Source organism: Gopherus flavomarginatus, chromosome 6 (genome assembly GCF_025201925.1).
Source record: "Gopherus flavomarginatus isolate rGopFla2 chromosome 6, rGopFla2.mat.asm, whole genome shotgun sequence".
NCBI classification, from domain to species: domain Eukaryota; kingdom Metazoa; phylum Chordata; order Testudines; family Testudinidae; genus Gopherus; species Gopherus flavomarginatus.
The window spans coordinates 98,522,920-98,771,935 of NC_066622.1; the positions used below are offsets into that span (position 1 = coordinate 98,522,920).

At 44.0% G+C, this 249,016-nt stretch overlaps 1 protein-coding gene across 4 annotated transcripts; it reads right to left on the reverse strand.

Annotated features, from left to right (window-relative positions):
• Nucleotides 1–41,464: 41,464 nt before the first annotated feature.
• Nucleotides 41,465–228,971, reverse strand: PALD1 (phosphatase domain containing paladin 1). Of its 4 annotated transcripts, none has more exons than XM_050959371.1 (20): nucleotides 228,826–228,971; nucleotides 157,947–158,141; nucleotides 157,130–157,232; nucleotides 156,082–156,261; nucleotides 154,045–154,209; nucleotides 153,089–153,249; nucleotides 152,234–152,309; nucleotides 143,557–143,708; nucleotides 141,854–141,950; nucleotides 140,314–140,418; nucleotides 131,293–131,388; nucleotides 130,413–130,547; nucleotides 129,784–129,900; nucleotides 129,469–129,648; nucleotides 124,648–124,845; nucleotides 122,660–122,800; nucleotides 119,143–119,214; nucleotides 114,029–114,169; nucleotides 64,564–64,719; nucleotides 41,465–43,545 (listed from the first exon to the last, which is right to left on the reverse strand). In XM_050959371.1, exons 1-20 carry the CDS (start codon nucleotides 228,837–228,839, stop codon nucleotides 43,396–43,398), a joined length of 2,634 nt encoding a protein of 877 aa, XP_050815328.1. In that variant the 5' UTR covers nucleotides 228,840–228,971; the 3' UTR covers nucleotides 41,465–43,395. The 4 variants fall into 4 exon arrangements, with proteins under 4 accessions (XP_050815328.1, XP_050815330.1, XP_050815331.1 ...); XM_050959373.1 differs by lacking the exon at nucleotides 228,826–228,971 and adding an exon at nucleotides 213,637–213,989; XM_050959374.1 differs by lacking the exon at nucleotides 228,826–228,971 and adding an exon at nucleotides 213,615–213,989.
• Between the last annotated feature and the right edge of the window lie 20,045 nt (nucleotides 228,972–249,016).

Genomic DNA, 249,016 nt, shown 5'->3' on the forward strand with positions numbered 1-249,016 from the left:
CTTGGGGAAAAAGAAGTAGAGAACTCCTGTAATTCTGCAGTGCTGAGTGGGCAAGGAAAAGCAGAACTAAGTATTAGAGAATAGATTCAATTTCTCTCCCCTCTCATTTTCATTTCATTTGCCGTAGCTGTTTATTTGGTCCTTTCAATATTTACATTATTTTCATTTGTTCAAGTAAAAACAGTATGCAACTCTTTTAGTCTGGAGGCACTCTGCTTCTGTTGGCAAAAAAAAAAAAAAGTATAGATGCTTGGTTCCCGCTCATTTTGAGCACTGCTCTTGTTCCCAGGATTACATTTGTTTTTTTGTAACACCTTTCTAGTCAAAACCATGAATAAATATATAGCTATAAAATCATATATGCACAGGCATACACAGACTTTTATATGCCGCATGTGATTGTGTGGTTCGCTATACGGGTTTACTTGGCCTGTGTTTGGAACGTCTGAATTACTAAGGGTATGTCTACACTACAGGATAAATTCGAATTAGCTTAAACCGATTTTATAAAACAGATATAAAGTCGATTGTGCGCATCCACACTAGGCACATTAATTCGGTGGTGTGCGTCCGTGGTCCGAGGCTAGCGTCGATTTCTGGAGCGGTGCACTGTGGATAGCTACTGTAAAAGAATGAGGCCAATAACGTCGATTTGCGTCCACACTAACCCTAAATCGATATAGTAATATCGATTTTAGTGTAACTCCTCTTGTTTTGTAGGAGTACAGAAATCGATTTAAAGAGCCCTTTAAATCGATATAAAGAGCAGTGTAGTGTGGACGGGTGCAGCGTTAAATCGATTTAACGCTGTTAAAATCAGTTTAACAGCGTAGTGTGGACCAGGCCTAAGTGGTGAAGTGGAGCTAATCCGAAACGAGTGCCAGTATAACCTTTATACCACACTATAATACATTCTGTACCTGCCACATGTTACGGAAGAGCTATTTTAGTAACATTGGAGGGAATTCTAAAAAAATTAGTTGGGGTTATTTTTTGCCTCCAAGTGCCTTAGTTACCATGAGTCCAACTGTGCAGGCCTCATAGGAAGAGAAATCTCTACACGTTAGCTAAAATAGCTTGTCTACCCATAATATCATGATTTTAAAACCCAATATCTTGGGACCCACCAGGGCTAGAAATGAGAGTTTAATTTCCCACTGGAAAGCTGCAAATTTTCTCTTTCCAAGGATATAAAGATGCCACTTACATACCAGATGTGGTAAAAGATATTGGACTTTCAGCCTGTCAACTGCTTCAAGGCTTAATATTGACCATCCTGAACCTCAGGGCAGAGGAGATTTTGGCAGAAAATTTTAAATTTGGGAATGGAAAAAGAAGATATGTCTCCGGCAGGTTGTTTTATGTTCTCTTGAACGTGACTGTCTGAAGTTGTTCAGTGGATTGCCACCACATGTGACATTATATATGCGCACGCACGCACACACACACACAATATGAGAGGAAGTTTTGTTGATTAACATGATTTTAGTTTGTTCCTAAACTCTGCATTGTTGCACTAGTTGTTAGGATGACATTTGACATCAGTATACACTACTGAGCATTGTGTAGTGTCCATGGTCCTACTGCCTTTACAGAGATAGTGAAAGCCTCCCCTCTAGGGACTGAAGAGAAGCTGCTGACAGTCTCTCCATGAATGAGCATGACCTCATCCCTCAGACGTGCAGAGCTGTGATTAGATTAAAATGGAAAATATTTACTGCTGCACCATGAGTGGTGAGAGGGAAGCATCCCTGATGCAAGAAAAAACATCAGAACAACCCCCCAACCCCCGACACACAGCAAGTACAAAAAGCATGTTAACTATGAGCAGAGAAACCCATATGTGTCATGGAAAAGTCCTTACAGGGACAGAGCAAGCCAGGAAAACAGCTCCCCAGAGAATTCCAGAGCCACATCCTGGCTGAAGCAATTTTAATCTCTATAATGCACATTACATTTTTGTCAAGTTGTCTTAAAATACTGTAAAATCCAGATCCCACTCTTCCCCCCCTCATTTGTAGTCTTCATACTTACCCCTCCCAAGCCCATTAAAAAGGCTTGCTCTCTGCCAGAATATGGGGTTGAGTCTATTATCAAAAGCATCTGGGGGCTGCAGCAAAAGTGTAGGAGTCACTGAAACGGTTTGAAGGTTTAGGTAAATGACAGATGCACCGCTAGACTTCTGCAGAAGTGGTACCAAAATAAGGAGAGCGAGCAAGTAAAATAAATGCATTTCTGGGGAAGAGCGTACATACAGAGTAGGCTGACCACCTTTTCTGGAGCCCCATCGGGCAAATAACTATAATGTTGTGAAGCTCTGTCATCCTGACTTGTCTCTTCACTATGCAATATAATGACATTTAGGCTTCAGCACTGCCGTATAAAAACGGTCCTGCAAATTGCCATTACACAACTTAGGGCAGAGATGAAAAATAGATGAGGGGCAGGCTTATCCGGGGCTCCCTGCAAAGACATCATGGTCACAACACATGCCATGGCCGGCATTCAAGCTCTGTGATGAAGGATTTTAAGAGTCATATTAAAAAGTTGCTCCCAACAGAGTCTTCAAGATGCTGCATTTTGAAAGAACAACCCTTGTTAAGATGAAAGAAATGAGCATTTTCAAGAGGTATATGGGTTTTAGAGGTGGAATGTGGGGATACACTGAGCAAATTTCAAGAGGGGTCGTACTGACCCCTGGTAAAAAAAAATGGTAGCAAAGGTTTAAAGGCCTTTTTCTTCAAAAATACACAGGCCTGACTTGCATACTCACAAATTCCAGTGTGTTTCTAACATATATAGAGGCACATATCAATCTGTGTGCACAAATCAGGAGCTGCATGCCAACACTGGCAATTTTGCAGACATGTGAATCAGGACACTTGTAAAAATATGTGTGTGCTTCTGAAAATCTGGCCAAGTTCCTATTGTGAGGCTCCAAAACTATTGTGGACATTAATGAGAGTTTCAAACATCTTGCACATATTTTCAAAAGCATCTTAAACACCTCTGCGTTGCTGCACCTTTTATTCAAGACACTGTTAGAAATCGACAGATTATTAATACAGTATATACTATGTGAATTATTAATGAACACTCTGTACGTAACTAGTGACCCCTGATGTGAAATTCCACTTTTATGTCCTATTGCTTTTCAGTGGGACTAAGGTTCCTAAGTCACTTTGATACATTTTACAAAAATGCCTAAGTGAAAATCTCCATTTCCCCTGGGCAGTCAAGGCCAGCTAGATGTAGAAACTACAGTTATGTCATATAAGAACAGAGCCCTAACCTCTTCCCTTCCAAGAACACTAGTAAAACACAAAAACATTTTATGGCTTGCTTTTGTAAGGGAGACTGCCCTCTAGGTTTCCATGAAGTCATAGAGATGCTCTTAGCCATAATTACATTAAGCCATTTTGCTTTGGTAAAAGATTCTACGGTGCTGAGTAGAAACAATAAACCAAAAACTGTGAAGTCAAGTTATTACAAGGAGATCTTGAGGAAATATATGCAAATGACAGGAAAATCCCTCCTGAGAACAGTAAATCTTCCACTAAATGGGGTTATGAGGATGTCTGTCATTTATTAACCACATGTGTTTCTATAACTGGATCCATGATTATGAGACTTGGCTGCTGAATTGCAATTACTGAAAGGTTTTCATCCCCTTCTTCCCCTGAGGTGATCTCCAAATGCTTGCTGGAGTCCTGAGTTTCCCATTTTATCTTGATGCAGCACCTGGTTCACCTGCACTAACCTTGCTCTTTCAGACCTGAGGCCACACACCAAACTGCCAGCATCTCCACACTAACCTGCAGGACCAAAGACTCAAATGGGCTGTGAAAATATACTGAAGATATTTTCTTCTTTTTTCTTTCTTTTGGAGTTTTGGCCTCCCAACAGCATCAGTCTAAAACCATAGTGTCTCATCTGAGCGGTATTTCTCCAATCCAGTATCCATCTATCCAGACATCTATATGGCACGGGGAGCAAATGGCTTGCCATGGAATGGAATGCATGTCACCCTACAGAAGTGAATTTCCTTCTTGTGCTGGTCGATAGAAATCAGTGCTGCTCTTTCCTAGGGAAGAGTCCTCTCTTTCTTAAAACTCTGATCTGCAGGTGCTCTAGATTGGTCCTTAGGATTGCTGTTCTAGCACTCATTTACCCCTGTTATTTCCCTTTCTGACCTTCACCCAACCTCTGTTTCTATGATTTTAACACCTATCTTCTGTCTGGGAGGCTCAGCACAGCACCTGCTCCTTTTTTAGCTGACTTTGTGCAGTGGTGTTGAAGTGGAAGGAGCCCTTCGCAGATCTTACACTAACTTTATTAGAAGCTCAAAATTCAATTTCTTTCTCAATGGATTTTGTCCTTTGTTAAATTGTCAGTGATGTCAATACCCCCTGGTAATAGAAGTTATTAACTGTATGTTTCTGCAAAGGAAGCATGATACATTGGGTTTGTGGGAGCCCTATAAACACAATGGCCCATACAGTTCCCTATGCAGATACAGGAAAAATCAGTGAGCTTCCCTCACAGAGTTCATTCTGGATTGTCTCCAGAACGGTGCTTATCCTGACACCCTTGTGGAATGATCAGAGGGTTCAGCCTCTGCACTCCAAAGAGCTGCATAGATCTTGGGGGAGCAGGAAGGGCCAGGACAAGCAGAGGCCCTGTGCCTTTACACACCTTCCCTAGACCTCTGGCTCAATGACAGCTCAGCTCTCACTCCCCATCTGACCCCAGAACACACCTGATTCATGGTGCTGCTCAACAGCACGGAGCATGTGTGCAAATGAATTAATACTGGCTCGATCTTTATTAACGTTCTACCTCAATTACTGCACTGTTGAGATGAGAATGGTGATGCATTAATAATGGATGGGTCCCCATCTCTGCCCCCTCCTGACCTTGGTCTGCCCTCTTGCTAGCCCGAGATTTGGGGCCTCGTGAAAGGTCAGATGGGGGTTCTGATGGAAATTATGTCAGCTTTAGCATCTCTATCTGTGGCCTACCCCAAAATTTTAGTCTAGAGAGACAGGGGGATGATTTTGGCCACTTGTCATTTGATTTTCCCTACTTTTTAATTTCTGGGCAAAAAAGTGCTAATCTATTACAAAGAGGAAGTCAAAGTTTGAGCCTAAACTTCATTTCATTGCCTTTTTTTATTTAAGACAAACTTGTTGAATACAGCTCTTAGATCCTTGAGTGCTTGGGCTTTGTGGTCTAGTATCTTTCCATTAGACATCGCCTGAGTCCTGCAGAAAGGAACCAGAGGCCAAAGCAGCACTTAAACAACCTGCCTTTCACCAACATTGTTATCTATTTTTAGCTACTTTTAGAATAATCAACAAAAGTCTTTCCTTGCAAAGCTCCAGCTACATTTGTGCCTCAGAGTTCCTGAAAGATATTTTCTTTGGTGGTGATGTGTGATCAAACCTGGGAGGTTTTAGGCCAGGAAGTAGGACAAAAGTTGCATGTAGGCCCATGCCCTCAAACTACTGCATAATTCATGCCTTCCACGGGTGGGGATGGGGAGAGACAATGATAAATAGGAAAGTTGATAATTGAAACTGTAGAGCTGAAAAACAGGTAAAATGTGCCAGAGACTTAAATCATGTTGTGGAAACAAATGCAACCCCAGCTAATCTCAGAAACTTGATTGAAAGGTCAGAGCTGATGAAACAGGGTCATAAGGATTTACACTGACAAGCTTGGATGCTTTCCAACCTCCTCTGTAACTGGCTAATGAGGGAGCTAGTAAAGAAGGATAGAGTTAAAATAGGTGTCCTTCTAGGAACCATTTATCTGAAGCAGGAATAACTAATAGTTTCAGAAGAAAGCAAAGTTTCACAGATAAATGTTTACCATGACACATGTCAACGAAAAGTTCTTCTCGACTTTAGAAAAAGCAACCAACCAGTAGGAGATCACACATTGTTGAAAGAAGAACAAAGGAAGTCGGGGTGGGGGGGAGGAGAGAGGAAGAAAGTGAGAGAGTGTAAATTAAACAACAACAAAAAGGTTCTTTCTTTACAATTATAAATCAAACCTAGAGAATGATTGAAGCTGACATTGAACTCCAGGTCAGCAGAGACCACAGAGGAGTTCAGTCAGTCTGTACAACCTCAGATTAAATAAGAAAGTCACACAGAGGTTTTATTACAAGCTTCAGTCCACACTGAAGTGCATAAACCAAAAATACAAATAACATCACTACAAAGGCTGTAACCTCCAAGAAAATAGGAAGTGGCAGGGAAACATTACAGATTTTCCTGGTTTTCAGACTAGGATTAACCTGATAATTCAATACTTAAAAATTCTACAGTCTAAAAAAGGTAAGTGACAGTGCAGACCAACTCTTGTGTGCGAGGAGCAGGATTTCTCCTGGCTCACCCTCCTAACTTCTTTTGTTGTGAAGGGTCTCACCAAAGCCACTAAGGCCAAGAAATTAACTTCTGAAGATCTGACTTAAAATTTGCCACAAGTGACCCGTAAAATAAATCAGGCTGTCTCTGTATAGTTCCCAGGAGATGTCTGCCCAGATCACAAATCCTTAACCCAACTCTCCACAGCTGTCACACTGCTCAGCAAGGTTGCTTAGGACATAGACCCATCTTCTTAAAAGGTATTTAACAATTGCTGCTCAGGGTTGCAGTGCCTAACTGATTTAGGAGCCTCCTCAGTCTCATTTTTAGAGAGATTTAGGCAGATTTTTTCCCTAAGTGCCTAAATCTTCAGAAAATGAGACCGAGGCTCCTAAATCAGTTAGGCATTACAAGCCTGAGAACAACTAAATACCTTTAAAAATCTGTGCCTGAAATACTATGGTGATGGGTACACTCTGTAAATACCACACACACAGTATTAGATAAATATCAACAATAGCAAGTGCTACAGGTCAAAATTCGGGTACATGGGTAGAAATGAAAAGTGTCCAAGGAGGGCACAGAGCAGGGGGTATAGCGTGTCAGGAATGAGATGCTTTGGCAGACCTTATCCAAGAGAAGCTTGCATAGCACCTGCCTACACTATGTCTAGCTTCAGACAGTGCTTTTAGTCTCACCAAATTAAACAGCAACACACTTTGGTGATAAAAATAGATGGATGGAAGTTGCAACTGTGGATTGACAAGAATGAAATATTGTGTTCTGCACTGGACTGTGGAAGATGCTTTGACAATTAAGTCCTATTTTGGTTGGCTGAAAAGAATAAAACAAGGTTGATGAAAGTTGCACCCGTAGATGCTGAAACTAGGGGTTATGGGGGTGCTGCAGCACCCCCTAGCTTGAATAGGTTTCAGTGATATACAGGGTTTCCAGTTTGGCTCAATAACTGTCAGCATCTCCACTATACAAATTGTTCCAGCACCTCTGGTTGTACCTGTGTTTCCAGTGTACAGTCCTGGTTTTACAATGTTTAAAAATTTATCTATGGAAACTTGGTCCAGGTATAGTATTTCCTTATTTCATAAAATCATTGGGGTTGGAAGCGACCTCTGGTGAGTCGTATCACTCATTCTAAGTATCAGCAGGACTGATTTCTATTCAAAACTGACTCTTCCACCACTCATCAAGTGCCTTCCAAAACTGCATTAAATTACACGACAAACATTGGTCATGTGTGGTTTTTTTTCTTCTTTCATCCTCTCCCCAGTGGGGAATTGTGTGTGCAATGGAATATTTTGTATTGGTGGGGTTTTGTTCTTGTGGATTTTTTTAAGTGTACATGTGGCCCATTCATTTTAGAGAAGGCCAGGTTTGAGGCGTGGACCTTGCACTTAAAGGCAAAGATGATAAAGTCTGTGATGGTCTTTAGTCCTGGAGGAGTTTATTTTGTTGTCACAGATTGGTTCCTCAGAAAGCTCTGTTCCCTGCATCAATGAGCTGCGTCCTTCCTGTAGAAAGCTCCATTGTGCCAGAGGAAGGGAGCGCTCAACCACGGTCCTCATCCTGGAACATCAGGAGAGCTTTTCATAGATTCATAGACTCTAGGACTGGAAGGGACCTCGAGAGGTCATCGAGTCCAGTCCCCTGCCCTCATGGCAGGACCAAATACTGTCTAGACCATCCCTGATAGACATTTATCTAACCTACTCTTAAATATCTCCAGAGATGGAGATTCCACAACCTCCCTAGGCAATTTATGCCAGTGTTTAACTACCCTGACAGTTAGGAACTTTTTCCTAATGTCCAACCTAAATCTCCCTTGCTGCAGTTTAAGCCCATTGCTTCTTGTTCTATCATTAGAGGCTAAGGTGAACAAGTTTTCTCCCTCCTCCTGATGACACCTTTTTAGATACCTGAAAACTGCTATCATGTCCCCTCTCAGTCTTCTCTTTTCCAAACTAAATAAATCCAATTGTTTCAGCCTTCCTTCACAGGTCATGTTCTCAAGACCTTTAATCATTCTTGTTGCTCTTCTCTGGACCCTTTCCAATTTCTCCACATCTTTCTTGAAATGCGGTGCCCAGAACTGGACACACTACTCCAGTTGAGGCCTAACCAGCCCAGAGTAGAGCGGAAGAATGACTTCTCGTGTCTTGTTTACAACACACCTGTTAATGCATCCCAGAATCACGTTTGCTTTTTTTGCAACAGTATCACACTGTTGACTCATATTTAGCTTGTGGTCCACTATGACCCCGAGATCTCTTTCTGCCATACTCCTTCCTAGACAGTCTCTTCCCATTCTGTATGTGTGAAACTGATTGTTCCTTCCTAAGTGGAGCACTTTGCATTTGTCTTTATTGAACTTCATCCAGTTTACCTCAGACCATTTCTCCAATTTGTCCAGATCATTTTGAATTTTGACCCTGTCCTCCAAAGCAGTTGCAATCCCTCCCAGTTTGGTATCGTCTGCAAACTTAATAAGCGTACTTTCTATGCCAACATCTAAGTCATTGATGAAGATATTGAACAGAGCCGGTCCCAAAAGGAGACCCCTGCGGAACCCTGCTTGTTATACCTTTCCAGCAGAATTGGGAGCCATTAATAACTACTCTCTGAATACAGTCATCCAGCCAGTTATGCACCCACCTTATAGTAGCCCCATCTAAATTGTATTTGCCTAGTTTATCAATAAGGATATCATGCGAGACCGTATCAAATGCCTTACTAAAGTCTAGGTATACCACATCCACCGCTTCTCCCTTATCCACAAGGCTCATTATCCAATCAAAGAAAGCTATCAGATTGGTTTGACACAATTTGTTCTTTACAAATCCATGCTGGCTATTCCCTATCACCTTACCACCTTCCAAGTGTTTGCAGATGATTTCTTTAATTACTTGCTCCGTTATCTTCCCTGGCACAGAAGTTAAACTAACTGGTCTGTTGTTTCCTGGGTTGTTTTTATTTCCCTTTTTATAGATGGGCACTATATTTGCCCTTTTCCAGTCTTCTGGAATCTTTAGATCTTTATTATTCATAAATCACCCTTGGGATATATTTCAAGTCTATCCTTCAATATCTTCAGTCATCTTCCTTTCGCAACCTGGTTCACTCAGTTATTGCTTTCATACAGGTAGCTATGAAGTTTTTTCTAGGGCGTAATATACACTTTCCCTCCTGCAGCTCAAGCCCATTACTTCTAGTTCTGTCCATGTTTACCAATGAGAGTAATTAATCCCTGTCCACTTTTTAACATCTCTTTACAAAATGTGTAGATAGCTACCAGGTCTCCGCTCCACCTTCTATTCTCTGTGTGCAACTTGTCCAATTCACTTAACTTTTCCCCATAGGTCTGACTTTCCAGAACTCTTCTCTCTCCTCTGAACTCTGTCCAATTTTTCTGTCTTTTTTCAGGGTAGAGCTAATCAGAGCCAAGTAGAGCAGAATAATTGCCTTGTATGTTTTACATGCAATACTTCTCAAACCAATTGTCAGGGATCAGGCCCTGCAGCAGAGTCAGTCTCCTGGCAACCCAACAAGCATAGCTGGCCTGCAGCAGACTACCTGATTGACTTCACCACCTAATTGGTCAGGGAGGGCAGCTGGCTGGCAGCTGGCTCTGGCTGCTCAATGCGAATCATGCCTGCAGCTGCACTTGCCCTTGGTGCAGTAGTCCCTGCTCCTGCTTTGTTGCAGCTCTTCTCCAGTTTCTGTTCCAGATTCTGCTCCAGCCTCAGTTCCCTTTCAGCTCCTGTCTCTCCAGTATTCACCCTTGGCTCCACCTCTGGCTTACGACTCTGGCTGACGCTCTGGCTCTGGCATTCGATTTTCACCTCGCCGGTACTGATCCTCGGCTCTGCCTCTGACCTATAATCTGCTTACCCTGTCTTCAGCTCTGGCATTTGGTTTCTGTCCCTCTGGCACTGACCCTCAGCGCATTCCTGGACTCAGGTCTGACCAGTAGGCTGAACTCCCACTTTACCCACTAGAACAGACCACCCATGGCTAGGGTGACAAGATGTCCCATTTTTAAAGGGACAGTCCAATTTTGGGGGACTTTTTCTTATATAGGAGCCTATTATCCCCCACCCTCTGTTCTGTTTTTTCACAGTTGCTATCTGGCAACCCTACCCATGGCCCAGTCTCTAACACAAATGCAACATGTGTCCTTTTTTTGCAGCAGCAGCCTCCCATTGCTTCTTGTCCAATGTATTATCCATTTTGATTTCAGCTCCTTTTCTAGGGCACTCTCTAGTCTGTAGCTGTGCATTTTATCACTCCTGCTCATGAAAACCTCTTCCATGACGATCAACTTATTTATATTGACCCAGTTCTCCATTTTATAAACACCAGCTGAGTTTTTAATCCTACTCTATCCTTTAAAGAATTTGAGATCCCTCCTAGATTCATGCCAGCCACCAATTTGATTAACATACTCTCCAATCCATCTTTCCAAGACATTAATGAATAGGCAGATTGAATGACATTGGGACCAGGATGAGTTTGGGCATTTCACAAGGGAATGCAATCCTCAGCTGTGCTAAACAAAAGCTCTGGGACCAGAAGCAAGGGTAGATCTGAGCTATCTTACTCCTCCCCTTGATCCTGGGGATGGCAGAGGACCAAGCCCCATCCTCCAGCACAAATTAAAGCAGCTGCTGGACCACAGAGCTGCTCTAACTTGGCCTAATGGCCATTCTACCAGCTGGGGATTAGTGGAGTATGTCACACTCCCAGCTCACTCCCTCTGATCCCCAGGAAAATAAGTTACTGCACATCAGAGAATGTGGTGCCAATTCTAGGCAGTGCTTAACATCAGTTTACTTTTCTATACATAAAAACCAACAAAAGCAAACCCTGCCACTGGATTTTAACATCTCACAACCTAATTTTTTGGATGCAATTTAGTTTAGGATTTTAGCTAATTATTTCCATTTAATAGTTACTCTACCAAGTCTACATCATTTCTCTAGTTTCCCTAGGAAAATGTCACATGGAATGACAGCAAATGCCTTCCTAAGTAGACATAATCAAGAGCTATGGCATTCAATGCACTCTTTTCCTCTAAAATAAAAAAAAGTTAACTTGGCATATGTTTTTGACAAAATCATGTGGCTTTCTATTTATTGCCATGTTTTCCTCTCAGTACACAGTGACTGGGTTATTAATTTTCTACCAAGCTCCTGCTAAAGTTACCATGTAGTGGCGTGTAAATTCCACATCACTTTTTCTCTCTCTTAAGCCTAAGAAATTTGCTTTTTCTACTGTTCTTGGTCCTCATTTGTCCCCCAGCAGGTCTCAGAAATAATGGTTATGATTCCAGTATGATCCCTGCCAATTCAGTTAGCATTTTAGAGTGAATTTCATTTAACTGTGTCCTTCAGTGTCTTCTGTTTGGTTCCTGAACCGTGAAAATTATTTTTTCATTTGCAAAAGGGTTTGGGAAATTCAGAAAGGGAACACCCCAAAGCTAGGCTAATTCTTCATGGACAGGAAATTCTCTCGTCCACAACGTATGTTTGCACATTAAATGTGAGAAACAGGTATAATTTGTCATTGATCTGTCTTACTAGCTGATATGCAGGTGTAATAAGGTAGCTAAACATCTAAATGACAAATTATGTCTGCACTCATACAGTAGAGCAAACTTACAGCCACAGCTACTTGTACCTTGAGAACTGTAGGCACAACAAGGGAGGCCTGGTTAAAGCCAAAGTGAAATCAGGCTCTACCCACTTTTACATTTACTTTTGGCAATAGCATGTGGCAGATGTCAGGTGCTAGATATACTGTGCTGGGCACTTGCCTGTGTGTCAGCCCACTGGAGAGCTCACAGCCTTGCTGGCCTAAGAACATCAGGCAGACACAGGTATGTAAAGTCCTTTTTGCTGGCTGAAAAGAACCCAGCCTCCGACCAGCATTTGAGGTTTCTAGGAGCCAGAAAAAATTAAAACAGAAGGTGATTAAAAGAGAGACCAGTCCAGACATATAGGTTTTCTGTAAACGAAACACATACAGATTTTGTTTTATTGTATCCTTTCCTTTACTATACCTTATCAAGGAAAGCTTCAATATATGAGAAAATGACTATGTTACCTGTCGAGAAAAGCTTAGTATGGCTCCTACTGGCTTGGCTAAACAACTGAAGCACCTGCTTAAGTAATAGGCATCCTGGTTATAGGCTTAAAGGATCCCGATGGTTCAAGCTGCAGAGCAGCCTTAGGTAACATACACACAGTTTGTCCCACCTAGAGGTGGACATGCGCTTCAGAGCACCCAATTGATTCTTTGCACTTAGCTCCATTTATTGCCAGCAAAGTGTGGAAATGGTGACCTGCTCGTGGAAAAATGTGTTAGTTTGCTGCAGGTATTTCTTTTTGAACAAAGGCATTTCAGTCTAGGGCTTTGCTCATAGATATTTAAGCTTTATTATCATCAATCACCTCATCACATGGTTTTTTTTTTTGTTCCCTGCATGTTGTGGGAGGGTTGGGCCAGGTGCAGACTGGCTGGCCAGGGCTATCACAAGATGTGTCAGGGAGAACCACAGAGGGTCAGGGCCTCTGCACTGATGCCTTGGTTCTCCAAGGATGTTCTAATAACCAGGAGATTTCCCATCCAGACCTTATATATCCAGATCTGAGATAGACAAGCCTCTTCCCATCTCTGCTAGCATGATGTGGAAATTCTGTAGCACTGAGTTCAGATTTTTCCAACCATCTTCAGCTTTCCTCTGAGTTTTTTCTGTTGGCGTGTATTAACTGGGCCTATGTACCACACAAGATAGCATGCAGTCATAGCAGTTACTTATGAGGCAGGAAGTTGAATGCCCAAGTGCCCTTTACTGCCTAAGAAGTATGGGTATCTGGCATTACAATATTTATCAGAACACATGGTTTCTTTTATAAGTGTTTCTGGTAGATTTTTGTAATACTAAGCTAGTGGGTCTGATGCACTTCCAATTATACCAAATATTCACGGTCCAAAATTCCTCCTTTCGTAACGTCCATTTTATACATACATATGCGTCACACTCACATACATAAACTCAAGCAGTGTATAGTATACCTGTGCTCTGATCCAGGGCTTTCTCAGGAGTTCATTCCAGTACCCTGAAATGGAAACCAGCAATTTGGCACAGAAATGAATTACACTTGAGGGTCTGACAGGGCTGGAAGGACAAGATGGGGGAAAAAGAAAAGTTTATGATGCTCAGAGGGATGGTATTGTGCATAAATGGATTTTTTTTTTAAGCTCTCCAAGACCTGGCTCCACAAAAGCTTCTTAATTACTGTTTTTTAGCTATTAAATGAAACACAGATGCTTTCTTTTTGCAGAGGGCCAACAGTTTAATGGGGGTTTCATGTACAGTGGTGCTTCATAGCAATAAAAACATGGGAATTACTATTATTTTAAAAGAACAATTATGTCAGAGTGAGTTGTGGCAGCTTTGCAGCACCACATGCATTCCCGACACGGTTTTAATTATTCCATTTGTACGGCTCAATAGCTGTGGCCCTTGTGATGACTTCTGTCAGCTCGAGTGCAAGCTTTTGGCCTCCTCTTCATCCCATCTCCAGCCTAGCATTCAGATACATAGGAAATATGTAAATCCTGATCTCCAAAATGTACCTCTTTCTCGCTTTTGCCAGAAGTAAGATTAAAATATGGCCAAGGTAGAAATCAGATATTCTCAAGGGAGGAGCATTGCTTCTGGTCCTTCCCACTGCAACAAGCTTAATTTAAAGCACTGAGACCCTTAGTTAACAAAAGATCTAAGCCCATGCTTAAGTCCCACTTAAGTGTTTACTAACTAGGGATGGGCAGCCAAATCCAAGACAAGGGTGTGGTAAGTTGGTGCTTTTTGTCTATATGATCCTCTTGGAATTATTGAAGGAAGATAGCTGCAAAGCATCGCAACCAAGAGCAAAGTATGCAGTCTACGGTCTCTTTTGGCAGCTATTATGGAGCTGATACTGGAAGGTCCTAAGCATCTTCCACTCCCACAGAAGGCAGTGGCAATGGAGGATACTCAACCTCTTGTAGTAGCCAGTCAAAGCCAACTGGAATTGAGCCCTATATGTCAGCTACAGCTGTACAAAACTTCCATAGCAACACACAGTTAGGCCTATTGGTTTACTTACAATTCTGGTAACAAAACCTGGGGCATAAGCTCCCAAAGAGATGCATGGAATTTTAGCTGCATGACCCCCATTCACTTTAATGACCCCTAATGTCCCATTACATCTGTAAGGCAAGATAGCAGGTGTTGTGAATTAAATCAATGGACTAGCTCCTGTCAACTGTCATTTTATACCTCATATAGACAAAGCTGCAAACATTGTGTGCCTGCTCACTTCAGTGATTTAACTCAAACAGACCCTAAATGGGAAACTGGGTACAATATGCCAGTGGAATATTGGCTTCACTCTATATTTTCCTCTCTGTTTATGAAAAATGTTAAGCCATGTTAACTCTAACTCCTAAGGAGTTCTATTCCCCCTGATGAGAAGAGAGAAATGGCAGAGTTAATAGGGCTCCATTCCTCGCAGCTCTGCTTTGAAACCCAACTGTGAAATGTGGGCTACGTTTTCAGAGAGAGGTGAGTGTAAAAAACAAACTGAGCATCTGACTGGAAACAACTGCATTTGCACACACTTTTACAATGCAGAGCCTAAAAACAATTGCTAATAGTAATAAAAGCCTGTAGGAAGCATCCGGAGTGTGGTCCCCAATTTAAACTTGCAAAGATATTTTTAATAGAATTTAGGCATTTGACTTTGTGTCTAAATGTAACAGGACAAAATCATATCTAGCTATTTTTACTTTATTGGCTACAATGGAGTTACATCAGGGATGAATTTGGCCCAGGATTCATTTTTCCATATGCACAGAAGAAACCGTGTACTTTCAGTCTGGATGACTTGTTTTAGATGAAGAGAAATGACTAAACTAATATCTGAATGAAAGTGTGTGTCTGATCTAAAACACTGCCTGAACTCTGGCTTGCAAAGTGTCTACTGCCCCTGCTGGCAGACACACTCCTTTGAAACTTTGAAAGTTTTAATACGGAGAAAATAGAGCCATGATCAATTCCATAGTTTTATATGCCACAGTCCAGCTGATGTATTTGGAATTGCAATACACCTGTATTTCTTATTCAGTTTAAATTATAACTTTAAGGTGAGGCAAGCTTCAAATGGCTGCCAAACCTGTGAGCCTCTATTAGTGGGTAGGCAAAGGAAAGGTTGCATGCCCCCTGTATAGCATGGAGCGCTACTCAGTGCGAGGTCCTTGATGAATAACTGCAGGGGGCGGATGAAGATGGGACCTGGGGGAGCCAGAGGAGAAAGCAGAATTTCTGCCAATGGGCAGATACTCCCTCACAGGAGGGTGGAGTAAGGGCCCATAAAAGCTACTTCATCCTCTGTGTAGTGGCTCTTCAGCCTTAGGTAGGAGAATGCTGCCTTATCTTCCCTTTCCTTCTAACACCAAACACGTCTTCCCAGCAACTGACTCAGCTACGGCTGAGGACTGGGCACTTGATTTGGCCTTCACGGTACTTCGTACATTTGCCACCCTTTCTTCTACTGTTGATGTCAGAAAATAAACAGAATTGCAGATATTCTTGAGTAAAATTAAGTTAGCATGTGCATTTGGTGCTTTAAAAATTACCTGATAAGCAGGGCTTGCAGGACACAAGGTAGAGCTAGTGAAATCAGGGTGACCCAATGATTTTTGCAATGAGTGGCAAGCTACTCATGCAATTATTAAGTGCTCAGACTGCCAGTGCCTAAAGCCAGCCCTGAGTTTGAGGTTTTTTGGCAGAACTGAGCTGTCCAAAACCCAGAACTGGATCAACAGAGGATGTTGCAGTTTAGGACTATATTAACAGAGATGCCGTATGTAGAGTAGCCTACATTGTTCCAGGCTCTCCTCTTTGCTACTGTGTTTGTTCCTCTTTTTCGTGAGTAGTAATTCTGTCCATGACATTTTAAAAGAAAATATCAATAAAGCAAAATGCAAGGTTATTATATTGAATCAACACTTAAGTAAAAAAATATTAAGGCTGTTTCATTCAAATGTCACATGTGGATGTTCAAAATTAGTATATTGTGTGCAGCAATACAAAAATGGTAGTTGTCACATTCACTCAATCCATAGCCAAAGAAGCATCATTTGTTATTTTCATGACAGCAGAGCTGGTCTTGCAGACTGTTCAAAAACCCCTATGATGACAGTGCAGGGTATTTTGGAATTTACAAACCAGCTTTACTAATTTGCTGTTGTATGAATGCCTCCCAAAATGAGGCTGCAAACAGGAGAAAAGATACTGCTCTATGAGTGGAAGTTTCCTAACTTTTGTCAGACCAAACATTTACAAATATGTTTAGGTCCTAATTCTTCACTGTCTTGCACTCTGTACAGTATATACCCCATAGCAAATGAGCACAAAAGTGAATGGCGAACAGGTACTGTTCTGATTTGGTAGTGTTTTACGCTCACTTTGCATAAGTGTAAATGACGACACAAGGTGCATAGTAGTACTGGAGAATCAATGCCTCCCTTATTAAATATCAGAACTTTCAGTGCTAACCAGTACATTGATTAAATGAATTAGGGAAATACAAATGTACTGAATACACATCAGGCATCTTCCTGTACATTACAGCTCCTCCGTATCTTATTGAACTATCTTTTTTATATCATTCCTAACAGTAACAGCCCTAGAAGACAGCACTTAAAATTTACACCACAGTGGCAGTTCATTTACATGGACTGCTGATGAACCATCATTCTAGGAAGTACCACTTTCAGTGGCAGGGAGAATCAGTTCTTCTGAGAACAGAGGTATGTAGACCACACAGCTAAAACAACCAGCCACTTCTTGGCGGCGAACCCAATCCAGCCAGAACCTGTTCAGTTAAAGTAGGAAAACAACTGCGTCTAAACCCCCACAAACTCTAGTCTTAGTATTGCTAACTAGAACTCAGTCACCTCTGTTGATTTGCATAAATGGTTACTGCAGCAGAAGCTTGTTGCTCTCTCTCTTTCCTTTTGGTGTACCAATGTGTTTAATACACAGAATATCCAATGGACTAAATATCTCCTCTGCTGTGGATGGCATGGGACCCTGGCAGCTCCTGAACTCGTTGCAGAGAGGCAAGATTCTGCAAGGCTATAGAGAATGTGCAGAAACCTGCACATTGTGGAGCAAAGCTCTGCATAAGCTACTCCTGGGGAAATTCTGCACCAAAAAAATTAAAAATTCTGCACACAATATTTTAAAATTCTGCAAAATTTATTTGTCAAATTAACACTATATAATTACACCAGTTTCAATTATTTTGGTTATTTATTTCAAAATACCTTTTGGCAAGTATGTCTGTAACAATACAGACACACACAACAATTCCCCCAGGAGCAGAGAGTTAAAGAAACCCCTACGACAGCCCAGTTCCTGTTTGTCTGCCCTCACTCCTCCAGAGCCCAGCTGAGGGATCAGATACTCACACCTCCTTTCCCCCCACCCTGAAATCAGCTGTGGGACCCCCCTGGCCCAGACACTTACACCCCCTCTCCCCAGAGCCCAGTTGCAGGGCCCTCCCACAGCCCAGACACTCACACCCCATTACCCCCCAGAATCCAGCCACACCCTCCCCCATCCCAAACACTCACACCTCTATTCCTATCACCCCAAGAGCCAAGGGATCCAGAGGGAGAAACGACCTGATGCTGGGTCCCAGGTTTGCCTGGAATTTTTGGCACACTGCCTCCTTCCTTCAATGTTTTCTACTTGCGAACAAAGCTCTGCTGGGTTCAGCAGCCCTTAGTGATGGCTAGCAGCACTGCAGCCCGTTTCTGGGGTGGGGGAGAGGGGACATTAATTTCTGCAAAATTGTACATTGTTCAGTGGCTCAGAATTTTCCCGGAGTAATAAGCTCCCTGCGCCCTAGTGCACCTGCTGCTTTTGTGGGTGCAGGAAAGAGGAGAGATGGGCAAGGGCTTAAAGATCAAGCATTGTACAGATCCTCTGGTCATTTCCTCTGCAAAGATAATTGTGAGGGGCTGCTGTCCCTCTAAGCCTACGTCCACACTACAGCTTTAAATCGATATTAGTAAAATCTATTTTATAAAACAGGTTTTATAAAATCGATTTTACGCGTCCACACTAGGGCACATTACTTCGGTGGTGTGCGTCCATGGTCCCAGGGTACCATCGATTTCCGGAGCGGTGCATTCTGGGTAGCTCAGTAAAAGAATAGGACCAATAACTTCGATATCCGTCCACACTAACCCTAAATCGATTTAGTAATATCGATTTTAGGGTTACTCCTTTCGTTTAGCTGGAGTACAGAAATCGATTTTAAGACCCCTTAAAATCGATTTTAAGTGCCTTGTAGTGTGGACGGTTACAGCGTTAAATCGATTTAACGCTGTTTAAATCGATTTAACGCTGTAGTGTGGACCTGGCCTTAGGCTTCCACTCTGAGCTGGCAAGAAGGATTTATCTTTTCTGGCTTCTCAGGCTTTGTGCTGGGAACAGCACTTGATCCCACATCTCAGCGGCTCTCATCCTTTCCAGACTACTGTACCCCTTTCAGGAGTCTGATTTGTCTTCCATATCCCCAAGTTTTACCTCACTTAAAAACAACTTGCTTTCAAAATCAAACATAAAAATACTGAAATGTCACAGCACACTATTACTTAAAGAGTGCTTATTTTCTTATTTTTACAATATAATTATAAAATAAATCAATTGAAATAATAACATTGCACTTGCGTTTCAGTGTATAGTATATAGAGCAGTATAAACAAGTCATTGTCTGCATGAAATTTTAGTTTGTACTGAGTTCGCTAGTGCTTTTTATGTAGCCTGTTGTAAAACTAGGCAAATATCTAGATAAGTTGATGTACCCCCGGAAGACTTCTGCATACCCCCTGGAGTACTTGTACCCCTGATTGAGAACCACTGTCATATCTGACTCTGGCCATCCTTCATGAAGGAGGATGGCATTATGGTTAAGGCACTAGACCGGGACTCAGGAGACCTGGGTTCAAACTCTTGGCTTTGCCACAGATTTCCTGTGTGACCTAAAGAAATCACAGTCCCTCTGTGCCTCAGTCTCCCTGTCTGTGAAATGGGGATACTAATACTTTCTTTGTCTCTCTTGCCTAATTAGATAGAAGACTATTTGGGGCTAGAACTAGTGTTAATGCAACATTCAGCTTGAAAAATCAAGCATGCAGAAGCTGGGAAATGGAAAAGTTGGAGTAACTCTCACCTCATTAACTCAGCAACTTGGCACACGAGGAGTGTTCTATATACTTCTTAAATGTATGTGGGGGCTTGATTTTCAGAAGTTCTGAGCAGCCATGATTCCAGCTGAAGTTAATGGGAACTCACCACCTTTGAGAAAAATCAAGCCTTTAGTGATTCTGACATACAGTAAAAACAAATGGAACAAGGGTTCTGTGAATGAATTAGTGTAACTTTTCAGTGTACTCACTTTTGAACCCTAATGTTGCTTTAACATTAATTCTCATTTTATACATGTATTTGTTGGTATCTGTTACATTGATGCTCCAGACTCAGGAATTTCAAACCCTCATGGTAACCAGGTGATATTTGGGAATGACATGCCTTTTAAGTTAGGGAGAGATAAACAAGACATAATGAGCCAGTTTCTTTGGAAAAGTGAAACACTCAGGACCACTATTCATGGGTAGGTCCCCGCTAATGTGATACTTTGTAAATGCATTGTTGTATTGATATTTACTCTGGCAAAAGCATTGGAGCAATATTTATTAAGGAGGCCATGGTGCCCTTCTCATCTCTAAATCTCCATCAATGCTGTTGCCACAATGCTGAAAATAATGAATAATGAATGAATGAATGTTTCCCATTGGCTCATAAGTGGTGTTTTTAAGAGTTTCCATGATGTTTCTTAGCCTCAGCATACAAACATCGAGAAAAAGATTTCCAGTACCAAGCATTTCTACCTGAGACATTCCTGCACATACACGGTAACTAAGACAGAGAAAAAGGAAAGGATGTGGGGGTGAAGATCATAATCCAAGCATGTTATTCAATAATCAGCCCCACACAAGTCAGTCTTTGCTGCACCAGAGCAGGTAAGACTCATATATGCCCCCCTTTTACCACTTCAATTAGAAGAACTCACATCATCTTTTTTGTTGCATGTGACCAGAGGTCTACACATGACCATGAAGCAAGCCTGCTGAAGTTGGTTGGATATCTCCCTGATGTCAAAGGAATATGTCTCCCTGACACTTCTTCTAGGATTAGGGATCCAGCATCCCACATCTGGCCTCTGGGAGTGGAATTTTGTTTGCTGCAAAGCATAGTCTCAGCATCTGGAAGTGCACAAAATGATACTGGTGAGTAAAGATAAAATAAAATTTCAGTTCTTTGGTGATTGAAGTCATTAGCTTTGTGCCTTTCAGCTTCACCAGAGGTGTGCAATACAGTAATCGCTACCAGCATGCCTGGATGTTTAAGATGAAACACCTGGCATTTTAGTGATCTAGTCAAATGACAAAGTGAAATAGTCACTTGACTCTACAGTACTGCACACAGCTCCATATGATAATTAACCATAACTTTTCCTACTCCCTGTTTTCATTTTAAAATTGCACAAATAATTTTTTCATCACTGTTCTGTTTTCTCCTTCACCTAGCTGGTTTCTGCTTTAATTAGGCCCCCTAAATTTACCTTCCTTAATAAACATGCACACTGCAACACCCCTGAGGAATGACAGAGCCAGCTTCAAACAAGTTTTCCCGAAATTCACAAAAAACTGTTCCATTTTATTTGCAGAAATGTTGATTGTGATGAAGTGTGTCATTTGTGAATGATAAGTATCAGAGGGGTAGCCGTGTTAGTCTGGATCTGTAAAAGCAGCAAAGAATCCTGTGGCACCTTATAGACTAACAGACGTTTTGGAGCATGAGCTTTCGTGGGTGAATACCCACTTGAGCTTTCGAGGGTGAATACCCACTTCCTCGGATGCTTTCGTGTATTCACCCACGAAAGCTCATGCTCCAAAAAATCTGTTAGTCTATAAGGTGCCACAGGATTCTTTGCTCCATTTGTGAATGATGACATTCTTCAACTGCCCTAGAAAAATTCCTTTTTGGAGAGGGATAATTGTGATAGTAATTCCATCAGCAGATACTGGAATCAGGAGATCTAAGGTCTAATCCCAACTCTGCCACTGACCTGCTGCAAGACTTTGGACAAATCATTTCATCTCTCTGTTCTCCCTCTCACCTTTCATCTGTGTGGTCTATATAAATTGTAAGCTCTTAGGAACAGAGATTGTCTCTTGCTATGTGTATGTACAGTGTCTAGTACAATGAGGCCCCAATGTTGGCTAGGGCTTCATAGCACATAATAATAATATGGAACGTTCAGTCAACTGGTCAAGTGACTATTTCACATAAGCATTTGACCACATCACTAAAATGCCAGGTATTTCATCTAAAACATCCAGGCATGCTGGGAGCGACTACTCTATTGCACATCTCTAGCGAAGCTGAAAGGCACAAAACTGGTGACTTCAATCACCAAAGAACAGAAAATATATTTTATCTTTACTCACCAGTATAATTCTCTTTCAGCAGGCAGAAATCCACCCAGCTGCATGGACCGATATAAGTGCCATCAAATAGAATCTTGAAATGTTAGATCTTATTCAGGAGCATTTGTCAAGACTACGAACGCTGCTAAGAAGGAGAATGTATAGTCCCAAATCATTTTACTTTGTGCATGCATTTATTCTCCATTTCAATTGTTTAAACTCACTCTCAGCAAGAAGAGGCTATTATAAGCAGTTGGACAATTGGGCTGACTGCCTCTGTGTTGAAGGAGACGGTATGTCATAGCGGGTGAGTCAGAAGCAATAAGCCTGACAAACAACCTTAGAGTGATGCCATCAAGAATGACACACTCCCTGGCTAATTCAGCAACATGGTCGGGGGAGGTCTTTACATTAGAGAGGGCTACACACTTGAGTTTTGTTGTCACTGTCACTGCATGGGCCAAACATGACAAAGTGCAGCCAAAGTTTTCCACTTGATGATTAGGATAACTAATGAGTAGAGAGTTGTTGAAACAAAGAGAAGGAAAGGAGTCCAGTTAAACTAGTATATCACACAGTGGGCTGTGAGAGTCCTACGTGAAGCTTTAATTCTCCATTAAATAGATTTCACATCATTTTTGTGTGTCTCAGTAGAACAAAGCTGCTTTTTACACCATCCCCCATATCAAACAGTCAGCTGGCTACACACACATTTCCTACAAAAGATTCTGAGTAGTGGCACCAAGAACTTCAAGAGTTTCTGACCATAGGAATGTAGTCACAGAATAAGAACTCAATGCATTGTTCTTAGACATGCACTGTTCAAATGCACATTTTTTTTTCTCTTTGAAGCTCAGTAACCACTGTTCTGATGCCCCCGAGTATTTCTGCATTAGCACTCAGTTCTCAAAAGCTTTCCCCCACCATTGACACCATCATTAAAGCCATGTTCATTTCACACTACACTAGAAATACTAGAGAGGAGATCAACAGTTAGCGAAAAAGAAAAAATGAACAAAATCTGGCAGGGACAGGGATTTTATTCTGCAGCTACATTATGAAGAGTTACAAATAATGAATGAGTATGATGATCCCTGCATGGATCAGGCCCTTCTCACAAGGAATTAGGGGATTGGTGAGTGTCTCTTCAGCACCATTAAGTCCTTGTCTCAAGACCAGCAGAGAACCCTGTAACACAGTGATACTCAATACGCAGCCTGCAGGCCAAATGTGACCCAACAAAGCTTTGTGTGTGGCCTGCCTGCTCACCTTAATAAAGGTTTATAATTAAATTTACCGCATGGGGCTGACAGCCAGAGTCCACCATCCAGGGATGACAGCTGGAGCCCCACTACCCGGGGCTGAATCAGGGGTGCTGGAACTAAGGGTGCTGGGTGCAGCAGCACTCCAAGGCTTGTAGGCTTTACAGTTTTGTTCGTGGCTTTCAGCACCCCCACTATAAAAAATTGTTCCAGTGCCGCTGGGCTGAACTCAAAAAATGGTGCCAAAATATAAGTTCACCCAGGGCACCATTTTCCATAAGGCTGGCCCTGGGCACCACCCATTTTTTCATTAGTGATAGAAATGGAGCAAAAATTAATGCGAGTGGGAGTAAATGTTGCAAAGTAAAGAGTGAAAACTGAGCTTTTAATCCAAACTGGACAGCAGATTTCCTTTTTATAATGCCACCTCCTGTAAACACAAAGCTTCTGTGTTTAATATGCCATGGCACTGTATCTGTCTGTAAGGTCATCAAGGTGAGGCGCCACTTTGAATCAGAGCACAGTAACTTCAGCGTGGCCTATCCCCCTGGCAGTCTTGCAACACGTGACAAAATTAAAAACCTGATGTCTTGCTATCACCCTTCAAACGTCATTCTCACAACATCAGTGACTGTAAGGAAAATGCAACAGCTGCTTCTCTTCAGATAATGTGGGTACTAGCTAAACAGAAAGAACCTTTCCTGGTTGCCGAGCTTGTGAAGGAGTGCATGCTGGAAATGCTGGATGAGCTTTTTGCTGGAAATAAAAACAAAGATGATATTATGAACGGTGTGAAGCAAGTTCCCCCTGTCTGATTCCATGGCAGTGAGCAGACTGGAGGTAATTCACAAGGATTGTTTTTCAGCACTGCTTTCCGATTTAAAAAATACCAAATATGTGTGTTGTTGCTACAGGTGAAACTTTGATGAAAACAATGCAAGAATTCCTAAACCATGTGATCTAAATTTTAAAATGCAATGTGAAAATTTTAAGATGCCAAAATATTTGCTTTTATTTGTTTGTGATCTGTTTATTGTCTCTGCTGATGGACCTTGTCCTTCTGAAGCAAAGAACATTATTGATTCAATTGATGAAGGTGCCCCTCAATTAGAAATTGTAAGGCTCCAGAGCTCAGATGTCTTGAAGGAAAAATTCAGAGAAGTGGGACTTTATGATTTCTGGACTCAATATGCTGACCAGTTACAGAATAGCCAGTATCTAGCCTTCTATCTTTTAATGATGTTTGGATCAATGTACCTCTGTGGATCTGGGTTTTCTACCACGAACATTATAAAAAACCAACACCACAATCGCCTAACGGATGAGCATTGTCATCAGTGCATGTGTTCTGATCTGACCTCCTACAAACCACTCTTCACAAAGCTTGCCAGAGATCATCCATCACCTCTCCCATTAGAGATTGCCACAAACATGAGTAACAATGTTGATGTATGAACTTTTTTAAAAGATAGAAACACTAATACTTACGTTGCAATCAAGGTCTTTCTTTATTGGCAGCTAAAAATTTTAAAATTTTTTGTCAGCCTTCAGCGCAAATGGCCCACCTTTAAATTCTCAAAATCGGCCCAGGGGCAGTCTAATTCAGTATCACTACTGTAGCCACTATCACTGGTTCTGCCCAAAAGTTAATACAGCCTATGGCTGATTCATTTCTGGGGAGCTATCTCCAGCAAGGGACTCTCAGGCAGCCTGGCTCCATTAGAGCTGCATTCAGAGCTGGGGGCCCAAAGGAAGTGCAGAGGCCACCAGACAGCCTCAGTGCGGAGGGCTGCGTATCTCTGGCAGATTCTTCAAGATCTGTAGGCTTTGGAAGCCACTCTGCAGCCCATTCAATAGAAGGGAACCTCCTGGCAAACTTATCACCCAATGGAAGGAATCAGGAATAACTGTGTACAGGGCACCATGCAGAGATTGCCTTCTAGATTTTCCTGTGCGAAGGGGATTGCTTGCCTTTTCATAGAATCATAGGACTGGAAGGGACATCGAGAGGTCATCTAGTCCAGTCCCCTACACTCAAGGCAGGATTAAGTATTATCTAGACCAGGAGTGGGCAAACTTTTTGGCCTGAGGGCTGCATCGAGTTTTGTAAATTGTATGGAGGGCCGGTTAGGGGAGGGGGGAGGAGGTTGAGGGTCAGTTGGGGGAGGGGGTTGAGGGCTGGCCCCCACCTCCTATCTGCCTCCCCCGGGACTCCTGCCTCATCCAACCTCCCCATTCCCTGACAGCCTCCCTTGGACCCCCACCTCATCCAACCCCCCCCATTCCCTGACAGCCCCCCCAGGACCCCTGCCTCATCCAATCCCCCTTGTTCCCTGACAGCCCCCTTGGAACCCCAGCCCCATCCACACACCCCTGCTCCCTGTCCCCTGACAGCCCTCCAGGACCCCCGCCACCTCTATCCAACCCCTCCTCTTTTTCCTGTATAAGTGACTCAGGAGGCCACAGTTAGCTCACATGTACCCATGAAAGCAGATAACTGGTTTCTCCTTCAGCAGTTTGGTTGAGAACCACATTTCTTGGCTTGCTGTGAGCTCTGTCTGGCACAATTTGTAGGGCAGGACCGTGAAGTTGCTCAGTCTTGCACTCTTAAGGGCATAGGAAGTCATTGCAAACTCATGCTGATAAAACCTTTATCCACTCCCATCATGCCTCCTATATTACACATAACAGATATAATATCCAATATTAGATATTTGTCATAAGGCATCCCCCACCCCCCAACCTGTTCTCATGGGGTCAGTAGCTTTAGGCATCTACATTTCTGCTGCTGGGCATGCACACAGCTGCCTAAGTCCTGACACCACCAAGCTGCTTGGCTCCTAACTCACATGTACAGAATTCACAAACCAGGCATTTCCCCACCTATCTCACCTGTGGAGCCTGATTCAGTGGGAGTTCTCATAAGCCACCTAAGAGATCAGACCCCATATTAAATGCAGCTCTGGTAGTGGTGGTCTCCTTATAACCCATTGTTTATAACCAAAGCTTTTTTAATCTGCAGGACAGATTTTATCAGTGGCAACTGTGACGTTTCACTCTATATGATTTTATGAAAATGTGCTAATGTAACTGGAATGTGCTTCATGCAAAAGGTCTCTTGTAAGGTATCATTACAAAGCTTATAAAATACTTAGTGTGATCATCCTATTTGTATAAATGTATCATTCTTGTATCTGAAATTAGAAATATGAAATATAACTCTGAGGCCTATTGTAATTATTGCAAAGTGTGGGCCATTAATGGTGGTTTGGAATCTTGATGGCTCCCATTAACCAGGACAATTGACTGCAGATGGCTCTGTTTTACTTGTAAGTCTTCCTGTGTGTTGGCAAGTGGGTAATGAAGTCATATCAGCTGAACTGGAATCCATTTTTAACCTGGTGTCTTTCCATTGAGAAGGAGGGGGTCAGAACCCAGAAAGGGACAAAGGATTCCCGCCTTATGCAATGATATATAAATGGGTGGATCAGAACAAAATGAGGAGCCATCATGAAGAATCCCCTAGCTACCACCTGAGCTGGAACAAAGGCTGTACCAGGGGAAAGGACTGTGCCCAGACTAGGAAGGCATCCAGTCTGTGAAAGAAATGTATTGAAACATCTTTCAGGGTGAGATATTATCAGTGATCAATTGTATTACTGGATTAGGCTTAGGTTTGCGTGTTTTATTTTATTTTGCCTGGTAACTCACTTTGTTCTGTCTGTTACCACTTAGAACCACTTAAATCCTACTTTCTGTATTTAATAAAATCACTTTTTACTTATTAATTAACTCAGAGTATGTGTTAATACCTGTGGGGGGCAAACAGCTGTGCATATCTCTCTATCAGTATTATAGAGGCCAAACAATTTATAGGATTTATTTGGATTTTAGACCCCATTGGGAGTTACGCACGTGAATGTTAAAGACAAGCACACTTCTGTTAGCTGCTTTCAGTTAAGTCTGCAGTTGTGAGGCAAGTAATTCAGACCCTGGATCTGTGCTGGAGCAGACGGGAGTGTCTGGCTCAGCAAGACAGGGTGCTGGGGTCCTGAGCTGGCAGGGAAAGCAGGGGCAGTAGTAGTCTTGGCACATCAGATGGCAGCTCCCAAGGGGGTTTCTGTTATCTAACCTGTCACAGCAACCCATCAGTACCTCCCAATGTTTCACTTTCCAGTTCTCTCTCTTGCTCTCTACACAAAAAAATTAGGTTGGTTTACCTACGTCGGTCAAGGGTGTGAAAAATCCCCACCCCTGAGCAGCATAATTCAGTGATCTAAGTCCCCATGTAGACGATGATAAGTCGATGGAAGAATACTTCCATCTACCTAGCTACTGCCTCTCGGGGAAGTGGATTATCTACACTGACAAGAGAATCCCTCTTGTCAGCATAGACAGCATCTACACTGAAGTGCTACAGCATGGCAGCTGTAGCATTTTAAGTAGAGACAAGCCCTAACACAGTTCCCTTCTGAGCTGTACTAGGATGAGATCAGCTGGGGAGGCAAGGAGCAGGACTCTTCCTGCCCTTTAGATGTCTTAAACTCACATTAAAACAATGAACGAAGAGCTGCCACCTCCTAGAGAAAGCCAGGTGTGAAAACACCAAAACTCCTTTTCACTGAGTGCCAAAAAACCCTGAGGAAAGGAGCACTCTTCCCTCCAACTTATTAAACAATAACAGAATAAGAAACTTCTCTAGTTAGCAGTCCAAAAAGGGGCTGCAGATCTGAAGGGGAAAAGTCTTGCTTGTGAGGTTGGTAAAACTGTTTTTTTTGCCAGAGTACCACTTACAAAGTATTGAGCAATAAGGAGGTAGCTCAATGCACACTTCTCCTCCATACTATTGGCAGTTGTGTGCAGAAAGTCCCACTGTCCTACAAGTATGAAAGGTCACCTCAGTCTGACTGCAAAGTTCTGTTCAGCATAAGCCATCACCTAGGGGGTTTGCAGAACATTACTATGATTACACTGCTCTACAGCCAAAATGCTTCTGAAATAAATGTAGTCCAACTTTACTAATTCTGGGTCACTGAGAATGAAAATGATGCTTAAAATTGTTGATTGGCTCTAGTTTTCAAGATATGCTATTGGGTCAGTATATATGACCCTTGACTTGGGATTGGCGGAGGATAAGTGAGTTATAAAGGGAAAGGATCTCAATTTAAACCAGAAATGACTAAAATACATCTTTGACTGGATCTATGAATAAATCTATGACTGGGTTTGGACAGTACTTGCTTTTTAGGCAAAACAATGAATGATGCAATCTGAAGCTGGTATTGCATCATACATGATATGAATTGCATCATGTTATTCCTAGAAGTCATGGATGATGCAATCATAACGAAGCTGACATCACTCTGCTGAACAAATTGCCCTATATCAGCTCTAGAAATCATACAGTGTCATGCTCTCTTATTTGTCAGTGTTTGATTTTGCAAAGGGACACATTTCTGTTTAGCCAAAGTGAGCAGAAATGCCTCGTACTTGTGTGAACAGTGCAGATAACTTCTGCTATGTTTGTGGTAAAGTGATTTTTGCATCACAAAAGCACAATATAACCACTATGGTTAAGAAAGCCTATCACCTTTATTTTGGCTGCAAAATTGGAGATCAGGACAAGAGGTAGGCCCCACACATATGCTGCAACACTTGTGCAACAAATCTTCGCCAGTGGTTGAACAGGAAAAGGAAATCTATGCCTTTTGCAGTGCCAATGATTCGGAGAGAGCCAACAGATCATACCAGCAATTGTTACTTCTGCATGATGCCTCCAGTTGGGAAAGGTGTGTCAAAGAAGAAAAAGTGGACTGTTCATTATCCAAACATTTCATCAGTTATACGCCCAGTACCCCACGGAGAAGGACTGCCGGTTCCTGATGCACCAGAATCATTCTCACTTGAGTCAGACGAGGAAGAGGAAGAAGATGAAACTTCTGGTCCTGAACCATCAATGTCACAGGACCCACATTTTCTCCCATCCTCCTCCTCTGAACCACACCTCATAACACAAGGTGAACTGAATGACCTTGTCAGGGACTTGGAACTACCCAAGAGTAAGGCAGAGCTGTTGGGCTCCAGACTACAGCAATGGAATCTCCTGACAGGCTATCAGGGCAAATGGAGCCCATCAATGCTTGCAGACTATTGCTGGACAGTGACAAGAGATGCTCCATTTAATGAATACAAGAGACAAGCCAAGAAGCGCTGAGTAGACACTGAATAGGACTAAACTATGTACATAATAGTTTTTTGCCTTTTGTTTCATAATAAATTTTATTTATATAACCCTTTTGCTGATTTTTAAAGTGTTACATAAACAGGACAGGTGAAATATTATCATGTAAAGCAACCATAAACACATGAAAAGACCTAGGTTTACAATTTATGATTAAAACTCTACTATCTACACAATACACATAGACATAAAATGTAAAAACTTAAATATCTTAGAAACAGTAGCCAATCAGTTGTTTTAATTGTTATATTTGAATTCAGCACATCAAAATACATAATAAATATCACATTTTATCTCTGAAGCAGATGACTTCACAAAAATTGTAGACCAATGTTATTTATTATTGGTATTACCACCGCCCTAATCATGGATTTGGACCTCATTGTACAGTGCCTAGCACAAACATAGAACAAAAAGACAGTCCTTGACACAAAGAGCTTCCAATCCAAGTATAAAAGACAGAAGCTAACGGATGATACAGACCAACCGCCAGGGCAGTATAATATGCTGCATCAGGACATTAATAGAGGAAACTTTTGTAAGGGAATAGTCTTGTCTTGAGGCAAGATGAATTATGTTCATAAAGATAAGGGGGTTAGCTCCCTTTCACTACATCCACACGGAGAAAAAAAATAACAACACTCTGTGGCAGCAAGTCTCAGAACCTGGGTCAACAGACTCGAGCTTGCGAGGCTCATGAGCAGGCCTAAAAATAGCAGCATTAATGTTTGAGCTGGAGCCTGGGTTCTGAAACTTAGCAGGAGGGATGGGCCTTGGAGCCTAGGCTCCAACTTGAATGTGTACACTGCTGTTTTTAGCCAAACAGCCCAAGCCCGAGTCTGTTGTCGCAGGCTCTGAGACTTGCTGGCAGTGGTGTTCTTTGGCCGTGTAGACATACCCTTAGTCTCAATTTACAGTCATGTTTTTTTCAGGGACCATGTCAGGGTGGAGCGGGGGGTGGGGTGGCTTCAGACACATATTATGGGAGCAAGAGAGAATATTTCCAGGGAGTGTAGGGGTATATTGTAACTTACCAGTCTTGGGCTATGGTTCCTACTGCAGCTTGGGGATCCTTCTAGGGCTCCTCGGGGCAGGGAGGGTTTCCTTAACTAGGTTTGCTGGGTAGAGGTGCAGAATCATAGCCTTGTCTTCCTCTGGGTCTCCCAGGACTCCATTCAAGGTTCTTGCTGCCTCCATGCTCTGTCCCTCATCGGCTTCCCATCTTACAAGGAAGCTGGCAGGTTTAAGGAGGGGGTTGTAAGTCACTACGTACTTGCAGTCCTGGAGAGCACCCAGTCCTGCTTATTGTAACATTGGCATATGCTAGGTCCCCTCCCAGAGTGACCAGTAGAGTCCTTTACCATCCAGGACAGAGCCTGAGGTGCTTCATGCACTCCCAGCACTAGGACAGAATCCAGGAAATGCTGGTCTCTTCTAGCCTCCATGAAATGTCCTGGTACATGTGTATGTTCCTGCTGCTCTGGACTCAGGCTTGGAAGGTAGTGTACTCTTACCACTCATTGATCAGCACCCAGGTGTGCTCTGGAGACCAGGTGCCTGCTCTTGCAGCATGATCCATGCTCGCCTGTGCTGATCAATGAAGTTCACAGGAGAACAGAAGTGCTCAGCGCAGGTCACTACTACCACCGACAACCGGGGGAGTGGGGTGGGATATGGGGCCCCCACACCTTTGGTAAAGGTCAGGCAGCAAAAGGAGAAGTGCATTGTGGGAATGGCCCTGGAGAACTTTTGATACCTGTGTCCTGGCACATGCCCCTTGCCCCTGTCCGCACTGCACTGTAGAACCTTCCATGCCACAGTGCAGGTATATACATACCTACACCTCATGTGTGCTAGCTCTCACACTGTGCACTCTCCTTCAGGAATATGCTATGTGGGCAATAAGGAGGTTATGGCACAACACCACACACGTAACTGTGTACAGTGATAAGTGTAGACATAGCTTTTCTTGATTTATCCATAGTAGAACAGATTAAGCAGGAGACTCTGAGGGAGGCCCATATTAGAATATCACATTGCCCAGTGTGAGAGCACTCTTGTGAGAGTTGGGAGACCCCTGTTCAAATCCTCTGTCCTCTCTGGTAGAGATGAGGAAATTGAACCTGGGTGTCCCACATCTCAGGTCACTGCTCTAACCACTGGGCTAAGTTATAAGGTGGGCACCACCACCACCTCCTCCACTCTATCCTGCACCAGATTGGGCTCCACAACATAAGTGGCCAAATGCCTATCTTCCCCCAGTTTGAGAGTCACTCTGGGGCTTATGTGGTAGATGGGTGTTCAGGTGCTTAGAGTGGAACCACAATGCACATGCCCCAGAGTCTAGAATTCAGGTACCTGGGAGACTTTTATTGCAGAAAATTAAACTCACTCTGCACCTATAGGGGTAGGCAGCAGCTAGGTGGGAATTTCCTGGATCACATTGGTGCCATCCATGGGCACTTAGGCACCTAACTCTGGAATTTAGGCACCTAAGTTGCATCACTGGATATACTTTCAGTCCTCACAGGACTGGGCCCTATGTTTCCATACGATGGCTAATTTTTCATGCATCTTTCGAGATGGAGCTAGACTAGAACATCCCCAGATATAAACATTATATGTCCAGATCATGATATTACAGACTTCCAGGAAAAGAGCAGAAGTTAGTGTGGTTCCAAATCATCACATTTAGTATCAGATATACACGTATGCAGCACATACTGAGTTTCGATTTCCAGGTGTTTCTTACTCAGTGAGCAAAACCAAGACTAAAATATGCTAGTGCCGCTGCCTTACATCCTGTTAATGCAACAAATTATTTTCTTTCCCAGTGTGTGTGGCCAAGCATACAAGTCCCCAGCAGTGCAGCGGTTCTGCAGACAGATATAATTGTCACTCAGGGCAAAAAACAAAACAAAAACCTAAACAGTTATCACCTCTCTTGGAACTAAATATTTTCTTTAGGCATCCACATGTCTCAGCAGGAGTAGGAGATGGTGCTGACCCATACAAAGGGTAGGGGGATGCAAACACTTGAAGGAGGTAATGAAAGGGTTTGGCTGCACCCTGAGGTGCTTCCTCTGCTTGAGGTGAGCAGCTGCATTCAAATCTCCTTCTTCTAGTCCCTGGCCTCTGTGCAAATCTGTTGCCTCCTTTTTAAACCAGCATTTAGAGTCTCTCATGTTCAAAGTTCAGCTTTAAAAAGCTCCAAGAGAGGTTGCCCCTCAGGTCATTATTTCCACATCCCTTTTATGTTAAAAGGGGGAGAGGGTCAGAAAAGTGACTCAGTCTAAATGACATCTCAGTGTCCAATATTTATTCTCCTTCCTTTGCCTTCCAGATCAAACATGCGCCATTTACAAGTCAAAACAGGATTTTTTTTTGCCAGCTCATGCTGCAAACTTCTAGTTTCCAGCCAAACAGTACTAGGAGGGCAGGACCTGCACATTGAACAATGAAATCTCTGAATAATCACCTAAATCAGAATATTTTTTTAAAAATTGTGTGAGCAGATATTTTTAAAAGAACTATAGGGTTGGTATAGGTTGGGGTTCTTTTTTTAGTCTAACAAAAAATTTGAGGTCCCTGGGGTTTAAATTAAATAGTTATCAGTTAAAAGGTCAACTAGACAACCATCTGCCTGAAAATAGTACAATTTTGAGTTTCTATCTTACAAGCATTTCTGAGAGGAGAAGGCCCCTAGAGTCCCTTAAATGGACTCGGTGTCTGCAGGACTTATTCTGTTTCTAATGTCCAAGGCTGGGATCTTTGTAACTCAGCCTGGCATCTGAAAAGCAAGTGAGGTCCTTCAAACATCACAGAATGTCAGGGTTGGAAGGGACCTCAGGAGGTCATCTAGTCCAACCCCCTGCTCAAAACAGGACCAATTCCCAACTAAATCATCCCAGACAGGGCTTTGTCAAGCCTCTAAGGAAGGAGATTCCACCACCTCCCTAGGTAACCCATTCCAGTGCTTCACCACCCTCCTAGTGAAAAGTTTTTCCTAATATCCAACCTAAACCTCCCCCACTGCAACTTGAGACCATTGCTCCTTGTTCTGTCATCTGCTACCACTGAGAAAAGTCTACATCCATCCTCTTTGGGACCCCCTTTCAGGTAGTTGAAAGCAGCTATCAAATCCCCCCTCATTCTTCTCTTCTGCATACTAAACAATCCCAGTTCCCTCAGCCTCTCCTCATAAGTCATGTGTTCCAGCCCCCTAATCATTTTTGCTGCCCTCCGCTGGACTCTTTCCAATTTTTCCACATCCCTCTTGTAGTGTGGGGCCCAAAGCTGGACACAGTACTCCAAATAAGGCCTCAGCAATGTTGAATAGAGGGGAATGATCACGTCCCTTCATCTGCTGGCAATGCCCCTACTTATACAGCCCAAAATGCTGTTAGCCTTGTTGCAACAAGGGCACACTGTTGACTCAACCAACTTCTCATCCACTGTAACCCCTAGGTCCTTTTCTGCAGAACTGCTGCCTCGCCAGTCTGTAGCAGTGCATTGAAGATACAGTAACAAGGTCAGTTTTCTGTTCATTAACTATATTTTAATAACAGGTTCCTAATATACACAGCCATATTTTCCTTGTCTCAGACTGAATGCTTTTCAATGGCTGATATTTTCTTTGGATTAAGAATCTTCAATTTCCCTTGAGGTGTGGCAAAAACTAGAGAGAACATTCATGCAGCTCCAGACAAAGAAATCTTTTAAACCTCTTCCTTGCTGATGATGGCTACAATTTCAAGGAATTTCAACAAATAAGGGGAAGAGGAGGAGGAGGAGAACTAATTATTGGAATAGCCTTTGACCTCAGGTGACTAATGTGTCTGGGGTGGTGACTTCATCCTCATTTTCCTCGTTGCTCATTTAATCACAGCAACACACACTCAGCAGAAGCTCCTCAGAAAGGCCCAAGTCTGTAACAGCAGGGAATGCTGCAGGTCAGGGTTGAAGTGTACTGGAAAGTTGCGTAAAAGGTCCAAGACTAGAATAGCAAGGCTGCTGCAGGACAGGACAGGTGTGCATCAATGGCACTACTGGGAGAGAGGGAGGGAGCAGGGACGGGGTGAGGGTGGGCTAGGAATGGGATTGGTCAGGGTGTTTCGAGCCAGGATGGAAATGTATTAGCCAAAGCACTGACACCACTAGCAAAAAAGATTAGTGGGATAATTGCTGTGCCAGCAAGTCCCATGGTGTCTATGTTTATGATGACATTCTATATACTCATCCTCTTATACAGACAGTGGGCGGTTTAGTCTAGTCTCATTCCATTAAGAGCCTATATTGAGGATGTGATCTGTGTATGTAGTGCATGCCTCAAGGATTTCAGTGACCCTGACTCTTCATCATACATCCTACTAATATCATTCTCTTACTGCTTGATGTTCCACTCACTTCAATCTGAAATGTTCTCAGCAAATAGTGGAACCACATAATTCACTGGGGCTTGCGGAGCAGCAAAAGGGATAATCTGCTGCTCCAGAGGCTTTCACACCACAGAGGTTTGGAATGGCTCTGGGGCTTTCATTGATTCCAAGGCCAGAAGGAACCACTGTGATCATCTAGTCTGGCCTCCTGTATAACACAGGCCATAGAACTTCCTCAAATAACTCCTAAAGCAGATCTTGTAGAAAAACATCCAACCGTGATTTAAAAATGGTGAGTGATGGAGAATCCACCATGAACCCTTGGTAAATTGTTCCAATGGTTAATTACTTTCCTTGTTAAACTATTTCCCCTAGAATTTTAGATCCCAAAAGAGCCAGCTCAGAAACAATCAAGTGTACCCACTCTCCCTCTGGCTGGTGTAATGGTAGCTTGAATTGTTTACTTGCCCTGTTGGTGGGGGCGAAGGAATTTCTTCCTGTAATACGTTTGTGATGTAAGTGACGAGAAATCCCTCTCCCACCTCAAAGGCTCCATGGTATTCTTCTAATGCAGTGAGGTCATCTTTATACTTTGTTATTTTTAAATGGATTTACTCCAGACAACTTGCAACTATATATACATATGTTAAACAGAAAGCAAAACAAGCATTGCAGTCTCACCTTCTTTAATGTCCCATCTGTCTTTTTTCAGTCTTACTCCACAATCCTCCCCTAAGCTTTCTTGTTCTTCTGCCCATAGCAACACCCATCACCCACCCCTAATGGGATGGTGGATTGTGACTGTACCACAATCATCCTTAACCCTCCCCGCCCGCAGCTTCATATATTCTGCTGATGCAGCAGTTTGGATTGGTGCAAGGTAGTTAGTAAAGATCCTATTACTTGGAAACAGCTCCCCTAAGGAATGTCACCCTCTTTCCTAACACTTGTGGGATCTTCAGCACTACATAGAAACTGAGATGTTATAGGATGGAGATCATTCCTGTCTTGAACTGAATGTTTTATCTGTCAAGACAGAAACTTTGCTCCACCTCCACCCCCTTTTCCTGCTCCACACTTCCCAAATGTACTTCTTAAATGTTGCATTTAAGAAATAGATATCATGCCCATTTGCTATCGTTCTGTCTCAGACCCCTCACTACAGCTTGAACACACACCTTTGTGACATCTTGTCTGGCCCACATATACTATACACAAATTCCGGGCAGATGCACTACTAGAAATGAGAGCCTGTGGTCACTGATTTTTCCAGTCCAGTTTTGCTGTTCTTACCAGGAGTCAGCTGATCTGATCCTTTATGTCAGTGTGGTGGTGTTGTGAGCTCCTAATCTCTACTAGCTTCCTAGCCAACAAAAGGGTTTCATTTTCTAGCTTTCAGTGATGCTTGGCATCATATGCACCAATCACAAAAATCCCCGAATAGCAAGAGTAATGGATATCATTTATTTAAAAAAATACACATGAAAATACTGGAATCCACAACTGCTATGGCCATCCCATCCCAAGTTCAGTCTTAGGCCAAATTCCTGCAGTCCCACTCTTGCAAATGAACGTGTGTGCCTGCGCAAAGCCCACTGGAGCAAGAGTCCACCCACTCAGCAGGGCTAGGATTTCCCCTCCCCTATATCTATCCTATTCTCAGAATTCACAGTCATCTTCCCTACTTTTTATTGCAGGAAAAAAATCATTTGAAACATCCTTTGAGAAGCTGTATTACAGATTTGACTAGAGAGTACCTGACATTTTTGCAGCCAGCTCAACTGCCTCCACACCTGTACCTGTTAAGGGAGCATGTGATGGGCAATGTGAAACCAGAGCACGTCTCCTTTCACAACTTCAGCCCCTGCTGGAATAACTGGTGTGTATGGGGTATTACAAATTTAGAGCTAGATTAAGCCTTTAGGCTCAATACCTGAGTAGGGTGGGAGTCATTGCTGTGCTGCTCCAGGAAGTAATTGTGCCCCACTGAGACAAAATTCCCCTGCAACTCCACCTGTCCGTAGTGTGGGAGTGGTGGACAGGGAGCATTGGACACAGCAAACTTTAGCCTTTACTGGGTGATGCATTTGTCCATGTATCCCCACATCTCCCCACCTCCTTTCTGCCCTTCTAGTGGCATGTGGAGCTAGTCTCAGAAAAAGATTCCTCGAGTTGCAATTAAAGGAACAGCGAGAAAGAATTCCACATATAACCAGTAGTGCTATTTTAGGTAATCAGTTCATACTATTTCAAAACAGAACTCCAAGGCCATAATTAGCATTGTCTGTGCTAATATGTTCTGCAATCTGTGAAGAGAAAAAAATCCCATATATCCTCAAACCTCACTGAGCTAACCCAAAGGCTTCAGCTCAGGTGCCTGTACAGCCCCTGCCCCCCTTTTGACATCTCTCAGGGGGATGAGGGGTGATGGTCATCTCTGGTAATAGTGCCCCAGCCTCAGCCTGAAAACTGCACTTGTTCATGCAAAAGGGATAGAAAAATGGCACTACAATAATACAAATAATAATCAGAGCTAAGTGTGTGAATCCCAATATCATGGGTGAAAGCAAGTTCAGCATTTTGGCTGACACAGAATTTGAGGCCATATTTAGAAATATGGCCCAAAAAGGCTGCTACAGAGTTCACTCCTGGAATGGCATGAATTTGAAATGACATTAGAAAGAGTACCAAACATCTTAGTTCACACATGCACACACACACACCCCATTATAAATCCAGACTCTACATTCAGTACAATTAGGTTTAGTGAGCTGTGAATACCCCACACATACCAAATGGAACAAGACAAAGGTCCTACAGATTAGCAGACTGTACTAAACAAGATGGATGGATATTTTGATCTCATTGCTGAGTGATTTAGGTACTGCTTTTCCAAAGCGAATAAGAGGTCCCAAATTTTTAGTAGAATTGTCTTCTCACAGTTGACTCTTGCCACAGAAAATTGAAGATTTAGGATTTCCCAATTTTAAAACCCTACCAAGACTTCCCCTCCGCATGAAGCACATCATATCCTGGCAGGCAGTCAAAAATAGAAGTACACTGGGATGGGTAAATTCCAAAGAGGAAGAATGTGTGAGGCCTGTTCCCCTCTGAGCAGCATTAAGTTGCCAATTTTATAATATGAATCAGTCTCGGCTTCATACTATTAAACACACTAGGGGAAACGTGCATATCGAAGTTTAAAAAACCTGAACTCCAATGCTTTAACCTATTTCTTCACTAACATGGAAGAACTACTCACTTAAGAAATACCTATAGTAAATCTGCTATTTAATAGTCACTCAAAGCTGTTTAGCAGGAAAAAATATTAAACAGTAAAAAACACAGGGGGCTAAAAACACCAAAGGCAGAAAAGAAGAATCACAGAATGCTGGAACTGTAGAGAGGAGAATGGAAATATAACACACCTGCTATGGAGATGGCCCATAACGAATGTTTTGTGGCCCAAGGGAATGATGAATAGCGCTAAGACAGTTTGGTACAGCAATATCTTCTGGGCTGGGAATGGTTGTTGCAAAGAGACCAGAAATGAAAGTGGACAAAAGGTAAGAGAATCACAGACGTTTCATTGGATTGAACAAATGGGAAATCTAAACAAAAAGTTACTTTTCAATTAAAGGAGAAGCAGGGAAATTGGCAAGGAATGTGATCAGTAAAGTAGCCTAGGTTAATGGTATCCAGTGAATCACAGGGGCAAGGTTGGAGATTACATTTTGTCAGGTTTTCTTTCAGAATTTGAGAACATAACAAAAGCACTATCAAAATGCTTATAGTAATTTTTCCATTTACTGAAAACCCAGTTTCTAGTAAGTGTATAATTTCAATAGCTAGTTCAACAACATTTTTATTATGTTTTCTATAAAAAATTCAAAATATTGAGAAAGGCACTAAGTTTTTATAAAAATGAAAAACATTGACAATGGCCATTTTTCCACACACAAAATTCCTATTTTTTTTAAAGGCCATTTTCCTGGATTTTTCTTTTGTTTTCTTTTGAGTTTTCCCAAAGTTTGAGCTGCTCTTTAAAACAGCATGATGTAAAGATGGGGTGGTGGGAAGAGACCTTTCACATGGCAATCCAGGTGATGCCATTCAAGTTTCTAATCTACACTGACAAAGCTGGAAAAGGGTATTTTCTCCATATGTGTGCAATGGCAAGAGGTGTAATAAAATGAATATTTTTTTACAAGCTAATCAGAACATTTTGTAACATTAAAGACGTTCCAGTTGCTACTTTGTGTATTCAAGGCTAATTTGACATTACTGTACCCACAACCTAGAGTGACTCTGGTCTCCCTCCAGGGCAAGGCTGAGCGACTACAAAATAAATAAATAAAATAAAATCATCAGATTTGCGAGTAGAAATGAAGGGTAGTAATGAATGTTTAAGAGGAATATTAGGACCAGACCTGGGAACTGCTTTTGGTCTTATTCTAAGTCCCCTGTCATCTGGCCTTTTCCACAAACGAAGGGCCAGTGCAGGTGAGCTCTCCAACCCTTCCTCCTTCACACAACTACAACCCATAACATTTGGAGCAGATACCCAAAGGACTCAAAGGACCTGATTTTCTGAAGTGCTGAGCACCTGCAGTTCATATGGACTTTAAGAGGAGTTGTGGGCACTCAGCTTCTCTGAAAATGATGACTTAATTCAACAGACAACCTTCTGTGGTGCTTGCCACCCACAGGATGTCTCACCCACTAAGCAATGGTCATCTCTCGAATACGTATGATGTCAAACAACCGGGGGAGCAAAAATCACGTGTTAGCTGCCACACAAAGCTAGCTATACAAACAGCACTTCGGTTACTTAGCACTTTATATCTGACTGGATTTAAAAAAAATACAGATCTCTCATACAGATTAGCAGGCTGTACATAAACTACTGTGAAACACCTGGCAATATTTATATTAGCTACAAACCAGTCAACATAGGCAGTGGCGTTAATTAAAAAATGGGATTATTATTTCATGGCATTTTTGTGAATGATTTGTTCTTCTTTGCTTTGAACATTTTTTTATTTTTTGTTCAGCCAGCACTAATAGGCGGAGTTTAAATTCGGACTAATGGGAATGGCGGAGAAGTTGGTGGCAGTCTTGTGGACTTTCTAAACTCCTGGATCCTGGTTTGAATTCACTCAGCAACCCTGGAAAACAGGAACATTAGCAGGACCCAACACTGCATCCAAAGATGCGCTATGCCAGCATCTTATAACCAAGTACAGTAGATTGGTTCTATGGACAGTAGCTCACAGGGAATAGAGTCAATAGCCAGCTTGAGGGGATAATTTATGACTAGCTGGAGTTTAAACTTTTGTAAAATATAGCAGTACTTACAGGGAGGAAATGTCTGCTGGTGAGGCCAAATTAATGAGCCCATGCCACACCAAGGTAAACTTTCCAAAATTGAGCCACTTCCCATTTTAATAGGCTTGTATTTTCTTTGCATCACTGTGGTAACTCAGATACAGCATATGAGTTCAAAGAGCATTCTTCTCCTCTAGATTCAGCCACTTCCTGCCTGACTCCGTCCATTTTCATGGTGAGGAAATGATATGACAAAGATGGGGTTTAGCAAAACGTTACATTTCAAAAGCATGCAGTTGGGTCATTCAGGTCCATAGGTTAAAAAGTAGCATTCAAAAATACCCAAGACAAGGTCAAAAGAGAAATGCTCCCTTAGAAAATAAAACAAAAGTTTGTTAATGAATCATACATCTTTACCCATTCTTCAGAGGAGTTTGCATTCTATTCAGTTGCACAAGAGGAAAATGTGGCCCCAGAAATTTCCCATATACAGATACCTAGATCCCAGATAACAATCCCCTTTCAGAGTAGTTTTAATTTCATTAAGAGATGTCAAAGAACATCAGTTGCATCAACCACTGAATTACCAGAGCCTTTTACACCTGAAAGGATCTATATGAAGTCCTCATTGAGGAAAGGGCAGGCACAGTCTGTCTCCAATTTCTTCTAGGCTTGGTGCTTTGAATACACCTCTTAGAACTGGTTATGAGAGGTAAAGGGACCGAATTTGCTTTACCCAGTACTTAGGCTTATTGCTTTTTAGCCATTTTTGTTGCCTTATGACAGTCTAGGGAAAATAATGCTGAAGCCCAGTAAGGAAGATTCTGTACAAGAGAGAGGTTTTCTGAAATCATAAATCAAATGTTCATGGCCTATGGAAATGTGGACATGAGGGGTGAAATCATGGCTCCACTGAAGTCACTGGGAGTTTTGCCACTGGCTTCAATGGAGCCAGAATTCACCCCAGACATCATACCTTTAAGGAACAAAATGTCCATTTGGAGATACGCAATGGTCTTTGCCCAGTTACAAGAAATGTTAAAGGTACAACTTTCAGGAAACCTGTAATATGATAGATTTGTTAGCAGCACTCTCTAAAACATGAAGTTATCAGGTTAGTCACAAGAATTTCTTGCAAAACTGTTTTGGTGAAGCAGGGAACACTTAGGCACAGATCCTGAAAGGTATTTAGGCACCCTTCTTCCCATAAAGATCTTTAACCTTAATGAAATAAACACACACATGGAGAAACCCAAAAGATCACGTAAAATTTAGAAACAAAGTGGAGGCATACAGCTGTACAGTAGTTTTGCAAAAAATACAGTATATGTTCCATTATAAGAAAGGAAAGGAACTGAATACAAAAATGGATATACATCTGTTTATAACAGAAATCAATAAAGAACAGGGTTGTTTCAAAGTTCTCTGCATACTGGTGCTATAAACTACCTTCAATGATCAAGTTTAATTTGGTTTTATGTCACTTCAACATAACCACCTTTCAGTTACGATAGGGGATGATGAGAAGTGAAAACATTTTATGCTGTCAGATGGCTGTTAGAGGTAACAAAAGAAATAGCAACTGCCTCTTGCAAGTTACCAATTTATCTATTCAGTTATATCACCAGCAAATAATTCAAACCCGAAAATATCCTGCTGGAGATGTAAAATACTTGATCTGATGCTTTGCAATTATAAAAGGTAAACAAAACAAAATGCTCCATCAGAAAGAAGCCAAAAATAAAATGCTTGGTAAACAGAAGCCTTGGTGCTTGGATTTTGAAGTAGCAATAGGAACAATTCCAAATAAAACACACACCTCTTGGTATTTTAACTTTTTAAAAAAATTCACTTTTTAAATTTCTGATGTATGCACCGTCTGAACTGCTGGCAGCTGATGACAGCCGATTCGGAAAGAGACAGACTGCATGCTTGTGCATTTGTACTTCATATCTTATTCTGTCATCCTATTCATGCTAGCCCTGGATTATTTCATTTCTGCTCACCAAACCTTCTGCAACCAGCCTCTCCTTCAGATGTGACAGTGGGAATGCGACTTTATTCTGTACCTGAACACTCTTGATTCATTTTATTTTTCCATCTTTCCAATCCCTTCTTTTTTATTATTTCCTCTGTGACGGGTTTTATTTAATTGCTTTAGATACATTGTGTGAAATCCTGATTTCAATGGCAAAATTCCTGTTGATTTCAGTTGGGCCAAGATTTCACCTTTTATTTCTGGATCCACAAAATGTGGCTTTTTGCTAAACAGAAACTTTGGTGCCATACTGCAGCAGAAGCGTCCAGGCACTGGAAACAAGGCTTTTGACTGTAGCAGGGCTGTGGGAAATTAGTGGCTTATATGAGGGGTAGGCAACCAGTGGCACTCACACTGCCAGGGTGTCCTGGCCACCAGTCCGGGGGGCTCTGCATTTTAATTTAATTTTAAATGAAGCTTCTTAAACATTTTTAAAACCTTATTTACTTTACATACAACAATAGTTTAGTTATATATTATAGACTTATAGAAAGAGATCTTCTAAAAATGTTAAAATGTATTACTGGCACATGAAACCTTAAATTAGAGTGAATAAATGATGACTCGGCACACCACTTCTGAAAGGTTGCCGACCCCTGGCTTATATTTTACTCAAACACCTCCAGTTTGTTAATAAAGTTAATTTAAAAAAGTGTAATAAATATGCACAAACATAAAAATCCAGATCTCATTCTAGTGCCTTTGGGATTCTTCATGAATCCCAAGTTGGCCTGCAAATTCTTTTACATTTATATGACTCTCTCTATATATAGTGCATAGACTGCACTGCTATAGTGGGAAAGTGAGGAAGGCCATGAAAAATTTGGCACTTGTTGCTAATACATTCACTAAATTCAGAAGATTGTGTTTTAAACATTTCAGAGCTATTTTTAAAAGGTTACACAATGTTTTCAATTAGACACCTGTTATTTAATTTACAATATTTTTTATTGTGTCTAACAGAACACTATAAATTTTTGTTTTTTAAAGTCAGTTTAAGGTGTGTCCCGTCCCCCTTCAATCTTTCTGGAAACAAAGTCTTTCCTTAAGGCAAATTCTCCCTCCCCCCACCCATAAAAAGCAAGAGAACCAGCCAAGTCTGGAGAAATGTAGAAATTCCTAAGGTGCCTCACAGCGTCGAGTCCTAAATGAACTCCCCTTGGAATGGAAGTTGGCTACGGCTCTGTTCCTGCCAGCGATAGCGGAGCTTGGAGAGAGACTTGTCTTCTAGGTTCTCAAACTCAGCAAACCCCAGCTGATTCAGGATCTCATAAACTCCAGCCTTGGCCGCCACCTGAAAGCAAAGGAGAGGGAAAGGGAGAAGGAAGAGTTTAAATTCCTCTGAGTATACAGACTGGATTGTATTGAGCGCAGAAGTTTACCAGGATGACATTCCTGTTGCCCTTGATGTAAAACCCCCTGAGTAAGTGAACAGGATTAAAAAGAAAACCATACAAAACAAGAAGGGAAACTCTTACAGAAATGTGCTTTCTATCCAATGGTAGGGACAAGGATGTGAGTAATGGGGGAAGGCAGCAGATGTCCGCTGCTGCAGCTCTGCATATCTCTAGGGAAAGAAAGGGAAAAAAGAAAACGAGATTTTTCTCTCCCTCTGTTTTGCGCAAAACTTGCTCCTATTACAGGAATCTTTAACAACACTGCAGCACCTCCGGTCTCCTAACAGCTCCTTTCAGCAGTACCAGCATGGTTCACCAACCTGGCACAATCCCCACAGAAAACCGAAACAAACAAATCACCAAAAGCCAAACCTTTGGGTGTATGGGTCATACAATATCTATTAATGCCACCAACAAAACAATACATCTACTTTTTTTCAGGATGAAGGGTAGAAATTTGTTTGCCCTTCCCCACTCCTCTGGGGCCTCACCCATCCTCCATGAGTTCTCAAAGATAATTGCTAATGGTTCCCAGATTGCTTCAGCTCATTTCTGAAATTCCCAAGTATGATTTTCATCAGGCCCTGCGAACAGGAATACTTCAAACATATTTAAATATTCTTGAACCTGTTCTTTCCTTACTTTGGCTTATGTCCCTTCCCCCTTGTTGTTAATATTAGTTGTATTTGGTCACCATTAACCTTTTTTAGTAAAGACTGAAGCAAAGCAGCCATTAAACACCTCAGCCTTCCTGATGTCATCAGTTATTAGCTTCTCCTTCCCTGCTAAGTAAAGGACCTATACATTCTTCAACTTTCTCTTGCTGCTAATATATTTAAATAAACTCTTCTCATTGCCTTTTATATTCCTTTCTAGGTGTAATTCATCTTGTGCCTTTGCCTTTCTGATTTTGTCCCTATATGCTTGTGTTACTCTTTTGTACTCCTCCTTAGCAATATATCCATGTTTCACTTTTGGTAGGATTCCTTCTCGATTTTCAGTTCACTAAAGTGCTCCTGATGGAGCCAAATTGGCCTCTTACTATTCTTCCTACCTTTTCTTCGTATCAGGATAGTTTGCAGTTCTGCCTTTAATATTATTTCCTTCAGAAACTGCCAGATCTACTGAACTCCTTTATCCCTTAATATTTTCTTCCCAATGGGACCTTACCTACCAGTTTTCTGAGCTCATTAATGTCTGTTGTTTTTTATAAGTCCATTGTCCTTATTCTGCTGCTCTCACTCCTTCCTTTCCTTACAATTATGAAATCTATCATGTCATGATCACTTTCACCCTATTCCACCTTCAGATTCACAACTGATTTCTCGCTGTTGGTCAGAATCAAGTCTAAAATGGCTGTTCCCCTGGTTACTTCCGGCGCTTTCTCAAACAAAAAGTTATCCCCAATATAGTCCAAAAACTTATTGGAAATTTTGTATTTTACCATATTACTTTCCAACAGCTGTCTGGGTAGCTAAAGGAGCTGTGATTGTTGTCAGAGCGGGTAGTTGGAGGAGCTGTGACAGGTCCAGTGCATACTTAACCTAACAAAAGCTTGAACTATGGTCATACATATGGTAACAAATAAAACCTCGTACTTTCCTACATCTGGTGCTCAAACATTTTATAAGCCACTTTTTAACTGTTTGTGTTAGCATTTTCAGGGTTTGTTAGCTTTGGCGGAGTTCTGGAAAAGTTACAATGTTGCCTTGTTTTTGCTAAAAATGTAGTGCTTGTGAAAGGGCAGAGAGGGACTGACAGCACTTCAGCCCAAAGACTTCCTTTTATCCCTAAGCCAGGCACACGCTCCCCTGAAGTACCTCAGACTTAGCCTCAACCATCCCCCCTCATGGATATGTAAAGTGAACAGGGGTGGAAGGGAGACAGATTTAAATAGCGTACATACACTGCCCTTGCTGTGGGCATGCTAGGGAAACAGTCCTGTTACAATCAATTCCTTTTCTGTTAATGCCTGGGCTCTCTGAACAGACAGCTCCTGCAGCCCGATAATGCATGACAGCCTCTTCGTTAGGAGAAGCACTCTGTATTATCCATGGGGATAGAAGATAACCAATGTATCACCCTAGGGTTGTCAACTAGATAAATAGTCAACATCTTTCAAATAAAAAGCTATTGGATAGTTCACCTTTTATCTATGGTCCTATACAATGATTAAAAAACAAACAAACAGATTTTCAGATGCTCTCAGCACTTACATAGGCAACAAAAGCATTACAGCTATTGTACTCAGGAAAAAACAACAGGTAAGCTTCCACTTAGAGAAAGGCGCTGTAAGAGTGAATATAGACAGGGTTTGCCATGTAGCCACATCCACATAATGTCATTTGGTTTCAGCGGGAAGACAAAGACTCATATAGGAAGTTACCCAGCGTGTGTCAAAGTGTTTCTTAAGAAAGAAAGGCTATCAGTTTAGAGACCCACACAGTTCGGTGAGAGACAGGGATTGGCATAGGGAGAAGTCTTCTACCAAACCAGTGAGACCAGAGGTCTCAAATGTTTGGTAAATCAGGATTCTTGCTGAAGATGTTATATAGACATAAACCGGATTCTGTGCTTTGTATGCCATCCCACACAATAAAGAATGTTAAGGGTGCAAAGCGAACCACTCAGTCAGGACATGCTGAAGTTAAGGTTGTATGGGTAAGTTTACCTCTATCCCTCTTTACTGATATCAGCAAGAGGAGAATCATGCCCAATGTATGTTTCAGTTAACAAAGCTGCTGCAGTGAATAAACAGCTGCTTGTTTGAGCTCCTGTCTCAGTGCCTGTTTCTAATTTAGCACTGGGATGCTCCGAGTCACTTGATCTTATCCTTTCTCAGAACTTCCACTTCCACACACACCCTTCATCTGCCTCTGTCTCTCCACCCAGCTGCTGTCCGCCTGGGGAAGCTAGCAGCCAATCTTGCACCTAATTAGTGATTTACTGAAGAGTGTAGCAGAGGAGCTGCCATTTTATTATACAATGTGGAGGGGACTCATTTGCACATGAATAAAATAAGGACTTTTTCATAACTTTCCCCTTTGCCAAAATTCAACAGGCCAAAAATCATTTCAATATTGGTCAGCATTAGGTCAATCCTTCATGATGTTTCCTTACTGTTTAGACAATAAATATCACTTTAGAACCCTTCTTCTTAATCCTATCAGTAGGTTCATTGTACTCCAAGGTGCTGAAAATGACGATGATCATACCATCTTGTATTCAGGTCCTCCTGCATAATGTGATTACATGGCCATGTAATCAGTCATATAATTGTCCTTCTGTGATGATATATGGCCAGAAGTGTCTATCAATTGTGCATTTCAGTCTGTGATCATAATGTGCTCTATGTGCTTGACTTCTAAGATGGTGTGTTAGACTATCAAAGGGGAGCAGACAGTTCCAACACACTGACCCACAGGAGACAGGCAGGCATCAGGCTAGGGATTACAACCCATTTGGACTGAATGGATCTAACTGTCCGAACACTGCAGCAGCCATCAAGAGGGCATTCTCCCAGAGAGGCCCTATTGCATGCTCAATTGACTGGAAAAACCGACTGTCAGGCACCAGGATATTTCACACCTGGGCCCATAAACAAAAGAATGATTCAGCAATATGGTAATTTGACCCAGGCCCCACACGGGAAGGGTGGCGCTTTGTTGAACCTGTGAGAAGGAACCAGTCAGAGCGAGAGAGAGATCGAGACAGACATGCACAGAGAGATCTTGGTGGTTGAAGAGAATGTGAGTTGGGTCTGTTCTATTCCTGTAATGAGACTAAATGTGTGCGTCAGCTGTCAGTTGTTTTAAAATCTTTTCTTGTTTCTCTAATGCTTTGTTCCAACTACTAAATAAAAATACTTTAAGAAGGCTGTTGTTCAATAGCACTGGTCACAGATTCTCACAGGGAAGAAATGCAGATGCCTGGAACCTAATCATATTTGCGGTGTGATAAGCGATTGGTGTGCACAAAATATCATGATCAAAGCCTGGCCTAAGAGAGGGAGAACTGCAAAATTCCATGCAAAACTGGTCAGAGCCAGAGGCCTATCTCCTGAGGGCGTGATTAGAGAGACCAGAAAGGGAACTGAGGTACAGCTAACTCTGGACCCAGGGCAGTTTTTTCTCTGAATTAGATCCAGAATTTCAGCTTTCATTAGTTTTTAAAAAATTTAGTCTCTACTTGCTATGCTCACAAAGAAAGCCTGCAAAACGTAAAGTGAATATACCAATGCAGTCAGACCTGCCTGAAACTGCTCACTGCTTGGAACTAGAAGTCTGGGAAGTGGGAACTCCTCCCATCCATCTCACTTTGAACCCTAATGAAGTACCTTATATGTCATCATTGTTAACTATTTCACACATAGTCTGTACTACTCCACTGTTGGGATCAGAAGCAGAGAGTAGGCCAGGATGCAGTGGATGCCTGCTGGAGTAGGAAATGAGGAATTTAGTTCTCTCTCCCCAAATTTAAAGAGACTTTCACCTTTGTCTATAGGGTGACCAGATGTCCCGATTTTATAGGGACAGTCCCAATTTTTGGATCTTTTTCTTATATAGGTTCCTATTACCCCACAACCCCATCCCGATTTTTCACATTTGCTGTCTGGTCACCCTACTTGTTTAGAAAGCAAAAGAGAAAGAGGAAGTGCACCTCTCTCCATATTACTAGCTCCCACCCCATCTGTCCCCTACACAGCTACCAAAACTCTCAGCTTCCTTCTCCATCCCCATAATTTCCACAATGCAATCTTGCATTATTAATATAAAAATAAAACCAGCAACACACTGAATATGTAAGGGTACTGCAACATTAATGTAATATCAAATGCTAAAATAAGGTACAGCCTGTTCTGTACTTCGCTACACTGCCTCGGGGATGGGGAGGCTTGGGAAGACACTCCTGAATCCTTGCCTTCCTGCTGCATAGGACTTAGGGCCTTGCTTATATTTATATAGCATTTTTCATTCTGAAACATCTCAAGCACTTTACAGAGGTAATATACAAGGACCATCCACCTGCCTCTATGAAGAGTCACTTCTAGTGTGGAATCATGCCACTATTTAAGTGATGCTACCTAACATTTTAGGGGGAGTGGGGGCGATACTGTATCCAACTGAAATGACAGAAGGACTTTAGACAGGAAGGGCCTGTTTCTCCTCTCACAGTGTAACTTCATTTACTAGTGTAAGTAAAAGGAGAATCAGGCCTCAAAAAGTATAATGACCCAGGCTGGAATCTGACCAGGACACCAGGGTTAACACACTACTCTTTAAAAGTGCTGTGGAATTTTTAGTGGCTGTAAGTGGTGAGGGGGCTCATGGTGCTAGTGCACCCTGTTCTCTCTAGCTCTGAGCGCTGAACCCCCTCGTTTTATGAGGCCTGAAATGCAGGTGGCGTTATGATGCAGGTGGCATTATGAGCCAGGAAAACAAAACACATTCTAAACGAATCCCCAGGGCACAGCCTGAACCTCTCACTTTAGAGCTGCTTAAGAGTGGAAAGGAAGCAAAGGTAAGGGAAATGTTAAATATTAGTATAAAAAAAAATCACAAAATGTGAGTTCAGTTTGCAAATAGAACAAGCTAGACAAGCGACTCCAGACTAGACAAGGCCCTCCCATCCACTAAGGGTGTTTAGGAATAATGAAATCCTCTATGCAAATGCAAGGGCAGAGAATTAAATGGCGTGCAGACTCCAGTTTCCATGTAGGAACGTATAAGGCAGAAAAAGCTTAGACACTCCTGATGGCAGGAGCGCTATGGGGAGACAGACACACCAGCATAATTTCTGACCAACATAGCTACACTGGTATAAGTTTTATAAAATTGTACCAATAGTACAATTTTGGTTAGGGGTGTGATTTTATACCACTAGATTTATACTGGTGCAATCCTTTGTCTGGACGCAGTTTTATCTGTATAAAGGTAACTTACACCAGTATAGCTTGTTCCCCCGCCTGTACAAGAATAGCTAAAAGCAGCTTTTCCTGATAGAGCCACAGTGGGGGTTGTACTGCTTTAACGATACAAGTACAACTTGTGTGTGTAAACAGGCTCTAAGAGCACAAAGAGGCTTCTGCTGGCACCTTTGAAGTGGAATCCCAATGCTTCGTTTGGGTAGCAAAGAGCAGTTGCTTCATACTCTCTCATGTCTAACCACACACATGTGAGGGAGAAAAGAGGGTGGGCAAGACTAGCTCTGTAATTCAGTTTTGCTCAGGGCACTAGAAGCACTGAGGCTGCCTCTCCCTCCCCACTCCCACTGTTTGACAATGAAAACAAGGAAATAAATGAGGTGCCATTTCCCTCAGCTATTTCAGGTTGAACACAGCGGAGCACGTTTCAACTCCGATTTTGTTTTCAAAGAGAATGTTGGGTAAGGCAGCGCAGATAACATTCCTTCCTCCCCTTGCATTCTACACCCCTGATTTGGGCAGGGCACTCCCTCCCCTCAAAGTGATGAATGTCCTTTTCCAGCACAGTCCCTTCAATCGAGATTGGGCAGGCTCTGATTGTAACCAGAGTTGGCAGATGCCCCTTTCATCTCTCTCCGAAAAGATCAAACATGCCAATATGAATTAACAGAGCTAATTGAGACAGAGAGGGGAGGAGGTTTTCCCACAACACACAAGCCAGAGACTCCCCACTTTCTACCTACACAAATGAGAGAGAGAGGCTAATCTCAATGCACAGATTAAAAAAAAAAAAAGAGCGAGAGAGAGAGAGAGAGAGTCCCAGCCCCCTCTCCTCCCTTTGTCCACTCTATTTTACCTTCTTACATTGCTCAGAATGACTCAATAACTGAACATCACACACATACCCCTCACTTGCCTCCTCGTTGTTTGTTTAATCTTGGAAGATCCTTTTTCACTGTACAGAGGCTCTTTAAGCGCAAATTTAGTGTCTTCCCGGTTTCCCTTCAATGTTAATGTCTAAAACAATATTTTGCACAAAATTTAAGAGTAATTCAAAGCCCAAAATCAAATGTCACTCTAACTTACAGCAGCCGAAGAGTATGTGTCACTTGCAGATACTGCGTCTTCAATTTTATTTTAGTATTTGATTCCTAGGTGCAATTGAGATGCACCACAGATGCATGGAGAAGATTTTATAAATGTATACAGCTCTACGCACACATGTACACTAACAATAAGGTCTTTCTTCCAACGGGTTATCACCATAATTACAATTAGAGGTGCTCAGTCTGGAACACTTTTAGTTTAATAAAGTTGGAGAAGCTAACAGGGCTTTCTCTGTGGATGGCTCTGAACTTCAGAATTTAGTACATCCCAGTCTAATTGTAAACAGGCTGGACACCTCCCAAGCACCCTCTCGTGGCCTGGACTCACTCTGTAAGCACCCTGCCTCAGTTTCCCTCTTCAGCTTAGGGCCCCTAAAATCAAACCAACTCTTCTTAGTTCATCCACACTCCTCTTTGGGACTGGATTTATTAAAATAACAAAATCAGACCCAAAATAAAATTCTCAAAGCTTCCCCAAGTCCACACTTCCACTCTTTCCTGCTGGGGTCTCCCAGGTCATACCCTGCCTAGATTGTCTCAAATGACTAAGAGTACACATACACTGGGAAAAAACAAAACAAACTCAGCAGCGAGTCTCGTGAGTCTCAGAGCCCATGTCAACTGACTCGGGGCTCACAGGGATCACATCCTGGGGCTAAAAATAGCAGTGCAGACGTACTCTCAGGGTATGTCCACACTACAATTAAAAACCCATGGTTGGCCCATGCCAGCAGACTCAAGCTTGCAGAGCTCGGGCTAAGGGGCTGTTTAACTGGTGTAGTATTTGCGTTGTTAATATGAAGCAGAGACCAGAGTATGTATGTTTTTCTAATGTCTGATTTGTATAAATCCAAATAAATTAATAAAACATTTATTTATGATGTTTCTTTCCAGATCAGAACTTTTCCAAAGTTCAGGCTGTCTGGATCCAGGGTTTTGGTGTGGCTCATTATAGACAGTTCAGTGTACATATACACACACATACATACAAAAATAAAATGTATGAATGACATTTAAGAAATAGAGTTTGTAGTTTCTCCCTAGAGAAATTAGACCTGTGGTTTGCAGTTTCAGACTCAGAGTTTATGCTGTTCAAATCAAGCTTATTCTTCCTTATACAATGAATTCTGCTTATGAAAAGGGTCTTTGGGACCCAGTAAGTCCTTTAAAAAAATAGAACAGTGACTTTTATAAAGAAGTGCATTTAGAGGAAACAAACCTATGGCTTTGTATAGGGGGCAGGTATTTCAGACTAGGCCTCACTACAGAGAAGCATTCAGAATTGATGTGTGTCATGTACAGTACGCATTCGTTAGTTCTAAGATCAAGCCTTTGAAGGGTCGAGACATGGGAGAGGGCTGAAATTTGCCAGAATATTTAACTTTTTAGCTTTAAATTAAACTCCCCAGGTGGGAAGTGCAATGGGGTACGTTCACACTGCAATGGGTATAACTGCGTGAAGCGAGAACAACAGTCTGCTACAGAAAACAGTGGAGGAGGGAGAAAATTGACAAATATGCTGCTTCATATTTAGCATATTTCTCCCCACCACCCTTTCAGTTTGTCCAAGTTAACGCTTGCTGGCAGAATTCATGACATCCTATCATGCTACATCGCCACGGGAAGTCTGATCACCTGGCTGCCAAAAGATTAAACTGGCCAAGGTAGCAGAATGGAGTTTGCTCCCTTTCAGCTCCTGCAGCTAGGAGCCATCATTTACATTTTTGAAAAGAATTCTAACTTGGGTTTAAGATATAGGATTTGAGCATCATGTGATAGTTTAAGATGTTAACAGAGCATTTGTTACATGTGCAGAGGATGAATCAAGGTTGGTATTACAGGTGCTCTGATTCTATAGTCTTCTTAGCATATGCGCAACATGCCTCAGGTGGCACGTGACCAGGATTCATCCCCAAATTTGGTCCGCTGATTGGATCGTCAGCTTCCCTGGCCCAGGCCAGGTACTGACTGGGAGCACGACATGAACGCTGATCCATGCCCATTCTACAGTGATGGGGGACATCTAAGAGCCTTTAACACCCAAACGCCCACCCAGACCCCTCACTTCCACAGTGAGCTCCCTTGATTGTGGAGGGTTAAAGCACATGAATAAAGGTTGCCTTGACCAGTGATTTTCTTGATTTTCATTGACTGTGTTACTGAAGTGTTGCACATGAGTAATCTTAATTCTAGGCAAATGAAATAATGTTGTTTGAGTTTTATGTTTAGGTGCACTGGGACTTCCTGGACTGCCTAACTCTGCAGAGCTTCTGCAAATGTGCAGTTCAGCTAACCCCTCCATCCCCTTACACTCCACACACACAAGTTTAATCTCTGTATTGAGAGATGTGGAGAGTACACCAACTCAACCAATCTTTGCATGCATCTACAAAACCTTCCCTGTGTAAGCAGAGTCAGGATAAGCTCTACCCTGACATCTGGTGGAAAGAATTTCAGAGAGTATATTTGCATAGGCATGCCTACCCTATCCCAGACTGCCGAGCTGTGGGACTGCTTGGTGACAAATGACTCACCCTCAGTTGGGTGGTACTTGCTAGACAAGGGACATGGGTTCCAAAACCCAGTGATTTGAGAGAGGGCTGGGGACAGGTATCTGTGCCTGGTGGTGCAGTCTCCTTGTGGAGCTAGAAGCACCAGTTCCACCCCCTCCTCTCTCCACTGTGGAATGTCAAAGTTGATTTTTTTTTTTATTATTCCCTCAAGAATCTAAATACAGGTTATGGAGCTGAACTCACTTTGGGCTAATGGTGCACTAGCACTGGGGCTCCCCCACTAAGAGTTGAAATCACTAAAGAGCTGAAATTACTGAGCTGAGAGCACTGAGTACTGTGCTATCTAGTGGGGGAGCCTGAAGATATACTGTGGAACAGAGCAGCTGGTGGAGTGGAGCAGTTGTGGGGACGGCTGGAGCGGATCACGGGACAGCTGGTGGCAGAGGAGCGGCTGGCAGAGCGGAGTAGCTGTGGGACAGGTGGAGTGGCCCATAGAGCGAGCGGGGCCGAGCAGTTTGCAGAGAGAACTGGAGCAGCTCATGGAGCAGAGCAGCTGGTGGAGCGGAGCAGTTTCTGAGGACGGCTGGAGGAGCAGAGTGGAGCGGCTGGTAAAGCGGAGCAGTTCGTGGAGAAGGCGAAAGCAGAACCCACGGAGAGGCAGGGCAGCTGGCCCTAGACCACGTAAGGTGCCCCTTTCTACCCAGGCTGGGGGGAGGGACCCCTACAGATAAACTTTCGAACTCTGGGGTGGCATTGACCAGAGACTTTTGGGTTGTTGGACTTTGGGGTGATTGGACTTACAACCCTAAGGGGAAAAAGGACAGTGCCAAACGTACTTGGAGGTGGGTTATTGTTTATGGTTTGTGTTATAACCCTGTTTGTGGTGTTTCTCCAATGGGATGCCGCATTGATTCCTTCCTTTATTAAAAAGATTTTGCTACACTCAGACTCCGTGCTTGCGAGAGGGGAAGTATTGCCTCCTAAAGGCGCCCAGGGGGGTGTGGTATGTGAGTGCCCCAGGTCACTGGGTGGGGGCTCGAGCCGGTTATGCATTGTGTTACTGAAATGGAACTCCTGGATACTGAACCCGGCCCTTGTTGCTGCCAACTCAGAGGGGCAGAAGGGTTACACCTGTGTCAAATGAGTAGGACTGCTGCACAGAAAGAGTTGATTGCTTGGATATGAGAGATGCCAAAGTGCTGATAAAGGAGAAGCCTCAAAAAGCCCTTTGTGCCTGGGAATAATGAGGAGGAGGAGAATGCTTTCAAGGAGCAGTTTAATACCTCATAAAAAAAAGAGAGAAGGGGAAGGGGGGAAAAAAAGAAAGAAGCAGCCTGTCTCTGCCTCACTGCCCCAACAAGCGTCCTTTCAGTTTAATGGATTACACTCTATCTCCCTCATTTCCTCAACATGACCTCATCCCCTAGAGACTTGACCCAGCCCAGACTTGTTTGAAGAGTTGTATTGTTTCCTGTTCTGTTTGTTTAGAGAGGTACAAATAGCCAAACCATTTCAAACTACCGGGGATTCCTTTTCAGCAGTAACATTTGGGGAGAGAGGGTTTCGGGATTTTTAGTATGTGTTATTTTATGGGTGGGAGGGAAGTGGGGTACACCTATGCTGTGCACTGAAAGAAAATTACCCTAGCAAGGCTCCATTAACAAAACTCCTGGCAGACAAAAGATAAAATCATCTTAATCGAAAAACTACTTCCAGGACAAGAAAGCTATTAACCTCTAAGGATACTTGCCACATGTATAAGCCAGCAAAGAGAAGCAGCAGAAAAAGCATGCAGAAGAAATGAAAATTCATATTACAAACATTTTTATACACCCACACATATTCAAACACACACACACACACACACACACACACACAGAGCCATGATCTGAAGAGCTAAACAGGGGTGTTGCAACCCCCATCACCCCAAAGTTACGATTAAAGCTCTGTCTGCAATACAATTTTTAACTATGTTTGTAACGAGTTAGTAGTTAGTCTCTACTCAGTTTGTAACCATGGCAACTCACCACACGTCACCCTTGCAAGGGGCCTACGCCAGTACGTTTGTGTTCCTGTAACCTGTTTTGCCACGTGAATGAGACCCCATACCTATGCCTGTGTAAGCAGTTAGGCAGGACATCCCAGAGCACACTGCTGCATGTGCTGCTGATACCACTTTATGCATATTTTGAGGTAATACAGGATAGCTGCTCAGATTTTCCCAGAAGGCACAGGTGCAAACATCATTAATCAGTGTTGTAGGTGTGGATACACAAACTCAGATGACACATGGTTGTGTTGTGAAAAATGCTGTTGTGGGGCCACAAATGGTTACATACACACCTAACAGATAAAGGTGTTCACAGAATATTTGCAAAAACCTGGTTGTACTTGTATGATAGATGGGTCCTTAGTTTCCTTCCTATCCAGTACTCAGGTCTTTTAAATTAAGATACAATACACACCATATTTCCACACTATCCTGGGAGGGTGGGACTTGAATCTCCCTCCATGCTAGCTGTGGCCATGACCCCCCCAGATGAAGGTGAGAAATTGAGGTTAGCGAGTTTTGACCTTTAGGGGTTCCCACTATATTAGATTGTTGTAGAGTTGTACCTGATTGTCGGATATCTGCTCAAACTCTTGAAAGAAATAGCTTAAGATGCTCCCAAGTGGCCCACTAATGCAGGATGCTGTGGTGCTACCACAGAAAACTCCAGATTTGCCGGATCCAAGAGTCAGATAACATGGTCCCGCACAACTAATATCTCTGCAGTTATGGCCACAGAAAGCAAATGTATACAATTATACATTATGGGACAAACACTTTTAATTAGCCCCACATCCTAGCCTGAATCCATCCCAAACTTTCTCACGGAAGTCCTTGCTAAAAATCAAAAGCCAGTTAGTGAGTAGCCCCTCCGACCATCAAAATACACTGAGGCCTGGTCCACACTACGCTGTTAAACTGATTTTAACAGCGTTAAATTGATTTAACGCTGCACCCGTCCACACTACACTGCTATTTATATCGATTTAAAGGGCTCTTTAAATCGATTTCTGTACTCCTACAAAACGAGAGGAGTAACGCTAAAATCGATATTACTATATCGATTTAGGGTTAGTGCGGACGCAAATCAACATTATTGGCCTCATTATTTTACAGTGGCTACCCACAGTGCACCGCTCCAGAAATTGACGCTAGCCTCGGACCACGGACGCACACCACCGAATTAATGTGCCTAGTGTGGACTCGCACAATCGACTTTATAATATCTGTTTTATAAAATCGGTTTAAGCTAATTCGAATTTATCCTGTAGTGTAGACGTACCCTCAGTCTCCTTTAGCTTAGTCCAAAAAGCACTTGACTAGCAGTAGCAGAAATATACCTGCAGCAAGTTTCCCTCCCACGGCACCCTCACAGGCAAAGCAGCTGATTTAGTGGTGACATTATCAAATCAAAATCACAAGATTACTTGGGATATTTTCACTCTCCTGCCCCTTGGTAAGGATGGCAAAAGTGGTCCAATTATTACTCCAGGGAGAGGAGCTCCCTTTGGCTACTTTTTCCAGTACATATTTGAACAAATTCTCTTCTTACTGTTGCTAAACTCACTTCAGTAAAGAAAAACGAGCAAGCAGAACATCAAAGCTGCAAAAGCTGATAAATCAGCCCTAATCTATCAAAAATGCACAAAAATTCCATTCTCTTCTGTGCACGTCCATCTGACCAAACCACGGACTGAGATTAACACATCAATGGCAACCCAGAAGCCAGAAGTTCTGAAGTTCAATGTGCGGAGACAGCAGGAAAGAACAAAAGAAAATTCCTGCAAAAATCTCCCCCACGCAGGGAAACCATGGCAGCTAAGGGGCAGAAGGAGGAAAGAAAAAGGGAGAAGGATGGGGGCAATCTGAGTCCAGAATTCACAGGATTCACAATATATGCATAACCTTCAGCTGTTCCCATCTGACAGCAGCCTTCTCAATCATGGCAATTACCACTGGAATATAACCATTCCCAAGAGGGACCCTGATATTTCAGATGCAGAAACCAATTTGCCAGCACTAAAGACAGAGCATGATTTGGTCTAAGATTGTGGAGTGTGGGTGAATTTATTATTTATATTGTCCATTCCCTACTTCCAAAGACAGTTTTCATAACTTCAAAAGGTTCACCAGCAATAATCACTTCTGACTAGGAGTCAAGCTGATCTGCAAAAGTGTGCTCTTTTTAAAAAAAATTTGGGCTTGTATCCATGTTTAACATCTTTATGATGTAGAGAGGGAGGGCCTAGCTTTCAGTTTGTTGCAGGGAAGGGAGGGTTAAATAATTGTTTTCTGTTTGATTTTTACCTCAGAAATGTCAGTGATTGCAAGTCTGCCTCTCCCTCGTTGGAGAGACCTCTAGGGTCTCAGGTCTATACTAGGAAATTAGGTCAGTGTGAAAAATCCACACCCTCGAGCCATGCTGTTAATCTCCCCAACCCCCAATAGACTGGTTCTCAGGTAGGCAGAGTACCTAGGTTTACAAGAGAAGCCCTCCCATCAGCATAGTTAGTGTCTGCACTGAAACACTACAGTTGCCCAGCTGCACTGTTTTAAGTAGTCTAGCCCTCACAGTATGGTTGCTATAAGGTCAAACACCTAATGGAAAGAGTGCAGTTTCTGACACTAACAAAAAGACATCCTTTATCCAAAATGTTCACTAGTCATTGATTCTAAATAGGTGTTACAAAAAATTTTAAAAGGTCAAATTTTAAAAGAAAGTAGGGGCTTACAGTTATTTAAGTACCTAAATCAGAGGCCAGATTTTCCAAAAGGTGCTGAGCATTCAGCAGTTCATATGGATCTCAATGGAGCTGTTATGTGGCCAGCACCACTGAAATTCTATACACTTATTTAGGTGTCTAAATACGGACACAGGAATGTAACTTAAAGCTCCCAACTGAGAAAATTTTCGTGAAAGTTTTAAACACTGACTAAAATTCCCTTCACCTCTCAATTGCTCACTTTTCACACCCTTGACTTTTGAGATGTGACTTCAGCCATCAGAGTCTGCGAGGGTAGACAAGGCCTAAATGTCTAAGGCTTAAACAAAACCGGGGGCGGGGGGGGTTGGCTAAAAAAGCAGAAACCTGCCATCTTCTTCAGTCCCCTTCCTCCTACACACAAAAGCTTTCAGACTTTCATCATACAGTACTTCAGCAAGGAGAGCATGAGCCCAATATTTTCCCTTCCCAGGTCACCTTTTAAGAGCTGGTCTAGGTGTGAACATTAATGCATTCAGCTTGGACACCTTCACTTAGTTACTTACTTTCATTTGACACCACCCAGAGAATTTTTGAATGGAGCCTTTTTCGTATATTCCAGCCCCATCGAGGCTCTACTTTGCAATGCAAACAAATACATGAGCTCGGAGTTGTATGTTTCAGTACAATGGGTGATACTGCTTTTAGATTTGTACTATGGCAAAACTACAGGTTAATAAAGAAACAGAAAAATCCTCACTATTTTACTTTAAAAAGACAATATTTTTCTTCCAAGGTAATTGTGCACTGGGCAGGGAGGAAGGAGCAATGTCATAGTGGCAGTAATTCACAGGATGAAATGCTGACTTGATTGAAGCCAATGGCAAAACTCCCATTGATTTCAATGGGGCCAGGATTTCATCCATAGATTTAAGGCCAGAAGAGACATGAAGATAATCTAATTTGACCTCCTGCATAACACAGGCCATAGAATTTCACCCAGAGATTCCTACATTAAGCCCATAACTTCTGGTCGATCTAGAGCACCCTAACTTTATTAAAAAAATTTAAGGAACAGAACAAACCAGATCCCTATGCAAGCTGTTCTAATGGTTAACTACCCTCACTGTTAAAAACACATGTTTTATTTCTAGTCTGAATTTGTCTTGCTTTAACTTCAAGACAGTGGAACTTGTTATGCCTTTGTCTGTTAAATTAAAGAACCCTCTACTATCAGAATTTTTCTCTACATGTAGTACTTATCGATCATGATCAAATAAATCACTTTACCATCTCTTTGTTAAGCTAAATAGACTGAGATGCTTCTTTCATGTCTCACTGGAAAGGCAGTTTTTCTAAACTTTAAATAATTCTTGTAGTTCTTTTCTGAACACTTTCTAATTTGTCAACAACATTACATGCAGCAACGAGATCAAATTTTCCAGGTATCCACACAGGCCATTTGGAAAAGATGGCTTCCGTTTTTCACATTTCTACACTTGTACTGATTGTTCCAGTGATGCCAGGAATTTGCACTGGTGATGAACATCAAGAAATCTCACAGTACCAGTGCTAGGATGTTAAACCGTGGCAATGACAGAAGACATCTTTTTAAAAAGTGATATAATTAAACTTGTGCAAAACCCTGTGTCGGCACATGTGTTTTGATTTAGTTAAACTGATTCCTAACTATTTTAAGCTAAACCAAAATAAGCCTGGTTTACACCAAACTAAGAACATGCACATAGCCTTTTGCACCAGTTTAACTAAATCAGTTTAAAAAAAAAATCACACCTTCAATAAATTGGCGCAACTTTCTCACATAGATCTGAGCTTGCGAATGCTGTGATGCACTTCATCTCAGATAGGATGATGGCAGGGAGGGGGGTAACTAGCATCATTCAGCAGTGACCTCTGACTGATCAAAGCATGATGCTGATGGGTACTAAAATGAATGCCATTCTCTCCTATTTGTCTAGAAGGACAGTGAACTGGCTACAGCGTGGAGGTGAGAGGAGTAAAGAAGGGAAATTTCAGGGAACCCATGCACTGCTAAACCATAATTGCCTTCCGTTTTTCTAACAATACTAACAGTGCCAGCTGACCAGCCCTAAACAAGTGGTTCGGAACTATTTAGAAAAACTGTACAAGCACAAGTCCATGGGGCCAGATGCGTTGCATCCAAGGGTGCTAAAGGAGTTGGCGGATGTGACTGCAGAGCCATCGGCCATTATCTTTGAAAACTCATGGCGAACAAGGGAGGTCCCAGATGACTGGAAAAAGGCTACTATAGTGCCCACCTTTAAAAAATGGGGAGAAGGAGGACCTGGGGAACTACAGGCCAGTCAGCCTCACCTCAGTCCCTGGAAAAATCATGGAGCAGGTCCTCAAGGAATCAATTCTGAAGCACTTAGAGAGGAGAGGTAAGTGATCAGGAACATTCAGCATGGATTCACCAAGGGCAAGTCATGCCTGACTAACCTAATTGCCCTCTATGAGGAGGTAACTGGGTCTGTGGATGAGGGGAAAGTAGTGGATGTGTTATTCCTTGACTTTAGCAAAGCTTTTGATGCGGTCTCCCACAGTATTCTTGCTGGCAAGTTAAAGTAGTATGGGCTGGATGAATGGACTATAAGATAGATAGAAAGCTGGATAGATCGTCGGGCTCAACGGGTAGTGATCAATGGCCCCATGTCTAGTTGGCAGCCGGTTTCAAGCAGAGTGCACCAAGGGTCAGTCCTGGGGCCGGTTTTGTTCAATATCTTCATTAATGATCTGGAGGATGGCCTGGACTGCACTCTCAGCAAGTTTGCAGATGACACTAAACTTGGAGGAGTGGTAGATACGCTGGAGGGTAGGGATAGGATACAGAGGGACCTAGGCAAATTAGAGGACTGGGCCAAAAGAAACCTGAAGAGGTTCAACAAGGACAAGTGCAGACAGGGCCGGCTCTGGCTTTTTTGCCATCCCAAGCAGAAAAAAAAAAAAGGGGGCAGGGCCACCAGAGCAGCAAAGCAGGAAAAAGAACAACGCGGCTGGAGCGGCAAAGCCGGGGGCGGGGGGCAGTGTAGGACATGGCATGGCTGGAGCGGCAAAGCGGGGGGAGGGAACACAGCATGACTAGAGTGGCAAAGCCGGGGGGAGGGGGAACACGGTGCAACTGGAGTGGCAAAGGGGGGCGGAACACAGCACAGCTGGAGCGGCAAAGCGGGGGGAGAAACAACAGCATGGCCAGCAAAGCAGGGGAAAAACAAAACAAAAAACCCTACAGGGCGGATGGAGCCAGAGGACTCCCTGTGCTGCAGAGTGCGCGCCCAGTATAATGGGGGGAAGGGAGAGGGAGCGGGGGGAGAGAGAGAAGGGGGCAGCCAGCGCTTCAGTGGGGCGCTCGCCACGCGGCCCCAACCACAGCACCACCTGCCGGGAGGGCTCCGCTCCGCTTAGTGGGGAGGGAATGACGCAAGCTGCCCTGCAGAGTTTGCTGCAGGGCGCTCTCCTCCATGCTGCCGCCCCCTACAGGGCAGCCAGAGCAGTGAACAACAACAACAACAAAAGCGGCCGTGCCGCCCTAGGTTTGAGTAGAATGCCACCCCGTAGAATCTGCCGCCCCAAGCAAGAGCTTGCTCAGCTGGTGCCTGGAGCCGGCCCTGAGTGCACAGTCCTGCACTTAGGACAGAAGAAACCCATTCACTGTTACAAACTAGGGACCGAATGGCTAGGAAGCAATTCTGCATAAAAGGACCTAGGGGTTACAGTGGATGAGAAGCTGGATATGAGTCAACAGTGTGCCCTTGTTGCCAAGAAGGCTAACGGCATTTTGGGCTGTATAATAAGGGAATTGCCAGCAGATCGAGGGACATGAACATTCCCCTCTATTTGACATTGGTGAGGCCTCATCTGGAGTACTGTGTCCAGTTTTGGGCCCCACACTACAAGAAGGATGTGGAAAAATTGGAAAGAGTCCAGCGGAGGGCAACAAAAATGATTAGGGGGCTGAAGCACATGACTTATGTGGAGAGGCTGAGGGAATTGGGATTGTTTAGTCTGCAGAAGAGAAGAATGAGGTGGGATTTGATAGCTGCTTTCAACTACCTGAAAGGGGGTTCCAAAGAGGATGGATCTAGACTGTTCTCAGTGGTACCTGATGACAGAACAAGGAATAACGGTCTCAAGTTGCAGCTGGGGAGACTTAGGTTGAATATTAGGAAAAACTTTTTCACTCAGAGTGGTGAAGCACTGGAATGGGTTACCTAGGGAGGTGGTGGAATCTCCTTTCTTAGAGGTTTTTAAGGTCAGGCTTGACAAAGCCCTGGCTGGGATGATTTAGTTGGGAATTGGTCCTGCTTTGAGCAGGGGGTTGGACTAGATGACCTCCTGAGGTCCCTTCAACCCTGATATTCTATGATCCTATGATTCTATGAATAGGGTTCAGTTAATCTAATTCAGGTTTAAATTGAAGTGTGGGATGCGTCACAGGTTGGGATGCATCACAGGGTGACTCCAAAAAAGAGGGCATGAACTGTAGATAAAAAAAGGCGGGAACGTGTGGGAGTTCGGGAATACTTAGTATGTAGGACAGGTGCAAACAGAAGGAGGAACAGAGGATGTAACTAGCACCATTCAAAACAGGAGTGAAAGTGAAACCGGCATGGGGTGGGGAGGGAATTACTGGGCAGCAAAGCAGACATAGGTGGAGGAACTAGATGGGCTGCAAGGTCTCCTTCCAGCCCAAAATGTTGCTATTTAAATAGGTAGTCAGTAGTTTTAAACATGACTGAAGACAAAAGAGTTAGGAGGCCCTAAACTTCCTGTTTGAATGAGTCAAATTGAGGCAGCAGCAGTGCTTGGGAGATTCAATTTAAAATTAGGAAATTTCCATAAAAGGGCCACTTGCTATCTTATCAGTACACTAAGCAATACCAAACATTCAGGCTCAGAGCAAGATTGTAGATTGTCAAAAGAAATGGGACTTGTATACATCAGCTGAAATATCTAAAACTCTTTCAAGAAGGTTTGGGTTCTTTTTCTTTGGTCATGGCTCATGTGTTTGAGTTACTATCCATCCTCAGATTCATGGCTAGTCCCAAACCCTTTGCGCCTATGCTACAGGATAATTGCAGAGCCCAAAAGCTATTTGAGGAATCGTGACATGATCACACTGTATCACCCTATCAGGACACTGCATCGAGACACAAAGACGCAAATGGTGTGACACAGCATTGGACATCATAACACAAGTGCTCATTCAGATACTAATCAGGACATCCTGTGAACCATGGCTCAAAAGAAGAAAACAGCTGTTTTCCATGAGAGTAAATCCACGACTGCAGTCGCAACAACCCATTCTGGATTTACAGCAACATGTGACTGCAAGTGAACAGTTTCTAGGAAGTCTGTGTTTCTTTCTGTGAAAACTCTGAGTGGAGGCAAGGTGAAGAGCAAATAGCTGTGAGCAATTGTCGACAATGAGGAAGTAGAAATGAGGCCCTGGATGAATGTGAAAAACACAAGTAACAAATAAAGAGTTGCTCTTGTGGTAATTTTATCACAAATGGCAGGATTACTTTATTATATGTAGTACTAGTCATTGGAACCTCAAAGCAGGGTTCGGTTAAAAATAAAAACACAATGCCCCCTCTCCTCCCAAAAAACAAAACAAAACAAAAAAAAACCCCACCCAAGGTCCAGCCCAAACCAGGACCACAATCCCTTGAAATGAATGTACCCAAAGTACATACATGTTTGTGAAGTTTACACGAAGTTTCTTAGAGGGAGGAAACTGGGGGAGATCCTTACACTCACCCTATCATTCCTGCCCCTTCTCGCCTGCAATGGCAGGACTACTTCTGCAGCTGGAGTGGAAGGCACAGCTGACCAGGGCCTATTGTGGGGAAACGGTGAACACTAAGGGGCCAAAGGTTTGGATAAATTCAGCTAAGCACCCACACTCTGGGGCATATATTCTAATGGAAGTTTTTCAAGTATACACTTCACTAGCTCAGATAGGAAGCTTACCTCCCATGTGTCTGAAAGGTTTTTCCATTTACATTAACAATTTCTATCCAGATAAGGACCAATAGGTGCTGCTGTTTGCTGGGATTGTGTATTACTGATACTATCTGATAAAGCAATTGTGTCACTAGCAATACATTTGAAACAGGTTTTAAATTACATCATTTGGCTTCTTTATTTGGTTGAAGTGGACCAAGAGAAAGGACTGGAGAGAAGTCTTCTATTGGTCTGCACCTAGTCTATACAGTAAGTCAAGTGGGCCTTTTTCCATATTCAGAAATTGCCAGTCCCCTTCTAGGCAACAATTTTCAGCATTCAGTGAAACTGAATTTGATTTGTGGATAAGCTAGTATGTAAACCCAATATACAAAAGTGAGCCATTTCTGAGGTCCATTGCAAACATGAGAGAAGAACAGGTTTATGAAATACTGCTTTGGTGAAAACTTTGGTCATGAATACACTGGTAATCAGAAAAATCAGTTACCGGAGCCAGTCATCATTTCCTCACCAATACAAATTCAGGATTGAGTATAGGTCCCATTAACATACACTCAGTGCAGTTGATTTTTCTTCCAAACTGCTAACTGTGGGGACTGGGAGAATTCTTACCTCACGCATCCAGACACTGAATGGCCTCTGCCAAGAGTCCTTCTTCTCCAGATGCAGGTAGGCATTGAACAGGATCAGACAGATGTATCGCTCCAAATACTGTAGGCTCCTCAGTTGCAGTGTCCGCATTTCCTTCTCGTCCTTGGCTGTTTTCCCCTGAAATGAAGGATGATATAATTGGAATGCTTTAAAGTCACCATCATTGATTCCAAACAAATACCACATACAAGAATGCACTGAAAACAAAGATCTATATACCATGGGCCTAATTCTGAGCTGAGGTAAGCAGGAGGGGTACGGTAGCTATAAGAAATAAGAGTACATTATTTCTTCATCTGGCTAAAGCAGTCAAGAGCAAGGAATACCATCAAAATGACATTGGATGGTTCTTTCTATTTCTGTGGAAGGGAAGAGTACAGTTAGCTTTAGTTTATTGGGGGACCCTTGAAAAATTAGTCACTGGAATCTCAGCCTGTACTTAAGGCACCGCTTATCATAACATTTTATGCTTTCAGTTCAGCAATTCCACAAGGATCAGAATGCCCTCTGCTTTTTAAAAATAGTCCATCACTGAGGGGTTCTTCTCCCATTAGCAAATGACATACAGCAAAAAAGTCTCCTTCCTCTTTAAGAATATTCCTACAGTTGAGATATTCCCCTTTTAATATCCATTGGTATCTATCCTGTGAGGCTTTCTCCAAGTAGAAGTCCCCATAATTTGGTGGGAGGTGTGAAGCCATAAAGAATCTATCACACTGGGGAACAAGTTGCATAAAACCATGAGCCTTTCCACACATCATCCCCAGTTTCCAAACGCCCAGGAAGAAGAATGGAGCTGGCTCTTCAACCTCACCTTCCCACCATAGGGCAAACCAATGTTTACAAGAATGAGCAAGAAGTTTATTTTTAGTTTCACTTTTTTTGTTAAAGCTCTTCCATGTATTGTGATTCCTCAACACTATTGCACACCAGATAGATTTTACTTTCCGGAACACATTCTGTTCATACCATAACGCACAGCAGTTCTGGCCTACTATCCAGCATCACCAGTTCAAGGATTTTCTCACTGTTTCTCATTGCTCTTTCCACATGATGTTGGTATAAATCCCTGTAAATCTCTGTTGAAGAATCCTTGCTTTCCTTGACCAGGTCAGCTATTATGTTCTTATTGGACAAATCTCCCTGCTCAATAAGTACTATATCCCTTCCCTTGCTGCCCTATTGAGTGCCTGTCCTGGTTCTGCTTGCCTATTTTTTGATAGGCTATTATGCAGTTGAAAACAAGTACTTTGTGATCAGATTTTCCTCTCTTAAAGGGTTATGTCTCTCCAAGACAGGAAGACACAAAGCAGGAGTCAACTCATTTGAATTTTGCTGTTCCTTTTTTTAAAGTGGCATCACACTATGTCTCCTTGGCAACAATAAATGTAACAGGTGATTGCACAATACTTGTATCAAAAAATGAAGTTGAGGAGCAGTCTCAGGTGGATTCATTATACACAAAGCCCTAGTCTTCCTGTACGTCAACCAGCCCACCTCACCCCAGAGCAGGCCACCCACAAAAAAAAAAACTAAACTAATTTTCTGCTCCCTGCACAAAACAAAGAAAACTATTCATTGTGTTTAAATCATGGGCGGCTTCAAAAGCGTCCATGGGAACAAAAGACAACATAGCCTAACCACCTTTTAAAAGTTTAAGGACACTATGAAATGTGAGCCCCAATCCTGCTCACATTGAGTTAGTTTCCATACTTGTGTGTGCAAACGTAGGCCCAGGTGTACAGGAATGTTTTTACAAGTGCACATTAGCCTTTGCTTTCTGAGTCTGTGGCCCTTTATATCTGCTCCATTAATGGCTTGAGACCTCAGTCTGTCTTGACCTTTAGGACACCTTAGTGCTCCTTGAAATCATCCTAGAATGGAGTATTTCTGAAGAAAGGCCCAATCAGCCGCCTTCTGGTGACAAAAATAAGTACGTACTTGAAAATCATTCCTGGTTTAGCTTGGCAATTCAAGCTTTCATTAAACTGTGGCTTCAACTGTATAAAGAGTTCCTCTTTAAGATTTAGCCCTCAAAAATAGAAAAGGTATTGCTATGTGAGTGCTTGTGGGCACACGTAATATAGAGAAGGTCCAGGAATAGACATTCCCTGCCTCACCAGTCTGCAAACTATACCCTGTCTTTGTTATGGCTGTCCTATTTTTGAATGGCTATAGCTACTAGGCAGCTGAGGGTTGGCTCTTCCTCACCTCCTGTCCCTAATCTGACTATACCACAGCAGTGACTAAGGGAAACATGGATTTACAGGTGGCTGCTCTTTCATTCACAATTTCTTGCTGAGCTCTCAAAAGACTCTGCCTGTGTTCCCCTTGAATACCACACTGTAAGTAGACACTAGTTCCTTCTACGTTCAAAATAGCTAACTCAAGAAGGGTCTAGAGCTTGTGACAGCCACACAGAGATCTATATCAATAGAAAAATAAAACTACTATTATTTCCAAGATGAATGCAAGTCAAGGCTGACAGACAAAGCATGATGTTCCCTATCACTCTGGTCCACTACACCAGCATCAAAACAAAGAAGTGGCACAACAGTCAATCAGCTGATGAGCAAGCTTGAGAGGAAGTTTGAGATAGAGACGTCAAACTATTAAAAGAAAATCCAGAACTGGTCTGCAAATAGCATCTCCTCATTAGAGTGCTGGGAAAAAAAACAAACCAAAATGGCAATATTAGGAACTGCGAGACTGGATCAGACCTGAGGTCCATCTAGTCCAGTATCTTGACAGTGGCCAGTATCAGATGCTTCAGAGGAAGATGTAAGAACCGTGCAGATGTGGGATGATCTACTCCGCAACACATACACATTAGGTTTCATCCTAGTCCTGGTCTACACTATGAGTTTAGGTCGAATTTAGCAGCATTAGGTCGATTTAACTCTGCACCCGTCCACACGACTAAGCCTGTTTTGTCGACTTAAAGGGCTATTAAAATCAATTTCTGTGCTCCTCTCCAGTGAGGGGTTTAGTGCTAAAATCAACCTTGCTGGGTCAAATTTGGGGTAGTGTGGATGCAATTCAACGGTATTGGCCTCCAGGAGCTATCCCAGAGTGTTCCATTGTGACCACTCTGGACAGCACTCTCAACTCAGATGCACTGGCCAGGTAGACAGGAAAAGCCCTGCAAACTTTTGAATTGCATTTCCTGTTTGGCCAGCATGGTTAGCTGATCAGCACAGGTGACCACGCAGAGTTCAGCACAGGTGACCATGGAGTCCCAGAATTGCACAAGATCTCCAGCATGGACCGAACGGGAGGTACTGGATCCAATTGCTGTATGGGAAGAAGAATCTGTGCATGCAGAGCTCACTTCCAAAAGATGAAATGCCAATATATTTGCCAAAATCTCCAAGGGCATGATGGACAGATGCTACAACAGGGACACACAGCAGTGCCATGTGAAAGTTAAGGAGCTGAGGCAAGCCTACCAAAAAACAAAGGATGCAAACGGTCACTTCGGGTCAGAGCCCCATACATGCCGGTTCTATGACGAGCTGCATGCAATTCTGGGGGTGGCCCCTACCACTACCCCACCACTGTCCGTGGACACCTGCAAGGGGGGAGTATCACGCAACAGGGATGAGAAGTTTGAAGATGAGGAGGAGGAGGTGGTTGAGGATAGTGCACAGCAGGCAGGTGGAGAATCCCTTCTCCCTAGCAGCCAGGAACTGTTCATCACCCTGGAGCCAATACCCTCCCAAGGCTGGCTCCCGGACCATGAAGCTGGAGAAGGAAACTCTGGTGAGTGTACCTTTGTAAATATAATACAGGGGTTAAAAGCAAGCGTGTTTAATGATTAATTTACCACGCCAAGCCAATAGCAAGTAGTCTGGAATCATTGTAGAACAAAACCTTGCAGTGAATGGGCCCAGGCTTTGGCTGTTTGCCTTTGGCTGAAAATAAATCATCCCCACCGTTAGCCACGCGGTGGGGGGAGGCCCGTTCATGCTGAGCTGTTTGCGTTCGGCTGACTAGGATCTTCCCTGACAAGCGGGTTTTCATCAAGGAGAAATAAAGAACTGTCACACTGTAGCCTGGCCAGTTGTGAAACTGGTTTTCAAAGCTTCTCTGATGCGCAGGGTGCCTGGCTGTGCTCTTCTAATCGCCCTGCTGTCTGGTTGCATATAATCAGCAGCCAGGCAATTTGCCTCAACTTCCCACTCTGCCATAAACATCTCCCCCTTACTCTCACAGATATTGTGGAGCACACAGCAAGCAGCAATAACAGTGGGAATATTTGTTTCGCTGAGGTCTAACCTGGTCAGTAAACTGTGCCTGCGAGCTTTTAAAATGTCCAAATGCACATTCTACCACCATTCTGCACTTGCTCAGCCTATAGTTGAACTGCTCCTTACTATTGTCCAGGGTGCCTGTGTATGGCTTCATGAGCCATGGCATTAAGGTGTAGGCTGAGTCCACAAGGATAACTATAGGCATTTCAACATTCCCAATGGTAATTTTCTGGACTGGGAAGTAAGTTCCTTCCTGCAGCTGTTCAAACAGACCAGAGTTCCTGAAGATGTAAGCGTCATGCACCTTTCCCAGCCATTCCACGTTGATGTCGGTGAAACATCCCATGTGATCCACCAGTGCTTGCAGCATCATTGAAAAGTACCCTTGGCGGTTCACATACTAGCTGCCAAGGTGGTCCGGTCCCAAGATAAGGAGATGCGTTCCATCCATTGCCCCACCACAGTTAGGGAATCCCATTGCAGGAAAGCCATCCACTATGACCTGCACATTTCCCAGAGTCACTACCCTTGATAGCAGCAGCTCAGTGACTGCGTTGGCTACTTGGATCACAGCAGCCCCCACAGTAGATTTTCCCACTCCAAACTGATTCCTGACTGACCGGTAGCTGTCTGGCATTGCAAGCTTCCAGAGCGCTATCGCCACTTGCTTCTCAACTGTGAGGGCTGCTCTCATCTTGGTATTCTTGCACTTCAGGGCAGGGGAAAGCAAGCCACAAAGTTCCATGAAAGTGCCCTTACGCATGCAAAAGTTTCTCAGCCACTGGGAATCATCCCAGACCTGCAACACTATGTGGTCTCACCAGTCTGTGCTTGTTTCCCAGACCCAGAATCGGCATTCCACAGCATGAACCTGTCCCATGATGTTCAAATTGCCAGGGCTTGTGTTTGAGAGAAGTCTGTGTCCATGCCCTCATCGCTATCGTGATCACGTTGTCGTCGCCTCCTTGTCTGCTTTTGCAGGTTCTGCACATGCTGCAGGATAATGCGAAAGGTGTTTACAATGCTCACTGCAGCAGCAGTGAGCTGGGCGGGCTCCACGCTTGCCATGGTATGGTGTCTGCAGGACAGCAGAGTTGCAGCAGAAGTGGTGGAGGGCGACGGTTAGCACCACACACATTTCCTCAGGGAGAACACAAGTACCCGGGAGCCCATGACAGAAAACATGGAGAAATTCACTATCGAGGCAACAGCAGCAGAACAGAGTTGCAGTGGAAGCAGTGTATGACGATGGTTTGCAGACTTACTGCACCATCTGCTGCAAGCAGCACCCAGGACACAACAGCAGCAGTGTCAGTGAGCTGAGCTGAGCGGGTTGCACGCTTGCCACGATATGGAGTCTGCGTGGAAAAGAGGCGCAAAACAATTGTCTGCCATTGTTTTCATGGAGGGAGGAGACACTGACAACATGTACCCCAAACCACCCGTGACAATGTTTTTGTCCCATCAGGCATTGGGAGCTTAACCCAGAATTCCAATGGGTGGCAGAGAATGCAGGAACTGTGGAATAGCTACCCACAGTGCATCGCTCCGTAAGTTGATGCTAGCCATGGTAGCGAGGATGCACTCCGGCAACTTAATGCGCTTAGTGGGGACATATGCAATCGATTGTATAAAATCGATTTCTAAAAATCGACTTCTATAAAATTGACATAATTTCGTAGTGTAGACATACCCCTACTGTCTACTAGTTAGAGGCTGGCTTAAGCCCTGAAGCATGAGATTTAACACCCTTTCCAACATGTTTAATCACTAATTGTGATAACTGAATATTCTTGTTAGCCATCTAAATATCCAATCCCTCTTTGAATCTTGCTAAATTTATGGCTTCAACAATCTCCTGTGGCAAGGAGTTCCACAGTCTACTTACACACTGAGAAGCATATGTAGCTGAGAAGAGTATTAGGAGAGCATATCTCTAAAGTAAGGATACAAAATAGTTGCCTTAATTTAAGGCTTTTTATTTATTAATATTTTAGAGAAAAACAGTAACAGGAAAACAATGAAGCAAGAAGACCAGAGTATGTATGAAGCTGGAGTGCTAAATACTCAAGGCAACAAGACAATCTTGCTTTTAATTACATTTCCATTCAAAACTGGTTATCTGAAAAACTTGTCATTTTTTTAAAATAGCCTATTAGATGAATGGCCTTTCATCTAGTAATATTAACAGCATAAGAGCATAAAAAAGCATAAGACGAGTACCCAAAATGTAGTTTTCAAATGCTATAGAATTATGCAGTTTAGAATTAGATTCTGTGCAGCTGGATAAGAGAAAGTCAATATTTATTGCTTAGCAAATCAGCAATCATCCATACCTGGAAAACTCTTGTTTCTAATTGCACACACCTGCTATGGTATGTTATTTTACAAATATATGACCAACTGTAAGATTTGGAAGCAGTGGACACAAACCTCCACAGCTAAGATATTTTGTAATCCCTCTTCTCAAAAATGTATGAAGCTGTGGGCTGTTTGCCAGGGGAACACTAAAAAACCTTGGGGTGGAGGGGAGAGTACAGAAAAGTTGTGGACTACTTTTATTGCTTTTTCTTTCCCATTTAAATGTCTTTATTCTCTTCCTCCATTACTATCTTCAATTCATTCAGTGTTCAGCTTCCTCCCTTCTTTCTGGTTTCTCCTTCATTTTCTCTTCGGTCCCTTTTCCCCAAAAAATTAATGCTCTTCCCTTTTTCTAGACTAGAGACCTTTCCTCCTTTCCAATGGTCTTCCTTTGTTATTTTTTCCCCATTTGTCCTCTAACCTCTAGTGATTTCTTCTTTTCTCTCCTTCAAATCAAATTCTCTCTCTGATCACGTCTCTGCCCACACTTACGTTGCCCAGAAACTTCTCCCTGTCTTCTGGCCGTCCCTGCTTTTGTCAGTATCCCTTCCCTCCAGTGCTGGTACTCGCCTTTCCCACAGACTCTCAGTGCTCCATGTTCCAGCTGGAACACGTGGCCTGAGCTGCGCCCTGATCAGAAGAGTACTCTTATGTTAAAGTGAGGAGTGCTCCTGTGACCATTGGCTGGCTCCCCCTCTCTGGCCTTGTGTTTGAGGCAAGGTAAGGAGCAGTGGTATCTGGAACAGCGGGGCAGGCTGGTGATGAGAAGCATGCCAGAAAGTAGCAGGCTTTGCCAAAACAGCTTCAGACCCTTGGCTAGAGTGGGGGAACAGCAGGTGTCTGGTGATGTCTGCAGTCTAGCACAGAGCCAGGACTTCAAATCTCCCTTTGGCAGGAACTCAGAGCTATCGTGAGGGACAGCAGGATAAATGTTACTTTGCAGGAGTCTCCTGCTTCAGAAAGCAGGCTTGGGAGGCCTGAAGTTATGATCATTTCAGGTACTGAGCAGGAATGTATCATATAAAATAGTCATGGCAATAAGCACATAGTAAATCTTATTCTAAACCAAGCTATAGCAGAACGATGGACGCTGGCACTGAAGCAGGTCAATTACAAGAAATACAGTTCCAACGAGCTCAGGTAAAACATTTAGAGAAAAATATTTCAGTTTAAAAGGTTCAATATTCTAAATAAGAAATTAACTTCTTATTTAACAATGATTGACACAAGCAATGTCACATGCTCCATAAGTAGGTGCATAATAAAAATGGTATAAACAGCTTTAACAAAAGACAGCAGTTAGGAATTGTCAAAGCTAACTAGGGGATTTGGAGGCCCAATTATCCTCTATGCAGCGTGGGCCTCCAAATCCCCTAGGCAGGTTTGAAAATCTCAACCAATGTCAATATTGTAGCAGGGTGCAGTCCCAGAGCATGCTGAGTGTGGAGCTGCATTCACCCTTGTTTGTGATGGCTCTCTCAGCCATCAGCATGGTTTGGTTGCCAAGGTGTCTTAGTCCAAACACCACAAAATAAAAGGCTTCTGTCCCAGCTGTAAGGTGGGTACAGCCCTTCTCTCCAGAGGCTCTTCGACCTTTATTCAAGCCCTACCCTTCCCCTGGGCTCAGCTCTAGCCCCTCCTGGGTTCTGCTCAGTCTCCCCAGCCTCCTGCTGTTCACCAGGGTCACTGCATCACCTCACTAGGTGAAAGTATAAACAGCTTCCCAGACATCCACAACCCTGAAAGGCCACCAATAATGTAGTCTCTCTCTTGCACATACACATTTAAAATAACACCAAGAATTTTCCTTCAATCTCTAGGGACTGTCTCAACATGCAAAGGGTACAGCTACACTGACTTCTGCTTTTCCAGCAATCTTCTCTTAAAGCTAAGTTTGATTCTACTTAACTGCATCATTCTCTCTCCATATGCTTACCAAGTATCATGTGCCCTATTTATCTGCTTGCTGAGGTTTTCTGCTTCTTTCTGGAAAATTGTGCAAGTACTACTAGCGGGATTGGTGCTGACTGATGACAAGGATGTTGGCTATGAAAATCTGATTGGTCGTGAGATTTCTGATTGTAAGTAGGACCTTGTCATGGGTTGACCTGCACCTTTAAGAGGGAGTGGGGCCCAGTGTCTCTGTGACCAATTACCTGATACTCAAGTGGGCTGAAGGAGAGGCCTTATAAAGAAGGAAGCTGGCAGGGCAAGCTACAAAGCGTTAACAGACTCCTACAAGCAAGTTTGAGACATTAGGGGAACAAGACCCCAGACAGGTAGGGTTTAGAGTGGCCTGCTTAAAAGAGTGAATTTAATTGGACCTTGTGGATGTTAGTTTTGTTTGCAACTGTGATGTTAGTAAACCCAGACTTTAAGGGGTGTATGCACAGAAAGAAACTTGTGTGAAATTTACTGAGGAGCCCAGAAAGAAGGGGCATACCACAGAGCCACTCCTGGCCACCAGAGGGTGCTTGGAAGGCAGCTGACCATGTTACAGGGCTAAACAAACAAGAAATCACCTTCTGGTTGCATCCATTCTATGTCTTCCAGTTGTAGAGATGATGTGCCAAATTCTACCTTTACTCACACCCCATCCAACCTAGTGCAAGTACTGTGATTTCACAGGATGTACGCAAGCACAGAATATGGTCCAATTACATTAGTCAGATCTTTGCATCTCCACTGAAGAGAACAGTACAAGGTGATTGTCTGGGTCCTTAGCCTGTGTTTTTTGTGAAATTGAATGAACTAGATCCCAGCAGCCTTGCACTGGTATTATCTTCACTTTTTATTACTGCAAGCGTATTCTTCACATCTTCTTTTCCAAAAACTATACACATCTTTGACTTTGTGGATGATGAGACTTACCATGGATAATTGCTAATTCTTTCCACATTAGCTTTCGATCTGTAATAACAGCTGCAGTGAGTTCAGCTCCATTTTCACTTTGGAGGCGATATGGGAAACATAACAGCAGAAAGATATCCATCTGCTGGTATGCAGACTCAGCTGCATGCTTAGATAACAATGGTCACTGGATACAAAATTTGGTCAAATGTTCCTAGTATAGCACGATCCATTTGCATAAGCCTTGGGCTACTGACTCTATACAGACATTGGTACTGTGGAAATTCACTTACATCAAGATGACTATGCAAGACAGCTGTATAAACCTTCCACACAACCTAAATCCCAGACAGGGAAATACCCAGAATGAAAAGGTTACTGAAAAGTTACCTTAGTTTAAAAGTCCAGATTGGATTTATTCTCACCCTCATCTCTCTGAACATTAGAAGTCAAACAGCCCTTTGCTGCAAAGCAGGGAGAGACCTCCATTTTTGCCCGAGTTCTCAAGTGTGCTGAATTAGTGAGGTTCTACTGTACTGTAGATATGTAATGGTCTGTAATGAGCTATACAGAGTTAATTCTTTCTCAAGGGGGTTCTGGAGATTTCAGCTCTGTCTACATTGTCACCACAGACCCTTATCTCCTGGATTGACTTATTTACAAGGAAAGCTTTACAGCTCTCTATGGGAATCCACATAAGGAGGAGGAAAATGCAGTAGTGTCAGACCTTGCCCCCTCATCTAGAGCTATGTAGGGTCTGGTGTATTTCTCCCATGAGACAGAAGCAAGATTTGTAGATCCCAGGGTACATATGAAGTCCGTAATCATATGCACAATAGAATTCTACTGTATAGCATCTCCCTATGCCCCACCATGCAAGGGGATCATGGCTGGCACACCACTGGTCCTAACATCCTGCAAAGGGGGCAATATTGGCTGTTAGGGTATTACGCCTGTTCTAGGGCTAGAATGAATTCAGAGTGGCTCCATTCCCACTCCACAGCTGGCAAGGGAAGGTGATAAAGACTCCTTTCATCTACTCCCAGAGACAGCTTTAGTGTGCAGCTTGACCAGTCCAGCTGCACCCTAGTTCCAGGCTTTTGCCCTGTGTGATGAACAGAAATATAATAGCTACCATTTCCGAGATTTGGAATATGTAGGCACTTCATCTCTAAACGAAGACCATCCTCTACAAGCCAACCCACGGAGATGAACATTCAGATTCCTTGGCTCTGCTAATGCCAGAGGGAGAGAGCATTTATCCCCACCCCCTACTCCCTTCACATTTTGTATTTAAAACTCATGATCTTGATGGTATAACTGTTTGGTTGTCTGGGAAACTAGAGGATATCACTGAAAAAAGTTAATATCACACCGAAAAATGCAATGTGTCTTGCCATAAAATAAATGGAACTTGGGCGAAGAAGAGGAGAATGGTGGTGACAACAGTGGAGGTGGAAAAAACGAACAAGAATTTCTGTGCTGGCTTTGGCAGCCAAAAGAATGACCCGTCAGATCTATTTTAAGCCAGGCGTTAACTGGTTTTGGAAAGCAATTCTTCTCTGAATCATTTTTATATGACAGTTCACAGCATTCCAAAGCTGCTCTAATTACACTTGGCCTGGCCTTCGAGACACATTACCTGCTAGAATGAGATCTCTGGGGAGAAAGCCGGTCAGACTGGTGGTCTAAAATGGCTGTTTTGGGGAGAGGAGTTTGCTGGGGAAGGGAGAGATTTAAGTTGCTGTCTAGAAGCTTTAGTTACACTTTCACTATCATTCTGGGAAAACGTAGGGCCTGATCCTGCAAGTATTCCTGACATAGAACTCCCATACCCTTTTGTCATTTCAGTTTCACTTTATAATCCCCTAAAACAGCAGCTTCACTGACTCTCTGGTATGAGTACAAATCTGCATCGCCTGCCATAAATAGAGCCTATTCTATTCTATTGTATCTAGATATTTGTAAGCTGCTAATCACCATGGCATGTAGCCCAAATGTTTCCACAAATATTCGTTTGAAGGATTTTTTAAAACCCATTTGTGCCCTCTGCGTTGTTTCCACAAATATTCATGTAATCAGATCCACTAGTATATCTGCTCTCAGCAAGGGAATCTCTGAAGCTCATGTCTGAATGCTCACACAATGCAAAATTTAAACTGGCTTTCTGCAAGCACTCATAACAAAAACCTGATGTTCAAGCTTGTGCTGGTGTGCAATGTGATTTTCATAAAATCATAGAATATCAGAGTTGGAAGGGACCTCAGGAGGTCATCTAGTTCAACCCCCTGCTCAAAGCAGGACCAATCACCAGACAGACTTTTTGTCTCAGATCCCTAAATGGCCCCCCTCAAGTGTTGAACTCACAACTCTGGGTTTAGTGGGCCAATGCTCAAACCACTGAGCTATCCCTCCCTCCATTTCAGTAATAAATAGGACTGTCGATTAATAAATATTAACAAATCACAACCAAGCAACAAAATACATTTGGAATAAGGAAGTCAAAGTAGAAAAAAAAATAAATTGGCAAATAATTCCAAAACAACAAATACATGTAAGAAAGTTACCACCTGTTCACAAATATTCCATAAGCAGAAAAGACACACAACCCATCAGATCACTCCTTTCTGGGAATTATTCGCTCAGCTCTCCTCCTAAAGCTATGCAGTTGCTTTTACTTTTCAAATCATTTAATTCACTTTTTGGGAAATAAATATTCCATCCCCAAGCTGAATGTTTCTAGACCCAAAAGTCACTATCATGTTTCTCCATTCTGTCAAAATCCCCTCCTCATGCTCTTTGTCAGGGTGAAATCGAGGAATAGCACAAAGCTGCAAAAGAGAAAACCTAGCCAGCCTTTGAGTTAGTGGGGAAAACTGAAGGCTAATATTGTTTGGTTAAACAAATATTTTCCAGTAGTCCCCAACTTCCATTTCAGTAATAAATAGGGCTGTCGATTAATCACAGTTAACTCACGCGATCAACTAAAAAAAAATCAATCGTGATTAATCAGACTGTTAAACAACAGAATGCCAATTGAAATTTATTAAATATTTGTGGATGGTTTTCTACATTTTCAAATATATTGATTTCAATTACAACACAGAATACAAAGTGTACAGTGCTCACCATGTATTACTACAAATATTTGCACTGTAAAAATGATAAATAAAATAGTATTTTTCAATTCACCCTATACAAAGTGCAATCTCTTTATCATGAAAGTGCAACTTACAAAAGTAGATTTGTTTGTTACATAACTGCAGTCACAAACAAAACAATGTAAAACTTTAGAGCCTACAAATCCACTCAATCCTACTTCTTGTTCAGCCAATCACTCAGACAAACAAGTTTGTTTACATTTACAGGAGATAATTCTGCCTGCTTATTATGTATAATGTCACCTGAAAGTGAGAACAGGCATTCTCATGGCAATTTTGTAGACGGCATTGCAAGGTATTCACATGCCAGATATGCTAAACATTCATATGCCCCTTCATGCTTCGACCACCATTCCTGAGGACATGCTTCCACATTGATTATGCTCGTTTAAAAAAAAAAGCGTTAATCAAATTTGTGACTTAACTCCTTGGGGGAGAATTGCATATCTCCTGCTCTGTTTTACCTGCAGTCTTGGATGATGATGACATGTTGATCATTTTAAGAGCACTTTCACTGCAGGTTCGACAAAACACAAAGAAGGTACCAATGTGAGATTTTTAAAGATAGCTACAGCACTCGACCCAAGGTTTATTAATCTGAAGTGCCTTCCAAAATCTGAGAGGGAGGAGGTGTGGAACATGCTTTCAGAAGTCTTAAAAGAGCAACACTCTGATGTGAAAACTACAGAACCCAAACCACCAAAAAAAAAAAAAAAAATCAACCTACTAGTGAAGGGGTGGGCAAACTATGGCCTGCAGGCCACATCTGGCTTGCTAGCCAACTTAATGTGGACCTCGAGCTCCCGCTGGGGAGCAGGGTCAGGGGCCGTAGCTCTGTGAGGCTCCCAGAGGCAGAAGCATGTGCCCCCCTCCGGCTCCTATGCATAGGGGCAACCAGGGGGCTCTGTGCGCTGCCCCCAATTCAAGTGCTGCCCCTGAAGCTCCCACTGGCAGTGGCCGTGCAGGGCAGCACCTGTGGACAGGGCAGTGTGCAGAGCTGCCTGGCTGCGCTCCAGCATAGGAGCTGGAAGGAGGACATACCACTGCTTCCGGGAGCTGCTTGAGGTAATCACGGCCCAGAGTCTGTACTCCTGAGCCCTCCCCGCATCCCTGCTCCAGCCTGGAGGCCCCTCCCACACCCTGAACTTCTCATTTATGGCCCCACCCCAGAGCCCACACCCCCAGCCAGAGCCCTTACCCCCTCCTGCACCCCAACCCCAATTTCGTGAGCATTCATGGCCTGCCTACAATTTCCATACCCAGAGGTGGCCCTGTGCTAGTGGCATCTGACCCAGATAATGAAAATGAACGTGCATCAGTCCGTACTGCTTTGGATCGTTATCAAGCAGAACGTCATCGCATGGACACACACCCTCTGGAATGGGGGTTGAAGCATGAAGGGACATATGAATCTTTAGTGCATCTGGCACATTGTGACACCAGCTACACCAGTGTCATGTGAACACCTGTTCTTACTTTCAGGTGACACTGTAAACAAGAAGCGGGCAGCATTATCTCCTGCAAATGTAAATGAACTTGTCTGAGCGATTGGCAGAACAAGAAGTAGGACTGAACGGATTTGTAGATTCTAAAGTTTTACATTGTTTTATTTTTGAGTGCAGTTTTTTTTTGTATATAATTCTACATTTGTAAGTTCAACTTTCATGATAAAGAGATTGCACTACAGTACTTGTATTAGGTGAATCCAAAAATACTATATCTTTTGTTTTTACAGTGCAAATATTTGTAATAAAATATAAAGTGAGCACTGTACAGTTAGTATTCTGTGTTGTAATTGAAATCAATACATTTGAAAATGTAGAAAATATCCAAATCTATTTAAATAAACGGCGTTCTATTATTGTTTAACAGTGCAATTCATCATGTGATGAATCCTGATTAATATTTTTAATCACGCTAATTAATCACAATTAATTTTTTTAATCACTTGAAGGCCCTAGTAATAAACACTTGCAGGTAGAGATTATTAACGATTAGCAATGCCAGAAAAATTGTATCTTCCCTCAGAGCTCTCCCACAACCGACCCATTGTGTCAAGCTTCTAGAGATTCTGTCATAACTTTACTAAGGATATGAAATTAACCTTCCTGAGGCAGGAGTGACTTTGTCCATCACACATGTAGCAGCCCCGATACGCAGAAGAGTAGTTACAACACAAACCCTACTTATAGTTATCTGTTTAGTTTACAAACTGGTTCATCTCAACCAGCCCCATGATTGTAAATTCATTCTCCTGCAGCTCCTGCTGCTATTAGTCTTTGCCTGTGGTGCATTGAACTGATTATAAGGAGATAGTTCTTCCTGATAGGGACTGGGGAAGAGTGAAAGACACAGAAGAGCAAAACATGGCCCCCAAAAATGAGCGTCTTTCCCTGAGCTGCACCTTTATGAGCTGTATTATTCTAATAACTTATGACACATGCTGGGAAGATATTTTCCTAACGCCTGTAACTGAGACACCCAACTACTTAAGCAATAGGACACAACAGGCAGCACATTTCCGGGTGATTATAACATGTCTCTGGAAGTGCTGTAGGCAAGAGGCTGAGGCCAAATGACTTTAACCACCCAAGAAGTGTAATAATTATTACCATGTAGTGCACAGCATAGAGTATTTTAGTACCATTATGAAATGGACTTTATATAACAGAATGAGTATGCATTTACTGGGCATTACTAGTGACATGTGTATGAGATCACGGACTGTCAATCAGAAAGCTCTATCTATGGCCTGGTTCAAAGGCCACTTTAGACTTGAAGTTAATTCATTACAAAGTATTTATTCATGTGTCCTTTGTTTGAAAAATATTCAGTACTTGAAAGGACTTTGTTGAAATGAATATTGTACAAAATATCAGGCTGCCAAGACCTTGAACACTCCATCTTGGTTTAATCGCCCACTTACTACGCTAGATATCAGCACCTTCCCTGACATATACTGCATGGCTGCCAGCAAAAACATTCCAGAAAGACTTGGTTTCGATGACAGAGCTGACTTCCCACAAATGCACAAGCACCATGACCAACAATCCTGTCAGCAAAAGAAAACCCACCACCAGTTCCCTCTCCCCCCGAAGCAGGTATTCTGCTCCCCCCACATCAGCCTATTCCCACAGTGTTTTCCACAGGGAAATTGACATTAGTTATGTCTCTGTAAATGGATACATAAAACACAAACACCGACAATAGCACTGCACTTTTCCCCACTGGTTACTGCAAGTCTTGAAATACATAGGAAGTGTGGAATTTGCAAACAAAAGCAGATGTGAATCCTGGAGGCTTCTCTGTTTCTGAGGTTTTACAACCATTTGTACATTTTGGAAATGACAGGAAAATGAGACAGAATTGTCTTTTTGGTTGGCATTTTTACGGTGAGGTTTGTGGGATGTGTAATGGCCCATTAAAATGAGGGCAACCCTAGAAATAAGATAGACAGCAACTGTGTGTGTGAGAACCAGGACTGAAATAAGAACAGGTTTATGCAGGTCAAGTCAATAGAGGCGCATTTGCAAAGCTGTATGGTAACCTAGGACTGGTTACCAGGTACAGTTGTAAGTCAAGGTACTGGTGGTGCTGACCGGTGGCTCATGGCTGGAATAGAAGGACATGTATTGCAGGTTAGTATTAGCAGAGCTATGATCAGACACTTGCACAGTGGAATGTTCAAACCATAACTGACAGAAGCCAGTGGTGTGAGTGTTGCACTTCCAATCATAATAAATATTCACTTTTTTTAATGTAAAAAAAAATACACTTCTATGTTTTCTCTTTCCCTCCCAAAAGATATGGAATACAATCATGTGTATAATGAATAAGCAGGAGACTCTAGAAATCAGCTGGTAGCCCTACAAGACACTCTTTCCTACAGCCAGAGAGAGAATATAGTTTTTGCCATAGATCCCAAGGTACGCTAACAATCATGACTGAGCCTTCTTCACTGTTATATGTGACTGAAAATAGTAACACTGTTTACAGATTGGTTTTTAAATGGAAGTGGATCATGTTTCAGAACAGGAAGCACTTCCCTGTGGCTAGAAAAAGAAAAACAGCCTTCTAATCCCATGCATAATGCACAAATGAAGGGACTGTGGCAGATCATATACTGGCTATGGCCTACATGTGCTACAAGAGTAACTTCACACTCTAAGAGTCCCATGGAACTAGAGAGGCTAGGAACATTCAGGCATTCATTCAGTGTGGCAGATGAGAATATACTGAAACAAGGTTGCTTTTTTGTGTAAAGGAACAGAGTTTCCAATCCATCATTTGGAGTTTTAATCTTTTTATAGACAGTTATGGAAAAGCCCTAAGTGTCCTACAGAAATTACTCTAAAAACCTACAGAATTTAAAGGAGAATGGTATCCTTTCTATAAGCTTTTCAAATCATCCTACAGAATTCTGTGGCAGAGACTCTCCATTTGCAGAGATCAGGCTACAGTTCCTGCTGGGATCAATCAATACTGCCTCTTCTGTTGAGGGTGCACTAGAGAGCACTGTGGGTCTCTGAGGACAGTATTCCCTACCCCATGCTCCCAAGATCTCAGTCCAGAAAGCTGATCCTTTGACTAAACATGCGTTCCTGGGGTAGTGAGCCACCAATGCTTTATGTTTTGTTTTTAATGGAGTTAAAATGGAAAGTACTTTTAATTTTTTTAATTTTTTTTGGATGCAACTGAATAACCCATGTATTATCTACTATCACCATTCGGGGGATTAGGCTTGTGATTAAACTGCTGCTGTGCCAGCTAGAGATCTTACACTAGTTTCTGGGGCGGGCCCCAACCAGTGCACTTCAATCTTGTTTGAATTTCTGGTGACATCGTTGGTTTTTCTTTAACAAAACCAACACCAACAAAATAAGAATTTAGATGATATCGCCTTCACCCTCTTAAAGCAAGGTCAGGGCAAACCTTAAACTACTCAACAGAATTCTTTTGGAGAAATCTATTAGGAAAGACTGCTCTCTCCTATGGTGTTTTCTCTCTCCTCTCTTATCCCACCCCTCTTTTAAAAAACAACAATATTTTGGAGTGAAAATACGCAAGGAGTAATAATTAGGATAAGAAAAAAAGGCTTTTCCTACACTAAAAGAACAGGAGTACTTGTGGCATCTTACAGACTAACAAATTTATTTCAGCATAAGCTTTCGTGGGCTACAGCTCACTTCTTCGGATGCACAGAATGGAACACGCAGACAGGAGATATTTATACATACAGAGAACATGAAAAGGTGGAAGTATGCATACCAACTGGAAGCGTCCAATCAATTGAGATGAACTACACCGTTTACCAAATACACTTCTAACTTCACTTGCAGTAACTCCTGCTATTTCAGTCTTGGGTCCCTCCTGGATCTCACCTTAATGCTAGGGTCATGCTGAACTGCATGACAGTTTTGTAATGCAGATAGCCATGCACTAGGTTGAGACCACCAATCCTGTTTCTTCTTGTAACCAAAGCTGGGTTGTCAATGTAGGTACTCTGAGTACAAATGCTAGTTTAGGAATATGCTCAGTAACCAACTTCACCCCTAACCCTGGTACTCTGGGGTGGGGGGAGAGTGAAGGGGACTTTTTACTACTCTGCAGGTACCTACATTGCAGAGATGATTTTAAATGCAGCTCAAAGAATACCTTGGAGAAATAAACTGCAGAAGACTATGGCCTGGCCTGAGACAGAACCTCTCCTTTAAAATTTGCAAGTTTACTGAGACCATATGTTTCTTTAAACACTAAACCATGGCCTGATTCAAAGTCCATTAGTGTAATGCCTTGAATACACATTTTCTTCTCAGTGACTAGCAGTTAATCCTCTCCCTTAAGTATACTCTCCAAGTTGATTATATGTTCAGACATTCCCACACTTCAGGGCCAGACCTCCCTTCAGGATAGGAATGAATGTCACTGACTTGTGACCTATATTCTCTAAGTGGAGTAGCCCCATCCTCCCCTGACTTTCTACCTACATCAGACACACCAAGCTTCTGGAATCTGAACGGAGACACTGGCACTTTTTGGATTAATTTTGAAGTTGTTAAGATGAAAGACTTTGCAGTGAGATTCAATGACATTAGAAATCTCATCCTGGACAGCTTCTGAACTTGTGCCCTGATTTTCAGCTGTATAAACTGTCTGCAGCTCCCACATTCACACCAATGCAAGTGGTGAATGCTCGGTGTCTCAGAAAAATCAGACCTCCTGTTCCTAGTGTTCGGATGCCTAGCAAGTAGTAACCCACATGGCATTTGTTCCATAGGAAACAGAGAGAAGTTTGATAGGATAGAATCAATATGTACCAAAAAGAAACAGATAAAATTGGTTATTTCAGTTATTTCAAGCTCTTGAGAGGGAATTATGAATGGCAGAGTAAAAAGAAAAATTAAAGACTGCAGGCACTTTATTAAATGGACAATCAGAGTTCTCACATTTTCATTTATATCTAGAGAGGAAGAGGATTGAAATGACTTGGGTTTCTTTTGTTTAATGTAAGGAGTTGGCCATAAGCTCATCTTCATGATTCGGTGTTTATGCAGTAAGTAGATCAGTAAAAAGCAAGTTAAGAGTAAGTTCATGACAAAACTATATTTGATTTTAACATGTGAGATGACTGAAGAGCCTGCTTCACCACCAAAATCCTGCTCAGACACAAAAGCAGGAGCAGTGTTTTCCCCAGGAATTGAAATTTGCGGGGGTGGGGTGGGGTGGGTTTCGAATTTACAGAACCGATGAGGGGTGAGACTGTGAGGGCAGAGGTGGGCTGAATGGCACCATAGTAAAAACTGAAAAGTATTTCATGACCGTTTTATTCGATTTAACTCATGTTTTAAAACCATCACACAAATTAAAGTTGGCTACTCAAGCCTTCTGTGAAGCACTACATCTGTATCCTTGTTGTCTTGTTATAATTTTGCACAACTCTGTTAATGAACTGCTTGAATGCAACGTGTTCATCTTTCGTGGCTTCTCATGTATCCAGTATTTCCATTCCTTCAATTGATATGCTCATTTGTTCATTCACATGATCAGGCAGAAGGCAACTTCTTTTAGAACACAAAATTCTATTCAATGATTAAAAAGAACGCTCAACTGTAACTTGTGACTGGGAGTAGCAAGAGATGAATTCCTACTTCTTTCATCCCACGAAACCTAGCACAAAGATCAGGTCAAGCCACTAGTGATGATAAAAAACAAGTTGAAGTCAAATCTTCTTTCATTCATCGTATGATATTCCACTCTGTGTTCAAATTCCCTGTTCTGTCCTGAGCACATGGCAACCCCATTGCTGGTAGTACCTCACTCTACTCAACTGTTGGTGTTTTATAGGACAGGGATCTGTAAAAGCTACGTAGAGGTTAAGTAGACTCTAGAAGTCGCTGTTGTAGATTTTTAAGAATCAAGTCTGTGTACTTTTTCAGTTGTCTTAACAAACACTTCTTGTCCTCCTCGCTTAAGGATTCAATATAAATGCCTTCATTAGTCAACTTCTGGACCGATAGCTCTGATTGATCCAAATGTAGCTTCTATTGCTGGACAAAGATCTACTACTGTTGTAACAGATGCCTGGATGGCATTGTTTAATGACCCAAGTGGTTTCAACAGTAGACTTACAAGAGAGAGAATAGCAACAGTCTTCTCTGAACGTAGTAGCAAAAGTAATCCACCAGCCTCACTACTTAGATCTGTCCTATCTTGGCAGATACTTTCCAAAGCCAGTAATAACGGCTGGAATAATTTTAAGACAACAGCCAAGAATCGCTCATGAGAAAGCCAGAGGGTTTTTCCAGGTTGGACTACTTTGAACTTGAGTCCCAGCATATCTATATTTTCCAAGATAAGAGTCTTTTTGGACTCTTGCTAAATAATGAAGACATTAAATGTATAGCTTTTTAAATGTCTTTTGAAGAGTCTGCAGCTCGTACTAGCGCTAGTTGGAGTAGATGGCCTCTGCAGTGTATATAGGAGAGATTAGGGTTACACTTTTCTCTGAGCAAAACTTGTACTCCACTATATCTTCCAGAGAAGTTTGCAACTCCATCAAATGCACAAGCAACCATCTGTTTGGGGTCCAATTCATAAGCATTTAACTCTTCTGAGAAATGGGTTGTCACAGATGCAGCCGATGCGTCTTCTATAACTTGAACATCTAGAAATGCATCTACTGCCCATTTGCATCAGTGCATTCTTCACCCACGTATGCAAATTTTTTGAAAGTGGTGAGAGAGTTCTTCACTTTTTCAACTGTTGAGTCTTTCACTGTTGCACCATATGCTTCTAGCCAGTCAGTTGAGTTTCTTGCATAAAGATATAGATGCTCCCTGGGTTATGCAAACCCGACTTAACGCAAATCCGCACTTACGGAAAAAGTTCCGTAAGGGTTTTTTTGGCGTAATTGTTGGATATACGTTCCTGACTTACGCAAAATTCGACTTATGCAAGGCATTCTGGAACTGAATGTTTGCATAAGTTGGGGAGCGTCCGTAGTGAGCATTTGCTGGTCTTGTTCGGAACCAGTGTTCAACTTCAGGATGAACATGTGACAATGTGCTTAACATTGGCCTCCAGTTTGTAGTGTGTGCGATCCCTTGCTTAAATAGAAAGTATGATACCACAACCATGTTTGTTTGCATGAAGTGTGTTGTGTCTCCAGCATTCTTAAAAGTCTTGCTCCGTGGTTTGAGCATTAGCCTGCTAAACCCAGGGTTGTGAGTTCACTCCTTGAGGGGGCCATTTAGGGAACTGGGGATTGGTCCTGCTTTGAGTAGGGGGTTGGACTAGATGACCTCCTGAGGTCCCTTCCAACCCTGATATTCTATGATTCATTAACACTCACTGGTGCTGCCCTTGATCAGTGGAGACTCAGAGGTGCTTTCACATGAGTTCACCTCCAAGGTGGGGGGCAAGAAGGCACCTTGCTCGTTCCTCCAGCTGCTCGCTGTTCGTTCTTGCCACTGTTGTTCGTTGTGCCACCATTCACTCCATCGCTCTGTTGTCAATGGCAGGGCCGGCGCTACCATTTAGGCAGCCTAGGCAATAGCCTAGGGCACCAGAATAATTGGTGGGCACCGTTTTGCCGGAGGAGGCGGCAGGGGGCTCCGGTGGAGCTGCCGCAGTGGTGCCTGCGGAGGGTCCGCTGGTCCCGCGGCTCCGGTGGAGCTGCCGCAGTCATGCCTGAGGACGGTCAGCTGCTCGCGCGGCTCCGGTGGACCTCCCGCAGGCACCACTGCGGCAGCTCCACCGGAGCCGCAGAGCGCCAGACCCTCCGCAGGCACCACTGCGGTAGCTCCACCGGAGCCGCAGGACCAGTGTGCGGGGCAGCGAAATTGCCGTCCGCCTAGGGCGCTCAAACCCCTAGCACTGGTCCTGGTCAATGGCCCTGTGCTGTAACCTTCTGCTGCCGCTTGCCACTCTGACCTCTGCAAGTTGGTCTCTTGAGATTCTACCCAGCGCTCAGTGATTTCAGCTGAGCTCTCAGAGGGGGAACCTCACTGCTAGTGCAGACTGGGCCATCTCTTCCACAGAAACACTGTCCCACAGCAGGTCTAAGCACTTAGACCTGATGCTCAGTGATTTCAGCGGTAGTGGTCACTTAACAAAACAAAAGACTATGTATGGAGCCTAATCAGCTCTGTCTTTAGACAGCAGAGAGGGGCAGGTCAAATAGTACTTGTGACTCAAGCAGACCATCAAGCAAAACACCTGTCCCCACCCTCTCTCTTGATGCCCTCAATCAGCACAGGCTAAGTACAGTTCTACTGCCCTTTACTCATACAACAACAACATTTCATTCTCCCCCCCGCCCCATTCAAGTGATTTGATACCCCAGCCAAAATCTATCACTTGGGCAACACAGCTCTGTTTTCTGGATATCTAGGTAGATTAGGTGTGAATGTAAATACAATCTGGTCCTGAAGCCTTTCCTCACAGCCCCTAGCTCATCACTAGCTGTCAGGGAGAGCTCATTTAGATTTTGCTTACAAATCATCATTTGAAATTATTAGGTTGGCCATCATCACTGAAATGAATGCACTGACAGTCATAAAAAGCAACAGCTGTATAAGGAAGCTAAACTATGTTCATACTAGTATACTTTTTCAGATACACATATTTTATCATATACTTTATATGTTTTTAAAATGCGTATTAATGTTTCAATTGCAATTCAAATTTCCAAACAATCACTAAATTGGCTATACTGCATGTAACTACACCTCTACCCCGATATAACGCTGTCCTCGGGAGCCAAAAAAATCTTACTGCGTTATAGGTGAAACCGCATTATATCGAACTTGCTTTGATCCACCGGAGTGTGCAGCCCTGTCCCCCCAGAGCACTGCTTTACCACGTTATATCCAAATTCGTGTTATATCGGGTCGCGTTATATCGGGGTAGAGGTGTAGTTCACAAAACTGTGGGGGAGCGGGGTGGTGCTGGGGAAATTCAGGGGGGCTGTAGGGAAATCCCTGAGCAGAAATATATTACTTTGGCAGAACTTCATACATCAATCAACAGTACCAACTCCTGAAAAAATCAAAGGAACACAAACATCACACACACAGAGACTTACTTATTCTGTACCTGTTTCCCAGGGAAGCCAACACAGGGCCATACCTGCACCCAACGTTTTTTGATGTATCCCTCTATCACGCAGAACTGGGATCTTGTCATAATAGTAACGTTGACAGGGCACTTCACAGCCCACATAGCATTATCTAGTCCGAATTTCTTCCTAATGTCTCATCCCTCTCCTACCCTCTTCCTAACCATCCCAGCCCTTGAGCCACCATTGATGTTCAACAAAAATTCTCTCCTGCAGAAGAATGTTTTTGATGACAAGGACATGCCTAAGTTCAGCTTTGCCCATTGCAGCATCACATCAACAGCTTTGATTAGCAAATCTAGAACAGTTAAAGACCTGGTCTAGACTGGAGTGGGGGGTGCGCAGGGGGATAATCGATCTAAGTTACGCAACTTCAGCTACATGAATAATGTAGCTGAAGTCGACGTACTTAGATCAGCTTACCGTGGTGTCTTCATCGGTGAGTCGACTGCTGCGGTTGCTCCCCCGTCTACTCTGCCTGCACCTGTCACCGAGCCGGAGTACAGGAGTTGATGGGAGTGAGCTCGGGGGTCGATTTATCGCATCTAGGCTAGATGCAATAAATCAATCCCTGCTGGATCGATCACTGCCCATCGATCCGGCAGTAGTGCAGACATACCCAAAGAAGCCAATAACACTCAGTAACAGTGACAAGAAAAACAGCACCTTCAGGAGCCACTCCTCCCAGTCCTTTTCTTGTTTCACTCTTCACTTGGTCTCTCCCCAACCCATGTTCATACACTGGAGCTTTTCTGGTGGTCTAACATTCTGAACTGTGACTGGGGAGGTACCAGGGGAAGAACAATTTGTGAACTCTGATTACTTGTAAATTCACTGACAGATATGGCAGTTTCCTGCAATACTCTGGAGAAACCTTACTGAATTAAAGTATCTTAGACTAATGCAAACCCTGGGAAGTGTAGATAGGGAACTGTGCAGGGAAAACTCTGGTTAGGAGGGAGGGAAACAGGTTTTGTCCAAGAGAGTAGATGGCTAAGAGCTGGGAGCCTAGAAATTAATGCCCTTGCTGGACCACAACAGAGGGGGAATGCAAGTGCAGTTGCTCTGGATGGTGACAGTAAGTTTAAGGTTTTCCACTAGGAGAAAAATTTCTATTTTGACTGATATGTTCTCGAGCCTGTTTATGTCTCAGTCACTAGGAGCTAGACCCTTCCCATGATACCATACACATCAGCTACTGATGTAGTTTCCATTAATACAGAAAGAGGTGCACCCTCTATAGGAGGGCAGCAATGGTGCTCCTAGTCCACACGCAATAAACTAGGGCCAGTTCAAGGCACTACAGGCCTTGGGACTTGCAGAGAGGATCCATTTTCCAGAGGCCCTTCAATAGAAGCAGGTTTTAAAATGGATGTAAAAGTTTTTATGATCTTGTGATTGGTCCTAACTCAGTGCTCACATAGAACTCCACAGGACATTGGCACAGCCCTCAGAGTGGTTAAGCGCTGGAATAAACTGCCTAGGGAGACTGTGGAATCTTCATCATGGGGGATTTTTAAGAACAGGTAGGACAAACACCTGTCAGGGATGATCTAGATAAGGGGTGGGCAAACTACAGCCTGTGAACCATTTTAAGCTGGCCCACAAGCCGTACTACGCAGCTTGGCCCCACTCCGGCCACGGTGCTAGGTCGAGGCGCAGGGTAGGGGCTGCAGCATGCAGCTCCCGAAAGCCACAGCATGGCCCCGCTCCAGCTCCTACATGCTCCAATGGGAGCTGCAGGGGACAGTGCCTGCAGATGGGGCAGTGTGCAGAGCTGCCTGGCTGCGCCTCCACATAGGAGCCAGAGAAGGGACATGCCACTGCTTCTGGGAGTTGCTTGAGATAAGTGCTGCTCGGAGCTTGTACCCCTGAGCCTCTCCCCACACCCCAACCCCCAGCCCCAGCCCTGAACCCCCTCCTGCTCTCCAAATCCCACAATCCCAACCTGGAGCACCCTCCTGCACCCCAAACCTCTCATCTCCAGCCCCACCCCCACACCCTCAGCCAGTACTTGCACCTTTTCCTGCGCCCCTGCCTGGATCTCCCTCCCGCCCTCCAAACTCCTTGGTCCCCCAAACTCCTCATCCTCACCCCCTCTCACACCTCAATCCCAATTTTGTGAGCAATCATGGCCTGCCACCCTATTTTTATTCCCCGACACGGCCCTTGGGCCAAAAAGTTTTCTCACCCCATGTCTGGATAATACTTAGTCCTGCCTTGAGTGCAGAGGACTGGCTAGATGATCTCTCAAGGTCCCTTCCGGTTCTATGATACTATTCATTCACAGATCAGAGGGGTAGCCATGTTCGTCTGGATCTGTAAAAGCAGCAAAAAGTCCTGTGGCACCTTATAGACTAACAGAAGTTCTGGAGCATGAGCTTTCATGGGTGAATATCCACTTCGTCGGATGCATCATGCTCATGCTCCAAAACTTCTGTTAGTCTATAAGGTGCCACAGGACTCTTTGCTGCTTCATTCACAGAGTGCACACTGCACGGCCAATAAATGCAATGCCTTTGGGGAAGGGGAAGGAGATGGTCATTTTATGAGTAATTTAATATTGGACAGTGTTGTCTAGTGGATAGAGCACTGGATTGGGACTTAGAAGACATGGATTCTATTCCATGCTCTGGTACTGGCCTGTTAGGTGATCTTGGGCAAATCACTCTGTGCCTCAGTTTGCCCATATGTAAAATGGGGATAATGAATTATACTGAAGTTCCTTTTTACTGTGCTTTGAAGCCAACTGATGAAAAGAGCTAGCTGTTCATAAAAAATACTTCCTCAAATTTCTCTACATAGAGTTCTTTCATCTTGAGTCATGTCTGGTTTGAACAGACAGAAAGCTCCCTGGCTTAACTTTCTGTAGGCAGCAGAGTCAGTGAATGTGCTGGGGTCCTCCTCGGACCTTTCGCGCTTTACAGTCATTTTTCAATTATTTTAAAATCATATCAAACGCACTTAAAGGTTTTGTATCATTTTAAAAAGCAGATGTTTTGTTCAACAACAAGCCCCTACTAAAAAGAGAAGATTTGAAAAAAAAAAACCAAAAAAAACCCCACCACACATAGCACAAGCTTATTATTTTACATGTTTATTAAACTGCAGGTGTGGGGGGTGGGAGGGTGAGTCATAAAAATATACACATGCTTCTTGGAGGCTGAAAGTCTTTGGTCTTGTGTCTGACAATGCACCTGAGACAGATCTACCTTGATGGTCTCACATCATGCATGTGTATCTAGAAACACAGCAGTATAATATCGTATAGAGCAGGGGAGGGCAAGCTTTTTGGCCTGAGGGCCGCATCAGGTTTTCAAAATTGTATGGAGGGTGGTTAGGGGAGGCTATGCCTCCCCAAACAACGAGAAGTGGCATGGCCTGGCCCATGCCCCGTATCTGACCCCCGCATATACTTCTCGCCCCTGGGACTCCTACCTCATCCAACTCCCACCCCTGCTCCCTGTCCCCTGACCGCCCCCAGAACCCCTGCCTCTGACTGCCCTTCGCTGCCCCATCCAACTCCCCTCTCCTTCCTGACTGCCCCCTGGGACTCCTGCCCCCATTCAACACCTCTGTTCCCTGCCCTCTGACCGCCTCGACCCCTACCCACACCCCCGCCCCCTGATCACCACCCCGAACTCCCCTGCCTTCTATCCAACCCCTCCTGCTCCCTGCCCCCTTATCGCACTGCCGGCGCTACAGACACGCAGCCCAGAGCACCAGGACAGGCAGCTGTGCCGCCCGGCTGGAGCCAGCCACGCCACCACGCAACACAGAGCATTGGGTCAGGCTGCGGCTCTGCAGCTGCACTGCCTGGTCACCCAGAGCATTGCGCTGGCGGCTCAGTGATCTGAGGCTGCAGGGGAGGGAGAACAGCAGAGGAGGTGCTGGAGGCTAGCCTCCCAGGCCAGGAGCTCAGGGGCTGGGCAGGAGGGTCCTGCGGGCCATAGTTTGCCCACTTCTGGTATAAAGGCACCACTCCAGCTGCTTCTAGGATGGGTCTGTTGAAGTTTCCATTCCCAGGCGACTGGGCTCAGCCACAACCAGAGGCTTTGGGCTCAGTGGTGGCAAACAAGAACTCCTCTCAGGCTGCAACTTTAGTTTTAGACACAATAATTTGACATTTTAAATCTCTTCAGATGTCTCTAAGCTAGAAGGGGAGGAGGAGAGCAAGAGCATGAAGAATACATAGACTTTTCTGCAAAATGTATCTTTACCAGAAATACCTTCATACTGTCAAACAGCTGCTTTTCTTACTTACTAACCAGTCGCTATAAAAGGACCATGTTACTGTTTGAATGGAAGGGTGCCAGATTTGTAATAAAGCCTTAAGTATCCCCTTATTTTTCCTTGTTTTAACCTGCACCCTCCCACCTGAAGCCTCACATTATAGCCTTCAGTCACTCACAGCAAAGACCTAAGGACTGTCCTGTAATCATCCAGAGGCATTGCTGTTAGGAGACACGTCAATCCCTGTACCCCTAGCCCCTGAGAATGGGTTTGAAACCCAGATCTTTTACAGGCCAGTGCGAAATATTTACTCCTCCAGAAGCCCCATGACCATATTTTGTTTTATAAAAGTGGTCACTGTGTAAGCAAAATACAATGATACATGAGAGGTTTTTATCAAGTTGGTTTAACTGCAACTGCAGCACCTACCATGACAGAAAGCAGCAGAGAGAGTCTCATGTCAACAGCACCAGTAAGGTACTGACTTCACATACCCATCCCTGTCACAAAGCTGCTTCTATTAACTTCCCCATATAAGTCAGTCAATAACACATTTCCAAATTCCTCAGCCTTTTGTTACCTGCTCTAAGAGTACTACATGGGCAAGAGAAGGGAACTAGCAATGTACAAAAACACAGCAAAGGAAAAAAAATCAGATGAAAATGTTTTTATATCCTCAGATATTTGCTCCCTGATTTGGCAAAAAGGGGATTAAGAAAGGAGAATTGCTTATGCTGTAATGAAAACAGTGACGGTGGTTATTAAGCAAGAGCCAGGCTCCAGAACTCTGAGGCATAATTTTAGAGCTTCTGATCAGAACCACCACTACCGCAATCATCACTTCAAACGCAGCAGGATGATCAATGGGGAAGACAGCCTTTATCACCAGCGCAGTCTGCATGGGAGTGCACCAAATGGAGCAGCAGCTTTAGGCAGCTGTCCGCTACGGACCAGGATGAGCCGATCACGTTGTTCCTGTGACTGAATTGGGATGTTAACTCAGGCTTCCCAATGTGACAGGCCAGCACATTATCTCACTGTGTCACGGAGACGCCAGATCGTAATATTAATGCATATCATTCAGCTCAACAGACTCGAGACACTATTGCTGCCAAAGAGCCCCTCAAGCAGGGAGGGAAATGTAGGAACATGAAGCACTTTTGGAAAATGCCAAGAGCTCTGTAAGGTTTGTCATCAGCCTGAGGCCAGAGGAGGGGAGAAATTCAGCATGCACGAGGCTCAGGTTTAAGTTCTGCCAGGTCAAACTGCACTAGATGGGTACCCACACTTACACCACCATATGCTCGTATCACCTAGGACAGCGACAAGAACCAATCTAACCTAAATTAAATGCTATCAACTATGAGTGCACCATCTGGGTGTCCAGAAATCTCTTTGTCCTTCTTTTCCGATCCTGGTCAGAATAAATATATGTCTTTACAGAATGACATCATCATCCACAATCACAGAAAATGCCAAAAGCACAAAAACTTGTTTGCAAGTGAAAAAGCGCCAACAGAACTGGAAATGCATATTGGAAACTCTCGGGTAACCCATCAAAGGATACTGGACGCCTCCTGGGGACACTTAGATGAGGAAAGCTTTACTTTCTGAAAATTTACTGCCTGCAGATGTGGTACCAAAGCGAGTGGCAGGAAAGAAGGATCAAGATTAACAATCTGCTGTTTGCCTTGGTCACCATGAGAAATAGGCATGACTGCTGAGATCTGTTTCGGCCCTGACATATCTAGAAGAAAGGCCTTTGCAGTGAAATCTGCATGAGACTTAGCCAGCTCCACAATCCACATGACTCTTACCCTTTGGAAGTTGTGGGGGAAATCTGATTTAATAAGAGCAAAAAGTTAGCTGCTATCACCCCGCCAACAAAGCTTCACTCTACAAAGGCAGCTTAGAAGTGTACTGAAAAACATTTGAAAATAAACTGCGTAAGATACTAAATCAGTGAAGCAGGACATATTAGCAGGAGTGTTGTAGGCAAGACAATAAATAATTCTTCGGCTCTACTCCATGCTGATTAAGCTTCAACTGGAGTATTGTGTCCAATTGTGAGGGACACATTTCAGGAAAGATGTGGACAAATTGGAAAAAGTCCAGAGAAGAGCAACCAAAATGATTAATGGTCTAGGAAACATGACCTATGAGAGAAGATTGACAAAACTGGGTTTGTTTAGTCTGGAAAAGAGAAAATTGAGAGGAGACATGATAACAGTTTTCAGGTACATAAAAGGTTGTTACAAGGAGAAGGGAGAAAATTTTGTTCTCTTTAACCTCTGAGGATAGGACAAGAAGCAATGGACTTAAATTGTAAAAAGGGCAGTTTAGGTTGGACATTAGGAAAAACTTCCTGTCAGGGTGGTTAAGCACTGGAATAAGTTGCCTAGGGAGTCTGTGGAATCTCTAGCTTTGGAAATTTTTAAGAACAGGTTAGACAAAAACCTGTCAGGCATGGAGGTAATACTTAGTCCTGCCTTGAGTGCAGGGGACTGAACTAGAAGACCTCGAGGTCCCTTCCAGTCCTATGATTCTATGGGCAGAGTTTATGTGGCAACTACAGTAGAGAAAACTGTGACTGGTGTCTGTAATGGCCTGGCAGGCCCTTTAAGACAAGCTGGGACCAGGCTTGCCCCTGAACTAGCAACATCAAGGATAATTAGTGACTGCACCTGAATCTGCAAGGGAGACAATTATAGTGACTGACCCAGCTGTAGGAGAAAATGAAGTAGGACGTTGTATGCAAAATCGAGAACTCAGAAGAGGGGAGGCCCAGCAGTTTGAGACTGGCTGTAGAAGAGAGCTGAGCCACAAGAATAGAACTAAGTCCTGTTCTAGACCTCTGGAACAAGGGGCCAGGGAGGCAGTCTTGGGGCTGGTGTTCCAGAAAGAGACCAAGGAATTGAAGAGACCAATAGCAAACAGGAAGGCTCCTGTGGAGAAGTGCCGAGACAATGCGTGCAAGGAGCATGTAGAGCCTTAAAGAAAGCCGTCAGAGCCCTCAAAGAAGGGGGAAAGTGGAGGAAACCTGTTGTGAAGAAGACAACAGGAGAAGTTCTATAGGGGCAGGAGAAGAGGTGAAGAAGCAGAAAACAGCAGGGGAAACTGAGGCGGCACAAGAATTATTAGTGTGGGTATTTGTTTTGGGACTTATAGTTGGACCTTTTGTTACCCCAGAAAGACTATGAACTTCAATGTGACTTGGCCAGAGGGCCAGGCTATGGAAGACCAAGACAGAGGCAGATGGCCTGGAAGAGGCACTGGAACTGAAGATACCTGCAACATCAAGCCCTGATGCAATGGGGTGCTCTACTAGTGAGTGCACCCCATAAGTGTCCCATAAATAAGCAAGGCAGATTTATAATTGCAATATGTTTACATATTAAAACAAAACATTTACATTTATGTAAAAAAAAGTTTGAAAATTAGTTCCCACTGTCATGTACTGTAGCAAGACCTTATCTGGATGCTACGTTTCCTTATAACTATTAAATGGCATTGCTAATAAAGGACCCATTCTTGCATGGTAGTTACTGCAGTAGACAGAATCAGGACTCATAAATTCTAATTGCAGTTCTAACATTGACTTGTGTCACTGAATGACCCTGGGCAAGTCACTGATCTCTTTCTACCTCTAAAATGAGGACAGCAATATGACATTAAATAAATAGTGATATGGGAATAATTAGTGAACACTTGGAAAGTGATTTTAAATTTTCAGGTGAAAAGTACAAGATGTGAGATAGGTATTAGCTATGAACAACCTCTAGAGGTTAGGAAGCAATGAAAAAACAAAGTTCTTAGATACTTCCTATGGTTGTAAGTGATACCCAGATCTTGAGCTGAACTCAAGAACTTTCATAACTCTGACCATACTGTTATTAACACTCTTAGGTTCACCTTTAAATGGACTCCTTCCAGCATGGGAGGCCCAATGACACTTAATGCCACTGCAGGATGCCCAAGCACCAGCACCAGTGCAGTGACCTACACAAGGGAACATCTGAGAGTTCATATTAATCCCACTGTTACTTAGTCACTTAAAGGAACACTATCAAGTCATCCTCAGCGGTGAATATTCTATGGACAAAGCCCTTCTCCCCTCCTCCCGCCGTTTTACCCAGATGTTTTGCTTTGAACTCAGTTCCTCCAGATCTGAGTAATTAAAAAAAATATCAAATATCATCCTCAGGGGAGGTCCTACATACAAAGCTATCAAAATGCACAGTGGTATATGGATTATCTGCCTAGAACTGTGTGGTGTATGGTGAGTGATAACTGATGTGCAGGTAAGTGTGCACCTTTAACTTGTTCAGAGTTGAAAAAATTAATTTGGGTCGAAAAACACAACTAGAGGGGCACTGATTAGATTATCAGAGCTAAAGCTGGACAGAACATGTGAGGTCTGAGGCATTTTGGTTGTGTCTCACTTTAATGAAAAGCGTGTCTCTCCCCAGAGAGAGAAGTTTAGACACATGACCAGTAAAATGATATCTTAGCTTGAGACTGATGCCCTCCATAGATAAAAAGCCAGTTTGCTCTTATCCTTCACTGTAGCCATAGTCCAAAGCGTAAATTCGTGGAGCCCATTTACTTATAGAGCACTAGAAGGGAAACCTAACGAGCTGCCCAGAGTTGTGTTTGTGGCTCAGGCATGCAGAGAGAGGATGAAGGGAAGGGAGCTCAAAAGGCAGTGAAGGGAAGGGAGCTCAAAGGGCAGTGGTTGCTGTGGTCTGGGAACTGGCTGCAGGAGAAGTTTGCTAAAAGATGCTGATGAAGGTAGCTCTTTCAGTTCCAAATCCTCTTGGTCCCCTCTCTCATTCATTCAAGGTCTGTGCTTGTTTGCTGAAGGAGAGTCTATTCTACAGCTGTCGAGCTCTTCCCCTGCACTGACTTTAGGCTGTTCCTCAAACTGAAATAATCAGAAAACAAAGAGACGTGGTGGGTGAGGTAATATCTTTTATTGGACCAACAGAAGTTGGTCCAGTAAAAAACATCATCTCACCCACCTTGTTTCTCTAATATCCTGGGACCAATACAGCTACAACAACACTGCAGAAACAAAGAGGAAACTTAAAATCAATTTTTAAAGGTGAATAGATGATTTTTATTTTGTTTTATTTTCCTCTCCTCCTGATCTCAAAATCTCTCTTAAAAAAAGCCAACACTTTAGAAGAAGTTTATAACTGTAGCTGTTGTACAGCTTAGACACTGACTTCAGGGGATGACAGAGAGGAGCAGAAACTAATGAGAACCTGAAGGATCCTGAATTCAGGGTGATTCCCAGCATATGCTTTTGAAAGCAAGGCCAAGAGGCTTCGGAACCCTTGTTCTAGAATAGGGGAAGCTATTGGAATTTTTAAAAACATTAGTACATTGTAAGAGAACATTCCCATCTCCCCGTAGTTACACATTTACTGGCATGGCCCAAAGAGGTTTAGTGGCATAGAGTACTCCTACTTAGTCCTCTCAGCCAATGCAAAGCAGCCCCCATACTCTCTGGCAACCTTGTAGTCTTCTCCTGGTCCCTCTGCCTTGGCTGTGCAAAAATAGATGGAAATATCCCAGATTAGAGATATGGAGTAGCAAGAACAATCGTGACAAGAGAATTTGGAAATATAAAAGTGCCATGGAAAAAAATTGGACATTAATAAAAGTAGAAGAATCTCTAGGGGGTGATAGTGCATTGAGTTCTCTGACTATCTGTACCTATCTTGTTTTTCTATCTGGGTGTTCGGTAAATTGGGTGTAGCTGGGTAGGAAACAGGATACACACAAACTCCCATGTGTTGGTAATTACTGCCAGGCTTCAGCAAGAAGTGCAAAGAAGTCACTCAAGGTGCTGTCTAATGGTCCTCCAACAAAAACTGGTTCCAATGACTGAAAAATAACCTTACACGCATTAGGAAAATCAGACAATTCTCCACAACCTTCAGCCAGGGGGAAGAGAGTTGCAGAAGAAAAAGATATATATTCATAAATAAGCAGCTGTACACTATGTCTGTGCTCTAAAAGGCTGAGACAACAGCATTTCATATCTATAGAGATTGATGTATACACACAAGATATGAAGTATATACAGCGTAACATATATTATAAAGGGAGGGAAAGAGGAGGACAGAGAGCGGGGCGGAAAAACTAGTCTAAAAATGAATATATATGACAAGTGCTGGTCAACAATAAAGAGAGTCTGGTTCCAAAGACCCAGAGAAGTCTGAAATATCCCATTAAAGATGAAGAGTTTAATTAGCCAAGACCTAAGCACAGGATCCTTTGTTGTTTCCCCTCCCCACCCCTCATTTGTATACTAACACCAAAAACAGACCAGGGAACAGGATGCCAGTGATGTCATCAACTGGGGTAGGGGAAATATGTTGTCGTAACTATGGAGGTAAGCAGGGAACTGATTAGCCATGATTTTGTTTTAGCTTTACGTATTTGTAACTATATCTAAACAAATATTCTATTAATAGGGAATCTGTTTACTTAAGCATAGATTCGGTATTTCAAAGAGATATGTCAAGGACACCCATAGCCTGGGATGGACACTTTTTTTCCCCTCTAGTTTAGAATAAATCAAAAATAAATAAATTGGGATCAAACACAGTTTAATTCATGTTTTTAAACAAAGCTACATTATTCTGTTAGGGTTTCTTTAAGGCAGGTTATGGACTGTTAACAATTCTGAGGACCAAATTCTCTTCTTGGTTACACTGGTGCAAAACCAGAAAGTCTCTACTGACATCAACTGAGTTACTCCAGATTTACACCAGTGTAAGCAAGAACAGAATTTGGCTCAGAGGGTCCTGTCTGCAGTGCTCGGTAGTACAATAGATGAACTTTCAAGAAAAAAGAGAAGAGAGCTACACATCCCAAGGGGAAGAACTACAATTTATTAAAAATTAATAAGACTCTGGGAGGAAAAAAACAGGATGTCCCAGCCAGCTGCAAAAAATTCAGGACATGCACTTTATGTCTTCATGTCTAACCATTCTTTCAGCCTGTTAAAACCATTTTAGGTTTGCTAGAAGATGACCTATCACCCTGCCCCTTTCTGAAATACTAGGGTTACACTTCTCGCTAACACAAACAACAAGAAGCCATTACTGAACCAGAATCTATAAGATCCTTCCTCACTCTCCCCCCAACCTGTGGGCCCCCACAATCTGTCATGCTAAGTACTTAAGATTAAGTATAGCCCAAGTTTGTTGGCAGCTATCAAGATAAAATGTTGATGCCAGCCTCTCCTGAGAGCAATAGATCTTCTATGTAAACTTCACACCTGATACTGCTGACATGAGATGGAATTTATTTAATACTTAAACTGGTCTCTCAAAAGCTTTTTCAAAAGAATTATTTAAAAAGAGGAAGAGAGACAGACTAAAATTGCACATTCAAAGCCAAGATATAATGTCTGCCTGCTCAGGTTTCAGCTTCTGCCTCACATGGCAAGGCTTGAACTTTCCGCCCTGGGCTTCAGCAAGACCCTGCCTGGAAGACCCACTGAAACCTTCTCAAGGCCCCTCATGGGGCCCCAGACCCCTGCTTGAGAACTGCTGCCTTATCTCACTGTTCAGAGAGGCCCCTCCTATCCTCCTCAATCAGATGAATGATGATGAGACCCTTCAAGAGTAATAAGGAACAGAAGTGTGGGAAAGAAAGTTTAAAGGAGAGGAGATGATGATAATCCTGAGATCAGACATAATGATCTCCACTTCCCACTCTTGGTGGGAAGAAGCGTTCATAGGGGATTCAAAAAGACAGTTACCTTTTCCATAACTGGTGTGTGTGTGCTCGTCACATGCACCGGTGCTGAAAGTTTTTCCCTCAACAGTATCCAAAGGTGACCAGCTCTGGCACCCTCTGGACTGGCGCCAGCATGGTGTGGTATAAGGGGTGCAACTGACTTCCCCCACCCTCAGTTCCTTCTTGCTGGAAACTCTGACAATGGGGAAGGAGGGCGGTTCATGGAATGGACATGAGCAACACATCTTGAAGAACACCACTTACGGAAAAGGTAACTGTCCTTTCTTCTTTGAGTGCTTACTCATGTCCATTCCATATTAGATGACTCCAAAGCAGTACCACTGGCGTTGGGTAGGAGTTCATGGACGTGTAGATTGTAGCACAGCTCTGCTGAACCTAACATCATCCCTGGCCTGCTGAGCGATGGCATAATGAGCGGTAAACGTGTGGACAGAGGACCATGTTGCAGCTCTACAGATATCCTGGATATGGATTTCTGTCAGGAAGGCCACCAAAGATGCCTGTACTCTTGTCAAGAGGGCTCTGACAATCAGCGGTAGTGGAACCCCCGCCAAATGGTAACAGGTCCTTATCTATGAGGTAATCCAATTGGAGATCCTCTGCAAGGACACCAGGTGACTCTTCATCCTATCTGCTGTAGGGATGAAGAGCTGAGTTGATTTACGGAAAGGCTTGGTACGTTCTAAGTAGAAAGAAAAGACCCTCCAGACGTCCAGGGCGTAAAGACACTTCTCTTCACTGGCCTTGTGAGGTCTGGGACAGAACACCAGGAAGATGATGTCCTGGTTCATATTAGGTGGGGACCACCTTTGGCAGGAAGACCAGGTGGGGCCGCAACTGAATCTTATCTTTGTAGAAGACCATGTACGAAGGTTCTGAGGTCAAGGCTTTAATCTCAGAGACCTCTCTCACCAACATCACTGCCATGAGGAATGTGACCTTCCATAACAGGTGGGAAAAGGAGCAGGAACTCAGCGGCTCAAAGGGCAGGCCAGTGAGCCTAGAGAGGACCAAGTTAAGATCCCACTGCGGGACGGGAGCCCATACCTGTGGGAAGAGTCTCTCCAGCCCTCTCGGGAATCTGACTATCATGTCATGGGAAAACACCATCTGTCCTTGGATAGCTGGGTGAAAAGTGGAGATGGCCGCGAGATGCACTCTAATGGAAGTGTGTGCCAGGCCCTCGTTCCTCAAATGGAGCAGTTAGTCCAGGACAGTCTGTATGGAGGAATGCAAGGGAGAGATGCCCTGTTCAGATGCCCAGCAGGAAAACCTTGTCCACTTCGCCAGGTAAATCAGTCTGGTTGAGGGCTTCCTACTTTCCAGGAGGACCTGTTGAATTCCTTCTGAACAGCTCCACTCCTCCAGGTTCAGCCACGCAGCATCCACACAGAAAGGTGGAGGGACCTGAGGTTGGGGTGTAAGAGCTGACCATGGCCCTGTGACAGCAGGTCTGGTCGGCTGTACAGGGGCCAGGGAGGGGCTGCTGACAGGCTCATGAGTGTGCTGAACCAGTGCTGGTAAGGCCACGCTGGGGCGATCACGACAACCTGCACCCTGTCTCTCTTGATCTTTGCCAGGGCCCTGCTGATGAGTGGAATCAGAGGGAACGTGTACATCAGGCTCCCTGACCATGACAGGAGAAAGGCATCAGAGAGGGAGCCCTTGCTCAGGCCTTGCAGAGAACAAAACTGGTGGGATTTCCTGTTCTGTCTGATAGCGAACAGGCCCACTTGGAGAGTTCCCCATCTTTGGAAGATCATGCAAGCTACCCCTGGATGAAGCGACCACTCGTGGTGAGAGGAGAAGCCCCTGCTGAGCTGGTCTGCCAGCATATTCCTCACAAGCTTCCATATGGACCTCGTGGCTGATGCAGAAGTCCCACAGACAGAGCGCCTCCTGACAGAGAGCCGACAAGCGCACTTCACTTTGCCTGTTGATGTAGAACATTGAGGCTGCATTGACTGTCAGGACTACTACCACCCTGCTCAACGAATGGAGCAAGCAGATTCCGCAAGCCAGCCAGACTGCTCAGAGCTCTTTGATGTTTATGTGCAACTGCGCTTCGTCCAGGGACCACATCCTCTTGAGTCTGGAAGATGCCGATATGTGTCCCCCAGCCAAGGCCCAAGGTGTCCAACACCAACTCTATGGAGTGGGGAGGGTTGTCCAACGGAATCCCTTCCACAACCGCTCTGCAGTCTGTCGACCACTGCAGCGAGTTAAGTATCAGCTGAGGGATGATAATGACCTTTTCCAAGGGGTCTTGGGACTGGGAATAGACCATCACCAGCCATTGCTGCAGAGGCTCCATCTGGAGCCTGGCATGGCGGACCACATAAGTGCACACTGCCATGTGGCCCAGCAGGTGCAGACAGACCCTGGCTGTAGTCAGAGGGAACACAGAGACTTTCGCGATGAGGTTCGTCAATGTGGTAACCTTTCCAGAGGCAGGAATGTTCTGGTGTATGTCAAGTTGAGGACCGCTCCTCTGCACTGGCACTAACGTCAACTTTTTCTCGTTTACCAGTAGGCCCAGAGAGCGGCACGTGGCTTTAAGCACCACAACATCCCTTTGGACTTGAGACCTGGAGCTGCCCTTGACGAGCCAGTCGTCGAGGTACGGACAGATCTGGATACCCTGGCACCTGAGGTAAGCTGCTACCACCGACATGTGCTTGGTAAACACCCTCGGTGCTGTTGCCAGGCCAAATGGGAGGAACGCAAACTGGTAGTGGTGGAGCCCCCCTGTAAACTGGTACTTTCAACATACTGCTTCTCTTAATACAAAAGGCATGAACGTGTGCTCCTGCTGTGTGCAATTATCAGTCAGGGTCCAGGAGAGATACAGGCCATAAGCCAATCCCTCTCAAGAAACACTAACAATACACTTAGACTGTGGAGGTCCACAGAGCTGAATGTCCATGACCACACTGTACGGCTTTATTCCAGGCAGCAAAGAGTACCACAGGGTTTTTACTGATCTGGTGTAGCCAAGTTAATCATGGGCAACCGCGCATGACTGCCTGGCAGGGCTGTGACTGCTTTTGACCTCAAGTCCAATCTTCACAGCTCGATGTGCAGGGACTTTGTTTCTGAGGTGGGCAGCATGACCAAAAAGGGCCATGCCAGCAGTGGCCAGTGATGACTTCAGTCCTCACTAGACCAGTTTTCAATGATACATCCCTATTACAGAGAGGCACCAATTCAATGGGGTAACAGAGGATGTAAGCAACCCAGCAGAGGGACCATGTCTTTGTGTGTGTTCACACAGCATTCAGCAGCGTGGGGCCCTGATCCTGCCTGGAGGCAGCTGAGCCCCCCGTTCACACAGAAGCAGGAAGAGCTGCATGTAAAAGGATCCCACTGTGCATGGTTCCACAGGGAACAATCTGGCTGTGTGAATTTTATTTTATTTTTTTAATTTGGGCAAGTCTCTGCTGTGAACCTGAGAGATCACAAGTGAAGCGAGTTTGGAGATAAGATTCCATGCTTCCGTGTGCTCATGCAATTGAGTATCCTCTTTCTCACAACACACAGGCCAGTCGCTAGGTAAGTTCTTGGTGTTTAGCGATATCGGTGGTTTGGTCTGTGTTGAGCAGCATCTTCTGGAATCTGTATATTTTACAGTGTTGCCATTGTATGTTTTAAAAAGCTAATATTGCAGAATTCTGCAAACATTCATCCAGGAAAACAATATAGCAGCAATAAAAAATTCATTTCAATTGCATGTGGGCTTCAAATCAACCTGCCACTTTGGAAACATCTGGATACAAATCAAACATCTGGATACCTGAGGCCAACACAGAGTACAGTATAACTATTAGATAAAATACAGAAGGGATGTATATGCCTTTACCATTTGTGCTCGCTGCTGCCTGGAAATGGATGGCAAAAACTGAACACGAGAGGACATCATACAAATATTCACCTCACTAAACACAACCAAACATTTATTGCACTTTTGTAAGTTTCAGATTATTTTATCCCAAAGTCAGTGCTGAGTGTTCACACTATCCACATTTATGAGAAATCAAACTGCCTTGGTCTCTCACTCATTTCACATGGGGTTCGTCATAGGTTGGCAATGAACTTAATCCAAGTAAAGATTAGTACGGTACAGCAAGAAATTACAACTCACTGAAGTTCAGACATAATAAGGGAACACAAGAAACTTGCTATACAAAAGAGAAAGAATACCCCGCTCACTTTAATGATTCACTCCAGTCTAAATTATGGTTGCACTGGAGCCAGATACAGCTGCCAGATGAAAAATCCTAGAATATAAAATAACTTAGTAGTGAGCAGTCCATTTTTTACTTTTAAGTATCTCTAACGGGTACAGTGCAGTAGAACTAAACAGAAGTTGCATGTGGATCCTTCAATCTCTTTCTTTCATTTATGTCAGTTCCCGTTTTACAAATGTGATTTTAAACAGCTACATGTGTAAGGTCCACGTGGGACTGAACAGTCCAAGTCCAACTCATGCACTGTTTGCTTTTGATTGGGAGCCCAGAGGGTTACATAAATCAAGAGTCAAATTGACAGGAAGCCGAGAACATTATTGGGTGATTATATTTTATTCTTCCAGTCAATTGTTCTTGGTTGTTAATTGAAAACAATAATTTGATCGCAGCTGTACTGTGGAAAAAATAGATCCCAACCCACAACCACAGCACCCCAACAGAAACAGCCACTGGCAAGCAAGTGTGATTCAGCGGGGGTTACTGCTGTGACCTTGCATCTTCAACTGCAGTCATTCACATTAGCTCTTACCAACAGTGTTAATCTAGCAAGTTAACAGAGTCAATTGGAGATTTGCCATCAAGTTCTCCAGGATCAGGATTGGACTGTAAACCATTGATCTGGCTTGTTTTACTGTTCATAACTAGGGACCTACCAATTTCACAGCCATGAAATATGTGTGTCAGTCTGTGAAATAAGCCCTTCCCCGTGAAATCCAATCTCCCATTCTGCTGGCAGTGCCCTAGCCGGGGGCTCGTCGCTGCTAGTCAGGGCTGGGTGGGGAGGGACAGGACTTGTCCTTCCCCTGCACGGCCACTCTTGGTGGGGAGATCAGACCCATCTCCAGAGGCAGTGCAGAACTGAGGGTGGTACAAGGGGCCCCCAAATTGGCCAGGACCCCGGTCACAGGCCCTGTAGGCCCGTGTTTTAATTCCCATTGGCCGGGACTAGCAGTCCCTGGCTGGGGCGCTCCCAGCAGCATGGGGAAGATCGGATCCACTTCCACCTCTGGGAACCTCCAGGGAAGCTGCCTTCAGAGCCCCATTCTGAAGGCAGCACAGAAGGGAGGGTGGCAATCCCATGACCCCCCTACAACAGCTTCGCAAACCCCTCACAATCATCTTTTGGGTCAGGACATCCACGATTACAACACCATGAAATTTCTGAGGTAAATATCTGAAATTGTAAAACTGACTACTTTTAAAACCCTCTGGCCATTAAATTGACAAAAACGGACTGTACATTTCATAGGGTCCTACTCGTTACATATCAGTGAATTATCATGGAAAAGAATATTTTCTCTGCAAACACCACCTCATGCCCCTCTACCTCAAACCATCTTTACAAATAGCCATGAATGTAAAGCCCTTCTTCCAGCAAATGAACTAGTTAAAAAAAAATCTGTTTCATATTGTCACATCTATAATTCATTCATAAGCTCAGTCATTCTAGTTGTCCTTTAAAACACTTAGCACACATCTGGACACTGAAAAATAGTTCTCAAGTATTTATAGAGCATCAATCACTCTAATATAAGCACTAATTGTTCCCGCTTTCTAATCTCCAACCAACCAACAGAAAATGGAACAAAGCAACCAAATAAATCTTAAACAAATAAAGAAAAGGAAAATAAGGGTAATGCCAGGGGAGAGCAGCCCCACAGTGAATTCAGGGCTCTATCGAAGAGAGGACCAACGTGCAATCTCTTTTTCACATACCAGGAGCAGAATGCTGTACTTTCAATCTGCACAGCAGAAGAGGATTATGGGCTCTTGGTGGGCAGAAGGAATAAAGGAATGCACAGCAATGCCACAATCCTGATTAGTAACTGTAAAATTTGGACACCACATTGGGCAAAGCTCCAGGTCTCTCTTATGAAAGCAATGTGTAAGCCTCACCACAGTAATATAGATAATTTAATTACTGTTGCTGCTATTTATGGCATTTTGAATTTGTTGTTTGGAAGCAGTGTCAGAACATTCAAAACATCTGATCAAAAACAGACAAGAGGTTTTCCAGCCCCAGCATTGTCCTGCCAAGGTTTCGTTCTTTCTACTGGAAGGATTTGCTCAAAAGGGCATAGCCCACAAGCACCTAATAGAGTTTGCTCTGTTTCATGTCACTGTGAAAGGGAACAGCTTAGGGAATCAAAAAAGCAACTGGATGGATAGCTGATCACCAGAGAAGAAAAGTGTCACACTGAACCTTGTGTACACTAGGAAAATGTGAACCATTGTATTACATCATTGCTGTTCCACTGGTGCTAATATGGGGGAGCTGTAGTGTAGGTAGGGCATAAATGTTTTTTGAACCATGTTGTCTAATCCTGTGCGGGAATTTTCCTAGCATGGATAAGGCCCCAGTGCCCCAAACATAAGGCCCAGAAGCTCTTAGTACAACTGGCGGGGGGAGGAGGAGCATGCTTTATGCCACCTTTATAGTCTCCCAGTCCTGGGCTAGTCACCACTGTAAACCAAAGGAGTCTTAATACTGATCAAAACTTTGCAGCTCACACCCAGCTCTGCTTTAGATACAGGAGAAGGAGGAGGAGGAGGAGGGGAATGTACCTGTTTACGTTTCAGTAATTAATACACAAAAGCTTATTAATCTTTAGAAACATATTCAAACTGTGGTGTTTTCCTTCTAAGGCTGAAGATTTCCCATCCACCATATCCTTTTAGAAAAGCAAGAAACAAAATGGGCTCTTGGTTGACACCTTTTCTTTAAGCAAATACTGTCCCATTCCATCCATTAAATTATGCCTGCATTGTGTCTTTGCATGGCACCAACATTTAAACAGACTCTGCTGATAACAATGAATCCTAGATGTAAAGAACAGGAGCAAAGAGAGATTTAGATAAATCCCAGGCCTTGAACTTAATGGTCCACAGCTTTGGTAAAAATGCAAAACAGGATTTTTGAGTAGGCTTCCAATAGGGTTAGGACAAGTAGCTCCAACCTAGGTCAGCTTGACTGGAAAAATCTTTTCTTGGCTTGTGAGAACTTCAAAAATACAAGGCTGGTGGTTTTGAACCATCCAGTACACAAAGACAACCCCAACTGAATTCAAGAAGAGCTTGGCATTCAAAAAGCTGTGGGTATTTTCTAAATAAAACTTTCTATTTGATGGCAGTTTTACTTAAAACCCAGTAGGTACTACAGACCCTGTTCATTTTAACGCCTACTTTTATGAAGTGTTTTGAAACCTGAGTGAAGCTTCTATGCAAATAGTAATAGTAATTCCACCCTTGCAGTTATAAAAATAGGGTGAAGTGAAGTAAGCTTATATTTAGTCATGTGTCACCTGGAAATTTCATTCACCTGCTGAGGGGCTAATTCAACAGCAAGTTGTGTCCCAGCCAAATAAACCCCTTAATAACTCCTCTCAGAGGCTCTGAGCTGTAAATACTGATCTTGGCATCATTTCATGCAATGGAAGGAATTAAAAAATTATAAACAAAATGAGGGGAGGGAAGAAAAAAATATTTTTCTATCATACATGCATTTACTCTAAGATCTCCTTATTAGACACCTTTCAGGAGAGTCATCCTACAAAGGTGTCCTGTCAATAGTTCGGGTAACCAGTAAGAAGAACACATCTGTAATTGACCCCATGGATACAATTAAAATCCCTAAATTCTTCCATGCCCTTCCACATATAAGGCAGAATGTCTAGTGGCCTCAGTCAACTGTTTTATAAATGCCGTAGTCACGTGGTGAATGGATCTATGTGGCATGTTGCACACCAAGAAGGAATGAACAATCTTTTTTTCCTCCACTAGATTTATGAAAAGTCTGAGACCGAATCAGGGAAAAGCAGCCTTGTATCCTGAGTGCAAAGGAAAAACAAGACTAAATCCCTTTCTGCTGAGAGTAGTTTGTGTAAAATAACTGACCTCAGCTCGTCTTTGAACTCATGTCTTCTCAGTGCCACACAGACTCATCAGGAGGACAGAGCTGGCCTACAGAGCAGATGGCACCTGGAATCTCTGCACACCAAACTAACCAAGCACTCTCAATCTGTTGATGGTGGCACATAGTCTAGCAGGGGACCAGGATTTTAAACAATGGCTTGATTCTCACTTCAAGGAGTTTGGAGACTTTTCTGTATCTGGGAGACCTTTAAAAATAAACACGTGATCTGGAAGGTAGAGCCAGTGGTGAAGGCATCAGCCTCTCAGGAGCAGAGGGTCAGAACATGTCATTGGAAAGGGACTTTTCCCTAGCTTTGGAATGATAGAAGTGTAGGACTGGAAGGGACCTCAAGAGGTATTCTAGTCCAGTCCCCTGCACTCAAGGCAGGACTGAGTATGTAATCTTGTAATGTAATCTTGCATTTGACTGAAGACTTCAATGTCACTGTAATTTTTTCATTCTTATTATATCCATTCATTGAACAAGTATCTCATCTATTCTGAATGTGTGCACTCTATCATGCAAGTCAAATACATAAATACAACTCCCATCAATTCAATGGGGGTCGAATGCATGTATCCAGGGGCAGAACTGGATAAAGAGTGAGGGACAGTGACAGATTTTTGGGTGTGGTGATGAAATTTTGGTGCTCTTTAAATAAGCAGCAAAACATGTTTTGTATTTTAGTGGAAAGATGTTTATGACAAAAAAGACATTGTGTAACGTTGTTCATTGGAACAAATTTCAGAACTTAAAAATATTTTAGTACTTACTGTTTATAAAAATCCCTTGTATGCTTACAACTGAAATCTGTTTGCTTTCCATAGTGCACAGGTGCTTAGTTTGTTATTGTAGGGTTGATTACAACTCCTGAGCTCCTGGAGCTGATTTATTAAAAACGTACAGAGAAAACTCTTTCAGAGCCTCGAAATCATGTTAAAAATCCAGCTCCTCAAGTGGACCACCCAACTCCACTAGATCTGGAATGGATGGTTGGGCAGACACTCACCATGTGCATTCTGCTATCCCTGGCAACTCTGTAAAAATATAGAGGATTTTTTATATGTAAGCCCTCCACCCAATAATGCCAAATTACCTACACTTAACATGGGGATATCAGGGAGAAAGCAACATGCAGTGCTTCAGAACCAACAATCTGAAGTAACTAAGAGTCTTTGGGTTATTGCTGCTTGGTAGGTTACAGACTTATGGGCACTTTACTGCTTCTGCTACTATTATTATTGCCATCACTTCTGGTTTAATCACTGGGGATTTTAATGCCTGGGAAAGCACTCAGTTTTATATGGGCCCTTTAGAATAGTTTAAAATATATAACCTAAACCACGTCCTTTTCAATTTACATATTCCCCCTCTTCTCCCATTTCCTTTCCCACAGACTCAGTCAGTGCTTCACCCATTCTCAATAGAGAACGGGGTTTCCATGGTTCTTGTAACTCCCTCTGCCCCTCTGAAAACGTAAGGTTGATATTGGGTGGAGAGGAGACGTGTGCGTGGAAGGCAACTCCATCGTTGTAAGAACATGAGCCTCGGCTAAATAAACCTATCAGTCTGACAGCTGCAGAGAGAAAGCTGTGTGCATGAGACCAGGAGAAAGAGGAAGGATAAAGCCCCATTGTTTTGTATCCAGAGACTGTGGCAGGCACTTTAACAGGGTCAAAGGGGCCACATCTGGCTACAATCAGATCTCTGATACCAGTTAGAAAGAACATGGGGGGAGGGGGGAGAAGGAGAGGGAAGGGACCTGACATCCCTGTGATTGAGGGTTTTGGTAAGAGCAGATTTAGCAAGAGAAGGGTGGAGATAACTATAGCACCAACTTGTCCCTTTTGGGGGTTTTTTTTAAGCAAATAATGGTTGAGGGTTTGAAGCATGGACTTGTATTTCCCCTTAGCCTCTCACTGACCTGCAGAACTGAGAAGGGGAGCTTTGTGCCAATGTTGTGGGAGGGCTCAGAGGCTGCAGTTTGGCTTTTGGTAGGTAATTTAAAGGGCACTCACACTCATGTAAAAGACAAAACCAAAATATCTATAGCGTTTTTATACTGGGCTAGGGCAGGGCTTTTCCTCTGCAGCTTGGAACCCATTTATTCTGATGAATAGAGCATATTGCAGGGCTGAAAACTTCACTCCCCCCTCAGTCTCAGCCTTCTCTGATCCTTGTGTGAAACAACTGCCATTCGAAAGTGCAAATGCATTGATTGCAGCACATCTCCAGTTTGGACCAGGAGGGTGGTTAGTTCAAATGAAGTTTGAGGGAGATCCTCACTAACATGATCTTTTCCATGAGGTATTTGAATGGACAGTCTCTTTTGGGGGAAGGAGGGGGTGTTAAATGACTTTACCAGTGGTTTTTTTGGAGCATGTCTACACTTTGAGCTGAAGATCTGATTCCCAGCTCCAGCAGATACACCAGCACTAGCTCTCATCAAGTTAATGCATTAAAAATTGAATGTAGCTGTGATAGCACGAGCAGCAGGAGGAGCTAACTACCCCAAATGCACACCTAGCCTCTCTGATGGGCCTGTACTCAGGGCTGTGAGCCCCTCCTGCTGCTTGCTCTGCCACAGCTACACTCTGTTTTTACCATGCTAGCTTGATGACAGCTAGCATGAGTATATCTCCTCAAGCTGGGAATCACACTACAAGCTCAAAGGTACACATATCAGTACTGTAGCTTCTCATTTGGGGAATACAGAGTTTAGCTTAGGTTAGTTTACCCACTTTTTTTTTTTTTTTTTTTTTTTACCACTACACCACAGAGACATTTCCTAACAGTACCGTGGACAATTAAAAATAGGAGGGAAAAATAATCATGAAAATTCATTTTTCACCACTTTGCTATTTGTTTACTTTTCTGATTTAACCTAACTTAGAAGCTAGTCAAACTGATTTTGTTTCCAATAAGTTTCACTTTCCAGTTCTCCTACACAAGCACATTGCTGCAGAGCTTAAGTTGCAAACACTGCAGGGGAATGTTTCAATCAACACATTCTGAACAACCTTTATTTGATTTTTGTTTTTTAAATCATGAGACTATTTCCATCAATATTAAATTATAATTAAAGAAATATGTAATACACTAAACCTCTACTTGGGGCCTTACCCCTCTGACCGTTTCATTTTAATACCCATGAGGGCACACTTATTCTTTTGGGAGGTTTCTGCTTTCCATTTTCAAAAACACCACGTGGAACAGGGTTGATCTGAGGTCACTGGAAAGAAGACTCTTTCACTAGATATGCGACAAGACTACCTGCAAGAACACAGAGCTTATGTCCCCTTTCCTGTATTTACATTTCATGCTAATATGGAAAAGCTGCAAGACTAAAAGCTAAAGCACAGAGCACCACCACTGTAGTAAGGAAAGGAACTTCAGACCTGGGCACGCTAACCAAAAACAGCACTATCAGCAAATACTTTGAAAAATATATTGCAAAAAAACTTCAAGGTTGTTCACGTTTCTTCCACTGTCAGTTCTGCTCTTTTTCTACATGGCAAAACGTGACCTTCCTACTTCACCTGCTCTCCCGCACCACCCACGCATGTTTCTAAAGGAACTTAAACCTCACATGCCTTTTATGTTTACTTTCGTATTTATGCACTAGCATTCTGGATTATATCAGCATGCTTCTTGGAATTTATTAGCTAATTGCTGCTGTAGAGTCAACCGTAGAAGGAGCAAAACTTGTGATTCTTGCTTTGGTCCTACATAGTGCATTAAAATAGTTCTCAGCTGCCAAGTCAACGATTCATTTTTTCAAGTTATATTTAGAAGTCAGAACATTTTGAGGCAAGTCGAATTTTGGGCCTAACCAACTTGGCAAATCTCCTTTCACATTTTGGCTTATATGTTCCAGGAGAATTATAAAAAACAACCCCATAGCTTTTTAAAGTATACACTGAAAAGGTTCTTATTTTACTGTTCTACCATCCATCATCATTACCCCACAAAACTTTACATTTGAACCCTCAACCCAGGCATTGGCCAGCTGCTGGCATCTTCTGCCCAGTGAGTACGACTCAACCAGCTGGGTAAGGGGAATGCTCATCCAGCATGAAATGCAATGTTCTATCAAGGGAAGGGAGCAGAACCTCAATGACATTCCAGTTCTGATGCTGAATTACAGTGCAGCTGCAAAAGGATGCCAGCTATCCCCTTTCTCCTTCTCAGGATAGACCACACAAGTAGGGGCTAGTATAGTGTGCAATGGAACTGAGGAGAGCCACAGCCCTCTCCGGTTCTGTGGCTCAGGCACCAACTAGCAACAAAGTTTGAATTTCATCCCTCTCACAGGCCTTGGCATTTGCTAAGGGGTCGGGATAATGGGAGTCAGATTTTCCCAAGAGGGTTATTAAAAAAAAAATGTACATATTTTTAAAGTTGTATCAGTTCAGATAATGTCTCCTTTATAGACTGGCCTCCTCAGCTTTATACACTTTGGAGTTGCATACGAGAAAATGGAAGCTGCTGGGTTTGTTATCTTAGTTTTGTGACTATTTCCTATGCTAGTTCCAGAGATTACAATGAAAATACACAGTATACAGTATCCTGTGAGCATGTTCCTTGAGCAGCCTTAAGATTCCCATGCCAGCAATCCCATGTGCACACACTCTATTGCTCATGGCAAGAAATAGTCTGTTAATATTCAGAACTATTCATGGAAAATCATTGGCAGAAGCTAGATGACACTACGGGAAACTGAAACTGGCAGGGGAGTAGTGTGAATGGGCTCTGATGGGAGTCCAGAGTACTACTTGGCTTTGACAGGAGCCTGCCATACAGGTTCTTCAGAGAGCGAGACGTAAAAGCAGAGACAGAAGGAAATCAGAGGTCTCCAGTAGGTATTGGGAAACTCCTGGGTACCCCTCCAACCCCCCCCCACACAATCCTCCTTTCCCCCCACACCGACCACCCCGCATTAAAAGACAAGTTATTCAACTTCAAGAATAGAATAAATAAGTGACCATAACTCTATTACCAGAATGCAGACAGAAAAGAGCACATTTGCCACCTGCTGGCTGAAAGCAGGAAGTGCCCTTTTTGTATTGAACACAATCAGTACCATGATACAACTGATTTAATCCCCCCCCAAAATAATCAATGAACTTGTGATCAAAAGCCAACCTGTCCCACTATGCCTGGAGTCATATGTACATCTATCAGTCCTTCTCATTTATCAAGTATCTCTCTGGAAGTCATCCTTTTGCTTTTTATTAGGGTTTGATTCAAACTTCCTTTGCCCACCACCTCCCTCCATGATCAAACCCCTGCCACCACTGAAACATACAATACACATGATAAAAATGAAATGCTCTGCTAGAGGTTGACACACTTGGGCCCAGTGCAGGAATACCATCCTTAGGAAGTGCTTAAGAGACATACTTTTTGAGATTACTGCAATGAATAACAAACTAGCACAGGGAATAAGGCTCAAACCATCTGCGTAAGCATTGTGTTTTGAGAGCAGATTTTCTTTTTCAAATATTAACAATAAGACAATAAACAGACACTGGTCAGAGTTACAGCAGCAGCTCTGAGTTTTGGCTGCAAAGTGATAGCACAATTGTAGCAGGTTTTACAATACTGCTTTGGCCACTGAAGAAAAATGAAAAGCAGAGAGTAGGGGTGCCAGCACGTCATAGCTGAAGGAGCTGCAGGGATCTCTCTAGTAACGGACCAAAAAGCTTGGATGTAATAAATAAGCAACAAAACAGCATTTTGACAGGACACACAGGCTCTTGAAGAAGCCATAGTGCTATATTAAGAAACTTTTTGGAGCAGGGACCATGCCTTTGTGTGTGTTTCTACAGCACCAAGCACAATAGGACTCAGGAGTCTCCTGTACTATAAATACCAAACAGCAAGTGAAACTGGGCAGATATCTAGGCCACTAATCAAAGTGTCTGCACTTCCCATTTACAGGAGGGTGAAAAAATAAATATGGAATGAAGAGAGTTAATCTGGGAAGCACAATGACTGGTTGCACTCACCTGTCTGTAGGTGCATATGATGATTTCTCTCAGGTGATAATGCATAGGTGTCATGGTCTCACTCACAGTATCCAGGGCCATATCTACCTCCTTCTTCATTCTGTGCCCCTCTGGTAAAAGCTGCACCACCTTCATCACCACCTGGGAGATGAGAGCAACAACCGATTTCATTCCAAAACTTACACACTTTGAGGAACATAAAACAGACAGGACTATTCCAGGTTGTGCTCTCAAATCTATCTGCTTGCAGCCACCTGTTGTCTCTTGTATTATACATAGATTGTAAGATCTTTGGGACAGGGATCACCTTTCTGTTATGTGTTTGTACAGCACCTTGTACAGCGGAGTCCAGGTCCATGACCGGGGCTTCTAGGCACTACAGTAATACAAATAATCACCACCACCCCAAAAGCATGTAAGGCCAGATTCTCGCCCACAGTCTGGCCCCTTTGTTCCTTACAAGCAGACCAAAGAGGCCACGTAGTGGCCAACTCAGAATTTCTTTGGAGTGGGATGAGAGAGAGGGGAATGCTGGGAGCTCTCAGCTGGTGTCAAGATAGCACAGCGTCCTTCCATCATCACCCCCTCCTAATGCTTGTGTAGGACACTTGCAGTGGGCAAGAACCTCAATGCACTCTATCAATTCTCATTTGGTTTCCACTGCCAGCTGGTGTTCAGGCTGCTCTAACCAAGACCATGGCCGGAGCTGTGCAGAGTAGAGAAATCAGGGATTCACAACTGGCACTCTGATAGCACACATGCACCCACATCCACCTTGAGCATAACTTGGCGTAGGAGAAAATCTGTCCCCTACAGAGCTGCTCTGCCTTAGTAAGCTCCCATTGGCATAAACGCCTAGTTAAACTAAGGCTGGTGATCTCCACCAGTCCAGTGCTGGGGCTTCCTCACTATATTCCCCACTCCCACACATTGCTTGCCCCTGAAAAGCTTTAGACAAGCTGGACTGCACTCTCTAAATCTGGAGGAGCCCGTTGAGACACTGCACCCAATATTCTTCATAGAGATATTATTATATGATTATGACAGAGTTATAATGTGTTTTATGCAAGATAGGTCATGTGGGATGTCATTGGAAAGGTTATGATTTGCTGAATATGATTATTCTCTTTGAATGCAAGTACAATTTTTGTATCTGAAGTTAGGAATATTGACTGTATATCTGTATTACAAATATGTGTTTAAACTTGAGAACTCCCACTAGACAAGATGCTTTCATTCTGAATAGCTGGGTGAGGAAGGGCCATTAGGAAAACAGTAGGCCCTAGGAGAAGCTTATCTCCACCTGGGGAGCCTTCCTGAAAGCCCTGCAAACAGCTTCCAAGTAATGACCTGTGTTACACTACAAGGACATGTGACTAGGTCACCTGGTGCTGGTTTCCCAACTTGGGATATCACTATTTTTCCACTGATTGGCCTGGGAACCACGCTTTGGAACAAAGGGTTCCCGCCATATGCAAAAGCTATATAAGACAGGGGAGTGACATTATCGGGCGTCTTCACTGACTCCCCACCGAAAGAGACTCCTGAAAACACCTAAGGAACAAAGACATACACAGGCTGTTATCCAGTAGCACAGTAACCATCATCTCTGCCCTGAAACCCAAAGTGCTGATTACATACTCATTCCTTTTAGAGTTACTGACGGACAGACCTGCTCCCACTCAATTCAACTGGAATTCTAACAGTGTGTACTATTAGGACGGGATTAATGCTAATAAACTGCTACAACAACACAGACAGAGAATATTGCCAAACAGCCGTGTCTGACTCTCATCTGTACAGTGACTGTATAATATGTAGATCCATGAACTCTGACTGGCTACAACCCCTCAGAGCTTATCAGACAGTTGCTACAAAGTATCTGTCTGTCCTAGATACTTATGTGGCTCTCATTGCCATAGAATCTGAGCACCTCCCTGTCTTTAACATATTTATCCTCCTCACACCCATGTGAGGTAGGGAATTACTACCCAATCTCCAAGAGAAGGGTGGATTCTCTCTCTCTTTCCAAATCTAGCCTGGATGCCCTTCTGGGGGGTATGTTTGGTCAAACAGTTAATGGGCTCAGTTTACAGGTAACTGGGTAGAATCTAGGGCCTGTGTATCCAGGTGGTCAGACTGGATGATCTTATTGTCTCTTCTGGCCTTAAAATCTATGACTCTATCACCCCCATTTTGCAGACTTTAGAGAGACTCTGTGGCTTGTCCAAGATCACCGAGGGAGTCTGTGGCAAATCAGGAAATTGAACCCAGGTCCTGGCCCAGTGACCAGCTACCCCCAGACCACTCTTCTTCCCTCAACACACATGGCCACCTCTCTTTCTTGATTCAACAAAGCAGACACTTGCTAGGACACACTTCAAGAGTTTCTCTGAAAAAAAAAACTGCAAACCCAATTCCATCTCAGGACCAGCTACTCTGATATGGCTTCAGAACAGAAGCAGCAACAGCTTGTGTATCTATTGGGTTTCTGGGATCAACAGCTTGCATATCTATTGGGTGTCTGGGAAGTGGGCGGGCTTCTAAAGGATCCTCCCCCAGCCTAAGGGGAGGAACCACAGGGCCACAGAACCCACTGAGTGCAGGGGACAACTAATAAAAGAACAGGGACAGGAGTGAGGTCAAAGGGTCAGAAGGAGGGAACCTAACGGGGACACCGAGCAGAGAACCCCGGACAGCGCCCACTGCTCCTTGAACAGCTTGTGTACCTATTGGGTGTCTGGGAAGTGGGCGGGAGAAGCCCGCCCACTGCTAAAGGATCCTCCCCCAGCCTAAGGGGAGGAACCACAGGGCCACAGAACCCACTGAGTGCGGGGGACAACTAATAAAAGAACAGGGACAGGAGTGAGGTCAAAGGGTCAGAAGGAGGGAACCTAACGGGGACACCGAGCAGAGAACCCCGGACAGCGCCCACTGCTCCTCGAACAGCTTGTGTACCTATTGGGTGTCTGGGAAGTGGGCGGGCAAAGCCCGCCCACTGCTAAAGGATCCCCCCTCAGCCTAAAGGGAGGACCCACAGGACCACAGAACCCACTAAGTGCGGGGGACAACTAATAAAAGAACAGGGACAGGAGTGAGGTCAAAGGGTCAGAAGGAGAGAACCTAATGGGGACACCGAGCAGAGAACCCCGGACAGCGCCCACTGCTCCTCGAACAGCTTGTGTATCTATTGGGTGTCTGGGAAGTGGGTGGGCGAAGCCCACCCACTGCTAAAGGATCCCCCCCCAGCCTAAGGGGAAGACCCACAGGACCACAGAACCCACTAAGTGCGGGGGACAACTAATAAAAGAACAGGGACAGGAGTGAAGTCAAAGGGTCAGAAGGAGAGAACCTAATGGGGACACCGAGCAGAGAACCCCGGACAGCGCCCACTGCTCCTCGAACAGCTTGTGTACTGGGGCAGTTGCCATGCTCCTGAAAAAGGCTAGGCTGATTGCGGAAGCAGCCACAGCTGGGGCCACTCCCCAATCAGGCCAAAGCTGGACCTATAAAAGGGCTGTAAGCCAGGCAGTGAGTCAGTTTCTCTCTTGCTCTAGAGAGAGAAGAACCTGGCTGCCTGGGAGCTCAGAGTACTGGGAATAGAGTAGTGCTGGGGAAAGGCAAGGGGAGCTCTGGCCTGGCAATTCCCCAGGGTGCAGGCCTTGGGAAAGGCCAAAGCAGGTACTGGGGTTGCAGAGGTGCAGCCCTGAGTTAGGCAGAGGCAGCTGGTCTGACTCCTTGCCAATGGAGCAAGGGGGCTAGATGATGGCTGGCAGTAGCCACTGAGGCAAGGTGGATGAGAGGGTTGGGGGTTCCCCTGGGGAGGGGGAAGGTGAGAGTGTGGTGGGGTACTGCTGGGGCAGCACCCAAGGAAAGGGCCCTGGGGTCTGGGAGGGTTACGGGGCCCTGAGGCAAGTGAGCCACTGGCCTGTAGAGGGTGCTCCAGGCTGGAATCGAGCTATTTCCCAGGACAACAAGCAGGAGGTGCTCCACTGGTGAGTCTTGACCTTGCTATAGCTTGACCTAAATTTGGTAATGATGATATTTTGGGTTTGGAGTCATTTTTAGTTCAGGATACAATAAGAGCTCTCTTTATCTTACTATAAAAAATAAAAAAAAGTAAGATTATCAAGTTGTTTCCCTGAGGAAAATTTCATTATGACCAGAATTGCAAATTGCATTGGAACCATCAGGGTCTTTCATTCCACTTCATGATCAGTGGAAACTTAATCTGACTTCACTGTAAGCAGATGGTACTGCAGTACTGCACACCTGCAGGTCACCAGCCAGAAGGTGGACTTGCCACAGTGCCACAAGTGCTGTGGTATTCATAAGCCTCTTTCAGAAGCAAAATGCCAGACACTTGGGTGAAATGTTTGTTGCCTTTGGAAAATAAAAATGAACAGAACAGAGTGATTTCACAATAGGGAAACAGTAGAGGCTGGGGTTAATAAAGAAGGTCATAATCACACCATCAACAGATGAGGGAGGGTCAGTGAGGCTTGAACTCACAGCTGTTAACATTTACACTCTGGTGGGGTGTGGAAAGAGAGCCCTATTTTTAGAAAAAAACTTTATTATTCTAGCTATTTTATCTGACACACAGATTGCCTGCACCTGATGGACAAATGGAGTGCTCTTTAGACATGTCTCCTGTAGGCTAATGCCTGGTCTCTGCTTTGATGTAGCTGATGAAAACAGACATTTAGCACCTCCTGAGACCAGCCTAACAATGTGTTAATCGTTAACAGGCTGTCATCATCTTGCCTTGTTCTGCACACAGTGTGATTTTTAAAGAAGCAAAAGACCTATCTCCAAATATGAACCATGAGCAGACTAACCCCAATATCAGAGCCCCAGAAAAGCCCCCAAATGCCAGGACCCAGACTTGAACCGGGCTGTTACTATCAGAGTTTTAACCACAATGTGAATAAACCCCAGTCTGGCTGCTTCAGAATCCTAAACATAGGCCCCATCACTTAGTGGGAAATTCAGTCCCTGAATGAAGTAGCTGAAATGCTGAGACTGTTTGAAGGAACAGGACATTTGCAGCCCCTGGAGATTTCACAAGACACTCTGAAATAAAGGCAGATTAATATGGGAGGAGGACTCACCTCAAATTCTCCTTTGGTGTATTTGGCATCAGGTACACTCACAATTTCATCCTCACTCATCTCAGGGATGCCCTGCAGCAAGAAGAAGAGGCTAAGCCAGGTTGAGCAGTTAAAAAGCTATCCAGTTACACCCCCTCACATGCAATTGTCTCCTGGGTGAACTCCTGCGACACTTAACAATACTGTATGTGGGAATACAGTGGTCTAAGGGAAGAACTGCGCCTCAGGAGGCACAGACTTTACAAATAATACTTTGTAACATGTAGCTTTTTTCACTATAGTTGTCAAAGAACTTATTTATGCTTTTTTTCTTTTAACAGAAGGTGACACTGACGAACAGCAGTTAAATGACTTGGCCCTGTATTCTTGGTTCTTCCACTGACTGCATGGGCAAGTTTCCTGACTTATGTCTGATCACAAACCGGTAGGCCCCACCCCAATGCCCTTTGTCCCAGGTTTGCCCCAGACTCGTTGAGTTACTTTGGACAAGTCACTGAACTTTTGTGCCCCAGTTTCCTGCTCTGTAAAACAAGACTAGTTCATGAGGTGCATGCAACTTAATTCCTTAATATTTACAAAGCCCATTACAGTGCCTTTGATGGAAGATGCTGAAGAATTGCAAAAAATAACATCAACATCCTAGCTGTTGTTCTTAAGCTTCTTTGCTGGCATATACATAAGAAAGGGTTAATAATAGGGAGATGTCCTTGGTCTCCATAATCCAAAGCCACACTTAAGGTCATTTTAAAGCACTGTTCCACATTTCTCATTGAAAAAAACCCTGCTGCCATTTCAAGTTGCAGCAGAACTCCTTGGTGACACTACTCATGCAGCTGATAACCTCCAGCTCCACTATTAGGACTAGCCCAGTAGTGCAGAGCTCAAGGAAACAGATTTGAGAAATCGGGAAGTGATGTAGTGAAGCAAGAATTGGTGAATAATCTGTTCCACCATTTCAGTGGCCACACTCACAGCAATAATGAAATCTCTTTGTTTAAACTATATTGCTGCTGAGCAAACCAATCTTATTAGAGGCCTTATTCCACTCTAAGGCTCCTACTGAGGTTCCAGCACAGCCCTCCGTGACGTTGTGCAGTCTATAACTTTTATCAAAATTTAATAATAAGTGACTAATGTAACTGGAATATGCTTCATGCAAAAGGTCTCTTGTAAGGTATCATTACAAAGCTTACAATCTGAGTGTAATCATCCTATTTGTATAATTGTACCACTCTTGTATCTGAAACTAGAAATATGAAACAACTCTGAGGGCCTATTGTAATTATGTAAAGTGTGGGCCATTAATGGTGGTTTGGAATCTTGATGACTCCCATTAACTAGGACCATTGTCTTCAAATGGCTGTGTTTTACCTGTAAGTCTTCCTGTATGCGTGTGTGCTGGCAAGTGGGTAATGAAGTCTTGCAGTGACATGTGATCATGTCACCTGAACTGGAATCCATCTTTAACCTGGTGTCTTTCCATTGAGAAGGAGGGGTGGGAACTCAGAGAGGGATAAAAGGATTCCCGCCTTATGCAAAAGATATATAAAGGGGTGGAAGAGAACAAGGAGAGGGAAGAGCCACCATGAAGAATCCCCTAGCTATCACCTGAGCTGGGACAAGAGCTGTACCAGGTGAAAGAATTGTGCCCAGGCCTGGAAGATGTCCAGTCTGAGGGTATGTCTACATCTACAATTTTGCAGCGCTGGTTGTTACAGCTGTATTAGTACAGCTGTATAGGGCCAGCGCTGCAGAGTGGCCACACTTACAGCAACCAGCGCTGCAAGTGGTGTTAGGTGTGGCCACACTGCAGCACTGTTGGGCGGCTTCAAGGGGGGTTCAGGGAAGTTCTCCTTCCCCACGGTTTGCTCTCGCGTTCCCCGAACCCCCCTGCAAACCGCAGGGAAGGAGACCTGCTTGCACGGGGGTTCGGGGAACGCGAGAGCAAACCAGGGAAGGAGACCAGCTTCCCCGCGGTTTGCTCTCGCGTTCCCCGAACCCCCCTGCAAACCGCAGGGAAGGAGACCTGCTTGCACAGGGGTTCGGGGAACGCGAGAGCAAACCGGGGAAGGAGACCAGCTTCCCCGCAGTTTGCTCTCGCGTTCCCCGAACCCCCCTGCAAACCGCAGGGAAGGAGACCTGCTTGCACGGGGGTTCGGGGAACGCGAGAGCAAACCGCAGGGAAGGAGACCTGCTTGCACGGGGGTTCGGGGAACGCGAGAGCAAACCGCAGGGAAGGAGACCTGCTTGCTCGGGGGTTCGGGGAACGCGAGAGCAAACCGCAGGGAAGGAGACCAGCTTCCCCGCGGTTTGCTCTCGCGTTCCCCGAACCCCCCTGCAAACCGCAGGGAAGGAGACCTGCTTGCACGGGGGTTCGGGGAACGCGAGAGCAAACCGCAGGGAAGGAGACCAGCTTCCCCGCGGTTTGCTCTCGCGTTCCCCGGACACCCCTGCAAACCGCAGGGAAAGAGACCTGCTTGAAGGAGAGGCTTCCTCAGGTATGCTGGGATACCTGCTTATTCCACGGAGGTCAAGAAAAGCGCTGGTAAGTGTCTACACTTGTTTACCAGCGCTGGATCACCAGCGCTGGATCCTCTACACCCGAGACAAAACGGGAGTACGGCCAGCGCTGCAAACAGGGAGTTGCAGCGCTGGTGATGCCCTGCAGATGTGTACACCTCCTAAGTTGCAGCGCTGTAACCCTCTCACCAGTGCTGCAACTTTGTGATGTAGACAAGTCCTGAGAAAAAACTTACAGAAGCATCTCTGAGGGTTAGATTATCTGTATTCAGTTTGATTAGACATAGATTTGCATGTTTTATTTTATTTTGCTTGGTGACTTACTTTGTTCTGTCTCTTACTGCTGGGAACCACTTAAATCTGACTTTCTGTATTTAATAAAATCACTTTTTACTTATTAACTCGGAGTATGTATTAATACCCGGGGGAGTAAACAACTGTGCATCTCTCTCTATCTCTGTTATAGAGGGCAAACAATTTATGAGTTTACCCTGCGTAAGCTTTATATAGGGTAAAATGAATTTATTTGGGTTTAGACCCCATTGGGAGGTAGCCATAGAGAGTTGGAACAAAGGAAGCTCTGAGGAATGAATCCCTAAACACCAAGCCCTAACCCCGTGAGCAGTGAAAGAGGGTGTGACAGGTTGGATCACAGAAGGGCTAAAGACAAGCACACTTCTGTGAGCTGTTTTCAGCTAAACCTGCAGCTTTGGGGCAGGTAATTCAGACCCTGGGTCTGTGTTGGAGCAGACGGGAGTGTCTGTCTGGTTCAGCAAGCCTGGGTGCTGGAGTCCTGAGCTGGCAGGGAAAATAGGGACAGAAGTAGTCTTGGCACATTGGTTGGCAGCTCCAAAGGGGGGTTCTGTGATCCAACCTGTCACACCCTCTTTCACTGCTCACGGGGTTAGGGCTTAGTGTTTAGGGATTCATTCCTCAGAGCTTCCTTTGTTCCAAATCCTCCTTAGAACAAGAGACCCATCCCTGGGCTAATACCTACATTGAAATGCCAGAGCGTGAGGACCGCAATAACCATGGCTGTGGTGGTTCTCCCTTTGCCACTATGGCAGTTGAACACAAAGGCCGTGTGAGAGTCCTCAGCTAGCGCACTCTTCATCGCGTCCAATAGCCGATCTACATCCTAAAAATGAACAACAAAAAATTAAGTACGGACTTTCCCTGCTGGGTGTGACTCATTAATTCTGTTCCGCTGCCCCTGTGGATTAATTGAACCGTATCTGATTTTCTGTAGTGCCTTTCACTTACCAGGTAACCGAAAGGGTGCTACAAAGCAAGAAGATACACACTGGGAGTGCAGTGATTGTGTGTGAAATGCCATAGCCTTTGATGCAATCAACCTCATACGGGGGAGGGAATATTGGCCTACGCAAAGGCATAACCCTCTATTTCTTGCAGAAAGTGCCATGGGATCTTTAACTTGCATCTGAATAGCAGCCACAGTGCATGGGAGTGTCAGCAGTTAGGTAAAATCCTTACTCCTAATGTGGAACTTGAACACTTTAGTCCAGATTTAAGAGGGATACCACTGAGTCTGTGTGTGACTTCCATTTAATCCTATACCCTGATATGTTGTGAACCAGCAGCATTCACCTGCACATAGAGATCATTAACACTGTCTTTACTGTGTCTGGCCAACTTTTTTTCCCCTGAGGTGTTGAAAAGCAGCTGTTCCCTGTCTTTCTCATGTATTTCTAATGGGTCTATGGCACCATCTACATTACAGTGTTACTACATAGGTCTTAAATTTCTCCTTCCAAGGAAGAATAGTGTATGATTATATCAAATCCAGACTAACTGGTCTTAAATCCCCCAGCTTCTGCAGCTGTAGAATACACAACTCTCTATGGCTATCCCAAGGTGATCATTTTCACTCAAGTGAAAATGCAAATAGGAAATCTCTCTAGGATAATGCTAATTACAGTTCTCTTAATTTCTTTTGCATCAACATAAAATGTCTAGGATAAACAGAAATGCAAAGGAAAATCTGAGATTAACAACTGTAGGTGCAAATCTATAATTGCAGGTTGAGACCAGCAGATGGCAATAATGCACTTACAATAAACATGACTGCAAAGTGGTCTTGATTCTATCAATGCTTACCATAAACATATTCAGACCTGTAAAACTAGAGAAATGAAATTTCATGGACAAAAGCGTCTGTGATCCCCGCATGGGCCAAATTACTAGAACACAGATCAGTGACCCTCTGGCTAGGAGACGTTTCTGGTATACTGGAGACGATTCAGCACTGTAAGCAACTGCATAACATCCCTAAAGGAGCATACCCCAAATCTCCTCTTTGCAAGTCTATAAACTGTACAGGAACACAAGCAGTACACGCAACCCAGGGCTGCAGAGCATCTCATTCTGGCCAGGATTGTCCCAGAGTTATAGTACCAGACAGTACAGGCTAGGGATTGCAATCATGCTGCCTTTTTTTTTCCTCAAAAGCAATGTCAGCCACCAGGCCCTGAGGCTATGGTGAGCAGACAGGAGACTGTCTGGTAACTTGCCTCATTGACTTCTCCTGAGTACAAACACAGAGAAAGAAAGGAAATGGAGCAGCCAGATTCAGCGACCACATATCTAGCGCAGCAGCAGCTCCTCACTCCTATAGGGAAAGAGGCTGCAGTGCCTTAAGGTGAAGGAAAGGGAGGAGCCAGAAGAGAGGAAAGCAACTGCAGGGGGAAATGGAAGAAGTAGTGAGAGAGAGAGAGACAATTTAGGGCAAAAGAGAGAATATCAATTTGGAGGGGGAACCAGGAGAGAAAGTCAAACTGGGAAGGAGGGTGAGTATCAGTTTGGTCATAGGGAGAAAGAGAGAGAAGAGCTGACCTATCCACCCACCACCCTTTGAAAGTGGTGGGGGAGAAAACCCAGGAGATTCTCACTGAAGGCGTTCACCACTGCCCCTTCAGGGGAGTTTTGGTGCTGAAACTATGGAATACCTTTTAGCTCCTCCATTACCTGCTCCTTGGGAGCACAGAAGTCTGGGATTGGGATTCGTTTGTACACCAGCCCCTGGCATGTGCTCTTGTGCTGATTAAGTATCTCCTGTGTGGTCAGGCAACTCTTAAATATCTTCATCTGCTTCTCCTGTTCTAGATACACCTCCAGCCACTTCTGGGACTTTAGCAAGTCATTCTTCAAGGTGGACTCTAATTTCTGCAGGGGAGAGACAAAGAAACTGAACAAGACTCCTTTCATTGTATGGACAAATAACATCATTTTTCAGAATCTTCCTTCCTTTTTCACCCGAAAGGGAAATTTTTATTTCCCCATAAATTTGTAGGTGAACTTAGGACTCAGGGACGTGAGGGACTAATGCCAGGCATATTGCAAGACCACAGTGTGGAAACTTCCCACACACAGCTCTGCTAATATGCCTTAGCCTAATCTACCACAACCCCTGCTTTTCAGGTCTGGACCTCTCCCGAAGACTCTGCCAGTGAGGTAGGAATGCTTCTATTGCCCACCTGGACTCACACCTTCCATGGTTTTTTACTGTCCTTAATCTCTTGGGGTGACTCCTTGACTCTTTTTCCTCTCATCTCCCAGGGATACAAATGTGCCCATAATCCCTTTTGCGACATCGCTTGTACACAGCCTCTGCCTCTGTTGAAATCCTGATCCACATCTTCATTGCTGCCTGACACAACTTCCTTCAAGTTCTGTATGGCCAACCCAAGTTCCAACACTTCAAACTCCCACATGTTCAAAATGCTACTGCCCACCTTCTGTTTTGTACATAGGAACAAAACCATATCTGCCCCATGCTTGTACACCTCTGCTGACTCTTCATTCATTTCAAGATCCTGTTAAAATTGCCCTCCTGATTTTAAAACCTCTCATGGGCTTGCCTAACTCATGAATCTAGTCTCTCCACACTCCCTTCTCTACACAGCCAGCACCAGCCTCGTTGCCGTCCCACCACACAACCTGACCACTGTGGTAGGGCCACCCTTCTCCTCTCAGTTGTCCTGGCTATCCCTTTTCAAGACCCAGACAAGAACATCTCTGTTCTCCCTTGCCTAACTGTATCATTTACATGTTCTTTCAAGCCACCCCGTAAACTCTCCAGGTTTGAGCCAAGTTTTATTCCACATTCTGTAAAATATTATATACATTTAGGTGCTGTATAAATGCTTACTAATAATTTTATTACAACTATGCTTTTTGTGTCAAACCAACGCGCTCAGGGTTACAGCAGATATAAAATACGTTATGCCACACAAAACTGTATTTGTCATGAGACTGCTTTCCTTCCTCCCTTCTCTTATTTGCCAACATGAGAAAGAGAGAGAGTGGGGTGGCTGGGCAGGCAGGCAGAAAGAAAAAAAAGAAAAGAATCAAGAAAGATGAAAAATCTTCGGTCAGTATCCAGACATTGAAATTCTCTGTACCAAGTGCACAACACCCTGGGGTGGGTGATAAGCAGCAACCCAGGTAGGTGACCAGCTGGGAATGGGATGAGAGGGAGAAGAGGACTGATGAGGCTCACAGGTCCATGCCCTACTGTGGAACATATGGATGGAATATCTTTAAATGCAGTCTCCAGTACGTCAATGTAAATCTCATTTGCTGATGGTAACTTATCTTCAGCTTGGTGTACATTAAGGCTGGTGGTACTTTGACTTGTTTATCAGCAAAGTGAAAACTGTTGTTTATCCCACCCCCAATGGTACAGCAATTTGAGAGGGGAAAAATAACCATTCCACACAGAACTGTATTTTAAATACTGAGTTTATACGTGCACTACACAGTAACAAAATTAACTACCTATTTTTCTTATATTCTTCATTAGAGTAATACTCTGATGTATCCTGAGAACTCAGCGTGTTACACAGTAATTACTGAATTTGTGCGATATGCAGGGTTGTAGCTGTGTCAGTCCCAGGATATTAGAGAGACAATGTGGGTGAGGTAATATCTTTTATTGAACCAACTTCTGTTGGTGACAGAGACAAGCTTTCGAGCCACACAGAGCTCTTCAGGTCTGGGAAACTGAGACTTTGTCTACACTGGCACTTTCGCCATTAAAACTTTTGTTGCTCAGGGATGTGAAAAAGCAGCTCCTGAATGACAGAAGTGTTAACGACAACGAGCACCGGTGCGGACAGTGCTTTGTCAGCAGTAGCCGCTCTCATTGACGTAGCTACTGCCACTTCTTGGAGGTGGTTTTATTTTATTGCCCAGTGACGAAGGGCAGCTACACTGGTACCTTACCATGGTGTGGCTGCAGCGGCACAGCTACGCCATTGCAAGGTGCAAAGTGTAAACATAGCCTAACTCAAAGCGTGGCTGCTAAATACAAGATCTGAACAGACTGTTTAGCATAAGGGGTTAACACATATTTCAAGGGACCATTCAAGATGAAGTGGCCCATTAAGCATCCTTGAAATGTGTTACCTACTTATGCTAAACAATCTGTTCAAATCTTGTATTTAGCAGCAACACTGAGGCCTTGTCTACACTACCAAGTTTTCTCGACAAAACTTATGTTGACACCCAAAAGTCAACAAAACAAAAATCACCAAAAGGTGTTCACACTTGCTCCCTCTGTTGACAGATCATGTCCACATTGAGGGCGCCATCATCGACAGTGTGAGCAATGCGCTCTGGGCATGTATCCCACAGTGCAGCGTCGTGGGATGGCGGAGCTGATCCCTGTGCATTTTGGGATTCCCTCCGAGTTCTCCCACAGCCTCCTCAGCTGCCAGGAGCAGCATCCTGAGCAGCTCTGTGAGCTCTTCATGCTGAGGAATGTCAAAGCAGCACACTAGTCTCTCCCCTCCACCACAACAGCAATCTGCCTGCTGTTGTGTTCCTAGTGGTGGGGGGGGGGGAAGGAAACAGGAGCATTCCAATGATTTTGCTCTTTGTTCCCCAAACGGAGCAGCACGCTCAGCCATTGGATACTTCCTGGAGCTTTGAAAGGGAAAGGGTGCATGCCTGCAGGGCAGCAGAGATCAAAACACTGAGCAGAATGATCAGGGCAGACATTGTGGGATACTGGCGGAAGCCAGTTCTGTTGACAAAACAAACAGCAGTGTCTACACTGGCTCTTTGTCAAAAATAAAGAGAGGTGTCAAACAGATAGTTAAGGGTTAATGTCTCTTTTACCTGTAAAGGGTTACCAAACAGGGAACCAAACACCTGACCAGGGGACCAATCAGGAAACAAGATACTTTCAAATCTCAGTGGAGGGAAGCCTTTGTTTGTGTTTTTTGGGTTTGGCTTTGTTCTCTCTGGGATCTGAGAGTGACTGGATGTACTACAGGCTCTAATTTTCTATTCAAGTAGTAAGTGCAAGTAGAAAGGCAGTTTAGTCTTTTTAATTGGTTTTCTTTATTTGCAAATGTGTATCTGGCTGGTAGAGGTCTAATGTGTATTTGGCTGAAAGTATTTTAAATTGTATTTCTGCTGGAGGAGGCTTTTTCTCCAGTTTCTAGAAGCTGACAGACCCTGTAATATTCCATCTTGAATTTACAGTGATTTTCTTTATTCTTTTTTTCTTTTATTAAAAGTTTTGCTTTTAAGACCTGTCTGATTTTTTCCCCTTGTTGAGGCTCAAGGGAATTGAGTCTGTACTTAACAAGGAGGGAGAAGGGTGGAATCCCTTTGTTTTAGATTCACGGAGCTTGAATCGGTTTTGCCTCTGGGTGAGAGAGAAAGGGGAGGGGGGGAAGGGACATTCCTCCCTGTTTTAAGATTCAAGGAGTTTGAATCACGGTAATCTTCCAGGGTAACCCAGGGAGGGAAATCCTAGGAGAGGCATGGGTGAGGAAAGGAGTTTACTTACCTTGTGTTAAGCTCCAGGGGGTCTAGGTCTTGGGGGTCCCCAGGGAAGGTTTTGGGGGGACCAGAGTGTATCAGGCACTGGAATTCCTGATTGGTGGCAGCTTATCAGATCTAAGCAGGTAATTAAGCTTAGAGGAATTCATGCTGGTACCCCAACTTTTGGACACTAAGGTTCAGATTGGGGAAAGATACTATGACAGGAGGGAAAAAGAAAAAAGTCTCTCGTAGGGGTGGAAGTTTTTTGCTGCGAAAACCAAGTATTTTTCCCGACAGAAGTCGCATTGCAGTGTGTACGCTCTCGCTGTTTTGTTGCCAAAAGGCAGTTTTTGGTGACAAAACTTGGTAGTGTAGATAAGGCCTGAGTGAGGGCAGGTCTTCATACTGATGCAGCTGCGTCATGGTGGAGCTTAAGTGAAAACACTCTTACACTGATGGGAGAGCTTCTCCTTTCAGCATAGTTAATCCCTCTCCCTGAGAGGTGGAAGCTGTGTTTGGTGAGAGAAGCCCTCCTGTCAACATAGCGCTGTCTACACAGGGAGATAGGTCAGTATTACTAGGTCGCTCAGGGGCATGGATTTTCCACACCCCTGAGCGATGTGGTTATACCGATAGAGATTTGCAGTGTAGACCTGGCCTTAGTTTCCCAGACCTGAAGAAGAGCTCTATGTAAGCTCGAAACCTTGTCTCTCTCTCCAACAGAGGCTGGTCCAATAAAAGACATTACCTCATCCACCTTTTCTCAGAGAATTTGTGTTAGTTACTCAAGTATTACTACCATGTAGTATTTGCTTTGTAACCACTAGGCAGTTACATATATGCCAATGAAAATAAAGCAATACAAGTTGCTCACGCAAAATGTTACAGGACCAAAATAGCACCAAGACACCTCCTAGTGCCTGCTTCACTGCATTAAGCGCCCCTAGCAGCAGTAGAGACTACCACCAAGAACAGAAAAGGCAGAAGGTGAAGAAGGTGCTGAGTGTTCACCTCTAGTTGTTCAGGTGATGTAACAGGCACCGTAATCTGTTGTTCCAGGTTTCCAGGTTCCCGGACGGTGTAGATTTGTTCATTCCCTTCCAGCACCACTTCTTCACGGAGGTTTATCCAGGTGATGTGGGAGTACTTCCTCTTTGCATCAGTTAGGTAGCTTAGCACACTTCCAATAGCCTATGGGATATGGAAACAAAATGAAACTCCCAGCACACACGTTTCAAGCTGCCCTGCACAGGGCACAATCCAGGTTTCAGTCCTGCACTCTGGTCACCTCCCCGTGTCAGAATCTCCACCACGCTGCGTCCTTACCTTGGAGTTGGGCTGTGCCATCCCATACACAGGCATCTTGGGGACCCTCCGGAAGTTGGCTACCCTCATTTCCTTCCCAGTGCTGAGCACATCTGGGGAGAAACGTTCATCCGCCACCTGCAGAAAAACAAAATCAGAGTAAGCTGGAGCCACAGTTCAGATGAAAACCACATTTCCAATCTCTTGTTTCAGCTGGCACCTTTGCCATCACAGGTCTTTCCAGACAGACTCTCCCAGCTGATCACTCTCCAGCTCAGAGTAGCACTCACTGGTAAAACAACCGCCTCCGCCAAGAGCCTCCCATTCCCCTTCAAACACTGCCCAGGCCACTACAATGTGCACGTCTGACACAAGGTTCGGGATGGGATCGAAGTCACAGAGTCAGGCTCAAGATCTCAAACACTCCAAAGCTGAGGGGCACATGGATCAAGGGCTCTGGTTTGGCCTCATCAGAGTGAATTTTCAGCGTAAGCTTAGGGAATCATGGGGGGGGGCGTTCCCTGAAGAACGTTTGGCTCTGATATACTGTATGTGGTTCTAGAGAGGCTGAATAAGCCTCACATGCCTATTGTGTTGCCTGCGCCCTGCAAAGGGTGAGATCTGCAAGAAGATTTAAGAAGCTCACTCACTAGCACTCGCGTCCCCTTTGTTATCAGTTCCCCCGTCACTGTGAGCTCTGACAGGTTCATGTTCATCTGCAGCCTGTAGAGCTCTGGGTGCCCACACCTCCATCTGCTGAAGTTGAGGGCAAAGGCCAGGGGGTACTATCAGGGAGGAAGAGAGACAGACAGACAGACATGCTTTGTTCAGGAACAGATAAATGCAAGCACTGTACTACACATACATCTTACAGGAATAGCAGCCTTACAGTTAATCCTTACAGGCAGTTCAGAAGAGGGCTGAAAGCTCACCGTGCAGGGGGGAGGTTTTAAATCCCATTTCAGAGCTTCGCACAACCTGACCCTGATATTCGCCTTCCTATTCCAGTCCAGAGCCTCAGACTCAGAGTGATACCATACTGTACAATGGTTTTGTGAGGTGGATAAATGGGAGACAAGGAAAAGGTTTTCAAACCAATTTCACTTGAAAATTAGCCAAGATTTGATTCCATGCTCCACAGGTGAAAAGCTAATACAGCAGTTCACTGAGTCACCACCTGGTGCCTGGGGTTCCTTCCTCTGGGAGATGAAAGGGGACGGTTTTCTCAGGGAACGTCATGTGCCATATACACAGTACGTAGTGGGAGAGGGGGCTGGGCTACCTTTACCATTACCCCATGCTCCTAACTGGATTTTACTCCTAGTAATCCATTAGAATTATACCCCCAAAATAAAACCAAGAGCATCTGAAGACACCATGAGGGGATCAAAATCAATTTCAGGAAAGTTCCAGCATCTAGCCCCTCAGCATACATGTTTGTTTCCACCCACAGTGGAGCTACTGAAATGAAGTAGTGGGATGAGGAAGTGTAGGAGCAGGTTTCCCAAGGAGAGTGGGGAGAACACTCACCTGCTCATGAAGGTAGTAGTTGAAAGCAATCAAGTAGAAATAGCGCTCAAGGCTCTGCAAAGTCCTTTGAAGGAAATACTCTTTGGTGCTGCTCCCCTAGAATAAACCATAACAATGGCACTTGTGACAGACTACAGGAGATAGAGCCCATTCAATATGAACTGCAGACTTTAAACGTGACCCAAACGCTAAGACCAATGCAGAGTTTGAGTCTATGAAATGTGTCTCCCTGTAAGCTGTTTGCCTTCAAGGATGGGGGATCACTTTACACTTGTTGCTGTTTGTCTAGAAGAGAAAACTCAGTAACATGCAAACACTAGCCTATCTCAGAGACCCTATTTGAGAATGATTAAGACTTATGGTGAAGCATGCAACGTTGGATGGGACACTTGAATAGCATATTGCTTCATGTTCCTGCATAGCTTGGGCTCTGGACAAAGCAGGAGTCCTTCCAACTGGATTCAAACTGGTTTGCTATCCTCCGTTTGGTCTGGAGCAATGCAATATCCAAATGTTAATATGTGACTTAAAACTTTTCAAACCAGCTATAAAAAAGAGGGGTTGTGGCGAGCTCCAGTCCTGACACCTTCCTGGGCAAATGGCTTGCAGCTAACAAGTGCAGACACTGACATCTTCTTGTGGGCATGGGTTGATGAAAAGTGAGTGAGAGACACAGGGGTAACAATGTCATACACTATAATGCAAGCAAGGAGGCTGTCCACTGGTGTTTGCTATCGTATTTGGTGAGTTTATTTCCAATTTGTTTTTATTTAATGCTTCTCTCTTCTGTCTGATAATTTGCCAATAAAATCTGCTTTCTTTGAAGGTGACTAGAATTGCATATGTAGACTTAAGTGAGGACAAACACTGTTGTGGTGCCTTAAAGACAAAGAGTCTGAACTGTGCTATCATCAAAGGTTAAAATCAAGTGTTGGAGGGAAACAGCATGAGCACCCCATGTTAGCCAAACAACTTGAAGGTCATGTTATAGCACTGTTAAGATAAGATGCCTTCTTAGAGCACCTGAAGGTCAAGTTTTTTCACACAGACACCCCAGGATCACCCAGAAGGTCACAAATATTTGATCACTAAGCAGTTAGACTGCAAATACAGATCCAAGATGTTATGGAAAATGTTCTAACATTTAGCTGTGTATTTATAAAGAGGTTTCCCTGTAACACTAGGGGAGGGAAGGAAGATTTGGCAAGTGTAACTTGGAAATCTCTGACATTATGTAATTGATTCATGAATATTTACATATTATCCACGAGATAAATCCGGCCCTCTGTCATTTATCAAGAGACTGAGAAGCATGCTTATGCTGGAAACTCAAAACAAAGTCTGTAATGGTGGGAATATGCCAGGTTTTCATTGATGTTAGTATCAATATTAGTGTTATTTTTCCCCAGGTATTTGTTTTGTTTAATTTTCTTTACCACATTTTTAGCTCTGAGGTGAATCTCCTAACACACACACCACAGAAAGTTTTTGTTTTCTCTTAATTTTTTTTATATTACACACACACACACACACACACACACACACACACACACACACACACACACACACACACACACACACACACACTAACTAACTAACTAACTACCTGGACCCAGCCTCAGGTGACCAGTTTAGCAAAACTGGATTTCTCAGGGGATTGATAGCAAAGTGTACAGAGGTCACTGGTAGGTCATCAGGGCAAAGCCAGACCAGGTTTGTAATGTCAGAACCTTGTTGCCATGTAAAGGATGTTTTAATCCATTTCTTTGTTCACAGGTGTCCAGATCACAAAAGCCAACGCTTGATTTGACACAAGTTGACACCCATTCTAACAGTCTGAGCAGGGATGTAAGGAGTGAACACCCCCCTCTCCATCCATAGGCATGACCCTTTCTGGTCAGGAGTTGAGGCACATTGGCAGCGAGGTTTATGGAAGTATGTTCTGCTGCTGTCTGTGCCATACTTATTTTCTGTGGACAGAGGATTTCAGACTTCATTTCTGTAGAGTTAGCACCTTTCAGGAACTCAAACTTTTTGGGGGTGAGAGAAAGATTTCCTCTGTGTGCCAAAAAGCCCCAAGAAAATGATCAGGCATATAAAAATTCATTCAGTAAGACCCCAGTTCAGCAAAGCCCTTAAGCATATGCTGAAACACCACTGACTGTAATGGAGATGTATTGTTTTTCACAAGATGAAGATCTGGTTCTACACCTATGTATGCAAATATCTCCTACCATCCATCTCTCTCTCTCTCTCTCTCTGGTTTCTTTCCTTCCCTCCCTCCCCTTCTGCCCCCAAATGCAGTTCATGTCCAATAAGCATATTTTCCTTGAGACTTTCCATTGTTTAAAAGTGTTATTGCTACATTTGAACTTCAAATAAACACTCCTCTTGTTTAATTTACAGCAATCCCTGAAGGTTTATTTCCCATTGTCAGTAACAATATATACCAGCCATCTCTTTCCACAGCAAATCACTGCAGTGGGGGCTTGGTATGGGTCTCATGTAGCTTCCCCTTTTAAAAAACAAAACTGTATCCCCCACATGGGGTAAAAAACCCATCCTCATGCCCATGCCAAAGACCAAACTAGGAAGAGAAGTTCTCCTTCAAATACCACAATCCCAAGTAATAGTGAACGGGAGCACTTCAGATTCCAGCTTTCAGTTTCTGAGTTCCAAAGCCTACCTGTCAGCAGGATGTGTCTACATTTTCTCTTTAAAACAGCAGAAGAAGAAAGCACTTAATATATAGCTACAGCCAAACTTTCATAAAGTGATATCTACACTGTGCCTGAAACTTAAAAGAACGCTCCTGCAACTGTGTATGCAAATAGGTTCTTTTGCATATAAATGCCTATCTGTGCAGATCCAATGGGACATATTTTGTGCAGGCAGTTCAGGTCCATATTTCTGAACACTTAGCCCTAATTGATCACCGTCGAATCAGCCTGGCTGAGAGACCTCATCAGCAAAGCTGAACCCTTGAGGCACCAATTCCCAATGCTTGTCTCTTGCTGCCTGGCCAGTAGAGGCTGGGAGAGCTTCAGAGGCAGCACATTCAGCCCTTTGGTATGGAGACATACCACATGGCTCAATACTGACTCTGGAAGGTCACAAAGGAGTGATACTGACAGACTCCAAAGGGGGTCCTATCCAGTCACCCTTTGCTGGAAGGATGGTTGCAAGGACATGAAGCCTTAAGGCTGGGGAATATAAAGTGCATGAAAAAGTGGAGCAACCCTCAGGACTCAGAGGAAGATTTCTAACTCTCTGCCCTGCAGCTTAAACATGAATGAAAGATGATCCTCACCTTGTTGCTCTCTCATATTCAGCACTGTGAGGCATCTTCACTGGTAGGCCAAGAACACATGCCATGCATTACCAGAGAATGCCCACTGAGATATAGGCTACTCATGTGCTGTACAACTCCTCTTTGGGCAGTGAAATAATCCAAACGCTCCTAAAAACAATGGCAGGGGAGTGGGGAGGAGGAAACCAGGATTTCATGAATTCCTGACAAGACTTACAAAAGTGCCATCAAACACTTTTATTGCTGAATCATAGAAATAAGGGGCTGGAAGAGACCTCAAGAGGTCAGCTAGTCCATCCCCCCATGCCGAGACAGGATCCTTACGTTTGCCTAACCTGTTCTTAAAAACCTCCAACGATGGGGATTCCTCAGCCTCCCTTGGAAGCCAATCCAGAGCTTAACTGTAGTTAGAAATTTTTTCCTGAAATCTAACCTCAATCTTCCCTGCTGCAGATTAAGGCCATTACTTCTTGTCCTACCTCTAGTGGACAGGACGAACAATTGATCACTCTTCTCTTTATGATAGCCCTTAACATATTTCAAGACTTATCAGGTTCCCCCTTCAGTTTTCTTTTCTCAAGACTAAACATGCCCAGTTTTTTTAACGTTCTCTCACAGATCAAGTTCTCTAGACCATTTATCATTTTTGTTGCTCTTTGTCCATTTTTTTTTAGTGTACTGCCCAAAATGGGACACAATAGTTCAGCTGAGGCCTCACCACTGCCAAGCAGAGTGTGACAATTACCTGCCATGTTTTATATATGACGCTTGTTAATACTCCTTAGAATAACGTTAGCCTTTTTTGTAACTGCGTCACATTGTTGACTTATATTCATGATCCACTATCCTCCTGGTTCCTTTTCAGCAGTATGACTACCTAGCCAGTTATTTCCTATTTTGTAGTTGTGCATTTGATTTTAACTTCCGAAGTGTAGTACTTTGCACTTGTCTTTATTGAATTTCATCTTGTTGATTTTAGACCAATTCCTCAATTTACCGAGGTTATTTTGAATTTGAATACTGTCCTCCAAAGTGCTTGAAGACCCTCTCAGCTTGGTGTCATCCACAAACTATATAAGCATACCCTACCATTATCCAAGTCATTAATGAAAATATTGAAAAGTACCAGACCCAGAACAGACCCCTGCAGGACCTCACTAGACATCCTCCCAGTTTAACAGTAAATCATTGAGAACTACTCTTTAAGTATGTTTTTTCAACCAGTTGCACATCCACCTTATAGTACTTTCATCTAGACCACATTTCCCTAGTTTGCTTATAAGAATGCCTCACTAAAAATCAAGATATATCAAGTCTACTGCTTCCCACATCCAATAGGACAGTAACACTGTCAGAGAAGGAAATTATGTTGGTGTGCATGATTTTTTTCTGCACAAATCCATGCTGACTATTGCTTAATCACCCTATTATCCTTGAGGTGCTTACAAACTGATTGTTTAATCATTTGTTCTGGTATCTTTTGAGGTATCAAAGTTAGTCTGACTGGTCTATAATTCCCTAGGGCCTCTTTGTTCCAGATCCCTAAATGGTACCCTCAAGGATTGAACTCACAACCCTGGGTTTAGCAGGCCAATGCTCAAACCACTGAGCTAACCCTCCTGCCAAGTTTGCTTGTCCACTGGATCAAGAATGGGATGATTGGCAGACAGCAGTTTCAGTGATAATTGAACCCCAACTAGACACAGTCAGATTCCATTTTACCGATCATTTGGCCTGGCAGTTTGAGAGGTTACTTGCCCGGTCAGGTTCTAGCTCATGCTCCTTGGTGGGAAGAATGAAAACAAACAGCCTATTCTATCCACCCCACCTAGGAAGATGATCCTACAAATAGAGGTAGCAGCCAAGGTCTTCAGGGGACAGCCTTATAAAATGATAGTCTTCTATAAAGCCTCCCCAAGAAGGATAGAACATGTAGTTTGCTGAAGAGAGGAAGTCTTAAGTGGTGGTATATGTGATGGTGAGTCTCCTCATATGTTGGTGTAAACCAGCAATAACACCTCTGAAGTCAATGGAGTAACACTGGTTTTACACTAAGGTGCTATATGGCTCTGATTGTGCACTCACATGGTATTTGCCTCCAGCAAGTACTAACATTGCCCATTTCTTGTCAATTGATCGGAATATTTCAGCAAGAGGAAAAATAGGATGCTTTTTCTTTTAATTTGCATTATCTAGGGTTCACTCAGAATTGCATTGGAGTGGGAGGAGATGGTAAGATATCAGTCCCAATCAAAAGGTAGCAGAAACAGCTTATTCCGAATACTGTAAATTATAAAGCACACCCATAAATTCAGTACAACAACAAATTAATGAAATAATATTATAGTTCTGACTTCATCCAAGATTGGAAGGGAAGCAGAAAAAAAGCTTTATCCCATTCTTCGTCTTCAGAGGTGCAGCAGCAGGAGTTCAAGCAGAGTGGCAGCTTAATCCTGAACACTGTTATTGTTACGACATTATTGATTCATTATGCTCTATCCAACCAACAACAGGAGCTCTCATCCCTGGCTTTAGGTACTCCTGACAACTTTCAAACACACAACTGTAAAAGGAACCACTCCTGCAGTCACCCATCAGCTAAGGATAACCCAGCAACAATAAAGAAATCACAACTATTTCCTCAGGGCATAAGCAAGTCAGTGTTATTAACTGGAAATAAAGTAAAGAGCATGTCATTTACATTACAAAGTCATGAAATCCTCCTCCCTCAGACGCACCTCACTTTTTGACAGGAATAAAAATCACACCTGTGTATTTTGACACAATACCTCACCTCAGACAACTACATCAACACCTCATCAGCAGGAATGAGAATTTTCCTTCCCAAAGTGTTCTCTTGGAAGAAAGGAACATTCCTTCTCTTTTCAGCATAAACCTTTGGCAAAGAAACGGTCTTCTGACTTTAGCACAATCTAATAGCATCTATCATCCGTGTTTATAGTGTCTCGTTTACACCTGAATTCCACAGTACATCCTGTTTATATCTTCAAGCACAGGAGACTTCAAAAGGAAAAATGACAGTATTTCCATCTTTCCATCCTTCTTCAATTCTTCACTCACCCTGTAACTTGCTTCTAATAAATGACAAGTTCACTATCAGGGGATGTACATTAAAGACTCCAAGGCCACAGGTAAAATGAGTATGGTTGTCTCAAATGCCCATACTACAAAGAGAGCCACACCATTTGGCACAAGTGGCAGCCTCTGCTCAAGAGAATTCCAGGATTGGAAAAAGACAAGCACTACCAGAACTACGTGGGAGAAGTTAACACAAGCACTGTATTCTCATCCACATTTTTTGAAGGAACCGTAGTATTTTGTTTGTAAACTAGAATAAGACAGAAATCCGATGTAAGAGCTGCTCCACCACCACTGCCACTCCTGCCTCCAAATCATGCTGAAGGACAGAACTCTCACTATGACACTGCCAAGAACTCCTATAAAACAGTCTGTCTGAATTACTAGAAATCGACAACACTTCGTTCACATACACCACTTTTCATCCAAGGATTTCCAAGTGCTCTATGAGAGAGGTCAGTTTTGTTATACACGTTACAGATGGGGAAATGAGGCACAGGGAAGGTAAGTGACTTGCCTAAGATCACTCAGCAAGGCAGTGGCAGAGCAAGGAACTGAATCCAGGTTTCCTGAGTCCCAGTCTAGTGCCTTTATCCCCTAAGCCACCCTGTGTGTGGATTTAAAAGCATGGCTCTCCTCTAAAAAGTAACTTAGTAATAAAAATCATGCGCTTCCATGTTTATTAGCTATCAGTAATTTCTAGATGATAGGTATTCAGTTTACATGGAAAAATAGGTGCTCAATTTACAAGCAAAAGTAGATGTTTACAAAAGACAAATTTGTCAGTCCTTCTCACTCCTAGACAGGGCCGGCTTTAGGCCGATTCGCCCGATTCCCAGGAATCGGGCCCCACGCCTAAGAGGGCCCCGCGCCTTAGACATTTTCTTTTTTAAACTTACCCCGGGTCCCTGGCTGCGATCTGCTCAGGGGTCTTCCGTGGTCCCACTCCCTTGAGCAAAGTGCAGGTGGGAGCATGGCAAGCCCCGCTTTCCCGGCCGGAGCCCCGGCCGGAGCGCGGCAAGCCCCGCTTTCCCGGCCGGAGCCCCGGCCGGAGCGCGGCAAGCCCCAAGGCCCCGCTCTCCCGGCCGGAGCGCCAGCCAGAGCGCGGCAAGCCCCGAGGCCCCGCTCTCCCGGCTGGAGCTCCAGCCAGAGCGCGGCAAGCCCTGAGGCCCCGCTCTCCCGGCTGGAGCTCCAGCCAGAGTGCGGCAAGCCCCGAGGCACCGCTCTCCTGGCTGGAGCTCCAGCCAGAGCGCGGCAAGCCCCGAGGCCCTGGTCTCCCGGCTGGAGCTCCGGGCCTTTAAATAGCCTCCAGAGTCCTGAGGTAGTGAGGGGCTCTGAGGGCTATTTAAAGGGTCAGGGCTCCGGCTGCCTGCCTCTGCCACCCCGGTCCTTTAAATAGCCGCCAGAGCCCCGCTATCCCCATGCATTCCCCAGGGCTCCCGCAGCTATTTAAAAGGTCCAGGGCAGGGCAGAAGCTGGGGAGCCCGGGGCCCTTTAAATAGCCCCCAAAGCCCTGGGATAGCAGGGAGCTTGGGGGCTATTTAAAGGGCTGGGGCTCCAGCTGCCTCTGCTGCACCCTCTGCCTTGCCCACACCAGCCCCGCTCCCCCTGCCTGCAGCCAGCTCTGCACCCCGTGCCCACAGCCAGTCCCTGTAAAACCCCCTGCCGTGTCTCCAGTCAACCCCTGCCACACACCCGTGGCCCTGTCCAAAGCCAGCCAGCCCCACACACACTGCTGCCCGCACCAGCCCTGCACACCCTGCCCTGTCTCCAGCCAACCCCTGCTGCACCCCCCTGCCTGAAGCCAGCCAGTCTCTGCCTCTGTCTCCAGCCCTGCCAACCCCTGCTGCACCCCCTCATGGCCCTGCCTGAAGCCAGCCCACCCCACACACCCCCTATCTCCAACCAACTCCGCACCCCTTGCCCTGCCTCCAGCCAGCCCCATATCCACTGCTGCCCTGCAGTTTCAGGACAGTAACCCTGCACACCTGCTTCAATGAGGTGGGCATGGAGCAGCTGGGACCCACACATGTGAAACAGCAGTCATTAATAACCAAACAGCAGCATATATGATGCAATGTACATAATTTATAATTTTATTATTTATACAGTTATGGAAAGTAAATAATATATGAAAGAAATGAAAGGCTTTTTTTTCCATTTTATTTTTTTAAGTCATCCCTGCCAGGGCCCCGCCGAAAATGTTCAAATTGGGTCCCGCACTTCCTAAAGCCGGCCTTGCTCCTAGAGGCACAGCTGTCAGCATGAACATGAGTGTGATACAGATATCACCCAGAGAGGTCAATATCCACTGGACGAGCTGACACCCTTCTTAAATTAGAGGGCAGGAAATTCTTCTTCTGCAAATAACCAAGCTACTGTTTAAAATGCTAAACGAAGCGAGGAGAGCTGTCAATCTGGTGACTTTCATCAGCACAAAATTCACTCCAATTTTTTAAAAAATAAGTACATCACCTGCACTATCCTATTTGTATTTCACCCCAAAAAAGTGCCTATTCTCTTAGTACTAGATTTTTTGTTTTTTGTTAACAGAATATGAATTATTCTCTTCAATAGGCACCATGTTTCTGTAGTTTGGCTCCCTCCATTACCTGAATCTGGTAATCTTCTCCAATCCCTTCCAATTTCTTCTTATACTCATAGATGGCTTCCTTCATGTCATGCATTTCAGAGCAGCAGGAAATGGCACTGTCCACCTTGGAGAGATCAAAAGGGAATTCAGTAATTGAAGGTAAGAGATGAGATTTCACCCTCTCCCAGCTGTTCCTACTTAAGTCAACAAGATTCTTTTTATTGGCCACAGTTGTATCAGAACCCACAATTCCTTGCTCTAATCCATGGTCACTACTTCTGACCTTATGAGAAAGAAACTGTGACTAAGGCCAGGGCTACACTACAGACTTTTGCCAGCATTGCTATGTCAGTCAGTGCTGCAAGGAGGTGTGATCTGTGACAGACAAGCATGCAGGCAAAATCCACTCATGCAGATGCAGCTATACCGCAAAGCTGCGCTTTTGCTAGTATAGCTTGTTTCACCCAAGAAGGGGTTGGGGGGAGCATGCAGGAATAAGCTATGACAGTAAAACTGCAGTTTTACTGGCATAAGCTGCATTTACACTAGGTGTGTTTTGCTGGCATACGATCCCCATATTCTTATACTGGTACAGCGCTCCTCGTGTAGACATAGCCTAAGGCCTGGCCCACCCTTGAAAGTTTTACTGGCTATGTCAATTAGGGGTGTGATTTTTGCCAGCACTGTCAGAGCATGGTACAGTTAGAGCAGCACAACTCCGTTAGTATTGTCACACCACCTCATTGGTGGTGGTGGTGGTGGTGGTGAGGTGCCTTATACCAGTATAGCTTATTGCTGTTCCCAAAACTGAACAAGTAATGTCAGTATAAACACTTTTATACTGATACTATGGGGGTTGTACTGCTCTAACTGTACCGGTACAGTTAAAGCAACAAATCTTTGACATGCCAACAAACCTTAACTCCCACCTCTGGGTCCACAACAAACCATGTTGCGATACATGGATGTCTACTGAAATATTAGGTGGTTCCTCAAGGAGAAATGTTTATAGGCTCTGATGAAAGCTGTGCCCTGACTTCCACACAGAAGAAATAAAGCATTGGCATAAAGGCTATGAGGGGGCTGAGGAACTAGGGAATGCCAGCAGACTCCTCCCCACATAGCACCTATAACACGGCACTGCCCCACATTGTCTGAAGAGGAACGCATGATACTAGTTGTCTATAGCTAAAGAGCACAAGGAAAGGATGAAATAGTGACATAAGCATCTCAAACTCCAGGAGATCCATATTGTGCTGGGACTGGCAACTAAAGTCATCAGTGACCCCTTTGTCTTTGCCATAAGTGTCCCACCATGGGATTGTTTTACACTCAGTACTATACCAGAGCCCCTGGCCACTCAATAGAGGTAAATTTTAAATCCTAACTGTTGCTGACATCTTTTTATGAAGCTGAACACATAGGAAACATGCAGGGGGAAATCCAAGATTTTGTGTTGCAGGACGCATCCCTTTCACACAAGGGATGCATACCTGCCTGAGGGCCACCAGCATGAGATATACCTACATATGTAACCATAGCCACAGACACACACTTACCTCCTCAACGATTTGTTGGCCTTTTGGTACCATGTCAATAAAGTTCTGAATAACCTGAAATCGGTCCCTTGACAAAGTATTAGCAGGATGTGGAAGGCTGTAAATAAGGAAGGAAAGAAACAGAATAAGTTTGAAGTTACAGTAACATTCATCTCTTCTGTCCCTCCCTTTGCTTTTCTTTTACATTTATGCCAGTTTAAAATCTTAGAGGAAACTATCCTGTTTCACATAATTCATCCAATCATCCTAGTATCCAGTAGGCAAGATAGTGGACAGAAGCTGAGCTTACAAGTGTCTTCCATTTTGAAAGATTCTAAATAGTTTGCTCTATGTTAAAAATAGGGAAATGCTGAGAGAGAGAGAGAGTTCTGATTCCAGAACAACTGCATTTTGTATTTCAAACGTCTTTGGATTAAAGGGATATGATCCATCCATTTGATTGTACTATTTTTATATTATGTATATTTAGAATCCCTTTCCCATGAGCAAGGGGTCCATAGTGTTCATTTTTGTTTTCCTCCAGGACGTGTGCTGTTGGCAGGTAATCATCCTAGGCTATTTTGAAGACAGCTGTCAGAGTCTACACAGATAGCATAGCCTCAGAGTCTGAAAGCCTTCCTCAGAAAGACAGGAGAAACTGCTCCTGGGGAAGCTACAGATAAGGGTATGGTGATGTTCAACCCTAAAGCGGCTTTCTCAGGAGTGGCCAAGAGAGGGGAGTGTATTGTAAATGGCCCGGGAGCTCCTATTCACTGTTATGCATAAGCTGTTAGAACACAAGAGTAAATGAGGCATTGGACAGAAGGTGATGTTGTTGGGAATAGCCCTCCACACCCCACAAGAGTGCTACTGCTGGGCATGCTCTCTACCCTCCCAAATATGTTAATGAAGGGGGCCCCACACCCAAAATGACACTTAATGGGAATATAATGAAATCATCAATACCTTTACTCACATTCCAGTCTCTAATACAGAGCCCAGAGCACCAACTCTCCTCGTGCACTCTCTGTGGATAGAGTGAATGAGACAGACTGTGCCTGGCTTCTGGAGCAGGTCATGTCGGGAGAGAGACCAGGAATGGAATAGCTGTGGTGCAGTGGCTGAACTGAGCTTGTAGTCATCCTGTCTCTTTTCGGAGAGATCACACTATAGCCAGGTCTACACTATGGAATTACTTCAGTATAACTACACCGCTCAGGGATGTGAAAAATCCCCACACACCCAAGCAACGCAGTTATACCAACCTAAGCACCGACGCAGACAGCACGATGTCAGTGGGAGGGTTCTCCCGTGGATGTAGCTACCGCATCTTGCAAAGGTGGATTAACTGCGCTGATGAGTTAACTCTATCCTGTTGGCACAGAGCGTCTTCACGAAAATGCTACACCTGTGCAGCCGCAACATTGAGTGTAGACCTGCCCTCACACTGTCACACAATCAAAATCACAAAGGTTTGAAAAGGGCCATACCCCTTGCAAAAAAAATTTTTTTAAAAAGAATTGATGAAAATTTCTATAGCAATTCAATCCTTCCTGTAAAAAGCACCCTCAATACATGCACCTTTAGCAATTAACATGCGAGGGTTGTTCTTAAATACAAGTTCATTATTTAAGAAGCTCTGGTACTAAAGGAAGCCCTCAGCACTCTCCTCCCCATTTCTTTCCACCAGCTATCTAAAAGGGGAGGGGTGAAGGCATGCTTACTCTTGTTTCTGTGCTGCTCCCTTGCGATGATAAAGCACCAGAGTGCCTAAGACCATGGCGAGGTTGGTCCTGCCAACGCCAGTCTGACAGCTGAAGAGTAAAGCAGGAGGCAGTCTGCTGGGGTCCTGGAGCCGTAGCAGGTTTGGACTCTCCTATAAATGAGATAGAGACAAATGTATCATCTCTCACACAGAACATCATAAAATGCTTCACAGTGAATACATTCAAGCAGCAAGGAGACTACAGTACGCAGCTCAGTATTTATAAGACAAACATTAAAATAATATTACTTGGTGCTTCCATAGTTCCATCTCGAGATCTCAAAGGTCATTACAAAGGGAGTTCAATATCATCGTCATCATTTTCACATAGGGAAACAAGGGGATGCAGAAATTAAATGACTTGGGTCACACTCACACTCTGGGTGGGTCAGTGTCAGAGCTGGGACTAGAACTCACGGTATGTCTACTTTTAAGCTGGGAGGTGGGATTCCCAGCTTGTATAGACATACCCCTGCCAGTTCTGCTCGAGTTAGTGCCTAAATCAGCAGCATGTCTGCAGCCACACAGGCAACTTCTTGGAATACCTGCCCAAGTACATACCCAGGGGACTGTATTCTGGTGACTAGCCCATGCCGTCACAGACATGGCTATTTCTAGGCACTAGCTCAAGCACAGCTGGCGTGGGTACATCTACATGAGCTGGAAATCACACCTCCCTGCTCATAGATAGATGTACCCTCAGATTGCCTGACTCAGTCTTGTGTTTTGACCACGTCACCTTCCTGGACTCTGTAGCTCTCAGAGCTTGACTTAAAGAGGAGCTCAAAAGCCAAGTTTTGCAGACAGCAACTGAGTGGATGGAAACTGGGATGGTTAGAGACCAAAAAGGATCTATTTGTTCCCTGAAAGTACATCTGGGGACAAATACCAATCACCAGAGGATTCCTGAAATGGGATCTGAGCAGGTGGGAAGTCACTAAAGCACAGAATGACATATAGAAAGGCACAAGGTTAACCACAGAGGATGTTTTGCCATTTTAGCTGCTTATTTTGCATGGTCAAGTACTTCCATGAGGGAATGAGACAGTGCATCAGGACTGCTCACAAACATAGGATGGTGCCTTCTGGCATCAAAATCTATGAACATAGAATCATAGAACTGGAAGGGACCTCGAGAGGTCATCTAGTCCAGTCCCCTGCACTCAAGGCTGGACAAAGTATTATCTAGCATGTAACTTCACCAAAAATAAGACACATACCTAAGACTGCATTGAAGAAAATCAGAAAACAAAATCAGTGGCTTTGCCGGGCACATAATACAGAAGTGTGCTTTGAGAGAAATGTTAAATGACAGAGGTAGAGTTTTGCCATGAGATGTGAACTGCCCCCTTTTGATGCTATTTGACTGGGCACCCACTGCTTCTCCCTTCCTACTGATGCTCACATTATTAAACTTAAGGGGTGAAATCCTGGCCTCACTGAAGTAAATGGCAATGAACTGTTTCCCAAACATTTCCATGGCAAATCCCACAAGGAAGCTCCCCTTGGAATTTGATTTAGCTTATAAAGGAGCAAGGAAGCAAAGGAGGAACAAATGGGATAGATGGGTTGACTAGGAAAGTTTCAAACTAATGTAGCCTCTTAAAAAAAAGAAGAGCTTAGGATACTCTGGGCAGGATTCCAGTGCAGTGTACGTGTAATGTTCAATTGTGAAATGTAGAAAAATCCTTTATGACATGGGCGACTAGTAACTGCTGATAGCAAGAGGGCACAATTTAAAGGTTACGGTGGTATGCAGCAGGGTTCAAGGCAGGTACTCATGAGACAAAGGTGTTGTTGGTTTCTAGTGCTACTTTTGATGTCATGTTTTACAATACTATGAAATAGCAGATGGAGACTGTTCTAAAAGAGAGCTACGTATGACAAGAACTGAGATTCTATGTCTCGCACGTGCATTAAAAATCTTAAGAAAGTTGTCCTGATATATGGCTAGCATTAAGGCTAATTTGTATGTTGCTGACACTTGAAATTATTTTTAAAAAAATGTATCAGGAAGTAGCCGTGTTAGTCTGTATCCACAAAAACAACAAGGAGTCCGGTGGCATCTTAAAGACTAACAGATTTATTTGGGCATAAGCTTTTGTGGATAAAAAACCTCACTTCTTCAGATGCAGGAAAAAAAAAAGAGCACTCTCAGAAATTCTTATGCATTCTGTCATTTGCTTCTTTGGTGTGCTCACTATTACCTTAGAATAAAGTGCCAGAATCAGTCTTGTGAATAAATATAACCCCAACACAACTGCATACAGATTTATAATTACAACCAAACCAAGTGAGGTTTTGATAGAAAAATAATCCATCTTTATTTGAATAAAAACACTGTTTGGAGTGAAGTCCTATCCCTTGTTCACATTCCCAAACACTAAGATAACAAATGATTTATATTAGCACACTAGATGCACAAGCAGAGAGCTGTTGCTTAGGTCTGTAATACCAGGAACAGATAGTGGTGTGATCATCTTAGGCCAGGTTTATCTCCTCTATCACCAATGACCTGCTACTTTCTGTTTGGCTTTGGGAGCAGAGCAGATCTATTGCATCTCTCCACCAGACACCAGGTTCTCCTTAGCAGCCCAATTTTTGGACACCTATTGTGTTGCTCAGTCACTTCAATTATACTTGACCTGCTTGCTTTATGGCTTAAGCCTTCAATTTCTTTTTTCATTTTAGTTTTTATTACACTAAAGTGCAGGGAACAAACAATAACTAACTGAATGTTTGTTGAGGATTTCTGGAACAATGTAAGCCATATGATATTTTTGCCGCAGTACAGAAAAATAATTAAATCTACCAGGCCAATTTTGCCCCGGGCGTAATTTCACTGGAGTCTGTGGAATTACAACAGATTAATTGTACCCCTAGCTTTTAAAGTGCAACAAATATTCTATACCTTTCAATACCTCACTGTATACAATATAGTATAGCATACCTTCCAATACCCACTGTACACAATATGCATAGCTTCCAAACCATCTAATACCGTCTAATACCCCACTCTGTATACAGTATTTTCAAAGCTTGTAATTTATAAGCCCCTATTAAGTATCCATGTATTGTAATAGAAATAATATTGATCTATCCATCCATGTAACACTCAGCTACTGCCGGGGTGGGTGCAGTAAGGTGACCCAGGATCTCTAAACACCTGTTGTGTACTTTGCACCTGGGGGGAGAGAGCAGCTAACACCACTTTGTCCTTGTCCTTTCTTGGCAAACTCTTTGCAGTGAAAACATTACCATCAATGCTACTTTCTGTATTTCCAATGTGAGCTGGAAGTGGCTCTCTTGTTACATAGCAAGACCACCAAAATGCTACTATAGGAATAGGGCGCATATGCTGTACACCTACAGAAACCAGAGTGCTAAAGCAAACAAAACCATCTGACCTATCCAAACTTCTTCAATGAAAAGACTTTACACACGAAATAAGGTGCCACCTCGGAACGTGCTGCTAAGGGCATAACGTGAAAAGAGGCCACCAGCTAAACATGCTGTACAGCTCTTGCAGCACTAGATACAAATCACACTCCCAGCAAAAACAGGAGAGGGATTTGTGGCTCTCAGAGGAGCCTAGAGTCAGCAACTGCTTCTGTCTCAAGGCTAGGAGAGAGTGAATAATGAAAACCAAAAGACACATTGCTGGAAAACACACCCATAGCCCTGCTTGCTATACAATAGAGCAATTTCCCTCTTTAAAGACTATACCGGAGGGAAGACTAGAATGTGGGGATATGACATTGACCCATCCTGTCCAGACTAGGAAATAGGTTGTATTGAAAAACGTGATAATTCAAGCATGTTCGCAAACACATTTTTAAACACTGCCTATTTTCCAAGTTTAGACCTGCCCATTCAGAAGAGGGGCAAGGAAACAAGGAAGGGGCATTGGGCATGTTAGAAAATCCCAGTTCAAACCACGTGAGCATCCAACCAGAGAGCTCAAGCAGTTACACCCCATCCCAGAGAACTCATCTGGCCCATGGCCTTGAGATGCTCTTGTCAACCCCAATAGTAGGGGCTTTAGCAAGGTGAAGTTCACTTGCCTGCAGACACGATGGCATGAACAGAAAATCCCTGGGAATTGTGGTCCTACCATATTTAATCCTAAGGGATTGATCATGTAAGGGAGGAAATCCAGAGTATTTTAATTCTGACCTGGGATTCTGGGATGACAATGGAGTGAGCAAGCGTTCACCCCTGAGCCACCACTAGGTACACAGACTCTACTCCACTCTTTTCCTACAAGCCAGAGAGGTGCTCAGTGCTTCTCTTTGATTCAATCAGATGTCTGCCCATCCATCCAGGCCACATGGCTGTTTCCTTGCTACTGCCACCCCACCCTACCAGACTCCCAGCCCTGGCCTATGCTGCCCATGATCCCCACAATCATCCCCCATGTCCTCAACAGCCCCCCTGCTTCCTCCCTGAGCCCTCCAATTTTGTCCCATCACTGCAAGAAAGACACTCACCAGAGCAGGGCACTACCTGAGCACAGCTGTGACTCTCCACCCCCTCTGGAATGTGCCCCTTACCAGCCATCTGGGGAGGGGCATGTGAGCATTCACGCCCCTCCCTATCTTAGCCCCTGCTTTATGACATAGTCACACTGACAGTCACAGTCTCTCTATGATGAGCATAAAACAAAAACAAACTAAGCAAGTCATAGTGTTTGATCTTTGGAACTCTTCTAGCACAAGTCTCCTGATTTTCAGGGCAGAGCATAAGGCTCATCTCAGTTCTCAACCTTTTGTCATAGATGCTGTTTGGGAGAATGTTGGGGGGGAGGTTTTTTGTTTGTTTTAATTATTACAAAAGCTGCAGAAATTAGGTCCTCTCTGCGTCACAGCTGATGTCTGCATATTGATTTGTTATTATTAGGTGCATTTTATAAATTAGATTAATAAAAAATAAATACACTCAAAGTAAATCAGCTGAACTAGGAAGTGCAGAAATAGCATTTCTACCAAGTAAAGCAGTCATCTTATGCTCTGGGTCTCAAGTAGGGAATGTCTTCACAAAAATCATTTTCGAAGAGAAAAAGCAAATTCCCCAAACCATCTTGAAACTTGCATATCCCTGTTCCTGCCTTTTGGCCTCTTCACATTCTCTAATTAGCCTGTGAAGTAATTAAAGCAAATGAGAGCACTCAATTCTTCACCTGCTTTGTGCTGCTCATTACTATGGAATTATGATGTGCTCTCAGTGAGGTCCGACCTCAGGTCAACCCTGAGGTTTTAAGGGTGGATCACTCCAAAATTGCCCAGTTCCGTATGCTCACCCTGAAGCTCTAGCTGTGCCCACTAGTGGTGGATTAGCCAATGGGCCCAAGCCCAGGAGCCCCAGCCAATTGGAGAGCCCTGAAAAAAATAGGCACCCCCCACACCTGGCTTGCCCCTCCCTGCCTGGCACTCTTCCGCACCGGGCGGGCAGAGTGGGGCAAGCCCCCACACTCCGACCATGCTCCCCAGCAGGAGTGGGGGGGGGAAGAGCTGCAGGTGAAAGGAGTTGGGGAGGGGCCCCCACTGGCTCTGACCCAAGGCCCCACAAAGCCCTAATCTGCCCCAGTGCCCACTGTTGGAAATAGGATTCGGGGTTAGATTCGTCTGACTGTGTGTGACAGAATACACTCTTTTATTCACAACCTACACAGTATTGTAATAATCTTTGTACAAGATATGCTTTGTGAGATATCATTTGAAGCCTAATAATTCATTGAACAATAACATGATGTTGAAATGTATGTCGTAATACTATATATAAAGTTAAACATAAACTGAAATTAAGTCTGAAATGTGTTTGTTTACCAAACAAGCCTAGATAAACCAGTTTCTCAAAGACAAAAGAAGATGATGCCTCTAGCCAGGTGTCATCAAAGTTGATGGGCAACCACCTATCAAGCAGCCATTCTTTGGTGGTGGTTGGGGTGGGGTAAGGAACAAACAGATCTGCATCTTAGCAAACAGCAGCATGAAATCTCTTTCACCACGAGTCTCCATAACTCCAACTTCACACCGGGAATGAACTTTACCTAAGTTAGGAAAATGCAATTCTAAGGGGGACTGGACTATAAACAGTGAGGGACAAAAACACTCCAAGGTCTCTCCCGCTCTCTCTTTCACCTAAGAAAAGAAAAGAAACAGCCTTTGGACTTTGCAAGCAGATCCTTGCCTGAGAATTCAATCAGCCATGTTACTGGGAACGTGTGGTAAGGGAGTTCACCTTGAACCAAGTCTAATTTGTTAAGTTTTAGTAGTAGGAAGCATTTTACCTGTATTTCTCTTGTAACTTTTTCTGATTTTAATGCTTTACATTTGTTCTCACATAAAACCTATCTTCTTGTAGTTAAATACTTTTTTTTATTCTTTAATCAAGGCTAATCCAGGGTTGTGAACTGGGTGGAGAATTCCATTTAGGGTGGCAAACTGTTCTATCTTTAGAGGGGTAATGGACCTAATATATCTGGACTGTCCAAGTGAGGCTGGATAGTGCAGTACACACAATTTGGAGGAAAATCTGAGACTGGGAGTGTGTTCGGGTCACCCTACAAGTGGTAACCCAGGCAGGTGGAAGCTAGTGTGTGTCTGATGTGTGGCTGGCAATCTGCAGCTATACACAGACACTGAGGGTGTTACCTGCATGCTGGAAGGCTGTTTATGAGTGGCCAAGGGAGGATATAGAAAGCATTGAGAGACACCTAAATTTGCCAGGCATGGGTGAGACAGCCCCTCACTGGTCTTGATTGCACCATGCAGAATGTCATACTGAGTACAACAGCTCCTAATTTACAGGACTGATGAGAATTAAGCAGGAGTAAGTGATTAAGTGAGCTTTAGTCCAAAAGAAGCTACCATACCTGGGTCAAGACATCTGGAGACATTCTATCCAAATTACAAACAGCAGAGAAATTAATAGCTAAAGTAAATGGTCTAGGGAGAAAAAAAAGGCAGAGTGAGAGGTGATGGAGGAAAAGAGAAAATAGATTTTGTATTTCATTTGGTCTTATGGGAACAAGAAGCACTTAGAGCTCTCTGCATACAAAAACGGTGAGGTTTCCAACCAGTTGAGCATGCACTCTGCTACATCCAGCTCCAAAAAAGACAGAGCAAAAAGGAGAATGTGTGAAAGAACATGAAGCAGGAGTTTTGGAAGAATACAAGCCCTCAGCATGCACCTCAAACGGGAAGGAGCTAAGATAAACACAGGTTGCAGTTTTTCTAATACATTGCATCAGAGTAAGAACATATGACTACATCTGAAGCAAAATGAATTCAAAGCAACTGTTTATCATTTAGGATTGAGACAATTCGAGTCTCAACAAAAAAAAAAATCTCACTCTTAAGCAGATTTTGGTACCAAGAAAGCATTAGTGACATTATCATTGGCTCCCAGAAAAACGCTTTGTTCCACTCTCCTTAAATCCTACTGAAATAAAAAATTCTTATTTGAAATTCACACAAAATATACACTTTTTCCTAGGGGCCAGTGCTCTGTATAGCCACACACAGGGGTTGGGCCTGGCAAAAGATGAGTGGTTATTTGTGTGTGAGAGTTCTCTGGTGAGAAGTGCCAGAACAGCAGCCCTGAAGACTCAATCCCTCAGTTTATCCATGGAACAGGTACAGCACAAGCAATACCAGCTAGCTTCCCCTGCAATGTCCCACCAACATACCTCACCTTCACTTGAAGAGACCATCTCTAAGGATCACTCCCCCCACCATAGTGCCAAATATAACACAGGCCATTGTTAACCAGGAACAGAACTAAGGCCTCCAACTCAGTTCAGAGGCCAATGAACAGCCACAAGACCACTATGAATCCAAGCCAGATGTGCATCAGTAATGGAAAGTATTTCAAACATGATTTTCATACCCCAAGTTATTTTAAGCATTGTAAGAGCCCCAGAGGCAAACAACCACTCCTGAGAACTTTGCGATAAAGAGGCAGAGCGCTGTGCTCTTGGCATCTCTCACATGCTGCACTTGTGTGTCAGAACTTGGATCAATCCCATCAGTAACTACGGAAACCACTTTGGGACTGGATTCGATCCAGTTGTGCCATACTGTTGCTCATCATGACAGGTGCTCCTTCCTGAACCACAGGGGTTCAGCACTGTATTTCTGGCCAGCTACCACAAAGCTAGAAGCTTCGAAAGAAGTTTAAAAATAGACACACATACTTGCCAACAGGTTGGGATGCGGATCTGGAGTTGTGGCAATTAATGTTAAACCCATTCAATAAGTGCACATTAAGCAGGCCATTGGGCTTCTGCTTAACACATTTGACCTCAGGGAGACCTTTGCCCTAACCCAGGCTCAGCCACTGGCCCATCATGTGCCCTTCACCAAGTCATTTGCCTCCCCCTTAAGCCTTATCTCAGGAGGGAACCTGGCTTTAAAAAAAATAAAATAAAACAAGAACCTCACTAAAAATTAGATGTTGCATCTGATCCAAGTAGCTTCTCTGGGGGCAAATAAAGAACAATCAGATGGCAGTTAGTGAAGGGATTTCTGCTAGCATGACCAGAAAGACTAGCAGCAATCTGATATTTTAACTCTAACTGCCTCCACGCTGCTAATGTGAGACACCTTATAGGTTCCACAGTCTGCAGTCCTTACCCTGAGGAAATTGGTGAAAGCATCAAACTGTGCTTCTAGAGGTGCCCCATCCACAGGCAATGGCAGCCGATGGTACCTGCCAAACACAGTGAAACAACATTCATCAGGATGTGAGCAAAACACCAGTCATCGAAAATAAGCAGATTTTCCACTTTATTAAAGTTCTAGAACATAGACAACTGGAAATGCTGCTTTCTGATGTGTGTGAGGGCCTCACTTAAAAGAAGAAATGATGTAAAAAGAATGACGCATTCAGTAATTGTCACTGCAGTTCTAAATTTAGAAGAGGATTATCAACATGTTTTGGGGATCTTTCATGGTTATAAAAGTAGAGTGCTTCTGCCATTCATCCTTTGGGTGGAGAACAGCCTGGTTTTATGGGGGAAGGAGAAATGCACATCCATGCTGGGCGTTCTGTGAGTCTCCTTCCCTCCCTTCACACCTCTCAGCCTTGAGGCTGCATTACAGTTCCCATTCTTCCAATAGGGTGGCCTGGACAGAACTTCCCATCAGTGTTGCTCTCCAGCTGGACAGAAGGGCTCTTCCTTCCTTTCCTCTAACCAGAGTCCAAGCACACATGTTGAAACTACAGAATCTGTGACTTCTGAGAGATTGGGAGCATGACCAAGAAGTACATTTACGAGAACACCCGGTCTATGTTACAGTTCTGGGACTTTGGGAAAAATATTGATAAGATTGAATTTTTGATTGGTTCCCTTGGCATGGCATAAATAAAACTCTTTTGAATAAACATGCAGAGGAAGAGAGAAGAAAGAGCAGAAAAGACAAAGAAGAGGCTGCCAAACTACGTGGGTGATTTAAAGGCAAGGAATGTCGTATGTGTCTGTGGATTACCTGTAAAATGGCAGCAGGAAGACAGGCCTCTTGTACACCTCCTCCATCACATGGATATCCTCTTCGCGCTGGATGGTCACGGAGTGTGGCTCATCTTTGAAGTGTTCAATGTCATTATAGATGTAGTATGTGTTCTCACTCAGCTGAGCAAAATCATGTATCTTCAGTAAACAAATGCAACAAAAGCATGTTTAAAACAAACTGTTTTACTGTTTGATCCCCATTTTCAACTCCAACACAGCAGCACATGGGAATCGCAGTTCTTAAATACAGCATGTGCTGTTTTAGACAAAGGAAACATACAAATTGACTGGGCTCAACATATTGGTCACTAGAAGTTTGTTCATGCTACACAATCTGGCACAACAGACAGTGCCTGCTCACAAGAGGCTCAGGACCGGAACAGGAAGGAGGATGTTGCACATAAGGATTGAGGTGAATTGGTAAAATTGTGTGCAGACCTCGAACTGAAGTAGCAGGCATGAGAGCAGCTGCAGGTCTAAGTGGAGACCCAATGGCAGAGCTGTGCAGGTGTTCAAAGGTGGAATAGCATGGATGCTTGTGGGTCAGGACTTTGGTTTACTTGCAAAGCTGGGTGAGGGCCCAGAGCAGGGATTTTTCAGGTCAGGAACAAAGTGCAATGTAAGATTCTGTGAGGTTTTAGCCTCTATTTCTTGACCATTAAAAGTCACCAGGTAAAGCTGATAAATGATTTTTATATATATATGGGTTTATATATAAAAACATGGCCCCTCCCAAGGGTCACTTCCCACTGGACAGTGAAAAATTCCTCCACAATACAGTGTATCAGAATTATCAGAGGGTTCCAATCAGTTGTCCCCATCCTCTGCCAAACACTCACCTCAGTTCACCTCAGTCCCCAAACCAAAACTGACAGACATCCCAGACCCTGCTATTTCATACAGTGGAACAGCTTCCTTATGGCTCCCAATCACCTCTTTCCGAATTGCAAGTTCCATGTCGTCCACTTTGACCCCTCTCTGCAGGTTGTGCAGGTTTTCATGCAAGTTCTCCTTTCCTCTTGGCGTGTAGGGCACAAAGTCATTTTCCATGCGTAGAAATAGAACAGGCTCCTCACGAACACAGAAGAAGATGCACTCCTGCAAAGACACAGGTACATGCCAGCCAACATGCTCCACTGCTCCAGCTTTGTGAATGGTTGATGAATGCCTAGCTGAGCTCAGCATCTAGAGGGAGAGACTAGACTAGAGAGACTGTTATTCTGGTTTTTAAAAGCTTGTGAGGCATATAGTGGCAGGCCTGATATGCTAACCTAGACAGATAGATACTGCTGTACAAATTTTTCCCCAGTCAAGCTCAGGGAGTGAAGGTCTCCGTGTCCAACAAGGGGACAGTGCAAGGAAGATATTAGAGAGACATGATTGTTATTTTTCATTATTTTTTGTGTGTGTTCGGAGGAACTTAAGACCTTGAGTTTTAATCCCGTCACCACATGTGCTTATGACAGCCTTAAAAAGGTGTCATTAACATTCACTAATATTTGCATTACTTACATCCTGGTGCCACGATGAAGATGATAATCATCGTCATCATCATCAAGCGTTTGTCCTGGATGAGTGAGGGGCATAACATTTTGGAAGGCTGCCTTATTTTTATAGGTAATTATTTCAGTCACAGCTCTTAAGGCAGAACCATTTTATGACTGGTGTGAATTGTAGAAGGCAAACCTTCTCTTTCATGCCACTCTCATTGCCACGGACAGCGCTTCTCAGCTACCCATCTCAGGAAAAGGGGAATAAGAAGGATTAAAAATAAATCAGTAAGGGGCAACACCAGCAGAGCATCACTCTACTTCCATCCACGTCCAAGTGAGCAGAGCAGCTTCTTTCAAGGCTAATGCTACCAGCTGGGATATTCTACAGGGGGACTGCAGCTAACAACATCCACAGGAGCCTTACACCTCTAGGATCCCCCATCCACCAGCGCCCAGAGTGAGGTTCCTGGGTCCCTTCCGCTGCTGTCTGGAAGTAGTTATATCACACATCAACAGGTTTTTGTCTAAAACTACAATTTACCAGCAATAAGCTGTTTATATTTTGACTTAATTCACAGCTACAGTGTACTCACAACAGCAGCAGCCTGTGGAGACTGTACAGCTCCTTTCACTTCATACTGTCCACAGTTACCCACAGGCCCAATATGTCAATGAAAATCAGGAGCTGCAGAACTCTAAAAGGAGCCATTACATCCAAACAACTCAAACAGTTTAATTCACACTCAAGAGTGGTTAGGACAAGCATTGATGTAACTCAGTTAGGTGTGTCCCTGCCTGCGGATGTCTGTGTAAGTGCAGTACCTGACAGAGGTTTGTAGCTTGCCAACAGGATCACAGTGTGAGGGATAGCCCTCTGTTCCACCAGCCTGCGGTGAGTGGCCCCACAGTCCAGACTGCACCCTGGGAACCTTGTCACACTCTTCACAAGAGCCAATTAAGAAATACAGTGGAAAACTCATAGAATGCATTTTTTTCACTCTAGGCCAGTGGTTTTCAAACTTTTTAAATTGGTGACCTCTTTCACACAGAAAGCCTCTGAGTGCAACCCCCCCCCCGCCCTTATAAATTAAAAACAAGGGGGTTTAATTTAATGGGGACTTGGGGCTGTCAGCACTCTGTAGCTGACAGCTTGCCACCCCCATGTAAGCATCTTACGACCCCGTTTGAGAACCCCTGCTCTAGGCAAAATCGTTATTCATACTTCACAGGGCTTTTAAACCATTTGAAGATTACATTCTACTTTATTAGAAACAGCTTTTCAGTGCATCTGAGTTCACTCTACAAGGATTCAGTTGGTACCTGGGAATAAATTTTGTGACTCCCATTCTCACTGATGGATGGGAGTATGTATGCACATTAAGAGGTGAATAGCTCATGTAATATGGAACATTGGAATTTTTATCACCTAGCTAGTTGTGCGTTTTGTTTTCTCTCTCACACACATACACGCCCCTACCTTGTGCCCATCGTTCTGGAGTTTCTGCAGCACCTGCTTGAATCCATTCAGACTGGGCTGTCCCATTCCAAACACTTCGTACCCTCCTTTGGCCTGTCGGAAATTTGGAGCTCCACAACTCCCTGTAGTGTTCAAGACATCTAATTTACTGTATACATCTCTGACCATAAAATATTTCCCCTGCAAAATAAGTGGTGGAGAAAAGACAACAATTTGAGTGTGAATTAACAAGCATTTTGTATAAAACTAAGCATCTACATAGAACTGAGCAGGAAGGAGAGGGGCAAGAGATGACCAAGAAGTGTATTTCAACCACTTCACTCAAAAGAAACTCTTCCTAGACATATGTTCAATATACCCATACCCCCATCATCCCTGATCACAAGCACATAGCAGAATGGGAAAGCAGAGTACCAGCAAGCAGAAACAGCGTCTTACCAGCTCATAGTGTCTGCTCATTCTAAGAAATGCAAAACAACTTCAGAATTCACTTAGCCAAATGCAATGAAGGAAAATTTCTTCAGGTCTTTCCCCTGAAGGTGATTATACATTGAAGCAGCAGGTCTGATTCCATTTCAAAGCTGAGTGAAATACCCATATGAAGCTTAGACCCCACATGAACACAGCCTAGAAATGAAGGTTTCCACATGTTTGTAAACATCAGCCTGCCTGCTCAGAGAGACTGCAAAGCTGCCTGGGGTGAAATTGTTCACATAACAGCACACTAACCTCAGCTGCCTCTCTCTCTCTCTCCTTTCCTCCTCCATTCCCAAACAGCTACCCACCTCCATCCCCACAAGCACAGGGACCCCTTTCTGGGATCGAATTAGGTGATCCAAAGCCTCCAAGGAAATCTCACTCCCTGCCCCCAATAACAATGCTTGCAGGGTTTCTGAAATGAATCCCATTGCATCTGCACAGCTGTGTTACCCTTCCCTTAGCTCATACAATGCACAGTATAATTTTCACCTCAGGTAATATGACTTGCTTGCTCTAGATACACTGTGACAAAGCATGCCCATGGCAGAACAGAGTTAGCAGCCTCTACCTGTACAAGGTAGTGTTCCGACGTGGTCTCTGAAATCCGCCCCACTGTGTAGTTGGCCTTCAGCAGGTCGTCATGAATCTGAAATTCCTCTTTGCAGTTGTAGCTGTGAAAGCCAGACATAAAAACATACAGCATTTAAGACAAAGGCTTTTTCTCCAGTCAGCATGGGGCTTATTGACCAAGAAGGTCAAGGGATTGAAGCTCAGGGACACATGCTGTGAAAAAGCCACCCGCCCCTATCCTATTCACTTGGTAAACTTCTAGTAAGATATATTGTCTATAACTAAGACCACTGGTTGAAATGTTATCATGTGACCAAAATTAAATTGTGTGCTATACATGGTAATCACCACCACAGATATGCTACACAGGCTGTGGGGCAGAACAGTTGCTGGCAGCACAGAGATGACTGGCAGAGGCTTCAACAAGCCAGAGCCAGATTGCTCCTATGGGACAGGGTGGAGAAAGTGGAGTCGGGGAAAAGGATGGTCCTGAATCCTGCACCCACCAAATAGTCTGCTCATCTGGGGATGCAGGAGAGGGGAGGGAAAGAGGAACCTGATCTCCTGAAGGCTGTTCCTGCAGGGGAAGCAGGAGGCAGAGGCAGGCTGTAGAACTCACTACTTCTCTCCAGGAAATTAATTGTGGGAAGGTCTGTTCTCTCAGCACAGAGAGCTGGGAAGGTTGAGGGAATGAAAGGAGGAGAATCCCTAGTCTTCAACAAAACCAGTAGGGCAATGTTCCTAGAACGTTAGCAGAAGAGAAACTCCGGATGGTTACATGATTTACAGAAACACTCCAGCCTGAAGCTACTCACGTGATGACAACAGGTGCCACCTTGTTGGTGATGATGGACTTGGCTTTGTTGTTGTGGAGGCCAATCGTCTGGCAGGAATGGATGCTAAGCGAGTGGCGGTCCTCCATGGTCTCGTTGCTGTGAACGTTCTCAAATGTAGCTGCTGAGACTGTTTGCTGAGCTGTGCTGGCAGTTGTACCCATAATCCACAGGCAGCTTCATAAAACAGCCAGAAGAACAGGCAGTAGGAAAGGGAGGAGAAACAAGGAGACAAAACATTAGGGCTGATCCAAAGAGGACTTAACGCCAACCAAACATCACTGCAGAATTACCAGATGCTGCACTTAAACAGGCTCAGATCTGACACTGTACAGACAATTGTTGACCATGTCTCCCCCTTTAAAGGTTACACATAATTGGTTGGTTTTAATAATCGTGAAAGCGTGAGTAGAGCCAGAGAGAGTGTGGGCAGCTGCCTGGGCAGATTCCACCTCCGTTCACACACATCACTCTGCCAGTGCACCTCAGTTATATCCTTCAGCTCTCACAGCAGCACCCCGATCACACAAACAAACATGGGGCTGGCCATCCCTCATTCCAACCCTGCTATTGCAGGACTACATCCTCTCCTGAGCAGATGCATGTCAGCCTGTAGGGACTCTCACCAGGCATCAGACAGACAACCAAAACACACACATCTCCATGTTTCATTGGTGAGTCAGCTACATGAAACTGAACCCAGGAGGTTTAACTCATCTATTCCCAATTTTCAAAAGATAAAATAAAACTGCAAAGAAGTAATAATGGCCTCCAAAGAATATGTGGAATTAATCTGGCATTTCAGGATACGGACACACATTGTCCCCTTGGTCATGAATGCTAAGCTATCTTGCTGTTTAAAGGTAGGCTGAACTCCCCTCTCATGGTTTAAGGTGGGGTCTCTGTCCCTCCAGTTCAAGGAATACATAAGCATGTGCCACTGCAGTCTCTCATGCTGTCCCAGCAGACCTAGGTGCTACGCCTCACTCTGCCATTGAGTTGGAGAGGGTACGTCTACACAGTGAACTGCAACCCAGGGCAGTGAGTCTCAGAGCCTAGGTCAACAGGCTTGGGCAGGCAGGGCTTGTGTTACTGCACTAAAAATATCTGTGTAGTCATGGCAGCTAGGGCTCTGAAGCCCAGCCCCCCTTTCTGAAAGCCCATGGGCTTCAGGGCTTAAGCTCCAGCCCGAGTTGTGACATCTGCACAGCTGTTTGTAGCATGAGCTCTGCAAGCCCAAGTCAGCCAACTCAGGTTTGAAGACTCACTACCCTGGGCTGTCACTCACTGTTTAGAAGTACCCTTATAGTGGCTTTGGGCAAAACATAGCTTCCTGTGCCGCACTTTCTCCATCTGCTTTCCCCTTTGCACAGGGCTTTGAAAGCTACTGATGAAAGGTTATGTCTACACTGCAATTAGATACCTGTGGCTGGCCCAGGCCAGCTGACTCGGGCTCACAGGCCTCGGGCTAAGGGGCTGTTTCATTGCAGTGTAGACATTCCAGCCTGGTCTGCGGCCCAAGCTCTGGGACCTTCATGCCTTGCAGGGTCCTAGAGACCAGTCCTTTAGCTCCAGTCCCAGGAGCCCAAGTCAGTTGGCACAGGCCAGTCATGGGTGTCTAATTGCAGTGTAGACGTACTGAACGGCACTCTAAATATTGCCTATGTCCTCACTAAAGTTCTGGAGGGGAATGAGAGCTCTTCCTCACAGCAAGACCCTTTTAACTTTAGAAAAAGGGATATGACGCAGAACAGGGCCTGGCCTCTTACTCAATCCTTAGTATTCAGTTCAGTTGTCCCAGCAGCCACATTGCTCCTCTTGGTTTTCACCTCATTTTTAAACATAGTTCAAAGGAGTCGGGGGAAGGAAGGATGGGATGAACTGAGTTCAGCCACCACCTGGGAGTAACACAGCAGACAAGTACACATGAGCATCTTTCCAGTGATAACTAAATAGAGAGCATGAGACTAAACTAATGGTGATGGAGGCTGGAAATTAGGTGAGAGGCTTGCAAGAGGAAAATGAAAACAGTTTTTCCTCGATAGAAATACTGATCTCTCAGACTAATTTCAAGGGATATGAGGAAGCTGCAGGGAGAGCGATACTGGATCCAAGGGACGTGCTGCAAAGGCTCAGATTGTATTCCAGCTGAGGAACCGGGCTGGAAGAACAGGGACAAATGCTTCAGTCGCTCCCTGCTGGCTGTCACTGGCTCTCAGGCCATAAGGGAAACATTCTAGCTCTGAAGATAGTTATGCTTTAGAAGTGGGTTTTACAGAAAGGTTGGGTGCCTATATTTTTTCCTTTTATTTTCTCATGGACAATTACTTTTCAGTACTAGGAAGCACCCATTCTACACTGTTGCCATTGGGCAATACTCCAGCAGAACGACTGCACCCCACCTCAACCTGGTTAAGTTATGGGAACTGTGATGGGGGAAGAGGTGCAATTCAGATCAAATCAGCCCCTTCCTGAGGTTCTTATTTCCTCCCCCTTCATATAAAACTCTTCACTCCTATTGTTATGAATCCCCCTAGCTAGAAGGGGTTGTACGGAACTCCCTTTGTCTACCTGCTAACATAGGGACATCTGGTGAGGGAAAAATATGCACCTTTAAACTCCATTCTACCAAGAGAACCTACCAGAGGGACATTTTGCTTTAAGATTTGCGGGAGGGAGGGCAAGGTGAACAGAATAGGACAATAACTACCATGGATCCACTGTCATATATTCTTCAATATCTAAATTTATGTCACCCATATCAGCCAGCAGGTGCCACGATTACATGATATGAGGTTTTCCCAGTAGCAAAAAGCACAAAGTACTCCCAGTGTCTTCTGCCTCTGAGAAGGAAGATTAGCATTATTGTTTATTTGTACAGTGCCAAACAGTGTGTTAATTACTCTACAGACAAGGTCCCTGCCCCAGACTTAAGATGCTTTAAAGAGTAAATATTAATAAATATAATAAACAAACCAGACTCCTTGTTGTTTTTATTAATAAATATTTATTTTGAATATCTAAGTGAATTTTTTTCTAAGCCTCTCACCTTATTTCCAAGTTTGATTAAAATTTCTGCCCTTGTTTCTTTATTTTATGTTAAGATGCCTAGCTAATATGGTAATTCTGCCTCCTAATATAAATGTTCAGGTTTTTTAAAAAACATGACTTAGTTCACCGAATATTGATTGTGGATGATACAAATTGAAACACCTTTCTCATCTGTAGTTAGGTAACGTTGCCTTTGTAGTAAAGACGTTTTAAGCCTCCATCTGACTTCGTTTTCCTGGAGCTAAGAACTCCATTCTGCCTCCCCAGCCCCAATCAAGCATTTATTTTCATGCCTAATACTTCAGCCAGCGTGACTTTCACTTCTGACAGTAAATAAAATGTCAGGGATATAGCAGTCTCTCATCCAAATTCAAGACAGTGGAAGTTAAAGGCAAGGAACACTATTTTCCCCTTGGTATAAGCATGATTAAAAAATGGAAAGGCACCAGGTGCAGATAAGATCCCAACAAAGGTTCTTAAGGCAGACGTGAAAAGAACAATTGACATTTTGATGGTCATCTTACAAAAGATGAGAGGGAAGAAGAAGAAGAAATGCTAAAGGAGTTGGGAAAGGGTCATATAACGAAAAGAAAGGAGATAGCAGTCAGTTCAAAAACGAAGGCATATTCAATTGCTGTCTATCCCAAGTAAGGTTTTTACATGCATCATTCTAGACAGAATAAAGAACGCAGTAGGTTTAAGGTTATGACAAGAACAGGTAGGGTTCAGACAGGAGAAGTCATGTATAGATTAAATAACTCTACATATCATCACAGAACTGTTGATGGAATGGCAACCACAAATTTACACGAATTTTATAGGTTTCAAAAAAACTTTTGATACAGTGAATAAAACAGTTTATAACAGAAATTTTGTGAACATCATTCAGAGCATCTATGAAAATATAACAGGCCAAGTAATCTACAACAGTGAAGTGACTAAGCCATTCCAGGTTATTAAATGGTGTCCAACAAGGATATCTTATGTCACAGACAATCATTTTACTGATAGCAGACCTGGTAATAAGAAAGACCACAGAACAACCAAGTTGCATACAATGGACTTTCACACAGAAGTTAGAAGACCTTAACTTAGCAGATGACATCAACTTGCTATCCTATATCCACAGAGTCATGCAAGCCAAAATAAATATATCCAGGCCTACGCACAATTAGTAGGGTTGAAAATCAAGATAGACTGAGAAACTAAAACTATGAGAATTAGCACACAACAAGAAACACCAACAACACTTTCTAGGACTGACACCTAAGAGGTCAGATATTTCCCATCTTGGCAGCATTGTAAGTACAACAGGAGGAACAGACAAAGGCATTAAATCCAGAATAGTGAAAGCCAGACATGCCTGCCTAACTCTAAAGCCAATCTGGAGAAACAAAATTTGTCCTCCAAACTGACCTTTGAATATTTAACACCATTGTAAACGTCAGTCTTACTATATGAAACACGGAGACTTATTAAGACCTTACTACCCAGACTCCATGTTTTCATAAACAACCGCCTTAGAGAAATTCTCAATATCAGATGGTCGGGGGTGGGGGGGAAATCACAAAAAAAGGAACTCTGGAGGAAAACAAAACAGATAAGACTGGAAATTACAGAACAAAAATGAAGAAGGCTAGGACATACATGGAAGAAAGACCCAAATAACATAATTATGCAGGCACTGGACTGGAATCCCCAGATCAAGAGGTGATGAGATAGATGGAAACGCACAACAGAAGTGGAACTGAATGCTACCAAACAACATGAAGCTAAGACAACATGACAACAAGAAGCTAAGACAGCAGCAAGAAACTGTCAAAGATGGGAGGCAATGTTGAATGCCCCATGTTCTGCATGGAATAGAGAGAGAGAGAGAGAGAGAAGTAAACTAAGGCATAAGCGGGTGCAGCTCCCTAGCTGTTCCGGAGAGAGTCTATATGGATTTCATTTCATGCAAACATTCCCTTCCTGGGTTTGCCTTTATTTATAAACTTGGTTGTTCGTAAGGCTTCCCTATAGACTCCTCTGTCTCAAATCCTAGGTTCCTCTATTCTATAACCACTCCTATCTCACTTACATTCAGGATGGCATTAACAAGCCAAACCTACCGCAATAAATCAGGAGAAGTCAGTCAGCCATTCCCTAAAGGTTTTCAGCACCTGCTAACAGATTGGGTCAACTGCTACCCCAGCTGCCCTGATTACAACTGGCATTTGTGATTTTGTAGATGATAAGTGACTAAGCATTATGCAAATATAAATACTGTCTACTCTGGATACTGTAGTTAAGTAATCTGAAGTGGTCTTGGCTGCTGTTTACATGGATTTGGTGCTTAAATAACAGGTGGTGTATTGATTGTTAACTACTTCATGATTAATTCTGGTCTCTTTGGGAAATCTTGATGCAAACATTGTGCAACTGTTGTTTGACTTAGGGATTATTCCATTCTGTTCAAGGAATGTCAATTTTTCTTGCTCCAGCCTACATTTGGAATATGTGTGGAGTGGGAAGACGACATCAAGCTAGCTGACTGCTCACATTCACGTGGCATTGCTCTCTTCAAGGAGGGTGGGGATGAGGCAGATTTTTATTGGTTACGCTCCTGTTCTCATCATTAATGGAATTGCCTAGTGGCTGCTTTGCAGACTTACTGGCAACCTCCAGGCAAGTAGTGCATATCCTGAAAAGGCTTTGACGAATCGGAGAAGGTCTCTACTAATCCAACCCAGCCTCTTCAGCCATGCACATTCTCCTCCCCTGGACTTGCCCCATAGGCAATATTGACAGATTAAAGAAAATGCACAAAAGTTTAATTAGAGTATGGGAAAATATTAGCATTTCCTTTTACCTTCCCATCATTGCTAATCACTGGGAGATTTGCGTGTACTGAAAATATAGCAGCCGTGTGCCGGCATCTCAGGCGCCTTTAAACACAGGCTCACGTGCAGCAGCTGTATCCATGGATTGTTTCCAACACTGCTGTTGAGGTGCATCCAGCCTTCCAATGTTTGTAAAATACCACTTAGGCATGCTACAAGAAATAAATAATAATTATCTAGTAATGTTTCTCCACAGCATACCAAAACAAACAAACAAAAACAACAAATAAACCACCCCACCACCAAGCAACACTGCAGTTAAACACAGTCAGATCCAAGCCTTTGAAACAAGAAAGGAAACAATTCCAGGGACTGATCCTGCACCACTGAATCAATAGGAGTTTTGTCAAGGACTTCAGAAGGAGAAGGATCAGACCCTAAGACGGTACAAGACAAGGAACAATCTGCAGCAACTAGTTGGGATACACTGAAATGGGATCTAGGCACAATGAAAAGAATTTACCATGCAACATGGCTCTGAACAGAAGAGTGAAACAATTACAGTAAGTTACCTGCTGCGGAATAAACCTGCTGTAGCTACTGAGCTGGGAGAATTATTTTGAGCAACATCGGAGGTTTAGTGGAAAGGCAATGCTTCCCTTTAGTCGCCTGTAGCCCTCTCACTCGAGTCTACAGGAAAACATGCTGCTGGTGACAAGTTCCAGCTGCTCCACACAGCTGGCTTCCTTCCACGCAGCAGAACCCAGACAAGACCGATGTTTGCAGTCATGCATCCAGCAGCTGGCTACTAGACAGCCACTATCATCGGGGATTTCCCTCCTTCACTATAAAAGCATCTCTGTAATTCAACCTCTATAGAAAAACAGTGGCAGGACCTACCTCCTCCTCTCCCTCAAATTCTGCTTTGGCCAAAGATTCCTCCTTGAGTTTGTGGCAAAGACGCCCCCCATAAAATGAATAGTACAAAGAATCAAATCCAGTTCAGAGCTCTGACACTGCATCAATTTAGTGCTCTTATGAAACTCCATTTGTCCTACTTCACAAGACCAACACTCTAAAATCCAGGCAAAAGCAAACAGTTAAGCAGGAGGATCCTTCCCTGAATTGGCACCAGCTAAGAGCATCTTGCATCACTTGACCCCTTTAGAACAATAAGTCGGCTGTCACTGATGGGCACTGGAGGGGGCCATGCCTAGATCTTATCAACCAAACCAAAAAAAAAGACTGTTGTAACTGGAGGTCTCAGCATGGAAGATAGAAGAAAAGTATGAGCCAGGTTCGGGATGGAGGGGAAGCGAGATGAATTCTAGAGGATTCATACCCATCAAAAACAATACAGAAAGAACTGAACAGAGTTACAGTTTTGACTACTAACATGGCATTGCAGAAGAGATCACATCAGGAAATCCACCCTGGTAGTTTACATCTTAGACTTAAAGGGAAGCTTGTCAAGGTTTCAGACCCAGAAGTGTACAGTAGTACTCATTTGGTATACACAGCATCTTTAAATCGGAGATCTCCAAACTCTTTAAAAATCTCAATGAATTAACTACCTCCCAGAGTTGCAAATGGGCAAACTGAGGCAGACAGGTGAAGTGACCTGCCTATGGTCACACCGCAATTTAGTGGCGGAAAAAGGAATAGACCCCAGGACTCCTGATGCCCAGTATCCTTCTCCAATGTCTAGTTTGAAATGTCACTCTTTCCTGTTGTATTTAACACCTTGACTTTAAATGGAAAAAAAAATCCTACAAGCAGCTTTTTTTTTTTTTTTTTTTTTTTTTTTTTTACACTGCAGATAAATAATTCTAAGAACAAATCTGTTTGGATGCACATGATGCTACTGTGCAGCTTTAGAACTATATATCGTAAGTCACGATGTTAAGATATTTTTCTAATTCCTGATCACTTAGAAGGAAGTAGTGATACATCAAGAGAACTTGAGCACTTAGTGATAAGAAATCGTTTCTTAAAGCAAGAAAACTTCCGGACCACAAAAACCTCAACTGTCTCTTCCTTCAGATGTTGAAAGAAAAAGGACTGTTTGTAACTGAGGGGTGAGTTCTGATGGGTCTTCTACTGCATTCCGCAATCCGCCCTTATGAATTAACATAGATGTGACAAAATTAATTTCTTTGTTTCAACTAAGCAAGCTCTGTTTGTTTGTTTGCTTGTTTGTTTCTGAAACAATTCACCCAGGGGCGCTCAACCCCACACTCCACCGCCATCTGACCCTTTCCCCCAAAACTCCCATCCCCCTCTTCCAGCCCCTACTCCACCCTTTCCCACCCAGTTCCACCCCCTCCCTCAAGAGCGCCCCATCCTCGCTCCTCCCCCTCCTTCCCAGTGCCTCCTGCACGCCGTGGAATAGCTGATTATGGCAAGCAGGAGGTGCACTAGGGAGGGAGAGGAGTTGATCAGTGGGGGCAGAGAATTTTCTGTATGGCTGTGAGCCCCAAAACAACTTACAAAACCTCTGGGAAAGGCAATGGGAATGAGGGAAAAATCTTTTATTGGACCAACTTCTGTTGGTGAAAGAGACAGGGTTTTGTGCTACACAGAGCTCTTCTTCAGGTCTGGAAAGGTATTCAGGCCAGGTCTACACTATAAAGTTAGGTTCCCTGAATGACCTATTAAGCCGACCTAATCCCCCGTGTACACAGCACTAGGTAGATGAAGAATTCTTCTGTCGACCTCACTACTGCCTCTCAGGGAGGTGAATTAACTGTCAGGAGTCTAGAGAGTATCTATACTGAAACATTGCTGCTGTAGCATTCCTAGTGGAAACATAAGGCTAGTCTACACTGAAAATTTACATCAGCATAGTAATGTCTCTCAGGTGTGTGAAAAATCCACATCCCTGACCGACACAGTTAAGCCAACTTACCCCCCGGTATAGACAATGCTAGGTCAATGGAAGAATTCTTCTATCAACCTAGCTATTGCCTCTCAGGCCATTTCTACACTACCAATTTTGGTCATCGCAAGTTTAAGTCAGCATTAAGCTGCCATAATTAGTATATCGCTTATGCGTATGCATACTTGTCTCCTTGTGTTGGCGCTGAGCATACTCACTAAAAGTGCTTGCATCGATGCACAATGCAGTGCACTTTTGGGAAGTTTTGGCAATGCTTGGTGGGTCCAAAATGAGTCATGCAGGGGTGACTGGGAACAAAAGGTCAGCTTCCCAGTGTGCCACTGTCTCCATCCCACAACGTCATCTATATCCCAAATTTTTCACGCCTTTTTAAAAAATCCCATGAACCCGTATGTCCCTCCTTGCTATTCGCCATCTCTGACAGAAGCAGGCAGAGCTGTGCAGGCTCCATTATTGTCATAAGCATTGCAAGCATAGGACCATTGACCCTCCATTATTTGTAGAGCTCCAAGAATAACCAAATCAGCAGGGAACATGATGATTTCTTGGCGGGTAGACTGCTGTGGGACATAGAGAGAACCAATTCAATGTTGCAGCTGCAGATGGTGGAGCACCACTTCTGGGACTGAGAAACAAGCACTGACTGGTGGCATTGCATCATAATGCAAGCTTGGGATGACAAGCTGCAGAACTTTTTGACGCACAAGGCCACATCCTGGATCCGTGTACTGAGTTCACCCCTGATGTCCAGCACAAAAACACCAAAACGAGAACTGCACTGACAGTGGAGAAGTAAGTGGCAATCGCACTGTGGAAACTTGCAATGCCGCATTGCTACCAGCTAGTGGGAAATGGGGGCCATGGATCAACGTTCACGTCGCACTCCCCCTCTGTATCCAGCATGGGTCAGGAAAGCTAGTGATCCAACCAGTGGACCAAAATTCGGTGATGAATCCTGGTCACGTGCCATCTGAGACATGTTGCACATACACTAAGAAGTGGAAATCAGTTTGGAGTTGGAAACTCCACTGTCAAGGCTGTTGTCATGCAAGTGTGCAGGGCCTGCTATGCAGAACTGTGACTCTCAGCAATGTGCAGGATACAGGGGATGGATTTGCAGCAGTCGGGTTCCCAAACTGCGAAGTAACAGATGGCACATTTATCCCCCTTTTGGCAGCAGACCTCCTTGCCACAGACAACATCAACAGAAAGGGCTACTTTTCTATGGTTGTGGATCAACGTGGACGCTTCACTGACATCACTGTGGGCTGGTCAGGGAAGGGGCATGATGCTCGCATCTTTAAGAACACAGGACTTCTCAGAAAGCTCCAAGCAGGGTCTTTTATTCCTTGACCGGTGGATTATCACTGGCAAAGCTGAAATGCCAGCAGTGATCCTTGGGGCCTCAGCCTCTGCCTTGCTCCCCCAGCTCAGGAGGCCGTTCGCTAGCCACCTGAGCAGCAACAAGGAAAGATTCAACTACCAGCTCAGCAGGTGCAGACTGACAGTTGAATGTGCTTTTGGTAGATTAAAAGGATGCTGGCATTGTTCACTCACAAGATTGGATCTCAGTGGAAAAAAAATATCCCAATGGTTATAGCTGCCTGCTGTGACCTGCGTAATATCTGCGTAGCAATGGGGGGAAAGTTGCTGCCGGGATGGAAATGGAGCAGATGTCTGCTGAGTTTGAAGAGCCAGACGCAAAGTATATGGCTCAAGGAGGCGCTGAAGGAGCACTTAAATTGTGAGCTACAGTAATGCATTGTGGTATAACGTGCTCTGCCTAGCCCTGCTGTTTCAGGGCCTGTTAGGAATTGTGTGGTGGTTGGTGTACATGTATTAATATAATACTGTCAATGCGGCTATTAATTCTGCAGCACTTGCTGTACATTTATGATTACTACACTGTGTGTGTTTTTCACTGATCCTATGAGTTGTGTGACACTGTACAGTAACAAGTATGTGGGTGCTTTCAGAACTGCTAGGCACCCTGCAGTATATAATGTGAACTAATAATGACAAATTATGTTTCAAATAATAGAATTGTATTCAGTAACAAACCAGTGAAAAGAAAAATCTGTGCAGTTTAAAAGCAAATCTATTAATTTTAGGTTTTTAATGTACCAGAATTTATCAAAAGGCAAGAACATTCATATGCATTTTAGCTACACATACAGCTGCAATGGCTTTCACAGGTCAGTGTATGTGAAGCTGTAGTTGTCCTTAATGTCCCACGGGTGGGGGTAGGGATGTGGCCCCTGACGCAACATGGAATGCTGAAGGGGACGTAGGGTGGTGCCGCAATGGAGTTCTTCATGGACTGAAAAGGGAGGTGAGCCTGGGCTTGTTAAATCTGTACATTCACAAGAGTCTGCAGCATTTGTATTTGCAGCTAGAGAAGCCCCATTTTGTCCTGCTGCTTTTCGTTTCCACTCCTTCCTTCGCCAGGCTGTCTACAATGTTCACCCCTGAGGCCCTGTGCTCACGGTCTGATGCAGCAGTGGCTTGCAGGATCCCCTTGAACATGTCACCCCGAGTCCTCTTCTTTCTCCTCTATCTGGCTCAGACACTCTGCAACTGTGGAAGGGGGAACCCTTCCAGGATGCAATGGTAACAGCTGCAGATACAATACACAGGAGGTACTATTGTTGTTGGCACAGTCACAATGGCAAGCGAAACTTAAGGTTCTGAACTGCTTTCCTTTGCCCCCCCTAACTTTTTAAACAAGATGTGCTTATTGACACTTCTGCTTCCAAGTCCTTGTGCCTGGCGCCACTCACAGCACCAGCAATGGTGAGTATGACCCATGGGGGGGCAGAGGGAAATGAGGAGGGAATAGCTCGGTTGCATGAAACTATGAATATAGGTCAATGGCATTGAATACTGGCACTATTTTCTACAGGGAGCGGTGATTTTAGCCGCTTTCTCACTCCTGAGGGTAACAAAGGCAGAGAGAGCACAGCTGCTTCCGGCGTCCCGAAGATACCCATGCCCATATACTGCCTGCCTAAGTTAAGTGTCCTACGGCTGAGGAAGAAATAAGGCTGCCGTCACTAGAAACCTTCAAGAGAGGACTGCAGAGTACCTCCATGAAAGTTTCATTGAGATCTCTCAGGAGGATTCAAGGGACATCTCTGTGTATGTAAACAAACTGCTCCACATGCCCTTCCCCACCTGAATCTACGGAGCAATGAAAAGCAGATAACACTACCACCTCTTGTCCACTTCCAGTACGAGTAAACTAATGCAAAGTGGATAGCTGTGTCTTGTTAAGTTGCCATCATTGTAATGGGAAATACATTTACACTTACCCAAGGATCCTTTCCTGCATTGGGTTCATCTGTGCTCCACTGTCAGGACTGACTTGTCTGGGTGGAGTCTCAAACAGCTCCTGGCAAGGGGCTTAGCTGGACCCCTAAGTCACATCCTCCCATCCTTCTCCTCGTCCTCTCTTTTCTGTGGCTTGGGCTCCTTGGAAGCTCCATGGTGATATGCAGGGTGGTTGTGGGGTCACCGCCAAGTACAGTATGCAGCTCTTTGTAAATGCAACAGGTCTGCTGCTCAGCACCGGATCGACTGTTGGCCTCCCTTCACTTCACCTGGCCCTGCTGCTGGTCCCTGTCCTACCTCTTCTCTTGCATCCCCCATGAAATCTATTCTTGGATATCAATGTTTCTACAGCTGGTCCATAGCTGTGCGTGCACAGCCTCTTCTTCCCACAGGCCCAGGAGATCCAATATCTCCCATCTACTCCAAGCCACAGCACATCTGGAGCATGTAGCCAGCATGGTCAGCTGGGCACTTGTGCACAACAATGGAGAGCTGCTAGGTTTGCTCACCAAGCTAGCTAATCATGAAAAAGCATTTCAAAAATCTGTGGTGCTTTAGAGAGTAGGGGAGCCTTCTGGTCTCTGTGATCCCTGAGCAATGGAGTTCACAACTGAGACCAGAGCGGTCAGTGTCTAGCATTGTGGGCCAGCTGCTGGAGCACTGTTAAGGTTGACATAAGCAACGCCATGTTTACACTAACAGTACATCAATCACGGCTCAATGCAGCTCAACTCTCGGGGAGGTTGGTATAACAGGATGCTTACATTAATGGAAGACAAATGTAAGTGCAGACACAGACAACTATGTTGACGCAAAGTGGCTTATGTCCACCTAACTTTGTAGTGTAGAACAGGACTCAGGGAGGTGGATTACCTATGGTGAAGGGAGAACCCCTCCCACTTGCATATAGGGTCTACACTACGCCAACAGAGCATTTCAAGTGTAGACATCCCCTTAGCCTCAGGAGCGTCGTAGCTAAATACAAGGTGGAACAGATATTTTGGCATAAGCAGTTAACACATATTTTAAGAGACCAAGGTAAAGTGGCCTTTTAATACCTCTACAGTCATGGACAAAAAAGGGGAGTTAGTGAGTTACAGACTATTGTAATAAGACATAAATCTGGTGTCTGTATTACAACCATAATTTTTAGTGTCTAGGCTTGTCTTTTGAAAGTGTGCTTTGTGGAATTCTAGACTCAGGCTGGAGTCCGAGCTCTGGGACCCTCCCACCCAGAGTCCAGAAGTCTACACAGCAATGAAACAGCCCTGCATCCCAAGTCAGCTGACCTGGGCCATAAGACTTGGTGTTGTGAGTGTTTTATCTCAGTGCAGATGTACCCTCTGAGTACTTCCCCCAGACCTGAAGAAGAGCTGTGCGTAGCTTGAAAGCTTGTCTCTCTCACCATCAGAAGTTGATCCAATAAAAGACATTACCTCACCCACCTTTCCTCTCTAATATCCTGGGACCAACCTGGCAAAACCTCTGGAAGGCAGCTGAAAGCAGCAAGCCCTCTCTTCATATCAATCAGACTGGAAGAAACCAAAACCACTTAAATCTATGCACATGGACACTAGGAGCATCTACAGAAAAGGTCCCCCTGGGGAAACATGATGCCCTTACACAGATGCTGACACTTCACAGAAAACTTTGGGGAAATGTCCTATTTAGAGACTATTTTACTTTCTGTAGTAGTTTTTCCCCCTATTCTTATCTCTTTCTCCTTATTACTAAAGGTAGTTGCATACAAATAAATTACTTCTGAGAAACCTTGGATCCTGGTGATTATTCTTTGATTGAAATAATCTTCTGGAACTTCATCATCTCAACAGCAACAACTAGTGATCTCACTCCAGGCCTAGCTGTGCAGTCTGCTATGCATGTGTGCCGTCAATGTTCGAAGCCATAAGAAACCTAATTTCCTGTCACATCTACATGGAAACAAACTAACTCGAAAAAAACTGATTAAGAAATTGAGACACACACAATTTTAGGGGGGAGTGTATACATGTGCACACGCGCACACTCACTTTATGAATACCTTGATTTTACTGATGCTTTCTGAACAAGTCAATTCTGGGAAGAGTCCAAGGATGCTAAACTCCATGCCAAGTTTGTTTGAGAACGTATTGGGCAACTGAAAAAATAAAAATGGGGGCTATAGTAGAAGTAGAATTTGAGCCTTCACTGTCTTGGCCTCTACCACTCCCATATTAACATAAAGAGAAAAATTTTACATCAAAAAGACTTCAAAATTTGTAGCAGCCCTCAGCTGGTTATAAAAGTTCAAGGACTTCAGAAGGAGAAAAGCATTTAGCCAGAATTGTTTTCTGCAAAATTTTGTTTCATTCAGATTCAGCGGAGCTTTTCAAACAGCAAACACAACTCACTGGACTATAATTATCCAACATGCCCAGACAACTTTGCCATCTTCACTGTAAATATGCATGTTCTGGGTGCAGGGTCCCCCTCACCCCGAGGAATACTGAATGCCCTATCCTTGCATGTGTACGGGAGGGTGCTACTGTTTTAAATCAAGATTGAAATAGAGCAGATCTTTGATGTTTTTCCAAAATAGGAATTAATTCAGGGAATTCCTATGCCCTGCATTATGCAGGGGATCAAAATAGATTATCACACTGGTCCCTTCCGTCCTTATAAATGTCTCCCCATTCCGGCCCTAGAAATCTTGGTATTTCACTGCAAACCTACCAAGGAGTATTTTTTTAAAGCAACCACAGCAGCGAACAACAATGAATTGCCTGAAAAAAGAAACTGACAGATTTTGAAATGTTCTTTAAAACCACATTGAACGCACAGTGAAAATCAAGGAAGAAATATAAACTATTTCAGTGCTGCTCACCACCACACAAGTGCATACGTACGCACAGAACATACAAAACTCTACCGGGAGGGAGAAGAGGTTATAATAAGGGAAGATGTAGTACTTTCTAGTCACTATCAAGGCCGTGCATCTTGACAGTGGCATCTGGTGTGGCCACGAAAACGCTGAAGAAAACCCCCATAATAGGGAAGTGTTTATGTTATCTGTGCTGAGAGGGGATAGCCAAGAAACAGCTCCCAAAACAGGCATAAACTTCTGTTGTAGGTCATTAACAAGAAAAAAGGATAGGCAGGGGTAAGAGAGAGGGGAGAAAATAGGTTCCCCCCTCCCCCATTATAGACTCAGTTTTGTTATCTATAAATATTCTGAACTTGACTGCGGATCTTGCCATTTTCTAGGGTCTTTCTTCTTCTTTTATAACTAATACATACATACTAGAATTGGACTGCAAACCTTGCATCTGGACACTTCCAGATTCTGAAAAGATTTTAATCCAGCCTCTGATTTTACATCTGGACCCTCCCTCCCTCTCTGCAGTGTACTGAATCAAAACCATAGATTCAGACACTCTTGAACTAAGGCCTGGTCCACACTACACAGTTAAATCGATTTAAGCAGTGTTAAATCGATTTAACGCTGTACCCGTCCACACTACAACACACTTTAAATCGATTTTAAGGGCTCTTAAAATCGATTTCTGTACTCCTCCCCAAAGAGAGGAGTAACGCTAAAATCGATATTACTATATCGATTTAGGGTTAGTGTGGACGGAAATCGAAGTTATTGGCCTCATCATTTTACAGTAGCTACCCACAGTGCACCGCTCCAGAAATTGACGCTAGCCTCGGACCATGGATGCACACCACCGAATTAATGTGCCCTAGTGTGGACGCATAAAATCGATTTTATAATATCGGTTTTATAAAACCGGTTTTAGTTATTTCGATTTTATGCTGTAGTGTAGACATAGCCTGTGAGACAGTTTGGATCAGGAATGCAACTGTAGCTGGGGCCCATGTCTAATATTATAGGGTAAACAGAGTCAGGATGAGCTCTACCCTGACATCTGGTGGTGAATTATGGGAAGTGTGGAAAGAATTTCAGAAAGTGTGAATTCTCAGATATTTGCATGGGCACGCCCAGCATAGCCCAATGCAGCCTGGGATGGTTATTTTGACAGCTCTGGGCTCCCCAATTTCTTTGTTATTGGGGCAGAATAAATAAACTGTTGCCAACTGATTATGTGAATGAGGAACTACGAGACTGCTTTATGACAGAGATGTCTCAATATAACGTAAGTGACACTTGCTAAACAAGGGACATAGGTTCCAATACCCAGTGAATTGAGAGAGGTTGGAGATTGGTGTGTGTACCTGATGCTATGGGCCCTTTTGAGGGCCTGGAACACCTACTGCACATCCTCCTCCCTCCACTGTTAAATAGTAGAGCTAATTTTGATTTCATTAGGAGTCCATCTAGAGACTGCTGAGCTGAATTCATGTTGGACCAATGGTGCACCAACACCAGGCCTCCCCTACAAAGAGCTGAATTGAGATCACGGAGTGCTGTGTTAACTAGTGGGGGAGCCTGAAGACCTATTGTTAAGGAACTGGCAGAGCAGAGCAGTTTGTAGTGTGTTGGTGCAGCCCATGGAACAGTGAGTGGAGTGAAGTGGTTTGCAGGGACAGCTTGTGTGGTGGAGCTGGTCATGGTGAAGGCTGCAGCAGAACTCCATGGAGAGGTGGAGCAGTTGGCCCTGGCCCACGTAAGGTGCCCCTTAACACCCTGTGTGGATGTCCCCCCCGTTTCCACCCAGGTTGCGGGGGTAAAACTCTGCAGATAAACTCTTGAATTCTGGGGTGGCACTGACCACAGACTTTTGGGTTGTTGGACTTTGGGGTGATTGGACTTAAGACCCTAAGGGGGAAAGGACATTGCCAAACATACTTGGAGGTGGGTTTTTGTTTACGGTTTGTGTTATAATCCTGTTTGTGGTGTTTCTCCAATGGGATGCCGCATTGTTTCCTTCCTTTATTAAAAGGATTTTGCTCAAACTCCGTGCTTGCGAGAGGGGAAGTATTGCCTCCTAGAGGCGCCCAGGGGGGTGTGGTAAAAAACGGAACCCCTGGATACTGAACCCGGCCCTTGTTGCTGCCAACTCAGAGGGGCAGAAGGGTTACAATAGAAAACAGATGCTCTCCATGTACCATTCCCCCCAAAATTATGCTCCAACAGTGACACCTCCAGAGCGCTATAATATTCTGATTTAATAACCAGATTCCTGTCAATGAAACACTGGAATTGCCATAATAGATCAGGCCAGCAGTCCATTTGGTCCAGTATCCTGATCCCAGCACCATTAAGACCTGGGGAACGTAATGACTACTCCACTTTGTCTTTCCTAGGACATTTGCCCCAGCTGACTGTAGTTGTCAGGAAAGGCTACAACTTCAAAGAAGGGTCAAACCATGTTCAGCAGTTTCTAAAAGTACAGCTGATATTTGCTCTAACCTTCCAGACCACATTGGGAAACATGGCAAGCCCAAGGAGCTCCTCTGCCTCCTTGCTCTCCAGCGCACACCCATTCTAACCAGGAGCATTCAATTTCCCTCTCAACTGGGTTTATTAATAAAATCATTTTTGATACAGTTTTCAGAGAAGTGTTGAAGAGTGGCAATAGGGGGCACATAAGAACTCAGCATGCTTTATAAGTCTCCCACAAGAACTGAGATTTCTTATTTTTTGGTGAACAATTATTTCTAAGGTATCAGAGGGGTAGCCATGTTAGTCTGAATCTGTAAAAAAACAACAATGGGTCCTGTGGCACCTTAAAGACTAACAGATATATTGGAGCATAAGCTTTCATGGGTGAATACTCACTTTGTCAGACACATGTAATGTATTTTTAATTATTTGTAAGCTACCATAACAGAAACCAAAGTCATTTACACCAGAGTAACAGAGCAGAGCAAGTCTTAATCTCTTTTAGCTTAATTATAAAGCCACTCTGAAAACAGTTTTGTTCCTAGACTTGCTGCCCCAACACAGCAAACCCAAGATTGGCAGGACTCCTGCACTTGGGACAAGAACTGATTGTGAAAGATTCTGAAAGATTTCAATTTCAACAAAAAGGAAGACAAAAAACATTCAACACAAAAATGTTCACAGTTTTTCAGACCAGCTCTACTTACAACACCTACACAATGACACCAGAATGCATATGCATCTTGCCCTCCCTCTCCCAGTTTGCTACAAGCCTCATCGTGAGAGTAGACCAAGCATAGTGAGAGGCCTCAGAGCTGTCCCACACTCCAAAGAGCTCTTTAACACACACACACACACACACACACACACACACACACACCTATCCCCAAAGAAGTGGGAGCAACCAGCCACTCACTACTCAACTAACAACAAGTATCCAATGCGTAGAGCCCTGCGCAGATACAAAACGTGTACCCGCATTCAATCCGCAAACACAGTCTGTGGCTATCTGCAGATTTGTGGGGCTCTACCAATGTGTGCAGATACAATAGAGGAGTTCTTAGTCAGGACAGAGATTTTGATTTCAAATTTCCAAGGGAGTAGAGAGGAAATATTTTAAAAGCCATGAAAAAGTACCTCTTCTGTCTTCTAAGAATGTGTCTATACTGCAATTAAAAACCCACGGCTGGTCCATCCCAGCTGACTCAGGCCTGTGGGGTTCAGGCTAAAGGGCTGTTTTACTGCAGTGCAGATACTCGGGGCTCAGGCTGCATCCTGATCTCTAGGACCTTGCAAGGTGGGAGAGTCCCAGAGCTCAGGCTGCAGCCTGACCCCAAATATCTACACCACAATTAAACAGCCCGTTAGCCTGAGCACAGGGAGCCTACGTCAACTGGTGTGGACCAGACATGGGAATCTAATTGCAGTGTAGACATACCCTGAATGTATTCATTACCTTTGACATTTACAAGAAAAAAAACTTGCAAAAGAAAGGATTTAAGAGCCATTTGAAACTACCATACTGCGTCCTGAATTTATGCAAAATTCAGCTAGGGCTGGGGTTGAAAATGGAAACAGGCCCTGCAGTTTTACGCTGAACTTTTTTGATGCACACATCATTCATCAAAGCTCAAAGTAAAACTTTTTGCAATCTTTGGACAGGCACAGATTTTTAAATTCAGAATGTTGAGGCATCATTTTGGTTCCAAAGCAAGAGAGCTGGTCACCTGACAAGTCTTCTAGTCAAACCAACCCTCAAAAATGCATATGCAATGAACAGGACTTATCTAGCCTTCCTGTTTCCATTTGAGTGTTGTCATTGCCAGTTTGACTTTGAATGAACTTGAAAGTTGAAAGGAAAAACTCCTGGGGTGTGAAGCCATGTGAACTTAAAGTAACTAAGGAATTCTGGCACAAACCTGAACTGGCACTCTAGAAATGGAATAACCTGCTGTGCACTAGTTCATTGGAATGGTTTGCACTCGGAACCTCTCCTACCCAAATAGCTGCTAATACAGGGCTGAACTGAGCATAGCATTATAGGTCCACGCATAGAGCCTCTGCTCCTACAGTCACACGAGTACATCGGAATCTCAGCTTTCACTGAGAAGCGAGTTTCCACCTCTCATGGTTGTGAAGAAAACCATGAAAATGTGACCAAGTGTAGGTGATGCAGCACTGTTTACCTGAGTCTGCAGGCAACCAGAGACAGTTTCTGAGAGAAAGAACTGCCCCATTCATCTCAATGGGGTGCTGAAGTTAACACCCACTGCCCTGATGGGCCCACTAGAGCAAGCACACTGTGTGTATGGCAGGGTAACAATGCAGCAGGCCTCATCCATCCAAGTGGATATGCTCTACTACTGGGGTAAATAGTGAGGGACCCATGCCATTGTCCTGGCCTCTCTTGAAGAAAAGGGGATCTCTGTCACTGTCAGTCCAAATGCGAGACAACACCACGGCCCAGGATACAGTGGGGCTGCTGGAAGCCCTGTGTCAGAGTGCCTAAAGCCCTGGACTGCCTTAATCCAACCCTGGCTGCTGCTATATTTAACCCTTTTTAAAATAGTGGTAATAAGCCAATGCATGAGTTCCTCCCAGCAATTTAGTCTTTATAATAAAGTTATTATTTTACCTAACATTTGTTTCAAAGGGGCTCACTATTTTTGTCTGTGTTTCAGCATGAGGTATAAAAAAAGTGATTCCTTTAAACAAGACTGTTTCTTTACAGTGGACTCTAGCTACCAGGAACTTTGCATTACTATACATGCCCATTGCTATGAAAAGTTGTTACAATTAGATATATCACCACACCACATAGGATTTTCCAGCCACATGCACCAGCTTGCAAGGGCTAAACAACAAGCCACACTGGAAGGGCGTACTGTTGGAGTGCTGAATATTTGCCTTTGTAATCAGAAATGCAAAAGACACAGAAACATTTGCATGAGAAGAGAGTTTTGTCAGTTTGGGAGAACATACTAAAAGCCTGTGTTTACACTGAAGAAAAGCAAATCATTTTGTGGGGAGTAGGGGGAGAGGGAAATAAACTGTAGAAATACACAAGTTAATCATTAGCCTGAATGTTTTGCTGAGTTTCATGCTTTGCCTTCTTTGTACAAACTAGTATTTATGGTTTCTCTTTATGTACCAGAAATGACGCAGACACAAAATACCCCTTTTAAAATAATGGCCCTGCCAACACTTTGTCTCTTTCCAGTGACTAGAAGTCTAGGCGATAAAACCTCTCTCTTGCTGGAATGCTGTGCAGTGCCAACGCTGTCTCTGGGCAAGTCTTCCTCATCACTTTCACTTCACTAAGTGCTGCGATATAGAAGAGGAGCAGAGTAACATTTCTTTCTTCCAAGATAAGCTGAAAGAATTCCTGGCAGGAGCTGGGAACAATGTGATGGCAGTGCACCCTGCTCACAAGGGGTGTATGGTATACGGAAATTCCCTACAATTTGAACCGTTGGGGCCTGAACTGAGGCCTGGGAAGCAAGATTCCACTCTCTTCCCTCATATCCTGACATTCCTCTATTCTACACTATATAGATGTCAGATGTTCAGCCTACAACAGCATCTAGCACTGCTATTGTACTTTCCACCCAAGGACCTCAAAGAGCTTCACAGTTGGCAATTGATTAAGGTATATCCCTCTGAGGTGGATATGAAGGGAATGTTAAAGACTATCTCAAAATTCAAATCTCCGACATATTATTCTGACAGTTCTAACAGTTTATAATGTCTACAGCCACATAGTCCCTCTCTCCTCTTACCCAAAAAGGTGGATTATTTTACTGTTTCTGTGTACAATTAGAATAGATTCCTGTAATATCAGGGGCATCACGAGATCTGAAAATGTCTAATATGGTTTCTCCTCCAGCCATGGCTATGGAAGAAACAATTCTCAGGAATGTGTCTGTGGCCTGTAGTTCTTGTGGTTGATGAAAAAAGAGGAGGAAAACAGTGTATGAACTTAAAACCAAGAATCAAAGTGCTCTGCTGAGATTTCAGTGTAGCATTCTCTGGCTTTCTTAAAAGTGAAGACACTAAGCAGTTATTGTAAGGATATCTGGCACCTGGCTACCTCCATAACCCCCAAGGATTTCTCTCTTCTCATACTAGGGTTACCCTACATCCAGCTTTCCCCAGACATTGCCTCTTTTTAGATCCTCTACCCTCTGTCTAGGCAGATTTTTCAAATAAGAGGCAATGTCCGAGATTTTTGTGAGCAGACGTTGCCGCTCAGAAAGAGCCCCGATTGGTCTACTTCCCAATTGGTCCCTCCCCTGCATCCACATCTGATTGGTCCCTCACAGCTGCCAGATCCCACCCACCCAAGTCTTGGATCCCAGCCCTGGGGAGGGGGAGCGCCCCGTGGGAGCACTGACTGCTAGCTGTCGCTGTGTCCTGGGTCTGCACCAGCCATGCAGTCATTGAGACAGGAAACAAGTGAGGTCCCAGGTCCTCCCTCCAGCACATACACACACACACCAACTTTCCCCTCCAACACCCACAAACTCCCTCTCCCAGTACACACACTTCCAGCACCCACAACTGTATCCCCGCCCCTTTGGCAGTGTCCTCTTTTTGGGAACCTGAAACATGGTAATCCGACCGTTCTTACCATCGGCCGCAAGCTTAAGGCCTTGTATCACACCCACTCACTTTTCTTTGAGATGAGGAGGAATATATACAATTCCCTCTGTAGCCTCTCAACTCCTCCCCGTAATCAACAGGATGGCTCACTTTTGGGCAACACAAAGCACCTCACCTCTCTGCTCTCTCTCAAAGGGCTGGATGTGCTGCTTTTGAGGAACGCCCAGTTCTTTCACATCCAGAAAGTGGGATTCTAGGAATCACACAAGGTCAGTTCTGGTCCATGCTCGTTGTCATAGCATCTGAGCACCTTCTCACAGAGCAGCCTCTTGACACCAGCAACCAATCAGCTACCATGGTCTGAGGACAATAATATTTTCAGATCATAGGTAGAAAGGCCTGACATTTTTGGAGGTGTTATGCCCAACTGAACCAAAATGGCTAGTTTAACTTGCTAGGTGGTTTACTTAAAATTTAAAATGAGGCTATGAATTTAAATGAACAATAAATTGTATTGCATGGAGCACAGTGAGGATTAATAGCAAGTGTACATCTCCATTCATCCCCCACAAATAAGAAAATTATGCAGGACTGGCAAGAATTAATTTTTGTTTTCCCAATAGCCTATGGCTAAAACGTACCCTTTAAGTACATTTACTCCAATAAATCAGTCCAGTACAGCTTTCCTGGTAGGTGGGCTCGAACAGTTTGCCAGCTTTTAATTCCTGCGTTCTAAATGGAAAGTCCAACAAAAGCAAAGTCTGTTTGTGTCAACTGGGACTGCGGTTTCCCTTCCCACTATCCCCATTTTCTCCATATCCCTTGTATAGGCCCAAGGATCCCCTGTGTTTCCCACCACAGCAGCCACCATCCTTCCAGAAATTAGGATTAATCACACGTCCCTTCATGGCCTGTCAATGCCACTGTGTGCTGTAATTTAGTATTGCGGTTATTAACTGGCCGCTGTGATTGCTGAAGTGATTTGAAATACTCTTCTTAGGTGCTAAGTGTATTTTCTTCACTATGCTCCCAGCCAGGCGAGTGAGGGATCAGAAACCAGGCCCAGCTGAGAAAATTAACCATTGGCTCAGTTTGAGCTAACATTTGCTTCAGGTGAAAGTCTCTCTTATTCTCTCCCCCTGAGGTGTCATCATTTTCTGTGATTAATAAGCACTTTACTGGAAGGTAAAACGGACTAGAAATAGATGGCAACATGAACTATGAAGCACGCCTACCTGTGCTCTATTAAAATCACCCATCTGCACTGCAGTCCTCTGCAAAGAAGCCATGGCACGGTACCAGGCCCAATTTACAGACATGCTGAACGCCCACCACTCCAGATGAAGTCTATGGGAACTGCAGGGGCTTAGAGCCTCTGAAAACCAGGCACTCTCAGGCTTGATTTGAGAACAGAGCTATAGTTGAAAACATTTACTTTGGCACAAAGCAATAAGATGATGTAAGAAAGGGCCAACCTGCTTCAAGAATGCTGCAATGAATTCCCTGAAAGCCTGACTGGGGTCTTTCATCTTTTTCATAGAAAGCAAGGGCTTACAGGCTAGAGAGGCAGGCAGTTCTCCTACAAGCATCCTGGGGTTGTAAACAAAAAAGGGACGGCAGCAAGGGAAGAGGGAGTGACAGTAAAAGCAGAAACAAAGAGCAAGAGAAAGCAGAAGAAAAGCATGAGAGAAAAGAGCAGAAGACTAAAATGTTTGCTTGTTTACAATTAAAGGAATAAACATGGCATTTGCACAGCAAATCCCAGGAAGGGCTTCACAGAAGCATTCACTGCTATTTCTAAATCAAGCTTCCATTAAGAATTTTTCTTATAAAACATCTTTTCATCAATTTCTTCCACCCTCACTGTAAAATACAAAAGAGCCATCAAGATGCAGTGTTACCCTCAACACACACACTGCTGAATCTGCACTTTTGATGTACTCTTCATTACGTTAAATGGGTTGGGGGTTCTGTTTTGTTTTTTAAAATCTACCTCTTCTGTGCTAAATAAAATTTGGAAAAAATCCTGCCTAGATTAACAAACATTTTAAAATACAAATATTTTATAATGCTCAGAGATTATGTGAAGCAGACACAAAACCCTGGCTATAGATCCTTGAGATAATCTTGAGGAACCCCCAACTTCTGCTGCGTTGTGGATCTAATTCTATGTCTATGCTAATACTGTCCTGTACCTTCCAGGAAAAATCTATTTTTACCATATGGTATCAGAGTTTAAAGGATACAATAAATCATATTGCGCTGTGGTTAGGGTATTCAACTTTCTAATCACACAAAACCAAATACTCTTACTCCGCCCCTGCCCCACCCTTTCTCCGAGTTCCCACCCCCTGCTCACCCCATCGCCCATTGTTCTTCCCCACCATCACTCACTTTCACTGGGCTGGGGCAGAGGACTAGGGTGCAGGCTCTGGGTGGTGATGCAGGCTCTGGGGTGAGGCCAGGGATGAGGGGTTTGGCATGCAGAAGGGAGCTCCAGGATGGGGCGAGGGGGTTGGGGTGTGGGAGAGGGTGTAGGATGCAGGCTCTGGGAGGGAGTTTGAGTGTGGGAGGGAGTTCCAACCTGGGACAGGGGGTTGATGTGTGGGAGGGGGCTCAGGGTGCAGGCTCTGGCCCCTCAGTGCTTACCTGAGGCAGCTCCCAGAAGTGGCCAGCATGCCCAGCTCCTAGGCTGGTGGCCAGGTGGCTCTGTGTGCTGCCCGCGTCTGCATGCACCGCCCCCACAGCTTCCACTGGTCGTGGTTCCCAGCCAATGGGAGCTGTGAAGCCAGCACTCGGGGTGGGAGCAGAGCACAGAGCCCTGTCCTCTGCGCCTACAAGCTGGGACATGCTAGCCGCTTCTAGGAGCCTCATGGAGCCAGGGTGGGCAGGGAGCCTGCCTTAGCCCTGCTGCGCTGCCAACCAGACTTTTAGCAGCCTGGTCAGCCATGCTGACCAGAGCCACCAGGGGTCTTTTTCAATTGGGCGTTCCAGTTGAAAACCAGAGACCTGGCAATCTTAACTGTGAATTGGGGGTCCAAATGTAGGAACCTGAATTCTTGAATCTGATTCCCAGTCGAAAACACTGACCATTTTCTTCAGCAGGCAAAACAAAAAATCCCTCAGCATCCCAAAGCAGCATCTCTTTTCTCTGCCCCTAGAAACAGAATGACAACAAGGTAATTTTCTGCCAACTCTACATATTTCAGACTCACTCCTTTCCCCCCACTGTCCAGCACCACAATTATTCATACATCTTGAATTTACATTCCACCAGAGTAGGGAACTTGGCACGGATTCAAAGACAGACTTAACAAAAGGACTAAATATAGACAGTGTGTCTATCTGGGAGGAGGAAGAGCCCCGCAGCTGCAGGATGCATCTGTCTAGGACTGCACTAATTAGAAGGAAGCGTATACTTGCCTGGCTTTCTCATTGTGAGCCTGAGGAATCAACACAAGTATGTCTCTGTTCGTTCTCCTCCCACCCCCTAACCTCCCCCCACACACACTTTTCTGGTTGTAAAACCCTTTCCCAAATCTTCACCCTGACCGACTCTATGTGAAGATTGGAGGAGGGGGAAGACGCTCCTCATCTGGGGTACCATTTGGTCTAGGGCCAGCCCTGACTGCAGGAACCACTGTCTTCCCACCTTTTTTCTTCTCTTCTTCTGCCCCAAGCCCTCTCCCCAGAGACCTCTCTCACTTTCTGGCCACAGAAGATATGCACACAACCAACCATTCAGAGGCCAAAGTCAATCCCAACATGCACAGCCGGAGGAACTCTTGTGAATAGTAGCCAGCATTTGGTTCTCCTGTCCCAAGTGCAATGCCTCCGACAAAGCATATAAACTCTACCAAATGGGAGATGTTCCAAACCAAACATAGTAAGTAGTGCTATTGAGTCACCTGAACCAGTTCTGGGAGCAATGTACTAGCTAAGGCTTTGCTTTGTGAATAAAACTACTACATTTACAGTAACCAACAAGATTCAGTCAGGCTCCATTAGATTTCAGTCTTTATGCTGCGAAGTGACTACACAAATGACAAAAGCGTTGCTATAGATAGCGCAGTTAGAGAGATTTGAATGTTAAAAGATGAGAGTCAATATGAATTCTCTTCAAACAAAGGACTCGCAGCACTAATTGGTCCTCATCATACCATAGGCAGGCGCCATGCAAACTTTCCGTCACACAGCTTTGCCAGGGCTCCTCATGATTTAGCTGCACTATTTCAGGAGGGCTTCAAAGGAGGATGCTCTTGGAGAATAGGTGTATTTTTGTACATTTTGGAAACAATTAGGCACGTTTCTTTTAAGTTTTCAGCTATTAACGTGCTCTGGATTTAAATTAATGTTCTCTGTTCCCTATTTAGTATATTTTCACCTGTCCTGAACAGGAACTGCAAAAGCACTGAGAGAAAAATGCAAAGGTTGCATAATTTCTGAGTTCCCAGGTGCCCTTTTTAGCTTCTTACCACAGTGCTCCTCAGGGAGTCACAGCAGATATACCTGTCAAACACCACACTGGAGGGCTATTGTCCCTTTTTTCTCCTGAGGCAGAAGCACCTTAATTTCCTTGTCTGCTAACATAGTTGGTTCCACACATGGATAAACAGTGCCTGTGTAAGCCAGATTTTCATAACCCACCTCCATAGCTAGCATGATAATTCTAAACTTCAGAAGCACACTTTATCCTTCTTATTCCTGGGGGAATTCTACACCACTGCACATGCACATGATTTATGTCCCCCACAGATACCTTTGCTTCCCTGCAGAAAAATGACTTTCTGACGGGGAAGCAAAGGGAAGCCACAAGAGTGGTCATGTGACTCTCCCTAGCAATATGTTTCAGGGGCCCAGGGCAACTAGCAAAGAGGTAAACCAATGTGAGGAAGCAGGTGGGACTGGGGAAGACTCAGCCGGTGGCTCCTACCCTGCGCCAGATCAGCTGCTAGTCTAGACTGGGCTGGGCAGGACAGGACTTCCTCTTTCCTTGCATGGCATCCGGGGCTGGGTCATAGCCACCCCCAGATTTCTCCCCCAGCTGAAGGAAGCTCTGCAAACTCTTTCCCCCCACCCCCCACCCCTCGCTTCCTGCACCCATCACTCCTCAGCTGCAGGGGGTGGTATCCCTGTACAGGGAGCTGCTCCCCAATCCGCCCAACCACTGCGCGTCCAGATCTGCTCATACCCAGATCCTCCAACTGAGCTTCACACCTCTGAACTCAGAACCGCCCCCTGAGGAGCCTTACTCCCCATGCACCACCCCAACGAGCCACCCACACCCAGATCCCTACCCCACTGAGCCCCAACCAGCTGCATCTGGACCCTCCACTGAGCCTCGCACACACATACCCCCTGCTGAGCTCTATTCCCTGCCATACCCAGCCTCCCCTCCCCCCACCACTGAGCCCCAACCACCTTCACCTGGACCTCTCTGCAGAGTCCCATTACTGTTGCACCCAGAATCCCTTAACAAGCTCCTGTACATCCAAATCACCCCGGCACCCGGATCCCCCATTGAGCTGCCCACATCCAGATTGGCACACAGAGAACTCTCCCAACCCACATCTGGATCCCCCCACACTAAGCCCCTGCACACTTGGGTGCTGCCATATTGAGCCTGCCTGCCCACACCTGGCACAGAGGGGCCAGCCCTGAGTGTTTCTGGGGAAGGCCCGGCCCTTGCACTGTGTCAGGGTTGGATTCAGCATCACTGCTGAGTCCATGTCCCAGGGAGAGCTGCACAGTGATCTCCCGCCTCTGTGCAGCCAGTGGCCTGTGCTCCCCAATGCCATGCTGGAGCCTGCCTCCACATTTATTTAACAAATAACATTTGCAGAATTATAAAACATTGTGCGCAAAAAAATTATATTTTTAGCACAGAATTTTTAATTTTTTGGTGCAGTATCCCCTCATAGAATCATAGAATATCAAGGTTGGAAGGGACCTCAGGAGGTCATCTAGTCCAACCCCCTGCTCAAAGCAGGACTAATCCCCTGTCAGATTTTTACCCCAGTTCCCTAAATGAACCCCTCAAGGATTGAACTCACAACCCTGGGTTTAGCAGGCCAATGCTCAAACCACTGAGCTATCCCTCCCCCCTCAGGAGTACCCTCTGTAACATACAGCATGCATGAAATGTGCTTCCTATTTTTTTGGAGCTCTGGGAAGGCCCCCCAAGTCTCCCTTGGTAAGGCCAACTCTAAGTCTATTGAGGCTCATTTGCTGTTCTGGAGAAAACACTTTTCTTATCCATTTGGGCGGGTAGGTTAGAGACTAACTGATCTTGAAACACTGAAGTTTTAAAATGCCTTTAGTTGTCATCTAGGTCAATAGGTAGAAAGTGAAATCCTGCTCACCTAAACTCGTGTGACTAATCCCACACAAGTCACTATGACTACTGATGTTTGAGTATGGTGAGCAGGATTTGTGGAGTGAGAGGGGAATAAATGTTCAGCCAAAAGGGACCAATTTAGGTGCGTGGGGGACTTCATTCTGAGTATTTCCACTACACTTTCCTGGTCAGCTGCCGCCAGACACCATTTCCTAATTTAACCTGACTAGGAGCAGAGATCTCTGCTGTTAAACTAATAATACCAACAACAGAACTTGTTTAGGATTTAATCAGCCTTTAATATCAGGGGATTCAGGATCTCTGAGCTCCAACTCATTTACACTTTTATATTTTACCTTCTCGCTTTCTCCATCTACCACCCAGGCCGAACACCCTACAGACTGCAGACACATACCAACCAACCAAAGGTGGCTCAACAAGCAAGGCTGCCTCCCAGTGCTCTCAGCCTGTCCGGTCGGAAAAAACAGGGGACATGTGGTAGCATGACTGCCAGGCTGACTACAAATATCAGTTTAAAGCAGAAGCCCTCGATACAACATTGCCATATCTTATGCACTGGCTTTTCAGCAACCAAATCCCACACCTTGCATCCCCATGCAGATTTCTCGGTCTGACAGCAGATAAGCAACACAGACTTTGCTTTCCCTTTACTTCTGTAGCTATCTTTACACAACAGTATTGCCCAAGGTTTAATCAGACACCTGACCCAACACAGGACAGAGTGCACACACACAAGCCAATCAATCAGCCAAGTATGGCTCTTATCCTGCTTAAAAGTGTTATACCAGGACTGGGCTCTGTTATGTACATGTCTCAATGGCTTTGTCTGATGCTATTTGATTATGCCAGCTAGTTTAAAATTCATACCACAGAACGATTCTGCAGAGAGTACCATCTCAGCTCCAGGATCCCAGACTGAGATTTAAAGGAACATTTTCAACTTGGGGAAGAAAAAAAAAATTCACATTTCTGAGTAGAAATGCTGGGCCTACAGAAGGCACAAAGAACAACTGAGATTACTAGAATTTAAATTCAGTAACAAAACAAAAACACCTTTGTTTGTTTACTTTGTGTGTTTGACAGCACTGTTCCCCTCCATAGTCAGTTTCTCCCTTGCAAACATCAACAAAGGAGCAAAAAACCCTTATTAACAAACTATAAATTATTTCAAAAGGAATTATTTAAAATATATTAGAACAAGAGTAGGCACCCTATGGCACGGGTGCCGAAGGCGGCACGCAAGCTGATTTTCAGTGGCACTCACACTGCCCAGGTCCTGGCCACCAGTCGGGGGTGGGAGGGGCTCTGCATTTTAATTTAATTTTAAATGAAGCTTCTTAAACATTTTAAAAACCTTATTTACTTTACATACAACAATAGTTTAGTTATATATTATAGACTTATAGAAAGAGACCTTCTAAGAACGTTAAAATGTATTACTGGCAAGTGAAACCTTAAATTACAGTGAATAAATGAAGACTCGGCACATCACTTCTGAAAGGTTGCCGACCCCTGTATTAGAACATCCCATTTAGAGAGCAGTCAGAATTTTTTTTAATTAGTCAGTTGTGACGCAGTAGGGAGCAGGGTGGATTGACCTGGGAATGTCATTTAGTTTTACTGGTACTGTCTGCATGGGGGCTGGGAGAGCAGGGGATGACTTTCGGTGAGGGATGGTATTTGAACATGTAACCAGAGCCAGCAAGGGGGGTGGAGGAGTCAAAACTGGACAAAGGGAGAGGGGGAGAGAGCCTGCTGGAGGGGTTTTTGGTTTCAGTTTTGGGCTGGCTGGGAAGAGGCGAGGAACCCCAAATCTGGGGTCTAAGATCCTTGCCCCCCAGAGGGACCTGGCTGAGAGGTCTTGGTTGTACCTACAAGCCCTGCTTAGGACTGTGTTCCTGTTCTCTAATAAACCTTCTGGTTTACTGGCTGGCTGAGAGTCACAGTGAATTGCAGGAAGTGGGGGGTGCAGAGCCCTGACTCCCCCACACTCCCTGACATCAGTTTAAAAAAAAAAGAATAGGCAGTGTCCCTTTACAAGGGAACAGTATGGGTAGTTTACATCTCTGTTCCAGGGAAGACAGATAAATGAACTTGTGGGGTTGAGAAAGGGACATGTTCCTGGTTCACTACTGAGGTCACTGGCTTTGCATTGCAGATATGTATACTATACCTATGTCTACAGATAAAAATTCAACAATGGTAAGTCTCCATATGTTTTATACAGTATCTCATTTCCATCTAACTGAATACTCAAAATATAATTATGCATCAAGCTGTCAGAGTCAGAGGCATACATTTCGTAAGATGCACTGCATACAGAACCATGAAGTACAGAACTTTTAGATTTTACTCTAAAGGGCTCTCTTATTTCACAGATGGGTGACCTCCCAAAACAACCAAGAACAGCCTAGTAGTAAATGGGCATCTTTGACCAAATATTTTAAACTCTCATCTATCTACAGATGTACTGTAGCACGTCGTCAAGACCCTTGGTAATAGTTAGCATTGCTCATAATTATGAAGTATGGCAAGTTGTTATTCAGGACATCGGGGAAAAGGCAGACTCTCTCCTACCTACCTTCTAACTCCACAAATGGCTCAGAGACCTTCAGGTAAAAGTACCTCATGCAGTTCATTTACAGAGTACTTCACCACCTTTACAGACTATGCCACCACATACCAACAGTAAGATGGAGTCCTCAGCTTCTGAGGCAAGGAGAGGAATCTCTCTCGTGGCTCTAACTCTGCTTGCCATCATCCACCTCTCTCTTCCCACCTCTCCATTTGCACTTCCGGTGCCTTTTGTACCATCTGGGCTGACGAGTTAGTTAGAACTGGGAGGGGGTGGAGGAGTTAAAAGGCTAATCACTTGGGAGAAGATCCCATGGTCAGGTGTGCATTAATGCAAGTAATAGAAGTTGCAGTGATCAGATTGCTGGCTGAGCTGCTGTTGCCCATCACTGTCGCAGGCCTCCATGCTCATTTACTCAGCTTGGGATTTGCACAAACATTACAGTGGTGAAGTCCGTAGAATTCCTATAAACAAACAAATGCCCTCCATGAAAAGCATTGTGTACGGTATCATACAACAAAACGTTAGCTCTTCGTTCCTACTCCACTGACATCTCCAGTTGTACTGTACATAAAGCACTAGTCTGACCCACTTGCATACGGCACCAGATCAGCACATTAAAAACTTATTACATAGAAAGTTAAATTATTCAAATGCAGAATTCTCAATGAGGGGATGATGTTCAAGCAACGTTGGATTTCATAGTTTTTTTCCTGCTATTTCTTATAAACAGCTTTCAGTCCTAATTTGCGGGATTTCCTGCCACTGCATTCAACAGTGCCAATGCACTTCATTCTTAATCTACAACACTCCCAGATATTCTAGTCCCACTTTTCTCCTGAACAAAGACTAGCAATGTGCATTTGTGTGTGTTAAGTATGTTGATGGGGCCTTGCATACATGCAGCAATACTGCAAGTGTCTCTTTTCCACCTGTGACACTTCCAAACCTGGAATCACAGCTCTTCCCCAACCATGTGCAGAGTTCAAAGTAACAGCGATTCAGAAGAACCTCAGAGTTACAGACACCTTGGGAATAGAGGTTGTCCATAACTCTGAAAAGGTCACAACTCTGAACAAAGTGCAGTTCAGGCTCCAGCTGACACTCCAGGGCAGGATTCAGCAGCAGCTGAGCTCCCTACGCAGCCACAGCATGAGTTTGCAAGCTTGCCTCCCTCCCGGCAGAGGGGTGTGTGTGAACACCATATCCCCATCCCGGCATGGGGAGGAGGGGTAAAAACAGCATGTTCTCCCCCCACAGCAGGTGGGGTCAGGGAGGGATGAAAGCTGCACAGACCCCAGCATTGCTCCTGCTCTACTGTCTCCAGCAGCCTTGGGCTGGCAGCCCCAGCATCTTGCTGTAAGTGGCTGCTCTGTGACTGCAGGTGCGGACAGATAGCCCAGATGGCCCTATCTTTAAGACACAATACAGGCACAGTACAGTACTTGCTGCCTCCCCCTCCCGCTGCTGCCTGATTGGTTACTTCCAGTTTCACATGGTGTCCAGTTGACCAGTCAGTCCATAACTCTTGTGTTCGTATCTTTGAAGTGCTGCTGTATTCTAATTCCTGGCATCATCATATAGGGCTCGATCCCGCCAGGTGCTGAGCATGTCTGGCCCAAATCCAGCAGAGCAAATAAGCACCAGCAGTCCCACTGAAATCAACAGGACTACCCATGTACTTAAGTGGATCAAGATGGGAGTGACAATCACCTCACATGATGAAGCCTTTAGTCTGTTTAGGAATAGGACAGGAGTTCAATGATTTGTGGCATACAGCTTGACTAGAGGTATTTGGAGGGAAATTGAAAAAAAGGTTTACAGAATCCACTCTAATTATCTTGGTGATGATAAATATAAAAATAATACACAGCACTTTAGTGTTTTATGTTTCCAATGTGTTCTACAAACACTAACCTATCAATCAACACAGCACCTAATGTACGTAAGTAGGTAGGTAGGTAAATAATCATCTCTGTTTTACAAATAGAGAAAGAGACAGGGATTATGTGACTTGCTCAAAAGATGCAGAGGTGGGCCCAGATTTTGCAAGAATCGGATTGAAGGACTGGTTCCTAACTGAGCAGTGGAACTGGATTAGAAACAAAATTAATTATTTTCAACAAAATTAGAAAAAAAATAATTATTTGTAATCATGTAACTAGAATAAAAATTAATTAGGTTGGGTTGAAATTTAAGTGCCAAATCCGCCCTCCCCAAATCAGTTCCTTATATCATTGATTACATTTTTTTCAAGTTTATCCTAGGTCAATCAGGTCATGTCACAATACAAGCAACATAAAAATAAAGATGATAAATATTTAAAAAAAAACAAACAGGATTCCTGATTCCTACTTTATGCTAAGTCCAGCAAATCATGGTGGCGGAATGGTAAACCCTGAACATCTATATTCACCAAAACAATAGTAAATATCTAAGGCTTACTTCACATACTAGGGTTTCTTCCAAAGTTCTAAAAGTTTGGTAGAGAATGGATGAAAAGAGGTGCTCTCTGTCCTTCCCAGTATTTTTAATTTAAGATAAAATCAAAGCACAAAGGCCTTGATTCAGATTTACACTAAGGCCCCTTTACTCCTCTCTGGCAGTGGTAAATGAGAATCAGGCCCACAAATTGCAATTGCATCACTCTTTAAGGTTTTCTAAACTTTGCCCCTTTTGGAGGTCAGCCTACTAAAGAGAAAATAAGCACCAGTCTCAGCAGATACTGTACTCTTACTAGGACAGCCTAGGCAATAATAACCAAAAATAAATAAATACCCAAGCAGGAAGTGCTGGCTTACTTTGATAGGAAGTGATCACGCAAATGGACAAAGACATTTTCTGTCAGAGGGCAATATGTTAATTGAGAGGCACACATCTGCTTGTGAACTGGGCCATTGGAACAAATGGGATGGGAAATGTGTGGCAGTAAAAACGGAAATATGTTATTGTGGAAGACAGTAGCAGTCAGAGGACTGAACCTGGAAGGAAGTGACTTAATCAAGCATTCTGTCCTCTGTTATTTCCCACTGAACATCCTGTGCATCCTATGCACGCCTCTTTAACCCTGTTTCACAAAGCAACAGCCTCTTAAAACCTACAATGTATCCTCTTTCCAGCAGAGGGGATTTGGATGGCTTCTTATCTTTGCATTCCCAGCCGTCACACTGCACTTCTTGCTTTGAACAGTGCTAGGCAAACAGCTTATAAATACATGGTAGGGTAAGATCAGTGAGTGAAAGGAGGGGAGGGACCTAAAAACAGCAGGACCCTGCTCTCTTTAATTATAGCTATTAACAATTGTTAGACCTGTTCCCTTCATTATACCACAGAATCCTTTTAATATTAAACTAAGGCAAAACACACCCAGATCTGCTACCTTGTGCATTATATTCTTCCCATGTCACTGTAAATAAAGATCCTTTGGCGGACATGCTGCCCTCATCTTTCTCTGCAGAAGGTTGTGGTGGATTAAAAAAAAAAGTCAGGAAAGAGCAATTAAATGAGACTAAGAAACCTCAGTCATTTCTCCTCTGTGCATATGTGGCTCCAGGATTATAAAAAGGGAAACTGGATAGCAGAAGAGACTTGTTATAGGATACAGAGCCCTTTACCACTGGAGCACTGTATCAGTAATAAGAGAAAGTAGCTGGCATCTTATACCCGGTGACTTAGGTGAAATGAGTTGATGATTTCAGCCCAATGGTTTCTAGTGGGTTGATGGCCACATTATAAAAGATCACGTCAGTCAGTACCAGTTGGCAGAAGTGGCCATCCTGGAGTCTGAGACATGAATGACAACAGAGTGAATTCTCCTATAGCCACTTGATGTAATCCCTCCATGTCAGGACCGATGTACACTGAAAGGACAGTGTAAGGGAAGAAGGCACTGTCCCTATTGTGTTTGTTTTGTAGCCAAGGTTCATCAAAGCGATCAGTTTGGCTCCTTTCACCAGCACTAACATCTTGACTTTAACCATTTAAATGATGACAGAAACCAAGGAACATTATAGCAGTGGCGATAAGCTTTGTAAAAGTGGGAAAGGGAGGGGACAGAACATTAAGCATGCAGCCCTTAAGAGAAAAACAGGAAGATGGAAAGGACTTTTTTTCCCCTAAGTCAGTACAGTAACCCTTGATAGCTGTGGAGTTAAGGCCGATCAGAGCCAAGAGACATCCTGTGCAGCAGGACAGCTGTAGTAATGTGTGACAGCTCCAGCAACTCTTCCAACTTCTCTAGGACCATTTGTTACCATATCACTTCAGACCGGAATACTTCAGGTCTGCATGCATTTCCTACACAGAGAACATTCAGCACTTTGCTTGATTTGAAGTTAATTTAAGACTCATGAAAGCTGAGCCCATTATTTGTGCACAGAACAAGTTGCACAAGTGGAAGCTGCCAAGGATCACCCCTAATCCTGACCTCTTATGAACCCTGGCATCACAAGTTCCCTCCTCACCACAGTTCTCTCAATTCAGAATGATGGAAACCTTAATATTTCCAAGAATCTCTTGAGCAGAGAAGCCTTGTTGCACTGTGCTGTATGGTTGTTTTGTGACAGGCACCATGATGGGGAGGAAAGGAGCAAAAAACCCACTCAAACAGGCAAACGTCTGGAGAACAGTAGTCGACTAAGTGTATTCAACTTCCACATTCCCTCCACCTCATGGAAGTCCCTCTAGGCATACTTTGTGCATTAAGCCTTCCATGCATTTTGTGGTGAATGAAGGGAAGAAACCTGTGGTAAATATTCCCAGAAAATCTGCAGGGAAATACCAATGGAAATTAATCCTGACCTGAAACCTAAGAGGGGCAAGTTGCCATGAAAACAGGACACCAAGGAGCATTGCAAGTTTCCCCTAAAGAAGCTAGGATATCTGAGAGTCTGGAGGGACACACCACCCTGCCCCACACGAGGGGAAGTGCCCAGCCTCGTTGAGAGCATGAAGCAATGGAAACTCTGTAGCCTCAAGATCATGGAGTTTTCCTTTTAGAATTTTACCCTACCTGGCTAATGGCATACAAGGGCATGAACTGATTGTATGTCTGAAAACAAACTAGCAAAAGTCAAATAAATATGTATATCAGCTGCTAGCAACCAAGCCATAGATCTTATTTTTCCCAGGATAACACAGTGTTTGACTAAATTCTAGTAGATAAGGAGTATCAGGTGGGAAATGGAAGAAGGGGATTTCCACATTTTTGCCAAGTGGTGAGGCTCATTTCTGGAAGGAACCATCCGTAATGAGTGTTTATAGGAACAGGATTATTTTAAATAATTTGAATGGAAACATTTCACTTTATTTCAAAAAGTCAGAGACGTATGGTCATAAGAGGCTGGCAATTTTGAAACACAAACTAAAAGCATATACTTAAAAAAAATGAGAAAGGAACTATTCGTGCCTTTCAGAAATCAACACTACAATGGCCAGCATCTCTTACAGTGATAAGAATACTCTCCAGAATCACGAAAAGGATTCTTATATCTGAACTTTCACTTGAAAGTTATATCTTATATCTGATTCTTATATCTGAACTTATATCTGTCTTGACAGCCCAGTACAATGTTTTACAGAGGAATGCAGGCTGCACTGCAGTGTTGATCTTCACTTCTATTCCACTGACATGTTCCTCAGGGGTTGGAGTAGCTTGAAGATTCTCGAATGGCTCAGTTTCAGGCTTCAAGAGAGGCTTCAATCTGCCCTTCTTGAAAACAGCGGATGAACACGGCGGCCGAATAAAGTACATTCATTTTAGGCCATTTTTCTAAAATGCTCTACACAATACTGCAGGAAAACCACCACGCAAAAGAACACAATAAGACCAGTTCTCTAGAGAGCTGATGTTATAACAAAAATGTCCACTTAACAGGTTGTTTATAAAGGGTGGCAACTGGATTAACTAGAAAGGAGGTGGGGTGGGGGAAGAGGAACTGTACAGCTCTTTTAGAAATAGGGATTTTATTTATAGAATAAACACTGAGTCTCGTCTAACTATACTTGTTTGAGAATGTTGCGCTTCACTTAATCACTTGAAACTGCTGATACCATCATAGCAAAGTAAAGAGGACAGATGCCAAAGTCAGTCAATACTGACCATGCCAAGCAGTGATTTGTTTAAAAAAAAAAAAACAAAAAAAAAACCAAAACATCTCTCTCACACACATACGCACACCCCAAGTGTTGCTGCAACTGTCCCTGGCCCTTACACAGGTGATGGAGAAAGCTCCTTGCATTCTCCCTGTTTGCGCTAGGGTCTGGGTGATTACTATTATTTGTATTACAGTATCACCCAGGATGCACCAAGATTGGAGCCCCACTGTATAGATTCATAGACTCTAGGACTGGAAGGGACCTCGAGAGGTCATCGAGTCCAGTCCCCTGCCCTCATAGCAGGATAATCATATAGTAAACAGCCCTTGCCTCAGAACTTACAACCTAACTAGACAGAACAGCCAAAGGGATAGGAGGAGGAACTTGCCCTACAATTCAGGGGCAGAACTGGGAAGGGAACCCACACCTCCTGACTGCTAACTGCACGAGCAGCTCCCAAGCATGTGCACTGACTACCATGGTAGCGGCAACTGAGTGCTATTATGTTAATTTTAAAATGAATGTTGCTATGGACATAGTAAAATTAAGGTTTATACGTATGGCTATCAGTCCTTCATGAGTAATAGAATCAAACAATCCTATTCACTCACCACCACCATCAGGCCCACCCCAGCACAGCCAAAACCAGATCTCAAACTCAGGCTCCCTGCATGTCACCCCAAAAGCACCCAATCTAAGATAGGTCTGTTCCACTTAACATTGGGTTTGTGGATTTATTAAGATTTAATCTATTGATTAAGAATTGGATTTACACACAAGCATCTTTAATAATTACATTATACCTTGATATCCTACCTCCACTGAGAGAGCTGGTAATTTAATGGAGACAGCTACAGATGAAGACACTGACCAAACAATACCTAATGTCAGCATAGGAAGCAGAGTTGGAAAATCTCGATACACAAATCGCTTTCATTATGTATATGCAAGAGGAACAATCACTGGCAAGAGCTAAACAAAGGCTTGTACTTCTCTTACTGTAACTTTAGTGTATTTAAATACTCTGGATGCAGACTACATTTGTTCTCAGTGTTTATTAGTATTTCAAATGCCATGAAAAGTGAACTGCAACCATTTAGATTTTAAAATATCTTTTTTATTTGTATATTTATCAAGTGCCTGTGTGTCCTCTGCTACAATGTTGTCCAGTAAGTTCAAGCAGCAACACTTATAAGACTTCACAGATACCTTTCCACCTCTGACAGAAGAGAATCCTCTATGGTTGATTATTTTTCCAGTCTCTTCAGTGGCGGAGCATAACAGCACTGCAAAACGGATATGCTACACCTAGATTCCCGCTCCCTCTGGGAGGACACAAATAGGCCCTGTACTTAATAAAACCCAGCTTAAAAAAACAAAAACAAAAACGAACAAAAAAAAACAAACAACTTATGCTGTTGTGACCCTAACAGCATCCCAATGAAAGAGGGCAAGAGGGCTCCCTGATATCTGGTGGTAAGTGTCAGCTGGCCTGACCAGTTCACTGTATCTCAAGCAATGTCATAACCTGTATCTAAAAGGTATCATGCAAGATTTCAATGGAAAGCTAACAACATACTGATTATTAATTTTATTGTGTGCTGTAAGTACGGAGGGCAAATGCAAAATTACAAACATATTGGAAATTGTTACCAAAATGTGCCTGCCAGGCAGAACTAAGGGCTAGTCTACACTGCGGCAGCACTTTAATGTGGCTTGTGTAGTCGCAGCACAGCACTCTAAAAAAAACTCACCTCCACGAGGGACGTAGCTACCAGTACTGGTGCACTGTCTACACTGGCGCTTTACAGCGCTGGCGAGAAAGTAGCAGCACGGTAAAGTGCCGGTGGAAACAAGCCCTAAAGTTACCCCACCCTAGACGAAGGAAGGTGTTTGTGCCACCTAAACGGTACACTAAGAGGAGACAATGGGAGTGCAATTTACATAGAAGATAAACAGGACCATCAAGCTAACAAGGGGAGGAGGTAACCACTCAGCATCACTGCAGAGGGACGACATTGCAGGAAACAGAATAATTTGCACTTTAGCAGACACCCGCAGGAGAAGAAATCAGCATGGAGCTTCCTTCACCACGAGACTCCATGCTGTCTTCCTCAGAGCTTGAACAAGCTTTACTGTGTAGAGTAAGAATCAGAAGAATCCATTTCAAAGATTGATTAGACCAGTGGTTCTCAGCCAGGGATACATGTACCCCTCGGAGCACACAGAGGTCTTCCATAGAGTACATCAACTCAACTAGATATTTGCCAAGTTTTACAACAGTCCCCATAAAAAGCACTAGCAAAGTCAGTACAAACTAAAACTTCATACAGACAATGATTTATTTATACTGGTCTATATACTATACACTGAAATGTAAGTACAGTATTTATATTCCAGTTGATTTTTACCATATAATTATAAAATGAGAAAGTAAGCAACTTTTCAGTAACAGTGTGCTGTGACATGTCTGTATTTTTGTGCCAGATTTTGTAAGCAAGTCGTTTTTAAGTAAGGTGAAATTTGGGGGTACACAAGACAAAGCAGACTCCTGAAAGGGATACAGTAGTTTGAAAACGGTGAGAGCCACTGGACTAGACTACCAATGAAAGGAGTGAAGAACCTCAAGTTATCTTTCACGTAAGATGACAAAGGAACTGAGCACTTTGGACTTTGTGGCAGATCCCAACAAGAGGGGTTGTTCAGTCACTCTGATGAAAGGAAGAGTGGTAAGAAAACTACTCTGAACAAAGGCTGCAGCTTGTTTGGTTACGACTAGATGCATTTATCACTTTGATTTGCTTGTAACCATTTATAACTTTGTCCTTTATACTTGAACTCACTTAAAGTCCTATCTCCTTTTCTTAATAAACTTTTTTACTTTTAATATAAACTGACCAGTGCTGTGTTTGATTTAAAGTGAATGTTTAACTGCAGTTAATGTGGCAAGTTGTTGGGCTCTCTCTCTTCAAAGGAGCAAACAAACCTTATTATTTCTGAGTGTTCCAAGCTTTGGACCACAAGGTTTTGAGAAAATTGAGGAGTGTGTTAGGGTCATCTTGCCTGGTATAATCAGAGTGTGGCTTGGACGTGACAAGCAGACTGCTGGAATCAGAAAAGCTGAGTCAGAGTTAGACACAGATGCTCAGTACAGGCTTGTATACTGGCTGGGAGTGATGAGACAAGAGAACCACAGCAGCAGACACACTTGGGGCATTCAGGGCAGGCAGTGACACAACTCCTCACCAGTCTGGATTGCACCCCAGGACGTGACACCTGCATTATATTCCTGGCCCAAGCTTCACAAAATGATTTCCTGTGGAGTGTTTAGAGAAAATATGTTGAAGACGGACAAGGAAAATGTTTTTCTGCTAAACTCTGTTTGGTTACCTCATACCCACTGCACCCATTTGTCTATTTTGTCCACCTGTTGCCTTGTCAAACATGTAAATTGTGAGCCCTCTCCAGCAGACACAGTCTTGTTTGTATGTACAATGCCTAGAATGAGGCCCTGATCCTTGCTTGGAGTGTCTCGGTGCTACCATAATTCAAATAAATTACCATACTAAATAGTAACAATGTATCCTGGTTACACTAAATCTTAGGCTATCTATGCTAGAATAGATGGGACCCACCATTCAACACTGGTGCAGCTTCAGTGATGATAGCAGTGATAGAAGCTGGACTATAAATAGAGCTCAGTCAGTCATTTTTTATTACTATTTTCTCAGCCTACTCTAAGCAAAACAGTTCGTTGTTAAGACGACTCACAGTCTTCCCGACAGTGACACCACCTCCTGTAAAGCCTGCCTGCCATCATTCACAAGCAAAGAAAAGTTTTCCCATTGCATGGATTTCTCTTTGCTTTGAGGACAAGATTTATCATATTCAGAATGGCTTGGCTACCTCCAGGGTGATAAACCCTTGCCTGGGAAAAAGCAGAGCCTGAGTTTCAGCGACTCTCACTGAGGTTCTAAACTGCTGTGGAATATTTGGGCTGTCACCTACATAATTTGGGGTCATGCTAATCATAGCTGGCCTAATCTAGCAGAGGGACACTGGGACCTTTATTGGTATAAACCAGGGGTGGGCAAACTATGGCCTAGGGGCCGCATCCAGCCCTTCAGACATTTTAATCTGGCCCTCGAGCTCCCGCCAGGGAGCAGGATCCAGGGCTTGCGCCACTCTGGCGCTTCAGTTGGGGAGCGGGGTCGGGGGCTTCCCCCACTCCATGCAGCTTGTGGAAGCACCATTATGTCCCTCCTCTAGCTCCTACACGCAGGGGCAGCCAACAGGCTTCACACGCTGCCTCTGCCCCATGCGCTGCACCGCAGCTCCCATTGGCCAGCAACCATGGCCAATGGGAGCTGCAGGGGCAGCGCCTGTGGACGGGGCAGTGTGCAGAGCTGCTGGGCCACGCCTCCGCATAGGAGCCAGAGGGGGGACATGTCGCTGCTTCTGGGAGCTGCGTGAGGTAAGTGCCACCCAGAGCCTGCACCCCTGACCCCCTCTCATGCCCCAACCCCCTGCCCCAGCCCCAATCCCCCTCCTGCCTCTGAATCCCTTGGTCTCAGTCTGGAGCACCCTCCTGCACCCCAAACCCCCATCTTCAGCCCCACCCCATAGCCCACACCCCCACCCCAGCCACCTGCCGCAGCCTGGAGCCCCTTCCCATACACTGAACTCCTCATTTCTGGACCCACCACAGAGCCCGCACCCCCAGCCAGAGCCCTCACCCCCTCCTATACTCCAACCCCAATTTCATGAGTATTCATGGCCCGCCATATAATTTCATACCCAGATGTGGCCCTTGGACCAAAAAGCTTGCTCACCCCAATATAAACTGACGATGCCTTCCTTTAAGAGGACAAGGTGATGGCCCCACAAAAGCAAGCGACTGGTAGGCCCATGCTCAAGAAATCACCTCTTGATGCTTACAGACTTAAGGGTCATCAGTCTGATTCTAATCGTTTTGTTTTGAGAAGGTTGTACTCAGTCAGCTCTACTATTATACAGCATCCTCAGAAAGAAGGTGTGTGTCTTGATGATGATGATCTCCTCTTGATGATAGACAAATGGCAGGTGTTCTTTCATCAGACCCAGGTGGCGTAACTTCTTTGGCTATGCCAACACTGCAATGAAAAAAACCTCTGGGACCCAACCTCAGAGCCCAGACCAGCCAACTCTGGCTCACAGGGCTAAAAACAGCAGTGTTAGACACTCAGACTCAGGCTGGAGCCCAGGCGCTGAGACACTCCCATGCCTTGCAGGATCTCAAAGCCCAGGCTCCAGCCCAAGCCTGAATGCCTAAACTGCTATTTTATAGTGCTGCAGCCTGAGCCTCACAAGCCTGAGTCATCTGACCTGGCCATATTGAGGGGCCATATTGAGGGGCCTTTATTGCAGCATAGACATATCCTTTTCTTTCTGTGTCCTAGCTGAGATTTGGGCTTGTTACTTGGTTAAAGTTCAATGTGGATAAGATTTCTTCCACCCAGCCAACATCTGGAGAAGCAATATCTGGTCCCTCAACTGCAGCGAATCAACTCCTTGCATTAATAAGGTTCACAATATAAGGATCCTGCTGTGTCTGTACCTGCTCTTGGATTTCCAGGAAACATCGCCAGCCAAGAACACATTTTTCCCCATCTTTGCTTGTTGAGGAGTCCGTGACCTCTTCTACTACATATTGACTTCCTCAGAGTTATCCATGCTTTTATCAACTCCACAATGGATTCACTTAATGCTCTCTACATGGGGTTACACTGAAGCCCACTCAAACTTCAGCTAATGCTGAAAGTGGCAGCCTGCTTACTTAGTGTTTCACACTCAAAATATACCATATATGTGCTCCACAGTTGGCACTAAATTAAACATTTGTTTCTGGATGCGATTCAAGGGGTAGGTTTTGATCAATAAAGTCTATTTAGTTTCAGTTCTGGATACCTTGGAGATCATATTTCAGGTTAACAACGGACATCAGCTGAAATGCTCTAATTTATAGATCCTAGATTTGAATTCTGGGCCCTGGAGGAATAGGTTTTTTCAGTACAGGACCCTCAGCTTAGGAATTTGCTTCCCACTTGTTCTCACAGAGTCTGCGCTTGTTATGGAACTTACCTATTCACTCAGGCTTTTGCCTTAGTGTGGACTGGAGGGTATGTATGCTGTACTTTCATTATGGCTTGAGGAAGGATTCTTTTGAGTTAAGATTTGGTCAATTTGTTCTGGTTTAATTGTAGTTTTATGCTTGCTGTGCCTGCACCTAGAGATAACAATAGATATGGTATTATTTATTTTCTAATATATGAAGTGTAATAACCCTACAGTTCCCTGACATATACATCGGGATGGGGTATGAGGAGCCAAATAGACTAATCAAGGCAAGACATTTTGTTTTTTGCTGCCACCACTATTGTTAATGAGGAAAGATGGGTATCAAAAAGGAGGGGGGCACAGATGAGGCCTAGAAACTACCATGAGGAACCATAATTAAAGACGGGTCTAAAAAGACTACAGAAAGGGTTAAAACTGTAAGGTTATCTGCACATAACCCTTTGTCTCAAAAAGGGTTTTTACTATTATTATAATTATTGCATCAATCATTATTATAGAATAATTGCTATCACTAGTACCTAGAGGGACCTTGACCTGCCAGCTGGTCCTTTTTTATTAACAGTGATCAAAGCAAGGTAATGCTCCAGGAAAACCCCTGATCAGTTTCAACCCAGCAATTGCAAACCAACAAATACACACATACATTGCATGTACGTCTATACACATGCAATAAAAGTTACATTAGGACATTTTTCAATAGCCATGGTGATAGCCAGAACAGAATGTGTTCACACACAGCTTCTTTTGTCCAGGGAGATACATAAACCACTGCCCAATAAAGCACTAGCATTTCTAAAATTTTGAAAGCAAAGGCTACAACAAACAGGTTCTCTCTAGCACAGTCTTAATGTAACAGTGACTGATGAGATGCTACAGAAAAAGCAGAGTAATGAGAGTGTCCCCAATAGACACAATTACTATAGGCCCTGTCTCTCTCAGGCTATGTCAACACTACACACCCTATAGCAGCACAACTGTACCGCTGCAGCTGCACCAGTGTAAGGTCTCCCGTGTAGCTGCTCTATGCCAACAGGAGAAAGCTCTGCCATCAGCATAATTAAACCATCCCCAACGAGCAGCGGTAGCTATGTCGGCGGGAGACTGTCCACATCGGTGCTTCTGTCGGTGAAACTTATGTCAGTGTGAGGGGTGTTTTTTTCCACACCCCCAATCGACAAAAGTGCTAGTGTAAACATAGTTTCAGAGGGTAAGGGCTTGATTCTCCTGCTATATTTACGTAACTCCACTAATTTTAGAGGAATTACTCTTAAATTAAACCAGTTTAAGTGAGGTCAGAATCAGACCTGAAGTTGTATCTCAGATATTGAAAATGGTTTGTTGATTCAGACTTCCCTGCACAACTAACAACATATGGTAATAAAAGGTCTATCAAGTACACATGACCACAGTTCCTCTGTGCTTTACTTTAGTAAAAAAAATTCAGAATTGACATCAAAGTATAGCAGGAAATCAGCACAGCGATATTAGAACAGGGGCGGTACCCATAAAGCCATCTTGAGATTTATGAGTGAAATTCACTCTTCCTACATAGAACCTGAGCCCCTCCATACAAGGGGTGAATCTCACCCTTGTGCTCCAGTATTCAGAATATGCCACATTCTGGACAATATATAATCAGAGGCACCTCCTCTGACTAAGATGCTTTTTCCAGGCTGCCCTTTTGTAAAGCATTTATCGCCTATTCCAAATCTTCCTTTTTAAGCAAAGGTCTGGCACTATGCCAGAGATGGTAAAAAAAAGATGTTTTAGGAACAAAACTTGAATATCCTAGCAACAGAACTTGGGCAAGACCTACTTTTAGTTGCTGACCCACTTCATACTCTTAAGAAAAGAGATCAATAAAACATCACTAATGACAACTAATAAGATCAGAGTCCCTAATATCATTTTACCGCTTTTCAATGAAAAAGGAGGTAATATAAAATGACATAAAACCTAATTTCATACTGGTCTTTTAAAACTCTTTTCTTCTTCCAGACCCTCCTCTTTCTATAACAAGGCTTAGAAAGGACACTAATTTAATTATCTGCCATTAACACTGTTTGCTTATTTGCACAGTAAAAATACACTGCCCAATTTCTAGCCACTCAGCTTCTAGTAAAGTGCTGCAGTACCTGAGTTGCAGAGTCTAGTAGGGAATTGGCTTCTTTTAAAAACCCACTTTTTCCATTGGTATTATAAACCAAATGTACATAGAAACATTTCTGTGGTGCTTTAGATTTAGTTTTCAAAACAGTTCAATCTATGGAGAACCTAAATTAATTTTCATAATTTCCATCTTTGATTTACAGATAATACCTACTGCTTAGCAGAGATTGAAGGGCATCAGACTGGCAATGTTGATAATCATGTTGAGAGTCTGTCACATAAAGTCAATAGCATCTACAAACAAGATGAGGGACAAGATACAACCTTGTCTAACACCAGTGGTCATATTAAACCAGTCTGTTAGCTCCTTGTTTATCTTTACTGCACATTAAACATTCAGATACAAATTCCTAATAATTTGAATGATTTTGCTGGGGACTCCACAGATGCATCTTATCTGCCACAGTGATTATCTACCTGATGAAAATCCACAATGTTCAGGGCTACTGGCAACTGCCATACATTGTTTTGCTGTACAATATTATGCAGGATGAAAATCAACTCTACATAGGGTGACCAGACGTCAGAGTAGAAACAGGACTGTCCCGATTTTAAGGAGTTTGTCCCAAGTCCCGACTAGAATACGGTTGGGATGCCATTTGTTCTGATATTTTGTTTCCTGGTCTTTGGCAGCAATTCAGCGGAGAGTCATTTAGTTGCAGACAGTCTTCAGCGGTATTTCAGCAGCGGGTACTATCAGCCGCTGAAATACCGCCGAAGACCATCCACGACTGAAGGACTCTCTGCCGAATAGCTGCTGAACTCCCAGATGGGTGTTTTAAAGAAAAAAAAAAGTCCCCCCTGCAGAGGTCCCAATATTTTCCCCTTAACATCTGGTCACCTGAGCTCTACACAAGATCAATGTGAAGAAAGAAAGAAAGAAAGAAAAGAAAGGTTATTTTCCAAGTCTGCTTTCTATGGTGCCTCTCCAACCACATCACTACATCAGGAGCCAATATGTTACCTCTCAAACCCTCTGTTCTGGTTTCCTATCAAATACATAGTCCAGTCTGTAATCACTGCTCTGATATCCCAGAGCTTAGAAAACTACCTGAAAAATCATCCTTCCCTCCACAACCATGGCCTCTCAGGAACTCTGTTCCATTGGAACAACTCAATGGTCTCCATGTAGGAAGTGGGGGAGGGATAGCTCAGTGGTTTGAGCATTGGCCTGCTAAACCCAGGGTTGTGAGTTGTAAGTTCAATCCGTGAGGGGGTCATTTAGGGATCTGGGGCAAAAATCTGTCTGGGGATTGGTCCTGCTTTGAGCAGGGGGTTGGACTAGATGACCTCCTGAGGTCCCTTCCAACCCTAATATTCTATGAAAATGGGCTCTGAGAAGCCAAAAGGAATACCATTCATGGCTAGGAGGGTCAATGTTAACTATTAAGGAGGGTGGAGAGGGGGAAGGAATAAAATACATGCAAAATCCTAAATTGTTTTCATTAGAGACAAAACAAACTGTCTGGTCCTTGACAAGTGAAAACCAGCTTTCATAACAGTTTGCTTGCCTCAGTAAGTCTGTCTGTCTCCAGTTCTCGTCTGCAGGAAATAAGTCAGTCTCTTTCAAAGTCACTTCAGAACCACAGAGTGCAACATCCCCAATGAACTTTGCTTTCCATTGTTTTCCCCCATGTGAACTGTACCCAACTATCAGTATCCAGCCACACTTGGTTGCTGCTCTTAATGGGTTGGGGTTTTTTTTCTTGGTACACTGCAGTAATAACAACAGTGGTACATGAACTGCAATCTATTTGATGTTGGACAGATGTCCAGTTGTCGTTCTAGTTTCAAAAATATTTCTGCGGGGCTTTGTTGTATTAAGTCAGAAAAAAGTAGCTGTACATCCTTGGGAGCTCTCCCTTAGAGAAGGGTACATCCAATAGAAGCAAGCTATTAATGTGCAACAATTATTACTATTGGTATTATGGTAGCGCCCGACTACCCCCATGAAAATCAGGGTCTTATTTTGCTAGGCGCTGTACAGACCCATAGGAAGACTGGCCCTTGCCTGCAAGAACTTCTACATTAAATGAAGACAAGACAAAACTGGTAGATGTAAAAACAATAGGAGAACAGAGATAAGGACAACAGTTACAAAATCACAGAGTTACTAATGGCTAGCTGTGTACACAACTTGATAGTTCCAAGGAATTTTTGAGAGAGAAAGAAATTAAATAAAGATATATAATCAAACACCACTGACCCTCTTCTTTTCCTGTAGGCATCATGGGAGGATTAAATTAAATCTTTGTGTCTGCAAATATCAAATTGATCCACTGAAACAGTTCAAAATTCTACCAACCAGACCACTATAGATATCAAACATAATTTGACCAGATATTATGGCAAACAGTCTTCAGATAGTTATCTGACTTTGCTGTTTAATGGATTCGAGTCACCTGAAACCAATTAAAAAAAAATTACTGGTGCAACAGACATTTGAAGATACTGTTTTTATTTATAATAATGGCAGCACTCTGCAGACCCAACCACAACTGGGGCTCCATTGTGTTAGGCAACAAACAGACACATGCTCCCTGAACAGTGCAACTTATGATATACAAGCTTGGGCAAGAGCAAGCAAGCCTCTACTATTTTTGTCCTTTTCTGTATTTTTTATGTATTAAATCCTTTGGATACAGAGCAACTTTCCCTACACAACATATTTATTGTTGGATCTGCCTTTAAATAGGAAACTGTAAACAGATAGATTGAAAAGAAGTCTCATATTCACCGTCCAGTCAGCTGAAAGATACAGTAGTCTCATGAGAAAAGCTGCAAGAATATGTAGTGTCTTTCCAGCCCATCAAATCTTCCAGCCATTGTCTTGTATTCTGAGGAGAAAGTTTTTAAAAGACTCATACTACTTTGCAGGATTCTAAAGCAGCAAGGGCTAGGTCAGACACACATACCTCATCTTCACTGTTTTTTTAAGGAGACAGATGTCTGACATTTGGAATCCCGATCTTGCCTCTATTAAGTCAATGAATGTTTTACTAACAACTACTTCAATGAGAGCAGGAGCAAGCCCCCATATTTGAGTTAAGCTTTTAGTACTTTATGAATGAAATCTAAAGACACACACATCATGCTTATGCAACGCATTCACATTTGAGTGTTACCATCCCAAGACATCTAAGAAAGGATATAAAACTCCAGGATAGGACACTAGAAATAGTCTAGACTCCAAAGAGAAAATCTTCTGTCAAAAATGACACCCCTGTAACATCCAACTCCATCTGCATTTCTTTAAACCAAGTCATTTGTTCATTCTTCCTGCCAACATAACTTCAGAAAGTTTAAATCTATTTCCACTCCCCATAATGGGAACTCCAAATTCCACTGCCCCTTCAGAATTTGTGGCCCAATAATATTTCCAATCCATGGGATCCCATCAGGGTTTTGGGAGAGTGAATCATGTAAAAAGCTGCATGTCTACCAGTTTAGCTATGCTGCCAAGGACTCCCTTTTGTCAGAGGCAATCCAAGACAGCAGCTGCTGGGGAGCATGTGCAGATTTTGCAAGCCACTGGTCAAAGCACCCACCACCCCCAATCATTACTTAGATGGCAGCACTATATGGTCTTCAGTGGCTAGGCAGGCTAGTGGCTAGATCCTTGATTACAGGGGCCATGGGGGGAACCTGACCCCTCCTCCTCCCTCAGGACCTAGCCCACAGTCCTGTGTCACTCAACCCCTAAACAGGGGAGATGGAGCTTTCTCCCAGCTGTGGGGGGGGGAGGGGTTCAGGGCCTGTTCTCCTGGCCCGCTCCCTATGCAAGTCCTTTAGTTTGGGGCATGGTACCGCTTAGTTCAGTTGCCCCACAGTTGGGGCTTATCTGTAGGTTCCCCTCGGCAGGGGAAGACTCACTTGCCTCCAGTGGCTGCGTTGGCAGGTAGGTTGCTAGTCTGTGCCTTCAAGCAAGCATACAGATAGCTCCTGCCTCTTCGCCAGTCAGCCCTTCACTGAACCAGGCTCCCTTCTTTTCTCCCCACTCCAGGCTTGGCAGCAGGTATAATGAGGTGGGGCTACCTGAGCCCTGAGGTTTTCTTTAACCCCTGCTGTGCCTGGCAGCAGTCTCTCTGCTCTTTCACAGGTGTCCTCAAAGTGAAACACATTTCCTCCAGTAAAATGCTACTTAACTTCTTAACAGCAATCATTAGTGAATGACAACAAATATCCCTACTCTTCCAAAAGCAACACTGCACTAGCTGGCAAGGGAAAGCAACAGAGACTAGTTTCATTTTGTGGATAAAGCAGACCATTTTACAGAAGATCATGCCACAGTATGGCCCTGGTTCTTCCTACATGGAGACCAATAGCACAGGTCAAAATAAGAAGCTAGATGACAGGAACAACCCTCCATTAAAATGAGTGGAGTTTTTGACCTAGAGAAGAGGAAACACCCAAGCAAACCCAAGTGCTAAGTGCCAGCTAAGGCAACATGAAAAGTTTGTGTACATAATATTCAGCTCAGAGAGCACACTGCGTATGAGAAGATGCATATTTGGAAACTGAAAGCTATGATTTTGTTCTATTCATAGCTAACCACCACCTCCCCTCCTGATTAGAAAGTTCTGAAAGCAACAAGGTGGATCAGTTTACAAGCCACGCATAGTCCTTCCACATTGCTGCAGCGCACACAAGAGACAGTTGTTTTTAAATCGGGTTCTTACAAGCCACATCTTTTGCAAAACAAAAAAGTTTCCTTTCCTCCTTTCCACATCTTTGAATTCAATATGGGGGACAATGAAAACTGACCGTGTGTGTGTGTCTCTCTCTCTCTCAGCACTTTCATAACAAGTTGTTTACGTGTATTCAAAACAGTGAAATTACTTTGCATGAATGTTCTGAAACTGAGGCCATTTCCACAATTCAAGCACTGTAGCAGTGCCCTATCTATTGCCATTGTAAGTTCATAACATAGATGCAGACTACAGCAACAGAAGGGGGTTTTGAATCATTGTAGGAACTCCACCTCTCCGATCGATGGTAACTAGGTCAATGGAAGCATTCTTCTGTCAACCTAGCTGCATCCCCATCAGGCGTTAGGTTTGCATACTATAATGCTCCTGCGTGGATTTTTCACACCCACGTGCTGTAGTTATGTTGACTTACATTTTAAATGCAGACCAGGCCTGAATAGTCCAAGATCCCTAGACAACAGTTTCCTGGAGGAAGGTTCCCCACTACCATGTCACTCCCACCCCAGGCTACAGCCAGGGGCATTAAAGGAACACCCTCAACCTGAAAAACCATAGTTACATACAAAATTTTTACCTCGTATTTACCCATAAGATCTTTATAACTGAAAACAAAGTTATTTTCCTGAAGTTCTCCCGCCCCCAATTTGTTTACTTTGTGCATTAGATAACATCTGGTGTACACTTCACTGATTTGTTGGTGCCAGACTCACGCGCTACACTGGAAGGCGCTCCCTTGCACACCAAGCCACATGCTCTGCAAAAGGATGTTCACCACCACCAACAGCAGCACCAGAGCTGAAACTGAAGCAGCAGCAAGCAGGCATGTGTACAGAGAGAAAGGAAAGAGGTGCGGGGGATGGGGCAGAGGATGTACAATGGAGAGGGGTACCCAGAAGAACTTTATGAGCACAGTTTGGGGGCAGAAAAAGCCTTCTGAACATTTTAATTCTTTAAATAAAAACAATAAAACCATGCTCTATGGAAAATTTATTTATTTTTAAATAAATCAGTTCTCCCCCTGCCCTCTTCTCCCTGTCCCCCAAGACTGAGTTCACGATATCCCTTTTAATACAGGATGCTCCATTCTGTCCCTCAGAGGGGTTCACTTAATTCCATTTGATTTCAATGGGACTTACATGCATGTATGAAAAAAGCAGGATTTGACACCAATGAAAATCACTTAAGATTTCCATAGCAGATGTGCCTTTGTGAGGAATTTGGGATTGGTTAAATGAGACATTCCATGTAAGAATCATTTGGGTACCTCAGTGCCTCATGTTCCTCACACATCAGGGGATGCATAAGTCTAGTTGCAGCCAAGTCTAGTTGCAGTTATGCTCCTCTGAAATGCTGGTGTCCCACTGCATACAGGCTGCCACAGAAAACAGCTCCAAGATTCGACTTGTGGCAGCTTCTGGTGGTTTCCAGCTATATAACGAAGCATGTACAAAAGTACTGCAAACTGCACTCCTAATTGCATGCCAAGCCTTGTTTCTCCCCGCTCCAGAAAGCTTTCTATGCACCTGCTGTGTTATGCTTAATCTGTGATATGTTGTGCAATAAGTTACCATATCCTTTCCACATACATGAATTTAAGACTCTCTGCCATACATATGTACCTAGAGTTCTAGAAAAACTAATATAATATTCTATTGCATTTCTGAGAAATAGTATGTGATCGCACAACTAAAGACTAACGTAATACATATGTATTAAGGGGCAGAGTTAAGGTTGTGCATACAGTCTTGACTGGCATTTTGTGACTTGAGTGCAATTAACATTCTCTTCACACCACAGGTATGGAACTGATGCTATATCACAGTATCAAAACACTACATTTGGTTTATTTTATAACTTTCTTTCACTAAGTTTAATACCCCCCAATTTTCTTGCCTTCCTCCCCACCCATTTTGACAGGAGGAAGTGGGATTGTGTCCTCTCTTTCTTCTTCCTCTATCTTTCTTCATTATTTAAGTAAGGGGAGATTCCAGCAGCTCAGGGCTGCCTGGGGGGGGGGGGGCAAGTGGGGCAATTTGCCCCAGGCCCTGTGCCCTACAGGGCCCCCCATGAGAATATAGTAATCTATAGTATCGGAACTTTTTTTTTAAATGGAAGGGGCCCCCGAAATTGCTTTGCCCGAGGCCCCCTGAATCCTCGGGGCAGCCCTGCAGCAGCTTCTCATTTCTGTGACGGGATGGATGTATACAGAGCACTCCTGCGCTGCTTCATGTGAGTCAGGCAGGAATGCTGGTTAATAGCACACTTCTGTCTGGAAATTTCTTAGCTACTGCTGAAACAAGTGCAAGTACAAGGTCAAGTGGAGAAAATATTTTTCTCTGTTTCTTAGTGTTATTGTGTGCATTTGACAGTACTTTGTGTATAGCCATTTTCACCATTTCCCCTGTAAGGTGAGTTTCCTCTTTTCTTTGTGTGAGGTTTTCACACAGCAACAGCAGAGAGAAAAACTACTTTAAAACAAAAACATGTGATTCCAAAGCCACAAAAGTTGGCAAGGGTCGGGGGGGAAGACAGATGTAGGACCTATATTTCAGTTTTTAAAAACTGACACGATTTCATATTGACGGTGTCCCTTTAAAGCACCAAACTAATCTCAGGAGATCTGGGTGTGACTCCCGGCTCTGTAACAGGCATCCTGCACAACCCTGAGCAAATCATGGGGATAATGACTGACACACACACATGCATACAGCTCTTTTATGGAGAAAATACACTAACTAAGAGCTAGATATTATTTAGGATCTGGTGTTTCAGAAGTTCTGAATACCAACAGCCCCCACTGGCTTTGCTGGGGTTAAAAAACAAGCTATTTTTCTCAGTCTTCATTTACTCCTTTGCAAAATGAGCATTAATATTACTTCCATCTCTTAGGGATATTGTGAAGTTTAATTTACTAGAGCTGGAAAAATGCTCTAATATTAATGGATGGGAGGCATTGGAGAAGTGCAAACTATTACCAACAGCAGACCTGCAGAGAAAGAGAGCTGCATGCCAGGCTCTATAGAGTCAAACAAGGGTCACAGGTTGATTCCCATTAAATGTTAAGAACCTCTCTGGGAGGAATCAAAGCCAGCATGATGAAATTAAACTGGACATGAATAAATTTCAATGGCTGACTTTGTTTCTTCACCTTACAGTCACAGACATCCGTGGCAACTAACATCACAAAGTGGTCCATTCTTAACTCAACATGCAGGATGCTTCAGCACCACAACCACCTGTACCATTAACCTCCTAAGGGCCTGGTTCTAGTCTCAGAAATGTGGACGTGTTGCTCATGCTATCACATACATTGTTAAAAAAAAGAAAAAAAAATAAACTATTTGTGCACGTGTTGATTTTACAAGATGTGCAGCAATGAAGGTCTATACATCACAGAGTCAAACTGGTTTCTGCATGTTCTCACTGAAATCAAGCAGATATAGCGCAATGTCACGCTAAAGAAAGAGAAAGTCAAATGTATACACATACAGTATAATATTTTGATTTGATGCCCTTTTTTTGGTAACAGCAGCACTCATTTTTAGCCTACATGAGAGACTAGTCCCCTTCTCTCTCCAACACATGGACATTTTTTGTCCAGACAGATGGAACTTATCATCATCCTCAAAAGCTAAAAATATTTTCTGGTAATTCTTGCTGCGTTGGATGAGGACAAAAAAACTGGTAGACTTGGGAGCACTGGAATGCAGAAGTATGTGCGTGTGTTATTGCAAGAAGTGTGTTAGAGCAGGTCATATTTAGAGTGGGCTTCTGTAAAGCATAGTTATGACCAGGGATAGTGTCATTAAATACCATGCAGATTTACAACAGTGTCTGCTGTACAGGGAAGAGTTTTCTTCTGGGGACTAGCTGGGTTGCGTTTAATTTAGTATGTAAGAAATCAGACTGAACAGACAGACAATTTCATCACCAAGGCAAAAGCTCCTAAAGTACTGTCATGATGTTTGTGACCTAAAAGCAACTTTATAAAGTATAAATTTTTACAGAACTGAAGCCTTGAGACCAGCACATGTATACATGGATGTGCAGTGCTGTTTATATGGGTGGGTGTGTCTCAGGCTGTGCGTCTGCAAACATAGGTGAATGTCTGTGTGCCAACTGTAGAAGTTAAGAAAAACCACATTTCCTATCCTGTAATGCAACTGTTATCACGCGACTGCTTTAAAGTATCAACACAGAAGTGCTGAACATCTACAGCACCCATTGACTTTCAACTGCAGTTGTGGGTGCTTAACACTCCTGAAAAATCAAGCCCAAGACAAGCCCTTTGATTTAGGTATCTTAAATTCATGCTGTAAACAGAAAATAAAAAGAATCTATTTTCTAGCCAATCTGCACATATGTCAGCTCTATTAACATTAATGGAAGTAACAGGTGCCTTAGGCACAAAGAACTTGTACCAGGCTGAAGGACTTGAATTATGAGAAGGCCAGGCCTCACCAATTGTACAGTACCAGGAATGAAACTGGGTAGCTTGTGTTGTATATCCACCCCCAAGGGACACTGCAGCCCACAGAAAGACCAGTGTTTATAGCTAAAAACACATGCTAACATAACATCTGTTTTAGACTGAAATGTTTACAAACTTTAAAAAGTAATCAAGGTAAATGGAACACAGAATAATTAATAATTTACATTTACACAGCACTTTTCATCAACATATACAACTAGCTACGTAAGTGTACACACACACACACACACCTCTCTTTCTGTCAATTCTGAATTTCTACACTTTTGTTTTCTGCATCTCAAACCTGTGAAGATCCTCTCCCCAGATCCCTACTGTCTATCATTCTGATTTTAATCTCTCTGCTCCATTCCCAAGGACACATATTATAGCCACCACTATCCTTCTAATAAGGAAAGGATACACTTCCCTTCAGAGCCTATCAAAGCTGCCCCGTAAAACATTCAGGAAGTCACTTTTGGGCAACAGAGGGAACTCCTTTTCCACTCCTCACTCCAAGGAGTAAAGTCTTCTGTCTCCACAGCAGCATTTTGTTTTTTACATAGGCAGAAGCACATTATAAACCTGATGGTCGCCAGTGCAGGCAAAGACAGACATTAGAGCCTTATATTGTATTATTAGGCCACCCTCTCAAAGAAGCACTAGTTACCTGGGTGCTTTCCTGCCCCTGCAAAAGAGAGGGTCAGAAATCTAAATATTTCCACAAACAGTAGACAAATAACTAAGATCTCAGAAAGACAAGACGGGAAAACTTTCTCAGTCTCACACGTGAAGATAGAAGATATGGAAGCCCTGTGCTTGGCATAGCTCACCCTTGCTGAGAAAGCAAGGAAGAAAAACATTCCAACATCAGAGCCTATAGAAATAATACCATGGACAATGGAGAGGTAAGGGGGGACAGAGAGAGAGAGAGAGAATTTTGTTGACAAAGACCAAACACAGTAAGAAAGCCGAGTCCATCTGAAATTGGCAAACAAGACCTAGTTAAGTCCCAACTAATCTCTATGAAAGTAGCACAACAGCATCACAGAAAATAGTACATGCACAAAATTCCCAATGGGAGGTAGTAGGGGGTTCGAACTCATCCAAAAGGAGAAAACGAACCTGCATGGAGCTGCTACAGTACCTGGATTCTAGCAGCTCCGGAGGTCATTCAGTTTCCTCTTTGCTGTGCTGGAGGGGTGCAAAAAAAACCAAAAAATCCTGTAAAGCTCAGAGCTTCAGAAAGCAGTTTCCCCGCACAGGTTTAAACAGGTCCTCTCGCTCTCCTTATAACTTCTCAGAACAAACCATTGAGGGCTACTATGGCGACGAAGCAGTTAAACCCATCATTCTGGGCTGATCGAGGAGCCAGCAGGAGAAGCAAAATCTGTAATAGTTTGTTGTCAGTGATCAAACTCTACCCACTGCCAGCAAAAACAGCACCAGCCAAGCAACAGGCGCTGGCTCATTCGCCCGCTCTCTCACTCTGTGAGCAGAACAGCCTTGACTGTCTGTGTGCTGGAGGATGTGGGGGCGGACTTTAAAGAGGGCCAACTCCGTGGGCCTCTCTCTGCCAATCAAAGGCCTAGGACTCCTGGCAACAGCAGCACAGAATCTAAATGAGTGCAGTACGTGGGGACTGCTGCAGCAGTCCATGCTCAATGCAGGCAATGATGAAAGAAAGGCTCAAAGGCAGGAGGTCTTCTTCCCACCCCAACCCCTACCCCCATCTACCGGGCAAGACAGCACTGCACCTTACTGACAAGAAAAGCTGTCGAGCGATTTTCGTCTCAGTTAAAGTGTAGAGTCGTTAATGTTTGATATTTAAGCTGTTTGATGTTACCTTCTTTTTATACTGTCCATTTCAAGGGGCCCTCAGCTGCCCTTGGATTGGAAAGGGGAGAGAACAAGGGTAGTAGGGGTCGGGAGCAATAGCTATTTGTCTCTCCATCTGGATCTTCCAAGTGCTTGGAATCTATGACTTGCCCGGAGCAGCAGTCCCAGGGTGGACAGAGCAGGTTCAGTGTGTCCAGCCTAAAACCAGACTCTGTGAATGGTAAAAAAGAGGGAAAGGGGAGGAAAGGGTCATACATTTTTTCACTCCTGCAATGTCAAAGGCACTACCTGACAGCTGCACACTTGAGTTACAAACTGCAATTTCTTACCCATTTAAGCATAAAAAATGAGAGGACAGTGATCAGAGCACGTGACATACACAATCCAGGCACTGGTCTCAACCTCACAGTGTGAAATTGCTGTTTTGAGTGGGGAGCTACCCCACTGATTGTATTAGAAAAACAAAACTATTCCTTCCCCAAATGCACACATGTGCCCAGCTGGAATTTCTCAGAATGTCTGAAGTGAGCTTATTGATGACGTTAACAGTTAGAAGCTTTCAAATTGGCCACTTATTACCTTTTAGAGCATTTGTTTAGGTCCTGCCGGATCGATTTGCTGAAGCTAGAAGTGTCATGCTTACCACACACGGATAAAGTTTACACCACACAGTGACTTCACTTCAGCCTCACTTGACCCACCCTCCACACTTGCTTTCCTTCCCTCCATGCCTCTCGTCCTTTAACATCTCACCTCCCTTCCTACCCATTTATCTAATCTTCCTCTAACAAACTGACACCTAAAAAATAGATAGATACATACCTTTTTAAAAAGGTAAACAATCATGGAACTATCATGCTCTGTGGAAACCACCATGCTGTTCACTCTACTTGTATGCTATATTCCTTTCCCCCACCCCTTGTCTATTTTTACTGCTAGCTCCTCAGGGCAGGGACTGACTCTCATTCTTTCTATAGCGTCAAGCACAGTAGGGCCCAGATCTTGGTTGATCTCTGAACTCCTCCCATATAGGAGCTGTGAATTTCTTTTTTTTAAGTATTTACATTTTTCACTCTAACTCCTTTCATGTATACCAGGGCATTTGACCACAAAGTCAATTTACTGCAACCAGAAAAGACATTTTATTACAATGAATTCAACGCAAAATGCATCTAACTGAGATTTACAGGGTCCAGGATAAATCAGGCCTCTCTTCCGCTGCATCATTCACTGCAACCACATCCCTTCCTGCTGGATGTCTCACCTACCCCTTGTTTCTACGCTTCCTTGTAGTTTTTAGTGTCCCCAGCCAGCCAGACACCCACACACATTCATTTCAATTCAATAATACTTCACTTACATGACGAACTATATGAATAATGCCAAAGCATGAGCCATACAGCGTGCGCCACTCTCTCTCAAAGGGAGGAGCTATTTGTCCAGGATAGGGCAATACCCCTAAAGAGAACCAGTCCCCCTACAGTCTCTCACTTTTTTTCATTAAGTTTGCACATTGTAACTGTACTCAATGAGACTACATTAACAAAAAAAATAATTTTGGATCAAATTTAGAGATCCATTTCCTACTAGTACTGTCCACTTCATGCCAAGATGGAACCTGTGGTCAAACTCAATTTTTGAATGGTGCTGTGTATGTTACTTAGGGCTGCAAATAGAGACGATTGCTCACTAATCTGTTCACCATTGCATAGTTCTCTGTTTTCCTTTCAACACCCTGGAAGTCTACTACACACACACTTTGTATCTCCAGTGTCTCAGATCAGCTACCTCAATGGCTGGTGACTGCAGGAAACCTAGGTTCCAATACAATGTTAAGTCTCCCGCTCCCTGGTTTGGTGGGTGCACAATACATTGCTTCTACAGAGTCAATACTGACAGCTGCTATGTGAACAGCTTCTGCTAGCTGATCAAAAGATGGTACAGCGTGGGAAGGAGAATGCTCACCTGCTACAATGGTGGTTGCCTAAAGGCAAAAACAGAGCCAGAGCTAGGCATAAGCAGACTGAAGGCTAAATTGCTTAGGGCCCCAAGCAGCAAAAGTGGGCACCATTCCCTTTTTTTTAATATGTGTTGTTTGTGGATGGGCCTCCAATGGGCTAGCACCACCTACGGGCAAAAATATTGTAAGAGAAGCAGAGTGATGGTTCTCTCAAAGTGAAAATAGGTGGAGAGAACCTCAGGACTCTGTCTGGACTAGATTTAGTTGTACTGAAAGAATATTTCAGTGGTTGAAGGCAATCACCACACACACACACACATTCCCTACAACTCCTGAGTTCCTGTGTGCCTATACAGGGAGCATACTGCATGGTGTCAAGGAACCTTTGCACAGAGGAGCCAGGTAGCCATCTCTTCTCTCCTCACCATGCCCAACTGCAGTACTCTAGCTTCCCTGCTCTCCTTCCTCTATGCTTCCAATTTAATAGAAAGGCAAATAGCAAGGCTGTCCCTATCTTGCACAATAGAGGGAAGTCACATTCCTATGGAACCAGGTTTTTCCCCTGTATCTTACAAAGTCCTAGCACCATGCCACTTGTATCTTGCTGCAGCTTACTATCACCAATTATAGCTGATTCACACAAAAGAAACAAAATCTTTAAGTTTTGTTTGTTCTCATTTAGGGTTTTCTTCTTGCTTTTACTCCTGCCCCTGTGTGATCGGGGTCTCAGTGGGGGCCAGCTGAGGTCACACAATTAGGGTGAACTGCAAAGAATGGGGCAGATAATCCCCAAAGCTGGTGGATATTTTCAATACTTAGATTTACCAAGCCAGCATAAAACAGCTTCTTTATTACCTCACTGGTTGTCCAGAAGTCAACAACACAGTTCCCTTGAAGTAACCCAGCCTCAGGCCTCCATCCAGATACCCAAATCAAATATAGTGAAGATTTCTGAAAATCTGATTTTATCATATAAAGGAAAAGGTTCTACCAATCCCAAAGGATCAGCCACATTACCTCCCAGGTTAATGGATATTCCAGATCTTACCCAAATACACGCATGCAGCCAATTCTTATTAACTAAACTAAAATTTATTAAAAAACAAAAGAAGAGTATGGTTAAAAGATCAATATACATACAGATATGAGTTCAATTCTTGAGGTTCAGATTCATAGCAGAGATGGTGAGCTTTGTAGCTGCAAAGATTTCTTTTAGAATGTAGTTCATAGGTTAAAGTCCATGTCCAATATTATATCTAGGGTGTACCAGCTTAACTGGGATCTCATCCTGCGACTCAAACTTCCCCTGACGAAGCTTACGCAGATCTGAGATTAAAAGGATCTTTAATACAATTTTAGGTCTTCTTTGACAAGTGGAGTCCCTCAGGGAACAATATGCACTTATTTCCTAAGCATCCATCATTATAATTATTCACACAGATTAATTAAGGCAATTTATCCATAAGGCAGACTATCACCGGTACTTAGCTATACGAATTAACATAAGATAATCACCTATTCCTTCACCATTCACGGATGATTTGCTATACATTTCAAAACAGATGAATACAGAGATATCCCGTGTTTACACTTCATTCAAATGCTAGGATGTTCTTTTGATCTTTGAATGATCAGAATACAGAACAGACAGTGACGATTGATTACATTGTTGACCACTACCCAAACATATGTAAAAACATAAAAGTTATCTCCCCACATGTCTTTAAGCTTTGAATTTGAGTCATTTATTTTGCACGATGTTTAATCCTTGCTGGCCGTACCTCACACCTTGATTTACATTCCTTGTCCAACATTTTATTTTGACTGCAAGTTCTTTGTGGAAAAGATGATCTAGTCTTCTTATCTGTAAAGTGTCTAGCACTGGTATTATATAAATAATAACCATCATCACTTAAATGGAAAAATATTATTTCAGTAATGGCAAACACTGGTGAGCCACAGGCAGGAAGGGTCAGTGATGCAAGAGACAGCAAATAGGAATGAGCACTAACCAACAAGAACCTCAGCATGGCCAGGCAGAGTTTCTTCTAATGAACAACAGCAAGTGAAGTATTCAACACACTCCACATCTCCATCTATTCTTATGATCCTGACCTACGAAAGACAATATGATCTCATAATGAGATCAAAAGACTTGGGACCTTCTGCTTTTTGTTCCTGACTCTGACATTTACAGACGGTATCAGTCTGAACAAGTCACTAAACCCCGTTAGATAGGTATACTGCTATTTATCCACTGCATGGGACTGGTGACGAATGGCTAAAAACTGGGGGTTTTTTTACATCAAAATTAGTTTTGTATTTAAATTGGTTATTTTTTTAATTTTTAATTGCTTAAATAAATATGTATAAATAACTTACCCTTTTGGTTAGTGTAAAGAAGCACCAAATTTAGTGTGAAGGCTTTTTTGGTTGCAAATCAACATGTTTTAACTGTTACCAACTAATGAGAATTAAGCTCTCTTTTAGATTCATAACTAAAAAGTACAAGCACAACTCAAGTCAATAATTTAAATCGAGGTTTCCTGCTAGCTAATTTAAATTCTAATTAAAATTAGTGATTTACATCATTTTTGATTTAAATCAATCCACTCTGGTCTGTTGTGAGGCTGTTGTAGAGCACTTTGAGTTCTCCAGAGAAGAGGCAACTACTGGAAATGGAAAGTACTATGAACATTCTTAAAGCTTTGGAAACAATTAGAGTATGATCAGAACTGCCAGAGGAGACAATGCCTTTGCATCCAGGATGGGCCATCCTGATTATCACTACAGAGGTCTTTTTTCTCCTGCTGATAATAGCCCACATTAATTGATTAGTCTCGTTAGAGTTGGTATGGCAACACCCATTTTTCCATGTTCTCTGTGTATATATATCTTCCTACTGTATTCTCCACTGTATGCATCCGATGAAGTGGGTTTTAGCCCACAAAACCTTATGCCCAAATAAATTTGTTAGGCTCTAAGGTGCCACAAATACTCCTCATTCCTTTTGCTGATACAGACTAACAACGCTACCACTCTGAAACCTGTTTCCATCTCAGTCCCTCATCAGAAACCTCAAGCGAGGCAGCCAATTTTTGCTGGAGTACAGATTGATGAAAAGAGAAAATTCAACCAGAATTAAAGGGATGGAAGAGGGTCATTTCAGCTCATATCAGACTAGGGTGACCAGATGTCCCGATTTTATCCGGACAGTCCCAATTTTGGGGGGCTTTATCTTATATAGGTGCCCATTACCCCCCACCCCATCCCAATTTTTCACACTTGCTGTCTGGTCATCCTAGATCAGACACACAAGGATTCCCATCTATTATCCTGCTTAGTTTTACTTGACCACACAGATTTAAATCCTCAGTCACAAAGACAAGAACAAGACACAGCTCCCTCTGAAGCCAATCACTGCTGCTCCTAAATCATCCAGAGTAGCTGCTGCACACTGACATTTCCTGGGCAGCATTCTTAAACTGGGGCACAGAGAGCTAAAACCAATCCCAAGATCTTCTAGATTGATCTAGACATGGTTAAATGCTGAGGTCCATTCTATCAGCATATGGTGCTAATTTAAAGTTCTCTCTCTCTCTCTCCCCCCTCCCTGCCCCAACCATGTCAGAGATTTTTAATTTAGGAAATTTTATGGGTAATTTCAGAGCCTCCAAATTAAGAATATACTGAATATCCTTTGTGGATATTATGCCTCCTTTGAAGACACTGTCAGTTCACACTACAGCTGCCCAGCAGAAGCCAAATAAATATTTATAGACTACCACAGGCTAACGGAAAAGAAAAATAGTATTAACACATTAGATGTCAGTAGGAGTGAGGGAAAGGAATGTAAACGGAGCCCAGATGCAATCCGAAAATGGTAAGGCTGGAAGACAGGGCTTGAAAGTTTGTTAATATGATGCATGTGCCAAGGCCACTAGATAATAACCAGACTCCCTACCTTGCCGGCTGCTCTAGGAATTGGTTTACTTTAAGCAGGGATGAAAACTCCTTGCTGGGCCATAAGAGCACATTGACCACAGCAACAGTTTCATTGTCATAGCAAAGCCAATAACAACAACTCCAGTTAAGCCAGTTAGACCATGTGGCCTTGTTTAGAAGCAAAGGGATGGAGCTAACAGGGTTCAAATCTGGATTCTCTGCCAGGCCTTTGACCCTCTGTATGACTGGAGGCAAATCATCTATAGCAGTGTTTTTCAAAGTTCAGGTTGGCATGTCAGGCACTAGGTTGTCTTGCTCAGCACCCAAGCACCCTAGTACATTAAAAGTCCCGTCGGCAGTGATGCCCAGCTAAGGCAGGCTAGTGCCTACCTGTTCCAACACTGTGCTGCACCCCAGAAGCAGGCAGCAGTGGGTCCAGCTTCTAGGCAGGCGAGGCCACAGGGCTCAGCATGCTGCCCCCGCCCCAAGCACCCACTCCACACTCCCACTGGCCAGTTCTCAGCCAATGGGAGCTGGGGGCAGGGGGTGCCTGCAGGTGAGAGCCGCACAGAACTGCTTGGAAGCCTGCCTCTGCAGCTGACTGGGAACCACTGGAGATAAGTCCATGCCCCAATCCCCTGCCTCAGCCCTGAGCCCCCGACAAACCCAGAACCCCTTCCTGCACCCCAAACCCCTCATACCTGACCCCACCCAAAAGCCTGCACACCCAGCCCAGAGCCCTGACCCCCTCCTGCACCCCACTCCCCCACCCCAGAGCCCACTCCCACACACTGAACCCCTCATTCCTGGCCCCACCCTGCACCCCAACCCTCTGCCCCAGCCCTGAACCCCTTCCACACCCCAAATCCCTCATCCCCAGCTCTGTTGGGTCACAGGCATCAACAATTTTCTTCACCTGGGTCCTCAGAAAAAAAAATTGAACCCCTCAGATGTATAGTGCCCCAGTTAGAGAATGGACTAGAAAGCAAGACTCTCCCCTGCAAAACCAAGTGCTGCTTCTAAACCGAGCTTCCATGGAGAAACAAACAAGAAGAAAAAAGAGGAAAGATATAATTTAAAAAAAAAGAGCTTTCATTAAGTTCTCCACAGGGAATACACACTCACTGATAAGTCAAAACATTTACAATCCTCCTTTTAAAAGTAAGTGATGGACAAGAATTAGACATATAGGCCAAATTCAGTTGTGATGTAAACAAAGGTGTACATTACATGCAAGCGCAACAGGGAAAACTACCAACAGGAAGGTGTAAGAATGTAACAGAAGTGAGAAAAAAATATTACATTTTAATCTGCTGGTGGGAACTACAGCAGCATAACAACAAGAGCAGATTGCTAGGAATGCAATAGAATTTTTGAAGAAGTTTCAAAGGAAGAAAGACATAGTATATAAATAATATACACATTAAATAGCTGCTGCATTGTATCCCAGATCTAACTGCTTTTCAGGGAGAAGGGAAAGGAAATTTCTACAGTTTGTAAAGCTCTTTGTGATAATGTCTCTCTCTCGCACACCTGTATTTATATTTCCACTGTCTTAACAAGGATCACATAACGTTAAGATAACATAAAAAATATAAATGTAAAAAAATGAGCAAAACCAAAATAAACGTAATGTGCTTCTCTCTCATTTGTTACTTATGTTGTGGTAGCATCTAGAAGTCCCTATCATAGACCAAGGACCCTATTGTGCTAGATGCTGTAAAGAGAACAAGAAGTCGTCCTCCGCCTCCCACAAGAGTTTACAATCCAAGAAGAAACACTGGACATTTTAGCCTTTCAGCTTCAAAATCATTTGTCATCATTTCTTTTTTAAGAATCACGAGAAAGTGTTGAGTTGTCACTGGCTCTCCTCCTTCTAATTTACACCCAGTTTGCAAATGTCTGAGCTAACCAAAATAGATCATTGGTTTATTACACTATAGAAAATATCAATCCCTGGAGAAACTTTAGCAGTAGAATTGGTTGAGAAAGAAACAGGGGAAATTGCAATATTTCCCTTTTGCCTTCAAATTTAGAAAAAAAAATGACAAATCCGATAGCTGGCTGAAAAATGGGCAGGGAGTAGAGAAAGAAGGGAAATTGCAAGAATATCACCAACATTTTTCCTGTTTGTTCATTCCCAAAATTTTTGCTAACATTTCAGAATTTTTTCAACCAGTTCCTTTTAGCGGAGGAGGGAGAGTGTTTGTGTTTTCCCTTTTTTCTCTCTGTTTTTTTTAAATTGAGTCTGTTGCCAGACTGTTTCTTAGCAACAGAGCTTTCCTCTCATAGATTTTGTGCCATGATACTATTTATGAAGCTCAAGTGCTGAGAAAAGAGAAGAGCTGAGCATAAACTTTATATATGAAAATAAATCTTCATATTCAAATACTTTAAAGTGGAAGAGAAGGGATATGTGAAGTTAAAGTTCTATAAAAAGGTTTAGTCAGCAAACCAAATGTGTGTTTTATCTGCCATTTAGCAACATCTATTTTGAATTTGATATTTCCCCCATCCTCTGAACCCCAGAGGTTTTATTATTCTTCAATCCTCTAGGCAATGATTTTAAAACCAATCCATAAAAATCCATTATTGACAAGGACTGAGCAGGAAGTCCTATCTATAACTAAAGCAGCTGCAAATTATAAAAGGTGCAATAGAATCCAAAACTATTAAGAATGGGGAGTCTTAAATATTAAACATGCCTGGACTCAACCCATTTGATCATGCTGATGTGCACACCACACTATTTTCTACATAATATAACCTTGTCTTTTTTTTACTGGAATGCGTGTTACTACTTTTTTTATTATTATTATTTGATTAACAGTTGCACCAAAAGGTCAGCTTTGCTGATGCTCTTACTGCTGAAAACCTAATTGCAGAGGAGTGGAGCATGCACATTAGCGCTACGCCAGTGCACAGAGCACTGCATAGTCCTCAATGGAACAGTGTGCCACCAAATGCACAGAGAAGAGAGAAATGTACACTTTTTCTCCAGTTCTGCTCTGTCCTCATTATCTATGGGGCTACTCACAACAAGAACTTGTAGGAACAATATTTTCAGATGGAAATGTGATTTTCATATTGATAATGTTCCTTTAAAGGACTTGAATGCTATAAAAGATAACACATAGATAATGCGTAGAATTCTGCCAAAGGCATTGCCAAAACAACAAACTTCAGAAGTGAAATTCATCCAGGTGAGGCAGCTATATAATGACTGGCTATCACCCATCCATGTTATTTCCATGGTTTATAATGAATACTGCAGTAGCCCCAGAAACTCTTTATCCTCAATATCAGCCCTCAACATGAGAGGAGAAAGTGAACAAGGAGACCAAATTTAAAAGAATAGAATGCAGACAACATAGCTTATTGCTGAAGACCACAAGATCAGCTTGTCCTGGATTGTGTACATCTTTTTAGCAGACTCATGCAGTAGCAAGCAACTCCAAGGAAACTGAGAAGTAGTCAATAAATCAAGGATCATAATTCCCTGCAGCCAGCATGAGATGCACAATGAGTGGCTCTACGATGCTACAAGTGTGTGGATTTGAGTATTTCAGAGGCATCACTGACTGTAAGTTACCTGTAGACAACCCCAGTGCACTGCATGGCCAAGCAGCAGATTTGGGTTCAATTCCCAATCTTCCATTCCCAAGGCCAGCAGGAACTCGAACTAGTGTGACCAGACAGCAAATGTGAAAAATCAGGATGGGGTAGGGGGGTAATAGGAGCCTATTAAGAAAAATACCCAAAAATCAGGACTGTCCCTATAAAATTGGGACATCTGGTCACCCTAGCTGGACCTAACAACATTCCAAGCTTCTAGCAGCTGAGGGAGCCAGTCAACGTTTCCTCTGTCTGTTTGAACAACTGAATTAATACACTCCACAAAGAGTCTACAACAGAGTGACAGGGGATGCAATATGAAAACTCAAGGGTGCAGTGTAAGCAGGGTCGTCGGGGCTCTATCAAGAATGCAAAGGACTGTCTCTTTCAAAATAATACATTTGGTCTCATTCCAAAAGGTTTCTCCTTCTCAGAACATGCACCTGTTTCCTTAAACTGCTATTCATCATTTGACACAGGGCATGTCTACACTTAGAGTGCTGCAGCGGCACAGCTGCACTACTACAGCACGTGTGGTGAAGATGCTCTATGCCAACAGGAGAAGCTCTCACGTCAACAGAGGGCTGTGCAAACTAGCACTTATGCTGGCATAATTTACGTCACTCAGAGCAGTGGAATATTCACACCCATGAGCAACATAAATTTTGCTGACATAAGTGGTACTGTAGTCTTAGCATAAAGCTGCCATTTTCACAGCAAGAAGAATGTGTAATTGCATCACATTCATTCAGGAACTTTCCAAAATATTAACTGTTCAATAACAACGAGCAGTTCCAGATTCAGATGGCTGATGTAAATTCATTTGACTCCTGCTTTAATTTGAACATTGATTTTTTTCCATCAGGAGCAGTAAAGATGGTTTTGTAATTGGGGCTTTGCTTATTCATGGTGGAGTTTCTTTCAGGAAAAGGAGAGAAGCCAGATGTTCAAGGCTGAAGTTGCCATTCTCTATTTAGCCCACTGCATAAGGGACATGTATCTCTGTATGAAATTATGGCAGCTGATCCCATCAATTCTATTAGCCAAAATGTATAATGAAAACAGCCCAGGCACAGCACTATCTCTACAGAGAAATCTAAGGCTTCCAGATTGTGGATTACAAGGAAGTCATAGGCAGCTGTGAGGCGAGACAGCTTGACTGCTCTCAGTTCATCTTAGAGAGATTGTTGAGTTTACAGGTCTGTCGCATCTTACACGCATTTAACATGCGCGATTTCAGCTTTATGCGGTTGGCAAAAAAGAAAAAAAAGAGAAAAATAACAATTTAAATACTGTTTCTGTAGTGTGGGCGATTCTGCCCGCCATTCAACTCAATGTAATTTTGACTATACACAGTTTTCACTTTACGTGCTAACCGCAGAACAGAACCCCTGTGTAAGATGAGACAGACCTGTACTACTATACAAAGTAAGAGGCCAATAAGCATTGACTAGAGTCAGGGCTAGTGTAGACATCAAGACAGTTTCCACACACTCAGGGAGCACTTCCAGGGCACCTCAATACTTATCAGTAGGACCATTGCCTTTCCTCTCCAAGGAACCCACACAGTTCTGCTAACATACATCAGTCTTGACCTGCAAAGCCTCCTCCTGTTGCCATTTCAGATTTGGCTTTCCCCTAAATAGATTAATAGTCATGACAAAGGGAGTGATGATTCTGCAATGTGCACAAGTGTCCACTAGGAGTCAGATTAAGATTACATCCATCTGTGCATGGACTCTCAGATTACAAATTTAAATCTTCTGAGAACTGTGCCTGACAGCCAGAAGTGCTAAGCCACCAAAAGGCTACACTACTATGCCAGCTAGCATTCCTAAAGATATCATAGACTCATAGAAGTGTACGACTGGAAGGGACCTCAATAGGTCATCTAGTCTAGTCCCCTGCACTCAAGACAGGACTAAGTGATAATTATGATTTCTGACAGATGTTTATCTAACCTGTTCTTAAAAACCTCCAACGACAGAGATTTCTCAACATCAAAACAACTCAGAAAACAACCACTTCATTAATAATATTGAAGTTGTTATTGAAGCACAGTGCATGATACTTCCAGGCTTGCTTCAGTTACAAATTATAGAATACACTTGACAGTGTTTCTCTAAACTTTTTTGTTACACCACTTAAAACTTGTAGTTCATAAATTTAAAACATAATGCTTTAACTTGCAATCTTGTTTAAAAATATTCTATTCAGGCCTTTGTCTGCAATAGTTGTTTTTACACTATAACCTCTATGAATGTTGTTTGCCCTGTAGTGACCCCTGTTGGAAAGTTAAAGTAAGGCCATTCCCCATAAAGCACACTTCAGATATTTACATAGGTATTTCTCCTCCGAAAATGTATTGTACAATAATTCAGTAAGTACACCAGTGGAAATGTGTTCAAGATGGAGGGGGAACGTCATTAACAAAATGAGCAATTTTTTAGACTGTGTCCTCTTAAATCAATATAATCAGATTGTAGGGTTTGTTCTAAAACTGTGTAAGAATTATGTATAATGTTAACCATTAAATACAACTCTGTTTAAACACATGCAGAATCCAGAATCAAAGATTAAGTGTGGTGCTCTGCCTTTCTGGATGGTGGCACAAGTGCTTCTACTGAAGAAAACAGGAGGGATAACTTCCATTGAAATCCATGTGTAAGAGCCCAATATATCTGTGGATCTAACCCTAGAGACTAAAGGGGTTTGTAGATTCAGGACACAATGCTTTAATGCGACAGTGGAAAATGGGATGCCAACAGAGGAATTCAAAGAAAAGAGAAGTGGTCAGAGTAATGGACAAGGAAGAAAATCTTAGCAGCTGAATGTGTGTGTGTGAAGGGAGTGACTTGGGAGTCAAAAAAGGAGGAAGTTGTAGTAGTATCAAGATGACAAGAGGCTGTGCCAGTTTTATTTGCAGGGATGAGACTGTCTGATCCTGCTCCCTCCTCAGAGTGCAATATGGTTACTGTACATCCTGCTTGAACCAAGAATAAGATGAAACCTCATGCACTGTCAGAGGTTTCTGGGTGCTCTTAGTTACTGACTATATCCAGCTAGTTGCCTACTGTATATGCCACTTAAGTGTGGCCACCAGTGACCAGCGGGAACAGTAAGATCACCTTAAAAACCTGGCATCGGTCCAGTTCCTAGTGGACAATAGTGCACATCATAAACCAGGGGTGGGCATACTTTTTGGCCTGAGGGCCACATCTGGGAATAGAAATTGTATGGTAGGCCATGAATGCTCACAAAATTGGGGTTGGGGTGCAGAAGGGAGTAAGAACTCTGGTTGGGGGTGTGGGCTCTGGGGTGGGGCTGGAGATGAGAGGTTTGGGGTGCAGGAGGGCTTTCCAGGCTGAGATCAAGGAGTTTGGAGAGCAGGAGGGGAATCAGGGGTGGGGCAGAGGGTTAGGGCGTGGGGAGAAGCTCTGGGTACAGGCTCCAAGCGGCACTTACCTCAAGCAGCTCCCGGAAGCAGTGTCATGTCCCTTCTCCATCTCTTATGCAGAGGCGCGGCCAGGCAGCTCTACACACTGTCCCATCCACAGGCATCACCCCTGCAGCTCCCATTGGAGCATGTGGGAGCTGGAGCGGGGCCATGTCGCAGCTTCCAGGAGCCACATGGTGTGGCCCCCGATCCAGTGCCTTGGCTGGAGCACCAGAACAGGGCAAGCCTCAGCCCCTGCTTCCCAGCAGCAGGAGCAGCGCCAGGGTTTTTGGCGCCCTAGGCACAGGGCCGGCTCTAGCCATTTCGCCGCTCCAAGCACGGCGTGCACACCGTGGGGGGGGGGCACTCTGCCGCTTGCCGGTCCAGTGGCTCTGGTGGACCTGCTGCAGGCGTCCCTGCGGAGGGTCCGCTGGTCCCGCGGCTCCGGTGGACCTGCCGCAGGCGAGCCTGCGGATGCTCCACCAGAGCCGCAGGACCAGCGGACCCTCTGCAGGCACACCTGCGGCAGGTCCACCGGAGCAGCCTGCCGTCCTCACAAATCCTGGCGCCCTAGGTCGCCTAAATGGAAGCTCCGGCCCTGCCCAGCCGGAGCTTATAGGCTGGCTTAAAATAGCTCACAGGCAGGATCCAACTCCTAGGCTGTAGTTTGCCCACCCCTGTCATAAACACTCTGCCACACATCACTGATGTCCATGATGGCATTGATAACTGAGTGGCCAACAACTGAAGGAGCACAAAAATTGAACTATCCTTCTGGTCCAGTAGAGTGATGGGAAGGAAGAATACACATTGGGGACTGGTGCAGAGGTAACTCTTTCAGAAAGGATCTTAAATGCAAAATGTTGTGCCCCTGCTTGTATCTCCAAATATAACACAAATGCCAACCCCACTAATCAGATTCATTTCCCTCTGCTGCAAAAGTTTCAAAGTAAGTATGGGTGGTTTGATTTTATCAGCCATTCCCAAGAGAGGCTTGGAATATTTTTCCTAATATATTTAGTGAAAAGGATATTACATGTGAAAGGAACAAGACTGACACTTAATAATTTGGGGAAGAAGATGATCACCCAGCTAGGGCCCTATCGAATTACCGTTTTGAGGGCGCAAGAAAGAGGACAATCAACACACTGTCTGACCAGAAGGATGTGGTGTTGCAGGAGGGGGAAGAGAGCATACCAGAGACTGCCCGATAGGAGGAGCACACACACAGGAACCTTCCTCAAACCTGGGTTTTTGCTGGAGGAAAGTTTGCAGCGTGGAATGTGCTGCCTACGAGAGCTCCCCCTGCCCACCCAGTCTCTCGCAAATACCCCATGCTGCTCAGCCCTGCCTCCTCCCAGGGGCGGCGAGAGAAACCCCCAACCTGGTCCCGGTGCAGCAGCTAGAGCAACGACGCTCCTCTCCGGGGCTCTAGGAAGCTTGTGCATCTAACCCAGGGCAGCTGCTGCTCCTCTCCGGCACTCGGTGCGCTAAGAAGCGGCAGCAGGAAGGGGCGTCCCGGAGACGCGTTGGGTACTCACCGGGGCGGCACCATCCCCCGCACTCACCGGGCCGGGGGCAGAGCGCACCAGCCGGGCACGCTGCAGCAGCCTTTGTCTCCGACTCATTAACTTTCTTTCTGGCCTCTTCCCAGCGTGCTGGGAGCCGGCCGCCCGGCGGTGCTCTCACTGCCTCGGAGGGACCCCACCGCCTGCCTTCCGAGGGGAACCGAGCTCTGCAAGGCGGGTGCCACACCGCAGGGAGACAACCCCCGGCGCCAGCCGCCTCCCGAGCATGCGCCGCCTCCCAGCCACAGCTGCAACAGCTGTACTCCAGCACCCGGCCGGAGAGCGCTGCCCACCTCCTCCTTCTACACCCACCTTTACACACACCCCCTCCTTTCCTTCCTTACAACGGAAATAAGTGAACCGACCCGATCCGCTTCTATCTGAACCAACATTAAAGTGTTTTTAAAAGAAAGAGAAACACCAGTACCAAAAAGCACCACAAAGTTCTTATCTACGGAAATGTTTCCATGTGTGATGGCATGATTCCGTTTAGTATTCTCCCTGATAATCATTTATTTTATTAGTGATGATATTTTTATTATTCCGACAAACAACCCCCTGCGATATTTTCCACTCAAATGTGGTTCCGCCGGGTGCTGTTTGGGAACCAGAAAGTGCACAGCATCCCGTTTGTGTCGTCTAAGATGAGACAAGTGCAAAAGCAATTAAGCAGTGAACATTTGTTAGTTTATTATTTTGGTTTAGGGAGTCTAAACCACCTTTTGCTCAGGTGTTAGTAATAAGTGTGAAGATTTATTTTTCTAATATAGAGTGTTTAGCCTGAAAGTGGCCCGTTAAGTTAAATAAAGGCCACAGAATATTAATGAATTTCCCTGGGGTCCTTTGGAATCATATCTATTGCCCCCCACCCCTCCTTTGGGCCACTGTGCCGGTGGGGAAGGAAAAGAGAACAGCCCTTGATTTCTCCTGAGTGCAGATGATACAATTCTGCCTGGTCCTTACAGAAGCCTGTGAGAGAGGAAAGCTGCTGGTACTCTCCCTCTCCCACATCCCCCAGCCTCCATTGTACACTCATGGAAGGGCCAAGCAAGAATCTGGCATATAGTTTACTTTTGAAAAGTGCTATTATTTGATTATACTTATTATTTACATATGTAATTCCAAAGATGTGCTTGCTGCTTTACAGACATACATAAAGAAAACACCCATCTTCTCAAAAGAGTTTACAATCTACATGTCATCAAGCAAAGGTGCAGGGATGAGATAAAGGCAAAGTTGCTCTATGTTTGGCACATACCATGTGAACTGCATTCTCTGTGGTTTTGCCTTCCTTGGTGGGAAAGCTATTATGTACATTTTCGAGCTGTAAACAACAAGGAGGAATGGGGTGATAATAAGCAAAGATAAATTTAGGCTCAAGTTCTTAAGTGCAATATGAATAAGATGGTGGAATAGTCCCCCAAAAAGAAATGGCAGAAAGTCTCATCACTTGAGGCCCTTAGCACTATACTGCACAAAGTACTGAAGGTATGCTAACAGTCCTGCACTGATAGGGATAGATCTTCAACACTAAGTACACATTTCAAGCTGTTAGCAGGTAATGGTTTGAAGATCTGACACACTAAAATGGGAGGAAAATTAAAATCAGTATCAGAATACATTTCAGAACACAAGAAAGTATTTGAATTATTAAAAAAAATCAGAAGAAAAGGATTACATTTAGTGTATGCACTGCAAATGGTGTGGCCCAATTATTAAATGTAAATATTTAAAGGCTAATGGTTTTACATCTATAACAGTAAACTGTTTATTCAAATGAAAAATTGTATTTGGGGATTAGAGCTATATTGTTTTCTTAAACTCAGAGGTAGCACTCTGTTTTGATTTCCATTTTAGTTTTACAGCAAACTGCATTGAATTCCATTCATCAAAGTATTAATCTACTGACTTTCCCCCCCACATCCTTCCATGCACCAAAATAAACCCGGATAAATTATTAATATTTTCCACCTATTTTCACCTGCTTTTGTTGTTGTAGTAATAAACACCAATACATTCCCAGGAAAATTTAAATAAAATTAAAACTGAAAACAGAGGCCCCTATGAAGGACTGTGTGTCAGGGAACAAAAAACTCTAAAATGAAACCCATGGAGCCAAATCTATAGGTTTATCAGCTATTTCTCTACATATTTTCATACTGTTCATTGATATTAAACGTATCTAGGAATGTAGTCAGTGAAAATCCATATAATACTGTTCGTGGCACAAAAACACCTAGAGTATTTTTATTAAAATTCTTTATGGAAGAGGAAGATTATTATTTTGTCCTTTCTTAGATATACACATAGTTTAATTTTAATGAATACCAGTACTTTTTTGTTCTCCATATGTACTCTGCCTGAGAGATCTTTCACAGATTTTGAAAATATTGCAATATTCTTCCATTCTGCACTATCCAAAGTGTGAGTTTGTATTAAGGAAACAGGCTTGTTCTGTTTAGTTTTCTTATTGCAAATGCAAATGACAAAATATGAGTCCTGAGCCTTGATTTTCTACATATTCATTTCTGCTAGATGCCTTTAATACCTTTTCCCTCATACAGTGTTGGAGGCCCCAGGAGTGCAAAAGATCCATTCAAATGGATCTCTGCCTCCATACAGAGTCTTAAATGAAGTCACTGGTGCAAGGGTCCACCCGTCTAGAGCTGCCTGGAGACTTGGACCAAAATCTGTAAGCAGCTGTTCGTTTCTAAAGCATGCTATTGACTATGTACTTTACATCATCATTTATTTTACTGACATTTAAGTATTGTACAGCAGAGAGGAGTATATACATTAATAGCAAGTGCAACAGAAACACCCAAATATTGAAATAATAGCTTAATAACCAGAGAGTGTGAGTGTTTTCCTCTCTCATGGAGTAAAGAGAGAATTATGACTAAAAAGAAAATTGCTTATAGCAGCATTTACTCTGTGTTTCCTCAGAAGCTGCTGCTGTGCTGCAGTGGGAGTACCGGGTGGTCCCCAATGCGGTGCCCGCGGATGCCATGGTGCCCACCGGGGCATTTATGTGCGCCCACCTAGTGCTCAGCAGAGGAAAGAAGACGCGGCCCTGCGGTTGCCAGGAACAGAGAACTCCAGGGCTGCGGGCACCGGTGCTCTCTGTCCCCAGCAGGCGCGGGGCCTGCCTAGTGCCCAGCAGGGGAAAGATGCCAGGCCCCTCGTCTGCTGGGGACAGAGTACTCTGGGGTTGCAGGCTGTGCAGCTTCTCTCAGTCTTCTCCCTGCACTGCCCAGAACTGCGTCCAAAAAAAAAACCAACAAAAAAACGCTCTGCCTCTGCAGAATGGACCGAATGCTGCCTCGTAGCATGTGCTGACACAGGCACCTGCTTGCTCCACTGGTGCCTGGAGCCAGGCCTGTATGTGAGTATTCTTCCCGCACTGATACTACTGTTTTCCTGTGCTTTGAAATTTATTATTTTTTTAACATTTTGCTCCAAAATGAGTGGTTCATGTAAGAGACAACGTATGTGTTATTTCAACCCAGAGTGGGAAGAATATTAAATATGATGTTTTTCATATTATTTAATGTACAAATACATAATAAGTCTTGAAAAATTGTTGGTGCCTGCCACACTCTTCTGAAAACATGAATGTGCTACTGGCCACAAAAAGGTTGGGGACCAAGGAGTACCCCATCAATAGCAGAATGGCTGCTGAAGGAGTTATGCTGCTAGTGGAAGGAGTCTGGGTACAGCATGCACACACACAGCTGTCTCTTCTCTCTCTGGATTGGGCATGGGGCAGGGGGAGCGGGGAATCTTTCCATTTCCCTATGGAACCTTAGGATTCATGGTGTTAGGAGGCACCATCCTCTGCCCACTCCACAACTGCCCAAACCGCTCCCTCTTGAGAGGTTGCTTCATAACACAAAATTCCTTCAGAGTTTCCCTGGCCCTCTGGCCCCTTCCTGTACATTTCTTCATGGGACTGCGTGGTGATCTTGCCTCTACTTTCTCTTAGTTGCTGCCTGCTAGCAGGAAAATTATGGACTTCATAGCATAAGCCCAGAGAAATCCATCAGAAAAGGTGAAACTCCAAGATGTATTTCTTGAATGGCATTTCCCCTCCCACCCTATATTTATCTATAACTAAAAGTATATGTAATTCTTACATGTACATGACATATTTCATCCTAAAAGATTCCAAAGCATTGTATACAGAGATCCCTCTGCCAAGGCTAAAATGAAGCCACCTCTCTGAGCAACGCTGTACAAAACAACACTTTTAGGAAGGGATGTGAGCTTTTCAGATTGAAACTCCAGGGGGAATAACAGGTAGACAGAATGTGACTGTACAAATTAAAACTTAACTTGCCCATCGGTTAGCACATCATCTCTAGCAAAAACAACACAGAAGATTGCATGACTTGAGTTTTAGATCTGATCCAAAATAGGCAAGCTCCAACAGCACACTGCTCTCTGATATCATGCAGGGCACTGCTTCCGTACTGACTCTAGGAGACACCACCACCTAATAAACTGCTAATACTTCCTGCTGCACATGAGTTTTCCTGGGAGGTCTCCTATTGATTTACTTCAACCCTATTTATTTAACTTATGCAAGCTATTTATTTAACTTATGCAAGACAACCCAGATGCCACAGCAGCAAAACGCATTGTTCTGTGCAGAAGGGAATTTATAGAATCTGGTGAGGCTGGTCAGCCTGCCATGTTCTTTCTGGCTATATCCATGTGACTGAAGTATGGCATTGCACATGTATGTTCATGTGGTAAATCCAATAGTATGGAATAATTATGAACAGGTTGTACAGCTGAGACGCTAGGATTGCATCTGTGTGGCAGCTTTTGTGAGAGAATGGCTGAGACATTTGTGCAGTGTCACAATTAATCCATGATGAATATCCATGTGCAATGCCATGCTTTGGTGGCATGGGCAGAACCAAAGGGACACAGCAGGCCTAGCAGCGTCAGTGGAGTCTGTACAAATGCCAATACTGAGTCTGATGCTCTACTGCCTTGCACTCTGCCTAGCCATGTACAGCGGTGCAAAAAGATCACCCTGTGCAAAATGCTACTACTCTCATTTGGTAGCCTTGTAGCCCCACTTGCCCAGCGGTGGCTGAGGAGGAGCACAGGTGCTAGGCAGTGGAGAATCAGGCCCAGTCTGGTCAGAGTCTTCCGTTTTGGACACCACAACGGTAGCCGGGGTCCCGTTAACAGAAGAAACTTGCAGGACCCCCCAAGGCAGGACGCAGCGGGCAGGTGCACGGCTTGGGGGAGGGCGGCTGGGGAAGGGGCGAGGGCTCTGTGGGTGTCAGGGGGGCTGTGCTCTGCGGAGGGGCCTGGGCAACCCAGCGCAGAGGCTCGGACATTACCCAGGGCGAGCTGGGCTCTCCTCTCCGCCCCAGCCGTGCCTGTCTGCGGGCGGTGCGAGCCCACGCCGGCAGGGCCCGGGGACGAGAGGGAGCCGAGCCCCTCGGAGCTGCGGCGGCGCGGGGAGGCGACAGGGAGCGAGGGACGAGACAGGAAGATGCCAGCCCGGCACTGGGGCCGCCTGCTCTGGGCGCCTTGGCTTTTGCGCCTGGCGGGGCTGGCCGGAGAGAGCCGCCCCCGGCCAGCGAGTGCCCCCCGCCGCAGCCCAGCCCCGGGAGGCGCCTAGGGGCTCGCCTCAGGAACAGGCGCTGCTCCGCCAGCCCCCATGGTGAGCGTGTACCGGGGCGCCGGGCTCCCGGCCCGGCCGGACAGCGCCCGCAGCCTGCAGCCGCACCGTAAGTGGCACCAGCAGCGCCACGTGCGGCGCCGTTCAGCCTGCCCACGTTGGCTGCAGACCTGTGAGGCCTTGTGTCCGGCACCGCGCGCTGCTGTGCTCGGGGGCTGTCATTTCCAGGTCTGTCGTGGGTGTCTAGCAAGGGCGTGGTCACTGCTGGGATCCACTGTTTGCTGCAGCGCGAACAGCGCAGCGTGCTGCTCCCTGCTCACATTGCAGTGCGTCCCCCCGGGCTGCATTAGAGCAATTAGTGGATCTGAATGAAAAGAGGAGGAGAGATTATCTATGTCATATCTCTGTCACACACATGTTCGTTTCAAGTAAGATTCGCCTGGATATAAAATTGAATGTCTAGTATGTATACATACAGATCTCACATCCTTTTCTAACTGCGTTTAGAATATGTTTGCATATATATTTGCCAGTTCATACTACTGTTGTGAGCAGCAGGCTTTTGTGTGACAGTTACTGCTGATTGAGATAATATCATTTATTGGACAGAAGCTTTCCAGCTGCACAGAGCTCTTCAGGTCTGGGAAATGTGTCCCTGCTAAATGCAATATCAACACACTGAGCACGTTTCCCTGACATGAATCAGAGCTTTGTGTAGTTGGAAAACTTGTCTCACTCACCAACAGAAGTTTTGGTCCAGTAAAATGTATTACCTCACTCACCTTCTCTCTGTAATATCCCGGGACCCACCGGGCTACAACAACTGCATATAGCTACTGATGAGAAATTCCATGGATCATGACGACTTTCACTGCTTTTCAATTCAGGGTATGTCTCAGCAGTTATTTGGGGGATAGATGCATATAGATGAATCAGTCCTGTGTTCTGCTGTCTCTAGAGTGCTGTGCACTTAGGGCTTGATTTAAAGACAAGTAAGGTAAATGGAGGTACCCAGGATCAGACTCTCACTCTCCAATGCTCTCTTCTTCCTTTTTCTCCAGTGCCATGCTTGTTTCTGTGATGTCTGGTAACCTCATAGATTTTTCAAATCTCCCTGCCAGACAGCTCAAAACCTCCCAATCTACATCCCTGGGGCTGGCTGAATAAACTCTGCAAGGGAGAAAGTACCTGTGAAAGAGCCTGACTGTAATGCCCTTCTCCCTTCAGCTGTGGTGCCCTTTGTGGTTGTTTCCTCCTGAGGCAGAGAATGTGGATCCATGCCCCTGCCAGACATCAGTCACCACAGAAATCGGAAAGGATTTACAATCCACATCCTGCCACTCTCCTTTCAACCATGGGGCTGATTAGATTGTCTCCAGATCATCATCCTCAATGGCCATCATGAACATGAATAGGTCCCATCCCAATCTTCCCCTTTTTCTTGTAGCCTTTGTTTGGAAGAGAAACAATCTATCAGTCCCCTTAAACAATGGTTCTCAACCAGAGGTCCGGGGCCCCCTGTGGGCCAACCACAGCCAGCATTAGACTTGCTAGAGCCCAAGGTAGAAAGCCAAAGCCCCACCACACAGGACTGCAGCCTGGGGCACCGAGCCCTGCCACCCAGGGCTGAAGCCAAAACCTGAGCAACGCTAGCTTTGAGGAGCCCCCTTTGGTGTAGGGCCCCAGGCAATTGCCCTGCTTACTACCTTCTATATATACACACCTTGTTCTATACAGAAAAACCATTGTTGTGGTACAGGTGGGCTATGGAGTTTTTATAGCATGTTGGGGGAGGGCCTTAGAAGGAAAAAGATTGAGAACCCCTGCCTTAAAAAACTGCTTGCTGCTTTAACCTCTTGTAGTTTTGTAAGCAGTTCCCATCGATAACACGGCGGGATACAAGCCCTCAATCTTAACCTGTTTTGCTTACTCCTGAATAGGTGCTGGAACTAGGGGTTCTGGGACTGCTGCTGCACCCCCTGGCTTGATGTGATTTCCATCATATACAGGAAAAAGAACAGGAGTACTTGTGGCACCTTAGAGACTAACACATTTGTTTGAGCATAAGCTTTTCTTTGTTAGGCCATGTCTACATCTAAAGTTTTGCAGCGCTGGTTGTTACAGCTGTATTAGTACAGCTGTATAGGGCCAGCGCTGCAGAGTGGCCACACTTACAGCAACCAGCGCTGCAAGTGGTGTTAGATGTGGCCACACTGCAGCGCTGTTGGGCGGCTTCAAGGGGGGTTCCGGGAACGAGAGCAAACCGGGAAAGGAGACCCGCTTCGCCGCGGTTTGCTCTCGCGTTCCCGGAGCCACCCAGCAAACCGCAGGGAAGGAGACCTGCTTGCTCGGGGCTCCGGGAACGAGAGAGCAAACCGGGAAAGGAGACCCGCTTCGCCGCGGTTTGCTCTCGCGTTCCCGGAGCCACCCAGCAAACCGCAGGGAAGGAGACCTGCTTGCTCGGGGCTCCGGGAACGAGAGAGCAAACCGGGAAAGGAGACCCGCTTCGCCGCGGTTTGCTCTCTCGTTCCCGGAGCCACCCAGCAAACCGCAGGGAAGGAGACCTGCTTGCTCTGGGCTCTGGGAACGAGAGAGCAAACCGGGAAAGGAGACCCGCTTCGCCGCGGTTTGCTCTCTCGTTCCCGGAGCCACCCAGCAAACCGCAGGGAAGGAGACCTGCTTGCTCTGGGCTCTGGGAACGAGAGAGCAAACCGGGAAAGGAGACCCGCTTCGCCGCGGTTTGCTCTCGCGTTCCCGGAGCCACCCAGCAAACCGCAGGGAAGGAGACCTGCTTGCTCGGGGCTCTGGGAACGAGAGAGCAAACCGGGAAAGGAGACCCGCTTCGCCGCGGTTTGCTCTCGCGTTCCCGGAGCCACCCAGCAAACCGCAGGGAAGGAGACCTGCTTGCTCGGGGCTCCGGGAACGAGAGAGCAAACCGGGAAAGGAGACCCGCTTCGCCGCGGTTTGCTCTCTCGTTCCCGGAGCCACCCAGCAAACCGCAGGGAAGGAGACCTACTTGCTCGGGGCTCCGGGAACGAGAGAGCAAACCGGGAAAGGAGACCCGCTTCGCCGCGGTTTGCTCTCTCGTTCCCGGAGCCACCCAGCAAACCGCAGGGAAGGAGACCTGCTTGCTCTGGGCTCCGGGAACGAGAGAGCAAACCGGGAAAGGAGACCCGCTTCGCCGCGGTTTGCTCTCGCGTTCCCGGAGCCACCCAGCAAACCGCAGGGAAGGAGACCTGCTTGCTCGGGGCTCTGGGAACGAGAGAGCAAACCGGGAAAGGAGACCCGCTTCGCCGCGGTTTGCTCTCGCGTTCCCGGAGCCACCCAGCAAACCGCAGGGAAGGAGACCTGCTTGCTCGGGGCTCCGGGAACGAGAGAGCAAACCGGGAAAGGAGACCCGCTTCGCCGCGGTTTGCTCTCTCGGTCCCGGAGCCACCCAGCAAACCGCAGGGAAGGAGACCTGCTTGCTCGGGGCTCCGGGAACGAGAGAGCAAACCGGGAAAGGAGACCCGCTTCGCCGCGGTTTGCTCTCGCGTTCCCGGAGCCACCCAGCAAACCGCAGGGAAGGAGACCTGCTTGCTCGGGGCTCCGGGAACGAGAGAGCAAACCGGGAAAGGAGACCCGCTTCGCCGCGGTTTGCTCTCTCGTTCCCGGAGCCACCCAGCAAACCCCAGGGAAGGAGACCTGCTTGCTCGGGGCTCCGGGAACGAGAGAGCAAACCGGGAAAGGAGACCCGCTTCGCCGCGGTTTGCTCTCGCGTTCCCGGAGCCACCCAGCAAACCGCAGGGAAGGAGACCTGCTTGCTCGGGGCTCCGGGAACGAGAGAGCAAACCGGGAAAGGAGACCCGCTTCGCCGCGGTTTGCTCTCGTGTTCCCGGAGCCACCCAGCAAACCGCAGGGAAGGAGACCTGCTTGCTCTGGGCTCCGGGAACGAGAGAGCAAACCGGGAAAGGAGACCCGCTTGATTACCAGAGGCTTCCTCCTTCCACGGAGGTCAAGAAAAGCGCTGGTAAGTGTCTACATTGGATTACCAGCGCTGGATCACCAGCGCTGGATCCTCTACACCCGAGACAAAACGGGAGTACGGCCAGCGCTGCAAACAGGGAGTTGCAGCGCTGGTGGTGCCCTGCAGATGTGTACACCTTCAAAGTTGCAGCGCTGTAACTCCCTCACCAGCGCTGCAACTTTCTGATGTAGACAAGCCCTTAGTCTCTAAGGTGCCACAAGTACTCCTGTTCTTTTTGCGGATACAGACTAACACGGCTGCTACTCTGAAACCTGTCATCATATACAGGGTTTACAGTTAGTTTCAATGGTTCTCAGCACCCTGCTATACGAATTGTTCCAGCACTACTGTACCCTTGTGCAATATGTGCAGCCCCCCACCGCCATCAATTTATTACCTTCAGCTATTGAGCATTCATTTCCTCTTCTGAAAACTTGTGTGTGTGTATGGAAATATGGGGCAGTTTACAGCCTGCCGGAACAAGACTTGCAGAATAATTCCACTGCTTTTCTGTCCTTTCCTCTCTGGAGAGATACCCTGGAGGTTGAAAGTCATTAATGGATTTTCCTAGGCAATCCTCCAATGATTTTCAGCTGGCTAACTTTCTGTAGAAAATCCTAGGGAGCGGAGCTACCTTACATGTTTCCAATTTCAAACCTTTGACAGCATTTTGAAATTTGGAGGGAGGAAAAGCAGAGGACATATGAGCTGTTGGATGTTTTTTGAATTTTGACAAAAGTTTAAATTTTGAAACTTCAAAATTATGTGAAAAAACTGGATCCTTTTACAAAAATTACTGGGAAATTTTTCCCCGTAGTTTTGCCCTGTTCTACTAGGGAGAGTTGAACATTCTCTACTGCTATCCTTTACCAGCAGACAAAATTCAATATCATAGAACAGTGGCAGTGCTATGTGAGTCATACCTGTTACATCATCTTAGATTTACATGGCATGGTTACAGATGAGAATGAAATAATTCATCAGTGCCGTGTGTAATAAATGCTTTTAATAATTTAAAAAGTAGGAGGACGAAGAAACAAACTGATCATACAGTATATTATAAAGGAGATATATGTTGGAGCATGTGAGAATACATATCCACTAAACTGTAGTCATACAGGGCCAAACTCAATTCTCAACTACAGCTGTGCAAGATCTCTGAAGCAAATTCTAGGGACAGAATTGGGTCCACAAACTATACAAAATAAAATTGCTAACTTTTGTTTGAACAAAAGTCATAAAAAGTTTGAATTAAAGGGGGGGAAGGGAGGATGATATAGATTCTCCTAATATACATGATCTTATTTATTGATTCTCCCCTCCCGCCCAGGAATCTGATCAATCTTGTTTAAGTCAGACATAGTTCTGAATGGCTGAATTTGAAACAAAAAATTATGATAATTTTAACATCAGTATTTGATGCAATAGGAGAAATGCTTGTATTACTTAAAAACAGGAATAATTAGAAGCAGGTAAAATGATTACTAAATGTAGCATGACTAAGGCATACTGGAAAACTAAAGGCTCTAAATGTCACTGACATTTCTGATGAGATCTTAAATCAGTGGTTCTCAAACTTTCATACTGGTGACCCCTTTCACATAGCAAGCCTCTGAGTGCGACCCGCCCTAATAAATTAAAAACACTTTTTAATATATTTAACATTATTATAAATGCTGGAGGCAAAGCGGAGTTTGGGGTGGAGGCTGACAGCTCACGATGCCCCAGATAATAACGTCATGATGCCCTGAGGGGTCCAGAACCCCCAGTTTCAGAACCCCTGTCTTAAATCATGAGAGCAGAATGGATTGTGCTGTCTCTCGGAATCTCAAAATAACATTGTAGCTTTATTGATTTAGGTGAGTTTGATGTGGTAACTTTATAATAGATGGTTTTTATTTTATTAAAACTTACTCTCCCTCTCCCTTTTCTCCACACTAAAAAAATTAATTATTCAGGGAGTGTAACAATACTGAATCATAAGAACATTATGTAACAAATGCAAATTATAAGATTACTACATTGTAGTATGTTCATCAAAACAAATGTAGCCATATTATTTATATTGTATGTATCTCTATAGTGGAATGCTCACTAACCACACAAATCACAGCTTGTATAATTACAGGGGCAGTATATGCAAGTATAAATGACTCCCTGTAATGTGTAATATGGTATGAAGTATGAAATACAAATGTAGCACAATGTGGGCCTGCTCTATCACTGGGGGCTCCTAGGTTCTATAATATAATATACAAAAAAGTTAAAAATATTAGAAATAATCCATTCCTCAGTCTTAACCAGTTGCTGATTTACTGGATAGCAGGATTTAGGTTAGGCCCTGAATTTTCTTTCTAAGGTATGTATTTCTCAAGCACCTATACCACTGTATATATGTTAAAGGGTCTCTAGGAAGACTTCAGGGTATGTCTACATCTAAAATTTTGCAGCGCTGGTTGTTACAGCTGTATTAGTACAGCTGTATAGGGCCAGCGCTGCAGAGTGGCCACACTTACAGCAACCAGCGCTGCAAGTGGTGTTAGATGTGGCCATACTGCAGCGCTGTTGGGCGGCTTCAAGGGGGGTTCGGGGAACGCGAGAGCAAACCGGGGAAGGAGACCAGCTTCGCCGCGGTTTGCTCTCGCGTTCCCGGAACCACCCAGCAAACCGCAGGGAAGGAGACCTGCTTGCTCGGGGGTTCGGGGAACGCGAGAGCAAACCGGGGAAGGAGACCAGCTTCGCCGCGGTTTGCTCTCGCGTTCCCCGAACCCCCCTGCAAACCGCAGGGAAGGAGACCTGCTTGCACGGAGGTTCGGGGAACGCGAGAGCAAACCGGGGAAGGAGACCAGCTTTGCCGCGGTTTGCTCTCGCGTTCCCCGAACCACCCTGCAAACCGCAGGGAAGGAGACCTGCTTGCTCGGGGGTTCGGGGAACGCGAGAGCAAACCGTGGAAGGAGACCAGCTTTGCCGCGGTTTGCTCTCGCGTTCCCCGAACCACCCTGCAAACCGCAGGGAAGGAGACCTGCTTGCTCAGGGGTTCGGGGAACGCGAGAGCAAACCGGGGAAGGAGACCAGCTTCGCCGCGGTTTGCTCTCGCGTTCCCCGAACCCCCCTGCAAACCGCAGGGAAGGAGACCTGCTTGCACGGAGGTTCGGGGAACGCGAGAGCAAACCGGGGAAGGAGACCAGCTTGATTACCAGAGGCTTCCTCAGGTATGCTGGGATACCTGCTTATTCCACGGAGGTCAAGAAAAGCGCTGGTAAGTGTCTACACTTGATTACCAGCGCTGGATCACCAGCGCTGGATCCTCTACACCCGAGACAAAACGGGAGTACGGCCAGCGCTGCAAACAGGGAGTTGCAGCGCTGGTGATGCCCTGCAGATGTGTACACCTCCTAAGTTGCAGCACTGTAACCCCCTCACCAGCGCTGCAACTTTGTGATGTAGACAAGCCCTCAGAGGCATTACACATATATACGGTGATATGGATGCTCTAGAAACACGTCTTGGAAAGAAAATGGAAGAAAACTTGCCAGCCATAGAAAGTCAGATGCAGTGATCATAACAGTTCCTTCTGCCCTTAATATCTATGAAGCTTATTGCTGCATCTGTTGAGAGTTGGTTCAATCACCTTAAAAACGTATCTCTTCTGTTTAACTTACAAATGTCTCTGTGAAAGGTTTTTCTATGTTCTGTCTAAAATATATATATATTGCAATAAAAAAAATCATTTTCATGAAGAGAACTGATCTCAGAGAGAAAATTCTTCTGGTCCTTGTACTTAGTTGTGTAGCTGATGTTATCACCTGTGGATTTAAGTTCCAGTAGAAAATCCATATCTCAAACTGGCCTTGCTTGTCGCTTTGCACAGGTGTTGATCAAGTGGGGCAGAAATGGGTAATTATATTCAACTTCTCATCCATTAACCCAAGGAAGGAGCTGCAGCTAGCTGAATTAAGACTCCATTTGTCCAGGCCGTAGGGACACTCTGATCCTGATGATGCCCCAGTGCTGCTAGATATCTTTTACCAGCAGGAAACAACTTGCCAGAGTGATGGTGACTGCTGGATAATCTCCATCTAGGCTCATTTGCTGTCTCACCCACCTTTCCCTCAAACTGGATGGTCCTAGAAGTCACAGAGCAGCTTTCCAAGTGGTTCAACAGTAGCAATTCAACAAAGAATTCATCCAGGAGATCTCCAGCTCAGACAAGGAGATATGCCACACATTTGCCTAAAAAAGAGCGCAAGCACTGTAAATTGAATTCTACTGACAATCAGGTGCTCCTAGTGCTTTTCTCCAGTTTCTCCAAAGGAGGGAAGAGACTGGGAAGCTCAACTCTGCTGCAGACGGCTAAGGGTTCAAAGTACTTTATGCAGGGCACAATGCACCTGTGGAGTACCAAGACGCACAGGCACCACAAGAAACTCCAAGAGCTGCTTTTACAGAGCCCAGAGGGAGCTGGTTCTAAGTCTTTGTGCAGAAGAGTGGACTTCCATGTGGATTTTGATGGAATAGGCTAGGGCTCCTGGATTGTATACCCCCAAAAATATAATGCTTTCTGCGGTGAAGGGGAATGTCCCACATCACTTGAAGAGGAATTCCAGCCCACTAACAATGCCTACGTGCAGGTAAGATCCCTTTTCTGATCAGTCTCAGGATTTCTCAATAAATAAAACTCTGATCTTTGCAAATTGATAAAATGTATTGTTTTCTCCATGTTAGAACCTTCTTATTGAAAACTCATCATTACTTCTATTGGAAACCAGCATGACTTCCTATCCCCCATCCTCCCGGCATTCAGTATCCTTAGGGAGCATTTCTAAGACACAGATGTTAAATTGCTCCTTTCTACTTAATATTTTAACAACACTTAGTAGGGCAGGAGTTCTCAAAGTTTTAATAGAATGGACAATTTAATAAAGAGAGTGCCTTGTAGACACTTTCCTCCCTCTCCATAATCTCCACAGCATTCCTTTGGCAACTACACCTCTACCTCGCTATAACGCTGTCCTCGGGAGCCAAAAAATCTTACCGCGTTATAGGTGAAACCGCATTATATCAAACTTGCTTTGATCCACCGGAGTGCGTGCCGCACCCCCCAGAGTGCTGCTTTACCATGTTATATCCGAATTCATGTTATATTGGGTTGTGTTATATTGAGGTAGAGGTGTACATCAATTCTTTACATGCAAAAAACAACAACAACAAAGTATTTAATTCATTATTAGCTTGTCTTAGTGCATTTTAGTAGCTAGAAACAAGAAGGGAGAAACCAGCTGGTTCTTTATGGACGAACAGCAATTCCTTGCAAACCACTGTTTGAAAATCGCTGCAGTTAGGCCTCCTAGGCTGAAAATCAGTCTCTATGCTGCCAAATGAAATTTAAGAGTACTTTAATGCTCTTTTCTAGTTCCTTACCTTTTAAGTTTAACAGGACTGCTCCAACATACTAGTGGATAATCATTGTTGAAAGCCTTGGAAAAATGTAACTTTTTCTAGGATGGATATAAATCATAATATTTTGCATTTCTTCTACAGCACCTCCTATCTCAGGATAAAGCACTGAAAACAATTTAGCTTCAAAACACCTCTAGATAAGGAAACCGAAGCACAGAGTGATTAATTGTCTTGTCTAAGGTTTAACAGTAATCTGTAGAAGAGCTGGGAATAAACCTAGACCTCCTACCTCTGTGTCTTAACTATAGGCCCATTCTTCCTCTTGTGCATAGTATCTAATAAGAATAGGGACTTGGGTTGAAATACTGACCCTGCCCCCCCCCCCAATGTCAGTAGGAATTTTGTTATTGATTTCACTAGGGTTAGAATTTTACCCTGGGATGCTGTCTAAATTCTTCCTTTTATCTCCCAAAGTTAAAATTGCAGAGAACACAAAGTTTAGGCAGCCAAATGAAACATTTGTCAGGCTTTTCTGAAGAGCTATATTTTTTTAAGCCAAATTTAAAGATGGATTGCAAATAAAATATTAAAATTCCAACTGCTTTACCAATGCTTACTGAATGCCTCCACTAGCCAGCTAAGAAATACATTATTACCTAAAAGCTCCCCGTTTTCTTTCCCTTTACATTCTTTGATGTCCATCCACCTGGATTGTTGGCTCCCACTTCAGTGTAATATCCTAGCATTCACCGTGCTGGTGATTCCACAGCTACCATGTTACTTCAGTGTGGCAGTTTGCATTTTTCTAAGTTCTTACTATTTTAGAACTCCAGGGGATGATGATTAATTATGCGCAGAATTCCTTTTTAGGCTGACTAAATGGGTATTCAGCAGCTAGAGATGAAATGGATGGAATTTTCATATTTTATTTACAGTTCACCTTTAACATTCTGAAACATTTTTACAGGCTACATTAATTTATATTTTTGGGGACACTATTTTGTGAGCTTTGTAGCAACAACTGGGTGGAATGTTCAAGTGTATATGAGTATCCTGCCCTCTAATGGTTAGTCTACACTGAACATAAACTCTGATATCACTATAAAAGTGTGAAAGATTGGCAATTATCCTGTTGTGCAAATAAATTGCTAGAAAGAAAACTATTTTCAGGTTCCTGAGAGCATATTACAAATAATGAAGAAAGGAAAAATGAAAACGGAAAACTAATTTAAAACATCAGGTACATGACAATGTCCTTTGTCCAGATCTTACTGGTTCTGACTTAAGTACATAGGAACTTTCTTATACAGTTAGATCTGAAAAGTCAGGCACTATACAGGTTAATAGTAAGGCTGGGTGGGAAATCAAATTTTAATTCCACGAAAGCGAGATTTTTGGAAATATTTTTCAGTATTTTTATTGATTTCAAAGTTTTTTTTTTCATTGAATTTTCAGTATTCATACATCCTTTTCTATTCAAAGTGATATTGGTTATTTCTGGAATAGGTATTTGACTGATAACCTGTTTGTATTACCTTGTATACAAATAGTACCAAGTCTTTCAGTGTTCGTATTCAGTCTAATAATGCTTCAAGAAAAAGCACGAACAAATAGTGGCATGGCAATTAATCTGATCATTCATGACTACTTCAAGGTTTGTGAGGGTACATAAAGAAAAGTGATGATTGAATAGTAAGCATTCAAATGCTATATTTGGAAAAGCCTTCATGATTGATTTTTGTGGGGAGGATGGGAATGAAAACACACTGCAGTTTGTTCTCAAAGCTTTGGGACATGCAAATATAATTTTTCAAGCACAATACACTTAAAGTACATTTAATATTTTTTTGTAATCTACAAACGTTTAACAGGGAGGCAGTGTTGACTAGTAGATAGAGAAGACTGGGATTCTGGAAAGTTGGATTCTATTTTCCTGTCTGCTATAGACTTGCTTTGTGATGTTTGACAAGTCAGTTAATTGCTCTATGCCTAAGATTCCGCATCTGTACAATGAAAATACATTTGAGAAGTGCTTTGAGATCTTTAGGTGAAAGCTGCTTTGTAAGTGCAAAATGATATTTCAAATCATGAAATGCAATTGCAATTCTAGTTTGCAATCAAACATCTGAGAGCCTACCTACCCACCTCCTCTTTATGGCTTGTAAATGCAAGTGAAGAGGCTTTGGACCCATTATTGATCACCATTGTTTGTTTCCTTAGACAGGAAAAGCTATGCTTTTAAACAAGTAGTAGTTAGATCCTGACTCAAGCACTAATATTTGGACATTAACAAATTTGGAGATTATCCTCCTGCCTAAAGCCTCCCATTTTAGAGAATGATACTGAAAATGTGGTGAAGATCCCACTCTAGCTATACTCTGATTCCACAGATTTCTTTCATCTCTTTCAGACTGCTGTCAGTCCTGGAGCACAGCAAGAGACTGTACTGATAGTGATGCTTGAACTACTTCTAGCCATGAACATGGGCAAGGTGTCCATGATGACTTCATTACACTTCTCACCAGCTTGATGCTATTGGCAATAGATGGTGTTGACTTGTTTGTGAGGTCTTGTAGTGGTGGACTTAATAGCACTCTGCAGCTTTGGTCCTTTCTCTCAGGCCTTGGCTACGCTGGCGCTTTACAGCGCTGCAACTTTCTCACTCAGGGGTGTGAAAAAACATCCCCCTGAGCGCAGCAAGTTACAGTGCTGTAAAGCGCCAGTGTAAACAGTGCCACAGTGCTGGGAGCGCAGCTCCCAGCGCTGTAAGCTAATCCCTATGGGGAGGCGGAGTACCTGCAGTGCTGGGAGAGCTCTCTCCCAGCGCTGGGGCCGCGACCACACTTGCACTTCAAAGTGCTGCCACGGGAGCGCTCCCGTGGCAGCGCTGTACAGCTGCAAGTGTAGCCATACCCTCAGAGAGCCTGTCAAATGACACTAGCATCTGCTGCTTTGGCACCTTAGTGGCTGAATTTCAAGTTCTCCAAAAATTAGTCAGTCATGCTGCTGCTCACTCCTTGGATAACTGCTCACCCCCTTGCGCCCTACCACCTGACCTCCCTTTTCTTATTACTTGATACCAAGCAGCTGGAGTTAGGGCGTTTTGTTTCTTTTATTCTCCCCAAAAGGAAAAAACAATCCCCAAACACCACCACCTTTCATGTGACATTTGGCTTTTTTTTACCCTCTCGAGTTTGCTGAAATATTATCACCCTGATTGTGTCCCTGCTTCGTGTTGCAGCTCACTGAGAATGAGTCCACTCAGCATGCTCTATTATGAAGAGGGACAGGTTACAATAGGCCACCATGAGGACATGATTGTAGAAGAGTGTGGCTGCTGCTGAGGAAACTGCAGAGCTCTGTGCAGGCTTCAGTTCTAGAGGTAGGAGCTGGAACCCCCTTTGCATATTTGCAAAGTTACCATGAACAAGACAGCCCTAAAATGCAGCCATCTTAAAAGTTACACAGCATTTTGGACAAGGGGAAAAAGGAAATTTCCGTACTCATACATGGAAAGGATGACAAGCTGTGCCAAACCCCAGTACTTTCAGTTACCAAAACAACTCAAAGCAAAGTATATACATGTGTGTGTGTATATCACCATAGCTATTAAAATCAGGTAGCTGAAATGCAAATTGCTGTACCGTCTGTGACTAGCTGTCATAAATTCAGGATGAACTATACTGGAAATGAACTGGTAAAACAAATGTTTTTCATATGACTGCACATGCAACTTGAATGTGTTTTCTTGTGCAGGAATATAATTGCTAATCTGTCCAGTAAATAAAGATGAGAACGATGTTTAATCCTGTTTATTCTTAGCTCAGAGTCCAGGCTAGCAGTGTATTTTAGCACCTCGGTGGTAAGTATCTCATGATGAGTGACATAACTTTTGATCTACAAGAGAGTTCTCAAACTCTTCTAAAGCATGGGCCATGTTTTAATAGTGAGATCATCTCAGGACACCTCTCCTCCCACTTGTGCTCACGCTAACTATCTCATGCTTATCATCCCTGAGCCTGGGGTGCTGGACTTGAGGGCACGACAGCCCCCCTTTCAAAGTAATAATAGCAATTGAATGCTTTACAATTTTGTTCAGTGGCTTTCAGCACCTCCACTATAAAAACTGTGCCAATGCCCCCATCCCTATGGCAACCACTGCAATTGTTTACAAGGGGAAATAAGAAGAAGAGAGTGTTTATATATTTCTCTCTTTAGTGCAAGGTATTCTTTTTTGAAAAATAATTTCTTAGTCTTCTTCCCCTTCCATCTCCACTTTTTCTCTCACATTACTCATTTATTTCTGCTACCTAATCCCTCCTCTCCTACAGCACGATTCCCTGGTGCCTTGTCAGCCTGGGGGCTAGTGTCCTGAGTGGTCAGAGCAGCACAGAGGCAGAGCTATAGGACAGGCTCAGAAACATGGGAAATGCAGTGCCAACCATGCAGCCCTCTAGGCTTCATACCACTTAACCATTCTTAGAAACTTAAAGATCCAGAAGATTTTGTTTTACACAGGGAAAAGCAGCTCCTTCAACATTAGCAATTCCCCTCCTCTCATACTATGGGGAACAGATCCAATCCCAAACATGCTGCAAAGAAAGAAAAGGGGCAGCGGCACTAAGGACCCTTCTGTTCCTCTTCTGCAGCTGACAATGCGCAGAGAAGCTTTAATATGGCTAAGGAGAAAGAAGTGATTATTTATGGGTGCACTTATTCATTCCAAGGTACAAAAATAGTATTCCGAGTCACATGTCCTGGTAAAGCCCCAAACCAATAGCAACCATTGCTCTGTACTTTACACTGGCAGTTCTCAACTAGAAGTCATGAACAGCTATCACAGGATTGCAATCACTCTTTAGTTTTCTTAAAGCTAAATGGAAGGATAGTCCCAGGACAGTCCTGAGATTGTAAAGTTCAAGAACTCTTATAAAACACTTTATTTTCTACCCTCATTCTACACTGAACTGTTTTGTTCTTTCTGGAGTATTGTTCATATACCAATTAAAAGGCATCAAGGCTTAGCTGGTACTTGGACTAGTTGGCACTGTTTTATAAATAGGAGACATCCTTGAAAACCAATAAAGGAATCATAAGTATTGTACATAAAATCA

Excerpts from the sequence above, each read along its gene's own strand:
- PALD1 (XM_050959371.1), bottom strand. Across the intron at positions 154,210-156,081 it reads TCCAGAACGATGGGCACAAG|GAGTGCATCTTCTTCTGTGT; the intron begins GTAGGGGCGTGT and ends GTGTCTTTGCAG. Across the intron at positions 131,389-140,313 it reads GAGAAGATTACCAGATTCAG|GGGAGCAGCACCAAAGAGTA; the intron begins GTAATGGAGGGA and ends GGTTTATTCTAG.